The sequence below is a fragment of the Gallinula chloropus genome (assembly GCF_964237585.1).
Source record: "Gallinula chloropus genome assembly, chromosome: 2".
Lineage (NCBI taxonomy): Eukaryota > Metazoa > Chordata > Aves > Gruiformes > Rallidae > Gallinula > Gallinula chloropus.
In genome coordinates, this window is record NC_140086.1 from 125,884,299 (window position 1) to 126,172,656 (window position 288,358).

The window sequence follows — 288,358 nt, forward strand, 5'->3', positions numbered from 1 at the left end:
CTGTCTTCATAGCAGTGGTGTTCTAGCTCTCTGATCATCTATGTGACCCTCCTCTGGACTTGCTTCAACAGCTCAGTATCTGCCTTGTACTGCAGACCCCAGAGCTGGATGCAGTACTTCAGGTGGGTCTCACCAGAGCAGAGCGGTAGAATTGCTTCTCTCAACTTCACAGTCGTGCTGTTTTTGATGTAGCCCAGCATACAGGTTGCTTTCTGGGCTGCAAGCGTGCACTGATGACTCATGATTGAGCTTTACATCAATGGTCCCAAGATGGAGGGAGAGCAGTGGATGTCATCTACCTTGACCAGCAAGGCTTTTGATACTGTCTCCCATGACATTCTGATAGAAAAGCTGAGAGAGCATGGGATAGATGAGTGGATAGTGAAGTGGGTTGAGAACTGGCTGTCGGACTGGGCTCAGAGGGTCGTGATCAGTAGAGCAGAATCTGACTGGAGACCTCTGACTAGCGATGTTCCCCAGGGCTCGGTGTTGGGTCCAGTCCTGTTTAGTATCTTCACTGACGACCTTGATGAGGGAATAGCATCCACCCTCAGTAAGTACCTGATGATACAAAGCTGGGAGGAGTGGCTGACACACAGGAACACTGTGCTGCCATCCAGTGAGACCTGGACAGGCTGGAGAGCTGGGCAGGGAGAAACCTAATGAAATTCAACAAAAGCAAGTGTAGAGTCTTGCACCTGGGAAGCAATAACTGTCTGTATCAGTACAGGCTGGGGGATGACCTGCTGGAGAAGAGCTCAGTGGAGAAGGACCTGGGCATCCTGGTTGATGACAGGTTGGCCATGAGCCAGCAGTGTGCACTGGTGGCTAAGAGGGCCAATGGGATCCTGGGGTGCATCAGGAAGAGTGTGGCGAGCACGTCCAAGGAGGTGATCCTCCCCCTCTACTCTGTCCTGGTCAGGCCCCACCTGGAATATTGTGTCCAGTTCTGGGCTCCTTGGTATAAAAAAGACAGGGATCTCCTGGAGAGAGTCCAAAGAAGGGCTACGAAGATGATTAGGGGCCTGGAGTATCTCCTCTATGAGGAAAGGCTGAGTGAGCTGGAACTGTTCAGCCTAGAGAAAAGATGACTAAGGGGGGGACCTTAATAATGTTTATAAATACCTGAAGTATGGGATGCAGGGGGAAATGGCCAGCTCCTTTTCAGTGCTCTGTGGAGACAGGACAAGGGGCAATGGCTGCAAGTTGGAGCACAGGAAGTTCCGCACCAACATGCGGAAGAACCTTTACACAGTGAGGTTGACAGAGCCCTGGGACAGGCTGCCCAGGGAGGTGGTGGAGTCTCCATCTCTGGAGATACTCAAGACCCATCTGGACGCCTATCTGTGCAATATGAGCCAGGGAGCTGCTTTGGCAGGGGGTTGGACCCGACGATCTCTTGAGGTCCCTTCCAACCCCTACAATTCTGTGATTCTATGATGCCTCCCCAGGGCTGCTCTTAATGCATTCTCTGCCCAGGCTGTGTTTGTGCTTGTGATTGTGTTGACCCACATTCAGGACCTTGCACTTGGGCCTTATTGAACCTCATGTTGTTCACACAGGACTACCTCAACCCTGACAAGGTCCCTGTGGATAGCATCCCTTCCCTCCAGCATGTCAACCACACCACACAGCTAGAAAATGAGGAGCTGTGAGCAGTGTACCAGTTCACACCGAAGCATACTTTCCAACACTAAGACAGTACTGAACACATTTACTGTGGTGAAGGTAGGCTGGATGTGGATTTTTGATTTCTCTTGTTACGTTTGTGCAGCTTTTAATAACGGTCATTTAGGCAGTTGATTCCACGTGGGAGCATCTGCAAGGTATTCAGGAGGCTTGAGTGGGTACTCAAACTTGAGTGGATTGAAATACAAGATAATCTTGGAGTTAGCACCTTAGCAAATAATCCTTGTACATCTGGGGAAAGGTCACTTTCTAGGTTCCTGTGTAAATTCAGGGCCACTGCAGAAACATTTCATGTCCCAAGAGAGCTGAGCAAGTGTTTACTGACTCCTTGAGTTTGGGGCGATGGACATGGCAGGTTGGCACACCTGCTTCTGAAAGGTCCCCTATATGTCCTTTTTCAAATTGAGTGGATCTTAAACTCACACCAGCACTAGGTGCAAGCAGAGCTCCCTTGCCCCAGTGATGTTTGGTTATCAAATGAGCAGTAGGCTCTGCTCGTTCTTTAAAACACACCAAGCTTTAAAGCTGTTCTTTAAAGCAGCATTCTCAAATGAGGCTGAAATGTGTTTTGCGTTGTAAGCCTCAACTTCTGCCTCTTCTAGCTGCTTTGATCCCTTTTTTAGAAACTCTTATGTGACCATAGCACAGCCCAGCGTGGTGTCTGGGCTGAGCCCAGCTAAGGGTGCAGGAATCCTCACAAGCAAAAGATCCGTGAGGAGTTTGCTGGGTTTACAGCGTTTCTGGTCCTGCTACGCTTTGTAATGCTTCAGCGTGATCAGTCGGGGTGGATATTGAAAGGCTTTGATTAACGCCTGTTTTATAACCATCCAGGCTCCATTTCTGTGCGTTCACGCTGCGGCGGACCCAGCTGTGCGGTCCATCTTCTGCGCAGACTTGCACCGGTTGCCATGGCAGCCTATAGCTACCTACCGGTGACAGAATAATAGGCGTGTGACTTCTTTGATAACCGCCACAATGTAATTTAGCCAGCAGCCAGCAGGTGGGGCATTAAGCTAACAAAACCCTCCCAAACAGTGTAATTTTAAATAACCCCCTTGTCTCGCTGCCGCCTGTGCTTGCCACAGTAGAAGCCGCCTGTCCTTCGCGGGACGGGGCGCTGCTTGCTGCAGGATAATTAAGTTTCTGTAAGAAATGCAGATGAAAACACTTCGTAGATTCCCCAAAGGTCCCGTTCGGATGCGTGAGGGGGCTGGTGGAAAGGCCGGGTTTGCTAGCCGATTCGCAGCTGGTTCTGAGCGCGTTGCCAGGACAGAGCTGGGTGCTCCGCAGGGAAGCAGGGCCGGGAAGTTTAAACCACTGGTGTATTCCCCACCCGAGCAATTCCTGATTCCTAACTCCCTCCAGTTCTCTCTTCACTTGTACAGAGCTTGCAAATCACATGATGGTGTTTCAGTGGGGTTTAATTCGGAAAAAGAGGTTGGTGCTTCAGGTAAGCCTGGTTTATGCTACAGCTCCAAGAATTTGGGAAACAAAAAAGCCTGTGGGTATGTTCTGAATGTATTTATTTAGCTGCCCTCTCTGTTCTGTTTTTTACAGGAGTAGGGTTGAAATGACTAAGAACGCAGACCACTTCTTCAAACTGGATGCTCATTCTGTATCTCTCTGTTCTTATAAATGGACCGCAGTAATTGGCAACAGAGGGGAACTCGGCTGTGTGGCTACCTTTGCTACCAGTGCTTAGTGTTGTGTGCTGTCTTCAATGCTTCCTAGGACCAGATCCCTCTAGGGTGGTTGGAGGAGGGAGAGCAGAAACTGTGGGTAGCTGCAGTTGCTGTGTCTGCTTCCCTGGAGGACTGTGATCTCTCTGAAATGCTTGCTTTCTTGGGTGACGTTTTCCAGTGAAGATGACGTTATGACGGGACATTATGAAGCCGACAGCAAACAGACTTAAAAGAGTTAGGGTTCACTTACATATTTACTTATCTTCTTACTATCAAAGTACTACTGGAGAAGGGAATATAATATAATATAATGTAATAATGTATTACTTTGCTGGGTTCCCACATTTGGTGGTGACCCTTAAACCAGTCTTAGTAAAGACATTCTACGCTTGTCCAGATCAAGGTTTGTCTCGTTTATTATTGTAGGCTGTTATTGGAAACCTGTCTGTAAATGGAGAGTAAAAAGGCAAGAAAATAGATCCTCATGAACATAGTAAGCAGCTTGTGCCTCTGGATTTCTGAGCTAGATGTTGTCTTTGATCCTTCCTTTTGGTATATACTGAATGGACTGTCAAGGCAGGCCACGTTATTCTGCCACGATGTCATAGGATGCAGTTAGAAATGAATTATCATCTGCTGTATGAGTCCAATATCTTTTCATTTCTGCCTTTACTGACTTAGGCTTTAGCCTAATCAACAGTTCATTAACTCCAACCAGGCTGTTACTTAAAAATCAAGCCATGAAACAAATTTCTTTCATAGACCATTAGGATTCTTTTTTAACAGATTTTCTGCCATATTTGGTGTTCTGAAAATAGTTCAAATTCTGTATTAAAACCCCCCCAAAACCTCAACCCTGTGATGGAACTGCCTAGAAAGAAGGCAAGAGTAGATAATACTATGTATTTATACCTAGAACGCTCCAGGAGTATGAAGTATTTGCTGTGAATATGGTAATTTCAAGTGCGGTAGGCATGCTGCCTAACCACCCGAAACTCCCCTCTAAGCAGAATTGGAAGCAGCTCCTGAGGCCACAGGTTGTGTCCAGACAAGATAAATTAGGGAAGCTCTGTTGTATATGATTAAGCACTGCCTGAATAAGATTCTTGCAACAGCTGGAGGGGATGCACATAGCTTATGATGACTCTGACTGTGTCCCGAAGCTTTGAGATCTTGGTGACAGATCCTCTTGACAGCTACTAGAGTGGTCTCTTAATCCAAGTGGCAGGGGTCTGTGTTTTGGCAGCAGATGATCTATTATCTTGAACCAGCCTGTTTGGTTTGTAATGTGCAGCTTCAGAAACTATAAAATTCATGTTTCCCTGTCTGTTCCCTCACATATGTACAAGCTAAGGATGAAACAGAATTACAGTACTGTTAATTGTTTTGGAAAGAATGCTTTTCAACTTGGAAAGCAGAAATCTCAAACCTAATTGGAGACAGAATTCTGTCTTAGTTTAAGCAGAGGAGCAGTCAAGAGGATTGTTGGCTGAAATGTCTCCTTTAAGTGCCCCTTGCCAGCAGCACTGGGCTGGGAAAGTGGGAAACAGACGTGATCTCTTTCTGGCCTTATTCAAGAGCAAAGTTCATTCTACTTTGCTCTGAATTAAGTAAAGTGGAGAGCTAAACTTCAAGGGTTTTGACCTGCTAGGAAACTTAAGTTTGAAAACTCGACCTTTGTGATACTTGTGTGCAAGTAGCTTCTCTTCAACACTGTTGGCTTTCTGCCTCTGGTGTCATTCTGTGGGGTGAAATTACTTCCATAACTGAACTGTCTAGATCACTATAATTTTATAGTTTTTAAAATCTGAAACTGGTGTGTAGCTCCTCTACTCGTGCTTTTCTCTTTAACTGAGTCTCTTTGGAGAAAGCTAGCCCTATCTTGAACTAGTTAGATGCTTCTAGTTAGATCTAGTACGGACGGTGCTTTATCAATACTCATTCTTAAGTATAATGATCCCGTAAGGATCAAGTCCAACTCCTGGCTCCACACAGGACCAGCCAAGTCAAGTAGTAGAGCACTATTTGAAGACATTTAGGTCTGGGTAGCTCAAAGATAACTTAAGAGATCGGTAGTTCAGGCCAAGGTGATACTTTCTGTGTATAGAACCTACTAATACACTCAGAATACACAGTTTATGTGCAACTTGTGTACGATCCTATATTTTTTTTGGAAGAGGATTCATTCATTACAGCTTTCTCATTATGACGTGTTGTGCCACTTGAGTGATTTTGGGGGGTTTTGTTGTTGTTGCAGTTTTCGAACTACCTGGGAGATGCATCTACTGTGTATGCACAAGGTTAGCTTGCCATGTTCTGTAATGATTTCCATAAGTCTGGTAGGGGTAAGTTAGTTTTCACAGATCAGGAATCTGTACTTATTATTTCTGCTGAGCATATGAATCTCTAATTATTGGAGGATTGGCTGTGCATTTTTAGCTGTGGTGCCATGTGCAAATTTGAACTAGAAAGTCTCAGATTTTGGTACTGCTTGTGACTTATGAACTGGATCTATTTGGATCATACATTACAATCTCTAAGTTCCTATACCAACCTGCTGTTGCTTTTCTACTTCTACTTCTACTACCCAGAAATATTTTTTTCTGGGTTTTCTGTAGGTTAGGAAACTACTAAGTATTGAATTTCCTGGAACTGTATTTATGTAGTGGTTATTCAGATAGAAATAAAGCAAACTCATCTGATAACCAAGTGGGCTAGACTCAAGTGACTCAATGGATCACCTTAGGATGCAGTGACCCTTTCTAGTCTTTCCCCCAGGCTAGTCACTGTTTGTGCCATTGATTGGAACAGCTGTGCTGCTGCAAGGCTGTGGAACAGTTTTTCTGGGGTGTACCTTACTTATACATCTACTGAAAAGGTAATACTGGTTTTGCATGATTTAAAGTGCCTGGTTGTCTAGTCCTTATTCATATTAGTGAAATTTATTCAAATGAGAATCTGTTGACCTCACTGGTACAGCTGGGCACCAGCTATCTGGTAAGTGGAAAACTAAAGCATCAGAAGTTCTGAGAATTAGTTTCCCTTGTAAGTGAATTAGCTTAATGCAATTGAAAAATTGAAAAATGCCTTTATTGGTTATAATGCTCTGAACTACTGGAATGATTAAGAAACAGAAATATGTATGAATATATATCTCAGTTCTTATTGCTGGTAGTGAGTACTGTTTTGTCTGGATATCCAAAGAAAAGAAACAACAGATATTCCAGTATTCCGGCTCTTTCAGAAATGTAGTGTTTCTTGTTAACCTTAAGTCTTAGTCTTCTGCACTGTCTTATTACTAGCTGACCTTTTATACAACGTTTTCACTTGCAGGTCTTTGAAGCACCTTAGAGAAATAAATATCCATTTTAATTTAAAAAAAAAATATTTCTAAGAAGAGACACAAGAGGAACAGGTCAGGGGATGCTGCCTGAAACAGGTCACAGCTTCTTTAATGCTTGATTAGATTGGCCTTTCTGACAGCGAAAATTTGGCCACTATGTAGATCACCCAGAGCAAAAACTGCTTTAGTGCCAACTTGATGTAGCAATCAGTCTTGCTGTCTGGCCAACAGTGGTTTATATGCAGCCATTTGAGGGCATCTCTCTCCTGTTTCTGAAGGCTCTCCTCCAGTTTGGGTTTAACAACAATTATACAGATCTCACATTCTTATTTCATTAATAATTTTGATAAATGTGTAATTAAAATGCTCAAGAAAGGTAAAATAAATAGGGAATAATGAAATGGATTGTCAACAATTATGCAGCTACGTCTTTTCTTTTAGAGAGATATATCCTATCAGGTGCTGATCAAGTAAAAATTACCCTCACATAATCTTACACAACACGTGTAGTTTTGAGAAATCTATGGCCATAAGTTTCAAGGTGATAAAACCAGCTTTCAAAAAGAGCTTCTAAGCTGGAAAATTGATCCTTAATTATATCTAGCTCTGTAGCTCCCTAGTGGGTGCCTACACATGGGCAACAGAAGCACTTTATTAGAAAATTTAAAAACCAGTCCTGTGTCATTAAGATGACGTAGTGGTAGGACTCATGTTAAAGCTACTCTTATCTTTGTGTTGTGGTTTGCATGGCAGGGTTCTGGTGTAGGCGGGGGGCAGGGGGGCTGCAGGGGTGGCTTCTGCAAGAAGCACCTAGAAGCTTTCCCTAGGCCTGACAGAGTAAACACCAGCTGGCTCATGGCTGGACCCATTGCTGACCAAGGCCGAGCCCATCAGCGATGGTCACAGCGCCTCTGGGAATCACATTTAAGAGGAAAAAAATGCAAATGGCCACTTTTTGCCACCAGAAAAAGGAGTGAGAAGATGTAAGAAACTGTGCAGACACCAAGGTCAGTGAAGAAGGGGGGTGGTGGAGCAAGTGCCCCAAGTGCCAGAGAGAAAGATGCCCCTGAAGCCTGTGGAGAAACCCATGGTGGAGCGGGGGTCCTCCTGCAGCCCAAGGAGAGTGTCCTCGCTGGAGATATACGAAGATGCTGTGATCCACGTTGGAGCAAGCTCTGGCACGATCTGCAGCCTGTGGAGAGGCCCACACTGGAGCAGGTTTGCTGGGGGTGGGGCTTGTGGCTCTGTGGAGGACCCGGCTGGAGCGGGCTGGGGCTCAGAGCCTGAGAGACATTCTATGGTTCTATGACTGCACCCCATAGCAGTGTCCCACGCTGGGGCAGCTGGGGAAGAGCTGAAGCCCCATGGGAAAGGACTCATGTTGGAGAAATCTGTGCATGACTGTCTCCCGTGGGTGGGACCCCACGCTGGAGCAGGGGAAGGGTGTGAGGAATGCCCCTCCCATCCCCATCCCCAGCTAAGAAGGAAAAGAACTCATGAGGAACTTACAGAAAGTCCCATTCCTCCCTGCCCCATGCCACCCTGGCAGGGGGAGAAAGGAGAGAAATCATGAATAGTTAAGTCTGCAGAGAAGCGAGGGGTAGGGAGAGGTGTTTTAAGATCTGATTGTACTTCTCACTATCCTGCTATGGTTTCATTGTGTGTGTGTGTGTAGTGTAAAGATGTTTTTTTTTCTTTTTAGTCTATACTGAGCCTGTTTTGCCCGTGACTCTAATTGTGGAATGGTCTCTCCCTGTCCTTATCCTGACTCCTAAGCCTCTCAAAATATATTTTCTCCCCTGTCCAGCTGAAAAGGGGAGTGATAGATAGACCTTGGTGGGCATCTAGCCTCCAGCCAGGGTGAAACCACCACACTTTATAAATAGAGTATATGCTAGTTTTAATCACTAATTGGGTTAAAATTATGACCTGGTCTGAACTAAGTGCTGGAGCAGAACTCCTGCTCTGAAACCCTGAAGAAGCAAAACAAGCTGCTGCTGCCAAGCAAAGATCAGACTGTGCCCTGCTGCTGGGGCAGAAGAGGTTATACCACCACCAGCAATAGGGACTGGCATGATTCTCTCTTTAGCAGCTGTATAGACCCAACGTCTCCAAAAGCTTTCTGTTCTGTCTGGAATCTTTGTGTGATGTTGAGGTATTTTTACTTCTGGGAAGCTATGTCTTAGTTCTGAGTAATACCTGATGAAATGAGCGCGGTACACTAAATGACTTGTCTGTCTCAAATGGAACCTAGTTTTTGTAAGTTTGACTTCTAGTATTTTTGTCTTGTTAATAAAAGTCTCAGTAGATACTAGGCATACTTTTGCAGAGTGGTAGGTAAATTAAAAAAAAGAGAATTGTCTTTACTGAGGTTTATATCTTTTTGCTTAACTTAAGGCTTATCAGAAGTCAGGTAAGTTTTCCTGAATCCTGTTCAATGTGATGTTGCAGGTGTCTTACTTTTTGACAAAGAAGAAACAAATCTTGTTCTAAATTAACTTAAATATTTTTCATACCACTGTGGAAACTGGGAAAAGAGGGTGTGCTTAACTTGAATGCTGGAGTCTGACTTTGTAGTGGAAAAAAATGGTAACTGGCATTATTCTGAGTTTCTTATAAAAAATGGCTTACACCTACGTGGATCTTTCTAATTGTGCAAGTCTTGGAATAACCAAGCAAGGGATTATCTAGTCACATCGCTAAAACCACCTTGCACGAGAGAGAAGAATTCTGCGCACGTGATTTCTCGCTGCTTTTCACAATGTGTCATCTTCTCTGCTTATGCCAAAATAAGTACAGATATTTGGCAAAGCAGAATTCAGTGCTGGACCAGTAGCAATTTACACCTCCTTTGAACTTTCCTTACCCAGCTGCACCCAGCACTACAAAGTGCAAATGGAAAACATGATCACTCCTGCTTGTGATACAGGAGGTTGTAGAGCTCTGCACCACTAAATGCAGGGATTTACGAGAGAGATTATACTGGCTGGAAACAGGAAGAAAATGTATCAAAGTACATTTAAACTCCTAAGATAAACTAATATTCCCTAATGGAGTGTCTAGGGGCAGCATCTTCATGTTCATTAAAGCAATAAGGTCCTTCAGTTTTTTATAGTTCCATTGTTAGTAGAACAGTATTTTACTATTTAATTACCAAGTCACTTGTGTTTTGCAGTAGTTTATTGTTCAGGGAAGGGTGTGTGTGTGTGTGTACCCACACTTTATATATATTTTTATATATATATATTCATATATATATATAAACTCTGAAATTTCTAGGATGCTCATTTAGTGTTTTTTCCAAGTTCATTGGATTTCTCTTAGGAAAAATGTTGCCTTTTCTTAGAATACCACATGAAAAACCTGTTCAAGTCAGAATAATTTCTAAATCTTAAATTATCAAATCTGTACCAAAAAGGTTCTGAAAGGGGCAAATCATCTCAACATACAGGAACAGTGTGGTTTTGTTTAGGTTTTTAATTTAAAGAATATATGGACACTAGCGAGCCAGAGTGGAATTCTGGAATTTCTCACAGCAGTAGTCTAGAAACAATAGTTTAGATGTACAGCATCTGTGCTACGTGGCCTATTGTAAACACTAATTTGAAACACTTTTCATCTGCACAGTAGTGCTACTTCATAGGAACCTTCTGGTCATCCAGGAGTGTTGTTTTCTTAGTGTTAATGCCCCTTTCTTTATCCAAGAAGACTTTGCACCAGCAAAAGTCTTTAATGTTGTCAGACTTCCTTTCAGTTCAATCCCAGAGGTGGAGATCTGCAAATCCTAAGGTGTTGGCAAGGTCTGGATCCCCAGGATGCTCCTTCTGGAGCCTTCTATGACCTGATGTGTTTACAATACATGGAAAGCTGCACTTTCACTTCTTCCCTACACACTTAGCGATCCTTCCCCATATGCTTTAACAGTAGTATCAGAAAAACAGCTCAATTACATGGCACCCTGATGTGACTGCATGCTGCTTTCTCACACAGTCAGAAAGCCAGAGGAACTAATGAGTGGAGGAAAACTGATGAAGGACAAGGGAAGAGGAAAAATTGTGGAAATAAAAGGAGTGGTGAGGAAAAGAGCTAGAAACACACAAAAGGAAATAGGAAAAAAAAAAAAAGAGATGGGCAAAGTCACCACACACACTGTGCTGCTGGTGTTTGCTTTGCAGTTTAATTCTGGTAAAGAAATAATTTCATTTCCCCACTTCCAATGTTTTGATGTTACGCTTTTGGCTACCGACTACTAGCTAATGCTGATAGTTGTGCTTTAAAAGGACTTCAATGCAGACAAGAGGTCACTCTGGGGGAATTTTCTTATTCCCTGGTGGTACTTGAGGGAAAAGTGGAGGAGGGTACTTTCAAATAGATTTCATCCATCACAATGTGAGCCTGCAATACAGAAATATTCAGCAGGTAGAATGGAACTGAGGTGCTGGTCTTGTGTTTGCTGATAGATTTTTAACATAATTTAGTTTTGTCTATGTACCTAACACAGTAGGGGGAGATTAAGTGGACGAAGTAGCAAATGTCATTGTGTCTGCTGGGCACAAGGGCTTCAAGCAGTTTCAGTATTAATCAAGGCTGGTTTAGGAGTTGCTAAGCAGGTTTCTGGCCTGATTTGGGGAGGTAAAATGAAGGTAACAAGCAAAGTTCCAGATTTGGTCCACAAACATGACATTTGGGTTGGATACACATTTTTCTGGAGATACAGGGAATATGGGGGTGGAGAATTGCCCCCTCTCAAAATTGCAGCTGGAATGTACGGAGCCCTTGGATGGATGACAGGCTGGTTGAGAACAGTAAGGATCAAAGGGCTACTGAGGATGACGTGTTGGTGGATTACAGACTGGCTACTCATGATGAAGGCTGATTGTATTACTAACTCAGTGACCTCTATGGGTAACACATCCTGATTCTTGGAGAGGAGTTAATCTTCCTAAATGCTGGAAGGGTAGTATGATGGAATACAAGCAAGCCAGCAGATTTCAGGAAGCTTTCTTGATAGAAGTATTGGATGGGCCAACCCAGGGTGTTGCACAAACAGATATGCGCTAACAAAGAAGAATTGTTTAGGAACGTGGTAATAACCCTGTCTGTCATCATGATCATAGAGTGGAGCTGAAGGTCCTGAAGGGAGTGAGGAAGGCAAATCCTTGGCCTTCAGAGAACAAACTTTGGCTTCAGTGGGGAAATTGATAAATGGAATGCCATGGAAGGGAGCTCTGAAAAGTGAAGGGAGCATAGGAAAGCTGACAGGTCTTCAAGGGGAACCTTTTCCCTGGGCAAGAGTGGAACATACAAATAGGACAACAAATTGATGAACGGGGATACCAGCTAGGGTAAACAATGAACACCTGACTGAACTTCCTTACAAAGCTATCATGGTGGAAGCAAGAACACATTATGGCGATGGAGTTACTAGAAATGTTGTCAAGGCATGTAGGGATGTTGTTGACACATACCAGGGCTTGTGGAATCTTACTTCACACTCAAAAGCTGTGTTAACAATAAGAGACTGATCAATGAACATGTAGGCTACTGGCAATGGGTGAGGATCAAGACATGGATTCTTTCTGAGAACTTGACCTATGCAAATCTGAGACCAGCTGGGCTGTGTCTGAGTGTGCTGGGAAGAGCTGGCTGATGCCTTGAGAGCAGCCACTCTCTGCACTTTGTAGAGTAGGCCGAGGAGAGTCCACAGCAACTAGTGCAAGGCAAATGTTGTACCCGTTTTCAGAAAAGGCCAGGAGAATTGGGGAACCATGGAGAAGTAAGTCCCTGGGAAAATTATTGAGTCCCCTTGGATCAGACTTGCTTGTGTGTATTTCGTGTGTCTAGACAGGGTACCATCATGCTTTGCCAACTGCTTGTGTTCTGTGATAAAATTGGTTGCATTTGTAGGCATGGGGATAGTAGTGGATGCCATGGCAACTTTAGTAAGGTGCTTGGCACTGGCTCCCATACTGGTTTTGTATGTGCTTAGGATCTGTAGTCTGGGTGTGCGGACAGCTAGATAGGTAAAAAGCTCATTGCATGGTTGGGCTCAGACAATTGCTTTTTAAGGGTTTGTGCCTTGCCTGGAGGGCAGTAGCAAATGGGGGCCTGCTCTCTTCAACATGTTTTTCAAGGACCCAATGGTGTGTGTTTGCACATGACACCATACAGGGCTACAGTGGACAAACTTCAGGGCTGAGCTGCTGTCCAAAAGAACCTAGGCAGGCCTGAGGAACAGGCCAGCATGAACTCTTTGAAATTTAACAAGGATAAGCATCTTACCTCCAGGAAGGGAGGATGCTTTGCACAGATCCAGTCTGAGGACTTTTTGTCTGAGCAGCAGCTCTCTTGCAAAGGTTCTGGGCGTGTTGGTTATGGTCTGCTTGCTGCCTACTAATGTTAACAGCATGCCACTAGCTTGGAAAAAGCGATCACCTTCTTCCATTGGGCACTCATTAGGGCTCTCTTAGGCCACATACTGTGTCAAGGTGTGTCATTCCCCCCTCTTCCCATCCCCAATCCTGTGACATGAAAGTTGTTGACCAGCTGGAACAAGCTCAGTGGACACCCATCAAGGCCAGGGCTGGAGTTTGTATCCTGGAAGGAGAGGCTGAGGCAGCTGAAGGAAGGGTTTGCCACCATCTGAGGTAGGATTCGAGAACAGGCACATTGAAAAGGCAGGCTCGGGCTCTAGGTATGGGGGAGGGGTGGTGGGGGGGGATGTGTTCCACTGCGGTGAGCCCAGGTCTGGCTTGAGGCACTGGGGCTGACCGAAAGCGCTGAGGCAAACGACACCTCGGCCTGGGGCGGCGGGGAAGGGAGAAAAGCTTCACCGCTGCGGAGCGTCGGGGCCGGGTGTGTGCGCGGGGTGGGGCTGAGGCGGGCAGAGTGTGGGGGGCTTTCAGCCCTGGCCAGCGGGCGGAGCAATTCCCTGTCGGGCCGTCTCGGTGCCGCTGGCACGGGAAGTGCCGCTGCCCCGTCGCAGCCCCGCCGCGGATAGCGCTGGGCGCGGGGCTCGGCTCCGCAGCTCGGAGGAAGAGGAAGTGGCAGCGGCCCCTGGCCGGGCGCGGAGCGGAGCTCCCCGGCGCGGCCCCGCGGAGGCGCCTCCCCGCGCCGTGCCACCGCCCCTCGGGCTGCGCGGCACAAACTTTCTGCCGGGCAGCGGGCCGTGTGGTGGCGCGGCGCTGCCCCGGCACCTCCCTGTCGCGGAGTCGAGGGGGGAGCGGCCCTGAAGCGCGGCGGGCGGGTACGGGCGGCAGCGGGAGGAGGAGGAAGCACTGTCAGTAGGGCCGGCCGTCTCCGCCCGCCGGGCATCCTTCAGCACCGCCGGGCTGCGCTTCGCCCGCTTGCCTGTCCCAGGTACCGCCGCCTACCCGCCCGGTCGGGCGCGTAAACTTGGTGGGGGGGCGGAAGGGAGGGTTGGGGCCGGGCGAGGGGTTGCTGCTGGGCAGGGTCGGCGCGGGGAGTAGCGGGGAAAGCGGCGCCGGAGCTCCTACTCGTCTCTTGATTCTCTGGCTCCTGAAGTTCGGAGCGGGGCCGGGCTGACCGGCGTGCCCGGCTTTGGCGGGGCTGCTCGAGGCTTCCACGGGAGCGGGGGAGGAGGCAGTGTCCCCCGCCCTCTCCCCGCGCGGATTTCGGTTTGTGCAGCGCTGGTAACCGCTGCTCCCAAGGGGGCGGCGGTCCCGCTCGCTCCGGTCCTGCCGTTTGCCGAGGAGGGGCCGGTGCGGAGCTCGTCGCTTCGCCCGCGCTTGCCGTTAGGCCGGGGAAGGCTGCGGGGCCGGCGGGCGGCGCCGTCCTGTCAGACGGTGAGGAGACCCCCCGGGCTCCGCCGAGGCGCTTGCGGGGAACGGGAGGCGGCGTCGCTGCAAATCGCTTCCAGCCAGCGCGGTTATTCGCGTCCAGCCAACGCCGCGGTGAGGCAGAGCCGGGGAAGGAGGGGAGAGCTCGGGGAGCAGCCGGGGCGGGTGCCTGCCCGCCTGCCTACGCGCCCAGCCCGGCGCCGCTTGTCACATGCTGGGCACCTGGAAGCGGCGGTACAGCGACGTGCCACCGTGCAGCTAGCTGGGGTTGCTGGCTGTACTGTTGTTGTTTCCAAAGGCTGGGCTGCCTGTTGCCTCTTGCAGCCTGCGGTACTGTGTTTAGGCACAGTTTTGTTACACTCTGAGGAGAGGTAGCACACCCATGGGCCAGCAGTTGTGTACCCGAGTATGAAACGCAGCTCTCCTGTTTATCTAAACTCTTCTCAGAGCAACTAGTGCTCGCAGCCAGTGCGTTGCTGGAAAGGAGGAATTCGGTTAGATGGGCGTTAAGAGCTCTTCTGCGATACTTCCAACTCGGCCGGATAATAAATGGGAAACATTTGTTCTCCATTAGGATGGAGCGTGCGTCGTCCCAGGGCGCTGCCAGCTCCGAGCAGGAGAAGTGAGCCAGGGGCTGCTGGGTGGCCGGACAGGGAGCGGTGCTGGAGTAGTCGTACGGTCTTGGGAGGGGTGCCTGTTCTGCTGAGGTGGTTACTGGGTGTAAAACAGAAGAGGAACTGCATTCGACAAATCGCTCTTTAGTGTTTCCAGCCAAAGTTTGGAAGCTACAGTGTGATTATGTACCATTTTTATTTCTGTAAGACTTAATAGGAGGATAACTTACACTGTCAAGATACAGCTCATCTCCAGCTTAGAAGGGGAAATCTTTTTGTACATCTGCTTTTATGTTTTATTTTCAATGAATCCAGTCCATTTCAGCTTCTGGTATTGAATAACAAGTTACTGGCAATAACCTTCCTTTTCACAATACGGGTAGTCCCATTGTGTATTTAATTGCTGATTTTTCTAAGTAAAAAATAGTCTCAGAATGAAGGGCTATGTCAGGAATCTAACTTGAGGTTAAGTTACATTAGGCAAGGGGCTTTCCACTGTTTGCACGTTGGCATTCCCCTGGTCTGAGGGCAAGCATGTAGCATGAAATGAGTATATACAGCTGTGATTAAATACCTAGGGGAGTTCTGAGCTGTGGTACTAGGAAATACAGATACCATATTGGGTAAAATGAAGTGGCCTTAGAATCTGTGCTGGAAAAATTGAAAAGTTGAAGCTATGGCCGTTTGAAGAAAAAAAAAATTACTGAAATCTGCATTTTATTTTTAAAACAATTAAAAAACCCCCCGCATTACCATTATTCCATCCCTCAACTTCATGTGAGATCCCACAGGTTCACAATTGGCCCCAATGGCCCACTTTTACCCTTTACCCCGAACTTGTTAGTCAGGGTTTTACTCCATGGCAAAGTAGCGAAAGACAGTAAGCATAGGACTGTGGAGTCTGTCTAGCTTTGTGTTTTACTGTGGTTTTACTCACTGTCCTTGAAGCTACTGGGACTACATTGCAATATGCATCTGTTTTTGATGTCTCTCTTCTGTGGGCTCAGAGTGGTGTGGAATTAACTTTAAAGGAAGTTGGATTCCTATCTAATGTTCCTACATATGCTTTTGTTAGGTCCATTCAGTCTTAAATATGCTAGCCAAGAAACGTTAGCTCCTACAGTTTCCCTTTAAGTTCTTGGGAGTAGTTCTCCAGCCCTCTTTAGCATCTCAGTAGTCTCCTCTCTTCATGTGAAGGCATCTTGTTAGGACATTTGCAGCCATGGTATTTCAAAAGAAAATTTGCTGATACTTTGTCCTGTGATATTAAAACTTCTTTATCTTGTCCAGAAATACCCCACCTAAGAGTATTTTGTGTAAGTGTGTGATACTGTCTGAATCTTTTGCTCTACTGAAAGACAGCATGATAGTATTACTAAGTATTAAATCTTTTGGATGAGAATTACAGGGTGATGCGGGTTGGATAAGGAGCAAGAGGCTCTCACCAACTTCTTGTCCCTGAGATTGCTCCTCAACACCAGCACAACACTCACCTTTACTCCTCCACCAGTTGCCTCTGATCCCATTTGCTTTTCTTTCTTCCACCCTCTTGCTCATGTGCACGTCTGTCTGTGTTTCCTGGCCAGGTGAAGCTGATGGCAGGCTCTGGTTATGGGCAGGGAGCCTGCAGGCCCAGGGGCCCTGCAGAGGAAAGTACGTGTGTTATGCAGGGCAGTGGAGTTGAGCCCAGGACTAGTGGTGAGAACACTGCAATAAAGCCAATAGTGCCTAATAGTATTTTGCTGAAATCACATTATCACTGTGGTGTGTTATTTGACACCCTGCGTGCTTGGGCTGGGCTTGCTTTGTGACTTGTGAAAAAGACCTATCAGGGCAGTCTGTTCTGACTTTACTGTATCCATATAATAGTCCATCCGTGAATTATTTGTTTTCTTCCTAAAGCTCAGCAAACTCTTGAGGCTAGACTAGCAGTTGTCTTAATTGGCCAAATTATGTTTTCCTCCTTTTCTTTGTGTAGGCAGTACGTTTTCTTGTCTCCCAGGGAGATGGTACCAAACTGGGTGTAATATTTTTTTATTTTAATTCTAGCAATTGGCTCTGCAGTTCGTCATGATGTGTCTTCTAGAGAGTTCTTGGTACGAGTCCAAATTAGTCCTCCTGATTTGCGTTCTGCTTCTGTTTAGTTGTGGTATCTTTGGCCTCGCTAACTGGGCTTGACTTCTGGCACATTTCACTTTATGCTGGTGTTTCTTGATCCGAGACCATAGTTTCCTCTGCTGAGCATTTTTTCCCCTGTCCCTTGAAAGCTCTCTGCTTATTCTACCTTTCCTTCTTTATTAGGTAATTCATCTCGCTGGGTCTGGAAACCTTCTTATGAATTCTCTTGTCACTTCCTTGGGTTACAAATTCTGCAGATAGTCATATTGCAGTTTAAACATGTTCCAGACCTCCCCTGTGCTCACATCCTCCAACTTTTCATTCCTGTTCATCTCACTAATGAGTTCCTTTAGTTTTTGAGATTTGCCTTTTGAAATTGAAAACCTTAATTGCAGATTTACTTGGGTCGCTCTGCTGCTTAATTTAAATCAAATCAATCATAAAGAATAAATCTGGGATTATTCTTTCAACAACCTTTCTATAAGATGAGATTGAGTTATCAGCCTCAAGTCTAAAATCCTGATAGCACTAGGCAAACTGGGAAGTATGTGGTGAAAAAAGAAATGGTCAGCTGTGACATCCAGCAGTAGGTAGGACTGATGGACGGTAATTGTTCAGATCAGTCTCTCCAGAATCTTACAAGTTTCTTGGTGAATGCTAGTTACTTACACAATTAATCCCTCCCCAAGAATAAGAATGATTGTGGTATTTATTGAATATATGCTTAGGTAGTTACCTGTGTGGTAATCCTCTTGAATAAAGACCAAGTAGGTGTCTCTTGGTAAGGAATTTACCTCTCAATGGTGTAATCTCACAAAAAGCCTATGCTGTGGTAAACCAGGGTGGGAAAAATGTATGTATGTCAGGAGCATGGCTCTATGCTGGGAACCTATAAAGGATCATCCAAGCATACTGCTCTTCCTTGTTTACCTGTACACCCAGTTTGTCAGGTCTGGTGTTTTTAATGCTCTGCTTTGGTTATGCATCTCTGCATGATGTTTTTTTGCCTTGTTATTGCTTCTGTGCTTCATTGCTTCAACTGTGCTAGGAAAGGGACTCAACCATAATTTGCAGGCTCTCTCGGGGTTTGTTTAGAGCTGAGTAGGGGACTAAACACTCTGATGCTTTGTAGACTGGGAAGGATGCAAGAATTAAGTGACCACATGCCAGCAAGTGAACTGAGCTGAGCATGAAGTGCTTGTTATTTGGAAAATGGAAAGGTCAGGATTGCAGGAGTGAAGGTTTGTTTAAGAAAATAAGTGTGTCTCATTACTGGAAAACAAATGTGGAGTCCTGTAATTACTTGTAAAAGCCTTCTAGCATCCCTGTGAAGTAGCTTAGTACTACTCATGGAAAGAAGAACCAGGATGAAAGGACTTGTCCAAAATCAACAGAGAAGACCTATTAATACGTTGCAGGTACCATGTTTCTCTGCTGCACTCGTCAGTAAGAGCACCACATCCCATAATTCTGTGAAAGGAACTTGAACTGTAACTCAGGATACGTATTTAAAAAAAGAAATTAATTCATGATAAAGCTCACAAAATGAGGTCACTGGTTCTGGGTAATAAACATTTTAAATGTGTTAATGCAAGCAAGCTTCTTCTTGCTAATTGCGCTTAAAAACAAGCTGACAGTGGTGTAATCTGCCTGTAGAGCACGTTTTCTTTGGATGCTCTTATAAATATTAAAATTACCTTGTTTCTATTTCAGGTGATAGTGTACTGCACTTACATGTGTATTAGACAATATTTGAATATTTAGTCTAATGCTTAGTAGCTCAGCCAATGCTATGTGTCTTTCAAATAATTGCTTAGGAAGTCTTTTCAAATCAGTCACTGGCTCAGTACTTTGTCTAATATCTGTATAGTTGAAATAAACTGTTTAGCCAAAGTATACTTAGTTGATAAACACCCCTTAAGTTACTTAGTTTGGTAACCCAATCAAGCCTCCATTTACCAGGTGTTTCTGTTATGTTTCAGTGTAATTTTCATTATTCCTCCTGTGAGATAAGTTGTTAGGGAGGTCCAGTAAAAGTAGGGGGCGACACATCAGAAAATTAGCACTTTTTGTTCCCAAAAAAGCCCCAAACAAAATGATCAGATGAAAGCCAGTTTGGGATGGGTTTGGTTTTGTTTGTTTTGTTTTGGGTTTTTTTTTTTTTATTCCCTCTTCCTACTGAAAAGGAATCATGGGCCCTTGTTAGCACATTATATTCTTTTATGCTCGTTGTTCTTTCCTAATTCTGAACTTGTATTTCATCTCTTTTGAATACAAGCTAGTAAGGTGAGAAGGAAATCCCAAGCTACAGAGAGTATTTTAATAAAGCTTAAGTTTGGAGATGATGAGTTGAAAACTTAGATCTCTAAAAGAACTATAAAAATTCCTTTGTATTTTATTCAAGATACACTTGTTTTCATGGATCACAGAGATACTTAAAAATGAAAATACTCTTTCTTTTCTCTTGGTGTTTACTGTTTGCTGTAATTGTTCTGGCTTTCATGGCCAAGGATGGTACCAGTTTTGATAAAACTTGCATTGGCAGGGCTGTTAAAGGGATGATTTCTTATGCTGAGGAGGGTTTCTGTCCTGTTCCTCCAAACACTCTCCAGAGCCTCTCTAGGATGAAGGACAATAATGGGAAGGTGGTGGCAGCAGCAGTAGGTTTATTCTGTGGCTTACAAGTTGGGTGTTTGCTTGGGATGTACAAAACATGGGTTAAATTTCTGAAATCGGTTTACAGAAGAAAGCTGCTGGTTTCCCAACCAGCGGGGACCTTTGCTGTCATGGACAAGACAGATTTAGGATTAGTTGACTGTGACTGTAGGCTTTGCTGCTGTTCTGCAGCTCATCACAGCTTCCATTTTTCATGTTCTGCAAAATTATGAGATACAGACTGAAAAAAAAAATCTGTTGTTAGATCTGGGTTTCAGTTCTAGTTTTATTGTCACATGGCTGGCTGCACACAAGAAAAATTTTAGAGATTATCAAGATTATAGAGCACATTTAAGATTAATTGCCAATCTAAGCATGTTTGTAGACAGAATTGTTTTTTCCAGCATGCGCAGCTGTAAGAGCCCATAGCTAAATCTTTATTTTAATCATTGATATTCTTCTTCAGGTGTTACTTTTTCTCTCACTCAGGGTACTTCTTGTATGAAACTAATGAGTTGATAATTAATTTTTACATTAATGAAAAGGTTTATCTTAGAACCTTCTGCAGAGCAAAAAAAAACATTGAAAAATTTGCAGTGTTTTTGAAAATTTTACTAAAAGGTGAGTATTTATGGTATTTTTTGGTGTTAATACCGAATAGAAAAGTAGAATTCACGTGTGGATGTAGAAAGCCAGGATACATATATGTAGTACAATAACTTTAAGCATCCCTTATAGCAAAACTATAAACCTGTGGAGGAAGGGGATTTAAGTGGGTTTAGATTCCTTTAAATGCATTGGTGATGAACATTTCTTACAGCACACTTTGGTAACTTCAATGTAGAAGATTAAGGTGGTGAATAATGTCCTGTTGACAACTAGATTTATAACTGGAAAGAAAGGATATGTTTTTTCAAGTGAGGATGGAAAGACTCTCAACAGCACGAACTTTGCTGCAAAGGAAAGGAAAGGAAGAGGGTAATAGCTAATGTTAAAAATCCTTGGAAGGTTATAAAGCAGGCTGTCCCAGTAGGAAGTTTGTGGGATAACACTGAGCAGAAATTGGTGATTCAGCGTTTACTTGTCATACACACACCATCAGTGTCTTTGAGAAAACTTTTAAGTATTCTTACATCACCAAATGAGGTTTTTTTAATACTTAAACTGCTGTTTTAAAATAGGAACTTTATTTCTTAAGATTTATTTTCTACTGCTGCAGTATTTGTGTTGTAATTACTGTGGAAAAGACTGTGATGTTGTGAAATTTACTTTTTCTGCTAATACCTCATTTTTATTCAAGTGAAAACATAATTTTTCCTGCACTTTAGTAACATAAATGCAGTTGTGTAGAGACATAATAGGGAAGTATTTATCCTCAAGGATACTAATTGAAGTTTTAGCCAAGCAGGAAGGTGAAAATCAGTCTTCTGGTAAGCGGCCACTCAGTTAATTAATACAAAAACAATGTGTGTTTTCAGACCAGTCCCATGTGGGCAGGTATCTCCAAGCTGAATGGCCTGTGTGTTGGCACTGTTTGCAGAGATCACTGCTTACATGGGCCATGAGGGTTGGCTGGTTTTCTCCAAAGGACCAAGGAAATGTTTGCTGGAGGAACAGGAGAGTGTCTGTGGCTGAGGCTGGAAGAGCAGACTTCTATTTTCTAGCACTTTGACCCCAATTTAGGAAAGAGTACAAAACTCTCCATGATGTGAAATCTTGAGTCCCTGAGGACTCCTTCTGCAGCCACTACTGTCTGGAAGAGTCCTGTGGATTTCAAATTCTTTGTATAACTAAAGGTTGCAGGCACTGCTGTTTAATAACCTCTGAAATGGATTTTTTTTTCCCCTTACGAAACACCATGTTGTGTCCTTTTGATATAGAAGAATTACTTGGGCTGTGACTGAGACAGATTTATACACATGCTAATACTTACTGCTATCTTAGTTCCTCACTTTATGATATGTTAGGCACAAGTATACTGCTAGATGTGTCTCATTGTAGTCCATATCTAACCGTTTAGACTTAAGCTATTTGTATTGCACAGGCAAAGAAAGAAACTGCTGTATATATGAAAAGATAATTTTTTTTTTCACTTAATGATAGTAGTTGTCATTAAAAAAAAAAGTAACATTTTGGGAACAGCAAAAGGTCCTGAGGATCTTGTCCCAATTTTGTATTGTCAGTAAACATGCTGAGGGTACTCCACCCCCTCATCCAGGCCATTGATGATTATGTTGAACAGGTCCAGGCCCAGTACTGCGGCACATGACTAGCTACAGTCTTCTAACTAGACTCTGCTGCTTGTCACAACCCTCTGAGCTCTGCCATTCAGCTGGTTCTCAATCCACCTCACTGTCCGTTCATCTAACCCACGCTTTCTAAGCTTGCCTCTGAGGATGGTATGGGAGGGTCAAAAGCCATACTGAAGTCAAGGGCTTCCTGAGGGCCAGCCTTAGCAGTAAAGACTGAAGCAAAGGCAGCATTCATTATCTCTGCCACCTTTGTATCTTGTCACCAGGGAACCCACCTCAGCTAGCAGTGGGCCCACATTTTCCCCAGTCTTCCTTTTGCTGCTAATGTCCTTGAAAAAGCCCTTCTTGTTGGTGTTTGGTAACTATTCATAAAAATGATTTCACAAGGAAATACAAGGGAGGGGTAAAAATTGTAAAACTTAAAGCACAATGTAAGTGTAAATTTTTAGGAGTAAATTTCAAGTGTGTTGGGGCTGGAAATGTGGCTGACTTGCTCAGTGTTTGGGGGATGGAGCTGTGGCATAAGCTTGCAAGCACATCTTTGGTTACAGGGAACCTGAACTAGTTTTTCATTCTCTGCTTTACATTTATTAATTGGCCTCTTCTCCCTAATAACTAGTGACAGGACAAGAATGGGTTCAAGTTGAGCCAGGGGAGGTTCAGATTGGATATTAGGAAAAAAATTCCTCACTGGAAGAGTGGTGACACATTGAAACAGGCTGCCCAGGGAGGTGATGGAATCGCTGTCCCTGGAGCCGTTCAAAAAATAGGTAGATGTGGTACTTCAGTAGACGGTTTAGAGGTTACAGGGTGTAGGGCTAACTGTTGGACTTGGTGATCTTGAAGGTCTTTTCCAACCTTGATGATGATTCTGTTTTTCTGTATCCTCAAGGCAGCCCTAGTCTGTGACTGAAGTTTTCCAGGTGCTTGTTGCTATCCATTGGGGCTTGCAGGGAGTCTGAGGCACTGGTCTGTGTGATGCTTCGTGTAGCGCATTTACACTGAACAGATGCCATGCCTCGGACTGCCAAGGGTGACCTGTGGGATGTCCCCTTTTTCCCTGGGTGGTTGTTCTGCATGTCCCTCCCTGTCCACAAAGCCTGAGTTTCTCCATGTAGGTGGAGGCAGGGTGCTGGTTGGGTTGTAGGGAAAAAACTGAGGTGCCTAGCTTAGTGTGCCTTTATCTTCTCATTCTTGGTGCTGGTTGTCTGCCTGACAAACATTGTTGAAGAAGAATGAGAGGATTTGGATCATCTGATTATTTTCAACAAGCAATTTTTCCATTCTTTCTGACTGAGATGAGCCATAACGTGGGATATTGAAAAACATTTAATGTGTAGCAGAAATGGTCATCAAGAGTAATCCTTTATAATGTTGTGGACCGGCAGCTTATTAAAGAGAACTGGATTTATCTAGTTTAGTTTATATGCCTCTTCTCATTTGAAGATATCTATAAAGTGCCATTATTTCCTGTGGTTTACCTAAAAATGAGGTGGAAGGAAGTGAAGTATTCTAAAAGGTGGTATTACTCTGCAAACCTGCATCTTCCATTGAATTACATTATATTAATTTGAATGTTGCAAAGATCTGTGTAAAAGACAATACTATCTGCTCTCATAATAACTCCATATGCAGAAATTGTTATTAAGTTGTCAACCTTTATATTAGAAAGTTATTTTGCATTTTCAGCAACTTTTTATAATGGAATATGTGTCTTCCAGAGTATACTACTGAATGCATATGAAAGATGCAAAATACATGCATTAAACTGTCAATTTTCCAATAAAATAATAGCATGCCTGAGACTTGATATGTGGTACATACTTCAGTTACTATCCAAGCATTTATTTAATTATACATTTTCATATAGTTTGTAGGTAGCTTGTATTTAAAAAACTAAAAATCACCATAATGTGCTATTGTGTTGCATGAAACCAGAAAGAAAAAACCAAAATGAATGGTGTTTATGCGTTTTCCCTTTTTCTTTTCCCTGCCTTTCTGTATCAGGAGCTGCTGAAATGGGTTGTGGATTGAACAAACTAGAGAAACATGATGAAAAACGACCTGGTAATATCTATTCAACTTTGAAGAGGCCCCAGGTAGAAACCAAAATAGATGTTTGCTATGAATATCGATTCCTGGACTTCACAACACTAAATGATAGTAAGTACATAATATTTTTCTTTAGATTTTTTTTCTCTATTTCAGTTAACATATTAATTGCTCCATAATGGGTTTTGAATAGTGTAATAGTTAAGTTTTTTAAATATCTTCAGTTTCTTTAAGCAAATGCCTTCTTTTCAGTCATAATGCTGACGTGCAGAGATCTCAATGAGAATTTCACATCGGTTTTTAACCTTAGAGCTAGTTGTAAGTTCTCAGATTTTTAGTTCTTTGCCCTTCTCCCCAATTTTTTTCCTTTGTCTTGCACTAATGTGGATTTTGTTTCCTTAATTTGCATTTTATCCAGGTTTGATATGGTAAAGGAATACAAATTTCCCAGGTTATATGTTGACTGCTCTTTTTTCTTTCTCCCTGCCTGCTCCCTCAGGAGTATTCTGAAAGGTTAAAGTTAGTGTTTTCAGTTTTGCTAACTTAACTTCAGTAACTCTTAAGTGGTTACAAATACTTAGAGGTGCACGTAGGTTGGGTAGAAACAGGATAGTGTGAGGCACTGAAGAGGTGAAAGGTCCAAGAGGTGAAAGTTAGATCAATCAGGTGAAAGTCTAGTCTCTCACAATTTTTACCTTGGTTGGTTTTGGTTGTTTTTCCTGTGTGAAATAGTCTTGGTTTAATTCACATGACAATCCACAGATACTCCATTTCTTTCCTTCCTGATTGACATCAGGCATCTCTGCCAGTATTGCTCACACCATTGCCTGTGCCCCCTTTCACTTCAAAATTAGCCTGTTCTACAAGCAATTACTCCTCACACCATTTGGAAATCTGAAGCTTGAGCAGAAGGCTGGGACCTGCTTCTTGCTATATATAAAACAACACAGTACCAAAATCTGTTACAGCTAGCTGGCAGGGTGCCAGGTAGAGCCTCTGTGCTTTTGCCCTGCTTCTCTTGTTTTGCAAGTCAGGTCAAAGGAAAAGCCAAAGCATGCTTTGTCTCTCACTGTGTGAGACAAAGAGCTGCTGGTATGTCGCTTGATGCGACACCTCTCGTGCAGTGCAGTATGTTCAGCCCAGGGTAATGTGTATTTGTTGGTTTTTAAGACTTGCTGCAAGTTTGGAGAAAGGTGGAGGTTTGGAAGGGGCGGTTGGATGGGAGTGTGCTTTTGTAGGCAGTGGGGGAGCTGAGAAATGTTGTCTTTGCAGACTTCTTGTAGTGCTCATTGTCCGTACTCATGGGTTCTTAAGTTTTTGGTTACACTAATTGGGATGCACTGCAGCTTTTAAGAGCACCAAAAAATGGGGAAGCATTTTTTCCCCTGTTTCTATTGCAGTTGTTTCTGTATTTCTGTGGTTTTATTTCAGAGTGAACTGTTCATGTCCTTTGCTAGTTTGACAACTTCCACTGAGATGGTTTCGTCAGTGAAAATGAATTAATATTGAGGATGCGTTTCTGCGGGATGCCCATCGCTGTTGTATCTGATTGCCTCATAAGCTTTAGCATGCCTGTTCTCCTGATGCATCATGATGTCTCATCTTTGTCACTGTGTGGAGGAAGAATAGCATACAATAGCAGTGTGACTTGCCTCAGGCACAGAGAGGATGTCTGGCACAGAGCAAAAAATATAACCCAGATTTCCCTAGTCTGATTAAATGGATAGCTTTGTTGTAAAACATATTAGTATGTTTTTCTTACTCCCCATAGAACGTTTCATTGTAATCTTAGGAGACTTGGTTTTAAAGAGGCTGTGAGCAGAAGTACTTTTATCAAACTCTCTGGCTCACCAAAAAGTGTAAGCTACCCAGCTCCCATTGAGTACTCCTTTGGCATGTTGTATCCCCATCACACCGGGCTCTGAAGAAGCCAGTAGATAAGCAGATGAGGGGATAGAGCTGTTGTTGTTCCTACTTTTTTTCCTTAGTATCACCCCGGACTGTGAGTTCTCCACATTGGTATGGCAACAATTTGTGGTTACCCAAATCTCTCCCTGTCCATGTCATTGGCTGTGCAAAGGCTCACACCCCACTGTGCAGTGTTACAGCTTTCTAGGTTTTCCTCAGTGGTATCAGCATCACTGGTTCGTTTATATTTTTGCTCAGAAAAAACCTTGCGGGTAACCAGAGTTAATGCTGAGTGTTTCACCTATGTGTGGATTCAGGGGCTTCTAAAAATGAAATGCTCACAGCTGTGTAAAAAGAACATTTGGATTGTGAAGTCTGTCTTCTGTGAATCCACTTTAGCCCTTTCAGTGTGTATATATGTCCTGGCATAATTTTTTCCATCAGTTTTCTACTTACTAGGTTTTTAGAATAAGCCATGCTAAATTCTGTGTGTCTGCAGAGTATTTTATTGTATCCTTATTCTAGGCCTTGTTTACAGCACTAGTGAGCCTGGCTCTGAAGACAGCTCCTTATTTTTCTCTGGGGTTGTTCTATAACGTTTATTGCTCTGGTAACCGTATCTCTCAAGTGCTTAATCTTAAGGGTGAGAAAGATATGATAATCTCTGTGTTGCAAGTGTGAGCTAATAGACAGGTTATTGCTGGAAGTTCTCCCCATCCTTAGCGTTTCTTCATGTGTCCCAAAGGCAGCTCTTGTTTGACTTTAGATGTAAATGTGGATGCTGGTCACATTTTCAATTTGGAACTGCTTGTATTATCAAGTCTGATAGCCAGATAATCAGAGTTCACTTCCAGAATGCAGTGTACATTTTAACTGCGGTTTCACGGGGAGCGAGGTGGACGTGAGTTTTCTGCAGCTACATGTGGGGAGATACTATAATGACTGTTTATAAGCCTTGCTTTTCTTGTTCCTGCTATGGTGGCCTTGTCCAAGAAATCACAGCCTGTCTTCAGTGTTGTCCCTTGACAGTGTCATCCTGCGCTCTATTTTGTTGTCATCTGTACTGTCTAAAGCTTGTGGGCTGCTGCTCTTCCTGATGTGACATCACACCACATTTCTCCAGAATTAAATTGATCAAATCATTGTGTATTTTTACTTGTCAAGAAAACATTAGTAGGTTCGTAAATTGGATGGCCCATTGCTGGGTCAGCAAAAGGGTAGAGAAAGAACAGGATCTTCCCTGTGCTGGCAGCAATGAGCCCTAGGTTGCCCTCACTGCATTCCTGGTATGCTGGTATGCTCATCTCGTTCCTCAACTCCACCTACTTCACTGTTGTCCTAAAAGTCTTATTCCTTCACTGGGTGAGCTTCATCTGACACTGTTTCATCTGTCACTGTACAGTCCAGTGCTGTGTCATCTCAATTTTCAGCCAGTTTCTTCTGTCACATTTGCACCCCCTGTCATTGCTTCCATGGCTGCCCCAAGTCATTCTGTCTGAGATCCACCACTCCCAGTGGTGCCATGTCATGGGTGCAGGCAATGCCTTGGAGAAGGTGTGTGCTTTAACAATTTAGTCTCCATGGCTTTATCCTCAGTTTGAATGTTCTTCTAGCTCTCTGCTGGCTGATCCTCACTTCCTTTCTCACTGACTTTGAGACAATGCTAAGGCTAAGTGGCAATGGTTGAATTCTATGACAATAAAAAACTTAAGGACAGTAACAGGCAGTAGAGTTAGATGAATGTGCAGCAAACCTTTTGCTACAAAGCCAGAAAGGACAAATTAAGGTCTATGTGTATATACTTAAGACCTGTACTGGTAAAACAAAAAAGATTATATAATTTACACACACACACACCCTAAAAGTACCAAAAAATTGTATTTATTTTGTGTCCTTCTCTGTATAAATAAAAGGAGCTGAATAATGGTTGTCTTATCTCCAAAGTTTTATTGGAAAGAAGAGTTAAATGGTCTGCAAACCTGAGGAGGACCTGTGCTGACAAATTGAGTAGCCTTAATTTAAAGCAACCAGGTTTTAAACAATGACTCCATGGGGCAAGCTAGTTTGTTTTGTTACTTCATTTGAAAGAGAAATATTTCAGTAATCTGCATTCCTTCCCCGCTCTTTCTGTTCTACTTATTTTGAAAAACTTCACATAGGTCAGACTGGAACTGAGCTCTTATTTTTCATCCTTTATTTCTTTCCTTCCACTGATTTTTCAGTTTTGATGACCTGAAACAAACCTGAGAAAATATTTATCTCTTCCCTTCTCAGACTAGCATGGAAAGGGGTTTGTTGGGGGTTTTTGGGGGGGTTGGTTTGGGTTTTTTTTTACTGACTTCATTGGCTTGGGGTTGGTTTTGGCCTTTTTTTTTTCTTTTCTTTTTCTTTTTTTTTTTTTTGCTTACATTCCTATAGTAGTTCATTGGCCTGATGAGTTACGACAGGTTTTGCCCTTGAATAAAGTTGGCATGAAACATGTGCTGGCCATGTGATGAGAATGAAATAGGGGTATAAATTTTTTTAAATGGGGAAAGGCTATACTCCGAACAAGCCATTTGTGCTATAAAACCACTAAAATCCAGATGTTTTGACTGATGGAATGAAAAATAGCAATACTTCACATGTTGCAAAGAAGTTCTTAAGTTATAATGTGAATACAAGGGCATATGTTTTTTATCCTTATTGTGAAAAATTTGTCTCTTTAGTAAAACAAGAATAATCAAAATTAAGAAATTGAGTTTAAAAGTAAGGTTATTAGTTATATTTCAACACTTCCACTATCTTTTGCTTAAGCATTGTGTCTGAGGACACGTCAGGACGGTATTCTTAGTGTAACATTTACTACACACATAAAACCTTCTGATTTGAGGCATTTTTTTATATGTGTGTGTGTATATATATTTATATGTATGCATCTATATATATGAAATTTGAAAGTGTTATGTGTCTTTCAAGTTCTGACAAGCTGCTGGATACTATGCAATAGTGTTTTGGAACCAGTTATACTGCTCAAAACCATTTGTTACGGTCTTACTACAACTACTATGGCTGGGCTTTTGTTTTATTTTTATTGCTTTTTTCCCTAGTTAAGACACAAATAATGTGTTAAGCCTTTATAAATCATGTTATTATATTAGAATCAATAGTTAAAGAAGCATTTCAATATGGACATATTCTTAATTTGGGATTGTTTCAGTTGTGCGTAGGCTTAAATTAATAAAAACACCTCAGCTTTCACCTCGGAGGGGGGAAAGAAATAGAACTGGAACTTGGAAGCTTCATGCATTGCCAAGTGTGTGAGTGGAGGAAAGAGAAGGCATTTTTCCTATAGACTATGTATGCATCTTTTATCAGGAAACTCTGTTTCCTATAGCAATAATATTTGGTTTTGACTTCAGTGCTTACTGTCTCTTCCTATCGGTAATTTTTATATTGCATTAAGCAGTTACTTGTGCCTGTCTTGGGCTTTCTGTTTTTCTTCACCATTCACTTAAAAAAAAATTTAAAAAAAGTCATCAAAACCCAACTTCTCTCTGTAAGTGGCCGTATGCCTGCAAAAAGAACAACCCTTGCAACCCTGCATTTGCAGGCATTATTATTTGATTTTAGGACTATTAAAAACAATGTTTTCCCCATTGGTGAAGTTATTTAATTTCCTGTTTTCATTTCTGTAAGCAAAAGAACGTAAATGAAATTAGCATTCACGTTTTGTATTTTCAGTTGACCTGGTCTGGTACCACCGTTTTGTCCTCAGGAGTGATGAAATAAAATTAGCAAAGCAAAGTATTGTCAGTTTATTACAGTGATTTGATAGCTGGAACCAGACTGTATATAGATCATGTACAACAGACTAAAACATTGCTTCTGTGGAGATGAGTGTGTAATGGGTTTACAGCAGTCAGATGATGAGCAGAAGCAGCCATGGATTACTTCTGCGAAGCACAGATTCTGATGATGCTTCCCCTTCACTTAAGCTTTGTCCACGGGCATATCCTATTCAACTTAGATCATATGCACTTGAAAATATGCACATGATAAAAAGGATTGGCATAAGGGGTTTGCTGGATCTGGGCTTCAGTCCTCTCCAGTAATGTAGAGATGAAGAAATTGAATTTTTTGGCTTGTCTTGGTATTTTTTTTCCAAGTGAACTACAGTCTGGAGCAATATGTAACCCCTCGGGACTCGCCACTGTTAAGTCACAGTGAAATGAAATGTTGATGCTGTAACAGTTTATAAGACTTACTTGTGTGTCTTGGGAAGCTTAAAATTTGACATAAAAGGAGCATTCCATATGTTTGTAGTTTAATAAATGCAATAAATTGCATCATAAATATAATTGCTTTAAAGAATTGTTAGGGATAATTTGAACTTCTTTACCATGGTTGGCTTTTTAATAAGGATGCATAACTTGAGTAAAATCTGTTAGACATATTTTAGTTTCTAAATACAAGCTTTGCTTTCCATAATTATATAGATCCTAATTATAGCAGTCTCTCTTCTGTATGTGTCTGTATCTATATATCAATAACATGTTTACAGTACATACATGTACGTATGTATTATATATCCATTTATATTATTGAGAGCGTAAATCATAAGGATATGAACGCTGCATCTTCTATGGTTTGCCTTATCTACAACAGAAAGGACAAACAGCTTTATCTAAAGTCATACCATGACTGTGACAACTGGGAATAGGTCATGGGCACTCCAGTGCTCTAGCAGCTAGATCTTGGCCTTCAAAACACCCTTTTTGCTGGATGTAAAGCAAGAAGCTAGTCAGTAAGATGAATTACATTTCCTAGCTGATATCTTAATGGTTCTGTACCTACTTGATGTCCTCTACCTTTTACATAGTTTCAAATGAAAAAAGGATTGCTAGTATTGCCAGTCTCCTCAAGATCCAGCTGAACTGTGGTACTGCTATTTTGTGTTAGAGTAATACCTTATAGGCTAGATGAAAGCCTAGATAGAATTTGGTATGTGTATTAGAAATTTCGGATTTGTTAGATGGTGTGATATGTTTTGGAGTGGTGTTTTCAAGTTGTGATTGGAAACATAGCTTTTTTAGATGTTTTTCTGGGATCTTGCCCCAGATGTATCTAGCAATGTAATAGCCACTTTTTCTACATGGGTTCTGTAGCTGGGCAGTGTGTTTGTGCAAATGGAAAATGGCCTAGAAGGGGAAGGAACATCTGCGTGTTCCCTGTTGTGACAAAACTGTGAGTGCTGCAGTGGTGATGTTTGTGCTGACTTTCCTAGTGGGTACCCATTCTTAGAGCAAAGTACTCCATTCTAATCGTGCAGTCATGTATTTTATCTGCTGTGTTAGCTGAAGCTGCTTCTTATTGCAGTTACTGAACTCTGGAGAGATACCATACATCACACGTGCATGAACGTTGTAATTCACGGGCATCATGGAAAAATAGTTACAGATTTGTCTAAAGAACTTTGAACTTCCAGTAAATTACTTCTTTCTGTCAGCAACTCAGGAATTAAACATGATCTTTCTGAGTGGCCCTGTCTCTTCTTTTGCCTGTGGCTTTGCACGTTTTTCCAATCTTCATGTGGTTTTCATCCTCTTGATGCTCTTCGAGAGCTGAGCAGCCAGACTTGGCGGTCTGCAGGGCTGGTAGGCAGGCATTTCTGGTGGAATGCTGAAATTCTTTCAGCCACAGGGGCCCAATCCTGTTTTCTTAGAAGCGAAACTTCCCCTGTGTTTAACTGGAACAGGCAATCATACAGTGGCTTGTAACTTTGAATAATCAATGCCTCATGGTTTAATTATGAGAAAGGAGTGATTAGGAGTCATGTCTGTATTAATCTGCTTAGTGTTAAAATGCATGAAATGCATAACAAGTGTTAGTGTTCTTCCACAGGCATCCCACTGCATGTAGCAGCTCAAAGTAACCTGAGGGAAAGGTGTCTGACAAACGTTTGCTTTCTGACTTGCAATCCCTCTGGGAGCCACTTCAAGAGGTGCAGTTTTGTCCTAATGTCTGTCTTGCACAGATGGCCATAGCTTGTCATGGTGTCTGCCAGTGATGCTTGTAAAGAGATCTCACGTGCAGAAACAAATCTCATTTTAGTTCCTACTTCTGTTCCTGGTTTGTTTTCTGTTCCTGCTTGTTCATATGTGCTACCATTGTACTTACTGCCTGATGACTTCTCTTGACTTGTTTTGCTGCTGACCAAACAAAGGTGGAATTGAGGATGGAGTGAGAAGCATCCTCTTCTAGCGATGGCAGCTACTGTGTGAGCACTCCCCAGGTGAGCTGACTCCCTCCTGCTTCCTCCCTACTTTTGTCTGAGGAGGAAGATGTGGGATGTGCTTTACTTTCTTGAATTTTCACTCTTCTGTGTGCTCTGCCCGGGATCACTGGGGGGTGCTGTGGTGTGGGACACAGAGTTGGACTGGTAGAGCTAGTGGTTGTCTCTCTGCATGGCTGATAGTATCATAGGTTGGAATTTGGTGCTGCTACAAGTTACTGGTATGACTTTGCCATCACTGAATGAAATTTTGGGAGTCCAGATATGCTCTCACAGGTGTGGCAGTTGCACTGTGGAGTCACATGATTGCAGTACCTGTTGGTCAGTGGCTAACCAGTCTGGGAAGGGAGGGCAGAATTCATAGTGGGCAAAGTCAGGGTCAGGGTCTGCAATGCCATCTTTCAAATCCTGTTTCATATACTGCCCTTGCAGAGAAGTGAAGAGATTCACTCTTCTTGTAGCATTTGATGGTTTATCCCATTTAGGTGGGCATAGTTACTTTGTCTCTTCCATGACTCTCAATGCCCGTTTTGATGTTTTCTTCCTGTTGGCAGATGCCTTTGTCTGCTGACTCAGGAAACCCAACAGGCTTAGGACTGTGCTGCTCGCAAAGGAAAAACATGGCTGAAAAACAGCAGCAGCAGCAAACCATGCAGGAAAAGGGAAGGTTGAGGGTGAATCTTGTGCCCTGTTGTTCTGAGAAGCGACAAAGGAAGCAGAACTGACACAGGAAGGAGTGATAAAGTCTGTCCTTCTGCTTCCCTGGTTTGGAGAGGGGAGATTTTGAAGGGCGTGGAAGGGTGGTAGTACAGTCTCATAAGTCCTGCAGTATGGAGATCAGTTCTCCCCTATTCTCAACAAGGAAACATGTATCTCTTGCGGGGAAGCATCTGTTCCTTCCCTGCTTTCCTTTTAACTTGCACAAGAAATGGTCTGCCAGTCCTGTTCCTAGGCTTTTGGCTGTAGCACTCTGTTCAGAGCAGGACCATGCCCTGTCAGCTGCTTGATAGGCTGTCAAAACTCAGCTGACATGTCAGCTCATATGAAGCTCCAAAGGGTCTTCATAGCCAGAATCCTTCAATCCTCGAAACTGCCTCCACACTCTTTCCCACAAAAAATGCAGCAATCAAGATGTCTGTCAGCCTTGTGATGAGCTGTAACATCCCTAGCCCAGGCTCCCTGCCACAGCTTTCCTGCTGCTGCACCCCAGAATATGTGGGCGCTTTAGGCTTCTCAGCTGAAGAGGTGGATTGGAAGGCACAGCTGCAGCTCAGCAGCAACAGAACAGCAAAAGAGTTCAAGTAATGCCTTTGCCAGCTTTAGTCACAGAGAAGACCGGCATGGCCCGAAAGTTGTAAGGAAGTCACAAGCAAAGGAGGGAAGGTGAGATATGGAACATCTGGGGCAGGGGTAGAGACAGGGGAAAATGTGACCGGCATGTCCGAAGTATTAACTGGAACAAAAACTAAACAGAGACCAACATCTGGCACTGCACCTCAGTCGTGGGGAGAACATGAGAGGTGGGCACCCTGTCTGTAGGCTGCATGCTGAAAAGGGTAGAAAAAGCAAGTCTGTACCAAAAATCCTTCCAGTGAAACTCCCCCAGCCCTCTAATACAGTGTGACTCATCCATGCTGTGAGCTTTCTGGAGACCATTGCACACGCAGCTGAGAGGAGTTCCAGCAGGCAGGACTATGTTGCTGCTGCAACTCCTCTAAGGGGCTTTGTTACCAGGTGACTTAATGCGTGCAGAAAGGAAGGGAAGGGCACTGCCCTGATGGCCTTTGACTCTTGCTGTATCTTCTGGAGAGGTAGACTCACCGTGGACCCATGCTAATATAGGTCATGCACATGGAGACCCCAAATATTGTGCCTGATGCCATTGTTGTGATGTCTGCCACTGTGTTTGCACAGGGAATGAGTTTCACAGCAGCATCTCTGTGTCTGCAGGTCTAAGGGTTGTGTTAGTGTGACACTTCATATGCTCTGCTCACTTTGTCGTCAGGATAGATGTGGGTGCTCATGCATGTGGGAAGAGGGGACAAGGCGTTCAGAAAGGGGACATCAAGAGAAAGAGCAGGTAAAATAGGAAAGAATATCAAGGGTCAGGAAGAGCTGAACACACAAACTGGAAAAACCTTGAGGGTGATGGGTGACAGTAAAAATGAAGGGACAGATGCCATTTGACTTGCTATGTAGGAAGAGAAGACATGGCATTCATGAGTTTTCAGTGTTTTGTAGGTCAGAAAAGTGCTTTTCTGTTGTGTTGCCATCAGTGAAGCCCAGGAGGGGCTGTGGCTGTTCTGACAAGATTTGCTTCTGAGTTCTGCTGAATAAACCCCATGGTATCGTGCACAGACAGGCACATAGTCTTGTACTGAAGAAGACAACTTCCACTTCTGGGTTCAGACCCCTTTTGGGTCTTTTATAACAACTTGTTTTGTTTCTTGAATCTGAAAGTGACATGAAAAACCTCCCCTGAGTGTGGTAGACTTATTTCAGTACCGAACAGGGAAAGGTTACTTTAAACTCTAAAATGCTATCATTACTAGGAAAGATCAACATGTGATTTAAATTTGTTGTGAAGAATAACCTGAGAGCATTTAGTTAGTCTAAATATGTCATGTCTATTGTGCATGGAAACTGCACAATTTCTCATTTTCTTTGCCCAGTTCTGTAAATAGGTAAATTGTTGCTTTAGCAACAAGGATAATTGTGACTGCAATTTAAATTAAGGTTATGAATATTGTACTCAGCAAAATAATGCAGTTTGCAAACCTTAATGGTTGTGTCTCAAGTGTTAACAGTTCTTCAGGTTAGTCTTTCTATGGCATTTACACAGGTTTGGTGTGTGAATCCCTGGCCTGCATTTTCTTTACCTTGACTTTGTATAGAGAGAGGCATTGATCCTGTGCTTGTGATACTGATTATCTACCGAAGACCTTTGTTTCTGTTTAGTTGTGCTTGTAGGTGCACATACCTACAGGCTTAAGTGGTAGGTAGGCTAATAAGTGTTCTGTCAGCACAAGAGCTCAAATTTGGCTTAGTATAATGCACCTTTCTGCATTAGGTCCCAGTTTAATGCTGTATTCCAGGTGCTTCTGACACCTCCTTGGAGGTTCATGGCCAGTCTGCAGTGTTTTCAGAACTCCTGAATGTGGTTTCTTGGTTGAAATACTGTTTGAGCGCTGTTGTCTTACAGCCATAACATAACACAAAGCTGCTGCTGATTGATCTGGACCTCCAGATTGTGTCCATCTCTTTAAATGCAGAGGCAGTCTGGAAAATGTTCATGGCTCACATGGAGGACAAGAAGTTCCCACCATTTGCCGAGCTAACTCCTTTGGCACTCTTTCAGGTATCTTGGCAAAATGCTGGCATGTGTTGCATATTTTTGATCTGTGTCTTAAACACAAGTCTCAGTCACTTGGTTTCATCTTACTGCAGTCATACAAATATGTGATATCCTGGACTTAAATGGAGTCCAGGTGACATAATTACTGCATGAAACTGCAACTTACTTTCTGTGATTCAACCTCCATATCCAGCAAACTCTCGGTTTGCGTGTGGTCATGCTTTTGGAATTTATTTGATACTTATGACATACTGTGCTATATGATAATTTGAGGATTGGCAGCAGCGTGAGGGGGTTTTCCAGATATGACATGGCATATGAGAAAATTCAGCTGAGTCTGATGCTTGCTCAGCTGTTGAAGGTAACTAGTACAGCTCTTACTGGTAAATGGTAATCCATATGCATGGTGATAAGATCTTGTGCAGGAACAGCAAATTGAAGGCTTTCTGGCCAACTCATTTCTGCAAACCTTGCTAATTTCATATAAACAGAGCTCTGTTATGTTGAAATCATAAAGAACTCTGTTCTTTTCCTTTCATTCTTCGTCCCCCAAATAATCATCCTCTCAACTTGAGCCTTGCACTGATTAGCTACAGATTCTCCTTGAAAGAAACAGTCTTTTCAAGGGGAAGAGAATATCATTAAGCCTTTGCTGTGAGCTGCAGCTCTTGATCAATGCACCAAAGACAAGCTTGACAGTCATCAGGTGAGCTAAGAACTGCAAAAATATTGCCTGTCTCTGTTAAACAGCCATCGGTTGAAAGAGTTTATCCCCGTCTGGTAACACAGAGGCTTTCGCATACTACGTGGCACATAAAAAATTAAAGACATCAAGGATGTGAGAAGTCCTGAAGATGCCATGTGTTTCCAAATCAATTGATAAAAGGCCTTAAATCTGAAAGAGAATGAGGTATGAGGTTTACAAATAAATAGTTGGGATTTGAGAAAGTTAGAGATAAGACAAGATGTGGTTACTGGTGAAATAGAAATAAGCAGCAGTCTACTGCGGTAGTTCCTTGGTTGCTAAGCCCTCTATTGGTGTTCTTCTATTTGAACAATTGTTTCCTGAATTTCTTAATAACAACTGATAGAAGAATTGACAAATAGTGCTAAATTGCATGGGTTAATTATTGTACAGATTATTAGTAAGCAAAAAAAAAAATTAGCATCTACTTTTATCTCAAATGATAAAACAAAAGAATGAAAAGAGTGACAGAATAAATGGTCTTTTGTTAAGTTATTGTCTCATAAAGTTTGGAACTGTGTCAGAATTGCTTTTTTGTTTTGTTTTGTTTTTGCTGTTTATTTACTAAGGAATGCTCTGCTCAGATGCAGCATCTGTCTTTCTCCGCAGCTCTTCTTCTACCCGATTTTTCCAGCTGGGTTGAATGCCTTGATGAAGCCTTTCAAATGATCAAATAGATAAAATTGTACATATTCTGTGGGATTATTTTCATTGTTCTTCACCACATGTTCACTGAATAAAATACTTTATAATTATAAGACCGTGTTGTCAAGCTGCACTCTTGTGCTACTTGTCGGCTTTGTTGTTTGTTTAGTGGCTCTTTTTTTAATTTTTTTTTTTATTGTAGTAAATTTTTGTAGTAATTTTGGTCTGCTGCTCATCAACAGACACTTCCAGGGAACCCTTCCAGAACCACTGGTGGAAACTCAGCCTATTTTATCAATGATGTTTCATTATTAGCCAGTAGCAGTTCTGGCCCTTCCTGACCTGAAAGGACTTAGAACTGATCTCTGTTTTACACAATATGCTTGGTAATGGAGAGAAGCGAAAGTGGCTTTAGCATGGACTGTCATATGATTAGAAGTTAGAGCCACGTGAGGCTACTTGTGACCTTTGGGTTACTTCAATAGGAACAGTGAGAAAGACAGCATTAGCCAAGGCATAGAGGCACTGTGCTTTGCACGCTTCCACAGGTTTGCCTCTGCTAACCGTGGCTGACTAGAATCATGGTGAAGAGTTCTGTCATAAGCTGGCTGTGAACATGCATTGTCATGCCCACTGTGCCACCCGTAACGTTTATTTTATGTTCCTTGTAAAAGGAACTAGGAACTAACCTGTTTATTTGCATCTGTATGTTATTATTTAATCAATAGGAATGTGCATTTATGAAACTTAATTTTTGGATGTCACTAACCTAAAAAGGATCCTATCCAGGGGGGAAGGAAAGGCTTAGATCTTGTGATTGTCTGCATAATGTGTTTTAATTACCACCTTCGTACCATGAAAGAGTTCTGTCCCTGTTGGACAGGACATCTGTTACATCTTTATTGCATATACTTACTACTTTGGGATTATATTATAATAACTTCATTAACTTATTCTTTGGCAGCTTTGAAGGTAAGATGTCTCTGGTTGTTACCTTTTCATCTCCAAATATTTTAGATGCAGCATTATTTCTCACAGAGCTACACTGAGAAATAAAGGTAAAATGATGCCTTTTCACAAACATTTGGAGAAATATTCTGCTAGTCTTTTGGAAAAAAATTGCAAAACCCCCAATTTTCTTGCAAAATAAAAATTTGCCTATGGTCATTCTGTTCTAATGATGGTTGAATTTGTGGCCATTTTCCCATGACCCATATTAAGCAATAGATTTGCATGCTATCAGTATTACTCTGTGGGAATTCTTCATTTGAAAACAGAAACTGGCTACGTTTTTCTGAAATGAGCGAGTAGGAGTTGACATTCTGGAAAGCGACAGGAAAATTTGCTCTAAGCAAAAAAAAAAAAAAAAGCAGGGCTTTTTTGCCAAGAAAAACTTTTTTCTTCAGTAAATCCATCACCCATGCTCTAGCAGACTTGCTTAAAAAAACAAAACAGTACTTTTGGGAAGTGCTTTGTTAACTTTTAACAGCCTTTTCCACTACTCTCTGGCTTTCTATCAAGCATTCTTGCCAAGTTGAAGTGATGTGGTGTGTTTGGCAGTGACATACTTCTTTTAGGTGCCAGTGGTGAAACTATTGCTTGCTGGTAGTTTTCAATATTCTGTGAAAGCCTTATCGCTGTTAAGTACACCGTCAGAGGTGTTACAAAAGGCAATATCCCATAGTACCTTCTCCAGGATTTTCTTTTCAGGTCTTTAACTCTGAAGGATCTTTTCTTTTTTTTCAGAGGGTTTGGAGGTGGTAGTGTGATGGGTTTTTCTGTTTTGTTTCTGAACCAGTTTCCTAGGGAAACGAGAGTTGAAAAAGGCTCACAGTCTGTCTGTCTCATTCCTCCAAATCATTACAAGTGAACAATTTAAAACCAATTTGCCAGAAATTTCAAAAGACAGTTAGGCTGCTCCTAATTTTTTGGAAGCTGGCAGTTGGGTAGAATAGAGACTTGTGTTGATAGGAGAAAGGTGAGGAGACTTAAGCCATGGGCTCTCTCAGTGACAGCTTGCTGGCCAGTGAGTCAGTGCCTTGCTCCAAAGTAGCTGCAGAATTGCTGTTTCTCATCAGTTTGAAGGAATCCAAGGGGTGGGAAGAAAAGAGAAGAAGGGAAGTCTGAGGCTGTGGCAGAACAAAAGCCTCATCAGCGGGAATCACTTTTCATTAGCTATGCTAATGCCAAAAAAACCTGAACAGGAATTTGTGTAATACCACTGTATAAGTAGTGATACAGATAGCAAACAGTCAGCAAAAGTGTTTTATCTAATACTGATTTTAATCAGATCTTTAACTACCTTTGTGTACCAGTAGAGATGGCAAATCCAATAATGCATTGACCGTAACATAGGGTCTGTTTGGTATAGCTCTAACTCTCCCTTACCTCGTTTCTAAAGGATGTAATTTCCTAATTTGTTGCAAAGTAACTTATCCATTTGGTGGTTCTTGCTTTGTATCTTACATAATTCTAATTTATATGGTCATTCTAAAAATTATAGATGGGGGTAGCACATGGCTTTTCTACATGCCAGATTAATCAGAAGCCATTGGGGAAGTTGTTTGATAGGGGTTAAATTACATTCTCATGCAAATGTGGCATCCTGTGACAAGATCTTCCTCTTTGGGCCTGTTTTGCTGTAAGTATCGGAAAAACTTTAGTTTCCACTGGATTGCTTTCCTTGATACTCTGGGGTAGTAAAGATCATAGACTCGTAGAATGTGTTAGGCTGGAAGGGACCTTTAGAGGTTCACCTAGGTCAACCCCCCTGCAGTAAGCAGGGACACCTTTTACTTAGATCAGGTTGCTCAGAGCCCCATCAAGCCTGACCTCGAATGCCTTCAGGGATGGGGCCCCAACCACCACTCTGGACAACTTGTTCCAGTGTCTCACCACCCTCATAGCGAAGAACTTTATAATGTCTAATCTAAACCTACCCTGCTCTAGATCAAGGCCTTTTGTCCTATCACTATGTGCCCCTACAAACAGACCCTCCCAGCTTTCCTATAGGTCACTTCAGGTACTGGAAGGCTTCTATAAGGTGTCCCCTGAGCCTTCTCTAGGATGAACAAGCTCAACTCTCTCAGCCTGTCTTTGTAGGAGCGGTGCTCCGGCCCTCTGATCTTCCTTGTGGCCCTCCTCTGGACCTACTCCAAGAAGTCCATGTCCTTCCTGTGTTGAGGACTCCAGAACTGTACTCCAAGTGGGGTCTCACCAGAGCAGAGTAGAGGGGGAGAATCACCTCTCTGGATCTGCTGGCCACATTTCTTGTGATGCAACTCAGGACATGGTTATTCCTTTTTTAAGATTTGGAGTTTTTGTGGAAAGTTGATGGAGTTAGATGGATCAGTTTTGTTTCTGCTTATAATCCAGGAGCTGTTGTGTGTTCTGGGTCTTGTATAAGTTCCAATGGAAGTGTTTGTTTTAGGATCACTACAGGGTGATATGAGTAAAAAAAAAAAATCCCTTTCCTCTGAATTTAATATACCTGCCCCTGAGTTTCTCCTGTTTATATTGAATTTGATAATGTAGCATTCTCTTACCCAGCTTTCCTTTATCGAACATAACCAAACCTGGGGCCAAAATTTTAATTGAGACTATACCTTCAAGTAATATGGCTTGCTTAGTTATACAATGTATGTTCCTTTTTTGGCTGCTTTAAGATTTATTTAGTTTTGCCAGTAAAGCTGAAAACAATTTAACAGACATTTATGAAAAATTGTAGGATTTCCCAAATAGGGGAATTTGGCTTAAAAGAACACTGAGAAGTTACACTTCATGTTACACTCCAAATGAAAAGCATGCATAATTTGGAAAGGTCTTCTCTTTATCTAGAAAATAAAATATTTTGAGCCAGCAAAAAGATAAAAAGAGGAAAGTCACTGTGATACTTTAGTTATTCTAACTTAAAACATTAAGTGCTTAGCATGTACTGCTGCCTTTTGAAGAAAAGGAATGTTAGTGGCTGAGTCAATCAAGAAATGAGAACATCTGAAATAGGGTAATATATGGACTTTAGTGACGGGATTGGAAAAAATCCATTTCTATTTATTAAAAAAAAGTCAAAGAAACTTGGCACACAGTATCATCCTAAGCAAGATTTTACAAGTCTGGAAACACCTACTACAGCAGAAGGGGAAAATGCATGTGAAACACTGGAGATGTGAAGTGAAAAGAAACAGAAACCAGCAGGTACCATTCAAACATTTATAAAACTATCTGTCCTTTTTGGTATACGTACTGCAAAGTGCTACATATAAAATACATACAGGCATGACCTGTCAAGAGGATTTTGGTTTCCCTGGAGACTATCAGTTCTCTGTTGCACAGGTTGGCTTGGGGAATAAGAGTGATCTTGATAAATCCAAACCTTTCTTTCTGAGGTTATTGGATATGTCAGTGAATTTAGATCTTTGTGTCGAAGGCTGAATTTATAAAGTGCAAACTTTTAAATTTTCTATCTAATTTCCAGTTATTCTCCTGGCTTGTACTTATGCAGCAATTATCTTGTGAATAGGCGTGGGGGGGAATCCTTTATTGTAATACTTCGATGGCAGTTTTATCTCCCTGTTTGTCTGAGTTGCGCCAAGTCTTTGATTTTAATCACAATTTTCATGGAAAAAAGTACATCAGATCGTAGAGCATGTATTCAGCTACAGTTTCTGCTCTTCACTTCTTTCTCCTCCCTTCTCCTTAAATGTTTTGAAATCCTCATGTCATTTTTCAATTTGGAAACTAGACTTCAATCAGATTTACAGTTATTAACTATCTTGTGAATATGGAAAAAAAAACCAACCTAGTATAATGCATGCAGCCTACTTTGATCTGTGCTTGATTAAGAATAAAACCCATAATCTCAGGGTTGTTCTCTGTTGGTTTGGATGGAAATATATGGATTGATTATGTGACCCCTTCTGCTTTTTAACTCCTTGAAGAGTCAGCACGTGGAGCATCTTATTGACAATAGGATATAGTGATTCTGGAAGCTTAGAAATGCTACAAATTCCATTTCAGAGGAAGTTTTTCTCATCTAGCAAAGTATACCATAAAATGAAGAAATTCTGCGTGATTTGGAACTTCCTAACGTGGGCAGGTTTTGTGCTCTTCTGAGGAAATCATCTCTGCTTTTTACAGTTCTTTTACTGCAATCCAATTCTGCTTATTGCAAAATTTGCAAAGAATCCAGGGAAATTTTTCCAGAAATATGGAAAGCGCATAAAAGTGAAGCATAAAACAGGAGGAGGGGAAAGGGAAAAGGAGGGGGTTATACCAGGAAGAAGACACACACACACACACACACACACACACACACACACGTATAAAAACCCAACATATATATATGTGCTTATATATATATTTATGTATATACAATATATATATTTTATATATAAATATATATATATATAAAGAAGTATGGAAGGGAGAGAAGGAGAAGATTCTGCAGACTGTGGGGTTAGCTGTGAAACTTGCTAGTGTTTGTTAGTATTGCTACTAAGAAAGATGGCAACGTGTTACCTAGAGAGGTCAGTGCGGTCAAAACCAGCCCTCCAAATTTTTAGAAGTCACCAGCTTCTAAGGTACCAGCAGGAAATACAGCTATTTGTATTTTGTTTTCTCCTCTCCCTGGGTAGCTCCTCCTTCCCTCCCTTTTAGAGTATTTGGTTACTGGCTACTTGGTGTGAGAGGACATAACTTTCTGCACCACTGGTGGAAGGGATGAGATGTCCTATTTCACTGTTTAAGCTGCCCGAATGCCTTTCATTTTAACAGTTTAAGGATTGCCATCAGGAGATTAACTTGGTGTCTAAAGGGCAGGGAACCAGTACTTTTTGGGGGGTTAGAAATAGATGTGAATTAACATGCTGGCCTTTCCTGTAGTTCAGAATTAACCCCTTCTCTCCTCTGTAATTCACTGTAATATTTGCCTTTTGGTGCTTGCACAGATAACAAGTATGTATGAATAAAACACTGCAACTTTGAATACTTCCTCCTTTTGGCTAGAAATAATTGGAGTATTTTTTTTTTTTTGATTTGTAAAATGTGAATTATCTGTCTTTGTTGTCTCTGTGTTTCCTCTGCATCAATTTAGTAATTAGAACCAAGCAGGAGGGCGGGATAAATGAAAAAAGAATCATTTCAGAGCTGCCCAGGTATGGAAGGGATAGGATTTGGTTCTTTTTTCTGTGCACAGTTTAACTAAGAAGGTTGCTTCCCTTTTCATTTTCTTTCATTTTGCTTTTTGCACAGTCATTAAGCCTTCTTGTGTCTAGTAGGTAGCTTTAATTTTGGTCATTTTGCATAATTCTGCCCACAAGCTAAAATAAGTAACTGTGAGTCATTTAAGAAGTGCTTGTTGATTTACTTAGGTAGGTGATCTTCTGTTTCATGGTTGTTTTCTCACTTAGTGGAGGTGACAGCCTGGATATTTCCTTTTTACTGAAAGGTCAAAAATTCAACTGCCCTCTGTGTGATCACATCCTGGTTGTGGCAGACATACCTGTTTCTTCATATATTTATCTTTTGCTTGCAAGATACAGGAATGAAACCTTGTCTCTACAAAGATAACTCTTAGATGCAATGAGATTAGACAACACAATTGATTAGGTGAAGTCATCTAATCACATTTCACGGTGAGTTATCTTAGTACTTCCTTGGTTTGACAAAAGCACATACCTACTGATTCCTAAAGGAAGAAAAAGTATGTCAGTGTCTTTGCCTGTAGGTATATGCACAAACATATGTATGCATGCATATGTATTTATATACTGGTGTTTATATACATACATGCATTCAAAGGGTATATATGTAGTTTCACAGTCTTTATGTGGTTTTTTCCCCTTCTCTACCATCTTAAGGCACAGTGCTTTGCTTTTGAATATTTTTTAAGTCCCATTATTACAGTTTCACTGGAAGTAAACACCAGGAGCTTGTTGAATAATCCTTCATTTTAAAATTCTTCACTTAAAGTCCGGATTTCTCTTGCATATTCATTCTAACTTTCCTCGATGGGGACATTTACTGTATTTCCTTGAAGACTGAAAGAGAAACCACTGAGAACTTCATTTAGCATAACCAAAAAAGTAACGTGATATATTAACATCCAGGGTCTTACCTCAGACAATGGCCTGAACAGTAATGTACCCAAACCTCTGTATGCACCTCATGGAAGCTCAAGCTCTGTTAGAAAAAAAAGGAGACTATAATGCAGCTTATATAGTTGTTATGCCAAAAATTTGAGCTTTTAACTCATTGAATTCTAGCATTAGTGTGTGTTGGCTAATTAAAACTATGTAATAGTGTCAGGTGCAGCATATATTTTCTAGTAGGTTACTTGTGCTGTGGTATTTGTTTGGCAGGTTTGACTCAGAAACAACTATTTTAGAATTCCTCAGAAATTTTACTGCTCTGAGTTCTTTAAGTTGCATTATTACTGGGTTTGCCTTTATTTTCATTGGAAGTATTCTGATTCTCTGATAGCTTTTTGTTGTTGTTGATAGGAGCATCTCCCCAATGAGGAAAGGCTGAGTGAGCTGGAACTGTTCAGCCTAGAGAAAAGAAGACTAAGGGGGAACTTATTAATGTTTTTAAATACCTTAAGTATGGGATGCAGGTGGAAATGACTAGCCTCTTTTCAGTGCTCTGTGGAGACAGGACAAGGGGTAATGGCTGCAAGTTGGAGTATAGGAAGTTCTGCTCCAATATGCGGAAGAACTTTTACACAGTGAGGGTGACAGAGCCCTGGAACAGGCTGCCCAGGGAGGTGGTGGAGTCTCCATCTCTGGAGATATTCAAGACCCGTCTGGACGCCTATCTGAGTGATATGTCCTAGGGAGCTGCTTTGGCAGGGGGGTTGGACCCGATGATCTCTCGAGGTCCCTTCCAACCCATATGATTCTGTGATAAGAAACTGTGTGTAGGTTGAATGAGGAGAGAATAGTTACATGAGAGTACCATGACTAGGTTGTTTTTGCCATGCAAACAGTTTGTGCTGTGAAAAATAGAGTTCCTTAGGGAACACAGTCTGTGCTGTATCATTAGGTGAAAGCCAGCATTTCACAATACATTTTTACCCTGCACCTTCCTCCAGGTGAATTTCTGATGTTTACCTGCTACTCTGCAAGGACCTGCACTACCATTCAGCCCTCCAAGCCTGCATGGTTAAACTCAAGGACTTAGGCAAACCAAAAAGAGACTTGACTGGTTAATCCTTTATTGAGTGTTCGGCTTGAAGAAACTGGCTGCTTGGTGCAACACTGGTTTGCCTGTGTATCCTAATTGTTGTGAGTGTGTGCCTTCTGTCACTACAATTGTAGCTTCCAACAAGAAATCACAGCCCCAGTAACACAGGTGATTCCAAAAAGTTCAGTTGGAGTGGCAGTTCACAGAAGCACTGGAAAAGCACACTTTCCAAACCACTCTGATCACCTCAAACATTAATACATTACTTCTATTTTAAACTTTCAAACTTTGTCATATGCAGCGAAGTTGTTAATTTGGGTGATGTTCCTACAAAATGTTTTAACATAAGTGAAACTGCATCTTCTGATGGTAAACTTTCTAGTTAATCTTTTCTTTTACTGGCCATAATGCAAAGAAAATGTTTTGCTTGACAAGAACTTTGTCTGCTGTAGATTTGATTTCTTTAAATTAAATTAAGGTTGCTGGTAAGGAATTAATATTAAGTTAAGAAACAGCAACCCTCATACTAAATAGAGGAAGTGTGCTTGCTTTGGTATTGCAGAAAATGATCAGGGCTGCTATAAACAGTCATAAGCATGCTGGGGAAGTGCCCTGTGTGAAGGCATGGGAAATTTTGTGGTCTCAGGCCAGATTTATATGTCTGCTCACACACGTGCTCAGCGATACACTCTCTTTCCACATTATTGTCTCCATTCGTTGTTGCTATTTAGTTTCCTGCCAGCAGACATGCAATTAGGACCACATTGGGTGGGATGCGTGAGGCACAACAGAGCGAGCTAATGCTGTTTTCCACGAGGCGGCCACTAAAGGCAGGAGGTAAATAGCCAGATCTATTATAGAGCCCTGCAGGACGCCTGGGGATGGTGTTGGGGTAATGACTGTATTACCATATGGCAATAATTTTTGCTTGTACCGTGTTTTCCTCCTACATGCTTGTTGCTAGAACTGCTAAGGGCTGTAGATACTAACAGCTGAGATGCTCCTACACAATCTGTGGAACGTGGAGGGGTTTTGGGGTGAAGGACATCAGCAAAAAATCCATCCTTAGTAAGGAGCTGTGTGGAAGTAGCGAGTGGGAGTAACTAAGTGTGTAGCTGCCTGAATGTTTGCTCCTTTCTGGCTCACAGGCACGTCCCTGCTTGTGGGGGGACTACCTGCCTTTGAGCCTACAGTGGGAAGAGGGACATCTGTGCTGTGGTTGCCCTTGTGGTCCTTCTGTTGGCTGCCTCCCTCTTCTGAGGAGGGCTCCATAAGCCCTGAGCTCTCCTGGGGAGGAGAAGCAAGGACATCATCCTTCCTGTGAGTCACCTGGAGCAGCTGTAGCTCTGCAAGGTTTGTGGTGCTGGAAGGAGGTGGTACAAGGAGGAGCACAAGCAACTCTGCAGCTCGCTGGCTTGAATAGGAATGGCTCACAGCAATGACTGTGGGCTTGGGAACAGCCTCATCGGGCACTTTGAAAAATAAACCAGTTACAACTATTTCTTGAAGGGTCTGAGCCTGCTGATGTGTGTTAGCCTTGATCAAGCAGGAGTATTGTGCTTGTGTCTTCAGGGAAACTGAGTTGCTGCATGGCTTAATAGTCTGGGTCCAGTGAGTTTGTTTCCTTCCTTGTTTTTGTTTCAGACCCCATTAAATGCCACATTTTGGGCACATATTGGTGCAAAGTGCTTCTTTTCTGTACTCAGTATATTCAGCACGCTCGATCTATGTACATACCAATGCGATCTTTGATTCTTCTAATGCAAAGGAAAAAGGCTTATGTTCCTTAATTTATTATGAAAAGCTTACTTTGAAAATGCAGATGAACATGAGAACTTGAAAAGGAAATGGAAACTAGTTTAAAAGGAATCCAGTATTTTTTGTGGAACATTTTCATGTGTAATGTGAACTGTTCAGTAGGGGCTCCATCAGTCTTTAACAGCTGCGACTGGAAAACCTAATCAGAAAAACATGTTAAAAAATCAAGCCCAAGAAATCCCAACATTTAATTTGTTTTATTGGAGTAAGCAAACGAACTAAACACCTGACACAGGGTAACAGAAATTTAGATTGGAACTGTATGCTTATCCTTTAAAGTAAAGTAATAAGGATAAGCACTGAGACACTGACCTAAATTTGAACCCAAATTTGACCATTTCAGTAAGGAGAAATTAAATAAGTGCTATTTTGGCATTTAACTTCCCCCCCCCGCCCCCCTTGGAGCAAAGCTATCATTCAAGTAGAAAGAAATTAAAACCCAATAGAGTTTGGTTTAGCTTTGTCATAAACGTAATTAGCAGGAAGGTAAAATCGCTGCTTATCAAATAAAATAGAGTTAAAAGTGTCCAATTCTGTTGAGTACTGGGGTTGAATGTTGTCTTTAAGCACGGGCTAATAGATGAATCCATGCTTTATTTTGTAAAGCATAATAAACCTTTCTTATTAAGTGTTGAGTTATAGCATCTCAAAGGTAGCCAAATGTTTTGTTTTAACATAGGAAAAAGACAGTTGGTGTAACTTTTCTCTTCATATTTGATCAGGATACATCTATCACTTGAGCACGGGCCATAGTGCTACTGTCAGAGGTCATTTGAGATGCTGTAGTTTGAAGCTGATCGGTGGCTGTTTGGTCTCTGTGGTAGCAACCCTGGATGATTCACTGGGAGGGAAATCTTAACTCCTTAACACAGGAAGAAACAGTTCTCCTCCGTATCTGTCTCCTCAACCATGTTTCTCAGCCTGCTCTCTGTCCCTCAGGATCCCTGTGGCAGACTGCACCACCTTCCTCTGCTTCTCATAAATTGCTTTTTGGAGCTGCAGAGGCAACTCCTTTCAAATACATATGACTCAACCTGTAGATTTTTGTGTCAACTCAATCCTTTTATTGATTTTTCTGTGGCAAGATGGGGACAGTGTGAGTGTTGGGTCAGGTTTTTCCATTAGCAACAAAGAAGACACAAGTCCCTAGACCCAGGAAAGTCACCTTATGGATATCAGTTGTGTAACACAAACTTTCTTTTTGTTTTTAAGGATCTCTAAGCTGTAATATTCTCTATCTAGCTGAGCATTGCTGGAAAGTGTTTTGAGCTTCAATTATCAGTCAGGCAACAAACTAATTTGCCAGGAAATCAGTTCCAAAGCAGCCAGCACTTCTATTTCCACTTTCAGCCTTAGCAAAATTGAAAAACACAGCATCTGTCATTTACAAGTTTCTTACACACTCATCTAGATGTAGACAGAATAAACAAAGAAATCTCTTGAGGTCAGGTTGTGAAGTGCAACAATAAATAAGGAAACATGGAGCAGAATACAAAACTTAGAGCTAACTGCATTTCAAGAGCAACATGGAGGCTGCTAAATGAATTCAGCTTTATCTTTTATAGATACTTATAATAAGCACTGGATTGCACAAGATTTTATTTGGTTTTTCATTTGCTCTTTCACCTTACACAAGTCCCTATGTAAGGTAAGCAACAATTTTGGTTTTCCTTTTTCTTTTGAAAGTGGCATGGTTAGAATTCTCTTCAACATCTAAAACAACAGTGGTAATGGCTTTTACTGTAAGCTGTGTAAGGTTTTCTGAAATGTTAATGCTTTTCTAAGGTACAGTCAGGAAACACCAGTTCAACAACTGCTTTCACAAATTAGGGCATTTTCAAGTAGGTTGAACCTGCAGGTATGTACCTTAAAAATAAGAAAAAAAATTGAAAACTTGTCATTCAACAGTGTGACGTTCTCTTTCAACCTCCCTTTAAAGAGAACTGTGTGATTGTTTGCCTACCATAATGTCCAGGAAGATACTGCAACAAATACCTTACTTGTAAACGATCCAGAGAATGATGAGTAGCAGGGATTTCTGGGGAGGGATTTGCATCACGTGAACAAGTGTGTGTGAGAGTAACATGAATGCACAGCACAGGTCTGTAGGCCCAGGAAGCTCAGGTAGACCTTGTGGGCATCAGTTGTGTAACAGGAGCTGTCTTTTTTTCTTGAAGGATCTCTAGTTTAAGGAGAAATTAGCATCAAACCAAAAAGGTGCATTGACTGTATGGCTTGCAGTGTTTCTGTCCAGAGTCTGTTAAAATTCACCATTTTCATGAGCTGCTCTAGCACTAGACTGATGAGTATGTTTATTGAGATCTGACAGTCTGAGAAGTGCTGTTCACAGCACAGAGGTCAGAACTTAGAATGGCCCTTGCAAACTGAAGGAAAAGTCCCCTCAAATTCAGTAAGAGCAGGGAATTTTGGCCACTGGTAGTTGGAAGGGAAAGAGTTTAACTTTCTTCTTTCAAATGATGTAAATGGAGGTGGGATGTATAATAAACATGAAGGCGTTTTTCCATTCTATAAAGCAGTGATAAGCCTTTTGCTGGATGGCTGTGGTGAGGCTCAGGTACTGTACCTGAAGAAAGATGTGGACCAATTGAAGAGAAGCAGTACAAAGTATTTAGAAATCTAGAATACAAAAGGAAATGGGAAACACTGAAAGGAGTAAGTTTATGTAGTCTACAGAGGGTAAGATTAAGGCATGAGGTGTATGAAGAGCTGTGTAAAATGCTGATGCAGAAAAGAAATATTCTAGTGAGGAAGTAGCAATCTTGAATTTCAGAGGGGGAAATTCAGGCCAGGTGTTAAGAAAAGGTTTTGAATAGTATGAATAGAGAAGTACTGAAAGATGACTTCAGGGGCTCATGGAATATCCGTTACTAAAGGTTTTTTTAAATAGAAATCAGAAAAATTGTGAGAAATAGCTAAACTAGAACTGATCCTGCCTCTAGGTAATAGGATGAACTAGCTGAATGATCCCTCCCAGCTCAATTTTCTATTATCTTTCTTTTTTAATCATCAAGCGCACATCCCAAGACTCCAGCTACATGTGTTTTCACCCTTTCCCCTCGTGTTTAGCTTTTAGGAGGAAGCTGTTGCTCTCCCACATTAATGACTAACCTCCTACTAGCTTTACCAAGGCATCCTCAGAAGAATCCAGATGCCAGATTCACATGCAAGGCAAACATCAGTTTTCTTGGATGATTGTTAAAAGTTGGAGCACCATTACCAGAATTAACATCCCTGAATAGTGTTTAGTCATTCCACTGTATTCAAGTAAAACCCTCATTAAAAAAGGTATTCCAGCTTTCAAATTATCTTAATTAAACTATTTGCTGTGTAGTCTAAAACTGTTGTAGTTTCAGTCACAAGAGGGAAAAACTAGTTCTAACATCTGTGTTTCTTTCCTTAATTTGGTCCCCAGTAGTGTCCAGTAAATAACTACTGGTTTTATTATTTATTATGCATTATTCCTTAGGGAATCTCTTTTTATGATTCTGAAGTGATTTGTATGCTGTTGAGGAAGGTAGACCATTATTCTCTGTCAGTGTACACGTTGCTTGGATTTCTGATTTTTATTTGTGAAAATAATAAGAATTCTGCATCTTACAGTTCTTGGTCAAAAAGTTCCATTATCCCCTTCTGGAGCATGGTCTTATATGAAGAAAAAGCACACCAAGTCTAGCTATTCTATTATTATTTAAATTATTCCTCTTTATTATTGGTTTTGAATATTTATTAGTTTTTTGATAACCTCTTTCATTATTCATAAAGGGTAGCCACACAGTTTGATGAAAAAAGCAGTACAATGAAACCTTATTTTGCATAGTTGGCGTCTCTAATACAAACTGTTCTCCAGTGCTTTTGTTGTTGTTTTTTTTTGGTTTTGGTTTGGGGTGTATTGTGGGTTTTTTTGGTTTTGTTTTTTTTTTTTAAATGAAGACCTGCAAGGTGCTGAGAACCATTGTGTTTCTTGTAGCATCCCTTCTCTATTGGTTTCAGTGGTAGGGAAAACCAGCCAGCACCTCACCACCCTATATGCTCTAGCATGGTTAGGGTGGAATAATAAATATACCCCAAGAGAGATGGAAATGAACAGGCAAAGGTCAGGAAAGGAAGATGTCTTTTCACATAAAATATGAAAAACATTGAAAGAATTACTGATGTAGCGAGAAAGAGAATAGAAGGTTGTTTTAGGTGAATTATGGGATTTTCTGCTGAAACCCACAAGACTCATAGGAAATAAGGGCAGTTGCTGTACTGACTGCAGTATCTGCGTGTACAGCAACTGTCTGACAGGAGCCAGCGTCAGATGCTTCACAGGAAGGTATAACACCCCACAGTAATCAGACTGGTGAAGGATTGTGTTCATGCACTAGGTCTCATCCTCATCTCTAATATGTGTAGGTTTGTTTAAACCCTGAGGTAAAAGGTTTAGTGTCTCATCACAATAGGTATGCATTGCTCTTAGTGTTCTTGTTACCAGTGCACCTGAAAAAGGACTCTTTAGACAGATAGGTAGATATTTGCTCTGAACAGCTTTTTGCATCAGTCACCTTTTAGTCTGATAATACAGCTTCTGTGCAGACAAATGCTTCTGTTTGTTGCTTTTGGATTTGACATATTCTACCTTTATTGATCTCCTTTCCCTTGTTTTATCTTTGACTCTCCTCAACTTGGGTTACTGTGATGACCTACTAAAACTAAAAATATCTTGTGACCGACTGCCTTGTTTTCATTAAACATCTCCCAGACGATGTAGTGAATTTGGCATTTTAATGTGTCTGACTTGTTGTTTAATTGCACCAGTCTCTTCTGTGATACAGGTCCTTTGCCAAGACAGCCTGCTTAAAATGTGAAATACAAGATGGGCCTTAGGAAAGGTCAATTTTTGTGTTAATATTGTAAATCAGTGTGAAGCTTGCTTGACTCTGAAGAGCCTGGATTTTAAAAAACATGATTGTCCAGTGTAGGATTATTGACCAATTTCTTTTTGTTTCCAGCTGAGCTGCCAGGATCATCTGCAATCAAGCTCTCCTCTTTGCGTGATCTTCCAGCTCAGCTGCAAGAATTGTACCAGCAGGGCTTCGTCTTGGCTGCTGTCCACCCTTTCGTGCAACCAACTGATGAGAAAGAGAAAACTCCCCAGGAACAAATCTTCAGGGCTGTGCTTATCAAGAAAACAGAAAGGTAAAGCACTTCCAGTGAACTGGGATAAAAATAGACAATGTGATTTCCTGCTGAGTTTTGACCTACATCAGGAAATTATAGCAGAGTTTACTGTGCAAGACTTGATTTTTTTTTTTTTTTTAATTTTTTTTGTGGGCTTGAATAGGCTTAACATGTTCTTCATGTTTACAATTCATCTGCAGTTTGGCAGACAACTCAGAGAATAACAAGTTGAAATATGCTCTGTATTTTGGGATACGTTGTCATGAGAGGCAAAGAAACAAGCCCTGTGCCTGACAATTTGTGAGGATGGCCCTTGCAAGAGATAAGAATTTACTAGATTAAATTAAGACAGAAGAACTGTTTACTTAGAAAAGGCATATTTTGTGTTCAGTTGGTGAGAGTTAATGCAGTTAATTTGAGAAGTGCAGTATCAATGCATGCTGCTTGAATTTGTCTGTAGACTTGAGGCCCTACTTTCCTCTAAATAAAACAAGTTGTTTTAACTTTTTAGTCTGTGCAAACTCCTTAAGTAAAAAGATGACTTCCTGCTTTGTTCAGGCTCTTACAATGTATTAGGAATATTTTACATAAAGCCTAAAGATGAACAAACAAATGAACAGGAATGCTGTTCTTTGAGTTTAAAAAAAAAATCAGATTTGCTGCTTTTCCTGCCCAGAAGAAAATTAAGATGTTATTTATCATATGTTTATGATTTTTAGCTAATGATTTGAAACATAATTGAATACTATCCAACCACCTAAAACACTGCAGCTTCCTGTGTTGTTGCAGCCATTCTGATGTGCGGTCTTCCCACATGAGTGCATTCCTGCCTCTTACAGTGACCTATAGTTAAGGCTGGGGGACAATCAAACCTCCGTTTACTAATCCTAGTCCTTCTCTTTGTGTGGATGCCTTAAGGAAAGGATGTAACTGTTTTAGACAACCTCTCTATAACTAAAGTAAAACCACCATTCATTTTGCGGGTAGTCAGTCAGTGGCAATTATGGACAGTGCAAATACGCGTAGGCGTTATTATATGTTGACCATTTCACCTTCTGAAATAACTCATTTACCTTGACTTGCTTTTAGTTTTACTAATACAGAATGTCATGCTGGTTTGCCTGATATTATTGTTTAAAGGGTTTCCAGTTTATGGTCAAAACATAAAATGCTTGGTTAAACAGTGGACCTCTTGAGTAATGCTAAGCTAAGCTTGCCTGGTTTTGGACCATTGTTTTCCTTGCCTACCGAATACCCCACCTGCAAATAATCAAAGTATTTAGACGCTTCTTAAGTAAGTGCTTAAGCTCTTCTGCTGGATTAGGGTCCAAGGGTTCAGCATCTTCTGGTTCTGAACTGTGAAGACACATCAGAGAAAGGCAGTATCCATCTTGGCAGAGCGATATGGTCTTCAAGCCAGAGCACTCAGTGTGTCCTTGCTGTCTCGTACTGTATCCAGTAGTTTACATCTGTGCAGAATGATTGTAAAAGGATACAAAATCTTAATTGCCTGCTCACTCACTTGGGTGCCAGTGTTTCACACGCTTTAGACAGCTGTAAATGACTGTACAAAATTGAAGACAGTAGAGAGTCTTGAACCAATTATACTTGCTTTTACATTCACACTCCATTTCTTTGCATTCCCTTATCTGTCATTCCTGACTGCCTAGGGAAGTGGAAGAGACTTTGTGCAGTGGGGGAAAAACAGACAAATGCCAGAAAGGGAAATGACATCAGTTTGGTGTTTCATGTAGTTTCAGTGTTCCTGAGGTTGGCTGAGAGTAAGGGAGAAGCTGCTTCCATAGGTGTGTGGGTGCAACGAACGTTTGCATTGCCAACCGCAATGAAGAGATGGGTGTTGCACAGACTTCAGATGATTGTGGCCTCCATAGAGACCAGCTACGTTTGAGCTGTGAGTTTATCCCATTCCTCTAACAGCTGGTGAGAAAAAATACGTGACAGCAGGGAAAAAAAGACATGCTGTTAACTTTTTTAATTAACCTTTCTCATTAACACTGCTGGTAAAGAATAAATGATACTTTTTTCACTCGTGACTATCAGGTCTCTACATAAAACAGTTGAACTCTTGGGTAGAAGTTAGAATCTCCTTAAGATATTTGTTGATCAGGTGATCAACAGTTGTTGATCTGTCATAAGATTTTAGGAGTATAAGTAGTCCAACTACAGATGTTGGATCGTTAGTAACATCATTTATGCTCCAAAGTACGAAGTAACCCCCTGCTGTTTTCTGTAAGGGTGGTGCCAGCCATTCACAGGGAGCCAAGGAGCTGTGGAAAGCTCTGTACCTTTGTCTGGGCATCCCGGGCGTGTTCTATAAAATACCTGAGGCTACAGAGCTCCTTTCTTTCTGCAGGTGTTTCGCCACAGATGGCTCCAACACTACACGCTTTCTCTTGTCAGTTGTCTGGCAGATACCGGGTTCAGATTTTCACCTTGCTATTTTTGTTGCCTGACTGAAACAGAAATGAAATTCTTCTATTAGTGCCTTTTGGATGCAGTAATGGCAATGCTGTGTATGCAGGGACAGAGGTGAACACTTGAGTTAGTCTTCAATCAGTGTTGCATGTTTCTATGCCAGTTTTATGTTTTAAAATTAATGCCGTTGACTCACATTCGAGGGCTTCATTTTACAACGTTGGCTCTCCAAAGGTAGGAAGAGGCTATACTAGCTGCAGCAGGTGATGTGCTGGTGTTCTCAGTGCCTTAATTTGTTCAAGATTAAAATGGTAAGGATAGTGTTTATACATGTTGTGCACTGAAACTCACAGGAAAAGTACCTATTAGTGTTATTCCTCCTACTTTGCCATTGTCCTGGAGTTCTAAAATCATAGAATAATAGAATATACCGAGTTGGAAGAGACCCATATGGATCACTGGGTCCTACAATGTGAATTTGCAGTGTCATTGTATGTTTAAGGTGACTTTTTAAAAAAAGTCGCTATGATAGTTTTGTGTTTAAACGGTGCTGATCTCTCTGTGGCTTTATTATTTTAGTTATCTAATCATTTCTAGTAAGGAAGTAGCAGTCCTGCTCCAGGACATTTGAGGAAACACATTCTTCACATATATGGAAACTGTAAATGTTGAGAAGCAAGGTTTGTCCCTTGTTAATGTTAGGGAGAATGTGAAAGTAAGGACAAGTTTTATTTATTTTAGATCAATACAATTGATTGCAGTGCAAAAAGTGTCATATTCAGTTAAAGTAAAGCACAGGGCTTCAAGGTAGTCTACCAAGTAGCTGATGGATGCTCATTGTTCTAACTAAATTAAAGTAATAAATTTAAATATTTCTGTAGCACCTAATCATGTTGTACACACTAGCCAGTTGATTGAAAATGGTTTGGAAACTGGATAGAGTCAGATAAAGGAATAATAATTTTAATGTTCCTGTGAATACTCTGTATCTCTCTTTCTTTGATTTTCAGTGGACTTCTTAATTAAAAAGCAGTTGACTCTTTTACTGCCTGTGCTGACTTCTAAGATACGTGGGCTTCTTGGAGAAGGCATATTGTAAAAATACACAAAGAAAAATCTTCAAGGCCAGGTTTTTACAGTTTTTTTTGCTGAATGTGGGGAAAGCTCCAGGTGTGAAGTGTAGCCTGGCCTGCTGGTTCGCATTGATTCACACTTAAGAAAAGTTGATTCACACTGATTTACACTTGGAAGAGAAGAATCTCAGGAAAAGGGATGTATGGTGGTTGGTACCCTGGAAAGCGTGAACGTGTGATAGGGTATCTCTCCTGGTGGAAGGGGCAGGGGAAGGGTGGCTCTGGCTAACCAAGGTAAGAAGAGTAGCATGCATGTTGCTTGCTTGCCTTCTGCCAAGGAACAGAGATGGCTAGTTCTTTGTGTGTGTAACAGCCTTTCTCTCTTTGCCCTTTTATTTCTGTACTCACTAGTTTTTAATGTAACAATATCTGTTTAGGTGTCTTGTGCATGTTACTGTTTCCGACAGCTTGTAGTTGTTGCAGATAACCTGTTGCCTTCAGAGAGTCAGCCCCTGAACAAAATCATAACAAAACCATAGGACAAAGCTGCTTTAATTTATTCCCAGCTCCCAGTAGTGTGACACCCCTGTCTGGCATCTTTCAAACTTCAATGTCAATGAAAGGGTGTTAATTTCCCTTTCTAAATGCTGTGCACCAGAAAACAAGCTCCATTCTCTTCTACTAGTAACAATACATGGCTCAGGCTTATAAAAACTCTCTGCCTACAGTAGTTTTGATGCGTTTGCAGGTGCTTCATTTCACCACTGTAGAGTGGAGCAGAGGATATAAATTGAATTCCAGAGAGGTCTTTCTCTTGGTTGTTCCATCTGTTTTAGGACATACCCTTCTACAGGGTCTGCCTCCAATCAGTAAAGTAGGGAAAACCTTGCCATGTAGAAATAGACTAAGTAGTATAATTCAAGAGAAAAATTCTGGAGTGGACTTCTGTGTTTACCTTTAACAATTTTGCAGCTGTTTTCCCTTTCTGTAAAATAATGGTGTCAGGTGTTCTAGTAATTCACTTGATGAGATGATGCTATTTCTGTCACTTTCCTACATCCATGAATCCTGATGAAATACAAACTTTCATCACTGTGACACAGTAATTCTGTTTATCTGCAAAGGAATTTAACAGACTCAGCTCAAAAGTTTAATAGTAAACAAGGATTTTTACAGGTGTCTGTTTTCTTCTTTGTGGGTTTTTTTGGGTTCTCCCACCCCTCCCCCCGGTATGCAGCATTAATTCTGAGTGATTTTAATTAATGTCATGTTCTGATCAGAGATTGTGGTGGGTTGACCCAGGCTGGAGGCCAGGTGCCAACCAAAGCTGTTCTATCACTCCCCTTCTTAGCTGGACAAAGCAGAGAAAATATAATGAAAGGTTCATGGGTCAACATAAGGACAATTACCAGCACAGGCAAATCAGACTCTACTGGGGAAAATGAGTTTAATTTTTTACCAATTAAATCAGAATAGGATAAAGAGAAGAAAAAAAAAACCACCCAGTTTTTCTATCTCCTCCCTTCCAGCAGTGCAGGGGGTATAAGGAATGGAGGTTGTGGTCAGCTCATTACCTGTTGTGTGTGCTGCTCCTTCCTCCTGAGGAGGAAGACTCCTCACACTCTCCCCCTGCTCCAGTGTCGGGTCCCTGTTACAGTCCTCCATGAACTTGTCCAACGTGAGCCCTTCCCATGGGGAGTTCTTAACTGCTCCAGTGGGTCCCTTCCGTGGGCTACTGGCCTTTAGGACCAGACTGCTCCAGTGTGGGTCCCCCACCGGGTCACAACTCCTGCCAGCATACCTGCTCTGCTGTGGGCTCCTCTCTTGACAGTGCCACAGGTCCTGCTAGGAGCCTGCTCCATCATGGTATTCCCATGGGGTCACAGCCTCCTTTGGGTGCATCCACCTGCTCTGGTGTGGGGTCTTCCATTGGCTGCAGGGGGACAGCCTATTTCACCAGGGTCTTTTTTATGGGCTGCAGGGGAGTGTCTGCCCCAGTGCCTGTACTACTTCCCCCTCCTCCTTCATTCACCTTGACGCTGTTCGTCTCACATATTCTCACTCCTCTCTCTGCCTATAACTGCTCTTGGTATTTCTTTTTTTTCCTTCTAAAGTATGTTATCCCAGAGGAGCTACCACTGTCACTCATGTTGGGCATGGGCGATATGGACATGCTCTGTTGGGCATGGGGGAAGCTTCTGGCAGCTTCTCTCAGAAGCCATCCCTGCAGCCCCTCACTACCAAAACATTGCCACACGAACCCAGTATGTAGATATAGCAAAGGCTTTGCATCCTCTGTGTCAGTTAAGGTCTGGATGTAGAAAATGGATTTATAGAAAGTCTGGATTTATAGAAAATGTAGGCAGCATGATGTAAATGCAAAAGATTGAAATGGCTTAAACAAGACAGTTGTCATTGTGTTGTTTCTTTGATGCTATGTTTGCATTTCCAGTTGTCATATTTGCTTAATTATGTTGACTGAAGGGGAAATACAGATTTTTCACACCTGAAAGACCAACTCTTTCACTGTATTTCTCAGTCATGCTAAACTACCTTTCTAATAGTGGTGAACATCCATTCTCATGACAGAAAGGAAAACTGTATTATACCAAGGAACTGATGAAGTATGAAGAGGCATAATTATGTTGGGAAGAAGCGGCAGCCTGTGGAAGCGTTATGCTTTGTGAAATCTTGGTTTGGTCTTCTGGCGTTTGGATTTACACATTTGCCTTCCAAAGGCAAAGGAAAATGTTTCTTAAAGCATTTCATCAGACACAACTAAGGACAGTTCATTACATTTCTGATTCTTAGCTGTTTGAGACACCTTCTAGTCCCCAAAAGCTTTTCTTCTCTTTAGTTCTCCTTGATAGGCACTAGAAACAGAAAGTTCTTGCTCCGACTTTGTGTAGAATTCAGTGGAGAGAGCCTTGAGCCATGGCTAAGTGCCTCTGCCTGACAAGCCTGCCTGAGTTTCTGTGGATATTTCTACATTTTCCATGTGAAAATTTTTCATGCAACTTTTGACCTTCAGTGGCACATCCCTGTATAAAACGTGCACAGTGGTCTTGAGCTTTCCTGGAGCAAAACTTGACAAAACCACACCTTGCTCCCTCCTTGATGTCATCAGTGAAGATGTTAAAGATGACAGGTCTCAGGTTGCAGACCCCTGGGTGTGGTTGCCACTTGTCACTGGCCTGCAGACAGGGCTTCACAGTTAACCATGGAACTGTTTTTACTCATCTGGTTTCCAGACTGTAGCACAGAAACGTGCATACAAGAATGGTGTGAGAGCCAGTGCCAAACCTCTTGCTAAAACTGCCGATCAGCAACAGCCGCTGCTCTCCTTCAACTTGCTCACGAACCCACTCATTTCAACACCAGAAGCAATTGTGTTGGTCAAATATGATTTACCCTTGCTGCATCCACATGATTGGTCCCAACCCTCCTCTCCGTGGGCCCTAAAATGAGCTACCAAAGATCTTTGCAGAAATACAGTGTCTTCAGTCAAAGGAGTTTTGCAATGATACAGTCTGACAGAAAATACCAATTAGCTCCTGCAGTGCTTCTGTGCTCACTTCAGTTCATAGAATCATAGAATGGCATGGGTTGGAAGGGACTCCAAGGGTCATAGAGCTCCAACCCCCCTGCCACAGGCAGGGCCACCAACCTCCAGGCTTGGATCTACACAAGGCTGCCCAGGTCCCCATCTAACCTGGCCTTGAACACCTCCAGGGACGGGGCATCCACCACCTCTCTGGGCAGCCTGTTCCAGCACCTCACCACTCTGTAAAAAAACTTCCCCCTAATATCTAATCTAAACCTTCCCTCCTTCAGCTTTAATCCATTCCCCCTTGTCCTGCCATTATCTACCCTTTGAAAAAGTTGATTCCCCTCCTGCTTGTATGTTCCCTTCAGGTACTGGAAGGCTGCAATGAGGTTCCCCCACAGCCTTCTCTTCTCCAGGCTGAACAAGCCCAGCTCCCCCAGCCTCTCTTCATAGGGGAGGTGCTCCAGCCCTCTAATCATCTTTGTGGCCCTCCTCTGAACCCTGGAGAGTGGATATTTTCCATTGGTACAATGTATTTTTAATTTAAATGTAAATGCCTGTGTATGTGCATGTATGTGCATCTCTTCAGTTTTTCAAGTAGGATTTCAGCTTGAAGATGGCAACTGCCTGACCTGGCCTTCATGAGCATGAGGATCAAACACGTTTTGTGTGCAAATGCAGTGTGTGTTGTTGCTCTCAGCAGGCTGACTTCAGCTTGCTGAAAAAATAATATTTATTCCATGCCCAAGAGTCAACAGATACCTTCCTTTAGCTCAAGGGACAATGGTTTGAGATTTTTAAAGGTCGGTATTTGATTCAAGTTCAAAGAAATACACGTTTCCTCACAACAACTTTTGACATTGACCCAAAATAAATGTTCTTTCATCTGTGTTACAAACACTCGACATTAAAGATGGGTGTGTATCCATACATGCCTGAATTTTCACAAGAAACTCTATATGCTGTCATGAAAAAGAGTTTATACATTTTACTAGCAAATAATATATATTCCAATGATAAGGTTTCCTATATAAGAAAATTCCTTCTACAGAAAATGTTTAGGTAATAAGGATAAAGCTGTGTCATGTGGATTAGAGTTGCGGCTGTTATGATACAAAATTCCTGCTTTTATTTTTGTAAAAAATGGTGTGTTTGTTGGGTGGGTCATCCTAAAACCTGTGAGGTTTTAATTGCTGCCTTCTTGCTTTTCTAGTTTTGCTAGATTTTTTTTACCTGGAATGGTACAGATGCCAACTACTCATGTTAATCACTCTGCTGGGGTTTTATGGTTTTTTGTAGTGTAGGTCAGTTTGTCATGAAAGTAGAGGTATATTTTGAACTGTAGAGATATTCCTGTGTAGTGGAAAAATCTCAGCACTGCACTTGTATTCCCAGTATCGTCTTAATCAAATAGTCATTTTAGAGTGTCTGCACAGCTTATGAGTGTGCTTTCAGCTTTCCAAATCTATGGGCATGGAGAACTTCAGGAAGATTGGGACCAAATGTTAGGTCCCTCATTTTATTCTTGTGTCTGGAAAGGATTGGAAATCAAGTTTGTAACAGACACCGAGTTGTCAGCTTTAATAGTTACTGTGTAAGTTACTGGTGCTCTGCAGCTGGTAATGGTTTATCTACCATGAAATGGTGCTTAACTGCAAACAGCTGTACAGGAAATGACAGCCTACTGAAACAACCATCATAAAATATTTTTGGCCAGTGAACTTCCGATTATAAGTGGAAATCTTATTTATTCTATGTATTTTCTTCTTTAGTGACACCAGAGGTCCTGTTTAGGATGCGAGATGTCACTCTTCTTAAGACAGTGGTCTTCAGCCTTTAACATACGAGTATTGCTTGAGGGTACCCTCCACCCCCGGTGGGTTGCAAACACTGGCCCTTGGCAAAGCGCCATGTGGGCTACAATTCCTTCTCAGCTCTTTGCCACTCCCTGGTTAAGTGTGTTGATGGTGGTCACTGAGAGTACCTACAGTGACAGAGAAATCCTCCTTTGAGAAAACTGATGAACAATGAGATCTAGAATGAAGAACCAAAACCAAATGAAAGCCTGGGGTGTTTAAGATACATTGAAATTTCTGGTCAGTCTCTGTGGTTATCCTCTCCTGGGGTGATGGGCAGGAGACTGTCCTTCCCCACTACAGGTGAAGTGATGGAGTTGTTCACACTGGTGCTTCTGTTCCCTCACAGGTTAACCACAAAATGTCTTATAGTGAGTACAAGGTGTAGTCATGAGTTGGGGTATATCAGCTTCTCCCGTTCATCTTAGCTTCTGAGAAGGGTACAGTCTTACTGTATCTAGGTGTGCTTCTTTCAGGGCTGGGCCATTTATAATTAACCTATAGATGTTTGCAGGGAAAGAAAGGAGGAAGATTTAGTTTTCCAACCTAGAAAGAGAAGAGGAAGAAATTGTTGATTGTCCATCCGGAAGAAGAGGGAGATCTTTCAAACTGTTTGGCCTTGCACATTTTCTTTTGGACTAAACCAATCTCGGCATTTCTCTTTTGCTTTCTGCTGAGAAATACTTTATAATGGGAAAGTAGAAATTATCTTTACATAAACCCATTAATTATGAAATAGTTTTACTTTAGTTTTAAGATATTTTACGCATTAGATTCCCAGTACCTTCCTGGGCTATAAGCCTGGTAAGAGACTCAGGAGTATGTATTATTGGGCTATTTTTGAAATAACTGACATCAGTCTTTGTTCAGAAGATAACAGGGCAATGCAAGTGCGGGGACAAGGCTGAAGTCAGGGTACTTGAGCTCTGCTTTTGATTTTTCCTCTGACATCTGTGATCTTGATGGATGTATTTTGTGGGTCTTAATTCATAGTCTGTAATGAAAGTGGTCCTAAATGTTTAGTGTTCCACTAAATGAATGAAACTCAAAATACAATAATTTCTCTTGAGGATAGAATTTTCTATACCTGTATACAGCAACAATATCCACAGATTCACAGAACGGTCAGGGTTTGAAGGGACCTCTGGAGATCATCTTGTCCAACCCATCTGATAAAGCAAGGTCACCTAGGGCAGGTTGCACAGGGTTGAGTCAAGGCAGGTTTTGAATGTCTCCAGAGAAGCAGATTCTGTAACCTTTCTGGGCAGCCTGTTCCAGTGCTCTGTCTCCCTCAGAATAAAGAAGTTTTTCCTTACATTGAGGTTGAACTTCCAGTGTTCCGTTCAAAGAGTTTAACAGGAGACTTTTATGATATTTATGAAATGCAATTTATTGTAGAGGCTGGAAAGAATTTCTTGCCCACATGAATTTTCTTAGAACATTATTTGTGAAATCTACAGCTATTTATTATTTTAATGTAAAAAGCTCTGGCTTTTGTATAATGTGTATGGTTTTGAAAGAATAATAGGCTCTTAAATGTTTCCTAAAAAGGTGAAAGCTACCAGTATAGCTAAAGACTTGCCTTCAGCATATGTGGACATACTTTACTTGAAGGCATGGAAAAACACTATTTGGTAATACAGAGTGTTTCTGTTGGAAGATATTAACTAAAGATTTTATGGTCTTTAGTAAGATCTGTTATGTGTGTTCTGTAAAATAATGTTCCTAACAGAGTGCAATGGTATTTGATGAAATTTCTGTCTTGAGCTTTAGTGCAGAGGTAGCTCCAAGACTCTTAGAGGAAGAATTCGCTGTCTCCTGTTTACAAGCAGCAAGTGTATTTCAAAGTAAGTGCTTGTTAAAGGAGGGAAAATAAACAGGTTATTTTAAGCAGCTGCAGTAAGAATCACTCTGTTTTTATGGACGTAATGTGTATGTCAACTCATACTCTTTTCAAAGAAGTTGGAAGTAAGTACTGCAAAACTTGCTGAAGATCAGAGTCCAGGGAGTTGTAGAGGGTGAGGAGAGGAATTAGGAGGAAGAGGTTCAAGGGCAGACTTCCCTCTTTATACATGCCCATAAACCTCGTCGATATATGAGGTTGAAAAGACTTTGGTTTTACAGACAGTGACTTCAAACATGAAAACACAGTGTTTCTCACTATTTTTGTGCTAGCAAGGTTTTATGTTTGTCACATGAAGTCTTTACAGAGGTGCCAGATTTGTGTGGAGACCTCAACAGGGACTAGTGAAAGAATGGGCACAAGGTTACCTCTGGGTTTGTCCTGTTCTGAATCTGTTAAACCATAGAAGCACAGAATAGTTTGGGTTGGAAAGGATCTTTAAAGGTCATCTAATCTACCCCCATGCTGCAATGAGCAGGGAGATCTTCAACTAGATCAGGTTGCTCAGAGCCCCATCTAGCCTGACCTTGAGCGGTCAAGGTCGGGGATGGGGCATCTACCACCTCCCTGGGCAATCTGTTCCAGTGTTTCTTCACCCTTGTTGTAAAAAATTTCTTCCTTATATCTGGTCATATGCTTGGTGTCATATGCATGTAAATAAGCCTGGGTAGTGTGGCACATACTTAATTTTGGGGGTTTGGTATCTTAACTTTGGATTTGAGTTGTATTATTTCACACCCTCCAGGCCAGGAGAACGGCTTCCTCAGCAAGGCTGGAAGGGGACTGTGGTGAGTGCAGTGAGTTGTTGCCTCATCAATGGAAGTGTTTGGTCCCCATGTTTGTAGAGGCTTGATGTTGTCCCCCCAAAAATGGGATTGGTTGTCTAAAAAGTCCTTAGTTCTTTGCTGCCCGTTGGTAGTAACCCACTTCTGGTTTGTTACTATATAACCACTAAAGCCCTAGAGATTTGTGTTTACTGTGTTTGGTGTTGTATGGACTTCGCATTGCAATGTCAAGTGGTATTTTTGAGAGATCTAGCTCATACTCATCTCTCTCTTGAACATTGCTAGATAATATCAGTACTACATTTCATATTCAGATTTTAGAAAAAAATAGAGGTATAACAGTACGTACTCTAGCCTGGAGACTTTCTTAAGTTTATTTTTATGTTCTTGAATTCATTGAGTTTATCTGTGGCAGAAAATCTGCACAGAATATATTAGTTTAGCTGGGACTTTATCTAGAAGAGCAAACCCAGTTGTCTGCAGTTCATGTGTTGCCCTTCACAAAACTTTCTTTTTTTTTTCCTTGACAAATTTTCTCTTTCTGCTTAAATGAATTTCTGTATGCCTGTTACAGAGAAGTAGAACACTTTTAGTCCTCCAATAATGATTTCTGTCAGTCCTGTAAAGATGGTTGGAGAGTTTCCATGCGCGCCAGTGGTTTATTAAAATTTTTATCTGGAGTCAAGAACCGAGTGGGACCACAAGTTAAGAGAAGAACCTAGGAGGGAGCACTAAAACAAGTAGGGGAAGGGCTTCAGTGTTTCCAAACCATAGTTTGGTCCTGCCTGTCCCACGGATAAGTGCGGTTTGAGAAGAGAACTGAGAGTATATCATGCATGAAGGTGGGAGGATCAAGTACAAAACATAATGTCATGTGATGCTTCAGAAAATTTCTGCAGTATTGCCTAGGAAACACACTGCCAGTTTGGAGTCAGCAGCCTACGCATCTCGTGGCTCCGTGTAACTGTTAGCAGCGCGGGAAAGCCCCTGGGACCATCTGTAGCTGAAGTGTGTTTTACATGTCACACAATCTTAGTCCCCAGAACAGGGCGTTTATGCAGACTTGCTGTTGCAAGCGTAACAAGTCTGCAAAAGGTCCTTGTTCCGTTGTTTCGCTGCTTCTTCAGCAGGCTTGATTCAAACTTCCGCACCTTTCCTCCTGTCCTGTAGGTACCCCGTGCATCAGGGGACCGCTGGCTGGGGTTAGTTAGTTAGTTACTTCAAACTAGATCTTTTGATTCTCCATATGGGATGTTAAGAGAACTGCTTTGTTACTACTAGCTTTCATTTTTGTACATTTGTCCATGTGTTCTCCGAAATAGCTGATAAAACAAACGATTTTCTTGATTTCTTCAGCTGATCAGCTTTATCAGTTTCCTTTCACGGGAGTCCAGCGCAGCTGAACGCTGCCTTCCCCAGAGCACTGCTTTGCAGCACGTGCTGACGGGCTGGTTCTCACAGTCATTCAAGATAACTCCCAAACTTCCCCTTGGCATATTTTGACCGATAGCATGTTGCCACAGCACTGATCTGTTCAGCAGTGTAGATGGCAGATGCCATACGGTTTGAATTATTTTAGGAGTTGGTGTCTTCTGAAAGACAAGGAATTTTGCACACAGCTTTATATTTCTCAACAACGAAGCATAAGGTAAGACTGAAGGGTAGACTACTTTGGTTAGCCCCTGATTTTAAAATGTTGACTTAGAATTGTGGTAGATAAGCGAAGGGATTCCTTTAATGATGGTCCGTGAAACACAGCTTACGTCCGGCTGCCCTGTGGGGCCCAGAGAATCTCTCAGCCCCTTGTGTTGGAACCTGCTTTCTGCATATTCTGCGTATGTACCTGTACATCTCCTTGGTGTTGGCCTTAGGGGCCAGACTGGAAAAGTGTTTCTTGGACAGGTAAAGAAATTTGGAAGTCCTCAAGGCATTCCATCATCCCCAGTTACTGGTGTGATTTCCTTCTCCAGCAAGTAGATAAGATGTTGTAGCTGCCACTTGTCAGAACTGTTCTGAGTTCAATGGAGTGAATGTGATGGAATCAAGTTTTGGTTTGAAAGCTAGCTCTCCAGGGGAAATATTTATACAGGGGATGTCTTGGCATCCAGTATTAAGAACAGAAATTAATTCATTTTTTTCTGTCCTTCTCTTTAGGTCTTCCAAAGGTGACATCCAAAGTAAAGGATATGTCTTGGAAATAGAGTGCTGCTCCTCTTTAAACCAACTTTCAGACAAAAAGGAAATACCTGATTTCGTTAAGAAAGTGAGTAAAAAAAAAAAAAAGGCAAGACCTGAAACACATCCTGCTTTTATGCTTTTATTTGCTCTATAATTACTGCTTCTAGTTCCATCAGTCTGACTGTAGGAATACATTATGTAGTTGAAACACTGCACTAGGATTTGTTGTTTTGTAATTTTGTGTGTCTGAATGGCAGTTACACTTATTTAGAGAAACAAATGTTATCATATTATTATGAGAAAATAATTTGTAATATTACAGGAGAGTGACCTCTTACAGATGATACTAAGTTACCAATACCAAGACAGTCCAATAACGGTGTAAACATTTTAAGTTGAAAAAATGTATGTAATTTCCATTTTAGTGTCTGAATAGCCTGTTGGATAGTTCTGCAGCTAAAAAGCCTAGTAACCCCTGGAATCCTCCAGATTATTTAAATTCTGTTTCACTCTCACTTTATGTTAGCAGTTGGTGATGGTACTGGTCACCTAAATACCTCTGTCATCCAGAATAGTGTTGCTTTCAATAAGCTTTCACATATACTGGGGCACTTGAAAAGAACCCTACAATTCTTTATTTGTTGCAGCCTTCTTAAAATAATTTAAATAATTGTTGATGCTGTAATACTCTGCCAGACTGGAAATTAGCAGGTTGTGTCCATTTTAGTGAAGACAGATTCATTGTGCATGTTTCAAATTTTGCAGCATCTGTTGTGTCCTATTGCACGTTATAAAAACTAGCATTAAATACTATATTTACTGAGCCACATGGTGTAAGAATAGCATGAATAGGCACACTCCCCTTGATATAATACATTTTGTGGTGCTAATAGTTAAGAAAAATTTGTAGAATAAATTTCAGCACAGGCTGTATGAGCTTGACAGGGACTCAGCGTGACAGACTGCGCTCATGTTCAGTCTTTCCTTTTTACTATGAATTGTAAAAGCTGGATTATGAATAATACAGCTATGACTTGCTGATCCTCGTCGTCATTATACTTAAAGATCTATAGATTTTGGCGTCAGAACTGAAGTTTTCTGCACATGTACCGATACTGAAAACTTTTGAGTCCAGATTTCATTTCAGGGTTCATTGTGTTTGTGCACTCTTATTCTGACATCATCTTCAGTTCTTTCGGTCGATTCACGCTTAGGGAAAACTGGTGTAGTTCTTCTGTGTTGGTTTCAACGTGTTTGATTTTGTTCTTTGGTCCTTTGAGTCAGAGTGAAAAAAGAGGCTTATCTGTCACAAGCGGTGGCAAAATTTTATATCACTGCAACAAAAAACGTCTTTGCATTTGTAACTTCAGAAAGAGTATGGCTCACATGAAAACAAGTTGACAATCCAGGAGTCAGCTCATTTCCATAAATATCCAGTTCTGAGGACTTTTAGAATGCTTTTCTAAACATGGAAACATTTCTGTTGGTAGAAGCCATTTGATTATGGGGTTATGAAGATGCCTTTTTGAAATATAATCATTTAAATTTTAATAGCTGAAATGTATATTTACTGTTTCTTTGTAGGCTGAGGGTGTCGCTCATCCTCAGATGTTATTTGATGTAGAGGAATTTGAAGTTCTTTGAAGCTGTTGCTGTCAAGCATGTGCTGTGACACTGTCTATATCTGATTAAACACATTGTGAAAGTCTCAACACTTTTATGTAAATCTAGCTCAAGAAACAGGTCTTGTTTGGGAGTAGGAATTAATTGTCATATTAACTAATTTGTCTGAGCAAAAAAAAGGAATGTCCGTTGCTTTTAAGGGCATATAAAACAGATGTTTACAAACCAAATAAATGAAAAATAAAGGACATTCTTCAAAGAAAGGAGTAACAAATTGCTGGTAGAGCAATTGCTTGCTTTCAAAAAAGAGCAACTCCATAATTCTTCTCAAACTGTGGAATACAATTGAAGTTAATAGAGTGTTGTAATTGAACAGGCAAATCCTCAATCACAGAGCTTTTCGTACCAGAGGCTTTTAGCATGGGTTTATCATCTTTCTGCATTGCAAATTACCATATTTAAAAAAAAGATGCCAAACAGAGAAGCAGTATTTTCAAAACAAAAACCTCAAAATTTTCTCCAACTGTGAATTTATTAGAAAATAATCTACCCTGAGAAAATTAATTTTATTACTTCTACTATGCATGGCTGAGCAAGTATTGTTTTACATGGAGTTTGAGCAAGGATTCAATTTTAATAACTTATTTTCCTAAATGACTTCTTGTTGCATTGCAAACTTATGTCATATTGAAAATTAACTGCTTGCTCCTGGCAAACACAAAACAACTTTGCAGTGGTGTAAGGAATAGGTGGTATCTATTTCCATATAAATGTTTTAAGAGCAGTGAAGTAGAAACATGGAAGTTATTTCACCTGGAGAATGCTTCTCATGCACTGAAACAAAATTCCTCAGTACAATGTTGACTACAAAACATTTAAGAAATGCCAAAGATGACTCTCCAGTCAAACCTGTCTTCCGTTGCTGACATCCTTCTGCCCTTTGGGTCTCTGTCCCAATTCTCGATATTGTACATTTTTGCTACCACTGTGGTTTGTGACCACGATAAGAGCCCTGAAAGGCAGGAGACAGTTAGGGGACATCATGTTGTATGGGGTACAGTCTTCAGTGCCTTAAAATTGTGTTGACATCACCATGTTCTATTGGTACTTTCACTTCAGCATGGATCTAGTGCATCTCAACATGTCCTGAAGAGCTTAAACAATCTTAGATCATGAAGAGGGTCATCTTGAGAGCTATCATGCAGCACATGAGTGATGACCAGGGCATCAGGTCTAGTCAACATGGGCTTACAAAAGGTAGATCCTGTCAAAGTAACCTGATCGCCTTCTATGACAAGGTGACCTGCTTAATGGATGAGGGGAAGGCTGTGGATGTGATCTAGCTAGACTTAAGTAAAGCCTTTGACATGGTTTCTCACAGCATTCTGACTGAGAAACTGGCTGCCACTGGCCTGGACAGGTGGACCCTCAGCTGGGTTAAAAACTGGCTGGATGGACGGGCCCAAAGGGTGGTGGTAAATGGAACCAAAAACAGCTGGAGGCCGGTCACGAGTGGCGTCCCCCAGGGCTCAGTCCTGGATCCAGTCCTGTTCAATACCTTTATCAATGACCTGGATGAAGGGATTGAATGTTCCCTCAGTAAGTTTGCAGATGACACTAAGCTGGGAGGAAGTGTTGATCTGCCTGAGGGTAGGGAGGCTCTTCAGAGGGATCTGAACAGACTGGACTGATGCGCTGAGACCAACAGGATGAAGTTTAACGAGGCCAAGTGTAGAGTGCTGCACGTGGGGCACAACAACCCCATGCAGCACTACAGGCTTGGGGAAGAGTGCCTGGATAGCTGTCAGGCAGGGAAGGTACCTGGGGGTATTGGTTCACTGTCAACTGAATATGAGCCAGCAGTGTGGCCAGGAAAGCCAATGGCATCCTGGTTTGTATCAGAAATAGTGTGGCCAGTAGGTCTAGGGAGGTGATTGTGCCCCTGTACTCAGCATTGGTGAGGCCACACCTTGAGTACTGTGTCCAGTTCTGGGCTCCTCACCATAAGAAGGACATTAAGGTCTTCAAGCGAGTCCAGAGAAGGGCAACCAGGCTGGTAAAAGGGCTGGAGAGCAAACCTTATGAGGAGTGGCTGGGGGAGCTGGGGAAATTTAGCCTTAGGGAGGCTGAGGGGAGACCTTATCACCACCTACAATTACCTGAAGGGAGGTTGTAGAGAGGTGGGTGGTGGTCTCTTCAGCCAGGTGACAGGAGATAGGACAAGGGGAAATGGCACTAAGCGGCGCCAGGGCAGGTTCAGATTGGATGTTAGGAAAAAATTTTTACTGAAAGAGTTGTTGGGGCCTGGAACAGGCTGCCCAGGGAGGTGGTTGAGTCACCGTCCCTGGATGTGTTTAAAAGAAGGGTAGATGAGGTACTTAGGGATATGGCTTACCATAGGACAGGAGTGGTTGGACTCGATGATCTTAAAGATTGTTTCCAACCTGTGATTCTGTGTGATGTAATTCCTGGGCAATGAAAGAAGTAACTTAATTGTTGTATATGTACTTTACTGCTGAATTGGTATTAGCACTCCTGTCTTTAACTCTCAGGCAAAACAGAGATTAAAGATGTGCTCGTCTGCTTTTTAATGAGCAAAGCTAACTTCTGAACTTCTGATCGCTGTGCCTTAGATCATTCTGAAGTTGTTGCAAGTCAGAGATGTTACTTCTAAGATACTGTATTTTGTAATACTTTGACTTGTGTCTCATGTAAAATAGGGTAGCTTTTAATTACTTCCTTAGTTGCTCTTTATTTCTGTGTATCCTGTTATCTTTTTTTTTTTCTTCTTTCTGAGAGTGTTCTCCTGAATCTGCTGAGACAAGTACGGGAAGAAGCTAGGCTGACATCCCAAGAAGAGTTATTTTAGATATGCAGTCATATATGAATGCCAGATATCTTTCTCATGACCTTTGTTTTCCACTTCAGTCTGAGTTACATGCTTAAGAACTGTACCAAGCAGGAGGTGTTAGTCCTATATTTGCATCTTTGCAGTGTTAGTGAAAGGTTAGGAGATAGAGGATAGTTTACCATTTCTTCCCAGTTCTGACTTTTTAAAATTTAGGAAGCATATCTTTGTATCCTTGGTTGCCTGCTTAATAATGCTCTCTCAGAAGGAAATCTTTGTATGTTAGTTTTTTTTTTTTAAAACTTGACCCATTGTGGAGTTCATATTTCTTGTCCCTATGGACTCATTGTCCTTCCCTTGGGAAGTCTGATAAGCACGGGAAAGTGGGGTTTAAAAATGCTGCAGCTTATTGAAATCCAAATGCAGGCATCTTCCTTTTGTGTTGTGGACTAGTCAATGACCTCTCCCTGCTGGTCTGTCCTTATTTGACTCAGAAGTGAGGCAAATTTCTTCCAACAAACCTAAGGTCGTACAGATGAATAGTTGGGTTTGCATTTTCAGAGCGGACCAGTTCAGCTTGGAATACAACTGCCATCTTGAAACACCTACGAAACACTCGCATTGCAGGGAAATCTGCCATATGAGGCAGTGTTTGTCACGCCTGCTCACTGCTGTTCCCTCTCTTCATAGTCTCAGTGAACTTCAGTGAGCGTGCAAATGGCATCAACTTCAGTAAGCGTGCAAATGGCATCACCAGCACTAGCTCAAAAGCTGCCAGTACCATGTCACTCCATTACGTGGTCTGAACATCTTTTGTAGTCCAGAGCACCCTACAAATAATCTTGACTCCTGCAGATGAACTGACTTTGCCTGTAAGTTTTTAGCATTTATTTTCTAGTAATCATAGAATCACAGAATCGTAGGGGTTGGAAGGGACCTCGAGAGATCATCGGGTCCAACCCCCCTGCCATAGCATTGCTGGGCCAAGGAAGTGATGTTACCTCTCTGACTGAGTGAGTGGCACTCCAGGGAGGATTATGACAACAAAACACATTGCAAGGATGCTGCCACCCAAGTACTTGTTCTAGAGTTGGCATCTTAAACAGTGACCACCAGTTCTGCCTGATACCAGAGCAAGTTGTGTAGGTAATTGAACTAACTCAAAACAAAGGCCTTGCAACACTTAACACTTGTATGGAGAACTCACCTCTTACACTGATGAAAGGATCTACCATATTTGAGCCCTCTTGCCAGTTTAATGGAGTATATGGATGGTATCAACTGGTATTTACTGGAATTCTTCTAAACATCTTTTAAAAAAGAGAATGCTATCAGCAGTAGAACTGGCATGAGGAGTTATGTTTCAAATGTTAGTTTATTCACTGGAAATGAATACATATTACTACCAAGAGCTACTACTGAAAGGCAAGACATTTCTTAGAAGGGTTTGATGCTCCTGCCTGTTATTTGACCTCACTCCTTTGGAGGGGAGCAATGGGCAGGAGACTGACTGGGCGATCTGGTGAAGAACTGCTACACAACCCAGACAACCACAGGTCACTCTCACTGCATGTTCCTCCATACCAGTGTTTTTATCAAATTTATTTTCCTGTTATCATGGTTTTTTTTTTCCCTCTGCATTCATCTGTAGCAGTTCAGATGTTATCAAGATGACTGCTCTCTTAGTTTTCTGGAGAGTCATCTCTGTTATGGCTCTAATTGGTGAAACATTTTTGTATTAGGATTGCAGTTAAAAGAGAAGTTAATTCTCCAGCTTCTTCTAAATTGCTAGGTTGAAGCAGGGTTGGTGTGTTTAGGAGGACTTCTGTTTCTACTTTAAAATAAAACCTGAATGATTCCATGTATTCTCATGAGCTTATAAAATATTTTTCATAGATGTTGCTGGTCAAGGGGGTTTTTCAGCCCAGACTTGGCTATTCACTGATTTCCTACATATTTACTCACATCAGAATGAGCCATTTGTCTTAGATGATGAAAACAAGACACTCCATGTATCCATGCAGTGTGTGAAAGTGATATTAAATTATTTTGAACTATCAATCTCTGGGCTTTAAAACTCTGCTTAGCATCTAACTATGAAAAGGCAAGAAGATGGGTAAGGTGAGAAATGTGTCATAGGATAATTCTCTCTGTAATAGTGTGTACTTTTTTATATATATAAATTACTCCTGTTTGTAGCAGTATGGCAAGCAAATGAAAAGGCAAAAGTTGCAATTTCCTGGAGGAAAAAAAAATCAATGTGAAAATGACTAATCTTGTAATTTTTTTATAGCTGTTTGAGTATTTCTCACATTCCTGTTTCTTTTTGTTTGTCATTTCTTATTCTTCATCTCTTAATCTTTGCATCAAGATTTCTTTTTTTGAAGGAACAAAGAGATGCAGCTTATGTGTTCTGAAGAGCACTAAGCTGCTGGTGGATTTCTTGACTGTGTTGCTGCAGTCTTACAAGGATCTCTTCTGTGAAGTTTCTGATTGCTCTGCTGGTGCCAGGGTTCATTAGATGGTTATTGTAATCCCAAGCATTACTCCTTACTGTAGATATGTTTTATCTGGCCTGTTCAGAAATTTCCTGCAGGGTATAAAGTCAGAGCAGGTGGCAGTAAAAGATAGAAGAGGGGAAAAATTGAGTCTTTAATATTTCTCAGAGGATCATTCTTCAAATGAATAAGCAGTTTGAATTTACTTCTGTGGCTAGAAAATGACCCCTCTAGAGTACTGTTTATTACCTAGGATTACTTATCGAGATGCGATCTCAACCTCTTCTAAAATCATTTCCATCCTTAAAATAAACCCTAAAAATCCCATCCCAAAACCTTCACTCTCCAGGGTATTTGCAGAAGAACAATACAACATTTATTTCTTTAGCACATTGTAATGAAAACCATTGCTAGTGCTTAGCTGACTGCTTTGTTTTCTGCATGTTTTTAGTGCAGAGCTCCTATTTTAAGTATTTGGATCCCAGAAGTAGATATGGTCGTGAAGCAGAAGTTGAAACTCAACATCAATGGTTCAGCTGTTTGTGATCTGCTGCGATAATATTTATTAAAGTGCATTTTGTTAACATTTTGTAAGTGTGTATATAACAAGAGATGGTAAAAAATAGAATATACTGTATTTGAAACAGCCTGGTGTGAAGGGAAACATCTGTTCCTGGTTAAGCTTCTTTCAACTTGTGTTCTTTTGACTAAGCCCTGTAAGAGTGGTGTTGATGTATATCTTCCATGAACATTGCGAAACTATTTTCAGGACTCTCCCAGGAGTCTGGTTGTGCTTTTATAATCCTTTGCCCCCCAGCAGCTTTTCAGAGTCATCCTCTTGACCAAGATAAAAATAGATGTTATAAAGTATGTAGTTGATGTTTTTAACGATCCCACTTCTGTCTGGTGGGAAAAATAACTTTTTAAAAATAACAATAAATATGATAATATTTTATACTGTGCTAAAATAAAATATGGGTAAATTGTTCATATTGTAATTTTGGCTACAAGTAACAGATGGCTTGATGATACATTGTGATTTTTAAAGAAACACTCTTTGGTTTATATAAAGATAAAAGAAAGCATTCCCTGCAAATTGAATGTGAAGTCTTCTAAGTTTTAGACTGAATTCTTAATATTTAAAAATATTGCTGTTATCCCAAACCTTTTGCTTTTTTGTTTCCATTGCTTAGGACAGAGATTAACTAAACCTTTGTGCCAGTTCTGAATCACATTAGCACTAGATGATCAGAAATAAGTGACTGTTTTCTCTTGTTTTACAAAGAGCACTGAACTGTGTTCATCCAGCTAACATGGTCGTTAAATACAAAGTTCAACCATTCATCTCTGTAGATCTTTATTTTCCCATTGCTTGTGTTCACCCATTAATCTAAAAGTTCCTCTCGAAATATTCAGACACAAGACATGGTCAGTGTTTTACAACTGGATTTTGGAAACCCCTGTTCTCTAGAACAAGCTCTTGAGACAGTTGTACAGACTTTTTTTGATAGTGTCTAACAAGTATTTGGGTCGAGTGCGCATAGCTGGCTGCTCCACAGCTGTTTATCCCAGGTCTAGAACAATTTTTAGGGAATAAATCTTAAACAGAGTTTAGGGCAAAGATGGGAGGACACAGGTATATTGCATGGGTTTTGGGCAGGTACCACAGTCACTGAACCTTTGCAGCCTGTGTCCAACAATGTTCACCCTTTGCCAGCTCTGTGAAGGAAGAGATGTTAAAATAAAACAATACTTCTTTGAGGAGAATCATCTCACCCAAGACCACAGAGGATGGATGACACAGTATGGTTTCAAGAGCTGTCATCTACTGAGATGTGCTGAAAGGAACAAGTCTCTTGCGCCAAGCTGAGTTACGTGTTTAGTACAGATACATTGTTCTCAGGAATGAATGTACAGCGAACGCAAGCTGAAGAGGAATTTCAAGTTACTCTCATCCCTGCCTTGGCTCCAGTAGCAGGAGACATATAGCCTGCTGCAACTTCATATCTTTTGGCAGTGCTGTCTCAGGAACCTCTATCTCCTGCTTTATTCAACATAGCAGTAAGTTGCAGTAGCTATGTTTCTCCCTCTTCAGTTTCTAGCTTTCAGTTCCCTTTTGCAGAGTCTACTACTAATGAGCATGTTGTAAAACTGCACAATCTTTATTTTCCCTGTTCAGTGCCGAGTTGGGTTCTGCCACAAATGCAGCAAGGGCTCAAAGTGTCAAGTCAATGGTTACGTTGAATGGGTTGTGCATTGTGAAGATGGAAAGGCAGTGAACTTCTGTTTCTTCAGGAAACCGATCAGTTTTTAACTTCTGGGTTTGTTTTTGGACTCTATTTTAATTCTTACAGTCCTGTCTAAAGTTCCTGAACAGCAAAATTCTGATTAAGGTTTTCACTGGAAGTATCAACATAAACACTGTTAATGCTGCTTAAAGGACAACTCTGTGGTTTGGAATTATGGTAACAGTTTTCAAGGCATCCCTCCAGTGTTTTATCCCTGATGACTTATTTTGATGTAATTGACAGTGAAAATACTTGGTAATTTGAAAGCCTGAATGCAAGCTGGGACTTGACTTTCTAAAAGGTATATTTACATTCATTCATACTTACATAGTTTATATATTGATAAGTGTTCAAGGCCAGGATGGATGGGGCCTTGAGCAGCCTGGTCTAGTGAGAGCTGTCCCTGCCTGTGGCAGGGGGCTGGAACTTGATCTCTTCCAGCCCTAACCATTCTATGAATCTATGATAATATATGAACGTGAACTATCTCAAATTCAGAATTGGTGAGTGTAAACTGGAAAAAGTTAAAAAATGCGTGGGGAATGATAGGTTTAAGATACAGCTTAATTGTCAGAAATGTTGCATGGTTTGGAAATCTTGTAGTGAAAGAGAGTCTCAGCGTGACAGGACAGAGAAATGATCAGTTGCTGCTTTGCTATTTGATTAGTGGAATTATCTTTTTTTTTTTTTGGTAACTTGGTAATAGAGATGCAAAAACACCAAAGTTGCAGAGGTTTTGAGTCATTTAGAAAGAACTAAACCCCTCGTTCAGAACATTAGCTAAGCTTATTTGGTTTTAAAATAAGCATTAAGCTCTTGATGACTGTTGCTGTCTTCTGAGGAAGCATCATGTGAGACCTATGGAAAATATCAGAAGAAAACCAAAAGCCTCTCTTAATTTTAAACATCTGGTTTTAGAATTGAGCAAACTAGAAGGGGGATGTTCAGCATTTGTGATGAAACATGTAGTACTAAATATTAATGAAGGAGGACACAGTGGGAAGACTGTAGTCTTGAACATCCTTTTCCAGTTCCAACTTCTGGCATGCAGTACATAGCATTCCCCTCAAACCACAGACAGTATCATGTTCTTTGCATGAGCATCCAGGGTGCTATGTCTGTTGTCAAAGGAGATTTTCCTGAATTCTAAGAAAGAAGAAAAAAAAAAAGGGTAGAAAAATACAGCAATCTTGTTTCTGGTACACATTATGAGATCTAATACCTCTAACATTGTTCCTTTATAAACAACAACCAAATAAACAGACAGACAAGAATTTATTTTATTGGCTAGGACCGCTTACGCTTGGCTTAAATTTTGAGATAGCTCTAAGCAAAATTAAACCAGCTATTGTTTCAGAGACCATATGTTTTCCCATCAGTAGGACTAAGTAGCTGCAGAGCTAACTAAATGCATCTGACCATCAGAAAGCCAGCTCATTGCACACAGAGAATGTTGTCCTTTCTCCCAGTGCATGTTTGCGATGTGTGCTCTTCACAGATTGTTTCTGATGTTTGTTTCTATATTGGCAGCAGTATCTTGTACCCAGTTGCTGCAGCATCCCGTTGGTACATTCTTAGATCATAAACCATCTAACAAACCTAACAAACCTATTAATGAAATGCCCAGTGCTAATGTTCAGGTCTCCAAGGTGGGTTTTTTCCAGATCATAAGGAGCTGTTAGCCTTGAGACTATTTAGGACCGCTGTAAACTAGAGTGTCCTGATGACACTAGTAAAAATGTCCAGCTCCTGGCATAAAGAGTTAAGAGAAATTCCTAACATTGTCTTACTAAATAATTTGTTGGAAAATTCTTGTCCAAGAGGCAGATCCTCGTTATTAAATTGCTGTGTGTTATTTCCCGTGTTTATTGATGTGGGTGAAACACTATCCCGAGCTTGCGGGAAGTGTTTGGTTTGCTGTGTGCTGTCCCAGGGGAGGAAGAGTCTCCCCATAAGCAATTACCAAAGCTGACAAGAGGGTATGATTCTGTTCAGCATGGGATCTGTATCGTTGAGCTTCTGTGTCTGTAAGTAGTACCATCGTGCTCATTGTGAATTGGAGATTATTACAGCACTGATAATGCACCGAGAAACACAGAATCACAAACAATATGTGGACTGTACAAAGTGTCTTTATTCGAAATAGATTTGAAAAGAAAAGCTGTATGTGGCTGTTCAAAAGGAGCTTTCAGCCTGGAATCTCTGCATTACTTTCATGGTTGTGAGGCCCATCGTTTATAACCCAAGTTCTTTTCAGAAAAGAGGGTTTCACCATTGAGCCATCCTCTTGCCAGGTGTGCTTTTACAGATTCTTAAATCGACCTGCCAACCATTTTCTAATTAGGTCGGGAGCCTTCAGGAGAACCAGAAGTATTTAAAAAGATGGGACATAAATTTGCTACATCAACATAATATTTAGTGACACTGATTTGTGCTTCTGGTGGTTCCTTTTTGCTAAATGCAGTATAAAAATAGCGGGCAGTCAGTTCTGTATAAACAATAACACTTCACAAATGTTAAGAAATGTTAACACAAATGCCCCAGCTAAAATTCAATTAAGGTAGTGACATCAGGGTTGGACACGGTGCTTGTTCCTATTCCTGCTAGTGTTAGTGGGAGATTTGATATTTATTTCAGAGATAGCAAAGGCTAAATCTGTCATTTTCTTCCCTTCAGGGAAAATGCCAGGTTTCTAATCAAGCAAATTATAGGGATGACATTAAATTCTTTAACTGCCTCGGTCCTCTGTACACATGAAATTTCACCCCTTCTTAAAGCAGGTTCTATTTTTAAACTGGCATAAATCCAATTTGTCGTAAGTCGGTTATAAACTGATTTGGATGTACCCACTTGGGCATTTATCCAGATTGAAATAAATTAGTTCAGTTCTGCTTCTGTTGTTGAACAATAACATCTTTTCTGATGGAGACCTGTTCGTGTATTTGTGGTTGGTGTCATCCAAGCAGCACTCTAGAAGGCAATAAAAATGTTTCTTTGCCCAGCTGGGGGAAGAACCAAAGTATGATTTTAAATTTTTTTTTTTTTTTCAGATTTTTTTGGACCTTCTTTTAAAATTTCCCAAGATGTAAATAGGAAGTGGGTAGCATATTTAAAATATGGAGAAAAAAAATGAAATTAGGATGGATCACAGAATCATAGGGGTTGGAAGGGACCTCAAGAGATCATCGGGTCCAACCCCCCTGCCATAGCAGCTCCCTAGCTCATATTGCACAGATAGGCGTCCAGATGGGTCTCGAATATCTCCAGAGATGAAGACTCCCCAACCCTCTGGGCAGCCTGTGCCAGGGCTCTGTCACCCTCACTGTGAAAAAGTTCTTCTGCATGTTGGTGCGGAACCTCCTGTGCTCCAACTTGAGGCCATTGCCCCTTGTCCTGTCTCCACAGACCATAGAAAAGAGGCTGGCCATTTCCCCTTGTGTCCCACACGAGATATTTATCAACAGTAATAAGATCCCCTCTTAGTCTTCTTTTCTCAAGGCTGAACAGCCCCAGTTCTTTTAGCCTTTCCTCGTAGTTAGAAAACTTACTAATATAAGATTTTTTTTCTGATGTGGTAAGTAGTAGATATTAAGTCTGCTTTTTATGCTTTTTCTCTCATTTAGTCCTGCAAAATAGTATGACAAGGACCTTTGTTAGTACCTGTTGTTAGTACTCTGAACTTGCACACAGTGACAATTAATTGTAGTATTTATGGAATCCAAAATATGTCCTGGGAATATGTTCTGTCAGAGTAGCATCATGTTCTTCCCATTCAGTTCAGCTTTACACCTGCTTTCTCCCATGCATTGCCCTCTTACTGATTCCCAGCACCACATCTGCTAATGTATTTTCCCAAAAGGCTGGAACAAATCATCTGTCTGTGGTGCACCAGTGGAGGATGCCTCAGAGGGTCCAAAAACTGCAGGGGGTTGGTAGGAACAGCCCTTCTGCCCTGTGTAGCTCCTGGGTATGTCCTGGCTGACTATGGAGGTTTGCGTTTAAGTCTGGATTTTTGTTTTTTATCATTTAAATATTCAGTATTTCAGATACAGAAACAACAAATGTGAATGTGTACAGGATGGCATTGTTCATTCTGGATGTGAAGGCAGCTAAAATTTTCTATTACTTAAGCTGTCAACAGGACACTGAAAAAAGCCAAGTTGACTTTATAGTATGAAAATGTTCAGGCTTTGTACTGTATTTATGATGAGAGCTGGCATCTTCATGGTTTGGTGGAAAGTTGGAAGGAAAGACTTTGTGTCTGCTGATACATCACTTTGCTGCTCTGCAGCTTACACTGTTGATGTAACATTTCCTGACTTTATGGAAAATAATGAGATGGTTGGTTCTCCCTTAGGTAACTGGGAAAATTTGAAATACAGGTTTAAATAAGATTTTGTGTTCTGTGTATTGCTGATGAACTTGGGAAAGGGCCTCTTTTTCCAATATTTTTGCTAAGCTATTAGGCTAATATGGCTTAGACTGTCATTTAGTCCTTAGTTCCTCTGGTTTCTATTCTGAGAACTAAGGCCTCAGAATAAAAACCTCAGCATCAGGTATTCCTTAGAACAAACAGGGGGGTTTTTATGAGTGAGCCAAGACTGTAAAACATTCAGAGAATCACAGAGCATTAGGAGTTGGAATGGCCCTCGAAAGATCATCTAGTCCAACCCCCCTGCCAGAGCCGAATCACCCAGACTCAATCTCGCACAGCTTTTAAATCCAGGCAGATTTTAAATGTCTCCAGAGAAGGAGACTCAACAGCCTCTCTGGGCAGCCTGTGCCAGTGCTCTGTCACCCTGGCAGTGGAAAGGTTTCTCCTTACATATCATTGCTACAGTAGCTGTGAAAGCTGTTCTCTCATCTGAGTCACAGCGTGGGAGAGTGGCAGAGATTGACAAGTGGTCTTTATTGACCAGGGACAATAAAATTGCTGCATATGTACTATCCTCAAACCTCAACAGTTGCATACTAGTTAAATTTCTATAATTAGCTGCCCTACAACCTACTGAACAAATGTGATCGTGTGTCTGCAGATTAGTGAGATGAATTTGTAACTCTATCATCAACTGCATGAAGAAGAATTTGTGAAGTTGCAGTGGGGAGTCAGGACCATTAAGTATCTTATGAAGGCATCTATCTTAGTTTACTTAAACCTTTCTGAGCAAGCCAGTGACATGCTAGCTTTCTTAGTAGACACATACTCATTTGATCAGGATAATGTTAGTAGTAGTTTTAACTGGAGGTTATTGTCCTTTTTAGCTCTGAGCTTTAGTTAAGTCAGCATCTCAGGTTTGCCAGGCTAAGCACCTGTGAAGACCGTTACCGTGTTTCCGGGAGAGCTGTTTGAGTTCCTGTCATCATGAAATCAAGAGTTAATTTAACACGGAAAATACAATAGTGGTTTGAAAGAGGAAGTTCTTGTTGTTGATCAGGTATCATCTGTAGGTTTGTGTTTTCGGAACAGTAACACGTTACCAGGAAGTAGATGATTCATTTAAAAAAAAAACACACACTCTGTGTGGGGAAGATGCAGAAAGAACCTTCCTCTAAAAGAGAAAAAAAAAAAAGAAGTTGGACAAAATTCTTCCTATTTTCTTGCTACTGAAAAGAAAAAAGCCTGAACTGCTTTGCATAAGTTGATACTAAATTGAGCCTCAGAGAATAATTAAGACACTTAACACTCTGGAATTACGTGCTATGCAGAGAAGGTGAAATCGTTTCTCCATTCTCAAGGCATTTCTTCTTGAAATACTTATGTGTGTCTAGACTGCATTATATGAAGGGTATACATTATCTGGGAACCTCTGCTTTTCGGTGGGTGATTCTGATAGGTGAATCGGTGAGCGCTCGTGTTTGCACAGAAGTCTGGCTCTCACTGCAGCTTCTCCTGAGTTTGAGGTGTATGAGGCTGCTCATTCAAGTGGGTGGTGCATCCATAGTGCTGAGTCTACCTAGAAGAGATTTCACTTTCTGCTTGGACTCAAACCTTCCTTAGTTACTTCTGGCTTTATCTAACTGTCATTACTACTAGGTCAGTGCTTTTCCTCTTAGTGTCTTTTGAGATTTGATTCCTTCATTATCCTCCTTTACCTAACGTGTTCAGGATTAATAACAGTGCCCCTTAGTTTCCATTTTTCTTAGATCATCTCACAATGCCTTTTTCTCTCTGGAGTTCTGTATCTTTCCAAAAGTGATTTATCAACATAGCTTTGTTTTTATGTACTCATTATAGGAAAGTTTTCCATTTGTGTCTCAATCAAAATTGGACAAACAACAGCAATGGTTGTAATGGTGCATATAACAGGATTATATCCTTTTCCTTGCATAAATGTCCTAACCACACACCTAATACAACAGAAAGTACAGTATTTGGTACCTGACTTTGTAAGATTGAAACCAAAGCTTTGGGAGAATAATACCACTTCTGGTAACTTAGCATAAATAAACTTCTCAAACAGATACTTAATCCCTCTTGAAGAAATATGTAGGCAATTTCTCTCCTTTTTCCTTTTTTTTTTCTCCACTGTCACATTATTTCAGATGATTTAGTGAACTTTTCATTCTGCTTCTCTAGAATGAAACTTTTAATGTAAGTGTAACACTGCAATTTTTTGTGGTAGTGGACAGAAGAAGCAAAATGACAGCCAGCTACCTTGAAGGGTGTTATTTTCTGTATTTAGCTAAGAAATCTTGATGGTTAAAAATCTAATCTTCTTTGACTTGTAGATTCAAGATGCTGCAAGTCAAGGCTTGAAATTTGTTGGAATTATACCTCAGTACCATTCCCAAAAGAACTGTCTTGTCAACGCCTCCCTGACACCCGCCAGTAACAACTCTGTGCAATCAAGAGATAATAAAAATGTTTCAAATTACCCCAAGGATCATGCTTCACTGGATGGCGAGAAAATAGATGACATTAATGGATGCAATGCTCTGGCACCGAGTGAGGAAAGTGCTGACCAACGTGGCACATCCAGGGAGGGCTGGAGAGGTGAAGGACAGGCTGCTGAAAAGCTGAATCTCAAGTCTGCGAAGGGGAATGAAGAGCAGCTTCCACATGCCAACCCGAGTGTAACAGAGGCAGCAGACAAGCAGAATGGACTTACAGAGAACGAAACACCAGCACGATGCTTAAAACCACTTTCTGGCAGTAAGTATTGTAGTGACCTCTCATACATAAAATCCAAGTTAAAATTGCCTCAGTTATGTTCCCAGCTCCTTTGGGAGGGGTGTGGGGATGCAGGGAGGACCTTATCATTCTAATAGCGAAGAAAAGATGCACCAAGTGAGCCACTTAACCTGATTTCAGCGTGGTTGAACAGTTCACAATGACACAATGAGTGTAAGTCAGAGGCAAATGAGGAGATGATACAAGCGGCTGCAACTTTGTTATGGCCGAGCCTAAAGATTCCCTTTTGTCTGCTGCTCAGCTGAATTGGTTCATACCTGCATTTGTTGTGATACCCTGAGAGTTCTTGATCTTTGTATCCTTTTTGTCTATTTGAATAAAAGCCCTGCTAATCTGCCTGACAGGGTTTTGCAGCAACAGAAGGAATAAGTCACAAAGCCTTATCACAGTTAGCCCTTTGTAGCAGGTGAACAGGTAGATAAAATTAAACCACATCAGAAACAGCAGGAGTGTATTTCATCTGGACTGTGAAGTCTCCCAGTATTGTATAGCCAGGCTGGAGTCAATGCTACAGTCGGAATTGTAAATTACAGGAAAGCAGCAGTTAATTTTTGTTTAGTGGCTCATGTTTGCTAATTCATAATAAAGGTCCTTTTGGTAATGGTGCTCCTCATAATTTGTCTTTCAATTCTAATTTTTTGTGTAAGTTTTATTGGTTGTTTTCTTGGTGGAGTTTTTTTTTCTGGTTTGTTGGGGTTTTTTTTTTCATTTTTTCCACATATTTCTCCCCAGGTGTGCTTTCCACCTTTAAATGTCATTTTATGCCATCAGGAAACAAAAGTCTCAACTGAGATCTCAGAGTACCCCCCTTAAGGTGTTTGCTACTCTGAGGTTTCTTCAGTGGCAGGAACTGTAGTTCAAAATAGGATATAGACCAGAGTAATTTGGAAAATGAGAAGTCATCAAGAAAAAATACTCTTGCCCCATTTCCAGTTTAAACCATCTTGCCCCCTTTCAAGTTTAAACCTCAAAATATTTTTCTTTCCTGTATTTGCTTAAATCCTAGAAAACACTGTTTTTCTCACCACTTTACTTACTTTCCTTACAAGCTACGAATCTACATAAGGAAATTCCATGCACATTCCTTTCAGCTGGTACTGTCCTTGACTTTAATTTATCCCTTTTCTTTATGTCTTACATAGTTTGAGTCAAACAATCCTATCCTTTTGGGGATTTTGTGTGTAGGACTGAGAATGACATTGTACCCTCCTTGGGCTATTGTCTTGGTTTCCGTTGTGGTTTAATGGAATTAGCTTATTGCCATCAGATTTGGATCACACTCTAGTAAACCTTTTACCATACTTCAATTTTTGTTGGACCAGATTTGGTCAAAGTATAGCTATTATTTGAAAAATGTGTTCTGGTTTACATTAAAATCTTACACTTTATAACTCTCTTAGTTTTGTAGTTCTAAATTAGTCATCTCTGAGTCTAATCAGACCAGTTCTTTCTCTTTTTTTGTATACAGTGTCTTTGGGAGAGTGAGCCAAACAAGTTTAATCATCTTTTAGATCCTGTTCTCTTTACTGGAGAGTGGAAATATTTTGCTACAAATAACCACATTCTGAATATTTCTGCATAATGTGAAGCTGATGACCTCCAATCTTCCCAACTTAAAATTTGTTTATAACACTGCAGGATTTTATTACAGCTGCTGGTTTGGCAGATAAGGAGCTTTATTTTAAAAATACCTTTAGTTTCCAGAATTCTCTTTTTTTTCTCTGAGTGCTTTTTGGCTTTATTTATTTCTTGTACAGTTTTTTTCTCTAATTGGTGAGTTATCAAAAAGCTGTTGAAGACTGAAAGTCTGAGAAGGCAGTTTTGTGTGACAGTTCACCTATTGGTGGGGTTTTCCCAAATCTATTGCCTGTACAACATTGCTGAATTCTTTATTACTCTTGTATGAATCTGTGTTATTACAGCACTCCCTTTTCCTCCCATGGAAAATGTATTTCAGTCTTTGGCACCAGTTCTCCATCCTTCCTTGAGAACATGAAGATAGAAAGCATCAGGTGTTTTTTTTCCAGTTCGCATACTTATTCCATAGGAAGTTACTACTTTTAAATGCCTTCTTTCCTGCATAAAATTTCAGGAAAAAGAAGTAAAATTTCTTAATATTTATGGAATATTAATTTTCTTATTTCTTTTAGGTTTTATATTATTCAGGTGTTCTTTTTATTTTTCATTTTTTCCCCCTGAATATTGTGTGTTGCTCATTCACTTTCCCTTTGATTAAAGGGTTCTTCAAAGCAGCGTTGAAAATCATTTACCTGTGAACGAGGCATGGGTATTCCAGTTGTATGTCCTAAAGTGCTTTGTTACCCAGAACCAAACTGGAGGGGTCTTTGTCCATGTCTGAGCAGTCAGGGTCACTGGTGAAAACTGTTGTCATTAGTGATAGGAACAGTGGTTAGGACTGGTGTACTATGCAGTCAGTAATGGTGACAAACCAAGGCAACCACTGAAAGACTCCCCCACGTTTTAAATTCACATTGTCAACAGCTCAGTGTCAAATCCAAATCCAGTCAAATCCAAACTATCATCTCCCTGTGGCTTTCCAGTTCCATGATTTGCTGTTGTTAATATATAATGTCTTCATATACACCAGAAAGATCTTCATGTTCAACACGAGTCTGTTTTGAGGGTCATAGAAGTTTTCTGTGTAAGCTCTTCTGAGTTAGGATTAGCATCATTTTGCTCTTCCTAAACAAGTGGCAAACAGCAAAAGGATCCATGCTGCTGATTTTATTCCTTTCTGTTCTATTTCAACCAAGGTTCATGTCTGAGATTAGGTCTCTTTTTCATGTTTGGTTATATCATGAGCTTCCTGCTCTCTTCTTCAAGTGGTGCCAGCCTGTCTCTGAGCATCTCCCTTCTAATGCCTTTTTCAGTTTACACACTATTGCTCAGTGATGTTTTCTTTTGGCATCTTTCTTTAATACTTCAGAGTAGAATATTGTAACTTGGAAACAGGAGGAGATTATTGAATGAATGAATTTCATGTAATGTCTTTCCCTTTTATATCAGTTTATTTGGGGAGAAGTTTTGGCATTTGGAAGTCAATAGAAATTTTACAATCAATTTCTGTGTGCATTAATAAGTAAAACAATGGAAATTAAAAAGAAATTATTTGATTTGATTTTATTGATGGTTGTGCCCTTCTGAGAATTTGGAAAGTGTATCTGCACTTAAAATTGTTCCAGATTCTGGGGCTGTGAAAGCTCAGATTTGCTGTCAGCAGTGACTTTTTTGTAATCATGAGCCTGCATTAGCTGCTCCTGTGATTTACTAGAGGAGATACTGAGCAGAGTCTAGAAAATGTACGAAGTCAATGAACCAGTTGTAGCATAGTCTCTATGTTAATGGTTCATTGCATTTTCTTTAGATGAGACTAGTACTTGCTGGATCCATGACATCATATTGCCAAAACCAAGTTATTTAAAACTTCAGTTTAATGGCCATGATCTACAGAATGCAGTTTTTTGGCAAATCTGCAGTAAGATTTCATGTTTGAACTGTCCTCAGTGTCACAGCTCTTCTAACAATCCATTCAGTAGAAAAAACAAGGAGTGCTGACCCTTAATTTTTAGTGATTTTGTGACTGCTACTGTACTTAAAACAGTTTGTGGACCATGTTTTCCAATCTTGGTTTAACACTGATAACTCCAGTAAGGAGGTTGTCCATTAGTACTCGTGTATTACTGCCTTTAAATGTTTTAATATCAACAGTGAATCCATTATTAGAAACATGTACTCTCACAGCAACTAAAATACCAGCTTGGGCTTTGGGATCCTACTGTGTGGGACATGGCAGAAGTGTGTTCAGGAGATACCCACATCCCAAGGTATTTTTTGCAGTTGCAGAGTATGTTGGGCAAGGGCAAACAGTGGGTTATAAGATGTTTTAGCTGAAGTATTATGATATGGTTGGTGCATAACTCCATTTTCTCACTTTTTGGTAGAAGCAGAGATCTTCGTTCTCTTCAACAAGCCGAAAACCCCACAGAAATGCAGCCAGTATTACACAGTGACTATCCCTATGAGGATCTCCAGGAATGGGCAGACTGTCAACAGCTTAGAAGCAAACTGGCTGGAGCACATGACAGATCACTTCAGGAAAGGAGGCTCATTGGTAAACGCCATCTTCAGCCTTGGAATGGTAAATGGTATGGAAATTACAGAAAGCATTATGCTGTGATTATTTTCCTTTCTCCTCTAATAGAGGTCATTATCTTTGAAGAGAAGACATTTGGGAGGTGCTTTAATATAGGCTTGGGACAGATTTGTTTTAGATCAGCCTATTTCAGTGAAATGGAATGAAAGCGCAGGAAATATTTTGGCATTTGAATATGGGGAGCAGATCATGCATTGTATTTTATAAATGTGCTAGAGATGATCCTGTAATTGCAGACATACACAGAGTTAGTAAACAGTACCAAGTCAAGTGAATTAAACTAACAAGACTGGAAAGCAGATGACATAAATGGAAGAGTGGCTTTCCAGCCACATACCACATCTGTGTGATTCCAGGTTGGTGTAAGGACCCTCTGAAGTTTCATCTGGCCCATGTGTAGTCGGTTACTCCCAGTTGTTGCAGAGACCCTTTCCACCTTGACAGCCTACTGTTTTACAAAATTGTCTTCTGCGTGTTTCATCATAACTAGTGTGTTCATAGGAGTGATGGATAAATGTTGGTCTTAATTGAAAAACAGAAGATTAAAAAAACAGGTTTTTGTATGTTGTAAAAACACAGCACTGCATCTAGCTTAGCACTGTAGCCAGTCTGTACTACATCGGTGGACCCTGTGATGTTTTTGAAGACAAGCCTGCTGTACAAAGACAGGCCTTGGTGCATAATAGGGATCTGAGAGGCTTAACCAAGGGACCATGAAAACAAACCTAGGGAATAACTTGGACCTTAAAATGCGGAAGTTAATTTTACTGGAAAATTTTGTGTGACTAATACACTTCATGGTTAAAATGCTTATGGCTGAATCTGTCACCTAATTTTGTTTTGGTTTGCATTCTTCAAAAGGAATGTGGTAACCCATAGATTGGGCACTGCTACTAAGATTAGTAGGTCTGTGCCTCAAAATTACAGGGGAACGCCTTCCAGAGCATTTTCTTCCCGTTTTGCTGCTGGTCAGAAATCCAGGACCCATGATAAAATCTGTGATGTGAGTCAGTTGTGGTAAAAGTCAATCAGGATATTAACAGGCAATCCTAATTTTTCATTTTGCAAGCAAGCAGCAGAAAAGGAAGGTCTAAAGTTCAACTGATGGAATGCTTTCACACAGCTTCCTGGAAGGCCTTGTAATTGCTAGTTAACTTGCTTAAAAACAAATGGTCATTTACTTTATGTGTATGAATTGCAACTCATAGAGACAAATCTAATTGGCTCTATCAGGCTTAGTGTTTTCTTTAATAAAAACTGCTTATCAGTGTTCTCTAAAATGCTTTAAACACAGCATTTTTCTGTTATTAAACTTCCAGAGTTCATTTACATAACAGAGGCCTGGGGGAAGTTCATGTACTTGGGTAGGGAGTGAGGAGTGCTGGATAATTGCCTGTGGACACAGATAAAGGAGACTGGAATGATGACAGTAAAGTTACTAGGCAAACAGGACAGCAAATTGTATAAAAGTGGTCAGATTCGGGATTAAATTAGATTAGAGGTTGAAGATGAACAATTAATTCTTCTTAGCATTTTACAGCTACAGGAAGAACAGGTTTAGAAGTCAAAAAGCTCAGAGTTAAGATTTCCACAAGCTTATTAATCAGAACAGTTACAATAAAGCACTGTGAACGTGCCCATGCTAATACAAGAACATTTGCTAAGTACATCTGTAAATTGCTGTCAATTGCAGTTAAATGTTTACGATTTAATCCTAAAATGTTCCTGTGCTGCAGAGAAATGGAACAGTTTTTTCATTCCTGTGCCAACAAGTATGAAGCAACCCAGGACAGGGAGGAGGGAAGAAAGTTGGGGGGCTGAGGGCTTCTCAGCTCCTTACTTTTTTCTAGTCTTTGATGGTAGCATGTCCATTTCTTTGTAGCTGGTTTCCTTATTCACTGATCATTCTTTATCAAAATGTAGGTAATGTTAACATAGTTTCTTTAATTGGTTGTATGGCATTTCTTTGTTCTGGGGGCTGGTTTTCTCTTTGGCATAAAGTGCATTATTTTGCTTATTAGACTTAAAAGAAGAGTTGTTATCTTCTTTTTCCTCCTTGTCCTTGGAATGCCCAATGAAGTGAAGATTTCCAGATTGTCAGTAGTCACAAATCTGTTTCTTCCTTCTGCCAACAGTTTAATAATTAGTTTTTAGAAGAGTTTTAAAGTTCACTGATAACAATTGCTTCTTTTTTGCTTATTGACCAGATAATTATAAACAGAAATATAACACAATTGCAAGTTACTATACATAAATGATGTAGATAGAGTTCGTCTATATATTTAAGGTGTTCAGATTTTGCTGGTAAGTTAGAAACAGCAGCTTGCTTGGTCCTTGAATGTTCTTACAGTGAAAAATTAGTTATTTAAATTCGGAGTTCAGTAACTTGCTGGTGTTTTTCATCCAGCTCATGTCATTGAGAATTCTGCCTGTAGTCTCAGGTGTAAACTAATCCTGCCTACTGATCTAAAGTGCTTGTGGGATGTCACCCTTGCCCTCTTGTAGTGAGAAGTGATGGTTGTAGCAGCAAGGTAGAGATTAGTGCCACTGTAAATGGAAAGAATATAACAGGTAGCATCTCTTTATTTCCTATAACAGCAAGTCTCAAATCTGTAGCGTGAGAAGGTGAGAGTGAAAAGGGAGGAAGAGTCAAAGATAAGGTTATATTTTGGTGCCTTAACAGAGTAATCACAAGCCTGCTCGTCCTTAGTTGTTTTGAACTGCAGGTCTTGAAATGCTTGGCATTCTTGAATTTGTTTTATCATTCTGTCTGAATTTCCTGCCTTTCAAACTCAGAAAAAGCCAGCCAGCCAACCAGAAAGCATTGGCAGTACTTGAAGACAAAGCAAATGAAACAAAATGTGAGCTGCTTGGAAGAGGAAAGGTTTTTAGAGGGTCAGATCGGTTTTCTCTGTTACATTGGTACTGCCTCTGACTGAGAAGAATCAGTGATGCATTTGGCCAATTATAGTCACCTTTTCCACTGAATTGGTTGGGATTTTTATCATCCATATGGAATTATTTTTCTCTGTGTGTACTGAAGGTGAAAAGATTCAGGAGGAGGGAGGAATATAAATAGGAAGCAAAGGCCAACAGTCAGGTTACATGCCACGTAAAGCCTCAGATAGCTAGTTTTCCTCATTGAGAGCAACAGCAGCCTAAAGGTTGGTTTCCTAGATAAGGGGGATTTGTAGTTCAAAGACAAGGGGAAAATTGTTGCCCACTGGGTGAGCTGTCAAGGTAAAGTAAGAAATCTTTTCCCATGTACTTCTGGTAAATCAGAAGCAAAAACATCAAAATAGCTTTTTGTCAACTGAGCTACATCAAATATTTATACAACTCTGTGAAAATAGCTTTTTGTGCACAGTAGGATACCTTAATAAAAAATGCAGTGGTAATAGAACATTTTCAGAGGAAGGACAGTGATTGTAACCTTTCTGTTCAGAGCCTTTTCTTTAAGAAAGAGTGAAGTTATGTCAGCTCAAGAGTAGAGATTGGGAAATGATACCACAAACAGCCAAGTCAGAGTGGGTTTGTTTCATTGGCGTTCTTTACTTGCCCCGTTTCAAATGAACTAACGTTTGAAATTACTAAAGACCCTTTTCATGTAGGGCAAGTTCCAGCAGCTAAATCTTGTTAAACAAGAGATTACCAAAGGAGAACACAACTGCATAGGAATCAGGAAATACCTTGCATGAGAAACTGGAAAATGGAAAGACCAACTCACCATCTAAAGTGTTAGGTGGCTGATATTTGTCCGTAGGTCACATGTGATTCAGCTGAATCAATGTAGGCATCTGCCGTGCAGGTAGCTGCATGTGAGTTGTCACCTAAAAGTGCCATTATAATCAGTGGAGATCTAGGCCAGTCAGTAGGGTTTGTATTGTGATTCACCTTATCCATCATCAGATACCTAAAAGAGATCAGAGAGATTGGGATGGGTGATGTAGTGACAGCAGGGCTAGATAAGACTGAGATAGTGCATCCTTGGCCTTAGTTGTCACTGACACAGTTTTCCAGGCCTCTGGCAAGGCTCAAAGATGTGCATGACTAGCAGCAATGAATGAAGATCAAGACAGTGATTGCTTGAGTTCTTGAGACTAAATGGTCTGCATCCAAGCGTGCTGGGGAGAGCTGGCTAATGTCATAACAAGGCCACTTTTAGTCATCTTTGAAAGGTTATGGAGATCAGGGGAGGTTTCCAACACAAAGGTCATGTAACAAAGGCCACAAGGACCATCCAGGGACCTACAGGATGGGTCAACCTGACTTATTTCACAGGGAAATCACTGAATGAGTGTTCTTGGAAAATATTTCTGGACATATGAAGGAGATTTGATAAAACTGGTTATCTTCTGTGATAAAGTCACAAGATTAGTGACTAAAGGGAAAGCAGCAGATGTCATTTTGGGTGAATTCACTAAGGAAGTTTGACAGTGTATCCCACAATATTTTTTTAATCTGAGTTAGGACCATGCAGCCTAGATGGGAAGACAACTATACAGGTAAAAAAACTAGTTGCATGTCTAGGCTCAGAGGGTGTGGTTAACAGGTCACACTTTCTCTGGAGTGACAAGTAGAGTAGCAGAGAGATCTATCCAGGGAGTTGTGTTTAACAACTTTATCAGTGATGTGGAAGAGGCTATAGGGCTTGCTTTTGTCAGATTTTCAGATGATCCATGCTCAGATGTGCAGTTGATGTGCTTCAGGACTGGGCTGCTGTCCAGAAGAATCTGGGCAGGCTGGAAGAGCACACCAGAAGGAGAATTTAGAAATTCCATGAGGACGAGTGTCCTGCTTCTGAAAAGGGAGAGACCTTTTAACTAATCCAGACTGAGGAATGCCTGTCAGGGTAGCAGGGCTATTGAAAAGGTCCTGGGAGATGTTAGTAGATGGCATGGTGAACCAACTGTATGCCCTGGCATTCAAGAAGGCAGCTGTGTACCAGATTGCAATGACAAGAATATAGCCAGTAGATAAATGGCAATGATTATCCTCCTTTACTTGGTGCTTGTTAGATTGCATCTGGAGCACCATACTGTTTTCACTTTCGCTCTTCCCCAAAGGGTACAAGGAGGATGTTGACAAACTGGAGCTAGTTTAGCTGAGGGCCAACAAGATAGTCGGTGGCTGGAGCACTTGTCATCTGAGGAAAGACTGAAGGAGTTTGTTTAGCCTGGAGAAGGGACAGGTGTGGGGGAGCTAACAGTGCCTATGAGAAGGTTATCAAGAATCATGCTTTGAAAGTTCCTTCAAGATCATCAAGTCCAACCATTAGCACTACGCCACTGTTAACCTCTAAACCATCTCCCAGAGTGCCACATCTACCCCCTTTTTAACAGGACAGTGATTCTGTTACCTCCCTAGGCAACCACTCTTCTGGTGAAGCAGTTTTAACTAATGTCCAATCTGAACCTCCCCTGGCCAACATCTGCCTCACTGCAACCTCCTTTCAGGTAGCTGTAGAGAGCCAGAAGGTCTTCCCTCAGCATCCTCTTCTCCACGCTGAACAGCCCCAGCTCCTTCAGCCTCTCCTCATAAGAACTGTTCTCCAAGACCCCTGATCAGCCTGGTTGCCCTTCTCTGTGCCCTCTCCAGCACATCAGTGTCCTTCTTATACTGTGGTGCCCAAAACTGCACACAGTACTCAAGGTGCTGCCTTACAAGGGCTGAGTACAGGGGTAAGATCACCTCCCTGGCCCTGCTGGTCACACTGTTCCTCATACAGGCCAGGATGACATTGGCCTTCTTGGCCAGGCACAGTGCTGGCTCATGTTCATCTGGGTGTCAGTCAGCACCCTCTGATCCCCCTCTGCTGAGCAGCTCTCCAGCCACTCTTCCCCAAGCCTGTAGCACTGCTGGGGTTTGTGGTGGCCGAAGTGCAGGACCCAGCACTTGGCCTTGTTGAAACTCATACAGTTGGCTTTGGCCCATTGATTAAGCCTGTCTAGGTCCCTCTGCAGAGCCCCCATACCCTCAAACAGATCTACACTGCCAATGAGCTTAGTGGGGAAGATGGATCCAGACTCCTGACTGAGGTGTATGGTAGTAGGATGAGGAAAATAAGTGCATAAATCAAAACAAGAGAGGTCCTGTTAGGATATAGAGAAAAACTTGTCCATCGTGGAAGCAGTTGTGCTCTCAAAGAGGCTGCCCAGAAAGTTGTACAATCTCCATCATTGGAAATTTTCAAGATGAAGCTAGATACAACTCTGAGCAATCTGGTCTGTACCTGTGTTGAACCTGCTTTCAGCAGGAGATTGGACTGGAGAGTTCCTGATGTCCCCATCCATCTGAATTACTTTATGATTCCATAAAACTGGGCTCTGAATGAAACAACACTTATTTCTCTCCATCAGTTGTAAAGAGAGCCTTGGATGACTAATCTTTTAGACCTCTATATCTAAATAATGTTGGATTATTTTGGTTAGCTCTAGAACGTATGACTGTAGACTTCAGTTGCTCTGGACTCAAGAGCATCTGTGTGATAAAGGTATTGCAGATAAACTCAGGCTGTCCACCTCCTTGCCCTTTCACACCTCTGTGTAAGAGCTTCCTTTTTCTCCAAAATAGGGCACTGTTAGATCTCTTTCTGCTGCTTTCTCCTTTCCCCCAATTATTCTCAGCATCCCAAATGCAAAGGAATTAATAATCCAATTATCTTTTCTTTTATGTCCCAGTTTCTTCTGGAAGAGTAGTAGATGACCTGTAAAATGGAAGATGTACAGCCAGGGTGTGAGAGTTAGCAGATGTATTCATGACATGGAAGTTTAAACATCATGGCACGACAGGTAGAGATGAGGCTTGTGTATGGTTAAGGGGGAAAAGTCAATGTCATCAATTAGTTTCTCTTACAGAGTTTTTCACCAGCATCACTCTGCTGAGCAGACACCAGGATGCAGCAGCTCCCTCTCCCTCATTGTTTTTCCCCTTCCAGTTTTCTCATTTTCTATAGATTTCTTTCCTGGCGAAAAAATTAATGGGTCTTAGGACTGACTGGATGAAGCATTCAACAGTAATCAGTGTACATCCAGCGAGGAAGCGCAGTCAAGTTTATCTGCTGCCTGTAGGGTCTCATGAGCTCAGCTATTAGTTTCTAAAACATTACATATGTGCCATAATGCTCACATATGTGGAAGCTGTGAACCGCGTGAGCGGAATGCGCAGCAGAGGGAAACATAAAGGATGATTTATGACTGAGTGTAAACACACGCATGCTGATTGTGTTTTGATCGCTTATTAATTAGCTGGCAAATGCATGGGGCGAGCTCAAGCTGCAGTTGTGCCAACAGCACGGCACTGAATTTCATTAAGATAACTCATGGTATAGGAGCACAGTACACCAGCGCTGCGTGAAGCTTCCTGGCAAGGCCTGGGTGTGTGTTGGGGTCCGTGGGTTTCTGATTTCAGCCTCAGGTGCTGTCCTGTCATCCCAGCTTTGGAAAATTAAAGGGTTATTTGTACATTATGCCCCCTGAAATAGATTTGGGCATGGGTGTGGGATGATGGAATGTGATACATTGCACAGAAGTTGAGTTGGTTCCCACTTTGAAATGTAGGGTTCAACAAAGTGCCATTTCTGAATGAAATAAGGTAATTAACTCTTGTACCCATTTCTATGTGGCAAGCTTGTTCTCCCTACATTTTCTAACCTGCAAGCCAGCTACTTAGTGATCTGGCCTGTTATTTCACAACAAAAATGTCAGCTCTCCTCATTTGAATGAAAAATTCATGTAGATGTCAGGAGTTGTGGCTTTGTAGTCCAGTTTGTCCTCTTTGGAGCAGTGTGTAGTACTAGTTCGCTGTAGTGGTGAGAAAGCTTCATCCCTCTTTAGTCTAAGTGGAGTTACAGGCAGCCTGCCTGAGGAGACACTCAGTGTGAAAGTACACGGTGTATTTGGTTTTGCTTCTTTGAGTCTCACAGCAGAATCCCAAGGGGAGTCCCTAGCAAGTGGTTTACAACTTTCTTTCTTCACGACCAAAGAAACAAATAAAAATTACCCTGTTGTTGTTTAGATGAGTATTTGCATCTGCTCACTTAGAGCATAAGGACTGGAAAGTGCAGCTAGAGAGTACTATGCAAAGTAGAGCAAAGGGATGTGCGAATGCTTGACACCTGCAACAAGAAGTCTTTTAGAGCCTCCAGCTGTAGGAGTCTAGTTTGTTAAATATCTTGTTTCCAGATAATAAATTTAATACAGATCATGTAATGACATCTGAAGGTACTGACTGAGATTGTCCCTGCAAAAATTAGGAAACCTCTTTAATCCTTTTCACCTTCTTTCTGAAAATTGGTTCTGAGTTTGGTACGTGTTTTCCCTTGGAAACAGTGATGTCTTCCCACAGGCATTTCTTGACCTCATAACATCACCAAGGAAAGCAAGGGGACCTGATGAAACAGCTACGCAGTCTTATCCAGAAGACACTCCTGTGTGTTTGGGAATCTGTTGTTTTGGCATATGTGGTTACATTTCAAAAGCACATCTTATACCAGTCCAAGGAACAAAGTTTTCTTAAAATTGTAAAGAAGCTATCATGCAAAACACAACACTTAGAGAGGGGATAAACAAGGTCTTTATAATCAGCTGTACAGGATAAATGCATTATTTAAACTAGAGACCTTGAAAGTCAAGCTTTGTGACAATGTGGGAGGAGTTTTCTGTGTTTATAAAGAGAATAGTACTGCTTATTTACATTTTTTTCTAAATATAATTCTAATGCTTCATCATGCAGTTTATTTTAGTAAGGAAAGGTAAGGTTTTTTGTTGGTTTGGTCGTCATCCATGTGTCGTCGTTGTCTTCCCCCTTCCTTCCCTCCCCCCCCAGGTTATTCTGATTCTAATCTGTCGTGGAGCTGACAAAACCTGAGCTCTTGCATATGGGAGTGATTGCTGATTATGGAGTATACAGCTAAATTGAAGGAGAAAGTGCTGCTCAAGTAACTATAATAGTATGTGTTGTCTGAAAAACCGTGCTGGGAATGCAAATGAGAATAGAGAGCCACTAAACCAGATGGTCAAAATGCCTTCATAAATTGATTAAATAGTTATGAATGTATCTTTTCTTTCACACCATTTAGATACGCCAGATCATCTTAGTCCATGTAGATCACTGTAATTGCAACAGCTGATCCATATGTAGGGTTCTGACTTGTGTGAATGAATGGGTATAGTCATTAATATCAGTGTACCTTCAAGAGCCCTTGAGAAGCTGACATAATATATGGTCTTATAATAATAATTAACAGCCCCCATAGGGTGTGTATAATTTCAAGTAGGTGAGCAGTACTGCCGAACTGAGGACTGAATTAATTTTGCCCTCTCAAAATAGGAGAGCTGTGTTTTTGAAAGACAAACTCTGTAATAACAGAGTGGACAGTGAGGTTTGCTATTAGAGAGTAGGATTGCTCTTAAAAACTGCTGGAGATACCAGTCTCCTTCATTTAACAGAGCTGGACTATCAGGGAGGGGAAGGTCTACACACTTTAATAAAAAAACATCCTTAGAAGAATTTGTTAATAAATTCAAATACCTCACTGCATATGGGGTGTCTCCTATAAAACATACAGATAACCCTATGTTTTCACAGATTCTTTACATGGGACAATGGATGGAATGTTTCTCTTTGAAGACGCTGCTGTGGAAGACAGTAAAACTGTGCAGGGCTATGATGCAATTGTTGTAGAGCAGTGGACTGTCCTGAAGGTAAGTGTGTGGTTTTTTCTTGATTTTTATTTTGTAAATCAAAACACTCCCAAGACTGTGAGGCAGGCTCTCACGTGCTGGTCTGGTACAGTACCAGGCAGGCAAGGGAGGCGAAGGGATGCAACGTAACAATAATGCCAGTTAACCACCCTTGAGCTTTGTATGATACACGAATGCACTTTTGATCTCCATTCTTTATTGTGGGGGTAGGAAATGTGAGTGATGGTGAGCAATGAAACTCAGGGCTATCTGTCCCAAAAATGCAGCTGTCTGATAGATTAACTATAAAGAGGATCTCCATTGGTTGTCAGGGCAACGTGATCACACAAGTCACTGCAGCATCGCAGTTCTAAAGAAGGCGGCACTTTAGGTAGGCTTAGGTGCAGTAGGAATGTACAGACAGCTGCATTTGCTTCTCTCTGAGCTCCTTCTTATGCTGAAAGAACCATATATTCTGGATATATGTGTCTCATAGGTGGGCTTTTTACTGATCCAAGTGCACACTCAGGTCAGTAGGAGCACCATTTAGGTAGATCAGTCAGTACTGATCATCCACAGCAAATCTGATAAACCACAGATAGGTATTTGGAAAGCTGGGCTTAAAATTCTTTGTGACTTGAAGCAAAAGATCATGGAGGAAAAGAAAATACCCTTGCATACCTCTTAGAAGTGTTTTTTGTTTGTTTTATTTGATTACTTGTCTGACAGAAATAGGTGTTAGGTATTTATAAAGGCGATACCTGATCTTTTAACTTGAAATCTATTGTAAATGGTGTAAAACCCTAAGAAAGACAAGCAAGGCACACACATGCCAAAAGGATGGATTAAGGGAAAATGAGACAGATGCTAGACTGCATGTGTAAAACTTCAGGAGGCTAGGCTTAAGGGGTTGGTTATTAGCTGATGAGTTTGTAGTGTAGCAAGAAGTTACTGTATAAGAATGTCTAGAAACTTAACAGCACCTTTTCTTGTGCTAATGTGCATCTGAAAAAAATAGTTCCTTCCTTACATTTAATGTTATTTCAGTTATTACAGACTTGACAGTAAGTTCTTGTTCATCTTTAGGGTCAAATTGTGGTGCTGGCACTCAGGACCAAGGGTTTGGGATAATGAGAGGCGGCTCTGGCAGTGCGTTAGGTCAGTGCTGATGAAGGTGGCGAATGTTAGGAAGCATTAATGTTCACTGTATGTTAAAGAAGGGAGTAGAGGGTGAAACAGCAGGCACATACTACGTGTAAGCTGTGGTTTGACAGCACCTTACTGCAGAAGGTGCTGTTAACACTGTAAATATTCAGAGAGCAGCAATGAGGAGGTGATTCAGGTAATTCTTTCTGCAGCAGGCAGCAGGTCTATGGAACTCCTTTCTGGAGAATGCGGTGGGTTCAGGTGGAAGTGATGTTTGTTTTCCTTTACCTTGCCTATCTTTGTGTTTATATGAGCATTTTAATTCGGATCAGAAATGTGTTTTTGAAGCAAACCGCCTGATCCTCCTCACTTAATACCCCTCACCTCACATCACAGAATGGTCCCATATTGCACAACCCCGTGTTCCTTTCAGTAGAAACCAAACCAGGCGTGACAAGAGGAAGTACACAGAACATTTGGGGCAGGTGTCCTACATACACCTGCCCTGATAGATACCACTCATCCTTAGCTGTCACTTTCGGCCATGTTGGACTCAGCTTTCTGAGTTAGATGGATTCTTGGTCTGAATCAGTTTGACTCTTAGACCAAGTGAAAGGTTCTCTGCCTCAGTAGGATATTGCAGCAAAGTTTTGCATAATGTGCCCTCTCTATTTGCTGTGTGGACACAAAAAAATTTGTCTCCATCTACATGACAAGGACAGTGTCTGTTAACAGGGATCCTGTGGTGGCAAAGTGGTGACCAAAACACTAAGACTCAGCAGAAGACTATCTTCTAGCAGGGCCCCTTGAAGCATTAGAGCCCTGGTAGGTGGGATATCACTCGCCTTCAATTGTAGCAGTTCCATGCTGGAGGCACAGCTGGTCAACAGATTAAGGAATCAATCTCCCAATGCCATCTGGTGTGTCAGGAGATGCTGCACTGCTGCACACCATGTCTGTGTGAGGGCTGACGTGGAGACTCTTGTTCGAGATACAAGATTTGGCATGTGCAGTTTCAGGAACTAGCTGAGGATATACACAGCTTGTTGGTATGATCAGATTATTCTCTGCTGTAATTTAAAATTTGGATGATGAGTGTTTACTCACAATTTTTCTCTTCTGAGATCAACTGCCCCTCCTTTTGGGACATTATGAACAGGTTACTACCAGCCTGGAAGTGGAAGAATATGGAGAAGAAAAAGCCTGCTGAAGGAAGGAAATCAAAGGGAATTCTTGCAAAGATCTTACCCATTTAGAGGAAGAGCAGAGCTGGCTACCTTTGTTTTCTCCTCCTGACATTTAAATAACTGCCTGGGTATTTCGTAGAATCATAGTGTGGTTTGGGTTGGAGGGTATCTCAAAGACTATCTAGATCCAACCTCCCTGCCATGGGCAGGAACACACACTCTCCATTAGACCAGGTTGCCTAAAGCCCCATCCAACCTGGCCTTGGACACTGCCAGGGAGGGTGTAGCCATAGCTTCTCAGGACATCATACCTCATGCTTTCTGAGACAGAACAGGCATAGGTAGGTGAAGTCATCAACTGAATGAAACACAGATGAGAAGCCAGTGTTGTACCCAAAAGACCAGGTTGCCTCTCCACTAAACCCTGTTGGAATCCACCCTCTGTTTACCATAAACATGGAATAATGCAGTGGCAGAGGAAGGGACTGTAAAACAGGAGATGTAGAGGGAGAGCAGCGGAGTTCAGTAGTGACAGATGTCCAACAGCCAGTAAAGGCTTTGTTTTTGTTACAAGTACTTCAAAGTATATTTATCACAGAGATAATTAAGGAGTAACGAAATGACTCATTAATATAAACCTTATTTTTTTCATATAGGTTCAACTCTGATGTAGATTAACATTTTCCATTTGTTGTTTTCGATTGTACCAAGGCAGTGGAAGAAGCACTGATGGGCAGCATGACATAAATGTGTATAGTGGATCCTTATCTTAAATTCGTATCAGATTTGATTATCTGGGTGAGCTTTGGACTTGAGCTATGGCCTTGTACAGATGCAGTCTGAACTGAAAGTAAATTTATTATGCTGTATCCCAGTTATGAAGAAGCAGCAAAAGAATCCCAGCCACAACAAAAGAAAGCTGTTTGAAAAAGGAAGCCATGTAGCATGTACCTATGCCCTTAGTCATATAAAGAGAGTGTTTCTAAATGGAAAGGTGAAGTTCTGCTGTTTAACCATAAAGGCAAAAGAGAGGGGTTGGCACACTTCTTAGCAGAGAAGGTGCTGCCTTTTTAATTGCTAAGGCTAATAGACAAAACAAGCTGAACAGTGTGATGCACTCTGGGTGTGTGTAAAATGTCAGTTTGTAGAGGATGTAAAGCTGAAGCTGTCACAGTATGTGGTCCCGCCAAGCAGCAGACAGGATGTAATAGCTCTGAGTAATTTAACTCCTTCTTCTCAAAGAAAGAGCTGGGGCATTCTCTTCAAATGACCACAGGACTTCTAATGACAAAATGCTGCTCTCATCCTTATCACTTTAACTCTGAAAATGTCAGGGTATATTATTTCCACCACAGCCCCTGAGATCTAGCACTAAAACTTGTTTGATGGTTTTAATTCTGCTTGTGTAGGCAAATGTGGGTAGACAGTTCTGATTAATCAGAGCCTGCATGATTTCCCTCTCCCCAACTCTAATCTGTCACCTTCTCTTCCCCATTACCCAAGACAAAAGAGCTAATACTGTCTTTAAAATTGAGTACTGTAACATTTATTTTAGATTTCTGCATTGTTCTGCTTCTGAGCCCTTGTTCATTTTGGAAATTATTGCCCTTAATTTACAGGTATTTTCTCATTGAAAGTCTTCAGCTGGTGATTCATTACTTTTTTATTTTCTGCTATGCCCTATCTTTGGTGTACTGACATAAATAAAAATCTGAAATACATCATGGTGTTGCCATTTCCCTGGCAGAATTGAATGGGGTCAGTGTCTGTTGTAGACATGGTAAACCTTTTAAAGTACGTCATATCAGAAGATTTAAAAAATGATCTCTGCTGAGCAAGTTGTCTTAATGTAAGCCTCGAAACAAATTCCCTGGAAATGAGGATTTGATTTGTCTGTAAATCTGATTTAGGTCATATGTCAGTTAAGCTGTGTTCTGCTGTCTCTAGCCATGGGAGAAAGGCATGACCAGGTCAGCAAAAGGAGCTGATGGCGATGGGCATGAAATGCAGTTCTCTGAGTTAACCTCTGTACCACCCAAAGGACACAGATGTTGTCTGGGCATAATATTTCAGCATTTTGCCCCCTCTTGCTTTTTAAGAACATCTGACAACACCCTCCCCCTCTTCTTCCCCCTCCCCAATAACAACCTTAAGAAGCCTCTTCAACAGATTTGTTTTTTCTTTATGTAAGATATGAATGCAGCATATATATTATATATATTTGTCCACTGAACTCACTAGGTATGTGCTGTATAGAGGATTAAAAGGCTAATCTTCTTTGGGTTTGTTGATAAATTTAGTAATAAAATCCAGCGTTACAAACCTGCAACTTCCCTGATACTTTCTGTGGAACTGGCAGTGTTGGAAGTCTAGCAAAGCAAACACTTCTTGCACATGAGTGAAGGACACTTGAACTACACCAGGAGAAAAGCTCAGGATTTAAAACAGTGTGAATTAAAAAAAAAACACTTCCTGACTGTCACTGTTTGCTTAAGGTCAAGAGTTAAGAACTAGTTCTCTGCTTACTCGTAAAATCTTTCAGGAAAAAGTGAGCATATCAGGTCTGAAATCTCCACTTAAGAGGGAGCTGAGAAAAAAGTATTTCAGTTCTCTCTGGAACTGTCTAAACAACCATGCTGGGCACAAGTCCTGTTCCTTTTCCCCAGCATGTCACCTCTAGCTAGGCAGTAGTGTCCTGGCTAATGCACCTCTGACTCAGTGCTGCTGCCAGGTAGGGCTGGCAGCAGCCTCAGCATTTTCAGAGGCATGGGAAGCAGCCATAAATTGCCTACACAGTGTGCATGTAAGGGAAGGACAGGGCCATCATTTGCTCTCCTGCTGCCTGAACCGGTGGCAGCAGAGGGTCTGTGCAGAGGGGCTGCATTTCTCACATGGAAATAGATTATTAGTTCCAGAACAGGAACAGCAACGGTTGGACTCGGTGATCTCAAGGGTCTTTTCCAACCTTGTGTTTCTGTGATAATGGTGGAGAGGTGCACAGAGCCATTTTGCAAAAAGCCAAATTTTGCCTGAGAATGCATTATAACCACAGGAAATTATGCTGGGGAAGCTGAAAGGAGATAATTCGGCTCTGTGTGGTAAAGCACTCTGGGGCAGGCAAGTTCTCAGGTAGTGTTTCTTCTGTGTTGGGTTTTTTTTTTCCCAAAACCAGTTGGTGGACAAACAGTGAAGCCAGTGATGACCATAAGGTACAGTGCACAAGTGTGGCAGGAATTGTGAAACTTAAAAATGCCAGAGTTATTTAAGCAAATCTACTGATGGCTTGCTGGGTCACATTTATTTCTTGTTCTCCATGGCTAGGTAGGTGGAAGGGTCCTATCATGTGTACATTGCCTGTGCAAAAGTAATTTCAGTGCATTTTGTAAGATGCTTCTGTGTTTCCTCTGTGGAGAACCCTCTGTGTCAACACGTTCACCTCATGGAGCTTTTCCTGCCTGTCCTGTGCTCTCATTGCAGAATTGTGCTGCTGTGCAAATGTTCTTCTGTGTTACAGGTGCAGGCAGTATCAGGAGCACTCAGATGTTCTTTTAGTTCATGCATATGCTGAAAGTAGGATTTGCATCTGCAGAAGTCACTGAGAGAAGTGGGCTTTGTGGGCTCAGGAGGGGGTTTGGCTGGTTCTTTTATTTTACCCCAGACATAGGGACAGATGTGAATGCCTCCGTGCCTGTGGAAATTGTGGCTGGGCACATCTGAATCACAGAGAAACCGCCTTAACAGGGTCCTGCTACCCTGTATAGTGTAACAGCCGTATTATATCCTCAAAAATATTTCACAGTGCATGAATTCACATACATTAAGTAATCATAAAACAGTCTAACTTACATATGCCCGGAATTGTGAACAAAGAGCCTGTCTGTGGATTTATTTATTAGCAGATTTGTTTTTTTCTATTAACTTTACACTGAGGTCCCAGTTTGGCAGCTAGTATGTGTTGATCAGTGACCCATCTGCTGCCAAAAGCCACTGGTTGTTTCTGTGGATGCAGGAGCCATCCCGCAGCCCTCTGCTATGAAGCTCATGGATGGGTATGTAGCTGGTGTCTGCTAGTTATGTGCTGTGGTGGGTTACACAGGGAAGCGTAGGAGCAGCTCAAAACTGGAGGAGCACAGTCCAACTTACATTGCTGAAACACTTGTGAAGCTTCTTTTTTGCTTCCAGTAAGTGTTTGTAATGGAACAATAATGTTATATTTATTAGCAGAAATTACCTTATGGAAGAGGTCTTGAACAGGAAAAAAAGGCAAATAATGCACAAATTTAGAGCTTGGATTTAGTCTCCTTGTGGGTTGTGTTACTGCAAACATAAAACACTGGCAGCAGGCTTTTACTGGGTCAATTCTCAGGCAGCCCATATATTCAGTGTATCTCGGTTTGTTTTCCCTCTTTTTCTCTGAGGTGCAAGTCCTGCCTTCACCACTCCCTCCCTTCAGCACCCTAGGAGAAAGCCCTGGCTTTGGCAGTGGGGGGACTGATAACCAGCCCTGGCTGGGGGGGCAGGTGGCCGCCCTCACGGGCGCTCCTCTCACTGTTTTTGTAAGGAGTTGGGTTTGAAACCACTGCCTGTTTCACCCCACAGACAGTAGGCTGCACTTCCAAAGCGACCCATGTCATTTACTTGCCATCCTCTTTGCCATGTGTCTGTAGATCTTTGTACGCAGCCTGGTAGGATTTGCCAACAAAGGTTTTATTAAGACTTATTTAATGGGGTTTTCGATCTTCCACTCTTTAATCCAAGTTGGAAGAAAATATTAAACAGTGACAATCCGCAGCTGCCTTGTAACTAAATCACATTCACTTAACCCAGGAGAGGATGATTTTTCAGGAACTTCCTTCTGTCTCAGAAGAGCTTAGGAGTTGTCTTGTTTATTGTCTCGCTGAGGTTAGAATTGCCGCAGTAGGGGGGGAAAAAGAAAAGAAAAATTGTTAATGCAGTTGTTTATATGGCTTGCCCTAGATATTATTGTTATCATTTTTTAATCATTTATTTTTCCTAATGAGCAGAAGGAACTGTGAAAGGAGAAAATGCTGAAAACAAACAGTACAACTATAAATAAAATGAATTCTTTTCATGTGAGTCAAGTCAAGGGAAAAACCTAGCTCAATATGCTCTGGCTTCTTGACACTCAAGGTGTGATCAGAGATTACTTATCATCCACAGGAGAGTGGGAAGCAAGTTAATTAAAATTTTCCACCCTTTCACTGAAAGAAATGTCTCCCAGTTTGAGATGCATTATTTGAACACTTCTTTTTCACTCGAGCTCTGGCACGTACTTTCTACTTCTGCTCCTGTTCAAATCCAATATTTGCTAGCTAGAAAGGCCATGGTAATTTCATCTTATGAAACTGTGTTTGAAATTTTATTGTCATTGTCTCAAATAATAGTAGGTAAAATAATTACTGTATTAAATATGAAACGAATACAAGATGACTCTTTTCCTCTGCGCTCATCCCCCAGTGTATTGTTTGTTTAGAAGCGCTTTTGCTTTGGAAGGCATTTAATATGACACCAATTAAAGGACTGTATAGCTATGACTCCTGCTGGCACACAAATTCCAGCCCTGGGATAGGGTTACAACCGATGATTCAGGAGGGGGAGGGAGAAGTCATTTCTGGTGGTCTTAAAGCAAGCTTCAAGTATTTGTATTTGCAAGTAAGGGGTGTGAAGCCCATATGAATTACACCTGTTTATTCAGGAATGAGTCCTTTCTCCTGTCTGTCATCTTCAGATGCAGGCAATTATTAGGAGTAGTTTATTCCCCCAGGGACCTGGGGAAGAGGTGTGGTGTCTGACCCCATTGAAGCATCATGCAGCCTCAGAGAAGGCTTGTTAAGGGAGGTGTGGAGCTCTGCATAATGTGTGTGCTTCCTTCCTCCAAAACATGCTGTGTTGTGTACCTGGTGTCAGGTACCAGCACATATGAAAAATAAGAGGTCACCTTTTTGTAACAGTCGTGTGGCACTTTTTCAACAGAGATTTTTATATTTCCACATTTAAAAAAAACCCAAACCACCAAAATCCACAACTCTTTATGCCTAATTGACTTTAATCTTACATTTATTTTCTGATAACTTTGCGCTTCTGGATGTGCTAACCTACTCTTTTCCTTTCTGCACCATTGGGGTTGTGAAATGCAGCATCATCTGCTGCAGATGATGCTTCATCCTGACAAGCCAGACAGGTCCAAAGCTGGCCCCTCTCTTGCCACTCAGAGCCTGCAGGGACAGTGGGCTGTGGCAGGAGTGATGGCACATCCCTGAAACAATTTGGCTCCTGCAGCAGCCGAATGGGCTCTGTGAGGTATTGGTGTCTGTCCTCATTGCTCTGATCTCCCTTGGATTTTTGACGTTTATTGTGCATCCTGATGCAAGGAGAAGTTTCTCCTTGCTAATCACCAACCTTAGGCAATGAATTCAGAATAGGAATCCTCTTGGCAACGTAAGATGTTGCTTGGGGCACAAACAGGGTCTGCTGTGGCAGTCTTTACTGACCTGCTCGTCTTCCACCTCCTAAATGAGTGACCTCACTCTTGTTTTCTTTCCTCTATAAGCGCTGTCCGATGGAGGGAGTGTTTTGGTCAGATCTTTTCACATGTCCTTCCAGGTCCCAGGCTGGCTTGCCATTGAAGATGCTCTGACCTTATTCTCAGTGTTCACATTGCATATTTTCATCTTTATTTTTGGAAGGTGATGTTGACCAATCTCATAAATGTCAGCATGTTATTAATCTGTTTTCCCTAGACATCTAGATGTGGTGTTGTGCATTATCCTTGGACACTTTATTTAAAAAATTGGAAAGAGGGTGGAAATACCCATCCAATTTACCTTAAAAACCCTTTCTGTCCAGGTTTTGGCCTGCAATTTCCAAGTGCACAACCCTGGTATCTTTAATCTCCTCTGCTGAAATCGTAATGGTGCCCTGTCCTGCTAGCTTCCCCTTACAGTAGGTGTAAAGAGCTGGAAGGGCAGAGAGTCAAATGGGAGTTTGAGGAGACTAAATCTGCCATGGTCAATGCTGTATGAACGCTTCAGAGGCCACTTGGTACTGCTCCCCTCTTGTGGGGCATCTCTTTTGTCTCCTGGAATCAGCAGTTCTGGTCTCTACATGGTGGTGTTGTGAAGCAGCTGTACCTCTGTGAGTCCCTGCAAGTTCCTCCATAGAAATCAGAAGCTTCATTCTCTTAAATGCACTTTCTGGGGTGGAGTTTTCGTTGTCCTTTTTAGGCAGGAGTGATACAGCTTCCTCAGCTATTTGAATTTGTAGTCATGATCAGGTTTTTAATAGGTGCAGTCAGGCAGTTATAAAGATCCCAAGTGACCTAAATTACGTGTGTTAGAAGAAAGGAATAGCTGAGACTGGAATTGACTAAAATACCTTGACATACCTACAGTGGGATTTGGGTTAGTTCTGATCAAATGGCTGTTTTAATACTACGGAACAAATGGATTTACTGGAGCTGCCAAGCCATTGTGTTTTACCCTGGCACTGGGAATGGGCAGTTAAAGCTCCTTGCGTGCCCAGGAAGCCAGTGTCAGTGCCTGAGCTTATATTTATATTTTTTTTGGCAAATACAATTGTTATTCCAAATGAATATAGCTATATTCTTAGAGACTAGTAGTTACCATTTGCCTTCTTTGTGTTTATGAAAATGAAAAACTAGTAAATATGCCCTTGCATCTCTTTGTTAAATTACTGGAAGCCTTGGCAATTAGACACCTTGCTGGAGCAGTCTTTGTAGAAACCACCAGTGGTTCTTTCTGTGGCAATTACAGGCTCTGCTGTTTAGTAGAAAGAGAATTAGCGAGGCTCTGCTGGGTGGGTCTGCGCTGGAGCCAGACTTTGCACTGAAAAGCAACACTTCTGGTCTCGCCCACAGATTTCCTGCTTGAAAATAACAAGGAAGCGATGGGTATTTGTGAGTGATAAAGGGAACAGACTTGTACTTACATTCTGTTGTTGTTGTTGGCTATTTTGCTCTTGATGCACATCAATAGAGTGACCCAGCTGGTTTCAGCCTTCAGGATTTACTCTAGCCTAGGCAAGCAATGCTGTCATTTTTTAACTACTTGAGAAGAGATAATTGATAAAATGCAATGAATATGTCCTGTTCAGATTTGGAACCATCTAGAGCTGGATGAATGACTCAGGCAGTGTAAAAACAAGATCACAGATGTTTACCATTTTAAACAAACTCACTTAACGCTTTGGGATGTACAGGCAACCGGTCCCCTGTCTCGTGTTTTTGAAGGCTTTCCTTCCTGCCTAGCTGAACGTGCAACGTGACCCACTTGAGTACAAACCCTTTCTCCCTCCCAGAAAACCCACACAGAGATTGTTTTCTTGGTGGGGTTTTTTTGCTGGATTTTTCTTTCTTTTCCTTTATTTTTGGCGCTGGGCTGGTCGGAGTGGCGATGCTGACTGTTGATCTTTCTTTCCCAGGGAGTTGAAGTGCAGACAGACTACGTCCCGCTGCTGAATTCCCTGGCTGCCTACGGCTGGCAGCTGATGTGCGTGCTCCCTACTCCCATTGTGAAGACAAACAGGTAGGGAGGGGGACAAGCACTGCCTTTTGGCAGTCCCACCAAGCTACTCTGTGTGCAGTGAGCCTGGATTCCTTGCAGTGCGTGCGGTAGCTGCCCGTGCAGACCCTGCTGCAGCTGGTCTCGGGGTGTTCAGAGCATCACCAGCCACCGGGGCAGGAAGCACGTGTCTGGCAGGCAAATACTGCAGGTTGGCAGTGTGGCTTCCACGCTCATTTTCTGGGTATTGTCTCCGCCTCTCTGTAAACTCTCTGCTCTGAATCTCCCAGAAACTCTTCTTAGAGCAAAGACAAACCTCATGATCACATTTGGGGTGAGATGCTGCCCATCTGAAGAGAAGTAATTTGCTTCTTAATCTGTCCAGTGCTGCTGGTGCACACGGTGTAGCTGAGCAGAACCACGTGACACTGGTGTATCTACTTTACTCCAGTAGCTTTGTTCTCAGAGATAATCACTCTGCGGCCTACTTTGCTAAACTACTGAAATTATGACTTCTTAAATGTAAATAAAAGTCACTTAAAAATACTCCTAACTCTGGTGAAAAATAATCCTCCCACTTGTTAGTCATAAAGATGGCGCATTCTGGATTTTCACTGGTCAGGAATGTATTTATATACACACACCAATATAATCAGTCATGATTTTTTATCTTAAAAGAGTAAAAATACACTGGGTTCTTTATGAAAATCTAGATGTAGACTACTCCTACACAGAAAAGTCTAAAAAGTAAAGGCCATCTGTGCTGGGGGAAAAAATGTTTTTTAAGTTTTTCATATATGTTTAAATATAGGACCGAATAGAAAATCATAATTATGATTTCTAAGTCCTGTCTCTTAAAGGTAAATTCAGTTTTATTTCTCTTACAGCTTTCTGCATCCCATTTATACCTTCAGTAACACAGCTCAGGTTGATGGTGCAGAAGGAACCCCACCCAATCTAACCCCTGGTGGCATTTGTTTGTGCTGCAGCCCTGCAGGGAGCACCCAGCCCCATCCCGGGTGGGTGCTGCAGGAGGGAGGGAGCGAGCGCTCCGGTGCCCCTGAGACACTGCTGTGGCACCAGGGCCACCTCAGTTTCTTGCTTTTTATTCAGTTTGTTGTGTGCTTGCACACTAATGCCAATATGTTCAGCAAAAGTCCATCACAGGCTGATGGGCTCTATCCCCCCAAAAATACCAGGCTGCTCAAAGACTCCAGGGAGAGGCAGCGTTCAGGTCATTCATTTTGTTCTTCTTTGACCTGCAGAAATAAATGACTGAGATGGATTTTTGCTCTGAATGATGCTGGATGTGAATTTAATTCATTCTCAGGAGTGTGCATTTGTTTCTTTTCAGGGAGGGAAATTTATCTACAAAGCAAATCGTATTTCTGCAGAGACCTTCTTTGCCCCAGAAAGCAAAGAAGAAAGAATCTAAGGTAAATAACCTCTAGTTCCTGGTTTCTTTGGGATTTTTGTTGGAGATATTTCAATATTGTAATTGATTTCCCATAGAAGAAAAAAATGGCCTGTTCCAACATTCCTGTGCTACAGTAGCAAGACACAAGGAATTAACTCTTCAAATGAAAGAAACAGAAAAATGCTCAAATGATGCAAAAAGCCCTTATATTTCATTCTCTGTTGAAATCATGGTGGTGGAAGAAGATATAGATGTTGATTTCTCTTTACAGCTGGGCCATAAACCTCCATATGTGACCTAAAATTCTGTGCCCATGTTCACTGCTGCAAGATGGAACTGATACAGTTTTCTCTCACCCATTGCTTGTCTTTCCAGTTTGCTCTCTGTCTCTCACTACATGTTTCAGTAGAGCCTAGCACAGTGCTGGCCTGGTCTTGGCTGGTCTGTTGTGTGAACGTTAATGAATTCTGCTAGAATCTAACACCAAAACAACCCCTGAACACAGCTGAATTACCTGGGAACACAGCTGACAGCTAATGACATGTGTATGTGGGTACACATGTATTCCAGTTTCCGTTTTTAAATGCTCAGCTGTGGGAATCCCTGCCCGAGGCTGTCAGGCTGTACAGCTGGAAGGGAAACAGAGGGCTGGAAAGTCCCGACCTTCCTACAGGACTCAAATTAGCCCTTTTGGCATGCAGAGGGATCAGAAAAGCCAGGTGGAGTACAGAAAGGATCTCTGAAACCCCGTGATGAAAAGGTTGCTCATTAAGAGAGTCTCATCTTTATTCCAGCCCGGTGCACTTAGGTGAGTGCTGGCTAGCCAGATGCCGCCTGAAGGAGAGGTGTGCTGCAGGCCCTGTAGAATGAAGCTGAGCTACAGTAGGAGATTGGAAATGCGAAGCAGAGCTGAGGGCCAGGAACATTTTACACAACATTTTGGATAGCTAAAGATCTTTTCATCTACAAACCCCTCATTAGTCTGGAGCCAGGTATGATGGAAGTCATCTTTTAGAGACAGTGGAGACCAAGAGAGCGTCTGAACTGACTAAGTAGGAGAGAACTGCTGGGAGCACGGCCACAGTTGAGGATTTACTGTCTCATTAGCAGAGCTGGAGCCCAGAGTATGCTGTGAACCTGTTACAAACCCCATCTTTCTTGGTTTTTCTCTTTGTTTTCAGGTGATGAAAGGGATCTTGGGGTGGAGTGCCTGTGTTTGGTCATTCTTCTCCTACCACTGTGTGTGGCTGTAATGGAAAGGGTGGGAACCTATCCACAGTCCTGTGACTTCAAACAGAGAAACTAGTGTGACACTGATATTTTTATATTACAACAACAAATGAGTACTATCCAGATGACTCAAAACTTTGTTTAATTTTTTTCATTCTGGGATATAAAAACTCCTTTGAAAATGTCTGGTTGACAGAACAAAGGATTTACTTCTTGGCAGCATTAAATATACAAAACATATTTGAGGGCAAAAATGACTACAGCACATTTTCTTACCAAAGGTCAAGCAAGAATGGGGTACATTGATTATAGTTACATAAATTAATGTAAGACCAGTTCAACATCTCTAAGTGGTTGTTGTGAGTCACTTCAAAGACACCAAACCCAGCACTTGATTAAGTTCCTGAATATTCTGCATATGCAACGTCACAGGCTCTCTGGAGCTTTTAACTTGTGATCCAGCATGTCTAAGATGCTCCTTATTAACCCCTCAGAGGAGGGAAATAGGCTGATAAGATTAAAAGGACATTGCAGTGTTGGCAACTGATCCATCCTGTCTGTGCACACCCACCCACTGCTGTTTGGCTTAGCCAGAGGAACCAAAAGGGAAACGTGGAAGGAGTGATACAACTTAGTGTTCTCTTCAGTCACACAGTATTACACTTAGTGCAATATTCAGTCAGTGATGAGGTAATTGTGTTCATTGGTTTCATGCAGAAGCACTGCTTACTTCAGCAGCAGCTGCTGAGTGCAGTTTGCTGAAACCCAACACAGATACCTGACCAAGTACATCCCCATGTACACCCAGAGCCTGCCACAGTTCAGCCTGTATTGTATTTGGGGCCCTGATCTGATCTTACCTTCCACCAGAGAGAGCTGGGAGTTAACAGGGAGCTGTGGGTGCCCAGCACTTCTGCACATCAACAAGGAAAACATTCAGGTGTTTGTGAATTTTAAACAGTTGGGCTCTAGAATGAGATGATGTCTTTCACTGAAATACCATAACAATTTAGAGGGAGAGGAAAGATGGCTTTCCTCAAAACCTAAAACCAAGGGGAGTCTTGTGAAAGGTGGCTGCTTGGGGGTTTTGCCCCTCTTTACATAAAGCTCTGGCTAGCAGAAGAACCTTGCTCCATCCTTCTAATTTAATAAACTTCAAAGGTTTTGAATGGCTTTTTGGTTAAGGAATACATAGCTAGACCAAAAATTTATGAACATGTTTCCTTCTTTTGACCAACTTTGGGAAGACCTGGTCGGAATGGGAAAAAAATGGGTTTGGGACCTGAATTTGCTGCATGTCCTGATGAGATGATTTCTGCCAACCAGACATCACCTCCTAACCCATCCCTGAGTTTCCATCAGTGTGGGTGCTGCTGACAAAACAGTTGTGCACACTGGTGTGTGCTCAGCAAACTTGTGTAGGGTGGCTCTGCAGTGGCTCCGCGGTGGCTCGGAGCACGGTCTGGCTTTCCTTGGGAAGGCCCATGTACTGTTTGACAAGAAGGCAGGTCCACCAGTGGCGTGTGTGTCATCCTTTACATGTGTTACTCCCGTTAAGGCAGCGTGTGCCGAGGTTCTGCTACTTCCCTTGCTTTTATTTACTTTTTTCTTAGACAGTAGTTAAAACAGTTCTCCTGCCCCGGCTGCTGGGGTGAGTGGTGTGGCCAGCGCTGCAAGGGGCAGCCTGGTGCTTTCTCAGTAAAAACCTCCACACAAGCGATGCAGAGTATTGTAGGGTTTGGGTACAGCCTCAGGTGTGGTGGTAGTTCTGCTGCCAACCTGGTGGAAAGCACCAGGGTACTGGCCCAGGAGCGATTCCGCTCTCTGCACCCGCGTGTTCCTGCTTTGCTCTCAGTGCCCGTGTGCTGCCAGCACGCTGTGGGCCTCGGCAGTGGCACGGTGTGGGGAGAGGAACCCGCCAGGCACGTGGGACAGCAGCAGCAGAGTGCATCACCGCCTCTTTTCTCTGTGCTACAGGCATATACACATATATATACAAATCCTCTTAGGCCATCTTGATTTAATTGTCTGTAATCATCGCTCTTTATGGCCAAACAGGTCTTGGAATTAAAGCTGAAGTGCTAAAGATGTTTCTTCTCAGGAAAGTGAACGTCCTTAACGTGTGGGTCTCTCGTTTGTAGTTCCACTGGAGGTTCTCCAAAGACGACGTGCACAGCAAACAAAGCAAGAAAGGCGCCAAGGCCAAGCTCAGTACTAGGGGGAAGCAGGTGGCAGAGGAGAAGCAGGAATTTGAAGTCACAGAGAACACGAGAAACTTGGAAGCGCAAATCTCTGCAGCAGCCGAGCCTGATCCAGAGCAGCACCTGGATGACGTCATAGACTTGGGAGATGAGGTAGCTGGGACCAACGACAGAGGCGCCCGTCATGGCGGGGCGCCGGAAGAGACACGCCCTGGCAGTTACGATACCAGTGACAGTGAGGCGCAGGCCGGCCGCCGGCAGAGCACGTCTGGGTGCCGCGCGGATCAGGGGGAGACGGCGGGGGGAGACGCCGCTCCGGTCTGCGCGGATCAGTGGGACACCTGCAACGGCAGCGACGGGGCAGGGCCGGGCCTGGGCGGCTCCTGCGAGTAGGACCAGCGTGGCTTCAGGATCCCTGTGAGTTGCCAACACTTTGCCAAGACAAAGGAACAGGTTTTGCTGATCGGCATCACTAACTCCATTGCTCCGTTTAGCGTTTCTTCGGCGTTGTACTTACTTTGCTCCTTAGCACACCCCTATCTTGATGTTTTAATTAAGTGACTACTGGGCCCGGGCTCGTTAGCCCACAGAAGCTAATTGCAAAATTCCATCCACCCTACAGAGTGGGGATGCCCCTCACTCTCCCCTAGAGCTACACTGTAAATCAAAAGGAGGGGCAGAAAACATACTGGGGTGTTTCTGTGGCCAACCTTAGCAAACCAGGTTCATAGGGAGGTCAGGGCCAACGTTCCACTTGGCCAGATTTTGCTGTGTAATACTTTCTTGTCCACATATCTTTGCTGGAGAAGTTACTGTGCCATATGTTACTTTGTCATTAAGCTTGTAGTGTCAGGAAAATGGTATTTGGACCTAAACAGGCTGAAATTGGAAAGCTGAGGCAGGGTGGCTGCTCTCTGTATTTATCTCTAATAGCATCCTTACCAACAATACTCTCTTCTGAATTTTATTAACTCTTGCAGATCTCTAAGCAATAAGGGAACCGTGGACCTGTTTTAAGCACACTGGGCAAACAAACCCCATGGTAAATTCATGTCAGGCAGATGGTTCTGGTATAAACAGCAATTTCCCATTTGCTCACGTTGTTTGTCTTCTCTTTGCCAGTCAGCCGGCCGTCAATAGGTGTGGGGGCTTCAGGAGGTAGGAAACAAAGCAGCAGGTAAAATGTCCCTCTCAGTGCCTCTTCTCACTCGGACTGGAACTAGATGTCACACCCTTCCACGTGATTTTGCATCACTTCCTTGCTGTTAGGATATAGGCTGTGGGAAAGAACTGAAGTTGTACGTGGAGGTCAGTGGCCAACAATCACTAAACGACCTTAGAAAATGCAAATACCTTACCAGAGGGGGGTTTATACAAGTGACCCTGTTTTGGGACTGATCCCTAACAGAATTCTGTACATGTTACTGAGCTTTTTATGTCTGGAGCTACATTAAAGTATTTACTGGTCAATGTACATGGGTAATACACTTTCTGTGCCAGTGTTCCCCGGGTAAAAATGTAGGACATAGTTGTTTCTCTCTTCTTAACCACATTCACCCCTGTTTAGAAGGGTCAAGTAAACTGGTAACAAGATGAGAAACACATTCCAGGTTCCTCCGCTTTTGTTTATTTAAAGCAAGAGCTCCTGTAAGCCATCAGCTGCTTTTTCCCTTCACTGATTTGTGCCTGGTAATTCTCCTTAGTTTTCAAAGCAAAATGCTGTACAAGGAGCTGCCTTCTGGATCAGCTGTGCACCTGGAGTGGCTCAAAAGCATCTTTCACACCTGAAAATGAGACAGTTGGCAGAACGTTGCAAAGAAAGGGAAAAAAAATCCTATTTTTTTCATTGATCCAAGAGTTGTTTTATTTTGTATTGGGTGGTTTAACCACAGGACTACAGGTACCTGCAATTGCTGGTGGTGGTATTTTTCAATTACTTTGTTGAGATGAGTCTGGCGTTCTGGTAGCCTCAAAAAGAGGTTGTTGCCGTTGTTCTACTTAAATACAACGTCTCTGCTCTGTACAGTTTGAAGTACCTGTTTGCAAATTTTATTACTGTAAGATCCTTCTACTGATGGTTTCTATTTCAAGGACTAGCTTTGTATTCTTCTTGTTTTAAAGTTCGCTGTATTTCATGAACATTTTACTAGTAGAAAGTGTTGCAGTAGGAAGAGCTCTCTGAGCACGTTGGAATAGCAGGCGTTGGTTGGATTGCGATTTGACCTTGTTTAACTGGATCCCAACTGCTTAAAAAAACCCTAAAGAGAAATAAAGGTCACGAGGAGATTTCTTACTTGTGGTACTTGCACATCTGGCTGTAATTTGTCTCCAAAAAGGAGGAACTCGGGGTCTCCAGGCGGTGCTGAAGGGAAGCCCCTTACTACTGAACTACTAGCAGTTCACTAGCACTAGAGAACTGCTACTTGGTTTTCTGCTACCAGTCCAACAGCGCGTAAGGGCCCGTTGGGGAAGCTGCAGTAGTTTAAGTGAAAACTTGATTTCAGACTCCATCCCCCTAAGTGCGGGAGCAGCTCGAGGGCAGGGGAGGCTGGAAGAGAACGCTCCTCTCTTTGGGGTTTATAAAGGGAAAATGGGTTTGGCTTTACAGTCCCCTGAGCGACCCCAGTTTGTGACTCTTGAGATTCTCACGTGAGCTGCTGGGCTGGCTGGAGTTGTGCCCCTGCCTCAAGCAAACCGTGAGCTCAGGCACCTCGTAGGCGGGTGAGACGGATGTGCCGAGGGCTGGGGAAGGCAGGCGTGCGTGCCTGTGAGTGTGGGGCTCCGCAGCTGCGAGGTGCTGCTTCTCTCAGCTGCATTTGCCATTTGGGGCTTGAAAAAACAAGGCCACCGGAGTGGCCAAGGAAGTGAAAGCAAGCAGTCCTCACCTGGTTTCAAGCCTGAATGGAGAAGAGAGAGGACTTGGCCAGGGCTTGACCCCCCCGTATCTGAAAACCTGACCGTGCGTGAAATAAAACAGAGAAGGGGAGGGACACTACATGAGGGACCTGAAACAGGGGCCTTGGTCTTTGCCACGTGGGGCAGGCCAGGACTCCATACTGACGTCTCACCCAGAGAAGCCACCGTCACTCTGAGCCCAGCTCCAAGGCGGGGTTTGTCACCCCCAGCAGTAGGTGGAGAGAGGAGCCAGGCACTTTCCCTTCCATTCTAAGCCCAAACTATTTCTTCCCCCAAACTAGCCAGAATCTCCCAGTAAGAAGGCACACAAATCATTCTGTGCCTCTCTTGGAAGGGAAGGAGATGCTGGTGAGTTAAGGCCACATATATGCCTTGGGAAGGAGCCGATGGGTGGTGTGACCACAGGTTACCCAGGTCGGCATGCGCAGGTGGTGTATTTTACCATGACCACAACCTTGCCAGAGGGGTGTAGACCAGCCCAAGGGCTGCCTGTCTTTGAGGGAGGAAGAGTTAGATGTGACAGTGTTTAAAGCAACTCATCATCCCAATGAGGCCACGACTGTTAACTGGGATGTGTTCAAAGGAGAAAAACTCAGCTCAGAGGAGTGAAGGAAGGGGGGGCAGGGGAGAGGGGTAGAACTAAGATGGGCAGGAAGTCCAAAATGTTGAAGCATCATAATGAAAACAGTTGATGCAGAGTTTGGAGCAGGGGTAAGGGTGTGGTGTGCGAATGAAACAGGGGATTTGAGTGGCACCTCCTCTTGCATTGTTCTTTGATTATTGGGTCTGTGTGCTGGAGAAAAGTGTAACTGGAATAGCCCAACACAGCTTTAACATACACGTGGAAATGAAGCCAAGTACAAAATAACATGCTCCTTTGTTGTTGTTGTTGTTCCTCATTGGGTCCCTCCATCGCCCTGTTTCCTCAGGGGCGAGCAGAGGAAGGGGTCTGCGTTTGGGTACCCGGCTTTTCCCCTTGTAGCTGCCGCGACTCTGTACATTTGCCTTGGGGAGCCAGTTACAGGGCAGAAATAAAGCACAATCAATCAGCTCCTTGTGCAGGGATGTCATCCTCCCAGAACTGGAGACTCTGAGAAGAGTGGGTACTAATTCCCCACTGATAAATGCTCCTCAGAAGTACAGGAATGCTGGCTAACAGTTCCAACGCACCTACGAATTAAGAGCCCATAGATGCAGTTGGCAAATGGGAGGCGTTAGCAGCGCTGTGCTCCTGGCTGTAAGAGGCAATCCTGGCGAAAGCCTCCATCAGCAGAACGGTGCCTGCGGTGCTGAAGGTGGTAGTTGACTCTAATCAGCACCTCACCTATGCACTGACGGGAAAAAAAGAGGCTTTTCAATTTAAGTGCTTTCTGTTATTCACTCTAAAAGCACCCTCCTACCTCAAATGGTGTGATGATAGCTGAATAGCCGCTCTTTTTTCCGGTTAATTAATGCAAATCCGATCTGAATCCTTCATATTCATTGTACCAGCCGAGCACAGAGCAAACTGGTAAAATAAATGTCAAGGGAAGAAGGAAAAGATTCAGTCTGATAAGGCTGTAACAAAGGGTAACTCACAAACCTTCCAAGGTGTATTTAAGTGTATAGACAGGCACAGCTCTCATATTTTGGGGGGGGAAGAAAAAGCAAAACGAAACACCCAAAAAGCATCATTCTACTCTTTCGCCTTAGCCACCCACGCAAACACAAGAGGAATAAACACTCCCTAAGACCACACAATTTGTGATGTGATGAGACTGTTTCCCAGCTCAGTAGCTGCTGAACAGCGGGGGTTGCTCTGTGTGCTGCCAGCGCAGGCTAATGCCGTGTTTATTTGGTCGCAACGCACGTTTATAGCGGCGAGTTTGCTGTTGTGGCCCCCTGCCTTCCCCCCACACACACCTTTTCCATGATGATGGGATCAGATACAATAACAGACCTTATGGTGAAATGGCTCTTCCACCCCAAGACCACTAAACTCAAGACTTCCAGAAGCTTCTCAAAGCACCTACAGGGAAAGGCTGTGAGGAAGGGGGTGTTACCGACTCTCCCGGTGCCTCACCTCACAGCTGGCATTTATTACCACGATATCCTTATGGGATGAAGGTCTTCTGGGCCCCATGGCAGGCTGCCTCCTCAAGGTAAGGACAAGCTTTTTAACTGGGGGTAACTGGGATTTCTGGGAGCAGGGAATAGTATTTTCTTCTCCTCCTCCATCTTCTGGTGCGTTTCACACCGCTCCTGAGGCGGGTGAGCCCATGCAATGAGAGAGATGTGTCCTCGCCCCGTAGCGCTCGGTCGGAGCGTAACAGGGGATGACAGAAAGAGGTTAGAGGGAAAGAGGATGAGTGTGGAGGCGAAGGGGTTTGAAATGCCTTTTGTTAAGTGGACGTTTTGAGGCAAGGCTGAGGAGCCATTTAGGCTGCAGAAAGCATGTGCATTAAGGGAAAAGAAGGGCAAACTGGTTTATAATCTACCTAATGATTTAAAAGTCGTAAAGAAAATATTTAAAGGCTGCTCAGAATGTTGTGTATCATTACACTGCTAAAACATGCAGGAGCCCAGCGTGTGGTCCTTATTTTAGGGCACCAGTGCTTCCCACTAGCAATTTATTGCACATTTCTAGGAAAAAACCCAGCTTCCTTCGAGCTCCGACCTGTCAGTTGCGATCTTTGTGAACACAAAACTCCCTGGCTTTTATTTTCTGTGACAAGCACGCTGTCCTATTTACATTCTGGAGCGAGCAAACAAGGAACCATTCCCTGAAATAGGGGTGCTCCAAAGGAATCTTCCTCTCCTTTTGGTAGGAGGGAATGGGATGAGCTGTCCCCCGGGGCCTGCAGGGAGGGCTGGGGGGGTGAGGGATTTCAGCTTGCGTGCAGCACCGCGTGGCCTAGGACTGCGTGCGTGGGGCTGCAGGCAGCAGGTGGTGAAAACTTGAGGCCAAACCCTCCTCACAGCACTGTCCCCAAAAAGCAACTCTGAATGATGGACCTTAAAGAGTCACCTGGATCCAAAACAGAGGATCCACTTAAGTGCTGCTTGTTCTGAGCTGCCCAAGTATGGATTTCTCTCTTCGAAGCTGGGACTGTTTCAGGTGGTTGCTCGACTGGCTCCTGCCACAGGGACTGGTGTGCTCCTGTCTGCACTCAGAGCCCAGACTTGGAGGGTCCTAGTCCGGCTGTCTCACTGGCTTTGGCAGCAGAGGTGAATGTGGATGTGGCAGTAGGTATCCTATAAAACCTTAGACTCAGCCTACTGGAACCAAAGTGGTTTCTTAGGAGGGAACTACAGGCTGGATGCCTTTTTATCTGAGCACTGGGAGGCAATCCTAAAACATGAGGTCCTTCACACCCACGGCACTGTTGCAGACTGGAGACCAGGGGATGGAATCGATTGGTGTCTTTGCAACCTGTGTTGGAGGCAGAGTGGAGCACTGCTGAGGGCAAGTAACTCGCTGCATGGCCCAGTTGAGTGTTGTCTGAAACATGGAACTCCAGGAACAAGCCACTAACACAAGGCCTGGAATTTAGTGTCCTTAATAATTTAAATGTTTTTAAATGGCAATAGGCACCTCCACCAGTTAAGAACTTGAACTGTCTACAGTAATAATGAGCTACCTCGTTACCACATTTTGTTACTCTCAATGTTTACAGGAGCTTTTCTACAGGTTGGGGTAAAAAGCTTTGTTCAGGAAGGGCTCAGTATCAGCCATTACACTTGGAGGTGCACTTACACCTTCGAAGAGCAAACTTCCCAGAGACTTTTTTCCCCAACAGAACTGGTACATCCTGGAGCCATCTAAAACTTGAAGCAGGATGATGGAGATCTCCTGTCTTGGCTGGTGCTGGCCACCACTGGTGCTTTTGAGGACGTAGCACGTGCAGGCAGAAGCTGGAAGGGCGCCCTGGGTACCTGCAGGGCAGGCAGGTGCACGTGAGTAACTCTGCAGAGCTCTGGCAGAGGCGAACCCATTGTCAGCACCAGTACTTTAACCTGAGTGTGCTCATGAAGGGGTGCCTGTCACTGTCAACACGGGCAGCAAATAGAACTGTTGGCGCTGTTTTTAGCAGGAGCCAGCAAGAGAAGGCAGGCACAACACAGCAACTCCACCTATACAAAAATACTCATTTATTAAGGCAGCGTGTTCTCTCATTAGGACAACAGTGGGGAGCAGATTCAGCAGTTGTGGCCTGAATTGTTATTTCTTATGAAGTGACCCGGCCTTGCTGCACGACTCCTCCTCTGCAGCAGCTCCATCAGGCACTGACAGCCCTGCAGCAGCTGACTGACAAAGTGAGGGTGTGATGCCAATATACACCACTGCCCACAGAACCAAGCACAGCCTCAAAGCCCCCAAACAGTTAATGGCTGCAGTATAAAACCAGGCTTCAAGCTTCAGTATAAAACCAGGCTTCCCCAAAAGCAGCAGCAGCACAGTATTACAAGCAGGTAAATCAAAGGATCACTGTTGTGACTGAGGAAATCTTCAAGTACGAAGCGGAATCTTCCAAACAATTCACAGTCCATCTTCTGCCCACTCCAGCTCAGCAGAATACGCTGCTGGTTCCCAGTGGGTTTCCCGCTGGTCAGGCGCCACTACCACCACTTCTCAAAGAAAACAGAGTTCCTAGGAACACCCATGTTAGCCAGTAGTTTGGATACGGATTCTATCATTGGAGGTGGACCGCAGATGTACCATAAAGTCTCCTCAGACACGTGTTTTTCTAAATCCTTCTCAGATATTCTTCTCTCTGACGAAGAAAGAGAAGTAGGAAATGAGAAGAGCAATACCGGCGATGGAGCACCTCCAAAAAGAACGAGCAGTGAGAGGCATCTCAAGCACCCATGTCTTAAAAATGCCAGGTGTGTTTGGGGATAATAGGTATCAAAATGTGAGGGTCTCAAAACCATTTGTTCTTCTGGGAATTCAGATCAGCACTTCCCATGGGGAAGCATGGGGCATTAGTCACTGAAGAGGAACAAGGCTTACAGGCAACAAAACGTCCCATGTTCAGATGAAAAAAAAACAGGTAGTATCTCTAACACAAATACAGAAGAAGTGGAAACACAATGAAGTATATCTTACAAGCTGTCAGCTTGTCCTTCATCAATCCCATTTTAAGCAAAGTAATTATTTTGCTTAATAGTTTCTGGACTAAAGCTTGCAGTAGGAAATACCACTACGAAGTTTAGAGTTAACAGGGGAGATTGACAAGAAACAAACCCAAAAAGCTCACAGGGAAATTTTCTCTCCCAGCATAAGACACTCAGTGAAATTACTCAGCGTTAACTCACGCCTCATCTTGAATCTTCAAGTGTAAAAACAGTAAGTGATGCACATAACTGTATGTTAGTATAGAATCTCTTAAATTTCACCCTCTGGGACTGAATCCAACTTCAGAACCCCACTCTGTGCACTGCCCTTGTGCTCACCTGTAACATGTGGCTGCAGCTCCTCACAGACACGGGAACTCTGCTGGGTGACATGGAAGCGACATGCGATCTTCCCAGGAAACGCGTTCATCAAGCCCAGAAGGTGTTTCTGCAACGTTAAACACACTCACTCGTACCACAGATCAGCTCCCACCAGCACATCAGAGCAGGTGTGTGTGCCCTGGTCCCAGAGCACTGCTGATGAGCACCCAGGCCCTTGCCTTCCAACGCTGAGAACAGGACAGGTTGGATTTCACACATTCTCGTACCCGGAGCGCGCAGGCTCTAACAGCATATAGCTAGCAGTGCTCTTCTCCTCTCTTACAATCAGGTGCAATTGGTAATATGTGCACCTAAGAACCAGTTACATCCTTTCCTGGGCATATTTCTTCCCCATATAAATTCCCAGGATCTCTTCCTTCCATCTCCATTAACAACAACACCCTGCAGTGTGTTTTTTTCTACCCGTCAGGAACTTTCTGAGTCTTGTTCTGCTTTATGTTGTAAGATTACTAGACCCTTTACTCCCTTGTGTTCTCCAAGTAAAACCAACTACAGCGTAATGCTAATGCTATTTTTGCCAAGGTAGAAATGGTAATTTTCAGTTCCCTAAGTCACAGCTGTGATGGTTACCACCAAAACCCAGCAGCTTCACTTCAAATCTCAGTAAAATACCCACCAGTCAGATACTGTAGTTGGTTCTGAAACTATGATGTAGTTACCTGGCTAGATTATACTGGGGACTTTCCACTGCTGGAACAAACACTGGAAATTCTTTCTTAAAATATTCTGAAATAAGAATAATCTCTAGTCTGTGAGTAGGTAATTTAGCTCATTCTGTTACGTGTTTGTAGTAACTAACTGGTTCCTACGCCGAACAGTCTGCCATGTTTTGTTACAACAAACAAGGTAATGATCAGGTCCTACTTAACAGCCAAATCTGTTTCCCATGCCCTGAGAAGACACGGAGGGGAGAGCAGGACAGACGGACGCTGCCGTACACTGCTCTGCCAGAACCTCGAGTGCTGGCCTGCTCTGCTGTTCTGGGCGTGACTCGCAACTGCTGTCCCCTCCCTATGGAGCCACGTGGGTTCCACGCGGTAACACTTTGGGCACAATCCCGTCTGGCTGAGCTGAAGGCCTAGCAGGGAGCCAGAAAGCATGCCCAGGCTGGGGAAGGACTTAGCCTACTGCAATGATGCTGCAGTCATTCCCAGCACCTACTCGTAACCTGCCGCTCTCTCACCCAGCCAGAAGTGGGAAGGATCGTACACGCGACATGAACCACCAAAGGTTTATCCCCTGGTACCCTCGGGCAGCAGACGAGCCTTTTTAACCCAAGGAAGGAGATTTCAACATCTCAGCAGCCTCTCGAGTCCGTGTAGTGGGCAGCTTAGCAATACAGACCTGAGGGAAAAGGCTGTACCCCTGTACCAGCCCCACCAAGGAAAGGAGGGTCACACTCTGGCCTCACGAAATCGGGACAACTCAGCTAACAAGCTGTAATCCCATCCTAACGCTGTAGGATGTGGGTGACACTACACAGAGCTAGCTGCTGCTTCAGGGAACAGGTCCTCCAAAACATGACCTAGAATCTCCTGGTGGAGATCTGTACTGATGTACCTCACACAAACACCAAGACTGGTGATCCTGTCTCCTCACTCCTCTGCACAGAACTAAGGAATTTTCACAGAGGTGTTCTGGGTATGAGGGACGTGTAAAGGAGGCTGCAGTAAGCACTGCAACGTGTCACTGTGTTCTCTTCTGCCCCAGAAGCTCTAATGTGGCAGCTCTGCTGTCATACATAACACTGCTGAAGTGAAACTCAAGAAAATGCTGGAAAAAACCAACTGGGAGATAAGCAGTTGGCCAAATGGAAGAGTGGATACATCCCTGCTTATTGTTCCACTTCCAGCAACAAGCAAAGCAAGCAAAGTTCTTCCAATCTAGAAATATGGTGGAAGTACAGAAGAAAATCAAGTGATGGATCTTACACACAACTTCTGGAATGATGACAGGTCTTCATCTCTACCTTACAATCAAAAGCTTCCAATGCTTCAAAGAAGCCTGAATCATTAGGGGTGCTTCTCTGCAGAAGCTGTGCTAAGTTGACCCTAAAATTTGACCCTTAGTGGCTGTGTGACCCTTAATGGCTGTGTGTGACATCTGAGATGATGTGGCTGCAGTATTATGGCACAGAGCATTGTGTGTATTATTAGTGTGTACAGACACACAGAGTATATAAAATCTTTAGTACACCGTGATGCCCTGGTGAGACTATAGTAAGGAACAGATGTTTTCAGGTTAACTGCTTACTGGTGAAGTCAGTGAGAGCAGGTATGTCCTCTAACAGCCTTACTTTGTGTGCTGCCATAATTAACACGTGGGATTCGAGGCAGGAAGTGACTTTTCTCTCTACTCATGTGGTGTCCTACCCAGAGGGGGCCTCAGTGATTTGGCCACAGAACGATACAGGTGGTAACAGCTGAATATCTGCACTCTGGTTTGTCTTTTTTTTAAAAAAAAAAAAACACCCAAGTTTTTATTTACCTTAAATAAGAGTTCACTTGTATTTTTCACACTGTAGTACAGCTTCACTGTTCCCATTTTGTAGGCATTTCCTTTACCCTCTTGGTATCCATGAAGATCTGCTATATGCAGCAGTATAGAAAACAGTGGGTTAATTCCAACGCCCCCTGCTATCAGCACTAGCTTTACAGGGGGGTCACCAGGCTGAGGGTCAAAGAAGAAATCACCTCCCACTCGAAGCGCCACTTCTGAGCCAAGAGTACACTAGGATGGAAAAGAAGATAATTTCATTTCAAAACTAGCAGCACAAGTTGAGATATTATTCTTGCACCACAGTCACAAGACCTGCTGGGCTGGGATCTTTTATTTTAATTGACCAGTGAGTGGAAACTGAAGTACTTTGAGATAAAGGCAGAGTTCCCAGCTATCTGCAGCAATCTGTTTTGGTGTCTCTAGGGATCTAGTTTGACCTTCAGAAGTTTCAGTCTTCTGATAAGGCAGGGTGGTGACTCCCCTTCCCACCCCATCAGAGCTCAGAGAGGGATGATTCATGCATGAGTTTTTCAACACCAGCTCATGGTGGTGGAAACCTGAGGTCTAACACACGAGATCACATTTTTACTCAAACCCAGACTCATGTCAAAAAAGGCCTCACAGTGAGGTCACAGAAAGAAGCCAAAATGAGTGGCACAGGCATAAAAGATTTTCCCACCCCCATTCCTGAAAGCATCACCACCCAGCAGAGAAGCTAGCATACACAAGAATTTCTGGCAGAACCACTTCTGCATTTGCAACTTCAGAGTTCCAGAAGAGAAAAGCAAAATCAGGGGAGAAACGTCTCTCTTCCTCTCTAGTTGTACCTAAGAAACTGTTTCTTATGAGAAATTTGTCACAGTGTGGGTTTGGGTTTTGTTTTTTTTTTTTTTGATACTTGGAAAACTAGAGCTGCAACAAGAAGAAATAAACCTGGGTTAGTATCTTCTTGGTAAAGCAGTCCTGCAGCCCTGTAGGAAGGCTGAAGCTGCAGTACAGAGAAGTCAGGTGAGTTCTCCCACATCACCACCACAAGCTAACAGAACAAACAGGAGCAGAAAGCAGAACTCAGTCCAGGCTGGATATAGGGTTTAAAAAGTAAAATAAAGAGGATAAGGAAATCAAGGGAGGTGGGAAAGGAGGAGAAGGGGGGGGGGGGGGGAGTAAACCTCCAAGAAGTGCTGACAAATTAGCAGTTAATCACAGACTCATAGAATCACTTAGGTTGGAATAAACACTTCCTCCAAAAAATCCTTTTGATATCAGAAAATAGTAATTGAAACAAAAGGATTTCCACTGATGACACCTGCCTGGTAAGCAAAGGTCTTCAACTCACAATGATTCTAGCAGGAGGAGGAGGAGGGAGACCCCCTGTCACTGGGGTGGCACAGAACACAGACATTCCTCCCCTCGTGAGCACGACCACCGAACAACAAGGTTTTTCCCTTTCTTACCTGCTGCATAAATTTCTCAATTGCAGTGTAAAACAATCAGCATTTATTATCTGAAATCAATGTCTTTCTCCCCTTCTGTGTACACTGCCAGGCTTTCCCACCATGTTTTACTTGGGTTTAGAGAAGTGTGAATCAAGCCCAGACTCAGTTTCAGAAGGAGGGCACAGAATAGGGATCCCTTGGCGAAGAGAAGCAGTTTTAGGGAGAAATTAAACTGTTCTTGTCTCATCTGCCTCCTTAACTGGCTATAGCTCATCAAGACAGGACACAGGACACAGGAAGAGTCTCTCTCAACCAGCAGCTTCCCACGGATTTCAGAGTGTTAGTAGTGGCAATGATAACAGAAAGTCAGTTTTTAAAAAAAACCCAATAAATTCTGGAGCAGGGTGGGGAAGAGCTGTCCTTCAGCCTAGTCTGCAAATGCAGCACAGAAATGGCTTAGGGAAGTGAAGCCATCCATACATTACATTACAGTAAAAGGCTGTATTTTCCTAAGCTGAGAAGAATACTGTGCAGAGCTTTATGGTTTTATACACAGTAATGTTAAAGAATAAATATAAATACCTCTCTTCCCACAACTATTCCCATAACTTTTTTACCCCAAGATACCAACTTGCTTTATAAATAACTTCTAAATAATGAAGTACCAGCGGTTTTTTCAGCACACAGACACCCTTTCCAAATTCGAGGTTGTTATTTTCCACTCCTCCTTTCCTAAGGAGGAGCACACACTTCTGTTTAGCTAGAGGAGCCCATATATACCCAGGAGGTTTCTCCACAGCATCGGTCTGACCTAGTGTACCCACTAAACTAAAGCTTTTCCTATAAATTCAACCAGAAAACTCAGCAACAGCCAACTGATTTATGACCTCCAACATCCTAGAAGAGCCTCCAGACACTGGGAATTATGAAGTTAGAGCCATACCAAACCCACAGACAATCCCCTCGGGCATTATGGGGTCTGCTGGCATGTGCACTGCAGTTTCGAAAGGGTAATTTCATTCATGTTCTGGTGGAGGCAATTAAAACTCCACAGACAGTCCCATGCTAACTCCTAGACTGGCACCACTTTGAGCATATTAATTCCCATAACTGTGCATCAGTCTCTCCTGCAACCCTGTCGGCCACTGCACAAAAGTGCAGCTTGTAAACCTCGAGGAACCTGTCCATGTAAACCTGGCAGCCACCTTTCCGAGCTCCGGACGCCAGGCAGGTGGCAGTAAACAGGACAGATCACAGGGGGCTGTGAAAGGAGTGAGAGTCAATAGGGCTGATCACCTGTGAAATACAACCAGCAGCAGAAATAGGGCCCTTCTGACTACCCCATTTAGTTATAAAGGGATCAACAAAACACTGTGAGAGGCCGAAGTGCCAGGTTTTACTTTGACTATAGCAAACCCCAAGCCTTGGGTTATGCCAGTATTACAAAAATACTGTGTATCCAAGGGAGTAATTGAGACTATTCAGTTGCTTTATTGTTTCAGAAAAACTGATCTAAATATCTCCCTTTTGCTCCCCCTGAATGATCTATATTTGTATTTCTCTGGCAGCAGCTGCCAGTCTGTATTTGTAGAAACGGCCCAGAGTGATGTTAAGTTATCAGATGTAGCTCTGTACTGTGCACCACAGCCTGCTCTCAGGGACTCAAGTTAAACCAGAAGTTCTCTGTCATTTTCCAGTTCATGAACCCCAAAGGAGTGAGACCCCTTTTACTCACCCACAATATACGCTACAGTAACCTTATTACCACATAAACACCCAGCCCCTTACTAAACTGAAGGGGGGGGGTTAAGATTTGTGTTGCACTAAAAATGGTTGAACAAGTCACCTGGAGTTTTGCAGGCAATAGCAAAGAGCAGCCTGAAGTCACAGCCACCACCCACACCACCCACTCAACCCTCCCAAATAAAGAATAAAGAAGGCAGACCTCAAAGTGAGTCTTGTTTACCTGAGTGTGAACCCAGTGAGCAGGAGGGTGAGCAGTGTGCTTCACTGCTAGCTCTAACGTGCCTTCTCGTTCCAACAAGCCAGGGCTTGAACATATTGAGAATCCCCCGACTACAGATACTCCAGGAATAAAGAAATCAACCCTAGAAATAGACCAGAAACCAAAGGGGGTTTTCAAAAAGGGAACAACCCCAAACATGGAAAACAATAACCAAAACAAAAGGGCTGCCTTTGTTTCAATTACCCTTCATTTACAAAGGCATCCTCATTGCTGTAACATAACTTTTCCAAAAAAGGACTAATCTTGAGTAACACCATCTCCTCAGAACTATTTTCATCTAGAAACCTGTCACCACCTTTGTTGAACTAGCAGGTTTCCAAAACCTTCTGCTCTTGGCATTACGTGCCACATGGAACAGACCAGAATTCTGAGTGCTTAAATAAATTATTTGCACAATAAACCAAAACCACACCATGGGCTGATGGAGTGGCTTAGACCTGGTGGTTTATAAACCACCGCTGACAGAGGGGCTTAAACCCTGCTCGTTTCAGTCCCTTTGATGGGCTCTTCCATGTTCAAACATAAGATGACTGGGATGCTGATTTTAGGGAAATTTATTCGGATTAAACCTTTTCTTTTCTGGGAAAGTTGAAATATCGGAAATAAAATCACAGTCTAAAAAAATCTCTAAGGCAAATAACGTGTTCCTAGGAGCAGCAGAAGCCCTGTACCTGCTGAACTGCAGTGTCCTCTGGTGGCAGACAGCTTTTCCTGCCTGATCGCAAAGTGAAGTGGAGCAACTGGAATTATTTTAGAGTTGAAGTAAACCACACCGGGGGTTCTACACAGTACAAAGTAAAGTGTGACCTAAGCTTGTGCAACTCCAGCTACTAGAGAGTGTGGATGGCCACTACCACACGAGCTATCATTCATTCTCATGGAAGTAAGGCTATTTCAAATAGCACCAGAGAAAGCTAGAAACTGGTTTATGATCTAACATTCAAACTCTTCTGGGCTGCATAATCTTTAAATACTTCACCCACAGCCAGGGGTTCAGCTACTTAGACCATGGGACTGGCTTTGAGAAACCTGGTCACTGGGGCTGATGGGGTCCATCTGCCTTCGGTCACATCAGGCTGGAGAAGAGGGCTTGAAACCACAGTTGTCAGGGGAAGGGAATCTCAATCCATCCCACTCCTACCAGTCTGATGTCACTGCCAGCAACAGATACTCAGAGGCAGGAGAAGGGCACAGGTCAGCAGAGTGCACCTGAAGTGTGGCACAAAGGAGCTCCAGCTGCTCCAGCCAGTGAGTCAGCTGCATGGGGGGGCCACACTTCAGTGCCTCTGCAAACACACACAGTGTGGGGAATAAACCAGAGTAGGAGATGTACACATGCCTGCAGGGCTGTGATCTTACTGGCATCATGGAGATGTGGTGGGATGGCTCCTACGGCTGGAGGGTTGGGATGGAAGGGTAGAGGTTCTTTAGGAAGGACAGGCAGGGGTGATGAGATGGAGGTGGTGTCCTCTGTGTCAATGACCAGCTGGAGTGCACGGAGCTCCATCTGGGAATGGATGAGGAGGAGATGGGAAGCTTACGGGTTAGGATTAAATGGAGGGCAGGGACAGGTGACACTATAGTGGGGGTCTGCTACATGCCACTTGACCAGGAAGACCAAGCAGATGAGGCCTCTGTAGACAGGCAGGAACAGCCTCACATTCACAAGCCCTGGTCCTCATGGGGAATTTTAACCACCCTGGTACCTGTTGGAGGGCCAACACAGCAAGGGCATAAGCAATCCATGAGGTTCTGAAATGTGTTGATGATAAATTCTTCCCCAAGTGACAGAAGAGCCAGTCAGAAGTGCCATGCTGGACCTTGTCCTCACCAAAAAGAAGGGTCTGGTGGGGAATGTGAAGCTCAAGGGCAGCCTTGGCTGCAGTGACTATGAAATGGTGGAGTTTGAGATCCTTAGGGCAGCAAGGAGGGTGCCCAGCAAGCTCATTCACTACCCTAGACTTTAAGAGAACATACTTTGGCCATCTGCTTGGTAGAATACCATGGGATAAACCATGGAGGGAAGAGAGGCCCAAGAAAGCTGGCTCCCTCAAGGATCACTTCCTTCAAGCTCAGGAGTGATGCATCCCAACAAAGAGGATGTCAGGGAAAACACCAGGAGGACTGCATGGATGAACAAGGAGCTCCTGAGCAAACTCAAATACAAAAAAGAAACCTACAGAAGGTTGCAGCAAGGCCAGATAGCCTGGGAGGAGTACAGAGAAACTGAGCCTCCAGTGACCAGGTTAGGAAAGCTAAAGCCCTGACAGAATTAAATCTGGTGAGGGACTTCAAGGGCAAGAAGAAAAGCTTCTATGGTGAAAAAAGGAAGGCTAGGGAAAAATGTGGGGGCCCTCTCCAGATAGAAACAGGAAACCTGCTTACCTGGGATGCAGAGAAAGCTGAGGTACTCTATGACTTTTTTTGCCTCAGTCTTCACCAAGAGCTCTAGCCACATGGTCCAAATTGCAGAAGGCAAAAGCAAGGACTGGTAGAATGAAGAACTGCCCACTGTAAAAGATCAGGTTCAAGACCATCTAAGGAACCTGAAGGTACTAAGTCCATGGGACCTGATGAGGTGCATCCTGAGGTAACTGGCAGCTGAGGGTGCTAAGCTGCTTGCCATCGTATTTGAGAAGCTGAGGCAACCTGGTGAAGTTCCCACTGACTTGAAAGAGGAAACATAACCCCATCTTTAAACAGGGAAAGAAGGAAGACCTGGGGAGCAACAGGCCGGTTAGTCTCACCTCTGTGCCCAGCAAGATCATGGAATAGATCCTCCTGGAAAATAAGGAGCTGATTGGTAACAGCCAACATGGTTTTACTAAGTGCCTGACAAATATGGTGGCCCAGTACAACAGGGTTATAGTGTTGGTGGATAAGGGTGGAGTGACAGATGTCACCTACCTGGACTTGCTGAAGGCATCTGATACTGGCCTGCATGACATCCTTGTCTCTAAATTGGAGACACATGGATTTGATAGATGGCTCTGTGGATAAGGAATTGGCTGGATGGTCACACTCAGAGATCTGTGGCCAACAGCTTCGCATCCAAGTGGAGACCAGTGGTGAGTGGTGTTCCTCAGGGGCTGGTACTGGGACCAGCGCTGTTTAACACCTCTGTTAGTAACAAGGACAGTGGGATCGAGTGCACCCTCAGCAAGTTTGCCAGCAACACCAAGCTGTGTGGTGCAGGGGAAGGGATGTCATCCAGAGGGATCTTGACAGGCTTGAGAGGTGAGCATGTGTGAACCTCAAAGTTCAACAAGGCCAAGTGCGAGGTCCTGCACACGGGTCAGGGTAATCACAAGCACAGCTACAGGCTGGGGGGAGAAGGGATTGAGAGCAGCCCTGAGGAGAAAGATTTGGGTGTGTTGGTGGACAAGAAGCTCAACATGACCCAACAATGTGCACTTGTAGCCCAGAAAGTCAAACATACCCTGGGCTACATCAAAAGAAGTGTGACCTGCAAGGTCAAGGGAGGTGATCCTATCTCTCTGCTTTGATGAGATGCCGCCTGGAGTATCACATCCAGTTCTAGGGTCCTCATCACAAGAAAGACATGGACCTGTAGGAGCACATACAGAGGAGGGCCACAAAGATGATCAGAGGACTGGAGCACCTCTCCTATCAAGACAGGCTGAGAGAATTGGGCTTGTTCAACCCGGAGAAGGCTCCAGGGAGACCTTCTAGCAACCTTCCAGTATCTAAAGGGACCTACATGAAAGCTGGAGAGGGACTGTTTACAAGGGCATGGAGGGACAGGACAAAGGGTTATGGCTTTAAGATGAAGGTGTGAGGATTTAGATTAGGAATTGGGAAGAAATTCCTCACTTTGAGGGTGGTGAGGCACTGCAACAGGTTGTCCAAAGAAAGTGGTGGATGCCCCTTCCCTGTCAGTGTTCAAGGCCAGGCTGGATGGGGCTCTGATCAACCTGATCTGGTGGAGGGTGACCTGCCCATGGCAGAGGGTTTGGAACTAGATGGTCTGAGTCCCCTTCCAAGCCAAAACATTCTGTGACTCCACAGCACGTGACAAAATCCCTGTATTTCAGAAGAAGACTAACTGTGCTTCTCCACTTTGAAAATAACCAATTCCAAGTGCCGGAGAGTCAGCACTGGCTGGCTCAGTATTAGTTAAATGAGAACACAGCAAGAAATACAGAGTGGCTTCCACTCCACAGGTATCATCTTTAAACAGCAAGGCTGTGTTCTCCACAGAGATCACAAAATCTTGAGGGAGAAGCACTTTGAATAGCTCATTAATTTTAAAAGAAAATAATCTTGCCTGCTTACTCCCCAAAAAGCTTCTCCCTTCAAAGCAAAATATTCTCTCTTAAAGAACAATGCACAAAATGTGATATATACAATACTACAGTGAGAAAATTCTTAGCTTTATGCTATAAACCTGAGGGTGTCTAAAGGTACCTGACTGCAATTGAAAGGTCAACAACCCAAAAAGGTTGAAAAGGCTTATTTGTCTCTCCTCAGCTTTTGCAGTCCCACTGACCATGAGGTTCAGCTTTCCTGGCAGTAAGGATCAAAGAGATTAGAAAGGAGTACCCTTGTATTGCAGCATCTCAAGATGCTACTAAAGCTCTTTACCACCCTCTGGTGGAAAATAATTTTACTACTTTAACAACAAAAAAAACCCCCTCAAACCAAAACCATTTATGCTGTGAAGTAACAATTTACATTCAAGTCAAAATGTTCTGCTTGACACAGAAGGGAAACGTTGTGCCTGTGATGTATGGGGAAACATACATACAAAATCAAACACTGCCATAAAACCTAAATAAAACATAGTTTTTACCCTTCTGAAGTACTAATTATAGAATCATAGAATCACTGGATGGTTTAGGGTTGGAAGGGACCTCAAAGATTACCTAGTTCCAACCTCCCTGCCATGGGAAGGGACACCCTCCATTAGCTCAGGGTGCCCAAAGTCCCATCCCTTGAACACGGCCAGAGACCCAGGGGCAGCTGCAGCTTCTCTGGGCAACTTGTGCCAGGGCCTCACCACCCTCCCAGTAAAGAATGTCTTCAGGTATCCGTATTGATTCTAGTGTAGAAATGTGATTTTATATTAGTAATTCCTTCCCAATTATATAATTATGAGATATTTCAGTGCATAGTATACTACAGTAAAGTGCACTAGCTTGCATTTCTGACGTCTTGTCTCTCTCCTCTTCCCTGTGACAACTTGAGAGTAGTTGTAGGGCAAAAAAAGAAAAAAAACCTCTACATATAACCCCGTAAAAAAGAGAGGTACAACAAGGTGTAAAACACAGATCTTACAGGGGTTTTTCATTTCCCTCCTCTTAAAGTCTTCCTAAGCCAAACCTTTAAGAACCACCATTAGGAATTGCTGGAGATCAGAAACACTAAAATCCTAAATTTCCTTCTTCAAAATATTTATAGCATGCATATACCTCAGTGCATGTTTTAGTTAATCAAACCATGTAACAGCAACATGTCTCTTCGTTATTACTTGAAGTCAGATGAAGACCAATACCTGGCAGCATGTTTACTGAACAAATTCACTTTTGCTTCTGAAAAATCTTGATATTTAGAGTACCTTCAAAAATATACACTGCAACAATCGTGGGATGTAAGGTCTTCCTATAGAAAAGGCTAACTTGCTATAGAGTTTGCTACTCAGGAAATTGTGGCCTGGTGTTTTGTACTGCTCATCAAAAAATGCAACTGCAGTTTATAGCTACAAGTACACAGGGAAGTTGTCGTGTTCCTTGCAATAGCATTAGAACACTTTCAAGGAAGAAGAAGATGAAAAAGAGTAATTATAATTAAAGCTTTTGGTTTTCAGCGTGGTAATTTCTAAAACATTTTTGGAGGGTAAATGCACTTCCCAAGTACTGTCAAGCAAGAATTTAATATGAGTCACTGCACATGTGCAAAAACTGCAGCAAATTATTCCACAAACAAATTATTGCAATCAACATCTTATGTTCTGGTTCTAAATTTAAAAGCCAGCATATTAACACTACATGAGTATAACATATGCTGTTAATATCCTAGGAGCTGTACTTTGATTCCAGCAAAACCACTTTCAGATGGCCTAAGCCAATAAAAAGTTTAAGAGTATTCAAATGACCAAAGCCAAAAGCAGCTGCTCATAGTTTTAAATTCATTTTTAAGAGATATATATAAAAAAAAGTGATTGAGTGGGATTATTTTTAACAAGGAATGAAGACAAGTAGGAAAAAAAGCTGTAAGGTTGCTTAAAGAAACAGCTAATTATTTAGAAGGGTCAATAATTCAAGTTTTGTTTACTTTGAAGTTTGCCTATCTATATTTATGTATTAATCTGATGTAACAGGCTTAATTTGGTAAACTTCTAGGGGAAGAAATAAAAGTTAACAGGCAATTTTGATTTAATTATAAACCAAAACTCAGTGATTTGCAAAGCAGCAGCAGTCTCGGCTCCACTGTAAAAATAACTAGTAAATAAAGACAGTAAAGACAGCTTGCACAATAAAACACAGTGTACTTCAAAGCACTCCTGAAGAAGCAATGGAGCATACAAAGACCAGGAGAAAACACAGAAACAATCACACTGAGCAGGTAAAGAATATCCAATTTTGCCCTTTTACAAACAGTCTTAGCATATTTAATTATGGCTTTTTAAAAATTATGCCACTTCACAGAGCACCCAATAATAAAACACCATTATTATATAAATCAATGATTTTTTTTTCCAAGGCTCAAGTAGCAGGGGCCTTTTGTCATTTTGTTATAGCAGAGCTCCCACACTGATTTTCCCCTCAAGTTACCAGAAGATCTTACCACTGTCCTGCTTTGAAAGTGAAGTCCTTGTTTGCGACAGACAAACGAAGTCTTTTGACTGTCTCTGATTCATTGGTGATTCCACACACTTTTGCTTGTGAAATTACCTAACAAAAAGGAAAATAAGCCATTGGGTTATGTAGCTAATGTACTCGAGGATCTGTGTACAAGGTATCTCGAACTTCACATCATCTATGGCATTTCAGTACCTAAAGCACCAATATTTGTTCACTGGGGTAGAGAAACAAACATGGATTTGCTTACATGGTCACCAAGTAGAGAAATAGTTTCCTACACACAGTTCAGGAAGTTTTTTTACAGAGTGGTGAGGTGCAGGAACAGGCTGCCCAGATTGGTGGTGGATGCTCCATCCCTGGAGGTGTTCAGGTCCAGGTTGGATGGGGCCCTGGGCAACCTTGTGTAGATCCAGGCCTGGAGGTTGGTGGCCCTGCCTGTGGCAGGGGGGTTGGAGCTCTATGATCCTTGGGGTCCCTTCCAACCCAGACCATTCTATGATTCACCATGTCTGCCACTTTTCTCAGGATTATTCTGAGATTACATACGACTTTTTTATTTCAGCTGAGGAGAATATAATGATAAAGAGAAGTGATTGCTCATTACCATTTATCAGACTCTTTTCACATACACACAAGGCAGCTGCACTCTTGTACCTTTCCAGTATCACAGTAAAAAGATCTCTGATAAGAAGGCTGGCAAAGGAAACTTAGCTGCTACTGAAGTCCCAGGGAGAAATCTGGATCTAGTTTTACTGAAGTAATTAACTGCATTACTGGAAGATTATGCATGAATGCATAATGCATTAAGGAAGGAGAAGCTACAAGCCCTGTGTTACTGCTTTTAGACCACATATGTGATCTACGTACATGGGGAGGCTGCGACACAAGCATTCACTGGTAGTAAACAGGAGAGGTTTTCTTTGGCAACCAGATGGGAGGGGATGTAAAAGCCATAGTTGACGCAGCTTTTAAAGAGATTTTAAAGAGAAGAAATTTGAAAAATAATGTTTTTCTAAATGAAAAGCAAATTTTCCAACAGGAGCATTGGGGAAGGAGCTCCCCACTTAAGGTCTTTGATGCCCCTTAGTACAACATGCATTTTTGCCTGCTCCCTCCCCCCACCTTTGCTTTTCAGGAATTTTTAAGTTACAGTTACTAACCTTTTTCCTCTACAAAGAAAGTAATGTCCTAAATACTTTCTACACAGGCCAACAGACAGATTTTACACTGTTAAGAAATGCTGATGTCCTTTACCACATTAGGAAATACTAGAAATACCACCAAAACTATCATTTCTCATTTATGTAAGATCAAAGAGATAAAAAAACCCCCAGTTAACTTTAATCAACTGTGCTCTAATTTAAAACACATGGCAGGGAATTAATTTATTCATAAACATCCATCTGAACACGTCCACTGTCCCATTAAACAGCAGGACATTTGCCAATTTAAAATGAAGTAACATGCATTTATTTTCCACTTTAGCAGACAGTATTAAAGGGGGAATGCAATCGCTCTAAGTTAACGAGAGATGTGTCAGGCACATGACTTAAATGGGTGTTCTGAGTGAGAAACATTAAGTGCAGGAAAAGGACATTAGGTCTGGATCTTCATTCCCTTCTTTACTCTTCAGTACTCTCCTCAATTTGTTCTTTGACTGATACATCTGTCAGAGCACCGGAAGGTTCTTCATGAGTATAAAGTTACTACAAAAACTGAGTGTGAGTCAGGGTGATCAAAGACTTTCAAACAGCATTTTGGACCATCACGAGGGTATCCAACTGACCCAGAGCAAGGCTGCAGTGAGAGGGAGGAGGAAGGACACAGCACTCCAGATTTTGCTGTCACATTTCAAGGAAGTATTAGGTACTTTTTCATGCCCTGGTCCTCCCCATTACTGCTCTTCAATGGGTGACTGTGTAGCACACACACTAATGCAATACAGGCCCATGATTCTTTCATCTTTCTGCAGGACTGAAATGGCCAAATAAGGCAATACAGACTGAAGGAAGCCCACTGCTGATTACACGGAATTTAAACTAAACTGATTTAAAGTAGTCAGAAATAAAGTAACAAAGAATAAATCAAGCACTAAAAAAAGAAACAGCATAATCCTCTGCTATGCAGGGAATCTGTGGTAGCAGAACTAAGCCGTGATCCTTCACCTATCCCATTCAGCGTCCTTCTCTTCCTCAGGCCATACACAGTTCCCTCTACCACCTCAGAGCTTCCAACACCTCGTAAGGATCCATTTTTCCGTGTATTCTCCAGCTGCCCAGCACTTATGTTGAGGAGAAGAAACAAGCCAGCGAGCCAAGCAATCAGAAATATCCAAAATAAAGAAAACAAACCATGGTTGCAGAACTCCAAAGTGCAGCTATTTTTTCCTTCATATCAGAAACCATAAAGAACGTGCATCTGCCTGTCCGTACCTGTCTCTTCACTCATCCTGTCCAGGTACTGAGTTAATCTGGCACAAATCAGGTCCCCCTGAGGAGGTGTACACCCACAAGCAGTGCCAATATGCACCCAGTAAGCACTGCCACGAGGTGTGACCAGCTGAGGTACAGCTCAAACTTCGACAACAGGGAGAAGGAGCCTGTGTTGGTCTCACCTGCCCAGCCTGTGTCGCAGGTGCTACACCTCCGGTTTTGGAGGTTACCTATATATCCCCTCCTTGCTTCCGAGAAGAATTCACTTGGCCTGAGACTTAATTCTCAACTGTACTTATTGTTAGGGGAAAAAACGTAGCAGAGGAGGGCTGAATTATGCACATGTATGCCTGTTAACAGCTGTACAGTGTTTGAAAACATTGGTTGTCCTGCTGTGTGACACATGCAGGACTAGCCTGTTATGAATGGCTACTCAAGAGTGACAGAAGCTAACTAAACAATAGAGAAAATTTGGGCACCGTTTCCCAATTCCTGGGAATTAAAGGTAGGGCTTTTTCAGTCAGAGAAGTGCCCTACTTCTCTTGAAAAGTTAGTAAAAATGTGGGATTGTTCCCCTAGTGAAACATTTTCGAGAACTTAAGTCATATTCTCCCAGCATTAAAAATTTCAAAACATACCTATGTGAAGTACAAGAGCATGTTCACAGAATCACAGAATCACAGAATCGTAGGGGTTGGAAGGGACCTCGAGAGATCATCGGGTCCAACTCCCCTGCCAAAGCAGGTTCCCTAGGACAATGTTTGCCTCTGAACATTATGAAACAAAAAGCTTACTGCACAAAACCAAGATCCACAATGACCACTTAGGGATTTTGATGGAGAACAATGCTCTAAAATAGATACTAAGACTTCTTTACAACTGTCTTTCACAGAATCACAGAATTGCAGGGGTTGGGAGGGACCTCAGGAGATCATTGGGTCCAACCCCTTGCCAAAGCAGGTTCCCTAGGACAGGTTGCACAGGGAGGCGTCCAGACGGGTCTTGAATATCTCCAGAGATGGAGACTCTACAACCCTCTTCAAAATGTTTATACTTTTTATCCTACCTATGTTATAAAAGGTCATTTTCCACATTATTTCATTCTCAAATTTGAACTAGAATTGTAGAATTCCATAACAATCTGAGAAGCCTGTGAAGAAATGATGGGTTATCAGTGTGCTTTCATTACTTATCATAACCCATACTTGACCAGAAATCATTAAATTTCTTGTCCAACATAAAGCAGCATTGCATTCACTATCAAGTTTTAAAACTTGTTACATTTTGCCCACTGACTACAAAATATCTTATTTCACCATGCCAAATATAAAAAAAGAAGTAAAATTGACTCCAGTAGAAGACAAACTCTAGGAACTGAACACAATTATCCAGCTTCTTCACATGAAAAAAAAAAATTAAATTACATCCCAAAGAACAGAGCACTAACCTCCTGGCGAAAATTATTTGCTGTCCTCTCCAGATGATCCATTTTCCTTTTTGATTTTATTGTGCTGCAACAAAAAGCCAACAAAGATAACTGTCATTTTGACAGCTGTGCTACTGTCCCTTACTGATATGGATTTCCATTGACATAACAATTTACTAGTGTAATCCAGACTACAGGTGACATGAGTCCAAGAATATATAACTAGGAGTTAATTAATTATTTACAGGTCCCTAGTAATTTGTCAGCTTCATTTTAAAGTGTTACCATGATATTTTCTTTAAAAAGAAGAAGAAGAAAAAAGAAGTTATTGTGTGTAGACCACCTACCCATTGACTGTGCAGTGACAAAAAGCAGAGTGCCTCAACACCACCAGTGCAGGACGAGTGGGAAAAATTCTGCTAGCACCTCTCAGTAACTGAGGGACAGTCAAGCCCACACAGACAGTGGCATGAGCCATGATGACTGGTCCGTCTTCAGAATCACCAGCTCCTGAAAAAATCCATATAAATATTTGTTAAATAAAATACCCGCTGCCTGACGTGGCTTGTTTTCAGCCTTTACTTCCAGTAAATCAGAAAGGCCAAAGCTCAGCTGCAGCTGAAACTAGCAACAGACACACAGAGTAACAATAAAGAACTTAAAAAGTGCTTAAGTATCATGAGAAGTTAAAACGTGTGTTTATCCACCGACGGGGCAGACAACCTTGTCACACCTAACATGGAAAAGGCTGAAGTACTCCACACATTTTTTTGCCTCAATGTTCACAGGCAGAGCCCGCACCCAGACCTCTGCTCGCACCAGCAGCGTTTGGGGAGAGAGGGGGGATAGGAGCAAGGCCAGCAACTGCTCAGAGCAGCTGGATGTAGTGAAACACAGAGCCAGATGGGAGACACTTGAGGTTGCTACCAGACACAGCTGACACTCTTGAGACAACTGGCTGTCACCTATTGTCCTGGTTCTGGCCAGAGTCAACATCCCCAAGCAGTCATCACAGGTGAACTGAGTTAGCCTGGGCTGTTTTCCACACCACCTGACATCACTTCCCCATAAAAAGGTTTACGGTTCCCAGAGAAAGGCCCCAGCTGACTGAAGAAAAGACTGATGCATGGCAGTACTTAAAGACAGGCAAGCAGCAATACCAATGCTTACTGACCACCAGCTCAGTCTCTGGAAAAACACTTGGAGCTCATTCTCAGGGAACCTGTGTGAAAGCTAAGAGTGTAATCAGGGAGATTCAATACAGATTTACAGAGAGCAAATGACATTTGACAAACGTGAACACCTACTGCAATGAAATGCCTGGTCACACAGCTAAGGGGACAGGAATAGGTTCAGTGTACCTTGACTTCCCTGTGGCTTTTGACACCACCTCCCATACTGCACATATGTCGGGAAGCTGAGGTCAGAAGGACTGCTGGAGTGGCTGAAAACTGGCTGGCTGGGCAGGCAGGCAGACTTGAAGGCTTCATAACTTCAAGCTGCTTCAAGTTGCTGGCTAGTAAGAGCACCCTGGGGTTGAGACTGGGGCCACTGCTGTTTCAGTACCTTTATCACTAACATGGATGAAGAAACAGAATGTACCACACAAACTTAGAGGCATGGCTGACATGCTGAAAGATAGGGCATTGCTTCAAAGGAACACTGAGAGGCTGCAAGGCTGGCATGAAACACAGTGTGAAGCTAGAGAACAGCGACTCAAACAGAGCCACGGCAAGAGAAAGCTGAAGTGACATGAACAATGCATAAAACAAAGTCAGAAATACCCTTCACTTAAAATCCAGTACAGACTCTGGATTGTTTATGCTAAATATTTGATTTAATTCTGCTTCTAAGGTTGACAGTCACTTAAAGCTGGCCGCATTCTCATTTTCACTGCTACCACTTTAGGAAGCAAGTATGTTCAGTTTTATGCAGCAAACCAAAAAAAAAAAAACCTACCCAAGCAACCAAAAAGTTCAGTATCAATACATCATACTGTAAACAAAATAGATGGTGGCCTTCTTTTACTGTAGCAGGTACAAGTTTGAAGTAAGGGCTGAAAGATCTTACCTATACCGACTATTTTAAGGCTGAGACTCTACCCCACATTAACTCTTGAGCAGTAGTTCAAGATACTTGATCTGTATACATTGTCATTAATCACTTTCCAATCCAGAAGATCACAATGAAAATAAATTTTACTGTTTACTCTCTAACTAATAAATTCAAAAATCTCTTTTCATGAGTCCTGTTTCTCCTCTATCAAATACAAGTCTGAGTCACTCATACAAACTGTGAACAGCCTCTCCCCCATCTGTCATCTCTGCAACTTTCTTGGCTTCTCCAGCTCTTTGGCAACTCCCTGCCCTCCAAAAGGCACAATGATTCTGCCTCCTGTCTGAAGGGATGTTCTCCCTTTATTTCTTCTTCCCTTTTTACCCAAGCCCTTACAGAAATAGCCACTCCAAATATTCCCTTTCTTCCTTTGCTCTGTAGAGAGAAACGAGTGTTTCTTTTCTATGTGACTCCTTCCTCCTCTCACCTAAAATTAAAACCAGGTAATTAATTCTCCTTATCCTCTGACCCACTGTCCCTGAGTTAATATCGCTTGAGATCTACGACTGCACCTCTCCTCTCCCTCAATCCTTTATTGGTATCTGAAGGGAGATCACAGAATCTCTAAATTAGAAAAGACCTTTAAGATCATCAAGTCCAACCTTTAACGATCATTGAGATCACAGAATCACAGGTTGGAAAAGGCCGTTGAGATTCACAGAGTCCACCCGTGCCTGTCCTCTACTAACCCGTGTCCCTGAACACACCCAGGGACGGTGGCTCAACCACCACCCTGAGCAGCCTGTTCCGCATCCTGGCCACTCTGTCAGTGAAGAACTCCTTCCTGACATCTAACCTGAACCCGATGGTCACTCCCAGTTAATCCGTACCAGGCTGAAGAGCACATTACCGCATCAATTAACGCAAGAGAGTGCAGAGGGGGAAGGGAGCACAATCCAACCAGGAGGACATGAAATCTTTTACCACAGGCAAGAGCACAGACCGCTGAGAGACACCCCTGAGGCAAACTGTCCCTCCGGCAAGGCACCACCGAAAGACGCCTTCCCCCGGAGCCTGGGTTAAGGCGCACACACACGGCGGCGGGGGAACACGGAGCAGCCTGTGCTTGGCTGAAGCGGGGCAGCACGAAGCAGGCTGTGAAGCTGCGTCCCCGCCGCCCTCTCACCCCGTTCCGGGCGGTGGGGAGGGACAAGGTCGCGGCTGCCGCCAGGGATCACGGCTCCGCGCCCTGCCAGGCAGGCAGCGCAGGGAGGCGAGTCAGCAGGGCCGAAGAGCGGAGGATGGCGGGCGGAGAGGGCGGCCGGGCCGCCCAGAGAGTCAACGGTCACCGCCCGGCCACCGCTCCCGAGCGACGTGCGGGGTGCCGGCTGGGAGCCGGGGAGCGGGATGTGGGGGGAGCGGGGGGAGGGGGCAGCCCGCAGCCCCGCGCTCTCGCGCGCTGACCCCCCACCCTCCCCTCTCCCCCCGCCGCCCCGCGCCGCTCAGAGCACGCGCCCCGCTCCCCCTCCTTCCTTCCCGCCCGCCGCCTCGCTCCCCGCGCCAGCACCCCCCTACCCGGCGCCGCATCACGTGACGACAGGCGCCGCGGCGAGGTCGGGCGAGGTCGCGGCGCGTGCGCCGCGGCGCTCACTTCCGCCTCCGGCCCCGGCCCGTGCGCGGAGCCATGTCGGTCTTCCACGACGAGGTGGAGATTGAGGACTTCGAGTACGACGAGGAGACCGAGACCTACAGCTACCCCTGCCCCTGCGGGGACCGCTTCCTCATCACGCGGGTACCGGCGGGCGCGCAGGGGCCAGGCGGGGCGGGGGAGGGAGGGGAGGGGTGCGGGCATGGGTGGTAGGCCGCGGTCCCGCCTCCGCCGGCCGCGGGTGTCCGCGGGCCGGGCAGGCGGCGGGTCGGTGACTGCTCTCCGGGGCTGTTGCAGGAAGACCTGGAGAACGGCGAGGACGTGGCCACCTGCCCCAGCTGCTCCCTGATCCTGCGCGTTATTTACGACAAGGTGGGTGAGGGGAAGGGGCTGCCCGACGCGGCTGTGGCCTGCTTCGCCCCGGCTCGGCCCAGTTTTGTCCCCCGAGGAAGGCGCGGTGGAGCCTTTTAAAAGTCCCTGTGTGAGGTAGTTAGTGGCTCTTTCCTTTGTGACTATGGCTCCTGCCTCCCCTCGTGTTTTTACTGGTTTCCTTCTGCTGTGTTTGGGCCTTGAAACACACCAGCCTGTCTGAGTGTGGAGCGGAACACAGGTAAAGTCAGTCTCAGTGATGTCAGGATTAATATGTGACTCTAGAAGCTCTGTCAGCTGGTACAATAGCTTCTCTTACCTAGTAGGCATGCTATGGCTTTTGCATTTTGGGAGGCAGGTTCATACCAGTTATACCCAGGCAAGGAAACAAGTGGTTATCTGGTGCTTTTTGAGGGAGAGGAGGTCCAAAAATAATTAAAATCCACTAAAACGGTCCTTACTGTCTTTAGGAACAATTCATGCGGGATGAAGTCATTGCAGAACCCTTGACAAACAAGGAATTGATTAAGTGCTGATGAATTCATCATGGACTGGTGCTGCTTTAGAATAAGAAAACACGGGGATGGCAGTGGTGGAAGAGATGTGGTCCTCCTCCTGAAGTGCTTGCTGCTGTGAGATACGAGTGCAATAACTGTCTTTGTAATTTGAATGAGAATTTGCTGGGACATCAACGTTCAAATGGGTTTTGTTCAAAAGGGTTGTACATGTGAAAAAAAACACCTTACTGTATGTATTCCAGGAGGTGAGGGTTACGATCCCAGCTGACAGTGAGTTGATATACAGAGGTGTGTGGAGTTATGAAATCACAACACTCTGCGTAGCAATGGCTTCTTAGCCTGTGGAGAAAAGCAGGCTTTGTGTGGGCATGCACCAGTGTGAGATGGCATGGAGGGCTGAAAAGTTGGGAGACAAGATGTAGAAGCCTGCAGGACATGATGTCATAGAGAATGACAGTTTTCACGGGGTGCAGTGTCTGTCACCCAGGACACCTGGGTTACTTCCAGCCCAGACTGAATACGGGGAAGAATAAGAGACCCAGAACCAACACTGTTGATAAACCGGTTTTACTCCTGTAAGCACAAAAAAGATGCAGTTTTATTTACATCTCCAGTGGGGATAACACCAAAGATTGGACAAATTTGTTTCCTAAATTGCAGTTGCTTTGAAACAGTGTTGTGTGAAATAAAACAAAAGGATTAAAACTTTTTTTTTATTCTTGCAAAGCCAGTAATCTACAAATGGACTTGAACTCAAAGTAGAATGTAATTTGCCCATATTTTCTCAACACCTTTGTGGTTTGACTGGTGCAGTAAATACAAACCAGGCTGCAGTTCTCTGTGCCAGTTGCTGAATTTCTCAGTCTTCCTTTGTTAGGTTCTGCCTCTTCCGGATAAAAGACGCACACATTTCACTTACAAAAAAAAAGGATTTTTGGTAGGGTAGGAAAGAGTTGGAAGAATGTACTCCAAGGTACATTGATTCCAAGACTACTACTTGTATAACAAGCCACTGCATTTGAATAATTGTTTAAAATTATGGTCATTCATGTCTTAATAGGATTTGACACCTGTTCAGCATTTATATAGTCACTTTGCTCCAGGCACCAAAGATAAGCAAGTCTTACTGTATTCTTTTGTTTATTTTTGTTCTTGCAGTGCTTTGAGAATGTTGAAGATGAACATTCTAATTACTTTTTAAAAAAAACCATCCCACCCTTCAGCTGTAATTTTTGAATGCAAGAGGCACAACCCACGGTTTTTTCATGCCTAAACCAGAAGGTGGCACTCGTGTTACTCGGATAATCCGCACTTCAAAAAAAACCCTGTGGTACTTTGGTTAGCTGTATCTTATCAAATATTTATTTATAACTATTTAAATAAAGATATTTAAAACTGCACCAGTGGTTATAATGGGCCATTGCTTATTCCTTGTGCACCAGCCACAGTGATTTCCAGGGGTGTTGAGTTGCTGCTTTGGTAATGATAACCTGAATTTCTTCAGGTTAGCTAATAAAAAGTGCTTCAGTCCATCACTTTATTCCATCAGGTCGGGACTGTCAATGCTGAAGGTTTTATGACAAGCATATTTTTACCATGCATGCATAGGATCCAAGCTCTATAATGCAGTTTTTATGCACATCAAAATTATCTGGTTACATGGTACATACCAAAGCTTTAGTGAAGCAAGCATTATGTCTGCTTTTCTGGAGCTTTCTTCCAGCATAACAACAGTGAATTGTTGTGGCTGGCTGTGTTAGGGAAGGATGTGGGCACATTTGCCCACTATTTCTTTCAGTCTCATTACAGTGTGTTGAGGATCTTGGAGACAGTAATTGCTGTGACAAAGCAAGGATGGATGTCATGTATCTCTCTTGCTTTGCCTTTTGGGAATTTGAGAGAGAGTCTTTTAAAGACCACTGATGTGGTGTGTTGCTTTCCCTTCTGCTCAGTGGAGAAGAGTGGAGTTCTGTAGCAACAGAGTTCACCCTTCATAAAAGCTCAGCACTGCTAAAGCCAAACAGCTGCCTGCTTTTGTGTTAACTTGTAAGAATCTTTTGAGTCCAGTGGTTGCAGACGGCCTTTTAAAATTCTTCTGTGCTTTGTAATTCCGAAACACAAGTTGGGGCAGTCTGAGCACCCCATCAGCAACGTTCCTTTCAGAACCTCAGTGACAATGTTCCTTCACAGCCCCACGGGCTCTTGCGCAGCGTGCGGGCCCCTTGCGCCTTGCTGCTGCTGTGTCGCGTGTTCTTAGAAACCAACAGCTGGTCAAAAGACAATTGTCTTGGTCAAAAGACTTGTCAAAAGACAATTGTGTTGGACACAAGGAACTCTTTTGCTTCTTGTTTGTATCTGACAAGCAGATCGATTGGCTGTGTGTTTGGTTGGGTCCTTGACTCTGCACGGAGGAGTCCAGTGGGACAACAACAGCGTCATGGGAACGCTAATGTAGCCCTTACAGAAGTAAGTTGTGTTTACTAGGGATCAGAGAGGGTGAAACAATTTATGATCAGCTTCAGATGCTCAAGCTCTGAAATTGCTAACATTCAAATACAATTAAAAACTCTCGTGTAATATTGAAAAGAAGCAATGTACTCTCAGTTGCTGCAGTTCTGTGCAAAGAAATGGAAGATAATTTGCTCTTCATTAAACTAAAGGAGCTCGGCTTCTCAAACAGCCAGACTCTCATCAGCGTTTCAAAGAAACTTGCTGAGAAGGTCATGTACTTCTGTCTGGTTGTGCCTGTATTATCAGTGGCATACATGATTAGTTTTGAATAGCTGCTCTTGAAGCCTGTGACACAGACCCTGGACCTCCAAGAGCTGGGGTCGTTAGGCCACCAATTTCAGCTGTTCCGCTTGTTCTATATGTCAGGGAGGTCGTAATATCCTAGAGAATGCTTATGTAAATACATTGGCATCTCTTCCCTCTATCCTGACTTCTAATTCCAATTCTCAGAACCAGTAAAAAAAAAATTGCCTCCTTCTCAGAAGATCAGTTTAATAAAGATTGTTGCCTAGATCACTAAGTTTACCTACTAAGAAGCAGGTGCTGATTAATTTTAAATAAACCTTCAAAATTTCAGTTAAGAAAGCGAACTGACAAGTATGTATTGTCACCTAGTAAAATGGTTTCCACATATCCCATTCCCACCTCTCCTCATTTCCAGTTTAATGTTCAGATCAGGCTAGCTGTAGGGGTTGGGATTTCAAAATTTACAAGTTAGGCTCCTGAAAAGTCTAAGTTTGTCTTAAAATTGTAGTATTTTAAAAGCACTTTAAATGTATTCTTTCAGATTGAAGCTTTTAAGGCTCATGTTTTCATTTTGCCACCAAGATCCTCTTTATTTGTTGCCCAGCAGTAATTTTTTAAGTCCAAGCTAAGATCTTTCTTTGAATGCTGAAGCTGTTGCTTCAGGGAAGGATCCAACAATCACAAAACTCAGGGTAAAATCAACAGAGGCAGGCACTACGCTGACCCAGTGCCCTCTTTTTCTGCCTCATGGCAAATATTTTTACTTCAGTCTGAGTTGTAGTCCTGGACAAGTCACTAAACAATTTTTTGACAATTTTCTTATTTCAAGTAAAAGTTATTCCGCTTCATCAGAACACTGAAATAGCTGCAACATCTCTGAGTGTGGTCTTCTATGCATAGTCCTATAGTGTTTACACAAGACAGGAGTTTCTGGTGTCATCTTAGAGAGAATCACAGAATGTTAGGGGTTGGAAGGGATCGTGAAAGATCATCTGGTCCAACTCTCCTGCCAGAGCAGGATCACTTAGATTAGGTCACAGAAGAACTTGTCCAGGGAGCTTTTGAATGTCTCCAGAGAAGGAGACTGCACAGCCTCTCTGGGCAGCCCATGCCGGTGCTCTGGCACCCTCACAGTGAAAATGTTTTTCCTTATGTTCCCGTGGAACCTCCTGTGCTGCAGCTTGCACCCGTTTGCCCCTTGTCCTACCAGTGGAGACGACTGAGAAGAGCCTGGCTCCACCCTCCTGACACTGACCCTTTACATATTTATAGACATTGATGAGGTCACACACACCCCCAGTCTCCTCCAGGCTAGAGAGACACAGCCCCCTCAGCCTCTCCTCATAAGGATGATGTTCCAGCAGCTTGATAAGGAGAGCCAGACTTTGAATTTAGATATGGAAACAGTCTGGAGGCAGAGGGGCAGAAAGACCACCTGTCAGAGTGCCACTTCAGAGCCAGTGAAGGAAGCGCCCATCCTGGAGGCTGAGGTGAACTGTAGCAGCAGAACAAGTGGTTCATCACAGGCCAAGGGTCTCCTTGGTCCCACCCCATCATCCCCAGCACAAAGACTAATAGTGACCAGGGCAAGCATTTGTGTGTACTTCTCTAGAGCACCCTGCCACACAACTTGTGAGTTGTGGACTTTCTTGGGACTGATGCATTAGTGTTTAATACCATAAACAAGTAAAGCTTGAAATTGTCTGCATCCACTGGTGTGGTGGTTCAGCCCCAGACAGCGGCTGAGGACCACGTGCCGCTCGCTCACTCCCAGAGGAGAAACAGGGCCCCTGTGGGTTGGGATAAGGACAGTTTACTGACAAAATCCCAGTGAAAGGGGAACAATAACAGCCTGTGGCAAATTTCACTCAGACCCAGTGATAACAGAGAGTACTGCAAGGATGGACCCAACACCTCCACCCACTCAGACTGTCCCCTGGAGGCACCCAGGAGCACCCCTCCCTGACCAGCCCCTCTGATGGGGGAGTCACGTCAGGTGGTGTGGAAACAGCCCAAGCTGACTCAGCTCACCTGTGCTGGTTGCTTGGGGAGGTTACCTCTGGCCTGGCCAGAACCAGGACAATTAGAAAGGAATTGCACATTTTAAGTACACTTTGTGAAGAGGGACAACTTTTTGTTCATTTTGAACCCATTGCTCCCTAGTTCCCTGCTCTCTCCTCTCTATCCTACTGATGACTGTTAAGAATTTTTTCATTACTTCCCCTCAGTTACTTCTTCTCCCAGCCTGTGAAGTCCTTGTCTATAGTCAGCCACTCCATACCTGTGATGGTCTCTGTTGCCCTTCTCTGAACCCAGTTCTCCAGCACCATTCTTCAGAGGAAGGGAGGTAAGAGCTGTGCACAGCTGTAGATACAGGTCCATCACTCATATATTGATATAATGATACCTCTTCTCCATTCTGTTCTCTCTCAAAAAAAAAAATTTAATACCCAATGTGTGTTTTTTGACACACACTGAGCACATGGCTGATGTCTTGGAACTAATGTTTAAGGAAAAAGCCTTTTAGGATCTAAGACTCAGAGTAACCTCATCTTTCTCCTACTTGCTCATGGCCTAGGTATCTTTTAGAAGAAGAAAAGGTGATCTGAGTCAGGTATCACCAGCTCAGGTGGTCTTTCTGCTGGTCCCTTGCAATTGGGTTCATTGTTCTACCATAACCTCCTGATGGCAGCTGATGAGGGTGTGCCAGCTCCATGCATTTTGGTCAGACTGGCCCAGACTGGTTAATGCACCTCTCCTCCCATCATTCAGCATTTATCTGTTTAGTTTCATATTTTTTTACTCCCCTTCCATGTTCTTTTTAATTGGCCATATTGTACTTTGTAGATGACTTCATCTGTTTCCTCAAAGACACATCTGTGTGCCTTTCTCTTTGTCCTTGATGCAGTGGCATTCCTGGTGGGGATCTGAGTTTTCCAGGCAGGGAAGCCTTTGGCTGGAGTGAGTGGTGTGTTTCAATGTGAGGTTTCTCTTACATTTGAATACACTGCATTTACTTTTCTAAAAGGAGCGTGGATACTGCCCAAGATGCAACTGTAAAACTGCACTGGTTTAGAAAGGGCAGAGTATTTTTTTTTAATTCAAGTCTATTTTTTCCTTATAACTTCATTTTCTAATACTGGCCCGGGAAAAAAAAAAAAAAAAGAAGCTTTATCCTGAATAAATCAGGAATGATGAATGTGATAAAGAATTCTTGCTTTTCCTTTTGCAGAAGGGGTTAATTGAACCTCACAGACTCTCTCCTCTTGCAGAATTGCTCAAGATAAAGATATTTCTTGGAAGAATACCCTTAGGAAGGTAGTGACCTAGAATGAGCTTGGCATAGAATTGCCTTTTAGCTTTAGCTGTGATGCTCGCTGCTGCGATCTCCATACACAAATGGTTTTTGACAGGCTTTGCAAACAGCCTGGGGTCAGAGCCTACGAGCTTTCCTTGGGCAAGCAAAAGCTGTGGAGTCGGGAACTTAATCTGCTTCCTGTTGAGACAAACGGCAGAATTCCCAAACCCTGGGATGGTGCACAGTGGGACGCTGAGGGGCAAATGCAGCCCCTTGTCGTAGGGCTGTGAAAAGGACGTGGCAAGCAGCAAAACCTGCTCCCTGCCAGGGATGGTTCACGAAGTTCAAGCGCTGCTGTTAACTGGAACCCAGACTGTATTTTTAATATCCCTTGACATAAGTCCCAGGGGAGAGCAGGTGATGGCACACCGAGCTGGCATCCTGCCTTGGGCATCAAAATACATTTCGCTGGCCCCTACACCTCCACTGCAAGCTGCTTGGCAAGCTAGAGACGGGATTTCACTGCAGAAGCAGGGGTGAGCAGGAGAGAAAGCTGATGCCCAAGCCTTTCCTACGTGGATTTCCCCTGTGTGCACGCTGAGCCTGCATGGTAGCGGGCAGTCTGGGGGGACTGGTGATACAGGGCCCACCTTCTGCATGGGAGAGAGAGGATTTTTGTCCCCTGCCCCATCAGTTTGTTCCAGGCACTCATCTCAGAGTTTGTTGTAAGCCTAGCAAGTACCATCGTGGTTAGGGCTGCGTGTTACCCTCTGTGCATGCAGCAGCTGAGGGGTGATATATAGAAGATACACTGGAAAAATTTCATCTGGTCCCTACGAAACACTCTGACCCTCGCAAATCTTTTTGTTTGTTTGCTTGGTTTTCCTTGATGGTTCTTTTTCATCTGGGATTTTCATAACTGCAGGAGAATTCAAATAAATCAGCAACTGGAGAAAATGCCAAACTTTGCAGTGTTTTAACCCCCCTTCCTGAGATACTACGCCTAACAGGATTTGATTGCTCTTTCTCAGCCAGAGAATTTCTGTCAGTACCTCTGCCAAATGCAGGGTCTCAGGGAGGGAGGATTTGATAGCGATCCAGGTTAAGCCAGCCTCTTCATTCAGAGACAATGACTGCCAGCCCCACACAGGCTGCAGCGGGGCCACCCAAATGCCGAGTTTCCATTGAGGAAGGCCAAGTTCCCCGTGCTCTTTTTATTTTTGCAACCGTAGCAGGGCCGTGTCCTTGGTTCCTTTCCATGCCAAATAAAGCGTCTGCACATTTTGTCTAGTTCATTCCCCTACAGCCGAGGCGTTTATACCATCAGCACCTGCAAAAATAGAGGCCTGAAGGAGGAGAGATGCCTGACAGGTTAATCGACCCAAGGAGCAAGAAATTACCCTGCTAGATCTGTAAACACCCTCGCAGGTTGCCTTGCAAGGGCAGCTTGTGAGGATTAAAGCAGCTGGGGCCTAGGCCCAGAGAGCCCTGTGAGACACAGCTAATACAAAATGCTCCGAGGCGGATCCTGCCATCCAGCAGGGCCGCGGAGATCTGGAGTAATCCAGGCTGCTTTGGGGATGTTACTTCAGATCCACTTCACTCCACAGAAGGGCAGAATGTAAATGAATTACCCATGAACAGAGAATAAAGGCCATGTGCAGTAAATAATAAATTTCTGGGTTTCCTGCCCTTCATGACTGTCTCTCATCAATATTTCAGACTCAACTGCTGCTTCACTGTGTCAGCCGAAAGATCAGACAGGGCAAGTGCATTTTAGTGTCACTCATGTCTGAGGCCATTACGGCTCAGGGGGAGGCAGACCCACAGCCCCCCTCCCCCTGATTTCTAAGATCATGATGCTGTCCTGACCAGTGCTGTATTTGACATGCCACTGGGCACATTCTGTGACTGCTCTTGGTCAGCACCAGTCCTTGTTTTGTTTTTTCTCTCTCTCTTGCTGAAATTAAAGGCAGGGAGGAGAGAAGAGAAGCAGTTTTAAATGCATAAAAATCAGTTTGGTCCAAAAGTGGTACTTGAGACATTTCAGCATTTATGAAATGAATAATTGCATTCTGAAGAAGGAAATATAAAAATAAAATCACAGTTTTTCTCACCCTACACAATCCCTCCATGCAGGCTGGCACTTGCCACCAATCTCTCAGTTGTTTTGATTCCCCCAAAACCTTTCAGAGGACTCAGTGGGTAATGAGTTTGATTTCTCCTTTTGGTACATTACTGCTGGCTTCTTCCTACCCATTTTTTTTCCCCAGCAGCTATACCATCTCTGCTACAACACCCTCCAGCTGTAAGGTATCTGATTAGAATCAGTCTCCATCCACAGGCTTGCTTCATGAGGTCAGGCTTTCAGCTGCACCATCGGGTGTGCCCGAACACACCCCTGGTGTGTCCCACACAGTCTGAATGGTTGTGCCACACCAACTGAGGAGGAAAATTGTCTTAGTGAGATCTGAGGAGGTACATCCACGCCTGGAAGCACGACGACTGTTAAGAAACATCCTTTTCAGAAAATCTGAAACTCCTTGGGTTTAATATTCTACTTTCTTACTAAGCTTAATGCTGTATTTTAAACCTGTCAAATGTGTTTTATCAATGTGAAATAGTGTTTACTTTTGCTCATTCTTGCACTGTCCAGATCTTTACCATGCAGACTCTTTCCGGTATTTCCCCCCAGATGTAGCATATTGCAATTCAGTGCTCATGACTGCCAAGAAATGACAATTCCAAGACTGTCCATAGTTCATGATATAGTTATTTTACTGGTGGAAATTCCATCAGTTTTTTCATTATAGCCTGTCCAGCAGAAAGCAACCAGAAAGCTAAAGGGAGATGAGCCTCTGAAATAGGGCAGGGAGGAAACCTCAAGTAGAGATTTGTGCATATTTCTGACTTGTCCAGCCAGAAAAGGAGAAATCCTGGTCTCAGTAGAACAAATAACCACCTGCACATTCTCACAGCCTGAGAAACTGCCTCCTCTGCCCTGCTACTTCTCCTGCTGTTATTTGCTCTTCTGTTTTCTCCATTAGGATTGTCTTTCTACTGCCAAAAGAAAACACACAAAAAAAAGTCTCTTGGCTTTCCTATGTTCTTACTGGATCTAGACTTTGTCCACATCTAGGGGTTTTGTTGTTGTACTATTTTATTTGCAGGTGTGTTTTAAAATAATTTAAAATTTAAAATAATATAATGGCACTGATGAGACCTAATACAGGTGCAGGTAGACATAGCTCTTGCCCTTTCTCCAGCTTCATAATCTTCTCTGTTCAGAGGAGGAAAGCACTGACCTGGCAGAACTAGATGCATGTAGAGTGGGGAGGTTTTAATGGTACCAGCACAGCCAGAATGAATGATCTGGCTAAGGGCTGCAGACAAAAAACAACTGTTTTTTCTTGTCAAGGGCCAAAAAGGCGTTTTACCTGAAGGTTTCATGGTCTACTGTACATTTCAAATGTTCATCATGCCAAGAGTATTCCTACTGAGAAACAGAGACTTAGGGGTTAAACTGTTTCTCTCCAGTCACCTTGAAAGCCCATGATGAAATATCAATAACTGAGGATAGCTGTTTGCTAAAAAAAAAGTCTCAGACAGGCGTAAAAAGACAATCACCAGTGGCTCTAAATGTATTTTATATCTTGGATGTCTTCCTGGCAGATTTAAGTCTTCCACTGACTTATGCAGTAGTAGACCTGGATTTGGACAGCTTGTGCTCAAAAGAATAGTAGGATGTTTTTTGGGGTGCCAGAGAGGAGAAAGGATGGCTTATCTTTTTCCATCACTATTACTGTAATTCTCCTTGGTTGGCAAAAAGGCATACTTCTCTCCACAGAGACCTCCATTGCAGTTTACTCTTTTGCAATATCATGTGTAAGAAGGAAAAAGATAAGATAGTTAACTCTTCCTGGAGAAAATCCAGAATGTTAATTAAAGAGATGGCATTTTGACATTACCAGCTGAAGTTCATGGCCATACTGGTATTTTGTGTCTTGCTTTCACGTTAAGAGCTTTCCAAGATGATTTTTTCTCTTTTTCCTGCCACTAGAGGTCCTAAAAATGATAAGGAAAGGAGGCACAAAGTCTGCAGACTGGGGCTAGTTAGACAGGAGGTACAGCATCTGACTGTTGTACCCAAAAGATCGGCTTTGCCTCCAATCCAGAGTGTTTTTTGTGCATTCCTGCCACATCCTAGATGAGCAGGATAAACTTTTCTTACACTTGGGTGATGCTCAGGTCATTTGTCATGCCACCCAAGTTACAGCAAGGAGGGTTGAGTTGTGAGTGAAGGCTCAAGCTGCTCAGATCCACCTCACAAGTGGATGGTGAGGGGAAACCAAGAGGGAATCAAATGTGGAGATTGAACAACAGGGCAGCTGCCAATGGCTGAATCTGCTCCGAGGGCCTGGTTCCGGGTCCTTAATCCCCAACCTCCTGCTTTGCCCTTTCACCTCCAGATTTTGATTTTGCAACTAGGGAGAGATGAAAAAAATCACCCCAGGTGCCGAGGAGAGCGAAGAGACCAAATGGCCTGAATGCCATGAAAATGTAGAGAAAGGCTTTCCCTGCTGGGCACACTTCAGACCCAGGGTTCACAACACAAACCCAAGGCTGCTGTTACTCCTGTTGCCCTGTCGGGTTGTTCTACAGAGCTCCAGTGATGTAAAAAGACATGGATGGAAATCTTGGGAATTGAAATTAAATTCAGCTTTTTCATTTGCCACTTTTCTCCGTCCTTTCTCTCTGTTAAAAATTGAGTATTGATTTTCCTCATTCTGCTGAGTCTGCAGTCTTTGCTAGCAAGCAGTTGCCACAAACGCTTCGCACTACAGCTGGCAGAGAAAATTCCAGCAAAATGGATTTTTTATGAAAGTTTCCCAGTTTGTTGAAAACAAGACGTCCTGGAGGAAAATGACAAGGAAGCAGAGCCTGGCACCTTGCCGTGAGCAGCCCAGCCTGGAGACCTCTCTCATCGTGCCTCTGGTGAGTATCCCAGCTCCATTTCTGAAAGTAAAGGGAACAGTGGGTCTTGTTCCACGCCAAAACCTAACTGAACTTGGAAACCTTGGAAGTTCTGCAGAATGGAGTTACCACTCTCTGCCAAGCCTGAGCATCACGTTACGTCTAATGTTGAGTTAAAATATTCAAAAGACTATTTTTCAGAAAAAAATCTGGACATTTTCTGGTAATTAGAAATTGTGGTCTTGTACTTATTTTGCTTATCAAGTTATTTTTCAGTGTCAAGACCTGTTTTGTTTCACCCTTCCCTGTCATCACCGATTTAAGAGTTGTTCTTGGCGCTGGCGAATCTTAATAGGGCTGTCCCGGGCTGCATGCAGGAGGCTCTTCCAACAGCAGGAACTGGAGCTGAAACCACTCATTGTTTACCTAAACCTTGAAGTTATTTCCTGAGCATCAGCACCAGGCTCTGCTCCTGAGGCTGTAGATGTGCATATCTAACACAGACACCCCAGACTGACTGCGCCTTGTCACAGTAGGAAATGAATGTTTCCTTTGCTGCTGCTGCAAATAAAGAAAGGGACAGCAAACCACCCTCCTGCCACCGCCTGGGGACTCGCTAGGGCGGGCGGTGATCCCTCAGCTGGACGGGGTGAACCGGGGAAGCATTCGTTGCCCGGTCACGCTGAGCCGTCTCCCAGGCTGTGCGGTTTGCTGACCCAGCTGCAAGTTAAAGCAGCTCTTGGCACCATAGATGGTGAGTTTTCGATGGGCACGACACAGCCACAAGTTAGATAAGAAGACAAAAAGCCAATGTTTTAGATAGGCCAATGAGAACTTTCCCGCAAGGCTTGTGTTTCACTGACGGGGTGAGTTGTGTGCATCTGCTCACTTGAAATTTTCCTGATTATGAAACTGTCTCTCTGTTTACTGCCTGGCTACTGATTTCTAAGTGGGCAAAGTAGGCAGTGTGTGCTAATAAAAGGGGCAGCAAAGAGGGGAAGACATTAATGCAATGAACTGTCTTCTCTGTAGGACTGTTTTCCATTAAAGGTTTTGCTTTGGCTTTTGTTTACAGCTTTCGGCCACTTTTGGTTTGTTCAGTAATCTCGAACCATGTGTCTAAAGAGCGACTGAAAGAATACACTGTGTGTGAAGCAGCCTCCCAGTGCCTGTACTTGGACATATATTGACTCATATTCAGCAGTGTTGGTTGACTGCAAGCTGCATATGAGCCAGCAGTGTGCCCAGGTGGCCAGGAAGGCCAACAGCATCCTGGCTTGTATCAGAAATAGTGTGGTCAGTAGGTCTAGGGAGGTGATTGTGCCCCTGTACTCAGCATTGGTGAGGCCACACCTCGAGTACTGTGTTCAGTTCTGGGCTCTTCACCATAAGAAGGACATTGAGGTCCTGGAGCAAGTCCAGAGAAGGGCAACCAGGCTGGTGAAAGGGCTGGAGGGTAAATCATATGAGGAAGCTGGGGATGTTTAGTCTGGAGAAGAGGAGGCTGAGGGGAGACCTTATCACCACCACCTATCACCTGAAGGAAGGTTGTAGGGAGGTGGGAGATGGTCTCTTCAGCCAGGTGACAGGAGACAGGACAAGGGGAGATGGCACTAAGCGGCGCCAGGGCAGGTTCAGATTAGATGTTAGGAAAAAATTTTTACTGCAAGAGTTGGGGCCTGGAACAGGCTGCCCAGGGAGGTGGTTGAGTCACCTTCCCTGGATGGTTTAAAAAAAGGGTAGATGAGGTACTTAGGGATATGGTTTAGCATAGGACAGGAATGGTTGGACTCAGTGATCTTAAAGGTCTTTTCCAACCTTGTGATTCTGTGATACTGTGATAAGCATCTGATGTTCGCAGTCTTTGGAGTTGAACTCCTGATGCATCAAAGTGCCAGCTGATTTTCTTTCATATCTCTGATTAAATGTTCCTGTAAATGTCACATTAAGTGATGAAGAAGCTGCTATAGAAAAATGTTTTTCACCTAATAGGATATTAAGTTAAGAAGTTAAGAAAAAAAATACTGTGAAAAACATAATACCAAAGGATGTAATCCTTTAAAACTCATTTATGCCTATAACAATGTATGTGACATTATTAGAGTATTTTTATCAGTCTGTAAAATGAGAGACTAATAAATACATGGCAAGGAATGGAGATTCATGGCAGCAGCCTTCTGAGTAATTGCACAAAATAGATTATTTAAAAAGACATTTAGTATTTTTATATAGTGGGTATTTTTAAAAAAATATTATTTTCACCATCTTCTCAATTTGTAACATTAGTGTAAATAAACATGATATTATCACCAAAGGTCATGGACTTTAGCAGAGGTTATTGTGTGGCAACTTTGAAACTGAGTAGTATATTGAGCCTTTAGGCTGGTCAGTATGTAACTTAGCTTCAAGCTAAAAAGAAGAGCATTGTTAACAATCCTGACACCTCTATTTGTTCTGCATCATGAAAATTCTGCTGTAACTTTCTATCTTGCTCAGCAGAAACGTATAGAAGAATTACCATTAATGTTAGATTTGAAATCTTCAAAATATTACAGAGACTTTTCTGAAAATTTAAATTCTTACTCCACTGGGACCAGCTCTTGCTGTAACACTGCATCCTACTCTGTGGCTCCTCCCAGTTAGTGAACAAAGAAGCTCTCTTAAAAAATACGTGCTGTTGGATGTAAGCTTGTTTAAGGAAACTGCAGGTAGTAGCAAGGGAGTTTGTTCTTGGCCATCATCTCTGTGCCTGAAGCCAGATCTGGGATGAATCGGAAGAGCTGGGTAATGGGGTTGGGCTCCTGGTAGGGATTTTAGCCTGGGTACCCTTAGAATTATGTTCCTTCTGCCTAACTCCAGTTTAAAAGGGACACAAGCCATCTAAGTTAATCATTAAGGCTCCCCCTTTAATCAGCACAGAAACCAAGCCTTTTTAGATGGTGAATCACCCAGCTTGTTTGAATACCTGTGTTTGAAAAGAAGTATTCTCTGCTGGTAAGTAGAAGCAGCTTAGACAATTAGCTTCATTGTGACTACTGTTAAGGTGGCTGCAGTTAACAGAGGTCAGTCCTGTCCCGCATGCTGTATACATCATAATCCCCACACGGGAGAGCTGTCTTACAAAACCCCACCATTTGCAGCTAGAAAGACAGCAAAGCCACTGTGCCTGCTATCCCATGTAGGCAGACTGCTTTCCTGGTACATCCATCCAAGACACCTGGTGAAGAAAGAGCTGGGACCCATCTGAAAGGTGTGCCAGAGATCATGCTGTCCTGGAACTCTACTTCTGTAATCCCTGTTCAGACCCTTCCACTGAAACCAAGAGACATATTGGCAAAGGACTATAAAACCAACCCCCCTCTAAGATGTCACTGGAGGCAGAGTCGTCCCGCAGGTCTCTGTAAGACCCTTAGGTGGCAGCTAAATGAAGGTGCTGCCACCAGAGGCTTTCCAGCAGGGTTCTTTGGGATCAGCTGTTTTGCAGCAGGAGGGAAAAGAGGCATTAACCAATCATATCACACTGAAGGGGAATAAAAGCACAACATTTCACCGTGCAGTGATATACTTTATTCAGGCCAGAAGTGTGCAGTGGGCATAGCTTAAACACATGAGCCAAGAAGTTACTGATATGTGCAAAATGCTTTTTTTTTTTACTCTCTTCCACCAATACGTTTGTAATTTGAATCCAACTGCTGGAGATAAAATGAGATACAAAGGTAGAATCTGAAAGCTCTCACTCAGATGCCACCTTACAGCTGCTTTGAGAATCTAGGTTGCTACTGGTCTTGTCTTGGTTGCCTCAGCATAGCCCCATTCCTTTCCAGGGACACCTGTAATCAAAGCTGTTGCATTTTAGTAAGCAGGCTCGGTCAAGGTCTCTAAGGGAGGACCTGGAGGCACTTGCACATGGACTGAGAGATGCCCTGAGCATTTCTGTGCTATGGGATTCTGCATATAGGCTGCTCTAACCCTCCCCCTGCTCAAACTTCAGGTTAACACATGGGGAAGAACACTGCCATTCTGTTTCTCTGCATTAGTGATGACATCTCAGCTGACAGGACAAACTCCAAACTACAGCCAATACCAACTGCATCAGCTGGGTCTAGGTTTCAAAGTAACTTAAACAATACTTCAAGCCTTTATGTTCTTCCATTTCCAGTTAGCTGAAAAAGGACTAAACCAGACTATTTAAAAGCGTTGTCACCGGAGAGGTGCCCTGTTCTTGGAGCTGACCTTTTAGTGCAGCTTCATGGGTGGGTTTGGCTCAAAGCATTCATTACACATGGGTTGCCAAATTCAAAGGAACAGGTGGTGTTAGACTATGAGATGTTTACCCTTTGCTGGAATTCCTTTACTCTTGCCCAAGGCCCTACTTTGGTGGCCTTCAAAGTTAAAACTGCTACTCCGTTCTGCCCTGAAACCTTTTGTTTCACTCCTGTCAGTGGGAATTAGAGGAACCTGAAATGTTCCTCTCAGAGCTCAAAGTAAGTCCATGTAGCATCACTGCCTGATAGTGTGTGGAAGATGGGCAAGACCAAGAGCACACTAGCACCCTCAGTAGAGACCCTTTATGGAGCCCCCTGCACCAGATACATGAGAAGAAGGGTCTACTTGATGGATCTAACCATGGGGCAAAGTGTAAATGACCAGGATAGGGAAACAGCATTGGTACATCAACCAACCCGTTTCACAGGCATACAGGAAGAAAACTGGGATAACCAGGGGATAGATATTTTCCCTTTGTGGGTTTGGGGTACTTTTGTTTGGTTTGTTGGGGTTTCTTTTGGGGGGTGGGGGTGTGTGTGTAAGAAAAGTTATGTTTGCATTAGAGGGGAGTATGCTCCATGGTATGGCCCACAACCCACAGTCCATGTTCCTTGGCTTTTCCCATATGGAGACTTTCTAGACCACACTGCAGCTCCCTTCTAGCCTGTGCTCTGGAGTTTAGTTCTCTTAGAAACCAAACACACGTTCACACTGTTGCTAAAACCGACAGGTATAATAACAATTATTTTTTAAATGGTGCTGAACCATATATTTTCATTTTATTGTTGGAAGGGATATGACATATTTTTTCATTTTACATATCTCTACAGCAAACCTTACTTTCTAGGTTTTTATCATGGTTTTAAAAAGCAGTATAAGATGTCCACATCTTTTAAGTTTAGTTCCAAACATTTCCTCTCTAAACCAAAATATTTTCATTCTTCTTTGTGATGATTCCCACTCAATTTTAACAAGAAGCAAAATGCTGAAGGAATGATATTCCCAGTGTAGAGTCCAAAATATAATAAATAATACATAATTAAAAATATGGCATACTTATAATTTAAAATAAATCAACCACAGGTCATTAAAACAGCATTTCACTCAACTTTTATGCAATTTTAGAAATTCTCTTTTCTCACCCTAGGTTTGGGCAATGATTCAGGATCACTTGGTGTTCTGGAGGAAGTTGGTACCATCCTTTTAGCTGAAAGTTGAAGCGTTTTCAAGGATGTCACAGGAAATTTTAAATGACACAGCAGCAAATGGTGTTAGATTGTGATGCTATCAAAGCAAGAGTAAGTGGTAATTAGGATGATTGGAGCAATGCCTGAACGTGGTGTGGAATCTGTAACCGCTCAAAGCAAACAGACCCCACTGGGAAATGTTTTGGACAACACAACATGGAATGCTGTTCAAGTCTTCTGTTGTATCCAATTTTATATGCTTGAAACCAATTTATTAGGATTTACTAAGAGCAGGTGACTGGAACACTCTGAGCAGAATATTCTGTTGTTCCCTCCTTTGTCTAAAGGAACACTGACAATGTGCTGCACATTTTACAAAAATAATAAAAAAAAAGAAAACAAAACCAAAAGCCCACCCAATTTTTTCTCTCTTGAAAAAAGGATGAATAACAAATCAGGTTTCATCAATGATGTGCTTCCCCTTGTAATAAATACACGTGGCTATGAGCGATTTATAGTATAAATCAGATATGGTGCTGATGTGGGAAGGCTCCCAAATCTTTGTTCTTCTGTTTTAGCTGGCTCTTGGAAAGTGCCATCGTTATTTGGGTTTGTTCCACAATTGGAAGCGCCCTAACCAAGTGCTGGCCCAAGCCCTTTGCTGGTCCATACTGTACGGGACCGTTCTCCTTATCCCAGTCACTTCTGTGGACGACGTGAGGTCAGCGGGCACGCAGGCTCCACAGAAGAAGCTTGTTTAGAAACTTCTGTAGGTTACTGTCTTCTAAGGATCAGCTTGGAGACCCATGAGAGGAAGGATCTAAGAGATCTGGGCTAAAACTGACAGTATGGAAGACTTTGTGCAGTAGGCAGCAAGCAAGTGGAAGCAGGCACCAGTGTGTTCTTTCTAGGTAGCCGCTTGTGGTTTCCCTTATCATTTGCTCCTTTAAGCCAGCACTTTTGTCACTGGAATGAGCATGAGCTCATCCCACAGCTGCATAAGAGCAAATGGATGCTATGGATACTTTCAAAACAAAAATCTGTGGCTCTTCTCTCTCTCTGTTTCTCTCTAACCTGGTTCAATCTTCGACATCCCACAAAAATTCCCTGAAAAGTTGTTCTTTAACTTCATTAAAACTAAAAAAAAAGTTAATAATTCAGTCTCATTTTCTCATCCAAATTAAACTGTGGACAAAAGATTTAAGGAAGGGCGTGCCAAACACTGAGGTCTGCTGGTATTCCAAGTCAATTAGAGCAGTTAGTGCCTAATTAAGTGCTAATTTGTGCCCCGTGCAATCTCACAGGGGTTAGAAATTTGGCTCAGGCTAGTTGAAAAACAAAATTTTAGCTATTAACCTCCTACTCTTATGCATACAAACCCGACTTTGTTTTATACGAGCCGAGTGCAGTGTAAACCAAGGCTAACCTCTTATCCTGGACTGGTTGGCTTCCTCTTACAGTTTCAAAAGCTTCACAAACACTCATTTTCCTCAGAAGTCACAGAACACGCTAAAGACAAGCTGTCGGGCAGCTGGTTTTCCATGTTTCTTTCGAAGTGATACCTTGAACAAACTTAAATGTCTTCTGCAATAGCCAAGACAACTGGAACTCTCACAGTACTGTTACTCCCTGCTTCACAGAATAAACAGACATTTTAGCTAGAGCTGAATAAACCAGGAACTGGCAGCAGCAATTTGAGCCAGGCTGTCGAAGGAGAGATCTTCCTAACTTACCTGCATGCTACAGCAAACACAAACATCGTTCTTGTCCATGCTGGAAATGTATCTTAAATCCCAAACAGGAGTACTGTTAAATGTTGGAGACTTGACCCCTACAGAGACCTGTCAGTCATCTCTGATGCAGCCCACGGGAACGTTCAAATCGCCACAGCTGATTGGCACTCTTGTCACATGCACACAAAGCCAAGTCCTTCTCATCCTCACTCGCTGCTGCCTCTATGCATTTGCCAGAAAGGACATGGACAATCATTCCATTCTACACGATGAAGGAAGAAGGGAAAGAAAGAACAAATTAAAACTAAGGGATTTCCAGTAAAAGCCAGGCCACGTTTCCAAAACTTCTGACATAAAATAGGATCAGCATTAATTAGTGGTGTTCAAAAATTTTTAAGCATCGCTCTAAACATGGTGACTAGGCTTAGCTTTGAGAAAAGGGCACAGTGAGTATGCATAACTCCTTTCAAAGCTGACATGAAGGTAAGTGCAGAGTTCACTAAACCTCTTTTCCACCACCTATGGGTACAAGTTGTCCTCAACTAGAGTGCCACAGGCCACAGCATTTCAAAAGGACCACTAGGAATCAAAGCAAATTACTGTAGGAACTGTACCAGAGGATTGCAGCATCCCTCCATCTACAGGAACTTCTATTTTCCCAGGCTGGCCTAGAACATGACATTTCTCAGTCTTGTAGAGGAGCTCCTGCTCTGCTGGGTGAAGTCCTCCAAATAATACCAAATTCCACGAATAGGAAGTTTGCTCTTCTCTTAAAATGCAGAAGGTATTTTAAAGTTTCCCCTACTCCCAAAGGGTTCTCATTTGGGAGGGTTCAGGATTCCAGGACCCTTCCTCTCAAAACAAGTGGGCAAGGATTTACCCTGCTCTTATTCTCACAAGGACTGATTCTACACCTATGAGACTGGAAAGACAAGCAGTTACAGCCAGGACATAAGAATGTAGGTAGGATTCCTGTAATTCATATTTTTAAACCAAATTTGTTTCACATAGACAGGGTAAATAAATGAGGCATCCTAAATTTCCCAGTTGTAAATTGTACAGGTCTGAAACTTGCCCTTCAAATACCTGATCCCTTCCCTACATCGAATCCTGTCAATCACCCAGTAATCCCACAGCCACTGTTGGCTGGCCTCCCCCCATGGCAGAGTCACTACTGACCTCCTGGACATCCCAGCGCTGGTGGCTGTTGTCTGTCTCCTTCGTGCAGTTCTGAGGGACAACCTTCCCGTGTCTGACATCAAAGCAGAACAGCGGAGCAGAACCAAGCCGGATTTCCTTCATGCTGTTATATTCAAAGTACTGGAAAAGGGAGGGTTTGTTTGAACAACGATGGAAGGACATCCCAATTCATTTTTAAATTCTAATTCCAAGAATAATTTCCTGTACATGTTTGTTCAGAAACAACCCAAACATGAGCCATGGACACCCAACAGCCTTGACCCGGCAAAGCAATCCCTCCTGACAGCTAATTCTGTCTTAACTATTTACCTAAGGGAAGACTTTGTGGACTGTACTTATGTATAAAGTAAACCCATCCGATGACAAAATTTTCTAGTTTAATAAATATTTGAACAGAAGGGTGTTTCTGACAGTGTCTGCACACAGTGCAGTTAGAAATGTGCCTGCAGCTCACCCTGAACTCAGTGCAAGCAGCAAAACTTGCTTGGGATTTAGAATAAATATCTGCAGTCATTTTGTATTGGTTTGGCTTCTCTTCATGCATGACTTTGCTAGTCTAATACCAGTTTGGGAGTCTATGGGAATTCCTCTCTTGTCTTTGACTGCTGTTTAGGTTCTAAACTGCAGGTTTAAGCACCAGTGGGGAAACGCATCACCATTGTTCTAGACTGTTAGGCATTTTTGACTGGCAGGCTTTCTGTTCTCCAGACATTACCAAATATACTGATAAACAGGCACTTAGTGATGTGAGCTGGAGCAAAGCATGGGGATCCAGCCTCAGTGACACATGGCACACTGCCATTCTTCCAACGGCACCTGCAGAAGTGTGGGCATCGTTCCCTAATGTTGAACACATCAGTGTTTCCAGAAACAGCCCAGCCATTAACACATTGACTTCTGGATGGTTCCCTGGATCTGATACGGTGCCTATATACTTAACGTATACAATACCTGGGTGAGACTGTCACTGCAAGGAGAGAGTTCAATTGAGCCTTCTGCAATGGCCCTTCCAGGTTTGTAATCTGCACAGAAGCCAACACCAGTATTGTAAAGCTGTAAGTAAAGGTTTATACTGAAATAAAGCACAATCAGATACAAACAAAATATCCTTCAGATACATTTTTTGTGATTGTACTCCTTTATGATGTATGGTTTTGCTCATGATTTAGGTGATATATATTTTTTTCTTTCAAAATCTTGCATTTTGATCTCACAAAGTGATCTGAAATAAAGGCAGAGTGTCACCAAAGGTCAGTGTTACCCAGATAGTTTTGTATAAATTAGAGATACCCACTTCTGGTTTTGGCTTTGATGGTAGTTGAAATAAATCTGTCCAAACTTTCATGCTAATGGAAAATTGCACTTCAACTGGACACTGTATTCAGAAAAAACACATGATATTCCAGAAGAAGAAAAAAATAAAGTGATAATTCCTGTGCTCCACACCCAGTTCTTACAGTCTTCTCAAGGAAACTTTAATAAAAAAGAACAAACAAAAGAGTAAAAGGACAAAGTAAAATCTGGCTACAGATTAATGGACCTTGTTGTTTTGTTATGAGAAGACCCCTTCTAGTAAGACTGCCTGGATATTTTAATGGATGATACTTATCAACTTAGGTGTTTTAAAAAAAGCATTGAGAATATCGCCTCCTGTACACAGTTTGCCAAGGACCTGCTGCTGCTACCACCTCTGCCCTTGGGGAAAGTGCAGGTCTGAAGTAGTGCTCTTTGCTCTTCATACACATGGGTCAGTGCAGAGATATCTCAGCTGCTGCTGCAGTTGCTATCAGCATGAGGCAACACAATTCTTTTCCTTTACTAATGGCACCTAAAGAACCAAAGGTTAGGACTCTCTGAGCTGTGACTCTGAACTGGGCCAGACAATCTGGGTTCAGCTCCTGGATGGCTTTTAGCATTTATGTGAGAATTTGGATCAGCTGTTTGTCTCTGCCCTGTTGTTTCTCTTCCCATCCTTGTTGCACTGTCTGGACCATAAACTTTTCAAAGCAGGATCAGCCTCTTACTGTACACTCCCTGAGTACTAGAACATGGAAGCCATACTGGGGTCTTTGAACAATGCAAAGTCACTAATCATTATAGCATGTTTTCTCTCACCTTGCCAGTGAACCTTCGTGTGTCCTCAGGTTGGGAGAGTTCAGGGTACACATTTGATAGAAACCAATGGAAATCTTTACAGCCCAGCCTCTTCTGTAGCTGAAGGCGTTCACTGCAGTCTGGCTTCTCTGCCTTCATGAAGAAAGCACAGGGGGAACAAGGTTACTACTGTATTTGATTTGGAGATGCTGGAAATAAAAATGACCATGTAGGAATTATTTCTACCACCTCTTCTATTCTGCATATTACAGATATTGATATGTATCTCTCATGTACACGAAGGGGGAGGACCAGCTATAGCCTTCCTCCCACTCTGTGATAAAACAGCATTTAGTCTGGCACTGTGACAGAAGTAAATGTTTCAGAAGTTGCACACACTCTAAAAATAAGTATTTCCTCTAAAAATGATTATTATCTTACAAGATAAGTCAGTCTTTGTCATCTTTTTAATTAAAAAAAAGTCAGGGCCAGGTCGATACTTGTTGCACTGAAATCAGTGAGATAGTATCAGATTGTCACTTAATATAGAATTTGCTCTGCTGATTAAAATTCAATTTCCTGGTCTTTAACAGCCCAGATTATCCAGTTATTGTCAGTCCTTCATGATCAAAGGATGTAAGGGATGACAGGATTTAGCCCAAAACACAGTCTATCACGTTATTCTCTGACAGTTACTTAATCTAGTAAGTGAATGCGTTTTGAGCCTGTAAAGGCAGAAAACCTTTCATATGAATTATATATTTTCTTGAATTATATACACACTCTCACCCCTCCTGGTAGCAGCTCTGTTCTGAACAAAGACAAGTGCCTTCAACCCTTGGTGCAGCTACAAGCATCGGCACCGCAGAGGTCTGACAGCCTGAGCATTTCCAGGCACTGAAGGTGGCTAACAGGGTTCTGAAAGCCATTGAGCAGGTAAGTGTTTGACCCTTCACTTTCAAACCCACATAAAACACTTTACTAAATCTCTCAGTGCCCAAATACTAAAAATACCTCACCACCCTTAAGAGTCTCTCTCCTCTTTCTTGTCAGCAGTAGATCTCCCCATTCACGTTTCTATTTTTTAAAAAAATGTAGCTTTGGATTCCAGGAAACTGGTTGATTCCTAAGTCAAAAATTAAAATTGATGAGATAAGCAAAAAATTGCTTGTAAATAACTTTTCCTCAGATCAGCTACTTCTCTGCTTCCATAAGAAAGACAAAAAGACTTTGTGACGTGTGTGGAAAACACTGACAAATGAAGGGCCTTGGAAATCAGGTGAGATTTGGTAAAGGCAGGGATCAATCATGCTATCTGGCACTGTTGGCCAGCCCCTGCAAGCTGCAGAGGCAGCTGAACAGGCAGGCAAAGCTCAACAGTTGCAGTATGTTAAGGAGAACCTCAAAGCTCAGTATCAGTCTTAGATTCAATAAGCATAGCAACAAAGTTCATCAATTCAGCACCACACAAACCTGGCCTCAAGAGGTTTTCCTGGAAAAGGGAAATAGAGAAGTAAAATGTTTCCCATAAAAAGAGATGTTTCTCATGGGACTCTGCTTTGGATGAAGAACACAACGGCAGTGAAACTGTTTTTGTCATCCTAGTTGCAGCATGCATTTGATGCTGAATAAATGGTGTAAATAATGTAAAGAAAGTCATTATCTCTGTAAATCAGTCCAAAACTGTGCTTGTGAATTAAATGAACAAACCACACAGAAAAAGGAGAAAAGGAGATGGTAGCTGAAGACCCTAATTCATCTTCATTAACTTAATGCTCACACCACAGGCATCCTGTGCAGGATGTGATTCAGATCATAAAAAGGGAAGACTTACAAAGTGACCTAATCTGTAGTGGGCAGTGTTGGGGGTCAAGGCTCATGGAGATTTTTGTAGTGGCCAATAGGTGCCTCTGCTCACCCTCTCGGTGCAGTCAATCCCCACGGGGCCCATCTGCAGCTGAGCAGCAATAATGTCACTGCTCACTTATGTCTTTTAAATAACACCCTGCTGCACTGACATACTGAAAATATTGGCTGTGAAAGAAAGGAACAGAGAAAAGGGCCTTTTATGTTACGCTATGCTGAGCACAGGGATTGTAAAATTGATCATTTGAAGGAGCATCATTCTTAGAAGTAGTAAAAGTATTCTAGCTAGAATAAACTCCCAGGCAAAAGGTCACGGTGCTTACAGCTAGTAAACTGTATCATTGGTGGCTGTAGTTTTTAGTACAGAAAATTGCTTCTGACTTGACAAGAAAGGCCTTCAGGTAATTACTAAATGATTTAAGGACCTAACTGCCCATCTTAAAAGACTCGGCCTAGTGTCCTCCTTCCAATTAAATGGCTGTAAGCCTTGTGAGTCAACTGACAAACTTCTGGCTAGTGGAGTTCAAACCTACAGCACAGACAAGGAGGGAGAAGCTTTTTAAAAGATGTGAAAATAGAATAAAAAAAAAAGAAACATGGCAGTCTCAGACTCTAGGATTAGCACAGCACGTGGACTGGAGATCCACTGGGGGAGTGTAAGGAGGTCAGAATAAATGGCAGGAGAGATGCACAGCTCTTTTTCTCTCTCCACTCCAATGCAGTTCCTGCTGGATCTGGCTTTCTTAGACAACAGCCAGCACTTCAGTGGCTGAAGCATGCAGGATTGAAATGAAAGAGAAAAATTGTGTGGGAAATTTAGCACAGCACCTACCCAAGTCCTGCCTGTTTACAGTGGATCTTTTTCTTCTTAAAAGCATGGCATTGCTAAATGAACAAAATGATGAATGACAGTTTTCATTCACAACTGCTCACAGATTTGTCCACTGCCTTGTAGGAAAGGATGTCATTACAAGAAAAGGTATTGGAGCCAGAGGATTCCAGAGAACTGCAGCAGCATTACCAACATCACATTATTAACAGCTTTACATTAACAACGTGAATGACATGAACCACAGATGCATGACTCCACCAAACAACCATCCACTGTAATACATGGGATATACAGCCCCTTGACTGATCCTGATCTGCAATGGATTATAGAGAGGCTTAAAACCAAGCGTGGCTGTTGGGTAGTTGTTGGACGGTGTGTAGCCTGCAGACAGTTCAAGTGTGGCTGCCTGCCAGGGCTGAGCCTCGCACCTGGCTGCAAGCCTGTCTTAGCCTGCAGGCTCCAAGCCTGTCCTGGCGTACAGCCTGCCAGGAATCCACATCCCTGGAGGTCGAACTGCTGTCTACATGGTGCTTCTAATGAAAAAGTAACATGTAAACAGTGGCTGTGTTGAGATACGAGTCTCTCACAGTTGCTTCTGGATACCTGTCAGTTCAGGAAAATATATCACTTTTGTGTGTGTGTGTGTCAATATGCCACTCAGATATGTTCCACTCCATTAGGAGACACCACAGTTTGCCACGTGCCCATGAATATTTCTAATATCCTCATGATTCACATGGGGAAGACCTTCAGTAACAAAGAATGAACCTTCTAGGAGGGTCCTTTGAGCACACAGTACTACTAGCTTCCACTTCAGGTGCATTGCAACCCTCCATGTACTATTCTTGGCAAAATAAATCACAGCTTGGTGATTGATTCTTCCTTCAGCTCACTGAAGAATGAATCATTTGAAGAAAGAATCACACTTTAAAAGATTGGATAACTTCAGCAAACAACACCTGGGCACAAGTTTCTCTCTTTCCTTCCTGACCTGACAGCTGGAAGGTTTCATAAAACAACTATCTCCAGCACAATACACATTGAATGTTTGACTGTACACAGACACCTCCACCCCTATTCCATCCTCTTCACCTAACTCAACACACAGTCCTTCCCTCAGAAACAAACAACTACAGATGTCTTTACCTTGCTAATTAAGAAAGCCACTGTGTCATGCTTGTAGAAGTTCTCTTTAAAAGAGCCCAGCCAGGTCTCTGCTATTCGGATTTTGTTCCTCACAATGGCCTCTTCATAGGAGAAAGCACGGGGAAAATGATTCCGATAGACATGCCCAACTCGGGAGCAGGGAATAATTTCTACAGAGCCACCACAGAGCCAGGTCTGAAACACAGGGGAAGGCACAAAAAGAGATTACTTTATTTAGATTACCTTTATCTAAAAAGGAGAAGCTCCTTTACTACAGAATCTGCCTCAGGAAATCCTAATCTGCACATTGCTGGAAAAAGTAAGAGCATTATTATGTGCTTCTTCATATGCTGTTCTTCAGAGATAGAGAGACAGCAGATAATGGGCAAGACAGACCTTTGCTTTGACCCTGCATGGCTATTTATAAGCTTTTATGTTTTTCTGTGCACAGGCAGTGCAGTGTAGTGAAGAGGCCTGGGGCACACCTTCTTTTGTCTGGGATATTAAAGACTCTATACCCTTTGTGTCTGCAATTTTCATTGCTTTGTATTATCAGTTACTCTTTGTATGGAGCAAAAATAAATGCAAACAATTTAATATAAATAATTTGATATTAAAACTACAGGTTGGCAAAGAAATAAAGCTACTCTCCCTTTGGTGCATGTTACATGCCAAAAAAGAGGAGGCAGCTTTCAGAAGATGCCAAAACCAGTGATTCTGTCCTCAGGCTGATAGTGATAGCCAGTGAAACTCCCTTCTCCTGACATAATGTTCCTAACTCACAGCAGCTGCATGTTCTTGTGTAGTCCTGACAGATCAAAGACTGTGGGGGCAGATTTCTGCAAGTAAAGTGATATTCTCCATACCCTGTACATTCTGCACTTAGCTGCTTTTATAAATTCCTTCTTGCCTTCAGGTTCCTTAAAAGCCAAATAGTTACCAGAGCTTGATGTTTTAATTAAGATTCTCACCCTTATAGATAGCTCCAGATTTTCTGCTCCCCACATGGTCATGTCAGAATCATAAGCTCCAGTGTTTTGGAAGTAATGTCGATCCACAGCCACCACTGCACCAGCTACCACAGGACTCCTGCACAGAACATATTTTGGAAGTGAACACCTTCAGTTTTGTAGCTGAATTATTAAAGCTCAGTACAGTGAGAAATGATAGATACATGTACACCCAAAGCTCCAGACAAACAGAGAATGATTAAGACATCTCTTTTAACTCAGCATGATCCACCTTTTGCTCCCCCTCCAAACCTCCACACCTTATCTGGTTGTCTCAATGTGTCCTGTTGATAGTATGACCACAATTGAGTTAGAATGCTTACTACAGGTAAAAGAAACTCAGCATAAACTAAAAGCCTGTCCCTTGAAAAACGTTATCGGAGCATAGGCAAGTAACCACGTCTCTCTTTTTTCCCTTAGCTGCAAGACAACTCAAATTGTACAGGTTTTCTGTTGAGCTGAAGGGACACATATTGGCTGATGGACTGTTACCTGATAGGGCTGATGGAAGACTGTCGTACCTTCTCTTCATGCTCTGGCACTGGTTCCCAATGAAAATCTAGTTTCCAATCAAAAACACCTCGATGCAGACCCACAGAGTGATAGTACTGAAAAGTCTTCCAGTCTATGACATCTATAACAGGGGAGACTACGCTGTTTCTGAAAAAGAAATGAAATTTATTTTCAAAGTCAAAGCACAAATTAAGTTCACTTCTCTGTTATTAAACAGTGGTTCTCCTTTTTGACATTGTCAAGCAGAAACGCTCCTTGAGATGTTGAGTGCCCTTATTTTCCCTGCTGGTAAATAGAAGCTCAGATGCTGAGTGCTTGGGAATACTGAGCCTGCAGTGAGGAATCTAAAGGTCGATAATTTATTGATAACTTGTACCTTGCACTGTCATTTAAAGCTATTCAGGACTTTGCTATGAGTTAACCATCAGAATTCTTATAAATCTATGTCACACAGGGGCCCAGACCTCTGATGTTATAACTCTGCATAGGTGCAAAGTAAGGTTACTTTGGGCTCACATACTTTACCATCTTTTGTTTTTTTCTGTAGATGTTCCACACACTAAAGAGTCTGTCACTTGAGGCCAATGAAGAGTGCATTTACCCTGATTTTGTTCCGCTGGTTGTTTCGTAAAAACATTTATCACTGAGTCCATAAAACAGCTTCTGTTTGTATTGCATCACAAGCTTAAAATGCTCTTGCAAATGCACTGTCACAGTGGGGGATCTACTTTTAAGAGCCAGAACAGAGCCACTGTACTGTAAGCAGCAATCCTCCAATTAATTTCTGACTTGAGTTAAATGTGGATTAGTCTGAGAAGAGGTATTAGACATTTCCCCATAGCAAACATGTCACAGTATTTCACAGTGTGCTTGCACATCATCTTGGAATTAACTAGTAGCTCAGAAGAGCCAACAGCATTCCTTGTTTCCAGGTCAATGGCATATCACATTTGGAACTTTTCAGAGTGTAAATGCAATGGTATTAGGGACTGCAGGAAAAAAGTGTTGGAGACCAACATTATCCACTTCTTCATTACACAGAAAAGATAGCCTTTGGACTCTTGTTCTAGACCAAGATTACGGAGAAGCTCTTTTCCCTAGAATATAACTCCCTGTTAAAAATGAGAGAGAAAAACTAAAAGGTCATTTTTGGGGCAAAAAGTAGAAGGTTTTATATCCTCTTTTAAAGATTTATATGTTGGTCAGAGATGACTCTTGAGAGAAATTCGCTTAAAACATACTACTATCAGTGAAGGTCATCTCAGAAGTCTCCAATGCAGTGAGCCCATTGTACTTATCTGTGGGAGAGACCAGAACCAGCTGAGGGAGATGGTAGCTCTGGGAGATGTTAATGTAATCTTGACGTATCTTCTCAGCCTTTTCAATCACTAGAATAACTAGAGTAATGTTTTTCCAGTATCAGGTTGGGAGGAAACTCCAGATTTGCTTTCATCATAGAGAATTTTAGAAGCCCATGGAGAAAGAGCGACTTGTCATGAATTATAAGATGAACTATGCAGAGGATAGAGTTAAAATGACTCAGTTATTCCATTGTTCCCTAATAAAAGCAAATTGTCCCATGATGAGCTAAAGGCAGAAAGATTTAAAATAGAGAAGTGATTATATTTCTCCATTCAGGTGTAAAAACTCCCTTTGTAAGATGTAATAATAAGCACTCTTGGAAACAAGCATTAGGTCTATAAATAGATGAAAAAATTTTATGGTCAGCCACAACAGTTGTAGGCATATACATTAAAGCAGTGATTTGTTGTCATTGTCCCACAGGACTCAAGAAGAAACTGAAAGAAATTATCATAAAAATAATAAAGCTGATCTCCTCCCCTGATTCTCCTGATGATCCCATTTTGTATCTATGACAAGAACAACCACCTAAACTCAAGTCAGCGGGAGCCTTTCTACTGCAAGCTGTATTTAACCTTTACTCGCTAATAGCATGAAAAGTAAACTAACTGCTTCTAGAAGTTACTAAAAGACAGTGTCCTAACAGTCAAGCAAATGTGTGTTTTTTTCTTTGATGGGCTGAGCTAGCAAGTTAAATGGGTTTTGTACAACTAAACAAAAAAAAAAGAAAAAAGAAAAAGTACTGGTAATTTCTATAGCCTGCTGCATTCTCCAGTGTATGGGCATCTCTGACAGCTGTACCTCAGATAGTTGCTGCTTGCTGAAATGCATGCTATCTATTGCTGCTTGTCTATCCAGTCTCATCCAGACAGGACTAGGAAACTAATGACCCAAGGGTAGTTCATTATTTTATGATTTCAGAGTCAAGAGGGAAACGTTAGCAGGGAGTATTTGAGTGGAAGCCAGGGGAGACAATGTAGACTAAAAGCATTCAAAAAACTTTGACCATGAAGACTAGACCATGTGTCTAGGGTAACTCAAAGACAATCTGGATACTCAGAGTCATACTCAATATATTCTGGATGAGATGATCCAGACATTTCAGACTATCCTACATTTTCATATCCAGCCATTTCAAAACTGTCCTTTTTGGTTCCACCTTAAATCTATTGCCACTGTAAAACTCTAAATTCCAATGATACTTCTAGCATTGGTGCAATCGCTCCAACGGTGTGTAAGCACCACAGTAGTAGTAGTTTCTTGTTGAAATAATCCTTTATTTTTAATGCATGCTTTTGCTTTGCTTGCTATCATGCACTGATTCTTCAATGCTATTCAAGAAACATACCTGCAGTGATGTAATGGATTCTGATGGTTTGGACACCAAGCTATTAGCCAAACTATCTGCAAATTATGACATGGAAAATTACAGTGCTTAAGAGAGCTGAAGCTAACTCACCAGATAGGTCACATTTTATCCTGGCTAAATTAAAAAAAAAACCCAGAACAACATAAAATCTCATCTTCTTTCCTGCAAAATCATACAATTCAAAGTGATAACTGTGCTTCAGAGCTATTACTCCAGTGGCATTTTCAGAATGCCAGGATTAACAGTTCTCAAGAGTGTGTTTGGAAGCGTAATGCTAGACCTTCACTAAGTATAAGCTAGTGTTTATAGGTTGCTGAAACCAACAGAAATACACCTTCTTAAAACTTCAGACATTGGGAGTGTCTTTCCGATCTGAAATAGAGGAATCCAGTAACTCTACCTTGTGTGAAAACTAGTTAGTGTCCAATTTTAACCTTCATCAAGCAGTGCTTTACATATCCTTTGGTATTAATGCTTTTTTAATACAAGATCTGCATATGCAGCGATGGTTTGACAGTTGTGTGGTTCTAAATGCAAATCTGCAGCAGAAGGTAATTGAAAGTTGGAAAATGTTCTTAGCTATTCTTTTTGGTTTTAACTGGGTAACTGGCAGACAGTCAGCAGCTTCTCGGCACTTTGAAATGAAACACACACTGGCAAACTACTGCTAATTTTACTCTGTGGAATCCAAGGAAAGGAAAAAAACAGGAAATTCAAATATGACCAGCAGCAAGGCTTTGAACCATTTGACTAATTTGTGAATATTTCAAATGCTTGGAACAGATTCGAACTACAAAAGGTCACAATTCCATGAAAAAGAGCAGCCCAAACAAGAACAATTTCCTGGTTTGGGAATTCTCAGCCAAATACAATTGAGAATTAAATGTCTTCTCATGACCCTTTACAGTCACCATGAACATTCTGTTCTTTCCTATTTTTAGAACAAGTAATATGAAGAGAGGAAGATTTAATTAATGCATCTGTTTTGAAGTTTTAGAGACACTGGTTTTTTGAAAGTGCTTTTTATTGATTTATGCTTTCTTTTGCTGGGAAGGGAACAGATTTTAATCTGTTTAAATCCCCTTTTAAATAAGGAGGAACAAAAAAAAATTCCCCCCAAAACAAACACAAAAATGATGTATTTTCCTCAAGCAGTTTCAGAGTGGATCATTCCCTGCAAAAATTTGATAGCTGGGAAATGCAGGCAGTTCAAGTTCTCTGGCTCTGCACGTAGGCAAAACTTCAGTAAGTAACTGAGAACCCAAGCCAGTTTCACAACATGCTGCATTTTCACTGAAAGCACCCTGCTGACTGGCAGAAATGTTCAGGGAAGCAGTAATGCAAACATTTGAAATCAGATAGGGTTAGCAAAAAGGTAAAATGCAGCCATCAGGAATGGTAAAGCCATGGTAAAGGATTACTTAAATATGGCCTTACAGACCAACTGCAGACTAACTTAGAGCGTATTAGCTGTCTCCTTGAACTGATGGATTACTCATATCATAAGCAGTAAACATATACTTCAAATCTCTGCTAGGGAGAGTGCTAAGGTAATGTTTTAATTAAAAAAAAAATCTGAACCTGTCTTTTTTGTTGTTGTTGTTAATATATTCAAATTGGTATGTGGGGTACCAAAAGCTGTGGGAGCAACCAGTATCTTTTTACACTGGAAAGTCAGAACACTGTGCCATGAATCATGCCCAAACCCTCATTCCTCCTACTTTTGGCAGCAATGTTTGCTTTTGGCTTTAGGCTCTCATATTCTCTTTCTTTACTTCAACTTCTTTAAAATAGGTCATCTACTGATCAACTGTGAAAGATTGTAAAGAGAGAGCATATCTTCACATAACATACCCTGTAAATGCAGAACATTAATTGAATGGATTTGAAATGAGTGTTACTGACAAATAGGGGATAAATAAAATGTCAGGCAAGAAGAAAAGTCCCAGGAAGCAGGCTGTTATATGTGAAGTATATGGAAGGTTTTCAAAACAAGGAGAGTAGCACGCTCAGATGCTGGGGGTGTGTAGGCTCTGGATGGATAACATCATGCTTCCCTGAGCCTGTGAGAAGGCTGAAGACAGATGGTTTATGTATTTGGTAGCTTGAAAAGCTGGCGCATGGGCCACGGAGAAGTGAAGAATCAGATGAAAAGAGATGAAGGAGCTGTTCAAATTCAGTACAAAATATTTCCCTCCTCTCTAGTGTATTACCATAATACTAGAACCTCACAGAAATTTTCTGGACAGCAGAACTCTGTTTCTATTCCTGTATCTACAAGCAGAAGCTTCCCTTCACTCCTGAATGGGAGCCAACAGCGGGTGAGATACCTTTTCACTGCTATGTTCACTTCTTATTCAGTTTAACATCATTTCCATTAAAGATTAGTGACCTAGAATCATCATGCTATGTACAGGCCCTTTGAATTTTAGAAACTAGATAGGCTTCTTTCATAACATCACAGGCTTCTGTTTCCTAATGTGATACTTGAGCTGTGCTATATAGGCAGTACACCAGCACAGGGGGAAGCAGCCCTTGCAAGGCAGAGCAGGGAAAAGGGCAAGCTACCCTTTTGCAAGCCACCCCTCTGCCTCAGTTAGGATGCCCATGGCTTTTTTTAGAGGTGGAATTCCTTGTCAAGGATATAAACAATTCCACACCATACTTTGGATTTTTTTTTTTTTAATCTTCAGCATCATGGTCACTGTTCTTAGTTAAGGAACAACCTTTTCAAGCCCTTATGGCACAGTTCATTATATGCTCCCTCTGCCTTAGGACTGAATATAAAATAGCAGCTGTTTTCCTGCAGTGCAAAAGGCAAACCCCTCAAAAAAAAACCCCTGTAATAATTGCACAGCTGCATTAGTATGCACCATGCTACTCACCTGGAATTATTCTGGAACACAAACAGTTGTCAAATTAAATGATCTGTGGGGCATCTCATCTAGTTTTCTAAAGCTGCCTATGGTATTCATCCTTGAATAATCAAAATGCCAAGGGATGCTTTCCAACCGCGGAACCATTCTCCAGGCGATATACTAAGCTAATGCATGACTTCCCAGTCAATTCATTAGGTGTGGGTCACAGAGCTAGTCCTAGTCAAGGTGCCTATAAATGCATGTGTAGTGATTTCAGACAGGCTCAGTATTTTTTTTTGGAAAAGAGTTTTGATTGGATTAGTGAATAAAATCGTCACCCAGAGCCAGTCAAAAAAGAAATGTCATCACCCAGTACAAGTCAAGTATCTGTCAAATATTTCCATACCTGTAAAACTGGGAAATGTTTCTTGGGCTTGTCCTGTCTGTCATTGCCACAGGCTTGTCAGGACTGGGGGTATCTCCCTTTTTGTGAGTATGTTCGGCTCACAGTGAAATCTTATTTTGGGTAAGGATGTCTCGACATCGCTCCAAGACATGTCATGGTAATAGTGGTAGATCTGATCAGGAGTTCAGAAAATCAGGCTTATGCACAATTTTCAAAGTTAAAAATCTCCCTCCAGCTCCACTAAGCTCCTGCAAAGGTTTGAGCTTTGGAAAGGCTGCATTTTTCCTTGCCAGCAAACAACTCAGTCACTCGCTCTAGGTGATTAACTGCTTCCCCATCCTGTCTCTCCAGCAAAAGCACATGAGTTGCAGCTTGATTGGTCCATTAAGAAGAGGAATGATGGATATTTCACCAGTCACTGTAAGCTTTTTTTCACCGTACTTTGTTCATTTGGGTAGTCTCCGGGAGTGCACATGATTCAATTTAACAGCTCCTCAACTGCTAAATGAAGCCAAGTTGACTATACTAATGCCTTACATTTCCATGGTGATCTCCACGCAAGCATTACAGGCAATTTGGGGAAAAATCGTGAATTAACTTCCTTATCAAGTCAATGTTATTATCACCATTCTTCAGCTGGGGAAAGAAGGACAGCAAGAGAAAATGATTGCCAGATGCCTTAGAGCATGTCTGCCCTGTGCACTGGAGAACAGCACAGGTTCTCCACACTAGGGGTGATAAAGCTTCCAGGGCCAGCCATGGTGACTGATAGAGCATACAGAAAGGGATGGTTTAGACACCACTAATATCCAAACATCCTTCTGCCTTCACTCCATGGATCCAATTAGCCACTAGCTAACTGGGTGTTGAGTTCTGCTCTCCCAGAGGAATGAATGAGCCTATGAGTCATACAGGGAAAGAGAATCCCTTGCTCACCCCCCGGCAACAGTGCTACATAAATCTCAGAGCTATAGCAGGTTTGGTGGTTTTGCATTCCCTTAGCAGGGATAATTTTTGACAGTGAACCATTACAATTGTGGTGAAGTTCTAACTTCCCTCTTGACATTGTAATTCCCCCTTCACTACTGCTCTCCTCTGAGACTTTTGTAACTCTTTTCATTTCAGCAATACAACCTTGAATAAGGACTGGCCATTTGATGCAGATAGGAGTTTTGCATGAACATCAATAATAGACTATAGCTCAAGGCAGAAGAATCATGAAGTATATTCATTTAAGTCATTTAATAAGTTAGCAGACAAAAAATAAATTCTGGTTTTCCAAGAAGGATCTTTTAGAAAGAATAGTCCTGACATCCTACTCTTGCTTGCAGTATTTTTAGTGTTTCATCCAAATGGTGTAATCAATTCTAAACTCAAATTAATGTTCTTATAAGCAAATACAATCAGCCATAAAAGCAACTTGTTCCAGTGCCTGGGAACAGCCTTTGAAGGTCTTTAGCATGACTATTTAATGGTCTGGTAAGAGTTTTAAAGATGTATTTTTTTCTTTTACCCCCTCAAGCAATTATTCATTTTTTTCCCAAGTGGCTTATGGGTAACAATAGGCAAGGTAATACACAGATTTTTCTTTCAGAAAAGTCCCTTTAATAAAGCATTTCCCACCATGTAATTCTTGAAACATTTTCAGTGATTTAATCTCTTCCAAGGACTTGGGGACTGCATAGATGAGCTCAGCTGTACACCAGAGAGCAGGTCCAAGCCCCAACCTACAAATGAAAGACTCAGAAAATACGAGTCTGTATCCTCCTCTGTCAGTTTGGTGTCAGTGAAAGAACCTGTAATTAGCTAGAGCTGTCTAGGCTGCCCAGAAAGTCTGTTTTTCCTGTGGAACAGAGACAGTACAGGTGACAGTGGTATGTAGCCAAAGTGGCTCAGGAGCACAAAGCATTTCATCCCTGTCTTTAAGACAGAGACAGGCAGAAAGCAAAAAGAATGGAATCTTGCAGTAGTTTCTCTGGTGGATGCTTTCCAATTTCCAAACAGCTTGAGACTGGAACCTTTTTAATCCAGACCACCAGGAAGCCTTCCTATAGTTCTAACTGGATACCAGCTCTGACAGTTCAGTGACACTGTGTGTGAAGTGAGGGTTATCAGCTGTGTGACCCACCCTGCTTCCCATGTATCAAAGTGATGCATTTGGTGATAAGGTAAAAAATAAAAGCAATGTGACCAGAAGGAAGAAGGGAACAAAGAAATGATTAAAAAAAAACCCCAAACCCAAATCTTTCCAAGTGCATCTCTTTCAGCAAAAAAGCAGCATATGCAGGGAGCTCAGAGGCTGCGGGGAGATTTACCGGTTGCTGGCCAGCCTGGCCAGGAGGGGTTCCAGCCAGCCCTTCTGACACTCGCAGTGTGAATCCATGAAGACCAGCACGTCCCCGGTTGCCCGTGCAGCTCCTAGCATCCGACCTCGGATGACTCCAAGTCTCTTGTTGCTCCGGATGAGCTTCACACCCTCCAGCTTAGAGATGTATTCACTCAGAGCGGACTTCAGGGGCCCTGTCAGAAACAGAACAGTCACTGAAATGCTTTAGCTTTGATTCAGACTGTTACAGAAAAGCAGCAGGCAGTAGGAGATGCTACTTCTTGCTGGTAAAATGTTTTGGGGGCACTTGTTTTACACGGCCAAGTAGGCTGTGACCCAAACATTCCCACAGCAGCACAATGCCAAAGAGAAATAGAGACTAATGGAAACTGAGATTCACTGGATGTGAAGCTATTCCTGTGGGAAACTTAATAGCCCCCTGTCCTGCTTTCAGCAAAAGGTGGATGCTCTCATCATCTCATAAAAGGCACAGATCAGAGTGAGATACTACAGGTGTTTGGCTTTCCCGAGTGCTTTGGATTACTTGAGCAATGTGGAGTTTTCCACTCTCTGCTTCAGCCAAAGTTATTGGCTGGAACTTATTACAGCAGATCTGGTCCAGTGGGAAGGCTAAAATTTGCATACTGTGAACTTATTTTAAAGTAAGAGTGTTCAGAGTGATTGGAAATGATGAGGGAAAAAAGAAACATATTTCAAAGTTGAAAGGTTAAGCTGAGTTCTAGGGTTGGGAGAGTGAAACCTGGCAGCCAGCTCAGGGGTCTGCTTAGCTCTCTTCCTGAGGGTTCTCTTCACCTTCTACTCTACTCATAGGCTTCTTGGAGGAGGACAGTTTCTTCCCTGAAGCTCTGGGGAAAAAAAAGCATATGTATAGAGACGTTTGGGCTACCTTGCTGACTGAGATCGTCAACTAGGATGATATCCTTGAGGGAGGCCTTTGGGGCTGTGTCCATAATGCTGTGCACGGTTCTCAGCAGAGTAGACCAGGCTTCATCATGGAAACAGATGATGACACTAGCAGTGGGCAGACTGGAGTCATATTCTTGCTGTAGGCACCTGCATGGGATCAAATGAGGGAGATACTGGAGATGCTGGTACAACTGGACAATTTTTTTCTCAGAGCAAAATTGTAAGCTACCCCTAAACCCTCACAGGTTGAAGATGTCACCTCACTTCCAATGAAGAAAAGGAAGTATTAAGGTATCCAAGACTGCAATATAGGAATGACACTATATGAATGACTGAAAATACAGGAATGGCACTATAAAATGTAAAATACAAAAAGAGGAAAGTTTTGCTGTGTTTTGGAATACTTTTTTCTGCTCTGGCTGCTTCAAAATACAGAGGTCAATTAGAAATGGTCCAGAAGGCAAGGAAAAACTGAAAAGACAATTAGACAAAGGAGAGGGATAAATCAGGACAGTCAGCCTCCACCAACTGATACATTTTTTCAGGTAACAGAGAAAAGAACAAACAGAAATGCAGTACCTTTAAGACTAACAAGTGAAAGGACTCATCTGCACAAGAGATCAGTATACCTATGGACTGCCTGATTGGGATACTAGTGAATGAAGCCAATATCTCAGTCCTGTACAGGAAAGAAATGGATCCATGCATAGGCAATGAAAATAAATACAGACACATTTAAGAAAGCAGAAGTGTTTTCCCTATAAAGTTTGTATGGGTTGTTTTTTCTGACAAAAAAAAAAAGAATCACCGATGAACATGGCTCCCAGCTGGGTTGATTCTCTCTGTGTCATTTCTGCTACTTACATTACAAGTCCAGGTACTGACATGATGTACTGCAAGACACATGGCAGCATGAGTCCCTCTGTGGCATTCCTAGAGGTGCTCCAGAGTGCCAGATGCAGCCCACAGCTCCTCAGTTTTTCATGGGTCCAAGTTTTCACCCATGGCATTGAAAAACCTTCTATCAAAATTACGGTGAACTATATGGTGCTTTGACAACTCAAGCATTTAAGAATGGAAAGCACCTGCTATTCATTCTCACAGAAGCTGTGTGTGAAAACTACAAACCCTCATCAAACAATGCCTGTTTCATGGATTTAAGTAAAAGATCTACAAATTGCAGGCAGGACAAAAAGTGTTTTTTGATGTACCAGCTTTGGCTCAGAGACACAGGACACACTACACTGGCATGAGGACACACATTTTCCAGAAGAGGCCTTCACAAGCCCCCTGTAAAGACAGAAAGACTGTGACTATGTATCTGCCTCGCTTGTATAAGCTTTTCATTTCCTCAGTAGCAGTCATTCAGTTTCCTAACTCGTTTAATCTCTAACAGCACTAACTTCTTCAAGGAATTACAGAATTGGCTGGTTGTAGCCCATTGTTATTTCAGTAGTTTTGTATCACCCAGCAAAACATCATACAGATTTTGCAGTGGTTCTGCAGACCAGAAGCTCCTTTAAGGGATATAATTCTAATATTGCTGTGTTTATTGCCATTTTACTTAGTGTTACTATTCATGGGCTGAGGCCCTGTGATGCTAGGCACTATCCAGACACAAAGCTGATTATCATTTAAGAGAATCTATAAATGAATACTATAGAGACACTCCTAGGGGTGTAAATTTTAAATCAGCACAATTATAATGATTTATAATAGTTTATAACAGTTCACATTGTTTGCATAGATAAGCAAATTTTCTTCCTTATTTTTACACTGCAATGAATCTCTGCTGTCCTTTGTTTACTAATTTTCTGTAATCAACAATGCTGTTATTTCACCATTTTATATAGGATAATTGCTTCCATTTTCAGCAGGATGAGGGAAAAAAGGATGCTTTCATCACTTCACAGTGTTTGTATTTTCCGGCAGAAGCATTTAGAGGTAATTTAAGAAGGTCTGATGCAGTCCTTTTACTACCAGGCAGCTTCCAGCCAGGAACATCCAGCACAGCTATAAGCACCATAGTACTACAATGACTTCTTGCTAGTACTGTGGTTTGAGCAAGAAAATAAGGCTGTTGCAGAATCTTAATTGGAAAGGAGTAGAAAATAACTGTACTCGAATACATAACCTGGGTGGCAAGTGTTTAGTTGCCATGGAGATTGGCAAAGGCTTGCAATATAGATATCTGATCTTCAGAAAAATGCAAAAGTGTTCTGGTACACAGAAATACCTTCCTGTAATTAGGAGCAGTTTCATAGACTGTCCATCATAAACCGGCATTCAAGAAGTCAGGGCTGTGGCTGGTATGAGACGCAGTCATTTAGTCCAATTTGGGAAAAATAAAGAATTGTCACATGCAGCAGGTCTGACATGGCGAAGGCGCTGCCGATGGGGACTCCCACTCACCTTCAGGAAAATGTCTCATTGAGGTTCAGCTCCCAACAGCAGTATGGTGAATGCCATACTTTTGAATTGGCACTTTTAAATATGTTGTGAGTTTCTGTTTGCCTAGACACATATGACACTCGAGTCCAAAAGGGAAAAAGAGCTTTTTTGGGGGGCAGAACCACCATCATAAAAGTCACAACGGCAGACTTGATTTGGGTACACTGTCCCAGGAGGGTGTCAACAGCAGCTGGACCTGCTAGGAGCAGCAGAAAGCACCCTGAGGGATGAAGGTACCACAGAGGATGAGCCTTGATGCAGAAGAACAACTTTCTAGCACAACCGGGCAAGTTATTATGTTTTTTCATCCAGAAACCAGGTCTGTCAAAAGTGGTAGTTAAAGTAAATGGGGCAAAACAAGGTACTTGATTCATCTGTTAGGGTATGTTTCACTGTGAAATCAGTGGGAGCACTGTAAGACACCACTTTATGCATCTACTTTTTGAAAAGCAGCATATAGCATTCACCTGGAAAGGCATGCAAAGGGATGTGGGTTGTGTTAGAAGCTGAGGTCGGGTGAGAGAGGTCTAAAGTATGATGTTTCCAGGTGAAAAAATTAGATCCTGGGCTGTCAAGGCCCAGCCCAGCCCACAGGCTCCAGTTTATTTCCATCAGAGCTCTGTACTCTTCAGGTAAGAAGAAACTGCATTTATGCTGCTTATTGCTCCAACGCAATGCACAACAAACAGCTTCATGTGATTTTCTAGGGAATGGCAGCTAAGTATATCTTACATCTTACACTCTCCTTTAAGGGTAAACATGAAGTATGCAAGCGTGGCTGGGTCAGCCTTATTTTATAGTATCTGAAAGTGCTTCACAATTAGAAGGTATAGTTTCTGGTTTCTAATTTCACCATCTCATTTCAAGTGAAATAAGAGAGACGGAGTCCATGGAGGTAACTCACTGAAATGCCTCTAACTGGATGGGTTCTCTCTAACCAAATAATATCAGACAGTATTAGGAACAACATGTTTCAAACAGAATAGAGTAATAGACAACTGATTCATTACTGGCTCACTCTCATTTTACGCTGCTTTAAAACTGGACTGACACTTGTGAGCTAGGCCCCTAGAGTAAATTACACCAAAGAAAAATTGTGGTTTGTGTGTTGTGCCATAAAAGGCAGGACTGGCTTAGAGGTAGAACTCTGCTGCAGGTTTATGATCTGGATTTAGAACTCAACAACTGCGAAGCCTCAGATATTTGGCTCTGTGGTTCCAATCTGGGCCCTACAAGCTATGGTGTTGATAGCTCCTTAGGCTGTGACTAGTCAGACAGGAAAGCCCATCCAAGAGCTGTGAGACCATGGCTAAACTTGTCTTTGATGGCTCTTCAGCTGCCAAAGTAAAACTGGTTTTTGGCTCATGCCACAGGCAGTAAACCAGAGGCATCATTCCTCCTTTGAATAATACATGGTTCAAAGAGTTGCCAATGAAACACAGTGAAAAAACCCTGAAACAATATTAGCATTTTATTATTAATTGGAATTACACAAATTAACATTGCACCTAGGCAAAAAGTATAGAAAACACTTTCATTTCTCTTTCCTTAAGACTGTTCCCTTAAATTAGAGCCACCAGCTCTTATTAAATATGTGGAAATGACCACTAGAAAAAATATTATATTTATCCTGTATCTTACTTAAAATGTTTTCTGGTGCATCTTCCCACAGTGCCCTGAGGGAAAGCTACAATAGTGTTTGTTATAGGAGGTAAGAAAACAAGACACCCACTCAGGTCCCTTCCCCTTTCCAGAACAGATACACCTCAGCCCCTTTTTCAGATGTGTGACCGGGGCAACTGGAATAACTGGCTCTCAAGTCTTTGGGCTTCAAATGCAACAAGTGGGGTCTCAAATGCAACACTTGTTCAGTGTCTCCTTACAGCCTGGCTGCAGCTAGCTATGGTGGTGTTGGCAGATCAGGTCATTCACACACTGATCTCTGCCCTCCTTCCTGCCAGAAGTTTCCTTTCAGTGCTTGTTGGGTCACCTGTGACACTAAAAAAGTTGAAAGCCCCAGCTCCTGACTCCTTTATCACCCCTGAAGGCCGGTGACCCCATGGCCCTTGCATCGACGCATCATGAGGAGGTAGGTCGCCGGGGCTATAGAGTGACCCATAGCAGCGTCCTTCCCGCTGGATAACCCGGCACCCAGAGCGGAGCGTGGCATCGTTCGCCGTGCGGATTCCCAGTGGGCAGACAGACAGACAACCGGGGGGAGGTGACGCGGGGAGCCGGGGCCCACGCCGCACTCCCCAGCACCTGCTGAGGCGGGGAGGAGCCCCGCCCTCGGGCACCAGTAGAGGGCGCTGCCGCCCGCCCGCCCGCTCGCCTGTGGGCGCCGCGTTGCCGTGGTGACGGGCCGGGTCGCCGCTGCCGGGTCGCCGCCGAGGCGGGAAGTGGGGGGGGGGGCGCGGGGACGGGGTGCGGGACGCACGGGTAACAGCATACATCAGCGGCTCGCCGGGGCACGCTGCGCCTTCGCCCGCCCCCTTCTGACCCGGCCTCCTCAGGAAGCCGCAGCTGCCCTGCTGCCCCCCCGCACTCCCTCCCAGCCCTTCCCGCACGCTTCATTTTCGCCGCTGCGGGCTCCTGAGGGCTTGAAAACACCGTCGGTGTTTCGGGCAGTCTCCGCCGGCTCCGGCAGCACCTGCCGCGGTCTCGGGGTCCCCGGGGACTGTGACCCAGCGTGCGTGGCTGGGCAGCCGCGGGGTACCTGTGGGAGCCGACTGGGGGGGCTCGGGCTCCCGCCGGCTGCGGGTCGGGGCCGCGGGGGCAGGCTGGGTGCGAACCTGCTTTGAGGAACGGGGCGGGGGGTGGTGGTGTGGGGTGGGGGGGTGTGAAGTTCCTCACACAACGTGGGGAAAAAACGCTATCCCGGGGCGGAGGGGAGGGTTTGTTAGGAAAGGCGCGGGGTTTACAGGAGGGGAGGCTCACGGCGGGACGGCAACGGGGAAGGAGACGGGTTTTGTCCCAGAGATGAAATAGTCGGTGTTACTTACAACGGGTGTCGTACCTCAGGCAGCTCCCTGCGCAACGAGATCCGCTCGCTGAGCGCTTCGTTAAAGCCGTGGGTTTCCAGGCCGAGCTCCCCCGCAGCAGCCCCTTCCCCAGCTTGCAGAGGAAGGGACGGGAGCAGGGGCTCCGGGTCCCCCTCTGCCTTCGCCTCCGGCCGCCGGCCCTGCTGCTTCACCACCCGGTAGCCCTTCCTGGCCTTGCTGTGGTTCCTTCTACCGGTGGGCGACACAACGGCCACGATCAACTCGTCCTCCCGCAGGGATATGAAAGGTGATAGCCCATCCAAAGGATAGTACTGCTGGCTTTCCTCCTGGGTCTCCAGCATCTCTTGAGTCTCCGCGAAGTCCATCAGATACCCTTCCCGGGGGTTGAACTCCACAGGCTGGAAAGTCCCTTCCTTGCTCTGGTTGCTGGGTGGTGGATTCAGCATTGTAACCATCAGTAGCAGCAAGCCCAGCATCAGCAACAGCAAGAGAAACTGCAGTTTACGTGATCCATATCTGCACTTCTTCCTCAAGAACATACTGTTGGTGACAAAATGATACAGATGGTCATGTTAAATATCACTTGGATCCTTCTCAGACTCCAGTCCTCGGGTTGCAGCAAAGCCCTGGTTTTCACTATCTGCCAAGAGGATTTTTTTGCTCCCCTCACATTTCACTGATGCCGTTTCGTGCTTTCCTCTCTATTTACAGACAAAATATAACGTTCCTATTAATATTGCACTTACTGTAGCAAAAGGTAGCATGGATCCAGCAAGATAAAGTAGATTCTTTATCATACAGAGTCCCAGGTCAGTTAGGAAAGTGCATGTATAGCTGATGAGAGAGTAGCTAAAGTGTTGATTTCTTTTTTCCTTTTTAAATTCTAAGTAAAAAGAAATTCCATTTCTTATAGTTTCCTTCCAGAGTAGTTCCTGCTTCTTCAAAGTTTCCAGTTGCTGCCTGGATTGAAGCGCCTTATCTCGGAAAGCAGATCTGACAGCTCTCCCCCGTTCTGAGGCTTCAAGTTAACTGTGATCAACAGATGAGAACTAGTCGGTCCCTGACTTTGTTTCACACATAACTACAGCACTCAGTCAGGAAGCACTTTGCCAGACATAATACGGAGCAATGTGTGCGTCTTTCTCTTGGTCCTAATGCCCTCACTGTTCTTGTCCTATCAAATCAAAACTTTCCAAAAGCTGCAAGAGGCGGAATATAAGAAGCAAAATGTTGCATTACAGAAGAAATACAAGAATATAAAAGAAATACAAAAATATAAAAGAAATCAAGGCACAACAGGGATCACTTTACTTCTGAATAGCTGTATTAAGCTAAGAATGCTCAGAGCACGCAGCAAGTATTTTATAAACTGAATAAAAGGTGGAGTGCACATGATTTATTTAACGTTATATTTATTCATATGGTAATGTGCTAGCTGGACTACATGAGTATATTTCATTTTCAATAAATATTTACAGCTGTAGGGATTTTAACAGTGACACAAGGGTGCCAAATTATCACCTGGCAGACTGAAGTTGTCTCCTCATCCATAAATTTGGTATTGCAGGGGAAGTAGCACTTCAAGTTTTCAATAATCCAGGAATAACATGTAGAAAGCCCAGACTGGAACAACAACTACTGACACTGAAAGAAAACAACTATGTGTGTGGTTAAAAGGGGAGCTCAGTCTCGGAGGCCTGTTTGCTAATATTGCTGGCTCGGGTGCTAGTGGGCATGGACTGTGGCATGTTTTGCAGTGAGATGGATGCTTGTCCAATGGGAAAAGGGGTGAGGCAGTCCACATGCTTCAGCGCCACACGCCTCTTTGTCTGGCAGAGATGAAGTATGGGTGTAACTCAGGTGTTACCGACCCTTTTGATACTGGGGACGTTAAGTATACTTTAAAGGGAACCAGAGATTTCTTCTTTTTTTCCTTCTTCCCCATTGTTTCCCTGTAATACCTTCCTCTTTAAGTTCAATCTATGGTTCCTGGTTTCAAAAATTTTACAAGGTATTTACAAGTACCTGCTTTCAAACTAAAATGAGTCATGGACTTCAAAATGAAAGACTGGGTAGAGCACCTCGAAATTGCTGGAGGTATGTAGTGTCTGGCACTTCCGTGTGTGTGCACCCCTAATGGTCTTACACAGAATGCCTTGGGTTAGTGTGACCAGTCTGCTGAGTCTTGGCACCTTCCCTATCTCAGCTGTTCTTTAAAAGATGTAAAACTGCTTTAATCATATCTTGAGTAGGAGGAAGATTTAGCCAATATTTTGATACTTCACCGTTGCATGTGCCTTCCTTTTTTAGCTTAAATTCCTAAAAACATAATAGTTCAACCCACCTTCAGCCCTGAGAATATTGCTCTTTATCCTACTTTTCACAGGGAAAAAAGTGTCGATGTTTTCAATTCAGTAGGGAGGCAGCACACATTTGCATTAAAAAAAAAATCTGAGTTCAAAAGCATTCATTTAAATAACAATATGTGTCAGCCTCAGAAAGACAACATGAAATGGAAATGAAGAGACCTGTCCAAGACATTCTGCAAAAAGCTGGCAACAGCAACTTGCAAAAGGTTCAGTTCCACCGAGTCCCATTATCAGGCATATGGAGGAAAAAAAAGGAAAAAAAAAGTAAAAGAAGGAACATAGGAGTGTGGGGAACAAATGGGAGAAAATACTACTGGCCTTTTTTCTTTTGTCACTTTTCTGACCTACCCAAGTATTTGATTTGGTTTAATTTAATTTAATTAATATTTTTGCCCTGCCTAAAATATTATAACCGAATGCTGCAACAACTCTCATCAAGATTATTCTAGCCTGCAGTGGTAACTGCTGTAAAAATTCTGTTCTGGTATGTCCTGTGTTGCTGAGCAAATCCACCTGGGTCTCTTGTGCAGCTATGTTTCAGCCACAGATGAAAAGAAACCCAATTAGCAAATTTACAGCAATCTTTGCTACCTTTGGGACAGCTGGTAGGTAACATTATCACTGAGACATATTCATATGGAACCTGGACTTTGAATATATTCTGACCATTGTAATAGAGAAATGAATAGTTACAGAAGGTGTTTAAGGTCAGTCTGCTCAATTAAACGTGCGAGTATAAAACAATGTGTGGCACACTTCCAGCCTCCATTCCCTGTCCAACACAGACCTCTCTGTTGAAGCTTTCTCACAACCACCTCAGTTCTGCATGACAACCCTTCCTGAAACATCATGCGTCAAACAGTTGTGTTTTCTAACCTCGTCTCCTAAAGATGAGCCAGGAAAACACTGTGGTTTTCCATTTCCATTCCTCTTTCCAATGGATGAACTCTTCAGTGTCTGAAAGGACATGTCGTGTTTCCAAATCGCACATGAAGAATATCACCTGGAAGGCAAGAAGATCATGTCCATGGTATTTTATTTGTATGCATGGTTACTAAAAAGCATGCTACACAGTAGGCCCTTGAGTGGGACAAAGAATGGGTTGCTCCCTTCTTAGGGGGCAGTCCCTCTCCCTGGGCATTCTAGGACACATCCCCATGCATCCTTTGATGGAAGAGGAAGGACCACTGCATGTCCCAGGCTCTACCCTTCAGGCCTAGAAGCACTGCCTTCTTCCTCACCTCCAGCCTCTAAAATGCTGCTTCATTTAGATAGCTCACAAAAGTGGCTACCTGCAGAAGGCATTGTTGTCCTTGGACTGCTCTTCATGCAGCAGACTCTAGAGCTCCTCAGTCAGTGGGAGACAAACATGTTACAAGCTGTGCCAAATACATCAGCAATTGCTCCAGGAAGGGCCAACCTCCAGTGCCAGCATTGACCAATACTGTATTGTCTTTCCCACCAGTCAATACATGCAAGTACTCAAAGACTTAAGCTCCTAATCAGTCCTGCCCAGGCAGACCCAGTTGCAGAAGGTATGCATGCCTCACACAAAGTCAAGCCATATAGACTCTTCTATTCTTTAATGATTACTTCTACATCTGATTGATGAGGAAGAAAATACCATTGCAAAAATTTGCTCACTATCTGCCAAGAGCTGGAACATGAAACCAAATCTAGGTCTTATTATTTATTTGAAAAATATTAGAAAACGTAGTTGCTTTATCCAGAGTAACAGACCTTTCAGTCACTGTGGTGTAGCTGCTTGTACTTACCCTTTCCTCCCCACCTCATTTTGGCTTGCATTTCTGTTCAAACCATTCCCCATCACATACTTCTTAAATATTATGTGACATGTTATGTTATCCGTATGTGAAGAAACAACTCATACTTTCAATGTGCAGAGCCCCTATTTAACTGCCAAGAAAATAACAAAGAAAGAACAAAAACAAGGCTGGATGGAGGAAAGAGCGTGTGGACAGGTTGTTACTTGCTCTTTAATAAACATCTTGGATTGATTTACACTCCTATGCCAAAAGCAGATGTGCCACCTTCCACTTAAAGACTCAACACGTAGCAGCACTCATGGTTTCATAGCTGCATGTATTATATGCCACAGCTCTTTGTATGTTTTAACAATGGCTTTATTTGCACAGATGTGAAGAAAGTCAGTGCATAAAATGAGACTGATTACATGGTGCACAGGATTGGTGGTTTTATAATCAAGGTACTTCCCCCATTCTTCCCAGGATACAATAAGAAATATGTATATTTAGATTATCACGCGATATAATTTATTTGCAGGTGTTGCAGAAGCTTTGTGTACTTGGCATTGTGTCAAATATTGTTCATTCAATGACATTTTCTAACAGCAAGTTAATAATAAATTAGAACAAGAATCCATGGAACTTGGTTTTGGAGGCTATCTCTTGATGACTGGCAGGGATTTTGGCACTAGCATTGTGATTGAAAAGATGTTTTCTAACCTGTCAGTGAAGGAAATGCAGCTGAAATTCCATTTTCACACAATTTCTGCTCATAAATCACATGATCAATGTAAAATGTTGTTTGGAAGCCATGGACCTCTGCACTGCTTTGTAAAATCAGTTCTGTGGGCATGAAGGTCAGCAGCACTTGATGGGAAGTAGAGGAAACATCACAGGAGTGACAGCTTCTGGATTTACTGCACCACAGCCTCTGGCTAACCCAGAAATGCTAGCTCTCAGGACTCAAAGTGCAGTAATATGTATTTCAAGCCTGAAATCTAGCCTCTAATGCAGCCTTAGACATTTGCCAGCTATCAGGGAGATCATTATTAGCCAACCTAGAAGTGACACATCTCAGGCACGGTGGGCAATACATATGCCATTACAACCTCCTGCCTCTTGTAGTCAACAACTACTAATATCCCCAGCCCCCAGTAACCTAACTCAGGTAACCTGAATCCAGCTCTAACCTGCTTGGAACTACTTGTTGACTATTGTCAACATCCTTCAGTAGAAAATTGTCCATAAAATGTAACCCACCATTAAAGACAGTGGGGCGTATTTTTAGTTGTCTCTAAAATTGCTGTAGCTGCACAGGTAGAAATGGAAATATGGTGGTTTACTCTTTTGGAGTGACTGGCCTGGTCTTTTTGGGTTTAAAAGTGAAACAAATGAGGTAAGTGAAATTGGTAAGTGAAATTAAGAATATCAGAAGAGTTACTTCAGTGATAAACTCAGCCTTATGGGAAGGGGCTCATGAGAAGGAGATCTCCATCATGAGTTCCCCCCTTGTAGAGTTTCATCTTTGGTCAGAAACTTCCTTTAGCTCCACAGAACAGGCCATGAAACCATTTGCAGGCAGAACATCTCTAGAAGTCTGGGCTATGCTGAAGAAAATCACAGCAGAGCCTTTTCCCCCTACCAAGTCTGCTTTTCTGGGTGGGCAGCTCTAACTTCACATCTACTCTATTCCTTTCTGCATATACAGGAGATACATAAACAGCGTATGCTTCACAGAAACTTTAAAGGCAGACAGCATTTAAAAGTCACAGTGTTCATATGGAAAGGCTGTCTCCGAAGGAAGTATTTTTAGTTAAAATAGTGTTTAGTCTAAGTAGAAAGAAAAAGCTTTAAATGATTCTTGCATCTCTGGACACACTAAGTATTGAGTGACACAACTGCTGGCACCTGTTCCAATACAGTAATTATTGATATCACCTAAGCTCAAAATTACCTTCCCCCCACCCCCTAAACAGTTACATATTTATGTATTTTTGGTTTAGTTAGTAGCTGCTCTTCAGATACCTGTTGAATATTAGGGCTTTCATTTCTCAGGGAAGTTGGCAGAGAGTATCATAGTTGTGAAAGCTCTGATGAGAAGACAATATTTAATGAAAACATGAGGAACAAAGGATTTCACTGTTGCTGGGGTGGGTTAAGAGCTGAGTAAAGCCCAAGTTAAGTCGCTGCAGGTGTATGGCTTAATGGGCTGCAGTTGGGGAGCAGGTGAGCATAAACTGAGGGCACAGAGGGCATGTTTTTGGTGTGCTGTTATGGAGGGGTTGGAGTAAGTGTGGGATGGTGTTTCAGGTAAGGTTATAGTAGATTTTTTTTTTTCCTTTGCTTTCAATTTTAATATGAGGAAAATGCAGAGAATTTTGGGAGTGGGTTATGTTAATGTCACAGGTATGTGAATTGGACCTATGGTTCCTCTTCATACCTCCTAAACAAGACTTATATTCTTCAGCTATTTGGGAAGAGGAATGTTGAAAGTACTAACTTTTGCAAGCCTGTTGCCTTTGTTATCTTTTATTCTTTTTAGAATATAGTTTTAAAAGTACTTTACACTCATAAGAATTAACACTGAGGTTATGAGGCAACATAGCAGTGTGTATGTAAAGTTAACTTCCAAGAACAAAGGCCTGGATTCCTTCTTCTCTCCCCCTGCCCCCAGTTGAAGTACAGCTTATAATGAGGTGGATATGCTATAAAATGTGAAACACTGTGTGCTGATGTAGATCTTGAAAATATTTGTTCAGGAATCCAAAACAAACCCTGTGCTGTTCTTCATGTTTGTTTGGCGTTGTTGGTGTTCGCGTAGAGTTGTATTAAGAAATGAAGCTGGGCATTCAGCCTAACATATTCTAAATAAACCAGGTTTAGCCCAAAGAGGCACGTATGCACTGCTACTGATATCTGTGGGAGCTCTGTGTGTGGCTTACATATTTTAGAGTGGGATTGAATTTAAGGAGAAAGAAAGGAAGTATGTGTGTACAAGTTCAATCTGTGTATGTACTATATGTATATATGACAATATAAATACATAAAATAAAATCAACCTGGTCTACTCTCAGGATATACTGATCCATTCCCACCTGGACTATCCTACCATCCTGTTGTATGTGCTCTGTTTGGTTTGTGGCAGGATGACCAAAGAAAGGAGTAAACCAACTGCTGAAGATACTTCCTTTCTTGGCTTTTTTTTTTTTTAAACTGGAAAACTCTTATTCTCATCCCTTTGGCAGTACAGAACTGAATGCTCTGCAGCTGAATAAAGTATACAGTTTAAATTTGTTAACATACTTTAAAAACTTGCTATCTATATACAGTTTCTTTGGTTAACACTGGCACTCAGTAATGGCTGGAACTTATACAATTTAAAGCAAATTCTCTAACAGAAGCAGCCTTACTTGCACATCGTGCCAGTAACTATGAGACCGGGTTTGTTTTGGATCAGCTATTTTTTCCTGCCTTAAAATAGGAGACCCAACAACTTTGATTAACGAAATTTGCCAAGGGACAGGAGACCCCCCTCTATTTAGTCTCTCATAAAAATATCTTCATGTTAGCAAGCCATTAAAAATAATAATAGGGTGGAAGGGTGTGGCAAGACAACAGAGATAGGTATTAATTTACTACCCTACCTATACAAGTCTGTGTTTCTAAAGGAACCACTCTGTTAGCAAGCAAAAGAGTGTCTTTTCCAAATAGCCTTTGAAGGAGGTGGGGCATGCAGCTACACTGGATGCTTGCTACAAGAAAAACCTTGTGTCTGCTGTTTACGCTCATGTCTGCAAGACTTTCTGAATTTCTTTCTTCCTTAACAGAAACTCTTAGGCAGAAAGGAGGATTTTGAAAACTAATTTAGAAGAAGGAGTTGTCACAATGATAGTTTATATCCAAACCTGACTTTTTGGCTGCTTAGGAGTTGGGCAGAGGTGGTGGAAGATACAGGCTGTGGTCACTTTGGACTGTCAAACAAGAGTCAGTAGGAATAGACACGAATGGCTTAATTGATCTGATCACAAGCAAGACAGATAATTAATGGACGAAGCCTCATCTTCCAAAAGATATTCTTGCAAATATCACCCAGTTTGTAAGGTCATTGAGAACAGGATTTCTGGTTGTCAAATGCCAGGAAAACTAGCATCGTTCACCAGATCTGGATGTGCTTTAGCTGCACAAGAGCTCAAACTTAGATAAAAGTGACTGATTATTCCAGTTAATTTTCTCTATGTTTGTGGCTGAAGTAAAAGTTGGTTTCTCTTGTCTCACTTAAAGCTGTGTATGGCACCAGACAATTGAGATTTTGCACTGACTCCTCCTTTCTTTGTGTTAAGTTTTGATTTTTCTTTTTTTCCATTTAGGAAAAACGCTCTCTAGGCATAAATGGGATGTTTGGTTTGTGAAAGTGGTTAGCAGATGTAGTCTGAGAAGTCAGTTGGCTGGTTAATGTTCGCAGAAATAGAAGCAAATGATAGAGCTGTTAAATGGGGAGAAAAGGAAAGTTCAGGAGGGAGGCTTGCTGTTAGTAATTTGAGCAAAGCCTTTGTTCAAGGTTCTTGAGCTTTTCTCAGAAATCACACTCTGTTGTATGGATGCCAAGCAGACAATTTTGGTAGGAAGACTACTGCTTTTAAAGGTGCAGATCTGGAGATAGCATCTTTGTTTGAAAAACCCGGTGATTATCAATTCATATTCTGGTATGAGTGCCAGTAACGTACGCTGTTCCTTTGCTAGCACTAACATTTCTGTTAGCTGAAGCCTCAAAATAAGAAGCTCATGGGAGTTGTTTTGGGTGTGTTTTTTTTTGTTTTTTTTTTTTCCTAGAAGTTGAAAAGTGGTATTGCTGGCTTCTCAGGTTTTTTTCCTGTGTGAAGAAAGTCATTGTGCAGGGGAAGAAATCGTTACTAGAATCATCAGGGGAGATTTCTGATTGGTGTCAAAGATGGTGAGAATTTGACACTGCCACATCTGAGCCCAAACCCACCAGACCATGGTCTGGACAAGAGTCAAGATCAGCATCTGACTCTGAACCTGGTCTCTGGATATCTCCATTAAAATGCTGTATCACTTCTACCTTACAGTAGAGCTGTGTTTCCACACAGCTGTCTGGGTTAGAGAAAGGCTGATCTCAAGTCCTGAAGCATGTGAGAAGCTGTACACCAATAGCTGGGAAAGTGGCTTACAATTTCCAGAAGAATGCTCCAAGCCAGAAAGTAAAGTGAGTGTGCATGTTCAGGGGATGCCGTTAGACTTCTGGAAACCATCACTCAGCAGGTATATGAGCAGAAATAACAAGGCTTTATAGTGGTTTTAATAAAGTGCACGTTATAGCACCTTTCATCTTCAAAGAATGAACCAAATTTACTGTTGGTATAAACCCACTGGGACCAATGAAGTTGATGAGGGGGGTGCAGTTACCCCTTTATTAATCAGGGTCATGATTTCACAGGACTATTATTTTGTACCTTGTCAGTAACTATTACAAAATCTGGGAGGCTTGCAGTACAAATTTAGCAGCAAAAGGCAAACGGAATCTTGTGACTGCAGGCTTAATGGCCATCATTAAGTATAATATATATGCATAGCTGCAGTACACTGCTTTTGCCAGGTTTCTGGAAAGATCAGTTAAGTAACTGACTACAGGAGTGTAAAATTTATACTTCATCTCACTAATGACTACTCTTGTCCCCACTGCATGCAGTGTGAAAGCCCATAGGTCATATTACATAGAAAACTGCACCTCATTCTCTCTCTCTCACATGGTCAAGGAACACACTGGAAGTGATGCCATGGAGGCTGCCACACTTCAGGTTCTGGAAGGTGAAACACTGGGCATCGTAAAGGCACCCAAAAAGAAGGAATGTGTTTATGCCTGTTAGCAAAGCAAAGGCCTTTGGAAACAAGGATACAAGCAAACTGGCCTGTATGTTTCAGCAGGGTATGGAGAACATTTCTTCCATGTTGCCTCAGTCGTTTTATGGTGTGGAAAGGGCACAGAGCCAGTAAGTGAGCGTAGCTCTGTTTGTTCTCCCCTTGGCCCTGCATACTGGGAGTGCTAATGCATTTTGCTTGGCTCCTGCAAAGATTTCAAGGATCCCCTTCTTTATCTGAGCAAGCTTTGGCAAAATCTGTCTGTGTTTTGCTTTCTTCGTGGGAGCTTTACACAAACCTCTGTTCAGATTGCTAATGACTGGTGAACTGATGTGCTGGAATTTCTCAGATGTGACTAATCTGTGTTACACCTCTGTTCTGTTTGCTGGGGGCAGGGTGGGGGAAAAAAAAGGAATAAATTTATATTGTCTGTTTATATGCAACATGCAGAATCAAAGATGCTGAAATTAGATGTAAAACTCTCTCCTTGCCACCAGTATTTCAGAGCTTTATGGATGGGATTCTTTAAGAAAAGCACTGACCTCATTTCATTTAACTTGCATGAATTCTTGGTGGAATGACTATTGTCCCTGTCAAAGTGGCTGGTTAGTGTGGGACTCCTTGCGATTACTTTGCAGATCTCCATCTTATGAAATGTGCAGCAAGGACCGATTCCAGGCTTATCTTTCAAATAAGCTTCTTGGTGTTTAATTTTAAAAGAATGGGTGGACGTTGTCTAACATGGAAAAAAATTACATCCCTACAAATAAATATGAGCTTGGAGATATTTCCCAAATGTTTAAAATGTTTTTGAGAATTTAACCCACTCTGAAAGTGCAATGCACCAAGCTCTTTGCTATACTGTAATTTGTCTCTGCCCTGAGTTAGGCTCTTTGGTTTCCATGAAATGATCATCTGTTCTTGGCATATAAACACTGCGAAGAGAAGTAACCAGGAAACGCGTAGTGTTATTATGATAACCGCAGAGTAAGCAACTAGGAATGCCTCTGGAAGCTGTACAGGCTACTCTGTTACTTCTTGCTCTGTCAACAACACTGGAGCACATGCCTTGTGCTTCTGTCTATGCCTGGAGGAAGGCAGAGGGAATTGGCAAACTCCTTGAAAGTTGCTTCAGAAAGGTGCAGGTAATGGTGATAGGGCCCTGGAAACAGAGCAAGAGGGGGATGTGATATGTGGATTCTCTGTTGCTGGTGGATCACTTACCTTTGTTTGTTTCCTATGCTTCTGTCTGTTTAGCTTCCTACCATCTCAAGATGGGACCTGTGTTATGTCAACTGTTCATACAGCATCTCTGCAATGTCAGCCTAACCTTAATGACAGTTGCGTAAAGCCTGGAGCTACTGTGGACAGCAAATTGATGAAACACTTAAGTTCAGGGGAAGCTGCAATTTGCTTGGATCAGTATATCATACATTCACTCCCCAGTTATGGTAGCAAAGCATCAGATGTATTAGTAGCTGTAATGAAGCTCTTACAAAGCTGCAAAAGAAAGTAACCTAATGGCTAGATGTAGGTGGACCCGACAGGTGCAAACACCTGTAGCTCTGAATGACAGATCTTTTGTTGTTAAATAAAAAAAAATACTAAAAATGTACCAGTGAAATGGGATTGCAGCCAGACTGTGCATTTTGCAAGGAGGCTTAAAATGGCTAGAACATCCCTATGTGGTAAGATGAGATTTGTCTCTAGTAATCCTCCATTGGTTCTTCCATATGTGGGCCTCACTATCTGGACCTTTCCAAGTACTGCAAACTGCTTGTGACATGGTTACCCTCAGCTTAGTGACACTGGTAACATCTGCAAAAAACCTCCCAGCTTGTTTTCCTGCAATATTTAATTATATAATTACAATCCATTGTGGTTTCTTAAGCTTTTGAGACAAAAAGGGTGTTCACAAGCTGGCTGTATCCCTCAGACCTGCTAACAGACTTGATCATCTCTTACAATAGGACAATCTATGCTGTTGCTTAAAGACTATCCTTCAGACAGTACTAGATAAGTGATGTGATTTCACCTTGTGTTATACAGAGTTTGTAATAAAAATTCCTAGGTCTCTATTGTCACAGGTATTATTCCTGCAAATGATCAGAGGATTGTGCAATTTGCTCCTCTCTCCTGCAGATAGCAATCGCTACCACAGGAGTCTCATCGCTTCTCCCATCTCCTGACAGACTTTTGCATTAGTGTGATAAAACAGATGTATTACACTACGTTCTGCTTCCACTAAGCTTACAGAAAATCCACAGATTCCTCCCTACCTCAGCTGCTCCGCTCTTCTGGCATGGTGAGGAAAGATGTGGTATGTGAGGATCTTGCCATTGTCTCCCCATATTAAATATTTGGTGTGGAAGAAAATGTCTGACGTGGCTAAGAGGCCAGTCTTCAAACCAGGAGAACCTTGATGAGTGGTAATAAATAATGCTGGGTATCTTGTAATTCTTGATGCATGGGCAGCCTGCTAGTCAGGGAGACATCTTTCCATAGACAGAGGAATTGCAGCCCCTGCTTGCGGAAGTTTGCACCCATGACACATCTGTCTCTGTGATTTCTGGTCTCTGTTGAACTATGGTAGTGGAAATGAGATGTGTGCACTCGCTATTGCTCAATTATTGCTTAGTGCCAAGGGAGGTCTGAGGCAGAAGAAGTAATTGGAAACAAAGAAATAGGAACAGAAAACTTATTTGGCTGGTCTCCTTGCCTCAGTTGATGAGGGGTGTGTCTAGAGACAGAATGCCAGGCCAAGTGTCTGAGGCAGCTGTGGGGATGTAGTAAATAGGAAATGCGGGGTCTCTTTATGGTTGCAGAAAGAGAGATTTTGATTACGGTTGGGTGGGGTCAACTTGCAAAGTGAGAGGCAAACTGGAAAAAAAATCCTGAAGAGACTTGTCGTTCCTGGTGCCCTATCAGGACCTGCAGCCCACTGAGATGCTCTGTATCCTTAATGCCTTCTGCTTCTATATGTGGGGGTTGGACCCAATGATCTCTCGAGGTCCCTTCCAACCCCTACAATTCTGTGATTCTATATGCCTCACCATCCCATGCCAGCTGCACTTGCTCCATTTGCTCTTTGTCCCCAGCTGGCAGTGTTCAGCTCTGTGCACAGCTGCACAATTTGCCTCCATTGTTATCCAGTTTCTTCCTCCATCCGTGAAGGTGCCTGGGTTGGTGGTGTTGCAGTGGTATTGCAGCGTAGGCAGTACCTGGTGTGCATCATCAGCATGTGTGTAGTAGTGGCACTGTTTTATCAGTTAGTTATGTATGAGTAGAAGTTAATCTCTTGCAGGTTAAGATATTCATTTCATGTGGTCAGGTTAGTTAAACGTATTTTGAAGTTTTCCAGGTTGACAAAGAGGCCTTGCATGCCATCCTGCATCCTTCTGTAGCTTCATTTCTACCCCCTTTTCCCCAGAAAGTAATTTTCACATAGGTACAATTTTGTTGCACTGAACCCAGTAGATATCCGACTCAACTTTATCAGGACAGCACTGACAGCTGATAAGTATTGAGCTTTTTTCAAACTCTCTGGGATTTATTATATTTAAATAGTAACTTACTAATGGATTAGATTTACTGGTTTTAATTGTAAAGCAGCTTTCTAGGAGCTTGCCACTATCTCTTTGGAGAAAACAACACAGACAAACACAATTAAACTGTGTTCAACCTACAGATCTAATTAGAAGTCCAGATTTGTTCAGGCAAATGCTGTTTGAAATGGCACCTACTACACAAAGAGTATGACTGTGTAAATGACTGATTTTAAGAAGAGAAAAGGGTGTTGAGTGGAACAATTTGGAAGCTGTCTCTCTAGAAATGAGCACCTGGTTAGAGGAACCTATCTTTCATGGTGCATGTTCTGTTTACCCAGAGATGAAGTGCTTTCTTTAAAGTGCTTTGCTTTTAAAGTTAATCTAATGGCAAATTAAGTCAAATTATAAAAATGACAAAAAATACTTTACTGTGACAGAAATACCTTCTTTTCTGGGAAATTTCTGGGAAATGCTTGTTTCAAACAAATATGAAACTCATGAAATAATTACCCAACTTGTTCCCTATGTATGTTACTGAAGGATTCAGTCTGCATCTTGTCCTGTTTAGTCACTGGAAGTCTTCAGTGGATATAACAACAGGATTCTAATTGGGAACTCCAAGGTTCCAGCCTAATTATGTTCTGTCCATCACCATGAGTTTTTCTGCTTTCATGACAGGCAAAATGCACCATTATTCTTTCTGTTTGGTGGTTGTTGTTTGGGGTTTTTTGTTGCTTTTTTTTTTTTTCTTGGTATGTAAGTCTAAGTTGTCCTGATGATCTTTCTAGAGCAGGGAGGCTATCACCACATCATTGAGATGCTTTTAGACTGTGCTGAGAATTACTTTATCTTGATGACAAAGCAACTGGCCCTGCGTATTCTGCTCTAATTGCTGTTATGCAGAACTTGTCAGAAATCAATACTGGAGAGTATCTCTGATGTGTGCTTTGCACTGTGGTAATGGACAGGGATGTTTGTCTCCCATCACCTGCTGCTCAGCAGGAGTCTCCTTCAGTGGAGACCCAGGTCTCTTCTACAGCTTGAAAATGTGTCCCATGATGGGCCTGCACCTTGTGTTGTAGTATCAGCTAATGAATGTTGCCTGGCAGGGGATCTGTTCCTGCCAGGCCTTTCTCTTCAGACTTGAGATGTACTTACTTGCATGGTGTTTCTTAAGAAAAACATCTAAATGACCATCATTTACAGTCCACATTGATGTGATGCAGAATTCCAGATGTGTTAGAACAACCTATGAGCCTGTTATGCTCCATTAGTCTCTGGAGTGGGCTCTGCTATTTATTATATGACCTTCTGGTCTCCCCAGGAATATTGGCAGAATTGCTGGTGGAGAAAGGAAGTCGTGCCAGGGTGGCTGGCTGCTGTGGCCTGCTTATTGTGCTCATCTTGCAGCGAATAGCCTTGTGCCTGATTTTTCTCTCACCTTTTCTGGAACAAGGAAAAAGCATCTTCATTTTTCCACACACCAAGTTCACTTGCAGTGGTGATTTTTGTAGAACCACTGTGTTATATCTCAGGGGGGAAAAAACATCCACTTGGATTGTATCATGGGTGACATCATTCCCAGGACACTGTGAGGTCTTGGGGGTTCCTAATGGGGTGCAGGGCTTCATTTAATCCTCAGCAACTCTAATGTGAATTTGGAACTGTAGATATTCTTGTTTTCAATCTTCTAGTGAACAAACTGTCATTAGGCAACTGTACGTTCTCCACTAGTGTCTTTTAAATTAGGAGCATTAAATATGGATCACAGTCTCCTCCTATAGCTTTTATAGCAGGCATTTTATTTTGACGCTATTTTCTACCAACCCTTTAACTGGGGCTAATGGGAATTGCCTGCTACATTTCTAAACTTGCCCTTTTTTGCAAATGATTTAAACTCATGCTGCTAAGCTGTAGCCTACTGTCAGACATCGTCTTGGTTGTGACATTTCTGATGAAAGTGCTTTATAAGTTCCCTGCTTGTGGTCATTTTGTTAATGTTTTTTACAAAGGTGTAAGACAAGTACATATATAATTTTGTTTCTTTGGTTTTTTTTCCCTTGATAATGTAAAAAATAAAAAGAATCTTTGCTTATGTTTCTCTTGAGGCAAAGATTGGTCTGTTTGCCTGAGCTGGTCTCTGTTTTTTAGAAGAAGCCTTGTCAGATTTCTTCTGTGTCTCTAAGTCCAAAAGAAGTGTGCTTCATTTGCTGTCTGAGCTCTGACTGATTAACTCCTTCTAATAAGAGGGTGAGCACAGTGCATCTACTGGTTCTTAACAGCAGGGCCTTCTACACTTATTTGCTAGTGACTCACTTCGGCTTAGGGACAGCCATACTATTTCTCATTTAAATGAACCTATTTGCTTCATTCCTAACCACATTTAAGACACATGCTTGTCTCTTTGGGCATGGAGTTCTTACCCTTGTTGCTTCTGCAGACTTCAGTAAGGGAGTTGAGAAGAATCACATGCGACTCCACTGCACTCACATGTGTCACACCAGGGAGCTTTCTAGCTGCTTAGGGGAGGCTGAAGTCCCTTGGTTTGTTCAGCCTGGAGAAGTGGAGGCTGAGGGGAGACCTCATCACGGTCTGTGGCTTCCTTACAAGGGGGAGTGAAGGGGCAGGTGTTGATCTCTCTTTGGTGGGCAGTGATAGAACCCAAGGGAATGATATGAAGCTGCAACAGGGGAGGTTTGGGCTGGATGTTAGGAAAAGGTTCTTTACTGAGTGGGTGGTCGGGCACTGGAACAGGCTCCCCAAGGAAATGGTCACAGCACTGAGCCTGGCTGAGCTCAAGAAGCATTTGGATGATGCTCTTAATCCCATGCTATGACTTGGCTGGCCCTGTGTGGAGCCAGGAGTTGACTCAATGATCCTTATCGGTCCCTTCTAATTCAGGATAGTCTATGAGTTTTCTACTTCAAGTTGAGAGTTATGAAGGCCCACTGCCAAGTATGGGTCGAGGGAACATTAGAAAGCATGACTATACTTCAGGTTGGAGTCTGTTGTCTTGACAAATATGTACAAAATTGTCATTAGAGCACCTATCCTCTACCACTCTGTGAGACTGTAGATCACATCTGTGGGACCTGCTATGTTGTGTCCCATTTTCCTGTGGAAGATGCCATCCTTGTCTGTTCGTGGGGCTGTCTCAGCAGCTGCCCTTTCTTCTCAGATAGCTATCATCTTCCAGGAGGAATAACTTTCTCTAGGAAAAGGTGCTATGCTTTGAATGCAGATAATTATCTCTGGCCAATATATTGTCTATTCTTTAAAGACATTCCTGAAGAAACTCTTTTAATTAGCAATCAAAGACCCAAATTTAGAAGCACAGACAATCTTGGGATATAGGGTTTTTTTGGGTTGGTTTTTTTTGTTCTTTTTAAGGCAGGGCTTCTACTTAACCAGCTTTACATATTGACATGCAGTTTTAGTGGGGTATTTTGTTGTGCTTTTTTTACCTTGCCAAAATCTTCCTTCTGTTTTGACCCATGTGAGAGAGTGAGTGAAAATCACCCTGCAGTGAAACTTTAGGTCTTAGTAAAAGCAGCATAGGAAAATGTTTCTCCTGTCTAGAGGCTTCCCTATTACATCATCAGGGTGATGGATTGTCTGGAAGAGGGAAGGGTGTTGAAATGCTGGGATATAACCTGCTTGATTCTATTTATTTAAAATGTCTTCATTAGCTGCATCTAATCTTTGTTACTGCTGGTCTAAATGGCTCCGTGCTTCATCATACTACAAAAGTCTGCTTTTGCTCAAGTGCTGTGTGCCAACATCTTCCTTATTTCAAGGGCAATTTTGCATAAGTTGGGAGTGCAGAATCTCAGCCTGTTTGGATATATTCCATTCTCTTTAAATTCCAAAGTTCAGAATGCCTCAGAAGGGGTCATGGGACCTGCTTCTATTCTTTTATATGCAGTTGTTGTAGCCAAAGAGGCAAGTTTTGGTGGCTTCTGCAAAACCAATATGGCTTTAAATTATGTCTTTTCTCCATTTTAATGTAGCCACTATACCATTCATCAGATATGGCTATCTGCAGGGGAGTCCAGTCTGGCTTTGACAATTTAACTCACCATTTTTTCCTGATTAATTGATGCTACTTGAATACATCCAGCTGAATCTTCATCTGCTGTGTTCCTGAAGTTGCAGATGGTTGTGTAAACCCGCTGCAGTCCCTTACACAGCTATGGGAATGCACAATGTGAGATGCCAGGGTCTGTACCATTGCAGTATACAGTATAGCTGTTGTGATGCTTAAAGAACTACAGGCTATGCTAAATTAGGCTTATCTTCACATTTCAAGGCATGTTTATAGGGACTATAATCTTAAAGGGAAAATAAGAAGACTTAAAGTGTTAATGGTTGACGTGAAAACGACAAAAAGAAATGGAACTTTGCAGTGCTGCAGTAGCAGAGTTGCAGTAGATGTGCCAAACACACTTCATACAGAAAACTGTATATTAGACTTCAATCTACTATGTAAATTAAGAATGGGAAAATAATACTCATGCACGATGATACAGGATGCTGTATCATGTAGGAGAGGCAGCTGGGGCAGTGCTGTATGGCTTGTCTGATGCTTTAGCCTTTGTTTAAATTGCCTGCCTGTGCTTGTTGTTAACATTCAGAGTAGTTATTTACTGAACTCTTTAAGGATATCAACTATCTCTTTATTTGACAACTGCGAGATGCTTAGCATATCTGCTGACACTTTATCTGTGCTTTTATTAATACATATTTATCTCTTTTTGTTCCATTTAAGACTGGATTACCTCATCCAAATCCATTATAGTGTTATTGTAGCCGTAATCACCTAGTATATGAGAGGAAAAAATCCTCACCTCCTCCTATAAATTGGAGCTTTCTCACACAATTGTTTAATGGCTTGATTCGCACCCATCGGAGTTTTGATTATTTTGACAGTTTGAGATTGTATTTTTCTGAATAATGTATCTCTGATTATTTTAAGAGGGTGCTCTCTTGCACATAAATGAAATCCCATCACAGCAGCTGTAGTTCTCCTTAAAATGCTAGCTCCACAGCAACATGTTCAATGTTTAATTAGCCTTGCCATGTCATTAACATCTCTTTAATATTCGCTCAGAAATCCTTGGCTGTTAAAATGTAGAAAAGCTAATGTATACATACAGCTTATTTATATGCATAAATCAGTATTAACACGAAAGCTACGCATGAAAAATGTAGGCTAAATGCCCAGATCGTCTTGTTTGAAGCCAGCTCTGCTAGGCAGTGGAACTGAGCCTCCTCACAGGTGGCCTTGACCACCAGAAGACACCCTGTGGCACACGAGGTCTGAGACCCGGGGTTGCCAAGCTCTGGACTAAATTTGATTGCCAACTCTATTTGATTGCCCGTGTGGTGGCCTCCCAGCTGATGGCAGTGCACAGGTGCTTGCTTTATGAAAGGGTCAAGGCTTGCTGCCTCCAGGTAGCGGGGTGATTTATGCTTTGTCTGACAGTGGCTGTCTTATGAGCCTTGGGTTGAGTATCATTTGAAGGACACACCACAATCACTGAGGGTAGAGAGTGGCAAACTCTTTGGTATCTGTGCAAGCGAGCAGAAGCAGTGACTGTGGGAGGTTCTGCTGCTGTCCCAGGCGTGCTACAGGGCACAGCACGTGACCTGGTGTGGTGGTACCAGGGGTCATGCCAGGTGTGTTGCTTTGGGTGTACTTATGTCCTCTGGATCTCCTGGTGAGACAATGTTCTGAAAAAACCCACCTCATCCCAAAGTATTCTTCCGGAGCAGAAGGACTCACGGTTCTTTTCTTTATAGGACAGACTGTTTGAAAGACCTAACATCGAATTCATACCAGAAGTGGTGGTTTGTAGGGAGATGTAGATCTACTGACTGACACCTATGACTTTTCCACATAAGTTTGTTTCAGAATTCTTTCAACCATTTTCAAGAGGACCACATAAAGCAAATAAAAATAACATATTGCCAGTTGGTTGAGGTTTATTATAAAGGGTTGGTATCTTTCATGGAGATGTTTTACTAGCATAAGGAGAAAGGGAAAAATCTCCAATGCTCTACCCTGCAACAAGCTTTTCAACTGCTAGCATGATTGTGCTGAGAAGCCGTGGAGTATTTATTTCATGGCTCCCTTGAGGATTCATTCTGCTGAATGACCATGGGGTCACAGCCTTGTTTGGGTGGGGTCCTCCACGAGCTGCTGGTGGATATCCGCTCCACTGTTATCCTCCATGGGCTGCAGGGGATGGGCTATTTCCTCAGGATCTTGTTTAAGGGCTGCAGGGGAGTGTCTGTCCCAGTGCCTGGAGTACCTCCTCCTCCTTCACTGACCTTGGTGTCTGCAGGGTTGTTCCTCACATTCTCACTCCCCTCTCCGGCTGCAATCATTGTTGTGCAGTTGCTTTTCTTTAACTGTGCTATCCCAGAGGCACCAGCACCATTGCTGATGGTCCATGTTGGAGGTGCCTGGCACTGGCTCTGTCAGACATGTGGGAAGCTTCTGGCAGCTTTTCTCAGAAGCCACTTGTAGCCCCTCCACTACCAAGACCTTGTCATGCAAACCCAATGCATTTATGCTAGTAGTGTATGAGTTGCACAAGTGGTATTTTGTTATGGCTGCAATTGGGCACGTCTGGAGAATGAATGGAAAAAAGTGCTTCCCCAAAGCTCCATGTAGAGTGGATTTGGGATAATGCTCCCTTGTGAAGTAGGAGAAGGACATAGCTAGGCTTTACATCACAGCTCCCAATTTGCTGAGAGAGGAAACCTGACCTTTCTGGCAGGTCCCCTATTGCAGCTGCTCGTGGTGTACCTCTTCCTGCTTTCGGCCAGTTACCGTCTCCTGTGGAGTTCCTGAGACCAGAGGAGGGAAGTCAATTGGAAATAGTTATCTATCATTCATGGCAAGTTAAAGTTCTGAGGACGTGCTTCAGACATCTACTTTTTTTTTCTTTCTGCTGTTCTTGTGTTCTCCTTCCTTTTCCTCCCTCTAATAGGAGCTGCAAGGAAAGAAGGATGGGAAAATTCACTGAATTTCTTTCCAATGCAAAAGTTAAGACACAGGAACTGGAGAGAAAAACCCACCATCCTTTGTTCCTCACTGCATACATAGGCAAAGCATGCTGGCAGGCACTTGGCATGGCAGCTAAGGTGCTTGCAGGCAGATGGCTGTAAAGCTACCTGACTTATATGGCAGCTTGACATAAAGGTAAATTATATGTCATTCATATTGGGCAAGGGCTAATTGAATCCATAGATCTGCTAACTCATATTCTGGGAAGAAAGCTTAATCCATTTGCATTCTGGCAAGGTGGCAAGTTTAGTGCCATTCTTCCCTAACTTTTGTTTTGTCCACATCCGTAACCGCTTAACTGTTTGTTACAAGAAAAAATGTCAGTGTTGGGTCTTTACCTTTTACTCAGCTGCTGCAACTCACATGAGGCACACCTCAATGTGGTGAGGAGTTGTGTTATTGAACACCAGAAGCGTATTTGATCCTACTTTGAGCAGAACAAGAAATTTTCATCAGCAAAGTGGGAGGCTGATCGGTGTCCTAGAGAAAGAAGAATAATAAAAAACATTATTATGTGAGTTTACTAGTGTCACCTTGGGATGCCTCTGACAGTGGAACACAATTATTTGCTTCCTTCAATCTGGAGGCAGAATTCTGCTAGGTATTCCCACACTACTGTTTGACAAGGCACAAATGTGGCACCCACACAGTAGAGAGACAAACCGTTATCCTTGCAGGCTCAAGCTGAACTAAAGCCAAGGCATGCTGCCATCTCATTGATATATTAAATGCAAAGCAGTTGAGGAGAAGAAACCGTTACTTCATCCATCTTCGTGACTGAATGCCCTTGCTTCTCTTACATCTTGTTTATTCATGGGCATTTGGAGGCATTCCTCAGTGCGGGCTGTGTAGCTGCAATCTTGTCTCCTTGGAGTTTGCCTCTGTCCATTTAGTTCATTAAACATTGTGTTTGCATTTAAGGCAGTGCTGCTTATTACTCAGTTTAGGCCAGCCTGTTTTAAGGAAAAGTGCAGGAACTGTAGAGGAACTAGCACAGAGAGGTGGGTGTGCAAGAGTTAGGAGGAAGAGGCTGGCTCCACTGAAACAGGCTCTAAGAACTGGGAAGGGAAAAATCAGGGACAAGTTGTGCTGCAAAGGGGGATGGGGCAAAAAAGCCAAAACCAACCTTCTAAAATAAGAGGCTAGAGTTGATGGGAAACTATGAATTCCTTTATTAGTATGTAACATACTTGTCGGGCAGTTTCATTCTTGGGTGGTGAGACATGGCTGATTACCAGTTAGAGAGAATGAGAGGGCAAATGGGCTGCAATGGCTAAAGCTGTAGAGTAAAGGGATTTGAGTCTGTTTCAGGTTATCCCTGTGATAACACTGGGTGCTCTCTTGTTTTTCCATCCCTATTTGTTCCCCAGTGTAATCAGAGTCATCCCAGCAAATCAAGTAATAATAAGCTTTATTTCAATTCAAACTATTGTGCTTCACTCTAGAGTTGTTACTAAATCTTGTAGTCCATGTGTCTGAATATTTATTCATTATCTTATGTCTAAGCTTAATTTAATTCTTATTTCCAGATATTTTGGCAAACCTAAATACACTTAGATAAAATAGTCAAAGCATCACACACAATTTCCAGTGTAATTAATGGAGGCTGAAGGGCTCACTGCTGAAAAACTGCAGAGATGGTTCATATGCTCTGTGTGTCAAATATCTTTATTTGTATATGCCAAGCCTCAATAAAGCAGCATGGAGCAGAAAGTCTTCACCTGCTTGCAGGCTCTCTCCAACTGTATTAACATGTTAGCATGTTACACTTTTATGTTGTCTATGGCACAGTGAATACTATTGTGGTATTTTTTGCATTCCGTTCCTGAATTAACTGTCCAGGCAAGATTCTGATCATGATTATGAAGAGCTGTTCTGGATTTAAGTGGTGTATATTGTAAGTGAAATCCAGCTAAGAGACAGGATGAATATTATGCTTAGTTGAAAAGCATATGCTTAACTGTACCCAGAGAGAAGCCATAATTTGTCAGCTCTGGAATCGTGATAAAATGGGCAGATTAGTACTGGGAAAAGAGGGGTGGTTTGTGGTTTTGGTTTTTTTTTTTGTTACCAAAAATGTGAAAACAAAAGTTGCCATGAAAATAGCAAATACTGTTATTCTGGTGCAGACAAAAAAAAAAAAAAAAAAAAAAAGCCAGATCAACATCAGCAAGTAGAGGAAAAAAAATCCATGTTCAGAAAACAGTTTAATAGAAGTGAAAGTTTATGCAACCAATAAAAAGTGTGACTCATCTGTACTTCTTCCACCCCAACTGCAGACTGGCATTCCAAAAATCTTTCCCAGAATGAGTATGTAGAGTGTGTTTACAAGTTGAAGTCTGTTTATAAGTTTAAAACTCAAGAGCAGACAGCTCGTACAGAGAGGGTTTCATTCTTTTATCCTTCTCAATGTGTTACCCATAAAAAGGGTGATCACTCAGATCAAGTAGTCTATAAATGGTCCATGAGGATTTCTGGCCTGTGAACTGATGGAAGTAACTCTCTTTCCTAATGACACTGGATTCACTGGTGTATGTGGAAAGTCGCGGTTGTGCAGCATATTTGCGGGCTGACTGTGCTGTACGGTCCGCCCACCACCAGAATAAACCAGGTAGCTTGTCAGGCCAGAGAGACTTGGCCATTGCTGGGCTAAAACTTGCTCAGCAGTGTTTCTGTCCATGTCCCACTGCTGTCTGTAAAACAGGTGTATTTGTAGCTCAGTTCAACCATCAGTAGGGCATGTATTGATTGTTCAAAGCTGCCTTTTGTCTCTCTCATCCTTCTGTCTCCCAAGGCGTACAGCTAGTGTGAGTCTATTCCCCCTGCCCTTCATAAATTGCAGGTCACCCATTAACAGCCTTTTCAGAGTCCATTCCAAGAACACTGTTAGAAAGCTTTAATTCATTTTTATTTAGCATCATTATGCAATTATGATGTTAGTCATGGAATAGTATTTTTTTGAGTAGCTGAATCACTGAGTTACAGTGAAAAAGATAATGATTGCACTCTTGACACCATGCTGCTTTTGTTGTTGGTCTAACACAGTGATGCATATAAGGGTTTTCTTTATTGGAAACAGATGTGAAATATCAGAGGTTAAAATATGTTCACTTCACTGATTCAGGTGATAACAGGATACCAAAGATGTTGGTCCTAACAGATCAGTTGGTCAAGAATACGGATTGGCTAATGGAAGTTCTTCATTCTAATATGAAGTGGACAACCCAAATTATCATCTGTAGGGGCAAAACTGTTTTCAGTTGGTGAAGTTTCTAGTTTTTCACTTTGTAGAAGCAATAAAAGCAATGCATCAGCCTAATGGAATGATAACTGCACAGTTGTTCCCCTTTGGGAGCAGTGATATACAGAGATGGAATTGTGTCTGGCAAAGTTTGCTCATCTATGTCATTGTCTCATGGTATCCTCATACATGCACTTAACGATGTATTTTGTTTATGTATTTAGCACTGACCTTTTTACAAAGAGATGACATCAAATTAAATAAACTTGGGTCCATTTTAAGTGCTGGGTTTTTTTTCTTTCAGTGTAATAAGAAAACGTTTCTTCTTTTCTGGTCTGATATGTGCTCTTTAGTGTCTTAGTAATCCCCACCAAAACCATTAGCACAATGAGTTAGGCATGTTCATGCCATCTGGCGCTGGTCAAATGTGGATTTGTAATCTATGCATATCTGGAGAGGCAAAATCAGTAAATGTGAAAGCTTTGAACAGACTTTGTAATGGTAGTTTCTTAACTTACTTGGTTCGGAGATTATGTGGCTTGAAAGAGTGGGAAAGTTTGGAAAACTTCATGAAAGCAGAGCCAAAACAAATAAATCCAGTCCAACTGAGGTAAGACTTGGTAGGTAATGCATCCACACAGCAGGTGTATTTTATCTAAACCTCATAAATATTTTATATGATCCTTTGTAGAATTACTGCATACTCTTAAAAAACCCAACCCCTCATAAATCATTTATATAAAATAGATAATACAGAATGGGGAAAGAACTGGCTTAGCAATTTCTCATGCAGAACGCAGCAGGCCAGCTATTGATTTATTGAAAAGTGACTTTTCCTGATGGTGCAGAATAGTTCTTTTCCCATAAACAAGATTCAGCCAGTGCTCAGCAGGTGCCAAAAAGGTGGGACCAGGAGGGGTTGAAATGTGAGTCAAAGTGCAGATGAAGGGGCTATACCAAGTGTCACCTTTAAAGATCTAGAGAAGTGTGTGTCTGTCTCCTTTTAATGTGTGATTGAACTAATATCTAGGCATCGGGTCCACATTGGTTGTACGTAAGAGAGTAATTCTGTGAAGAAGCTAAGTAAACAGTTGTCTTCTGACTGCTTGAAATTTCCTGGAAACATATTGTAGTAAATAGGCCAACAGCAAACTGATCCAATTGTGGTTTGTTTTGTTTGCTTTATTTTTTTTAATATGTGATTTTTCCAATCTGGGCAACTTGACTTTCTATTTGTGTTCATTCCAGGTGGTGGAACTTCATGAAATAACTATTGAATTTTTAGCTTTTGGTACCAAATTCTTATATGGCTTTGGCATTGGTTAGTCCTGATGTGGCTTAATTTTAACAATGATATTAAGCCAGATTTGCTATCTCTTTAAAACCTTTCAAGTAACTAAGTGAATGGGCTGAGCGGAGTACTCTCTGAAGAGACTACTGCATGATATGGAGACTATCTACTTTCCTTCCACCTCAAACGAGAAAATCCTGGGCATGAACATGTGTGACATGTCGTATTAGGAAATATGTTTGGTCACCACAGCAACTAATTATCTTAATATTTAGCTTCTGAGTTTGTTTTAATTTGATATTTTAATGAAGCCTTATAACAATGGACTTAACTGGTGGTGCAGTGGAACAAGTTGATGCATTTCAGTGGTCCAGTTGAATGGATTCAAACCCATCCCTGACATTGCATTTAATAGGTCCTAAGTGCTCTATTTGAAAGAAGGTTCCAAACTATGATGTAACGCTACTGCAGGAATACAGTGCAATATACCTGGATGATCAAAACAATGATGCTTCCTGTAATGGTTAGAAACTGGATAGATACCTCAAAATACTTTAGGAATCCTCTAACAGACCTCTTTGCTTCTTATTGCAGAAGCCATCTCACAGAGACATAATGTATATAGGTAGCCAGGACCTCCTCTTGGGATATTAAAGTTGTTTCTGATGTTAATTTGGCAACAAAGGCTCAATGTTTCCTCTTAGCTGAAAGAAAATCTGGGATTTGCCCCTGAATATTTTCACAGGTATTGCTAATCATCTCTCAACACTTTTCCTCATAGGGGTTCCTTCGGAGCTATTTTTTGGGTATGAATGAACAAGTTTGCAGAAGACCTTATAACTGGAAAGGAAATTAAGAGAATCAGACTGTGTACAGTCAGTGATCACTTGATACCTTGAGCAAATATTCAGCTGCAGACCATACATTATTTAAAAAGAAACCAAAATAATGGAGGCTTTTTGCATAATTGTGCTTGACTTAGAACTAACCTTTGTTTAGCCTGTCATAACAGAGCATCTATTGCAATCTCACTTCATGTTCCTAATAAGTTTTTGTTGAGATAGGAGGTGGAAAAAACCTAATCTAAGCTTCCAGTGAAAGTGAGATGATCTCACAGGGAAACAATTAGCGATCCTGAAGATGTGGTGTGAACAGGGGATTGTAACCCCAAATTTGTGTGGATTTTTCTTCTCCTAGCTTGCTGCTGTGAAGCAGAGCACAGGGCTTGTGCTCAAAGGCAGCACTGTCACTACCCTGATTTAGCTTTCTTTGCCCTGTTTTTCTTTCTTCCCTTCCTCTCTTGTTTATTTGGATTGGAGCTTGTTTGAGCCAAGGGACTCGACTTGTGTTGACGCAAAACCTAGTCCATGGGTCTCATACTTTACAGGAGACTCTAGAGGCTAGCTGTAATGATGATCCTAATTTTCTAGGTAATTTCATTTCCTTTAAATTTTGTTTTCAACTTTCCTTTGCAAAGTCTTTGGAGAAGTAAAACCAGAAAGCTAAGCCATGAGACTTTCTTACTCTGCTCTGGCTGAACTTGTTCTGTCTCTGCTTCTATGCAGGCTACTGGTGGGATCTTAACCCTTTTGCTAACCACAAACCAGTTAAAACCTATTTGACTTGGAAAACAGACCATTTCAGAAGGGAAAGCAGCCAGTGGTAGCACATAATGCAAGAGTCCTCATAGAGAGCACATGCTGGGTGGGACCCTGAGCAGCATCCAGCGTCCCTGTCAGCAGCGTGGGGGCTAGTGCAGCATGGAGCCCCTGGATGCTGAGGATGTATGATACAGCACTGCAGGCCTGCAGAGGCCTGGGCAGTCCTGCTGCTCGGCGTGTGCCTGTCTGGAGACATCAGTGACAGCTGAGCTGTTACTCTGATTAGTATAAACAATTTTGGAAGGCTAGTATGAGTTTAAGAACTTAAAAACATTGGTTTGAATAGATTTTGGTGTTAGGGTTAGATTTGATTCTGTCCCCCTTTTTGCAGTCCCACCAGGGAGGCATAGAGACTGCTTTCTGACCCTGGGTGTTAGCAAATAATACATGTTCTGGCAGCAAATTCCCTGAGGGAAGATCTGAACGTGAGGCCCAAGGACAGTGTTTGTACGTTGTCATGGCTCCACGTGCCAGGAGAGCTCTGGCTGTCTGCAGTCTGTCTGCTCCACGTTTCCCTGATTGCCTTGATGCTGCCAGCCCTTGTCATGGCTTTGAAATGGGGTCAGCCTTTGGCTCTTCTCTGCTCTTAGCTTGAGCTGGTGATCCCAGCATACCCATGACCTTCATTAAACAATATTAATCAGAGACAAGTGTTTAACCCTTCATAGCAAGTGTCAGTCTTGTGGCACAAAGACCTGCCCGACAAGTGAGCTTTTCAACAGTAAACAAGATTATCCTCATCTCTGCAGGACGGGGTACGTGGCAGGAGAGTCATGATTCAGTTAGTAAAAGCCTGGCTCAGACTTGCACCACGTTTCAGCTCCCAAGCTGGTTTTTGAAAGTGCATTGTCTCTGATATCTGCGGTTTTCAGGTTCCCCAAGAAACTCTGTGGTTCTCCAGACGTGCTGTCAACCTTTCTTAAGAACCTGGAGTCTTTCAAGTTCCCTGCAGGAGCCTTCCTGAGAAGGTTAGTATGTTGATGGGGCAGCTCCTGGGGCATTTCAGCCTCCCTCTCAGGACTCTGGAAATAGGCCACTGCTTTGTAGTGATGCTCTTGCCAGTTTTTGTTGTTGCCAGGTCCATGGAGGAAGTATCCTAATTCATTCTCCTTTGTGTTGTACCAGTCACTCCAAACACTTGTGATCAGTAGAGATGGTGATGACTGCCTAGCAGGATTAAGCCCAAACATTATGTCCTTGGTTTTCTTTGTTACTTTAAACAGATCTCTCAGGAGTAGCCTGCAAGCCTCCAGAGTCCACCAAACTTGGGTTGAAAGTAACTCTTTACCACTGTATGCACAATTATGGGAACTGTAGCAAACACACTATAATATATTTTCATAGTTCCTTTATAGCTATTACAATCACAATACAAGTCATAAGGGTTTTGGTTTTTTTTTTCAGATGTAGAGCATTAATGTGTTCAGTGATGCTGCAAAACCTGTGTAAGATGCTGCATATTCTATTTCAGTCATTTGTCAGCCTTACCAGACCAGATTTAAAATCCATAGTTTGTGACCTGGGGACCTATTTTCTACTGAATGAACCATGTTTTTAAAATATTTGAAAGATATTCAGTCTCTTTGTTATTGTCAACCCTGAAAATAAAAGTACACTTCTGAATTCCAACTGGAACACTCAGTGATGCTCCACATTAAATTCCCAGCCAGAAAAATATTAGTGGAAGTTTCAATGAACATAAATTCAAATGCAGGTTCTATTTCCCTGGATTTGAAGCAAATAATATTGTTTTGGTTCATAGTAAAGGAATTCTTCTGTTGAGACTCGTTCAACATATTTTGTGGTGAGCTGGAAATATGAGCAAGCAACAAAGGCTGTGGGGTGAACAAAATAAGGGATAGGAAATAGTTGTGCCATTGAAAAACAGTAAGTTTGAGATGTTTGTTAACATCTGGATGCTGTTTGTGAAGAGATGGAATGATGGCTGATGGGAGTTTGGAAGGGAAAGGGACTAGAAAGGCATTGAATTTCTCATGCTTATTTTCATGCTGACTGAAGCAGCACCTGGCTGAACCAGTGCATTTTACAGTATCTGAAGCAGCAACAGAACAACCATAAAACTGTAATGATGAAGGAGGTGAGGTGGTTTTACACTGCTTCTCTCAAAGTGAGATGGAACATGCTACTTGGAAAAAGAGTGTGCATTGGATGACAAAGTATGTCTTACAGGAGGAAAAAAACCCATCCCTTTCAAAGGTTTCTTTGGACTTAGGGATGTATTAGCCTGTGAGCTGGGATTTTGTTTTGCTTCCTACTTGCTGGAAAAAAAAACAGTTAAAATAAAGAAAGAAGCAAGTTGACTACAAGCAGAACTATTGCTGATATTCCTTCTAGCCAAAGCTGTAGAGCAAGGTGAGGTGCCAGTAGAGATGCATGGACATTAGTACTTGAGTGCAAAAAGCAGAGGAGGAGAAGGTTTGTCCTGATGAACTCCTTGGGGTGTATCTCTGCTTCTCTACAAAGTCAAGGCAGAAAATGTTTGATGTCTCTAGAATTGTTGAACGTTTTGCTAACCAGGGACATGTTATAAACACTACAAGAGGAGAAGAGGTGACCAGTTCTGCCTATGTACATATGTACAGCAGGACAGCTTGTAAAGCTTGACTTTGGAAACGTGTTTAATGTGCTTTCACTGCAATCTTCTCAAATAGCAAAACTATATGAACATGAAATTCTTCTAAGCACTGTTTGACATGGACTAGTATGTTTTTATGCTGTCTCATTTAGAAATACCTTCACCTGATGGCTGAAATCCTGTCCCTATAGAACCCAGTGATAGACTCCTGTACATTTGAGAAGGGACAGGACGTCACTCCATATAATTTTGCAATGGAGATTAGGCTGTGATTCTACCCATATATTTGTTCTTTCCTGAATTTGCCATGATTTTTTTTTCTGCCTATGAATCATCACCAGATCAAAATAAAAATGTATTATGCATAAAGCAAATAGCAGAGGAAAAACATGAACTTTAAAAGCAGAATCCAAAATGTTTCTATATGCTAATTATCCACAAGGGTTGTCTTCTCTTTATTTATGACTGTAGTTAAGATCAGTCTTTTTTTTAACTGCTTACTTTCCCAAACCACTCAGCTGTACTGATGGACCAGGGTCATTATTGTGCCTAGTGCAATAAACAGGATACAATAGAAGCCACCTTGATGTCGGTGTACAGTATCAAGGTTGCAAAGCACTGTTGCCCTGTTTTGATAGACAAAACTTGGAGGGAAGGGAGAGTATTTTTCCTGCTCAGAACATGATGTCTGTCTTCTATGTAATATAATGTCTTGGTTCTATTTTTCAAAAATGCAGGTTTGTTCCAAAAATGACAATTTAAAGGGCAACACTTAAAGGGGGTAATCACTTTTTAGATACATATGTGCCTGCAAGCAATGATGTTGTTTACAAAAGATGATTGCAGACTTTGCTTTCTATTATGAGCAGTTCTGAAGGATTGTTTTGATTTAAGTGAAGCCATCTTTTCCCCTTTTCTGTATTCCTCTTCCAGATTTAAGTAGACCATGCTGATCTCCTGTGAATAGTCTCTGCTATTGTTGTTCATAGTTTTCTTTCCCTTCCTAGTCAACAGCCCTTACAGGATAGAAACAAAAATGCATAACAGGCAGGAGTAACCACAGGGGCGAAAATAGCAACCTCATTGCCCAAGACCCGATATGCAATCATTTGGTTACTGCCTACCCTTTACCATTCCTCTTGCCTTCTGGGTTTAAGTTGTGTAGCTGTTATGCAGATGGCTTGTACTGAACATTTCAGTGCAGCTTGTGTGTTTTTATTCAGACCATGATTCATTTGGTGCTTTATGAGGTTTTGGTGAATGAGTTGTCCATGCAGTGCCGTGAATTATGTCCATGTAGGAATGTTGTCTATTATTAGCTCTGCAGAGTAGACTCTGTGACACTCTGGGAGGCTGCTGTGATAAAAAGCCTTATCACAGAAAGGTCACGTGCTATTTCTATTAACTCTGTTGATGCAATAGAGAAAGGTTATAGCCTAATAAACTGAGGATGAGATGGGAGCTGGGACTTCTTAATCCTCTCCCTGAGAGTAATGACTCTAGTAGCCTTACAAACATAACACAGGGACAGATCCATCCTATCACAGAATCATTAAGGCTGGAAAAAACTCCAAGATCATCTAGTCCAGCCATCCACCTACCACCTTTATTACTAATTAAACCAGGTCCCTAAGTACCTCATCCAACCTTTCCTTAAACACCCTGAGGGATGGTGACTCCACCACCTCCCTGGACAGCTCATTCTCTTTCTGAGAAGAAATTTATCCTAAATTCTAATCTGAAGCTCCCCTGGCGCTGGTACCCAAATCCCATCAAATTCAGACTAAATGAAATCAGGAAGCATTTGGATACCTGAATCATTTTGTGTATCTGGTCTTCTGATCCCGTACCTACCTACTTGTTGAGTGGGATGTGTAGTACTCATAGTAGCATTGTTGGAATCAACCCGTAAACAGGGTTTTGGGCTTATCTTATAAAGAAAGTTGCTTTCAGTTTAGGACTTAATTCTCTTGTGATATTTACTGAAATTTCCTAAAAACCCACCTAAAAAGAATGATGATTTGATCTGTTAGGAGATAGTGAAATGCAAGCATAAATAATCTAGAAATACATAGAAAATGGTGAGCCTCTGGACTCCAGTGTTGGTTTCTCTGACTCAAGCTGAGGTATGCCAAGTTTACTTTAGATCTTTTATTTAAACATATATCTCTGTCTGCAGTTATATGTCGGTTTAGAAACTCTGCAATTGAATGTTACAGAATACACATCACTTTCACAGCAGTTTGTGGCAAGAATCCCTTGAGAAATGGTTGAGAGAGCGTAAGTTTGTTGCCAAATAATAATGTTTAGTGACTCAGAAACTGCCATCTGTTATGTAGACTCCTAACTCGAACTCTGCATATTGAAATAGACCCTGACACATCTGCAGGTTTCTTCTTGATCTTCCCTCTGAGATATTTACCTATCACAGATGTTTGGGGTTTTTATCTGACTGTAGAATACTGTCAGCCGTATCCATTCTCTGATTTCACATTTTTAAGCTAGTGTTTCACTTCAGCCTCCCTAGCCCAGCATTTCTGTAGTGTTCCCAAAGTGAAAATTACGCTCTTAAAGACCTCTGAAACCCTGAGGGGGAATGAGAGTTGTATCACCTGTCTGGGTAATAGCTGAAGCACTGACTGCTCTTGCCCAAATTGCAAGGTCTGGCAAGTGAGCTGGTTCCCTGTTGGGTGTGTGCAGTCACGGCAGTGGCCCCATGAGCATCCCACACAGCTGTGCTCTGGGGAAGCAGTTGTGCAACCCTCTGGAGCGGCTGTCTGCTCACTTGATGTTTTCTACCTGCTTTGTGCCTTGCTCTCTGGATGCACCTTTAAAAATCATGTGTACCCCTGAAAATGTGCTGCAGGAGTGCAGCCAGACATGAAGGGTTCTGTAAGCTTGCTGCCCCCTCAGGAGGGCTGGGTAGCCTCCTCTTCATCAATTTGTTTCTGAAATCTTCCCATGCTTTGCAGGTAAAATTAGGTCTGATTTCTCTTAATCTTCTCACTCTCCATGCTGCTTGCACTTTGCATAGCAGAGAAGTAATCTTAATCACATCTTTTGGGAAACTCTGAAGGAGCACAGTAGCCCATTGCATTAAATACAGCGTTTTGGTAGCGTTCCCTCTCTCACACTGCTGAGGTTTGGTGTGAAGTAGCCAGAACTAGCTCCTGCACACTGCGACCTTCCAGGCAGAGACAGCCACAGGGCCTCACTGAATAGTCACTCTGCCTTTTCATCTTAGATTTTCCTTCTTTTGGGGAAGGTGAAGAAGGCAGGTGATGAAGGCTGAAAACAGTGCCAGACCCGATGGAGATCTGTGCAACATAGCTATGAAATACAGATGTGAAAGGAGGATTGTTCTGGTTTCATCTGGGATAGAGTTAATTTGCTTCCTAGTAGCTGGTACCGTGCTGTGTTGTGGATTTAGCACGAGAGTAATGTTGATAATACACTGCTGGTTTTAGGTGTTACTATGTAATGCTCATACTAAGTCATGGGCTTACATACATTCCCATGCACTCCCAGTGAGGATCTGCATAAGAAGCTGGGAGGGATCCTGACTGGGGCAGCTGACCCAAACTGGCCAAAGAGAGATTCCATAACGTATGACATCATGTTCAGTATATAAACTGCAGGATTTGGGTGGGGGGCAATGACTGTTGCTTGAGAATGGGTTGGGCATTGGTCAGTGAGTGGTGAGCAAGTCCATTGTACGTGACTTGTTTTGTATTTTCTATTCCTTTGCTGTCCTATTAAGCTGTTCTTTTTATCTCAACCCATGATTTTTTTATTTTTTTCTCCTGATTCTCTTCCCCTCCCCCACCCCCCCTCCCATCCTACTGGTGTGAGGTAGCAAGTGAATGGCTGGGTGCTGATGAGCTGTCTGCTAGGTTAAACCACGATAATGATGTATAGATGCACAGGGCTTTGTGAAGCCATGTTACACACTGTATTCCTTTCAGATAAGTAGGCATAGATGAATGTAAGAGGAAGTGACTGTTAGATATTTTTGATGCTTGGGCTTATTTTTATACATTGAAGCTCAAGGAATTGAGAGAGAACTCCAAATCACAGGTCAGCCACAGGGAATGCCTTCCCACTTATTTATTCTGCAGTTGTTCCAGTATATATAAGGACATCGTAGTCCAGGAAAATGTCCTAATGCATTTATGTGATAAGATACTGGCTAAGGATAGGAATAATCTGCAGCAACACATCAGTTTTAGCCAGAAACTGACCACACCTATGTATTACAATGAGAGTCAAGTATCTTACCAGAAGAGTGGCTATGAATAAATCTCTCCAGAAGCACAGAGTAGAGAGATCTTGCATCTGATGTCACAGCGAGATAAGATCCCTATGAAGGAGTAAAATCGATGTGTGGACAAGACTCCCTTGTGGACAAGGGCAATGACTTCTCTAAAAGAGTTTTACATGACAGTATGCTCACTTAGGCACTCTTTTTTTTTTTTACTACTTATTACACAAAAGGAGACAGTGCTTAATTAATTCAGAGTTATTCACACTTTGAATTCACAGGAAGATTTGAATTCTTAATGATGGAGATAACTCATGGATTAAACATCCCTGAGAAGCTTTCACCTCTGTCTCACCAGTGAAAATCCAGATATATGATCCATACTCCACTGTCTTTCTGTCTTTCCCCTGTTTTCTGGTGGCAAGTGTCCAGTGTGGGCACAGTGGGAGACAGATGTTTCAGCATCTGGGGCTGGCTTGCTTTGAAAGCACAGGTAGAGGGAAAGATGCCAGAAGAAGACTGCAACTTGGGGGCAGGGCCACTGAGCTCTGGAGAGCTGATGTTTTGCTGTGGCCCTTGGGGCAGCCATGGGAAAGCACTAAAGCATGGTCCCAGCCTCTGCTTTGAAAGTTTTGCTGGCATAGAAAATGCCAGCAAGGAGCGAGAGCCTTTTGCTGATGTGGCAATAGCAGTACAGCCCCACTGCAAACACTGGCCAAAAAATCCATTTGCTACTGTAGCGTGTTTTGCTTAAGGACCAGATACAAACCACATGGACAGAAGAATGTGACATGGCCAATGCTTAATTGTGCTTATCCTAGAAGGACTTGCTGGTATGGCTACAGCTTTTAAACACAAAAAGGCCGTAGAACGAGAAAGATATGCCTGTCCTCTCTCATTTTTGCCAGGGGCTGATCATGGCATGTGAATTACAGATTAATTTATCCTGAACCAGCACTTGGATTAGTTCAAGGTCTTTGCATCAACATATAGCATGGCGAAGTAGAACTGTCTACAATATATCACCTAAAACTGCCTTGGTACCAGAGTGATTCAAAAGGGGCAAATGTGACTTCAGTCTATAAAATAGATTTTCAGGAGGATTTGTGAATTAGTGGCCACTACTGATATCTGTATCAGACTGTTGGAAGAGTAGAAAAAAGCAGACATATAAACACATAAAGTATAGTTGAAAATAGGCATTGTTGCTTTTCTAGAAGGACCTCATCCTTCACAAATTTATTAGGGGTTATTCTAGAGTAGTTCCTAGCATGTGTGAAAAGTTCATATGGTAGGTCTGGATTTCCAAAACAGCCTTTGCCAAACACTTGGAAAGGAACACAGCTACTAAGCAATGCAATTGTCTTTATATGAGTCTGTAACTTGTTAAGAAACAGGAAACAAAGGGTTGGATTGAGTGGTCTAAAAATAGGCATTTTGTGCTGTCTGGGATGCTCTACAATATCCAAGACATCTGCACAAAGCTGACAGACGTGACCTGGGATTTAAGGGAAACATGTGCTTGTTGGCACCATGCAGGCTATGCCACTCACAAAATTCCATGAAATTTTTTTTCTTTACACACTGAATCTCACACTGAATCAAACTGTGGGGATAGATAATGAGTTTTTACAGGGAAGGAGATCACTGGAGTCTCCTGGAAACAGCACTATAGAGACAGTGCTGCTCAAATTGTTCGTGGGTGACCTGACAAAAGGAGATAGATAGAGAATGATGAGACGAAGTTTCAGAGGATAAACAGAGCTTACTTCAAAGTAAGATTTTATTTCATAACAAGATGATAAAATGCCATCTGATACTTATTGTCAATAAGAGCAAAGCATGTGCTTTGGAGAACAGCATTACTTTCACATATAGGTTGTGAAGCAGCTACTAGTAATCACAAAAGATCCTGGAGTTCTCTTGCACAGTTCTGTGAAAACATCAGTTGAGTGCTCAGTGAGGGACAAAGAGGCAAAAAGAGTATTAGGTGGTGTCAGGAAGGGAAAGGAGTAGAAGAGGAAGCACTGTAAGAGTTGATGGTATGCCCACCTCATGGATCCTCCGTTTTCAAAAAGGAAGAGTAAGGAGAAAACATACTAAGAAGGAAGGCAACAATGATCAGATGGCTTCCTTTCAAGGAGTGATTAAATAAGTTATAGCTCTTCAGCATGGAAAAGAAACTATTTGCAGGGAGTAATATGTTTGAGATTTATCAACTAAAGAGTGGCAGAGATGATCGACAGGGAACAGTCATTCACTATTTTCTCTGCTTCTTCTGTTGCATGATGCCAAGTGAAATAACAGGTTCAAAAGTTCAGAATAGGCAGAGGAATTTTCTTCCATTATCTGTAGCTGAGCCTCTGGCAGGCTTGGCCACAGAGTGCTGTGGGGACCGAATCTCTACCAAGGCTCAAAAAGCAATGAGGCAAGTTCATAGAAGAAAACTTCAGGAGCAGCTAGGAAGCAGAATCATACGCTTCTGGTTTGAAAAGTCTTCAAGCTGCTGATTGCTGGGAGTGTGCTCTGGTGTGTGCTAAGCCTGTTCTTATAGTCTGACTTGAGCATCTTGGGCCCCTGTGTGAGAAAGGATACTGAGCTGGAGGATACAGCGCTCTGGCCTAGTGTAGCTATTCTTACCTTGTGGGTTTTCTGCCCCGTGAGGGAGGTGCCCGTTTGATTCAACAGCTCCCCTGAGACATTGGTGATAAAACCAGTAACTTGCTGCCTCTGGGTGTGAATTAAGCTTAAATCAGCAGCATCCCTGCTCCTCAGTGTGCAAACCTGGTCACGCTGTACAGCACTGTGTGACTGTGCACAGGTGATACGAGCAGCACAGGGTATAAGTGCTTGTGCTCAGCTACTGAGAGGGTTTTTTTTTGAATGCCATGTCTAAAAAGCTTCAGTCTTCCCCTGCTCCAGTGATTCTCAGCCAGCTCCTGAGCTGCTTGTGCTCAGCGTGAGGCTGAGCTCAGCAGCCTGAAGTAAAGGAAAGTGGACGATATTTTGGAGAGGAAAAGGAAGTACACTTCATCTGGGGCTCTGTTAGCCCAGCTGAGAGAAAATCTCTTATTCACTATGTACAAAGGGGAAAGGGGGAAAGTCTGACAAAAGCAATGCCTTTTTTATTTTTCTTGCTTTCCTGCCATGTGAGATTTGTAATCCCCAGAGCGTTAACCTTGCTATCAGGTATTAACTTCAAACATTATACTTGAGAATAATTTTTCTCCATTTGTGTTTCCTGACCCTCTAATTCTTTGGTTTCTGGTGCCTTTCTGGTATGACACAAAGCTCTCCAACTTCTCACTGGCTGAAAAACAAGCTGGCAATTATTAATCCACTTTAGAATAAAATTCTGGCTTGCATAGGTTTGGATAATTGCTGTAATCTTTTTCAAACAGCAAACATACTGTAGAGTCTAAATGCCAGAAGATGTAACTACTACAATGTGTATGAGATGTTACTGAGAAACTAACAGGCACTGGGATAATTGCAGTGAGTTTGAAATGTTTTCTTAGAGGAAATTAAAATCCAGATTAAAGCAGGTATCACATAGGCAAAAAAGAAGTGCAAAGCCAAGTTAAGATACTTTAGTTTTTTCAGTTCTGCAATACTTTTCTTGACCGTGGGCAGTGAGATGGTAGGCTGGTGTGTCAGGGCTTTGTTGGTAGAATGAACTCCTTGATCTTCCCAGAGCCCTGCAGAAGTAAATAGAGCATTAATTCCTGGGACCATGAGGGCCAGAACCTGTTTCTGTGGCTTTCTATTATCCATAAGTTTTGGAGGAACCTTCTGCTTTTTTCATATTCCTATTAGTGCACTTAAAGAAGAAGAGATGGGAACTCCGGCAGGATTGGCTTCTTTGAAAAGCAGCAATCTTATCTTTAGTCACTGCTTAAGGATATCAAGTATTTTGGGGAAAACCAAACAAACCTACCCCAAAACAATGAATTTAGTTGGAAGAAAGGTAACTATTGAGTAGAAGTACTCACACTTAGGTCAATTATTTCAAGAACAACTGAGGACTTGGGGACAAAATTGTGTTACTGGTATCACAAACTCACAGATAGCACAGTACGCAGAATTGTTCATTTGATGCATTTTCTCCCTTTCCAGAGGAACAGAGAAAGTTTCCTGAGCATCTAGATTAACAGGCTTTGGAATGAGGTGGCCTCAGGAAAGGTGTGAGTTAACTGTCCTCTGTTATGTCTGTCATGGATGAGAGAAGAGTGGTTTGAAAATGGAAATTCCTAATGGAAATAAAATAACTGCTCCACTGAGGATGCAAAAATATAAGTATGGAAAATCAAAGTGGTGTTTGCTTGACTGCTTGTTTACTTGACTGCTGTGGGTAGATGGGGCTGCTCACTAGGGCAGGTATGTATTGAATAGTTTCACAGTGGCAAAAGAGCAAATTATGCAGGCGGTGTCTTGGAGCAGAACAAAATGCTGCAAACACCCTGGTTGTGCCACCACCCTCACTAAAGATGAAACTGAAAATCCTGCCCATTTCTCAGCACTTTCTTTTTGATTAAAAGTTGCTTTCATTTCCAAATGTGGGGTTAAAAACAAAGAAGCAATCAGCATAACAAAATAACACCTGCAGGAACCGCCCAACATCTTGACCTTGTGTTCAAGGCAAGGGCTGAGATTGTCATGGCCCTGAGGACATCACTGGCTGAGATCATTGCCCCCAGGGCCTCCCCATGCCCTGTCTGATTTTATTCTGATTCATTAACTTTTCTTTGAGAGATGAATGGTAATTAGGAAGAAAGGAAGTGTTTTGGCTTGCATGGGGGAAGAAGAGTCCCATTATTAATAAACTGGGGAGAAGCCCCAAAAAGTCCTATTATTAAAGAATTGGGGAGCTGGTCCCATGCTGCCACCACCCCAAAGGATATTCCTATGAGGTGACAGCAGGGGGGCTGTCTGGTTCCTTTGGAGTATCTACCAAGGGACTTAAGCCAGCAGATAAGATGCTGTGGTGGCAAGAAGATTTAGATGGACATGAAGGCCAGATGGGGACAAAAGCAAACATGGAGTCTGAACATTCTGTCTTAGCTGCATCCTGTTGTGGCCACATCTGCTTCTAACAAAAGTATTACATGTTCTTCTCTCACTTTATTTTGTTCTGTTCTTGCCCAGGACAAGGGGCACATCTACCCTCTTTCTCTTGCAGCTGTGGTAGAAGCATCACACCAGACACCCAGGATCTCTTCCCAACCCAGGTTTGTTCTTATCTCTGGCTTATGGCATTCAGCCCTGGGATGCTCTGGTATATGTCTGCCCAGGTGTTCTCATAAAAGCTGTGTTTCAGATTATCCTGTCTTCTATATGCTTTAGAAACAACAGGCAATGCATTTTCCCTGAACTTTGCTTTAGTACCAAGAAGTTAAAATTGCTACAGAAGAAAACTTGGGTAACAAGTCTTCAAATTCATCTCTAGCATCTCATGGCACATCTGATCAGGTTGTGGTGTGTTAGGATGCACTGTGTTTCAGCCTGAAGATGGATAAAATGTCCTCAATAAAAGAAATTCAACTAGTTGTTGTCAAGGGGAGCCAGCAAATTGACAGATCATACTGTGCTGGCACAGCTATTGGTAAATCTCTATATTGAGTCTGGATATGGCAGGTTTTCATCAACTTTATTATTTCCCAGAAAGTTCACATAAGGGACTCAAACCTATTTTTCTTCTGTCCCAAAGGCTCCTAAGAGCTTATGGCTCTGGCCTTTGTCTTGTATTTTTCTCCTGTTTACCCCTCCACTAGTTTGGACAGTGAGAAAAAGTTATTGGTTGACGGTGCCTTCATAGCCCAATGCTATTTTTGTGATGCTATAGCAACTAAAATCCTTGTAGAGGATGTGGGAATTTTCTGTCCAATTTTTTTGACAAATATCTGTCACTTGGTTTGCCTACTCATTCCCTTGTTACTGCCTACATATAGGCTTTGGTTCTGCCCTGGAAAGAAACGGAAAACAGAGAGGCAGGAGAAAACCTACTCGTTAGTGCTGACATTTAGAATCTGGGGGTGTATTACACAATTATATGATTTTGTGGGGAGCAGCTTATGACATTTCTGCTTCACCCTGCCCCTTGCTCCTGTCCCTGCCACGTGCTTCATTGTTACTCCTCAGTTTTGCCAGTAAGATCGTTAAAAATAACCTTTTCTTGATGCTTTACTTCTGAAAGAAATGGCAGATAGAGAGTAGCTTTTATCTGCCAGACCAAACAAACCCAAGTGTATGGATCCAGTGGTGCAAGACAGCAAACTGCACCTTCTGCTCCAGGCTGGAGCTCCCTAGAGCTGTCAAGGGCCCTCCATGCCGAGTCCTGGCCACACACAGACACGGCCCTGGTGATCCCTGACCAGAACGTACACCATAACTGCACGAACCAGAGACAAGCTGTGGTCAGAGGAGCAGGTGCTGGGTGAAATGGCCAGGTGGGCAGGTCACTGCACACTCACCGTGTGTCACCCAGTGGCTAGATGTCCAGCTGCAGGGATGATCATGTTTCACTGTGTGGTCCTGTAGGCAGGCACTAGCTGAAGCCAGAAAAGCTTGTGAAGCCAGTGATACTGCTCGAGAGGGAGCAGCATATGGTGAGGATGGTATCTGTCACTTCAGGCGCAGGTGTGTGGGTGTTATTCCATACCCACATCCTCAGGCTGAGGATATTATTGGTAATTGTGTGGCACCAGTGATGGAGATCCTAATTTTTGTCCTACATGTGAGTAAGTCTTTCTGATGAAGACCTCTCTGTGGTGACATACGGCGTTGCTATTTGGCAGACTGCAGAGCTCACCACTTTGAGGCAGATATATATAAAATCTGCTTGTAACTGAAGCTAGTGCAGGCTGTAGGGTTACTTCAGTAGCCTTACATGGAAAAATGCCGTTTCACGTCTGTGAGTCCGTGTCCTTGCATCCTGACACGGGAGGTTGGGTGTGTTGCTTTTAGTAGACCTGCATTACCTTTGGATGTATGTCAGGCAGCCATCTGCTGTGACTGCTGCCTCAGCAGCTTGCTGCTCTGCCTGTGTCTGTGCTCCCTGACCTGCATCCAGAGGGTCTCTATTGATTTCTTTCTCATTTCTATGCTTAACAGATCACAGTTCTCCACTTAACTTTGGTGTTAGGTTGTGCCAACTGCATGATGGAGGACGAAAATGATCAGGGTAGAGCACAGGATAACTACAGGATTTCCTTTGGGTTGACTTGAATGTGGATTTCACAAAGGAGGCTTGAGCAATTATTGCCCCTAATTCATGCCACAACTCTTTTTCCAAAGGTCTTTATCAGTGCTGGAGGCACAGCCAAGCAGAAATAAATGTGACCGTGAGCTGCAGCTTGTAATGAGTGCTTACAATTTAAGTTAGTGATTTGATTTCAAGCAAATGTGTTGGGCTATAGACTGTGGCAGGTAGATTCTACACCTGGCAAGCTCTTCCCCACGGTGGCAACATTTTGAGCAGGGCATAAAGGACAAATGAAGGTCAAAAAAATGCACTTACTGTTATGAATGGGAAGCTTTTGTTCTGCAGAAAGGCAGATGAAAAGGTCTTGAGACATTTTTATTGGGTTTTAAGCTCACATTGTGGGGGTCCTTTTTTCCAGGCAAGTTAACATTGAACTTGGTGTAATCTTCTGACAAAATATTTAAAACGAAGGTCTTTGACTTAGCAAAGTGACAGCCTGGAGGAGTATCCCATGGGAACTAGTGTTCAAGAGAACAGCGCTTGCAAGATCAGGCAACAGTTGGGAACTTCAGTACATTTGGCGAGGCTGCCTTTGAGGTACTCATCGTTTATGAGTAATGCCAGTCTTGGGGTAAGTTATGCAGCCTCATAGTCTTGTATCTGCTGGTATTACAAAAGCTCCCTGTGTTTGGTGATATTCCCAGAGTGCTCACACTGAGTCTCACCGGGATGGTGCTGCCCCAGGCTGTAAACATCAAAGCAGGATCTCTCTGTACCTGCATTTGGCATGACTTTGTAGGCTAGAGGAAGGTTACACATTCACATGTGAGGCTCTTTTGGAAAAGTCTTGACAGAAGACTTCCAGCCAGGTTTTGTTTTGCAGGCTGCTGCAGAGCACTGGCTTTCACAGATTTACACTACCTCGAGTCTTCTGCCCGGCTGAATATCACGTCCAGCGCAATGCTGTAAACAAGTGAGCAAACAGCCGCATAACTGTGGTTCCCAGGAGAGAATGATCTCTTAGAAGGAAAAAGGGCTTGTTTGGTCACAGCTGAATTACTAATATTCCTATAAATCGCTTCTTTAGGGTTGTGTAACATGTTTGGGAATGTGGCAATAAGAGATGTTGAAATGGGGAACAGACTTAGAGTAGAAATGGAAGGAAGCCAAGCCAAAATACACAGCGAGCCTTTTCCAGAGACAGGTCAGCAGTGATCCAAGTGTATTCCCACAAAATGGAAGTTCAGAAGGGAACCGTAAGCAGTGGAAAATATTACATGCTCAACTTTTGTTACGAACCTCAGTCACTCCGAGTTCACTGCAGAAAAAATGTTCCTAGAGTTTAAAGCCCCTTCTTACTCTTTTCTTTTCCCTCTTTCTTCTCTTATGCTTAAATATTTTTGGGTTAGGTAGCCTAAAACTTGGAGGAAAAAAACCCCTAACTGCTTTTTCTAAAATAGGGAACTTTAACAATAAAAATACTTTAGAGCTTTTCCTTTGTAGCATTTGTCAGGATAAAACATTTGTTTCTCCTTAGGAGGAAGGCAGCTTAAAGGAGGAAAGTTTTGTCGAGTGTTTCCACTTGGCTTTTATCTTTGTTTTAGGCTTGAAAATGTCTTACTGCCTTGCTGCTTCCTACCATCTTTGCAGATATAGACACCATCCCCCTCTAAACACAGCCACTCAGGCAGGGGCAGACAGCACCTCTGTGAGTGGCCGTGGGGGAACCACCTGGCCTGAGTTCACTATTTGTTCTCAGCTGAATGTTTTCACTGGGAAGCATCCTAAACACAGTAAGGCAGTCTAGGTGTAGCTGGGGCACAGTTCATGCTGGTTGTTCCCATGGACTCTTGGCCCGATAGTTGCTGTTTCTATTTCAGACCTGGAGAAGGGCATTCATACCCCAAAAAGCTCAACCATGGCATCAGCTGGGCATGCTGGCCTGATAAAAGGCAGCTTTGCCTCTTCTTGCATGTCTAGGGTGGGCTACTTCTTGTTAGCCAGCCAACCATCTATCAGCAGAAGGTGGGACGTTTTTGTTTGCTTTATTTGCATGTCTATACATTTATCCTGTCTGTTAACTTTGAGTTCTTTAGTGTCTCAGTGGCTACACAGTTACTGTAGCTTAGGGGATAGGATCAGCCATGGCTCCCAGTGATCCCCTGTGCTTCCACAGTCCTCTGAGCTGTTTTCTACACGTAGGTCTCCATGAAGAAGACTTTGTGATGTTTATTAACATTTAGCTTGTCTTTTATTGTAAAGCTAGTGTTTGCTGTGTGCATATCTGGTACCAGTATGTTGGTATCTCATCACAAATGAGATGCAAAGTGTGCTTTGCTTTTGTTTGGAAGCAGACAGAAACCATTAGGGAAGATCAGAGAACAGCTTGCTCTGCTGCTCTGACACTACAAAGAGAAAAGACAAGCTGGTAGTACTAACAGCACCAAGCTTCTGGCACTGATTATGCTAAAGTCAGGAACTAGACTCCTTAATGTTGTTAATGGAGAAAGACAGTGATGCTTCCTCTATTGAGGAGGGGATTTATAGCAGGAGAGTAATTTAGATAAACTGTCTGACCCTGGGGAGGTGTGTCTGTCTTGCTATTACCTACAGAGAACCTGAAAAACTTATGCTAGGTATCACAAGTTAGGCCATATGAATATCCACCCACCTCTGCCTCAATTTCTCAGTTAATAAGGAAATCCTGTTTCTCACTTGTTTGTGGGGCTTTATTACTGCTCTGTAGAAAGCAGACTAGACATCTCTGTGGGTTGTCCCTGCTCACAGTCTCCCAGGAAGAAGTAGGTTAGAAAGCCTTTTCCCCTTTCCACCATCTGTGGCTGGTCTGGTTGCCCCTCTTTGTTTCCTTATCCCAGTGATCAGCTGTCCTGTTGGCCCAAATGAACCATCGTGTGCTCTGCACTCCTTAAAGTGCTGCCAGGCTAGAAGCTTCTGCACTTACGTTATGTTGAAAGTGAAGTAAAAGAAGGGAAGAAATATCTTCCTAAAACTGATCTGAACAGTCCTAGAAATTCAGATGATCTGAAACTTGAGACAGGGAATTTCCACTTGTAGGCCAGTCATGTCGAGATGGTGTTTGGTGTGTGATGTGACCACAGGGATTCCTGAAAGACATACAGGATGCATGGCTCATTATTTGCCAATCCAAGGTACGTGCACTGGGGTCTCCAGGTGTTTTGGAGAGCAGCTTCCCAGCTGCATGCTGAGTCCATCATCCTCACACCTCTTCTAAGGAGAGATGAGCTGCCCTTAACAGAGCTCATGGAGAAATGACCTCTTTCTCTTTGAAAACCCAGGATTTTTTTAAAAGAAAATATGTCCAGTTAGGGTGAAAAACCAGAGGTTCTCTTTCCCAGAATGATGAGGAAAGAAAAATGCTGATCCAGATTAATTTTTATAGTGCTGATCAAAATATTTTGGAATAAGATGTCGTATGGAGTAGGAATACTTTGTTCTAGCTCAGGTCAAAAAGAGATGGTGTCCCGTCTGCTGTTGCAGTGCCTCGTGAAATTTCCAGTTTGACAGTCTCACGCTTCAACTCTGCATAAGCACTGCTGCCAGCTGACCTGTGTTCCTCATGCTAATAATCTGTGATCAAAATTCCCATGAAAGGCAGCATTGATCTGACCACAGTTAGTTGGTAAAATGCATTGGAGTAAAATGGGAAGTAATACTTCAAACTGCAGCTCCTTGAGCCTCAAAAACCAGAAAGACCAAACAGTTTAATTCAAAAAATTCAGATATTTATGATGTGCTGGCAATGTTCAAGGCCAGGTTGGATGGGTCTTTGGGCACCCTGGAGGGTGTCCCTGTTCATGGCAGGGGGGTTGGAACTAGATGATCTTTGAGATCCCTTCCAACCCAAAACAGTCTGTGATTCTGTGACTATACGATTTCAGTCAGCTTATGTGTTAGATTTGTCATTTTTTTTTTCCACAGTTAAAAGAAAAAAGTGGAAGGCATCTTTCACATGGTGGGAATTATTTCAGCTGAAAAACTGTTGATTAAATAATCTTTTTCCAGCTATACAGCCACCCATCAAGCTTCTTATCTCTAAAATGCCTTCAGTTTGTAATTCAGACTTGCTTCTGGCTCACAGGTACTAGTTTTTTTCAGATAATCCAGAGCTTTGTTAACCTCCTCCTTGTTTTAGAGGATCCCAGACCATTTGTTTGTGGCAGAACAGGCTGCCAAAAGAGATCACAAGAGAACACTGAGACTGAGAGGCTGACTTTTCTTTTGTGTGTGTGTGTGTTTGAGTTGGGGAAGAACTTCAAAAAGTAACAGCTCCCTGAAATCTTCCTTATAGACCTTAAAACGAAAATAACAAAAGAGCTCTCAAGAGTCAACCCCCCCTCTGCGGGCGTGCATGAGTGTGTTTAATATGGAAAAGGAATTAAGCTTGCTCTCCAAGGTTATGTTAAAAGCAGAAGTGAGTAAAAACTAGTTAACATGTGGGTTCACCTTTGCCTTTTTGTTTGCGGGTCCTGCCCCTGGTAACACAGAGAGCTCATGGAGAACGAGTTATATGTACTGGGTGTTCATGTGGAAAATCTGTATGGGCAAAGCATCCTGGCAAACCACAGTCCCTGCTGGGTGAGTTAAGAGTCTGTCTTGAGGGAATGAGGGATTCAGAACTCTCCATGCAGGTGAGTGTAAATCTCTTCCTCCTTTCATGGTTTTAGCTTTGCTGGTGGTTTTAATTTCCGTTTCTAACCACTCATTGGGATGAAATGAGAGTCTCCAGGTGCTGATACACAGTTCATTAACCCCAGATTTTTTGACAGGCTCTTTTCTTGCTATGGTTTCTCTGGCTAGCCCTGCTCACTGGTGTGATCCTGAGCTTGCCGCTGGTCTCACCTGTGTCCATGATATAAAGGAGAGGTACAGCAGGTGTTGGTTTGCAATGGGAGCAATAACTCATGGCTTCTGAGTCATGCTGTAAAGCCTAAAGGGTTTGTTTTTCTTGCATTGCTTTCCCCTATACCAAGCCTTTTCCCAAAGCAACAACTCTGGGCATGTTAAATTTGGGATTTTTATTTGCTTTTTCATAATAGTAATGAGTTGAAAGTGTTCCTGCATTATGTAATCATATAATTCTGGTTTGGGTTTGGGTTTTTTTTTTTAAAGCCTAAAAAATAGAACCCTGAGTGCTGTGGTGAATTTATCCCTTGAAAATTAGTACAGCCCATAAGGAGGAGATTGGATGATGATTGGTTAAAATTAGTCTCCCCCTGAGCTTTTGGCAAAGAGTTGCAGAGCGTTATTTATGCAGCAGGCTTTCTAATCCACTGGGCTTCAATAACGTAGTAAAAATATATTAGTAATGTAGATACATGTGGCTGAGGTTAAATGCCTCTGAGTTTTTCCAAAGGAAAAGAATAAAACCCCTAAAACCTGCTTCGGTGAGCTATGAGGGCTGTCTTGGGATGAAGGCCAAAACAGGTATTTTGGCTTGTTCGACTGATCCGTTGGGAAAAAAAGCTTTTGTCTTCAAGAGCCGACAGAAAACTGTCACAAGCACCTTGAATGTCTGTTGGAGACAAACCCCAAATCAGGCCTGAGATGCTGGAGTGCTGTTACCCACAGTCAGCGGGCCTCATGTCTCTGTTATTGTAGGCTGTAAAACACAAACATCTGGCCTGCAAAGGTGCACATGAAAGGGTGCTGATGCCAGGACTGCTCTATGGTTTGTGGGACTGTGCCTGACCCAGTGAGGAGACATATTACCTCACTGTGCTGGGCAGCCAGGTACAGTCACAAACTACAAACTTCAGCCCATACAAGGCTTTTAACGATGCACAAAACCGGGTTTGTCTCTCACCCAGAATGGTTGAAGTTTCCTCAGTGCACTTTAAATGTTACAAAGCACAAAATCCCCAGCAGTTGGTGCCAGTTCGTGCTGCCAGGTCCCATGGGTGGTAAAGGATCCCTTCCACACTCCTCTGGGGTGCCCTTAGCCACAAGTAGGGCTTTGCAAACTCTGCTGCTCCTTGGTTTGCTCACCTGCAGTGAGTCCACATAGTTGCCCAGAGCCCATCTGGGCAACCTGATAATGTGGCAGACACTGCCAGGGCCGTTTGCCCATGTTACTGCAGGCTTGGGGCCATCTGAGGATGGATAGCGTAGCTTTACATAAAGCCCCTCCTATGGGGCAGGGATGCCATATGTGGTAGTTAGCAATTGCTTCACGTGCCAAATATAATGCCTTAGCAGCAGAAAACAGAAAGCTGTCACAGCAGGACAGCTATATGTCTGCAGATACAGGATTATGTTCTTTATCAGCCTCATGCAGGGCTTGTATAGGGGTGTCAGCACAGGGGAGTGAAGTTTTGGAGTTGTGAGGTGTTCCTGTTAGCTGAAACAAGAGGCAAACTTGTGTTCTGTGCAAGGCTTCTATTTTTGGAGGGCAATCATTCATTTTATTTAAAAAAAAAAAAATATTTTGCTTAGCCTCATGTTTTTCTTTCTGGAAATGTCTCAGCAGTCTAAGCATTACCCATGCAAACCTCCACAGAAGTAAACCTTGCTGGCTGAAGGCACAGGGCTTTGCTCTGCCCAGGGTAACTTGTCTTCGTGCTACTCAAGTCAGCAACACTACACACTTCCACATCTGCTGAGCATCTTGTCCACAAGTATTTGCAATAAGCTGCTGGTGGTATTTATTTCACAGGACAGGGTTTAATTATTTATTTATTTTAGTTCTTCTTCATCTCATCCGAGATACAGACTTCAAGAGCTGCTTCCCATCCTCTGCGTTTGAGCCTGTGCTCACATCAGAGCTTTCCATGAACGTGACCAGAGAACTGGGCTTCTGGCCAGTAACACTAATATTTTAGAAAAGGACATATTGGGCACTGTGAACTGCTCTCACAAGGAAAGTTGACATGTCTAAAATGTCTAATGCTTTTTAATTTTCTTCCTCACCATGTACTACCAACTTTCTCCAAGAGAATCAAGCTTCCTAAGCCATCCTTTCTGACTGTAAATTACACTTGCATATCTTGCTGGGGCACAGTCTATGTACTTGCTGGCCTGTCTCACATGGATATATCAGGTAATTATTAGTCTCTGTAAACAAGTCACAATCAGAGATGGGATTTTTCTTTTAATTGTATGCATGACAAATGCATACATTAAACTTTAATCTGTTTCTAGCAGTTTCATAAGCAGCAGAGGAACTAACATTAAATACATTATAAATTATTCTAAATCCTCTAATCCCAGAGCTTGTGAAGAACTCTGTTTTCCTGTACTTCCCATATCCTGCTCTTTCTAGACCTGAACAAAACATCACAGCCCAAGTTGATTGTGCTCAATTGCAAAGGAATACTAAAAGAGTGTGCTAGATTTTCTTGGTTCCACCTCCATTTGTGACTGTTCCCAGATATATTTTTTTCCTCAGTTGGTTCATACTGCCTCTCCATTGGGGTTTATTTAGAAATTAGCCTATGCTGCAGTTGCCAGGGAAATGCTTTCTCTCTAGGTTTGTGGCTTGTTCTTTTCCCGCCCTTTTTTTTTTAAGCACGAAATAATACGTGTGAGTCACAGAAACCTGAGACCCCCCATTATATGTTCTGTTCCCATCACTGATGCACGGAATTTCAGTGCTGTCTCCCTGCTTTTTGCTGTCATGAAACCTTCAGTGCCACACTGACTTTCACCTCCATCTCATCTGTTTTAAGAGGGATTTTCTTCTTAAACATCTCTGTGGTTAAAGTCCTTGTTTATTTAGCCCTGAAAAGCTGCTCCAATTCCCACAGTACCTCTTGGCTAAAACCCAGTGCCCCACAGAAGCCCAGAGCTCTGCATTGTATTCAGGACCACAGCAAGATTTCAACAGGTGATAGTCCCAGGGGTGTTGCTCTGCAGGTTAGCATTCTACAGAGGCAAACTTAACTTTTCAGGTTTTTAAAAAGTCCTTTTAACAATATTGACACTGTTTTCCATAAGAGACCTTAATTTCATTCCCTGGCTATGAAGTAATGTTGCTCAAATCATAGCTGTTGGGAAGCATAATTAATTTGTGATCCAATGTCTGTCATTGCTCTCAGCTGGTTTGCCATAGGTATCAAATATAGAGGTTCTATACGAGATCATATAGTCTTTAGGGAGATCTGCATAGTGACAAGAGTAATGCAGAACCACTACTTTAGAATCAACGTCAACAAATATTCCCAGGTTGAACTTGTACCATGGATTTAATGTTTGCACATGCACAAACATATTTGTGCACTTTCAGACTGTTTTCATTCCGCCTTTTCTGTCACGTGTTTTGAACAATCTTCCTTGTCTTCAGAAGTTTTCTAATATTAAGAACAGACAGTAATGCAATGTCTGTATTTCTTTACCTGTTGGCAATTTGTCTCTTCCTTCAGTGTATTCTTGCTTACATTGAGTTTTACGTCATGTCAAGATTGGACTAACTGCAGTCCCACTCCCCCACCATTCCCTGTCATGTACAGCCTGGTGATGGTAAAGGACAGATAAATCTCTGGACAAGGCAGGAACTGGTTCACTGAATGGACTCGACACCAGAAATATTTGCTCTGATACACTTTTCGACCTGAGAACAGGTATTCTGTTTCCATAGGCAATTGCAAACTTCTTTTTTTTTTTCTCAAGAATTTCTTTCTCCTCACAGGGAATAATCTGCCCTGCATATGCCTTAAGTTTTACTCATCTGTATTCCACATGAGTCAACTTTCTCTGCAAAATCTTTATTTTAGATTCAGATGTCACATTAATCAATGTAGTCATGTCCCGTTTGTAATAATCATCTCATCTAAATCCAACATAATATTCCAGGCAGTGGATGTAACTAGCTCTTGAACTCTGATATTTTTTCCTTTCCAGTGCCGAAATTTCTTTTATTCGGAATATGTGCGCTTTGGCCTGGTCTTGGGTATATTCTTTTCCTTTTCACAGATTGATGTAAAAACGTCTGGTTTTCCTGCAGACAGGAGTTTTTTCCAACAGCTGGATACTCTACATGTCTGTGCTTGCTCCCACGTGTGGTGTTCCTTACCTTCTGCAAGGTTGGGCTCTTCACAGACGTTGTAGATAAAGCCCACTGAGTCACATGTGCCAACTGCTGTCTGAGGGCCTTCCCAGGAAGGTCTAATGGCTACATTCTGTACCTCTAATTAATATCTATGCTTTTTCTGAGTTTAAATCCAGCAAGTTTTCAAAAGTTTTGGATTCTTGGCCACCATTAAAACACTGACACAACTAAAAGACTGTAAGCAGTCCAGAACAAAGCGTCGACTCTGCAACTAACATCCTTTGTTTCTCTGTGGCATAGTTTGATAGTGGCTAATTGTAAAGTTATAGCTACTAAATAGCTCTCTAGTGCCTAAGAGAGAGAGAAAGTCATAAAACTATAGCTACTTCATGCTTTTTTGTGTTTGGTTCTGGAGTAATCTGGGTCTTATCTTTTTGTATGTTTGGGTGTTTTGGGGTTTTTTTGAAGTCAGGAAAATAGTATGTCTGTGTTCAAAGCTTCTTTATTTCTTGTGTTTCTGGGAAGTTCAGGATACAAAACAAACAAACAAAAAAATTAAAAATTCCATATTTCTTGCACATTGTTTTTTTGGTTTAGTGGGGGTGTTTTTTTGGTTTCTCTCTTTTAGAGAGACTTTTTTTCTATCTCTACCCCAACTCTGCGAACAAGGCAGCGTGGTTAGCTGCTATTGATTTGTGGAGGCGAAAAGCCAAAGATTTACTTATGCTTAAATTTGCAGGCACTTGATTAGCTTTCTAGGAATGGGTGTCACTGCTTTTCTTAAGGGCCGAATAGAAACCAAGCAAAGACTTCATTGTTCACCTCCCTGCACTCACGCTCACATGGCTGGTGCCCATGTCTATTACTCTACATTCTGACTTTAAAAAGTGACTTGAAACTAATAAAAGTCGGGGTAGTTTCCGTAAAGTGGTGCTCTTCTTGCTTTTCCACTGAACAGACCCAAAAATACTTTGGCTCATGCTAGATAACGCAATGAAAGAGAAAATGCTTTTTCTTTGATCCATAGAGTTTGAACTGCAATGTAAACCAGATGGAAAAATCCCAGCAGATAATTTTCCTTTCTTTTGACCATTGAGGGCCATCAATCCAATCACATGAGCTCAGAGAGCCCTTGAACAGCTATAGCATATTTACAAAACGAGTTGGACTGAGAATTTTATTGTTTGAACACAGTGGCTGCATGGAAATAATTTCATGATATACCTATCATTTTGTCTAAGGGGAAAGGCTGAATTGTATAAAAGACCTTTCACTCTAACATGGATCCGAGACAGGGTGATTGAGGCCAGGAAATGGGGATGCTTGTGGAATTTGTAGTTTGACATGCTTTATTTTTAATTGCCCTGAACACTATAGGCAGCTCAGTCACTCAGTGTCTGTTGTACGTCATGATTTTGTCTTACCCTACTGCAAGCAATTTTAATAAAATGTGAATTAAATTAATCCCAGTTTTACCGAAACAGTTTCTAAAGAATATAAAACAAATTGTAAACTGAAGTGGAACAATCCTGAAATACAATAAGCTTGTAACAGACTGTTTATCAGACACACATGTTCCACCCTTAGGTTTTATGTGCTGAATAGATTTTGTACAGGCACATCTATGCTGCAGAAAAAATAGTGATAGCGAAGCAAAACCAGACTGATAGGGAAACAGGCTATGTAAATACTTAAATTACCTAATGAGCGTTCTTTAAAATGTCTCCCTTTAAGGCTGGTGTACACTACTAGCATGGTTTTTTTCTCTCTTAGCACTTTGGATATTCAGCTATTCTTTTACCCCATTGATACTAAATTCTGTAGCAGTATTATTGTTAGTTTCTAGTCAACAACGAAGAGCGAAGCCTCAAGTTTGCTTTGGTTGTGTCACCTTTTCCAGCCCAGCAGACACCAGCATCCTAAAATCAGGCCCTGTTGAGGTACTCACACAGAATGGCACATCATGAGATCCACAGGGAAAGTTTAGGAAAGGTAATTTATGGAAAAGTTTTATATAAAGGGGTACTTGTTGCAAAGCTGTTGATGCCTGGCCTGTCTCTGCTGTAGCTGTCTAGCCACACCTGTAATTTTCTGATTAAACATCACAGAATCACATGGTTGGAAAAGACCTTTAAGATTATCGAGTTCAACTGTTCCTGTTCTATGTTAAACCATATCCTTAAGTGCCTCATCAACCTTTTTTTTAAACACACCCAGGGATGGTGACTCAACCACCTCCCTGGGGAGCCTGTTCCGGGCCCTGATGACTCTTTTAGTGGAAAAAATACAACCAGTAAAGGCATCAGCTCCATTTCAGTAGCAGGTACTGGTTTCTGCTGGTCTCAGTAGGGACAGGCCAAGGGAGGTGATCTCTGTTTTAACAGATGAGCCCACAGAAGGTAGGGAGACTGTAGGCTTGTGGGCTTATGCTGCCGCAACGCCGCTCTTTTCGATGGATTCATTGCAGTGCTGGCATGAAGCAGGGTTGGAAATGATTCAGGGCCAGACACAATCCTGCATAGCAAAAACACTTCCGTTTGATCAAACACCTTCTGTGGTAGGGCTGTTTGTTGGCAGCCTGTAGACCTCATATCTTGGAGAGGTGATTGCAGGCAGACAAATGTATTACATTACAGAAACCGCCGCGCTCGGCACTTCAGGGCGGCGTCTATTGTCTCTGCAGAAAGAAAAAATCCTTGCTTTGATAAAGCTTTGTGATTCACCTTCTGTGGAAAGCTTGTTCACCTGGAGTGGAGGCTGCATGCTCCGGTGTTAAACCTGTCAGTGCAGGGAGAGCTGCATTCCCACGTACAAGCACATTAGATAACTCCTATCTGCCTTTAAAGTGATCTTGGCATTTATTTTGGAGATTTCATTTGATTGCATGAACACAGGCCCATCTAACGCTGTCACTCCTGGCTCTTCAAAATTCTTGTTAGTGTGTGGATTGCACAATTTGACCTTTTCCATTAAGAAATTACATTTGTCCTGCCTAGATCGTAATAGATATTTAAGAAAGCAGTCTGTATTCCAGTAAACCAGGTTCTTAAGTAGATGCTAATGACTTTCTAGCAGGTGGCTGAGTGATCCAGTACAGCCAAGATTTGCATACCTATTTTGAGCTAAGTTACTGCTTCGTGACTGCTCTTGTCCTTGCAAGTGAGTTACAGTTTTAAAGGTGCTGCAGTGGAATGTTCCTAAATTGTGCCGGCCAACAGGTGTATTAGATTGAGCAAACACTTCAGCAACTTGCTCAATCCTTTGGAGCACAAAAACTGGACTGAAATTGAGGCGTTTCCCAGAGAAAACCACAGATAAAGCTTAAGAAAGTTTAGGCCTGTATGTTTTCTTGATACAACCAACCCACTGGAAGAGAAGGCAGATGCATTGTGTCTAGTTATCTGAAGAAAGATAAATGCTCATGTCTGCTTGGCAAAATCAGTTTTGAACAATAAGGAAGGATTTAGAATAAGAATAGTTACAATTTCAGTTACCTTTCTGCAGTTGTTATCAAAAAAGTGAGTTTATAAATTGGGAAGTGCTTTGCCCAGGTGTTTAAACAAAAAAAAATACATTAAGCCTGCTAGTTGGCAGTTCCATGCTGGGACTACATGGAAAATCTTGGTTTGTTGGTTTATTTTCCTCTTGTAAACTCCAGGTGTTCCCAGGTCTGCTGCAAAGAAAACCAGGTAGCAGTTCAACTGGGAAGTTGTTTCGCACCAAATTCATTGGGCAATCATAAGGGAAGAACTTAATGAGGAGTAGTGGTCATTGCAAGCTCTTCTCCATTGTGTTTCAGTTGGCTTACTGGTTCAGGAAAGGATAAAGGCACTAAAATATGGCAGAGAAATGTGGATTCTCTCTCCATCTCTGTCAGCGAACTGTCACATGGTTTTAGGGAGATCACTGTGCTCCCTGTGATGCTTTCTTATTGCTTACAAAGTGAGAACACTGGGCTCCACCTTCCTTTGGGGTGTGCATAGAAACCAGTGCCTGTGGTTTTCAGTACGAGACCCCGGGATGAACAGATTTTTTGCTTTGCAGTGTGTAATGTGAAGATCTCAATGATTCTGTTAAAAATAAAAACTTAAAGAAAGGTAAAGGTAGGTTGTGATTCACATCACCTTGCTCTCCAAGGTCTGCCTCCAGGATACTGCAGCTACTTGGGAAAAGATCCAACCAGTATAATTTGAAATTCTCGTTTGTTTTGAAACAACTATAATATATGAAGTTAAGACATGAGTAGCTCTGACCAGTCTCAGGGTATTTATATATTCCCAAAGTGGGTGTGCTTTTGAATAGTTATTGTGTGGTTACAGGAAGGATTTGTCATCCAGGAGGATTTGGTTGTGAAAGTGGTGCTTGAAATGAACTTCTGGTGAGTCATGTTTCAAATTATGGTCCTTCTGCCATGAAGAATGTGTGTTGTGCCTCTCCTCCTTCACCCATCCCCTGCCAAAACTTGTGAGTTTGACCTATTCAACACTGAGACGATCTCTGAGACACTCTGAAGTGTGGAATATACATATGTGTTAGGTACTTTTGTAAAGCAGCTCAATTTAACAATGTGAATAGAGTAGCTGAGGCAAAATCAGTGCATAGAATAATTTATTGAACATGAAGAAAGTAAAGTTCAAAGTTAGGCTTCCAAAAGGGATTGAGTGGTGAGAAGGTAGACACAGGCTCTGGCTCTGTTGGAGAATTCTACCTTTCAATGAAGTCCTAGTAGAAATAGACGAGGATTTGGGGAATCTCTTTTTCTGTTTGAAGATCCATTTGTGTTTTGCTGCAGCTGTAACAGTGAGAAAATCCTTATGCCACCGATACTTTGAATACATCGGTCATACTGCTGAATAGTAACATATTTTTCATATTTCACCTGGTCTCTTATGTTGCATCTATGGCTTTATTTTAAATATTTTAAGCAGCCAGAAACAGGGAGCTTTTATTTTTCCATGTAGTCTTTGATTCCCAGATTTTCATACAAGTTTGTCAAGTATTCAAGAAAATAATTCACTGCTTAAGCTTTCAGTGTATTTTACTCCTGCATCAGTTTTCCTTAGTCATCTTCTCTCCTTCAATCCTCAGGATTTAAGTCAGCTTTCTTTTCTTTTCCTCCCTTTTTGAATTTCTTTTTTCAAGCCTAATGTGCATTTTATGACTTTGTCCTTTCCTTGGCAAGTTAGAGGTGTATGGATTTTGGAACACTTCTGCTTCAGCGTTAATTGACCTTCACAAATTAGCCAAGGTCACTGGCTTTTGAATCAGTGCAATCTGCAGAAACAAGCACTGAGCCAGGAGTAAAAATGAAAGCAAAATATTTCCCTGGCATGGCAATTGTCTAAATATACAAGCAGGTATAATGTTTGGAGTATGTCAGGGGCACAGCTTATTGATTCAAGGGAAAGCTTCAAGCTGTATAAAGAACTGAATCTTTTTGTGGAAAAACCCATTTTTCTGTTGTATTCAATTACCTGCATCTCAATTCTCAAGTGTGTCTTGGTTTATCTTATAGCTTATTTGTAATGTAATTATAACATAAAGACCTAGTCTTTGAGCTGGGTTATAGTGCTGGTGGTGCTAGTCAAACATCTGTAGATACCTATATAATGGGGTGTTAAGCAGCACGGTTTACTCAGCAGATCTCTTCCTACCCAAAAATGCCTTCATTTTGAAAGCAGGGTTTTTTTTTTGAATAAGGCTTTTTCAGAATAGTTTTTTAAAAGTGCTTGGATAATGCTATAAAAGAGCTGAAATTGCATTTTTTTTTTCCTATCTATGGTGTTGCTGTAACTTTTTGGAGTGTGAATAAACAGGAGACTTTACCCTAAGAAGAAAATTACAAGAAGTTAAAAACAAGGAAATTCCAAATCAATGGTCAGTCCTAGCCATGAATAGAGGAAGCAGCACACAAAAGCCACCTTAAAATTAAATTAAATACATGTGAACATGTGTGTCCATTAAGGAGATGTTTATACGCATTTAGAATGTTATTTTTGTACATGCTTTAATGATTCAAGCATGTAATTAAAAGCTGTGCATAGGACTTTGTGAGTGATTTAGGTCTTGCTTCCAACAGGAATATTGGCACTCATGAGCCTTTACTTCCTCAGAAGTTAGTGGAGCATACTCTCCTAGGTACCTAGAACATTCTCCTTTGCAAAGGGAATTTTTTACTTGTGCTTGTTTAAATGCTATTGAAAAATATGTATGAAAATATACCTGTGTGGTGAAACAACACTCAGAACACCTTTTACCTGAGCGTTTTCTTCTGTCTTGCTTCTTCCTCCAGACATCAGTGGCACAAAACAATCCGAACACAGCAGCAGAGATAGGGGAGCTTCATCTCTTGGGTCCAACCCTTAGGCTGGACCAGATTAGATGTCAGGAGCCACAGGTCTCCTGGACCGCAGTGGAAATGCTGAAGGTGTGTGCTGGTGTCAGGTTGAGGTGGTTCAGGAAATATTATGGAGGCATTATGAGCCAGACTTTGTTTGGCTGTTTCTTCTCTGGTGGCTTCAGTGAGAGTCCCTCGAGCCCATGGAGGGGGCTGCCTGGTGCTTTCTGTCCCTTTTCCAAACTGTACCATGCCCTGCTTTATAGCGTCCATTTGCTTCCACTAAGTATGGAAAGAATGTCTGTTTCTTGATTTCTATGAGAAATATTAGCAATAAGGTTTGGAAAACTAAGTCCCTTAACAGATCATCTGTTAATCACCAGCTTCATCTGGGAAACAAGAGCTTGGAGCCACTGCTCAGTAGTATCTATCGGTGCATGACTGCGCCTAGTCAGTGACAACATCCTTTCTGTGGGAGGGGAGCCAGCCCTGGAAGGTCACACAGAAAGCTAGTCCTTTGAAGGAGCTAGTCACAGATATTCCCACTGTGCACCAAGGAAGACCAGGGCAGGGTTGGTATCAGTGCAACTTAAATATCAGCAGGCTGCGCCCACAGCAACGCTTCCTAAAATTATTGTGATGCTCATCTTCCTGAATCTTACAGACAGGGTTGTGGCAAGGACATGGATAAGATGGCTGAGACATGTGTCTACCTGGTGACTGGGGACTGCAGAGCTGCTCTGTCACTGTAGCACTGACCAAAGCACCAGCCTAAAAGAGGTTTTGGCACAGGGTATCCCATATCTCCCATTTGGCAAAAGAACCCATACAGTCCTTTCTGCACAGCACCGGCCTCACCAACCGCTGTGTGGGATTGCACATCCTGGGGGGGTGCATGGCAAGAATTTGAGCTTCCACCAGCTACACTCTCAAACAAGGGATCCACAAATGCAATTGCTCACCACTTGTGGGAGAAACCCCCCAATGCCCAGTCTGTTTCTAAGCAGCAATCCCACCTCCTGGCTAGCTTCCCTAATTCGGTATGTTCTACGGTACGGGGTATCCCTTTAGCCAGTCTGGGTCAGTCATCCTGGCTGTGCTCTCCCAGCTTCTCATGCACCTGGCAGGGTGTGGGAAGCTGAAAAGTCCCTGAGTTAGTGTAGACACCACAACTACCTAGCAACAACTAAAACATCGGTGTATTACCAATATTATTCTCGTAATAAATTCCTAATACAGCAATACACTGGCTGCTAGAGAGAAAATTAACTTTCTTCTGGACAAAGCCAGGACACCTTTCTAACATCACTGTTGTCTTTCTGCCAAATTTGAGCTTCCTTCTCTGAACCTTCACAGTGAACTTCATGAGTGGGTGGTGAACACTACCTTTGCTGATAGTTTTTGTTCTGGAATACTTCTCATCTTTTAGGGATATTCCCCAACCAACCTCAGACAGAGAAAGAGCATGGAAGATTTCAGCCCTTGAAAATTAGTCTGACAAAGTTACAAGCAGCTGGAACTGGTGGGTACGATGGAAAGTATTAGTCTGGTGTAACAATGGATGGAGCAGTAGCAACACCTATAATTATAATTGTAAATGACAAAACAGAAAGGAAAACTGCATTCCAAGAGATTTAAAAGATTTTTTTTTTAAACCTGGACCAGATTGTCCCCTCCTGTCAAAAAACAAAGGAGTGGATTTCTGCTTTGAAACTGCTACATGGTGATCTGCAGACCTCTCCCAGACCAACTCGTCCCTAGAAGCAGGTACCTCTTTCTGCTCTCCGAAGGATACGTGTTTTTCCCTTCCAAATGAGCAGAGGTGCTTGTACTAATTTGTTTCAGGTCCTCCTCTAAGTGACTTTCTCACCCATTGCCTCACCCCCATCCCCAGTTAGCCTGTTTTCTTTGGAGACACCCTGGTAGCTGTCTTAGTTTGCTGGGAACGGTCTTCGGAATGGAAAAGGAAGAGATATGGAAACTATGTAGCCTCCAGCTCCTGGGCTGCACGGAATATACAGAGAGGGAAAGGGACAGCAGAGATGGGTAAAAAGCTCATCTGGCTTGGATGCAAGGAAGCATCTGCCTGGTGTGAAGAATGCTAATACCTGTCTGCTGGCTTGCTGTTTTCTTAAAATATTACAACTGCTCTTCTGAGGTTGCTAAAGAACTTAAATAAAGCAGCACTATGCTATATTAACTTCTTTTTTCTTTTTTATGGTATGATATTTTTAATATAACTTTTGGCAGCATGTGCCAAGAAGCAGAGATTTTTGCTGAAATGTGTGACCTCAGAAGAAAGTCTGTTTGTCCCAAAGTGGTGTGTTGTTTCATGACCTTTCACAGATGTTTCATGAATTTGTCATCCTGAGCTACAGAATCGCTTTTGTTAGGATGCAGAAATCCTTCTGTGCTTGCAGAGCTGTTGGTGACATGACTCACAGTCCCACTGCATAGACTTGGGCTAGCTGGATGAAGGGAGGGAATTTTTATTTTAGTTTTGCAGTCTGTTGTGGTAATAAAGCAGGGAAATGGCACTAACCTTTGCTTTCTCCCCCTCCAACCAGTGGTAAAAGTCCTAAATATAGGCACAAGAAAAATGAGTGATGATCTGTAGTAAGAATTTATTGCTTTATCAGTTACTTGAATTTCTCCCTTAAGATCACTCAAAAGGCAATTAAAGGTTTCATTCTCCTTCATAGAGAAGGCTCTAGGCAAAACCAGGTAACAAAGAGCAAAGCTCAAAACAAATGACAACACCTTGAAAGAATCTGCCTTCAATCATCGAAGAGTCTTCACAAAATCATCTAGTTTATTAGGAAAAACATAGTCTGGGATTTATTATCTAACAAATGTTTATTATTTTTAACATCCAGGGAGTGTTTTTCAGATAGATGTCCTAGAAAATGAGGGAAACATTCCTTCTAGCACTTGCTGAAGCTCTCTTTGGACATTATGGAGCCACCTCGATCCCTTCCTTAATTGACAGCAGACACCCTTTGAGCCAGCTAGCTGAGGTATTTAAAAGCACCTCTCTCAGCTGCCCAGGTTGCAGGATAGAAATAAAGAGCAGGACAAGCCATCCTTTTGGACTGCAGAAGCCTAGCTGAGGGCAGAGTGCAAGGCCTGAAGGGTGAAGGGGCATCTTTGGACCAGACTGAATGGTCCTTAGTGCCTGAAGGCCACTGTGGGTGCAGTGATGGTACAGTGAGGGAGAGACAAGCTTCCACCCAGGGGAAAAGCTACCCCATCCTCGCAGTGACAGCTTTAGTCCTACCCAGGGCTAGGCAGCTCTGGTGCAAACAGTGGTCAGGAAAGGTAACCACAGATACAGCTGGTACAAAACCTCAGGGAGACCAAACCTCCTTCCTGCCCCATAGCATCCTTTCCAGAGAGACACTGCTCTGGGCTGCACTGCTTTTGGTTCCTGGTGCTGCACTGCTTTTGGTTCCTGGGAGGACAGAAAGAAAAGCAGTGAGACAGGGCTGTGAAATCAAATGGGATGAGATGCCATGTTTGTAGTTACGGTGGAAACCTCTAAAAATCTGAATCACAGAACATAAATTCTGGTACTTTAATCCCTCTTTTGTATTGATATAATTTTTAATAATTAAATCCAACACTCAGTGAATAACCAACTAGTGTGTCAGAACAGGAACTGAGCTGCAAACTGAAAAAAAAAGTCATAAATGTTCAGCTACTCCCAGGACCTTGAGTGAGGGGAAAGGGTTTCTCCACAAGGAGAGTGTCAGGGACCACAGCATAGCCCCATGAGCATGGAGGGTCTGTCCTGGGGTTTCCCAGAGCATGTTCCCTCATGAACACCTTGGAGATATACCAAAAGCTGCTCTTGATGTTTGCTTGCAAATACCAGAGACAAAGGCTGAGTTAAGAGAACGTGTTTTCCTTGCTTCCCCACTGCTCAGTGGTAGCACTAGGCTGGGACACCTCCATGTGTCCCAGAGAGGAGGTGGTGGGGTGATATAGCTATGTGAGGTGAGGGGTGTTATGGGGGAATTGATGGGTCCCTGACCCCTCCCAGGAAATCTGTGCCTGGTACCTACTCAAGGATGGCCAGTACACCACTTCACAAGGATACTTTTGGAGATTCATCAATGCTACTGCTGGTTGCTACCCCAGGCACTCGTGACTGACAGAATTAAAGCTGGCCTACAAAGCTCTCTGCCTCCACAGCCACTAGTAACAGTCCACCTATGTTCAACTGCCAAAATCTATGTGGTGTGGATGGTGGTACATTGGTGCTCTTACTTTGGAGGCCAAGCAAATTTTGTATTTTACAGTTAATTTCCAGTCTCCAAGGTGACTAATGTTGGTTTATGTCCTACTGTGAAAACCTAGTCTTGTGGTGTCAAAATGGCAGGTCTGCTCTACTGGTGTGTTCCCAACTTTCTGGCCACCGGCTGCTTAGGGACATTCTGTTCCAGTCATGCTGCAGCTCACATATCCTGCTCCCAGGATGCTGTTAGGACCACACACAAGCACAGTCACTTTGCCACAATACACATCTCTCACTTGCCTTTATCATGTCCCTACAGGACAAAGAATAAAGCCCCTCAAACCTCGTGTATCCTTCCTAACAGAGGCAGCAGGAAAGGGAGAGCAATGGATGTAGGAACCCCACCAACAGCTGTTGGACTCTCAGTTGTAGAGTCCAGCATCTCTGATAATTGCTAGTTGGCAGAAATCAGAGTTCAGGGTCCAGCCTGGTGATGCTTTGGGAGAGGCTTCTTGAGAGCAGGATGTATCCTATTCAGCCCCGATACCCGTAAGGACTCCCCACTCACTCCTTGGAGCTGCTTGGGCAGCAGCCACCTCAGATGACCGAGGCTTCTGCTCTGGGGGAACTTGGGTAGTAGATGTCTGGGACCATTTTTAGATGCTTTGCTATGCTTACATCCCCCTTGTCATACAGCCATAAGCACTCAGGCAGCATTGTGCTAGAAGGAATTTTTAATTCAATCCAGCTAAGAAGAAATTCCTGGGGCTTTCCACCTTGCTATTTAGTATCGTTGTGTGAATAAATGGTTAAGGAAACATAAACATGTAAACCAAGCCACAGGTACTGCCATGATAGGTCAGAGATGGCTCCTGTTGCAAGCAAAGCAAAGGTGCTGAGAGGCATACAGTGGTGTTTCTACTGGTATGTGCTCCCAACTTTCTGGCCACCGGCTGCTTAGGGACATCCTGTTCCAGTCACGCTGCAGCTCGCACATCCTGGCACTGCTCTGGTGGTGCATAGCATTGTCATTACAGCGAGTCCTGGGACTGCAAGTATGGATGAGCGCTTTGCTGTGTTTATCAACAGAAAGAGGGCTGAAGGCAGTTTTGTCTACGAGCTTGGCACCCAGGTGTCATCCTCTGCAGCAGGGAAAGGAGAGCCAGAGTTTAGCAGAATAAGTAGAAAAGTCATAGGGATAGAAACAAAAAGAAACACAGCTGATTAGGTTTGCATCTGTTCTTACTTACGGACTATGCTGTTGTGTTGACTGGTTACCTCAGATTCAACATTCAGATGTAACGCCTGAGTTATTTTTAACTCCAGCCTGGTAAATATCAACTATCTGCTGCTAAAATGGCACTAGCAGACCAATTGCCAGGCTAAGTGGAGTGAATTCATGAGCCAGCAATGGTGCAAACCAGACAGGAATCATTAGAGGAGAGAATTAAGACATCCCGAAGTGCGAGCAAACACCCTCTGACACTTCCCCAGTAGAAAAATTAGTCAACAGGACTCTGAACTCCTGAACTGAGCTGTGTCCCCTCAGCTTGGCCTCCCTGAGTGTCAGCTGGAAGAAGCCTCTATCTGAGCAGGCTGAAAACATCTGCTTCACAACAGAAGCTTTTCTCTGCACGTCCACCCACCTCCATTTTCCCAATTGCTGAGCATATATGAACGGGCTGTCAGTGCTGCTCCCTCTCAAGTGGTGTCTGCCAATCAGTATGGATTTACTGGCGAAGAATCTGCATGTCTTACATGCCCAGACGTTTTGGTGAATGTCACATGGCAGGTGTGACTCTAAGCCAGTGAGTCTTTTGCCTGTAGTACGTCCTTCAAGCTCAAGAGCACCCTGCAAGTCAAAAGTCCCAGAGACGCAGCCCTTTTCATAGTCTAAATGTTCCACAACATGCTTTTTTAATTAGATGGTAAAGAAAACTAAAAGATTCCTTCCTTCCTGCTCATATGGTTCTCCTTAGAGCCACCTTCTTCCCACCATCCCTTCTCCTCCTCCTCTTCCAAACCAAAGCAACATTCCTTATTTTGCTCATCATGCCGTTTCTGGGAGTGCTGCCTGCTTCCAGAGAGCACCCCTGCCCCTCTGTTCCTGTATTTCACACTCCAGAGATGGACTAGCCAGCAGAGAGGTTTCAAACTGAAAATTTTTTCAGTAAAAAGAGCAGCATTTAGGTTGCTCCTTGGGCTTGAGGCTGCTAGCAGGGCTTGCAGGGGCCACAAGAGGTGTGACAGCAGGCCACCGCACCTCAAAACGCCAGTAGTTTTATTTGCATCAACCTACAAGTGTGACAGTACCAATTCTGAGTTGCTTCCTGTGCCCACCCTGCCATCTCTGCTGTGTTTCATAGGGATGTTATCAAGGGTTCTTCTGCCAGCTACACAAAGAGTTGCAATCATTCACATTTCTTAGGGCAAAAGTGCTGCTGAAGCTCTTAGCACAGAAATATGTTTCTTGGTTGCCCTAGGTGGGCCCAGCAGTTCCGAGTGGGCTTGCCAGTTGATGCTTTTTCCCAGTTAGATTTGTTTAAAAATGACCAGTGTAAGGTCAGTTACCATCTGGCAAGTAAAGTGCTTGAGGGAGTCCACTCCTGTAATCTGAGAGAAAGCTGGGCCAGAATTAAAAACCGGGAGTGGGACTGAGCACAAAAATGTCAGAAAAGGGACAGGCAGACAAACAGAAAATAAACACTTCTTGCTGAAAGACAGACCTTCGCTTCCTCTGAGAAAACCTTGAGGTGGGATAGATGTGCTTGAGCTCAGCCTCACACCGATGGATACATGGCCTTGGGCGCAGCTGGGAGCCAGGCAGGGTGGCGGTGCTGTCCTTGCACCTCTGCAAGGGTGCTGCTCTACACAGCCAGGCAGAAGGAAAATCTCACCAAAATATGAGTCATGGGTCCATGTCTGTCCCAAAATGTCACTCCTGACTTGGAACACTTGAATCTGGAGGTATATGGTTCAAAAGCAGGCAGAAAAATGTTTGGATCTGTGAGCAGAGTGATTCAAGGTGTGTAAGAAATAAGACCTTGGTATTTATTTATTAATAAAGGGAGTTACTCAGAAGACATCTCAATCCAGCTCCAGTTCTCCTACTGTCTGGAAGAGGCAAGATCCTGAATTTCAGTTGGTCAGATCTAAAGGGATAGCTCCAGTCACAGCTTTGCAGCTGAGGGCTGAGTCATGTGAAGACATGAGGTAATACAGCATTTTTTTCTCCGTCTTGAAACGCATTATTGCAGACTTGGTTGACGATGTAGTCTTCATCTATGACTTCAGAAACTGCTGTAATCCGCTATATACTGCTATAACCTTTTCTCCCCCAATTATCTTCACATCTTGTCAGGTGCTGGCATTCCTCTTTAAGCAGAAATGCTCCTCTAGTGCAGGTTCTTTTGGCAGGTTTTGACTGCTAATAGGTCAGAAGTTAAGGAAACTTGGTTAAGTGCTTGCATTTCACATGTAAGGTTTGTTCCTGCTAAAAAGTAGATATATTTGATTTGTACATAATATATTATATGGAAATAAATGGGGATGATGGTAGTGCAGGGAAATTCTTTGAGTCAGAAAAATAAATTATCCATCCAATTTTTAAGGGATCTATATGAAGATGTGGTATTTTCTGGAGACAAAGTGGCAATATGGCGTGTTCATTTAAAATGAAAATGGCTAACTTGCCAAAAGATTTCAATTAGCCAAAATTTTCTGCTTGGAAATTTACATCATTTCTTAATCCTGTTCCATAAAAATATACTGCCATACGTAAGTGTTTAACATCACATTTGTAGGAATTTGATCCAGTTTAACACATAGTAAATTAGGTACATGAAGGTTGCTTGCTTTATGCTACTCTGTCTGTTCCTAATACTCTGCCTGTCTGACATTCCACTCTGCCCATATGTTCCGTCCCTGACATATGAAAATATAAATTCAAGATGAGAAGATTAGGACCACCCTGGAATATTCTGCCTTTACTCTTTTCCTTTTTTTTTTTAAACAATCCTGTATTTTGATGTCCAGCTGAACAAAGAAAAAAGAAAGATGATAACAATTCATTTACAGATGATATGGAATATTTACCTGAATGGATTTAGAACATGAGTCTCTTCATTTGTGTGGAGTTACAAGTCTCATGTTGTGTTTTCAGGGTGAGGTCAAAGAGAAGAGCAAAGAGTTTGGTTCTAACACAGCAATCCTATCAGTCAGAAGTAGAGACAAGTTTCCCAGGTGATCAAAGTACATTTTAAACCAGCTGACTAAGGGAGCTAATATTAATTTTGGTGGGATTTGGGTCAGATATGAAAGGATTTAATCCCCACATAGTTAATCCTCCCAAGAGCTAATTTAAATGGAGGCTGATCTGTCAATTACAGCATTGCTTCACTACACACCAGAACTTCTGAATTACTGAGACTTAATTTAGCCTGAAAGATTGCTAAAGTATTCTGTTACTAGCTCAAATAAAATGGAAGCAAATGACTGAATTGAGAAAGGAGAAGTCTAGGGTTTTTTCTCCCATCACTGAGGATGGATCACTTTGACTTAACTTCTGTTTGAGAAGCTTGCTTGGTGACGCTTTTGTAGTTTTTGGTGAAATGTGACCAAAAATGCAGATTCAAGGCAAAGAAAATTATCTTTGAATGTGTCAATGTATGGAACTGTTTTTTTAAGATGGTTGAAAAAGAAATCTAGATATTTAGTGTCAGTATTTTCTCTTAAACTCATTTGTTACTTTGAAAGAAAATACAGTTTTTACACCCAAAGAACATTTTGAAGAGCCTGCCGCCGTCTCACACTTCCAAAATAAAACATTTCATGTCAGGTTGACCAAAACAATCTGTTTGACCAAAGACAAAACAATTCAGCTATTGATTTCTGTGTCAAAACTGAACGTATTTGATTTCGGGTTACTCTAGAGCAGCACCTCTGATTTGAGGGTTCACTCATTGGTCCCAAGTGTCTGTTGTTTGTGCAGCTCTTCTCCAGGTGTCTGATGAGTCAAACAGCAAGAAGAGACCTCGGTGAGAGTTGAGCTGTGGAACTGGACTGACATCGCGGAAAACATTCTAATTTAATTATGAAAAACATTCTCCTTATGTCCAAATTTGGTTAAAATTCATGACTTTTGAGTCCTGTTCCACACAACAAATGTGTTGTCAAACTCCACAGTGATAACGTAGCAGTATTTTAATAGCATTAGAGAAGACAGTGACATAAGCAGCCTCCTTAAATTGCCAGAAGTTTTGCGCTCGCTGATAAATACAGCTCTGTCTTGTCTGATTAAATGTGGAAGTAATTTATCCAATTGAAATGCGCAGTCTTTTGCCAAGATTTTCTATGTGTGTGTTTGTGCTGGATTAATCAAGAGTATAAGGCATGCTAAGAGGTGGCTGCCACACTTCATTTCTCCTTGGTCAGCTCCACGTTGGGCATTTATCAAATTCCCCTTCCAAGCAGCGTTAAGGTTCCTATTGATTTCAGTAAGCACTGGAGCAGATCTTTGTGCTATTACTACCCCCTTTGTTTTATGCTGGCAGGTTAGGCTGGGTCTTTGCGTTTTAACGTCCCTGCAAACTTTTGAAGGATGCCTGCTCCTCTCTCAGTCTGTTCTCTCCTTTCCTCTGCACCACCAGCTGTGAGTGCCCCTCTGGCACCAAAAGTTCTCAGAAATGTACCCAAAGCATTGCTCAGTGGCAGGGGATGTTTGTTCCACTGCCTCTCTGGCTGTGTAACAGAAAGAGAGCCGGGGCGCACAAGGGCCACTGAGCTCTTTGTGGAGAAATGGCTGAGAGGCACCAGGAAAGTTTTGCTGGTGACAGGAGGCAGCAACGCAGCAGCTGCCACGGGTAGGCCAGAAGCGCAATCAGCTGCCTTAGGATCCCGGAGAACAAGGTTACCAGGCAAAGCTAATGGCATTTTCTTCCCAACCTGGGATAGCTGAACACCCTGCTCTTTGCTAAGCAGAGCTTGACTGTGGGATGAGGGCAGGGCATATCTTCTCTGTCAAATTTGGGCACCGGGACATTGCCTCCCTGGGCAGCACCCACCTTGGGGCACAACGTGCTTCTCCCCAGGGCCGTCAGGAGTTTGATGGGAAAGGCAAGCGTTATTAAGATTTGCTCTGTGCATCCCTCAGTTGAATTCTGGACAAGTACTTGCTATTTGTGTGCAAGAACATAAAATTTGCTGTGTCAGTCCTTTCTTCCGCCCCCCCCGCCCCTCCTCCTTCGTATTTAATTGTCTTTTCTGAAGTTTAATGCACTGTAGCTAGTTTAATAAAACACAACAGTAAAAATCCAGGCTTGCCTATGATAGAAGTCATTGCTTTTACTTAGCACTAGAAACTTCCTGTGGCTGTTAGGCAGATAAAGGACAGAGCAGCTCCAGAGCCAAAGGCATCATGCTGTATTTTCCAGTTGTTTTTTAAGCTTTTTTGATAGACATAATTGCCGAAAATCACACTGCTGGTGAAAGGAACCTTAAGATTTATCCCAGTGTAAAGCACCACTAACAAGGGACTTTGTTTTACAGGAATAAAGTTGGGGTTTTTTTTCTTTTGTTCTGCTTCCTCCAAGAGCTTTTAGATAATTTGGGGACAGAGGTTAAGAAAAGCTCGGAACATTACTTTCCCTTTAATCCTTAGATCCCTCAGCTGACTCTACACTTTGTTTTCATTCTGAAGGGGAAAAAAAATATTTTCCTGGCAGGTTGAGAATGATTTTTCCATTAATCTTTTCTTTTGGAGCCAAAATACATTTTTTCGCAGAGATCTGATGTGACATAATACTGTACCTGGAATTTCACACTAAAGAGAGTGGAAAAACATTCTCACTGCAGCAAGCACTCACAAATGGGCTACAAACCCTTCAGTAAAACCATGAAGCCAAAAGAGCACTTCAAAATAGGGACAGAAAAGGAATATGGGGCATAATCATTTCTCATAGGGAGGAAAGCTCTGAAATACCATGTTATTTATTAAAGCCTTTTAAAAATAAACTGATAGAATATGGTATGTAATGGCACAAGCCAACAATTACCTTGCTTGGAAGTTATCTCAGCAGTTTGAAATCCTATTAATTAAAAAAAAAAAAATTGAAAAAGCACATCAGGGCAGAATCTCAAAGTGTAAATGTGAGGAGCAATAAAAATGTTTCAGATTAATGCAATTCAAAGCAGAACAAAAACTGCTTCTGCAATTAAATGCATATGTACATGATCTTGGAGTTAGGAAAATTGATATAATCCACCCATCTCCCTATTTTTGGCTTATCAGTGTTTTCTTTCAACATTTAAAGTGTTTTCTTCAAAGCTCAGTGCTGGAGCATCTCCAGGCAGTTTAATTGTCCAGATGTGGAGTGGATTTCCTAAACACTTGTAGCATGGGGAAGACATGATGGTTTTTGCTTGGAAGCCAATGAAAAGAAGAGAAATATTTTCAAATTCTGACTTGGTTTTCAAAAGGACTTACTGGAATGTGTCTTGAAAAATTCCCAGGCCTCAACAAATACATCTGTCTCGATAGACATCTAATCACAGTCCTGTGCTGAATTTGTCTGTGGCTGACTGTGCATTCACAAGACACAGCCATCCCTGAGTTGTTTTTGTACCCATGATAACACGCAGTATTCAAAGAACTTTTGTTAGAGTAATAGATGACTTAAGTTCTCCTTAAGCATAAGAGAGGTCTACATTGTGTTTCTTGGTACTAGAAATCCCTAAACAACACTGGAACGGGAGATAGATTCAACAAAATAGGTCCTTCTGTCAAATACTTTCCCACCATGAGGCAATTTAATGCTTCATTTAGTATGTTTTCAGGCCATGGGGCAAAACAAGCCTTGGTGTAAGTGCATACCACCCTCTGAAACTCTATTTCTACCTACACATTGCATACCTGAGCTTGCTGCTATTTACTGTAGCTCATTCCCAGTGCTTTAGTCCACCGAGACAACCAGGAGAGTGCTGGTGACTTCCCAGTGGAATGGCACTTAATGTACTGGAGATACTTGCTTATGCAGGGCTGGCACGAGGTTGCTTAGTCATGTCACTGACTGCTACCAAAGGAGAAACCTGGAAGACTGGTTACATGGGAGACTCTTTCTACCATAGCTAAGCTTTTCTGAGCTAGTTAACCTTGACTACACTGTGGAAATACAGAGAACACTGGTTTATGCTCCACTGCCTCCTGTACAGTCAGCGCTTTATAGTGGTGTAGAGGAAAAGCTACAAGTCGTAACAGCTGCTCCTGTATCAAAATACCCACTGCTAGGTGAGGCATTTTAGGCATTGAAGTGCCTTTGTGTGAAGCTAGCCTACAGTGAAAATGCACTGAGTCATACTCTTAATGTTATGCTGAAGTCCTACATACACACTTCCCTCCCTTAAGAAACTCATGCTGGGATACAGTTGGGAAGGCTCCATCCATCCCACCCAACACAGGGCCGAACTAAGCTCCCCATCCACCCCAGCTGAGGGAAGCAGACGCTTCCTACCTATGAGCAATGAAAATGTTTTTTCTTACATTAAAAATTGTAGTAAATCTCACCCCTTTGCTGTATGCCCTGGGATCAATGCAGCCTTAGTACTCTTTCTTTGTATGAGTCTCTGTTGAACTATTCCTGAGAATTTTACGTGCAAAAACAAATAGAAAAGTTATATGTGACGGGAAAATCTACTGCCTGTGCTTGAAATCAGTTCCCAAATCTTTGGCCAGCTAAACCTCACCCTGATGTTATTGTGTGGTTATGGATTTTGGATGTTCTTTTTGCTGGAAGCAGTGAAACCAACATGCGCCTGTTCTGCAGAAAATCAGCAAAGGGAAAAAAACAACTGTATACCACTGCTGAATGCAAAAGTCAAAACAAAGGTGGGAGCCTCTTTTGGCAAAATCTATCAAGCTCTCAGTGTTATAGCCAGTGGGAAAAGCCTGGAGAACTTGCATAACATTGCAGCCCAAAATAGAGCCACAATGTAAAAGAACAGTAGGAAGCAAGATAAATATTCCTCAGTAGTCATTTTCCTCTCTCCTCTCCCATCTGTCCTGTCTCCTTAAATCTTTCAGGTTTCCTTTCCCTTTTAGCTTTCTCTCTCTCTCAGGCTAATTTTTATTTTCCTTTTGGGGAGAAAAGCAAACAATTTTGCTTTGTTCACTGAAAGAGCTGGAGCTCTGCTGGGAGTGACCAAGGAGTGGCCTGAGCAACCTGTTTGTATTGCGAGGTATTGTAATAAATTTAATTACAGGCTTTTTGGCTTCATTAAGATCATTTAGCTAAGGTGTTAAGCAGAGGTTATGTCTACTTACAATCCTTAAAAATCATTCACCATGACCTGGTAACCTGATCACATGTCAATACTTATTTTCTAGGACCCTGCTGTAAATCGTTGCATATGGCTAATAAGAGACTGTTACAAGCTGAATTCAGGAATGCCAACATTGCAGTGGCAAGTGACAAAATGCCCAGTATATAAAATATTTCTGTTTAAAAAATAGTGTTATGCCATCCTTCCCTGCATTAGCAACCCTCTAGCAAACGCACTCCTGTGCTGTGAAGATGTAGCAGCCAGCAAGAGCAACTCATGAAAAGAAGGACTTTTTCTTCCACTTGCATTTCCCCTTCAACCCAGCTTCATAACAGAGCTTTGTGCCATTCGTGGCCTTCTCTTAGTATTTTGTCTGCTTTCAGATCCTCTTTATTCATCCATGCTGACCAGCACTCCCGTACCTGTGTGCTGGCTTATAAGCCTGTAACTTCCCTGTGACCACAAGCTGGATATATCAGCTGTGACAAACTAGTTTCATCCTCAGGAGCTGGGCAACGTGCCCTCATGTCCCTGTAAGACCTCCACATGGGTGTTGGATACTGTAGATCTGGCCCATCTTGCCTCTCCTTCTGCAGGTCCAAGAGGCTGAAGCACCTCTTGCAGGCCTGTGCCTGACATTCCCCAGGCTGAAGGACACCCACTGGGGTCCCGGACAGGGCACTTGGGATTTTCTTACTTACTCCAGCAGCAGAAGCAGATGTCTTAGGACCATTTCCATAACTGAATCCCTCCCTGTGACGTAGATGTTGTGAAGTGCTGTAGAAACAACATCTTTCTGCACCATGTGCATGCCCACCACACTTCAGCCATGAATCTATCCACTTCCCTCGTCCTAGCTCTGACTGTGTTCTTTGGCCCTATGTGTTTATCTTTCTGAGGTAAATTAATACAGAAAATTATGGGGGGGGGGGCGGGGGGCGGGGGGAAGGAATAGGTAGTGAGCTATAGATTTAGGGGATCATTTCTTCTGTTCAATTTGTCTAGTTGATACAATCTGGTTTGGCAATCCCTTTCCCCAACAAAAGCACCAGCTGGAATGCTCGGGCAGTTTGCACTGCCCTTATTTCATATCAGGTCTGGTGCGCTTAGTGTTTGCTGACGTGACACTTCACTGTGGCAAGAACCATTCATTTCTTCCAACATTCACAAGTGTATCTTGAAATCACATACACAAAGTTTTTTAGTCAGTGTTAATAATGTTATCGTTGTGTGGGAAGTCAGGCCAGCAAGACTGGGGGGGAGATGTGGGGAGTCTGAGTGAATGAAATCAGTCTGGGATTTTAGTGTAGAGACCCCTGTTATTTAAATTATCTCACAATTTGGTGAGAAATCATTGTTCACTATGGGATGACCAGTGCGATTTCTCACTCTTTTATTTTAACTGCATTTTAAAGTAAACTTTTGTGCCATTCTGTTTGACAGAGTGGAAATACTAGAGAGTAATTTTGGGGGAGGAGTACCCTTTGGATAATTTCTGCATTTTAATTCACAGAGTCACTGCAGAGGTGAGAACTTCTACAACTTCTTATCCCAAAGACTTCTCAAGCTCTGGGGCTGGGTTCCTCAGCTTCTCAAGTGTATGTTTTCCCCAAATATTAATTGCACTTTTACTGGAGCTAAGGCTGTTTGTTTGTCTGTCGTTGCTGAGATGCTGTTACTTGCTTGCTGTTTTTACAGGTTTGCCATATTTTTATGCCCTTCTAGTGGATAGGTTTTATTTTGCTATAGTTGTCGTTGCTTAGCCTCAGTGTTTCCTTTCTTTCCTAACGTGAAATTGACTATTCTAATAGATATGGTCATTGTTTCAGCTACTAGTTGAGTTAGATGCACAAACGTACACCTGTGCGCAGATGTGCACACACCTGCACATGTGCGCACGTAGCCTAGAATGTGTGGCTCTTGCACCTCACATCTCATTGCCTATTGCTGGCTGCTGTTTGCAGCAGTTCCAGTGGTAGATTGTGCCCTGCTGGGAGCCTCAAAACAGCCTTTTCAGGTACTGCCCTCCAACAGGACTTCCAAATTTGCTATACCTTCGTTAACGTGGCTCAAGTGTTGAAGGACATCTCTAAGACCCCTGAGTATCTTTGCTGTTGCAGGAAATGCCATTCATGATTTTCCCCTTTTCTTTCTGTATTCAGCTCTGTCTGTCTAAAATGAGACTTTTCATCTAGGGCCTTCTACAAACGTCTGTCTGCTCCATAAAGCTCTTGTATCTGCAGGGTCTTTGCTTGGCTTCCCAAACAAACTTCAGTGCAGGAATAGCTTTCCTTAGGCACATGGCACCTCTACCTGCTCAGCGCTTGAGTCTGAAGGAGCCCACCCCAAGGAAGAGCCACTCTGGCTCAGTGTTGGCACCATGTCCTCTGTGGCCATGACTCCCCAAGCATAACCATCCACTAAGAGTGTAATACAGAGTTAATAGCAGGCAATCCACGTAGCTCCATCTTGAAGACATGTGGTCTGTTGCCAAAGATGTTCATACACCTCCAAGCCATTGAAGAAATGCAGTTAATGCTAGATTTCAGTGCAGGAGAGAATTTAGGGTCTCTCCAGCGTTGGGGAGACTACTGGAGATTCCTCCTTGCAGTTGGACTGAACAACCCTTGTGCAGCCGGACAGACTCCGTTCTGCTGCCCCCCTCTGCTGTTCAGCGCAGAAAACAGCACACTCCCAGCCGGGCATCCCCTCCCTGTTTCCAGAATATTTTATCTTTAGCTGGTTTTCTTCTGTCTTTTACCGGGTCTAGGAGGGGGACAGGGGGGGAGGGAACCTGTCTGCAACTGGGTGTGTTTATTGTGGTTGGCAGCTGGCAGCAAATGCAGAAGGAAATAATGCTGATTTCCTATGCACAGTAATTCTCCTCTTTGGCTTTGTTTTTGGTTTTGGGTTTGGGTTTTTTTTTTTGTGGTGGTGGGTTTTTTTTAATTCATAGGGAAGTAAAAAAGATAATTTGCTGGAAAGGTAAAATAAAACGGGAGACGAACCCAGAATTGTGGCAGGAGAGATACCAGCTGAATGTGCAGAGTGTGGAGATGGGCTGAGGCAAAGCAGCTTTAAAGGTTTAGAGTCAAGGTCAAATGAAGGCTGTGGTTCAAGTTCAGATTTAAAAACATTAACATATTAACACATCTAGATTTTCAGGATGGCAGTTCCTTTTAAATGGCAGTCTCAGAGTAGGGCCTTTGTAGGTTTGGACTGGATTGCAAAGAAAACAGTGTCACGTCTGATTGTTCTTCCCTCTCCTCCTAAAAATCCCTCTCAAATCACTTAGCTTTAAAATTTCAGATATCGGTTTAATTCAAATAGCAAGCAGAGCAAAGGCATGAAAATATTTGATAATTATAAATGATAAAGTGACATCCTCAGAATTTTTAAGCCTGCCAGTTTAAGCAACCGTTGCTTACGTAGAATTAATCACCTAGATTGTATTGACTTGCATTTCTTTCTTCAAATCAAACCGTGTTGCCAAGTCATTCTTTACATTTAAAAAAAGAAAAAAATAGACAAACAGAATCTCCACCCGTCTTGCTCTGTGGTAAGCAAATGAATACCAAAAGCACACAGCTTGGAGAGAAGACAGACTGCTTGCTATCTTAATCTTTTTCTCTCTTTTTGCTGGATCAGCCATAACTTAGCTGCATTTTTCTAAAGCCTGACTGGCATTTGCAAGTTCCACACAATGGGCCAGTATTGCTGCAATTCCTGTCTACCTACACTTCTCCTTTCACTTGGTCCTGTTTTGTCAGGAATAGCACCAGTAAGCTCAGAGAGGGCTCAAATGTGAAAAGTCAGTATGTCCTCCGATTGAAACCCCTTCAGGAGGGCTGCCAATGGTGTGATGGCATTTGGGTTCTGCCCACCAGTACATGTCTGAGATGGTGAGGGTTGCAAAAAGGCCTGGGCCCTCTGACGCTCCTGCAGGAAAAGCAGCATGTCCCTCGGGTGAGCAAGTAAATACACTGAATGGAAGGGTCTCCTTTCCCGGCTGCTGAGTCAGCTGGTGAGATACAGACAGGTGGGATATTCATTTTCTGTGTTCAAGTGACGTATCTTTTGTGGCTACCTGGATCATTTAGTAATTTTTCCAGGATGGAGGCGAGAAAGGGCCCCTGAGATTGCAGGAGAAGCTGTGAAAGAACATGGATTTCAGTGTGGATCATCTCACTGAGGGCCATTCTTTGTGGAGAGACAGAAGCTGATTTAAGTCTGCTCTGATTCCTGCATTAGACTCCCATTGACAATAAAGGTGGATGCACCATGACCTCAGTTAACTCCTTCAGAAGGAAAGTGAACTTGGTTGAATTGAACTAGTGTAATTCTGCATAGGACCATCCACAATGGATGTTTAGTGTGGTTAAACAAATTCTTAGCAATTTCACAATAAATAAATGTGGATGGATTCTCCTGTATCCTGATATTCATAAACCCTGGCTATAGCAGCTCTAGGGAACATTTTGCTTCTTGAGGGCCCAGGAGGCCTTTCCAACACATTTAGTAGACCAGAAGTTTAATGTGAACAATCAGTAAAGCAAAGAATTAATAACAATATGGCCACAGGCTGTAAGAAATTCAGTCACATATTTTATACTCCCGGGTTTCAAGTGTTTCATGATTCATTACTCAGGGCAAAGATCGGGCTCAGAATTGCTCTTTGAAAATAGAGACCGCTGGAAGTCTTGTGAGTAGAGATCGCCAGCTCTCCTCTAGTTAATCTTGTGTATGTGACAAGCTGCAGTCAGCACAGCGTCAAAACCCGTGCCTGCTGACTGCATGTACTGAAAACAGAGGGTGCAGCCTCCCCTTCTTTCTCAAGTCCTATCACTGCCTTAAAGTCAGCATAGCAGGGGTTGCCTCCATTTGTTTTCGAGCCTCTGAGTTTCCTACATTCAAGTTTTTCCAAACTGCAGATCAAAAGAGAGATATTCCCGGTATAAAATTTGCAGTCCCATGATTTCAATAGCAGAAGCTTGAAGTAAATCTCCAGATTTTTATGAGAAAATCGCAGTTCCGTAGCCGCCTGCATTCTGAATGAGCCTGCCCAAAGTTATTTCATTTAGATAGGTTATCATTCTTTATTATCTACATAGGGCTGCCAGTGGCTGTGAATGCCCCAGAAATAGTGGCATTTCCATTTATTTCCATGTGCAGCTTGTAGTACATGCTCATGATGTGAAAATACCGTAGAAATGCAAGGTAATTATTATCATTATGTAACTCCTTAGCATCCAGGAGCAGAATTAACGGTCTGAGTGGTGGCTGTAAGAAAACCAGAATACATTTCAGTAAGCCTGTCATTTTTGATCTCTTTAAGTAATCTTAAATAAAATTGCACTGGCTTAGTCAGTGTGAAGGAAAAAAAAAAAAAACAACCCAGCAATTTTTTTTTCTAATCTTCACTGTGATAATACTTGTATTCCCTTCATTTAAATCAAATCTCTGAACAGCACCTGGAATGTTACAGAGAAACCCTGCACTGGGGATTTGTATGCAGCACGCTTGCATACACAATGTCAGAATTGCATGGACAAGGACAGCAGTGAAATTTAAAAGGTGATGGATAAGACAGATGGCTGAGCAGAAGTGGTCTGCATTGCCATGGAGAAAAGCCTGATGCCATCCTCAGCAATCAGTGCGCGAGCTTGCAAGAGTCTGGCTGCTATGGAAGCGTCTGAGCCAACTCTGGGTGTTGCAATATGCCAGTTTTCCAAGAAACAGATTGATGTACTGTGTGTACTATTTTTTATTTTCTTGAGAGAGGAGGGGAGAACTATATATGGATTTGGGGCTGTCATTTGGCTTTGAAATTTGTCTTATCAATGCATTTGTTGATACCTAGGAAGATTTCTTTGAAATAGAGAAGATATTGTGAATATTGGCATATTCTCCTTGGAAATTACTACTTCTTCTTCCCCCTGGGGAGAGCAGGAAACCACTAGTGCACAGAATCTACTAATTTCCACTCACTGTTCTGTATTTACTCTGTGAGAAAGGTCCTGAGTTCCTCCCTTGAGACTGATAAGAGTGTCGGTCTCTGAATTTCAGGGAGTTTTACTGTCCTTTGCCTTTGTGAGGGGACTGTGGTCCTGAGGGTCCCATGTGACAGTGAGTTTGTGCTGACGCCCACGCCGAGGAGAGGTTCCTGTTGGGTCAGGCTTGAGGCTGTGTCTGATTCTAACTGGGACTGGGAGGGAGGGAGCGTGGGAGACCAGACTTCAGCTGAGGTTTGGAGTAATTGCTGAGCAATACAGGGAACCAGGATTGAAAGGAAGTAAGAATATTCCCTGAAAGGCAGCCTGAAAGCTTCCTGCCTTCCAGGTCTGAAATTCTCTGGAAATACTGAGATCTACCAGAAAGAGTTTAAACAGCGACTCAATCTGCAACTGTAAGCAACTTGCCAAAGTAAAGATAGTTTAGCCAAACGAGTCTAATTTCTGACCATTGCTTTTTCTGAAGCATTTGATGATTGTGCAAGTTTCCATTTAATTTGTGAGAACGCAGCTAGATGTGAAACACTGTCACAGGAGCTTGAGTGGCAGAGGCAGCCCATGGAATGTGACCAATATGTTTTTTGAAGTGGCAAACCAAGAGGATGGCGAAAGCTCAGAGAAGTATGTGGCTGGCCTGATGAGCCAACATTGCAATTTTGGGAAAATGTTGAACTCTTGGTAGGACATTAGGCCAAGTGCAGAGTTGAGCAAAACACTCGATAAAGGCTAAACCATTGACAAGGTAATTAAAACACAGCCTGAGAGGAAAGTCCCCAGCTGCAGTGAAGCTCACAGAGAGCGGGCAGTTCTAGGAGAACTCATGCCTGGTACCAGACCTAAGGCAAAAGGTGGTGTGAGTTTCCAACAGACCGTAAATAAAAATTCTGAGCTGCACAGACTGTGCAAACTCCCACCCTCAGCCAATGTCATGTATTTGGGGAGCTGTGGCTTGTTCTCCCTTGGGAGAGAATGGCAACCCCAAGGGGGTGACAGCAGTGACACAGGTGCCAAAGGGGACAGAATGTGGCATTGCTAAAGATAGTGAATGCCAGCAGATGGGATGTGGATTCATTTTCAGTTGGGTGGGAGCATGCAAGCTAGCGTGGTTTCAGAAGCAGAGATCTCACAGTACTGGATGAGCAGCCGTAGGAGGGGAAAGTCAAATTTTACAGGGATAGGAAAAGTCCCTCTGAGAGTTCGATACAGCCACTGTCAGTTCTGATGACAGATAGGAGAGGGAAACACCATATGCTAGAGAGATGGGGGGGAGAGGGGCAGGAAATGACATAAACAGAAGCTCAGCAGTATTCCCTTATGTTACTGGAGTCTAGACCACTATAGCTGAGGTCACTCCAGTACAATTTGTGGACTGCAGGATACTGATTCTTTCCTCAACCCTGAATCTTAACCATTCTCCAGGGAGTAGATCCTGTGAGGGCGAGACAACGGGTTGGGGGATGTTTCTCTTCTCTTGTTTTGACAGAGAAGACTTTGCCTAAGAGCAGCCCCTGGTCTTGGTTGTGGACCATGTATTTAGGAGATCATTCCTGCAAAGAGAGATGGGTAGAAGGGTGTTCTTTCACTTTCAGCCCCCTCTCTCCTGGAGAAGGACCCCAGACAAATCCAGTGCAGAGGCGAGGAGAAAGGCAGAACAGACTGGGGGAGGAGGTGACATCTCCTTGGCAGGAGAGGGGAATGCTGGCACAGGGAGCCCCTTGGGCCCCAGATCAGGCCAGGGGCTGCAATTCTCCCCTTGGGACTTTCTAGAAAACATGCAGCTTCAACAGGGAAATTAATGTTCCCAGATGGGGGCGTGGAAAAGTGACCTGAGAAAAAAATTAATTACGAATGGGACATAATCATGCAATAGTACAGCTTCAGTGCCATGTACTTTCTGTGTAAACACAGCATGGTTTTGTGCTCATGGCTAGCAGGGGATGGATTCAGGAAGCCGTGTTAAATTCTTGGCACTGTGTCTGACTCACTCTGTGGTGTTCAGGAAATGACTTAATTGTGGGGTCCTGCGAGGTGCTGAGCACATGCTGAGGAGCTTTTCATTCCTCTGAGGCAAAGAGGGATTTCTGGAGCAGAACAAGAGCTCAGCACCTCAGAGGGTCAGGATGTGCTCACTGGAAAAACGGTCCCCTTGTCTTAGTAGCTTGCATAAAAATTGATTTCAAGAGTCCAGGGTGCTGGTATCCTTATCATCTGCCAAGCAAGGAGAATGGTTTGCTGGGGATCTGTGAGGAAGCCAGATAAAGAGGGCTCTAATTGAATTAAAGGATGGACTGGCTTTAGTGAAAGGATGGGGAACAGAACCACTCAGGCAGACACGCTCACATCGTGAAACAAACTGCAGGCTGACACAACGGCTAATAATCTGCACTTTGGTGCAATAGGCAGGAATCTCTCCAACCCACTGTGGTTGGCAAAGGGGAACTGAGAGTAATGGAGGAAGCTTGTTTCCCACCAAAGCCCATCCCACAGCCTCTGACCAGGTCATCTGAACATCAGCTGGGGTGGGTTAGAGGGGGACCTGCCCCTGGTGGTGCCGTGATGCTGCAGCAGGTCCCAAAGGGGAACCACCTTTTTTACACGACATGTGAGTACAGGGACTGAGGGCTTTCTGGCTGGTGGTGAGGCAGATGGCGACTGAATAAAGGCAGAGGCAGGACTGAATAAAGAAACGTGCCTGTGGCTGGTTGTGTGCAAAACACCTTCTTCCCAGAAACAAACCATTTGTCTTTCACTCAGCTGAAAGTGGAGAAGGCTTCTGTGCATGGTGGTTACTTCTTACTGTGCTGCAGGGATGCACAGTTCCCACCAGTGCTGCCCTGACATGGTCCTATGAACCTCCAGCCTGGTGCTCCCTCTGTGAGGGGTCCAGGGCAGTGCTCCTTAGTGGGGGCGGGAGATGATGTCAGCCATCCTGCAAAATGTGGGAGCTTTGCACAGCATAAGGTTAAACTCTGCTCTTAGGGAAATCATGGGACTTCGCCCTTATTTTCACTGAAACCAGATGCTTTTTTTAAATGGTTTTCTATTGCACCCTGGGGAGGCACCTACCATCTGCACCCAGCTAAATGCGTGCTGGGAGTCCAGAGCTGAGCTGCACTGCATCGTCGGGTTGGACATGTGGGCTTGGTGATGTGGATTTTTTCAGACCAGAACAGTAGGTATCCTCAGCTCACCAGGTTTCCCTGGCTTTCCTCTGGAAAAATCCTCTTTTTCCTCCTCTGACCCTGTGCCTTCACTTTCTCCTTCGATACAGACAAGCCTGAAACTTCCAACAGCAAACATGAACATCAAGAAAACATGTATACTCAAACATATACCTTGTGTTTATCAGACACATAAACTTTGCTATAATAAATGGTTTTGTTTCAAGACATTTAGTTATCAAACAATATTTATATTAAAACCCCAGTTATATTTTAAGATATCTTGCTAATTTCACATATGTATGTACACACGTGTTGGTAGAGATTCTGGTTTTGTATTGAAGAGGCGTAAAAACCTGCTTGCTATTTAAGGAGAACATATAGTTCAGCTGAACAAGAAGTCCTCCTTGTCTGCATGAGCTTTGTGGTATTTCTGCTTCTGTTTGGTGGGTCTCTGTGGCTTCCTTCTTTGTTGCCAGTGCTCATTTGTGCACTACTATTACCCTCTGAGTACTGCATTTCCCTAGTTTTTGATGTTGTCTATCCCATCTTCATAGCATGCTTGTGATAACATGTTTTGAGAAAGTGACACCACCATCTGATGTCTAAATTGTTTCCTTTTACTGGTTGCTTCACCAAAGAGGTTTGAAAGTGTTCATTTGCCTTTTTTGATATTGAGCTGTGATGTTCCAGGAGCTCTAGAAAGAGACATCTCATAACTGTGTTAGGAACTGCTGCTACTGAATTAAACTGAGTGCAATATTTGGCCCCATCTGTTCTATATTATCTAGTTCCTAAATCAGGAACAACAGTCACCAAGAAATGACACCCAGCATTTTGTTTTTGTAGGAATTTTATTTGATTCACTTCTAAAAAATGCATTAATTATGCAGATTAGTATGCTAAACAAGTTGGTTTCACCTAGGACAATGTTTGAGATATTTTTTGTTACTTTTTAGGTAAAAATGTATCTAAGTATAAAAAGGGTCACAGTTTTATTTATTGGGAAAGAGACTGAGGATAATTAGCCCTCTACACTGCGGGTTTTAGAGAGGATGATTAAAGGTGAGTGAAAAAGAGACAAGTAGTTCTGAATCACTGAAGAACACCGCTGTCTTGAAGAAAGGAAGAATGATGTATTTTACCTGAGTAGGTTACTTTGGAGCTCAAGATCTCCAAATCTACTGGCCTTGAGGAGACCACTTCCCACCCATGGGTGGCTGTCCCCTCCTGGCACACAAATGGGCTCCCCATTGGGGTCTGGGCTCTCCTTCTGTGCCAAACCTCTCTGCTCTGCAATGAACAGGCTTTACATGGCCGTGACACGTGGCTCACATTGCTCTCTTCACTTTTGGAGGTGGTGCTATCATCATTGTGGATATTGCCCAAGTTTGCTAGAAGACTCACAAAGAATCACAGAATGGCATGGGTTGGAAGGGACCCCAAGGATCGGAGAGCTCCAACCCCCCTGCCACAGGCAGGGCCACCAACCTCCAAGCATAATCTAGACAAGGCTGCCCAGGGCTCCACCCAACCTGATCTTGGGATAGAAATGTCCATACATTAAATTGTATCAGACCTGTTTGTGCTCTACAGCAATGGACAAGCAAGTGCTGTTACAATACAGTGTTTTGGACACTGAAACTCTCAAATATCACAGTCCATTTGTAGTTTAAAGAAAACCAAACCTACAGGTGGCATTAGAACGTCACACTTAGTGTGGTGGCATCCAGGTGTTTCCTCCTGTGGTTGCTCTTGCACAGATCTGTGCAGGGTGGTGCAGCTGCACTCCTCCCTTCTGGCACAGCCTTGCCAGTTGCAGGAGATCAGATGTGGGTGAAATAAAACAAAGTCAAGCACTGTGCCCAAAACTTTCCAGCCTGCACTTCTGCGTTGGAGATACGAGCAGCCTGATTTTTCAGAAGATGCTTGATATTTCCAACTCCTCTTGATGTAAATGGATCTGCTGCAATTTAGGGATTTTTTTGGCAGCATTAGAATGAGCTCAGTTCTTGTGCAGATGAGGCTGTTTACTCAGGCACCTTGTACTGGCCAAGATGCCTGCTACAGAAAAGCAAGTGTAGATCTCTCGGGTATTACTGTTTACCAGACGCCATGAAGCAGACAGCAACCATCAAGTCAAAGTTAGGAGGGTTTTTTGGGAATGGAGGTTTGAAGTGGTTAGATTATCGCCCATCATCAAATGCTCTCAGGCAGGGGAAGAGGTCTATTAACTTTAAAAAGGGACTTAGAAATCAGAACTTAAATTATTTGCTATGCAAGGAATGTGTTCCCTATCCTTCTGAAGCATAGGGTAAATTTAGGACCGCTGCATTTGGATTCCAGATGACTCTACTGTGATGAAAGGCTCAGTTTTATAATAACAACATATGACTATTTCCACTTCTCTTCAAAGAGAAGATCCTCTCAAAAATACTTATCTTACTGAAAATTATACTTTATGAAGTGCTAAACCTGTAAGTGAAATTATTTATGAATAATTTATGTCTATAATAGAAGATTGTGTCGAACTTCACAGATTCTGGATGAAATTTCCTGTTAAAAGCACATGGTGTACCTTAATGAATCTATCACATCCCAGCACCTCTGTAGTTTACCTTCAATAATATTACTGGGATACATTTTTTTCTGTGCAAAATTAAAAGGGAAGGACTGGATTGTTTCCTGATATTATATGATAATATCTACTGGCTCGTTTAAATTATATTAATCTGATTGTGGATGTATTAGCTAAGTTCCTGTGCACTTAGGAACTCGATTGTTGACAACATGTAAAATTTAGCAGCTTGTAAAATGTTAAAAGGGCCCCAGAAATGTTCTGGGTTATATGTCATTGGGGAATAAGGGTTCATTTACTTTAAAATGGTCTTTAACAAATAATGCCCATCTGGAGTAGGAAGAGAATTTTGCCCTTGATCTTGGAAACACTCCCACACTCCTGCTTGATTTACCAGTACAGCCAAGGGTACTCTGTACAAGGGGGCTGAACCAGTGACCTGTGTATCACAGAAAGAGCACAGAGAAGTTCTTTTGATTAGAGGGTTGTTACTCAACATAGAAAGTGCTGTTTCAAAAAGAAGATTGATCTTTTGGATCTTTTGGTGTTGAGAGGTGAAGTGAGAGAAACTGAACCTCAAGCAGAGGCATACAGAATTTGGGTAGTGCCACAACTGAGAGGCAGCCACTTGTTGACCCTGACTAAGACAGATCTCCTGTGAGGTTTGAGACATTTTTTATTAGAGCATTCATGAGGCCACTCATGCAAGCAAAATTTATTCACAAGCACTCAGGATATATGCAGAATATAAGCCTTATTTTGTTCCTCCATCTTTGAACAGAAAGTAATCATTAAAAACCTTTCTGTTATAATTAGTACTCTATCAAATTTTCTAGGAGCTCTCATTGCTCTTAAGCTCACCAAGTAATTACTGTGCTGGGGACTTGCCATGCCCATGAGCTCACCTTGAAGTCAAATTATTAATAGTGGGACTGATGCTCTTTTGAGGCAGTCTTTACAAACTGTGACTGATCACTTCAGAAGCTACTGATAAAAGAAAACCCCACATGCATTGGCCTGCCTTCTTGCAGTCACCAGATTATTGCTTACAAAAAGAGATGTGTTGCTGCTGATCACGTGTGAGGAAGAAACGTATAGAAACCACAGAACCTGCGTGGAACCCAGGAGAGCTTGCAGACACAAAGACTACAGAGCAAACAGGAAGAGAGTCAACACTGCAGCTGGGTGCCTTCCTCTCAATAAATATTCTCAGTCATGCTGTGTAATAAGTGCAGTCTTAATTTGCCACCATCTCTTACTCTGAATTACCTCAAAGGGCAGTTTCAGCATCTCAGCCAGGCACTTCTCAGCCAGGCAGCATGGAAGTGCAGCCCTTTTTCTGGGAAAACCATCACAGCTAGGGAAGTGTGTGTGTGAGTAGCAACATGTAAGATCTCCAGACAGACATCAAGAGACTCAGTTGCTCCTGGCAGTGCCACAAATAGAGCAGAGGGTGGTCAATAATCCCAGCAGCTAATAGCCCAAATATCTGGATATATAATAAGAGTGAGGGGAAATTTTTTGGCTAAATTCAATGGGACAAGCCTCTACATCTGTAATCAGTCCTGTAGGGTCTTTACTGAGCTCAGAGGCCTCAGACAGCTGGTTCCCTGGGCACTCTATGCGTGACACTAACCTGGAGAAGTCACTTTGCTTGCCCTGGAAAGATGGAAGGCAGAAACACTCTTGTGGAAAACCTCAGATACCTCTAGGATCGAACACATCTGGAGGCAGAAGGCTGATACAAACCTGCATCAGTGTGATGCAGATGCCTCCAGCTGTTTTGCCGGAAGCACGGACCTGTTTTCACACATAATCACAAAATCACAGAACGGTCAGAGTTGGAAGGCACCTCTGGAGATCATCTAGTCAAAGGCCCCTGCTAAAGCAGGATCATCTAGAGCAGGTTGCACAGGATCAAGTCCAGATGGATTTTCAATATCTGCAGTGAAGGAGATTCTACAACCTCTCCAGGCAGCCTGTCCCAGTGCTCTGTCACCCTCAAAGTGAAGAAGTTTTCCTCGTGTTGAGATGGAACTTCTGTGTTCCAGTTTGTGCCCATTGCCCTTTGTCCTGGGCACCACTGAAAAGAGTTTGGCTCTATGCTCTTGACATTCACCCATCAGGTATTTATAAGCATTGAAGAGATCCCCTCTCAGTCTTCTGCAGACTAAACAGACCCAGCTCTCTCAGGGTTTCCTTACAGGAGAGATGGTCCAGTCCCCTTATCATCTTTGTAGCCCTTTGCTGGACTCTCCAGAAGTTCCATCTTTCTTGAACTGAGGAGCCCAGAACGGGACACAGCACTCCAGATGTAGCCTCACCAGGGCAGAGCAAAGGGCGAGGAGAACCTCCCTCAACCTGCTGGCCACACTCTTAATGCACTCCTGGACACCATTGGCCTTCTTGGTCATGAGGGCACATTACTGGCTCATGAAGAGCTTGTTGTCCACCAGGACTCTCAGGTCCCGCACTTCTTCGAAGTGCTGCTTTCCAGCAGGTCAACCCCAAGCCTGTACAGGTGCTTGGGCTTATTCCTCCACAGGTGCAGGCCCCAACACTCACCTTTGTTGTATCTCATTTGATTCCTCTCTGCCCAGCAATCCAACCTGCCCAGGTCTCACTGAACGGTAGCCCAACCTTCTGGTGTGTCACCCACTCCTCTCAGTTTTGTATCATCAGCAAACTTGCTCTGTCCCTTCATCCAGGACACTGATGAATACATTGAGTAAGACTGGAGTTTTAATGCTCAGTTTAACCAAATCTGTAGGGACTTAAGACACTTTGCTTTCTGGCCCCTAAATGTGTGACACGTACTTTATCAAGCAAAATATTACCCACAAACTAATGGGCCTGATTTACCTCACTGGAGAATCAGACACACTTGGGGACATATGATGGATTACATACACTTCCCTTATGTCCTATTAAAATTGATTTCACAGTTAAGTACCAAATAGATTCAGGCAAATGATCAGGGCAGATTTTTCCATGGAATTAATAAAACAAGCAGCCTTTGGCAACGAGATCACTAAATAAGAAGCATTAATTGGATAGCTACCATTAAGCACAATCAGTAGTATGCTGTCTGCCCAGCATCAGAGAAGCAAAGATAACTTCTGGGAAGCCCTCTAAATTCCAAAGGTAAAATCAGTGTGAAAAAGAGCAGGATGGAACTGTGGACAAAGCCATACAGGCCACCTGCCAACAAAGTTCACAAATCGCCCAGGGAATCAGAGCTGGACATGTCCTGGCAGTCAGGGAGAAGAATGGAGCTGATGCCAATTTTCCTCAGTGTTTATCAACACTGTTATAGCACTGGAGGAGGAAAAAAATCCAGTCGGATGTGTGACAGGATTGGGCTTTTTTTGTCATTCTTCCCCTGAAATATCTGCCAGGGAAGTGTCAGCTGAGACATCTGGGAACTTCTGAAGGACAAACTGTGCAACAAGTTTAGCCACAATCCAGGAAAGCTAGAAAAATCCTGCTCTGAGTGGTATCAAAACCCCAGCAAATGAAGCTGTTCCTGAAGCAACAGGGTCCAGCGAGTTGGACCTTTTATTTTAGGCTCCAGTGACCAAAATAAAATCCCCACAACCCTCTGAGAGGGAGTGCAAGGGAAGTGTTTTTGTGAAATGCTGTTTCCTTGGCATCAAAAATGCCTTTGGAGGGGCTGGGAGGTCCTGCACAGCCAGACAACAGCCGGTACTGTTGGTAAGAGCGAAAACAGCCTTCTGTGACCTGACATGTGTTTTATTTCTGGTGAGGGGATGAAAGCACTTGCAATGTGCTGTGACATTTCTGTCAGTCCTCAAAATGCACTTGAAGTTCCCACAGAGAACACTGTGTCTGCACAGAGAGAGGGTCTATCCCCTCTCTCTGTGCAGCTCCTGCAGCAGAGCTACAGCAGCATCACATCCTTCGGGGGTCCCTGCTGGGGGCCAGCAGGCTGGGGTGGCACAGGCTACCAAATTCTGCTGCTGCTGTTCCTCAGTCAGATCCCCCCTCGAGCAGAGAGCATGGGAAACAGCACAAGTGCTAAAAAGTGAGCAGAAAGCTTACACTCCTTCTGATCCCAGTAATCCTTTCTCCAGCATTGTTCAAACCCCAGATACACACTGTTTTTCCTAGATAGAGGGGGTTGGTTCCTCTGCTCCTATCAGCTGGCACTGCTCTGCCAACCGCAGTGCAGCTGACGCAGCCGTGCTAATTTGCTCTTACCAAGGATTTGACCCGCTGTTTTCTTCTTGACAGCATCCCTTGAAAGATACATGATGTTCTGCAGGGCCAGGCTAATCTGCTTGTGGAGGAGCATCCATTGTTCAGTCTGCCGCCTTTATCAGCCGGCCTCGCCAGAAAAGAAGCCCAGGCTGGATGCTGGTGACAGCCCTCTTCAGGCATGGGTCTTGCTGAGACTGTGAGAAGCCCTCATGCTGCAGAAAACCCCCAGGAAGAGGGGAAGCAGCCGTGGCTATGAATCACCCTAGAAACAAATGATTCGCCACGGGTAAATTCGTGGAAAGGGCACAGTACTGCAAAGTGTGACTAAGGCTATTATCCCAGAGCAATGGAAAGTCTCCCAGCCCCGCCTCGTGCCTCCTTGAGAGCATGTTAATTATTGCTCTGGGTGTGAATACTCCACGTCTGGAATAAGTCACCCTAACCAAGCAAGTCCATTGCCCTTTCCATGCAAAACAGTGCTGGATTGTCTAGAACAGACTGTTGGAAACATCTGACAAAACACCGTTTTAGTGTTCAAGCAGCTGTGTGATTCAGCAACAACTGACGGGCTTGGGGGTGGGCGATTATTTCATTAAAGGTGTTCCCCTGTTGTGTTTGCTGCAGCGGGGGTCAACACGATGAAGACAGGCAGTCCTGCAGAGCTCTTAGGCTCTCCTAGCAATGTGTTAGGACAGGAGACACGTGAACTCTGCTGCTCTAAAAATCCTTGCTCCATTAAGTGTGAAAAATGATTTCTTGGCTCCTTGTCAAAAAAGGCGACAAGATTGGTCCACACACTGTCCCTACCATGAGCTCTATGGGCACTCAGTTCTTGGAGTTAGCATAGCAACTTAAAGCAAACCATTTAGGACTGACTGACAGGCAACGTTGTTGATGGAAGCCCCACCTGGTGATGAACCGGCAGTGCTTGGAAGCATTCCCAAATCCTTTTGTGTCCCCTCATATTGCGCAGGGGAAAATATTCTCTCTGCAAAGTTGAACTGGATAGTTAGGAATATGGGAGTTTCACTCTCCTCTGAACTGTGTGTTTATCTGTAATGGTTTCCCCTAATGTAGTCAATATTGGATCATCTTGCAGTTTGTTTTCTAAAGTCTGAAAAAGTCTGAAATAAGCGAATGAATCCAGAACTGGACTGCTGCTCATCGTGGCTTTTCTGTTCCCATTTTATGGCTCTGCACTTTCAAAGGCACCTTTGAATGAGTCTTTTCATTTGTTTTAAGGCCTGAATGTTCCTAATGGGACAATCTATAGAGAGAGAAGCCAAGATGGTAACATCAGAGGGAAAGGTAATGTGTCATGTTATTGTGCAGGAAGCACAGAGGTAGGCACAGTTTTTCTTTACAAAGGCTAGACACCTTTTTATATAAATAACCTTGAAACAAGAGCATTACCATAGCAAGACCTTCACCAGTAACTCCTTAAATGCCTATTAGCAGACTGTATATACAATACGAAGTACAACAACATTACTACAATTCTGCTTAGCTATTTCAAAAGAGAGTTCGGGCCAGGACTAGCAATTATACTAATGCACTCTTGGTTAATTGAAGGGATTTATGACATAAGATAAATGTCAGAGTTCAAAGCCAAGTGTGTGAGAGAGAGAATGCATGCAGGTAGGGTTGTCGTCAGCTGGAGCACTAAATATAAACCTCTGTAAATTTCACATCTGGGAAAATATCCAGAAATCCTTTCTTAAGTAATAAATTATATGCTTGTGGTACAGCCATGATATACAAGCAAAGTAGCACCTGTAATGAGCCTGCAACAATCACTGAGACCTGGGAACGTTCCTGCCAATTAATCTGGGAGGGAAGAGGAAGAATGTTCCAATGATGCTACCAAGTCTCTTAACATGCTCACCTTTGTCTTCCACCTGAATAAGAGCACAGGCTATTTTTTTTCCCTACCAGCTTCCTAGAAAGTATTTTCTTGTCAGCAGTAGTTCACAGGGTCGGGGTACAATAATTTTCACTAGTCATTACTGCTTCTGTCAGCCCAGTGACAGTGACTACACTGTGATCTAGGAAGTGCATTTAAAAAAAAATGATGAAAGCATGTCTTGATGAATGTTTACTCATCAGTTACTTAGTATATGTAAAAAATATTATCACCCTTAATTGCCTCTGTGATACTGCATTCTGAGAGGAATATCCCTCAGAGGAAACCCTTGGGAGAAAATGCTACTCTCAGCTTTTATGAGACTAATGTGGCTTGGACTGAATTGATCAAACTTACATTCCATGGAGTAGCTTAAAGTGCCCACTTAGCATTATACCCAGCTGGCAGTTTGCTCTGTCTGGTGTTATGGATTAGTAAAATGATTTCCTTGTTTTTGGTTTATCCTGCATTTTAGTCTATATTAATATTTAAATTCACTTGGAACAAACAATCTTCCCTTTGATGACAACAGGGAAGATTAATGAAACAAAAGTGAGGTAAAGCCAAACTTTGGGATTTATTCTTCCACCTGCTATCTGGCACATATTGGCTTTCTCATTACAGCTTCTAAAGAGAAGCTGGCTATACAGGTTGGTGTAAAGTGCCACATGAGATAATGGCATTGTGCTATCTGGTGAAGAAGTCTCTAGTCCAAGGGCTTTGGGTTCAGAAAAGCACGTTGATAAGTGCCTAACCTTCAGAACCAAGAGTAGTTGCCAGGTCCTTTAGTGCTCAGTGCCTGTGCTGCACTTAGAGCTCCCAGGGTGGCTGGGTGGATGAGAAGAACAGAAAACCTCACTCACGGTCAACTAAGTATGGCTTCATCACAGAGACTGGCTGGCAAACACCCTTCATCCAAGTCACACAGAAGATGCTCTTTGCCCAGCTTCTTCATAGGAGGACTCTGCTCTCTAAGCGCATGCAGACCTCAGTTTACAAGCCTCTGGCACATGAACTTCATGCTTTGGGTTGCTTGGACAAGCAGGGAGATTGATGCAGGCTCTTCGGCTCACACGGTGAACGTGTTACTCTGGGGTTACTTTGCTGTCTGGTTCCTGTGTGCAATGCACTCCTTGCATGCTATAGGGGTGGCATGGGGAGTACATCTGGTTGTATAGCCCTTTTAGTGTGCAGTAGAGAGCCAGCCTTGACAACAGCTCCTTGCTGAAAGGTTTCTCCAACAGTGAGACAGCTCAGGCAGGGCCAGCCCAGAGACCTGCAAGAGCGCCAGTCCCGCACACCAAAACGCAAGGTCCTGGCACCTCCGTGGAGCCTGGGGTGCAGGAGGACAGGAGCTCTGCTTGCAAGATTTCATGAGTAAGGACAGCAGAGTCTGTGATCTCAGAAGATGTGAAAGAGAATATGCTCCCTGATACTAGGGTCAATGCATAAACCTTTTCATAGCATGTATTGTTTTCACTCTCACACTAGATAAATCCATTAGATGCTGCATCGGCTACCAGAGGGTATGTAATTTAAAGAGGTCCAATGCATATCCTATACCTAGGATGCTATTTTATACAGACTATAGCCAGGGAAATAGCTTTTAGTATAAAAAGCGTTTACTATGACCTGAGGCATTTCCAGTTAGCTTTCAGTTCACGAATTTCTTCTTATTGAGGGCAGGAGAGTTTGCTTTGGGGTAATCAACAACTCGGGCCAGAAGAGACAAGGTTGGTCCCTCATGTAACACAGACCAAAGAATGCCCCTTGCTTAATTCCCATGCAATATTCATTAGCAGTGTTCAGTGCTAGAAAAGTGACCAATTACAATTTTAAGTTTTCCAATTGTGGAAAATCCACTACAGCCCTCATTAATGTTTACTTACCTTCACTGATAAGCAAAAATGCCTTAGCTAATTTGTAGTCTAAACTCATCCAGTTTTAACTTGCATCTGCTGAGTCTTATTATACCTTTCTGTTCCAGAGGTGCCCTTATATAGGAAACTGCAACATTAGCTAGAAAGAAAAAAGTCCAGGGCTGATATTCCATGGGAAATTAAGGTTCAGGCAGATAATGATGATGCACCTTCAGTGAATACATGTAGTAGTGCATGTCACCTTGCAGAATGTAGCCAAGAGCTGTATTTTGGGGGGTAATATATGTCAATCTCCTGGGACAGGAATTACATTCCCTACCCAGAGTCTAACGTCAATTACAGTCACTGTCTTTTAAGATGTTGAAACTACAAAAGGGGTCAACATATGAAATATTCATGCTGACATTTCCTTATGAGCACATCCTTTCCCGGCTCAGCCATTTCCTTAGCAATGCGCTGCATTGTACGGTGCTCCCCCGCTGCCCCTCTTCCCCTAAGCCCTTTCAATTCACCCAGCTTTGAGGCTCCTAAGGTCTCTTTCCAGGAGAAACTCTATAATGTTTTTTATACTATTGCTTTGCCTGGATTGCTTTCAGCCTGCGCAGTCTGTAACCTGCCTGTGTTTCTAAGCCTGTGTGATGCCTTCAGCCAGCCTCAGCCGCCCGGCACCAGCCTGAATCCTGTTCTTGGTATGGTTTCATACCTCACAGCATCACATTACCAAAAAAAATGTCTAGCAAGAAGCAGTTTATAGAACGTGTTGTACACCAAAGCAGGATGAAAACAAAGATCCTTACAGTTTACAGTAAGAAAAATTGTCAGAAAAGTCACTTGTGATCACTCCACAACCTTTCCTTGACTCTCTGTTGAAGCTGATAGTGCATTTTTAATGTACAGCAACTTACATGTAGGAGCAAAAGGTTCATTTCACATGCAAATGTTTTCATTTAGAGATGTCTAAAACGTTTCCTTGTATGAATGTTTTCTTTCAACAAAGTTCAATGGGAAATTCATTTATGTAAATCTTCCTCTGGAAAATCTTTGCCTGAAAAATCTTTGCCTGTTAACAAATTGGCATTTTCCAACAAATGTAACACAGCACAATTCAACAAAAATAATTGACAAAGTATCTTCCAATCTGATTATGCCTAATTACGATTAACAAACTCGTGCTGCAAGATTTTTAATTTTTTCTCTTTGTCTGCTAAGTGCCATGTGTGCTTCTGGTGGTAGGTAAACAACAGCACGCTGAATGAGGTGTGATTGCCAGTTCACATGGCAGCTCCTCGTTTTAAAGCAGTTCCTTTCCTAATGTAACCTTGGGTATCTTATAATGCTGTCCATTATGACAGTATTTTGAGCACTTCCTTTAAAATCACAATATAAGGAGTATTTTTCCAAGTGATTGGCACTTCTCCCTTTGTTTGAGGTTGAAACTTTGCGGAACACTGAGAGGGGATCTTATTAATGTTTATAAATATCTTAAGTGTGGGAGACAGAGGGAAAGAGCCAGCCTCTTTTCTATGGTCTGTGGAGACAGGACAAGGGGCAATGGCTGCAAGTTGGAGCATAGGAAATTCCACACCGATATGCAGAAGAACTTTTTCACAGTGAGGGTGACAGAGCCCTGGCACAGGCTGCCCAGGGGGGTTGTGGAGTCTCCTTCTCTGGAGGTATTCAAGACCCATCTGGACGCCTGTCTGTGCGACCTGTTATAAGGAACCTGCTTTGGCGGGGGGTTGGACTGGGTGATCTCTGGAGGTCCCTTCCAATCCCTAAAATTCTGTAAATCTGTGAATCTCTGGAAGAGGGTGGAAGAATTGTTGCTAGTGATGGTTGTTGCCTGCACCACATAGTTTCCCTTCTCTGCCACTGGATTTGTTGAAAAAGGACATTTCCACTACAGAGTTATCCCAAATCCTTCTGAAGATAGAGCCATCACCGTTTTAGCTGTAGTCACTCAAGTCCAGGATCTGAGTGGGTTGTAAACTCTTACATGAATGTTTGTGAGGTGCTACCCTGACAGTGAGTAGGGCTAAGTTGATGTGTTTAAAAGAGCAGTACACAGGCAGCCTGTCCAACCACAAAGCTTTGCCCTCCCTACATGCTGTGGGCAAGAGGACAAATTCCATGTTCATCACCAAAAGGGCAGATGTGATGATTGGGATGACTGGAAAAGTGGGTGTGTGCCCCAGCACTCAGGAAGCCTGCCTCTAGTCCCTGCTCAGCCATTAAGCTGATGGATGCCTGTAAGCAAGGGCCTTGCTGCATCGCACCTTTGCTCCCTCCCATCCTCTCTTCGCCTTCAAGACAGGCTGAGATCATCACCTCCTTGGGGAAGGCACTGCTTTACATCCTGTATTGCCAGGAATATGGTGGCCTGGTTGTGGTAGGGTCTTTGAGGTACTGCTGAAATACAAATAATTAAAAACAAAACAACAGCCTCAAGCTCACAGAAGTGATAAAGCAAGTTTGTTTAGAACAAGCTGTCTCACAGAGGGATGTAGGGTTTGTTTGTATTAGCCCCAGGTAAAGTACTAAGTGTTTGCATCCTCTGTGCAGAAAAACAAACTGACCCAAATTCCTTAAAATTCCTTTTACTCAGGCAACCCCAACTAACAACAGAGCCACGTGCTAGCACCAAAGGAAGCAGCATCAGCAGTCCCTTCTAATCCAGCTTGTGGGACAGCCCCAGACCTGTTCTTTGATCCCTTCCCAGCACTGTGGGTCTCTTGGCAGGAGAGCTGATGTGCGCTGCCGGGGCAGAGGGGGCTGACCAGGCTCTCTGACAGCAGGCGCTGCTGCTGTGCCCTCTACTAGGAACTCTGCCTCATGGTACTGCTCTGATCTAGGCTCTGGGAATGCCAATTTCCAGTTTTCCTCCTCAACTGCTATGCCTTGGACAAACTTAGACACGAACTTGGGACCTGAACACATCCTTATCTAGCTGACTTCTTGTAGTGAGCTCTAGCAACACCAGATGAGTCACTTGAGCTCGCTGTGTTCGCTCCTGCACACGTCTGTGAGAGAGCAAAGTCAAATCACATATGTATATTGGGTATTTTGTATACCAAAGGTACATGGGAAGACACAGCCAAACGCCCTGTCTTCGACATAGTGAGGGGAAGCCAAACAGCCTGGGTGAGTCATTCTTTATCTGGAAACAGATTTGATTTCCCTTCCTAGGTACTCACTGCAGTAAAAAGGGAAAGCTGCAGCCTGTGATGCTAGCCAGCTCTCTGGTAAAGTGTCTGTGCTGGTGGCACTTTGGTGGCTTTGGAAACAGTTCTGGGACTCTCTCCATTGCTGCAGAAGCCCCCTCCTCCCCAGGAACAGAAGTGTTGTTAATTCAGCCAGCAGCAAAGCTGTGCTAGCTGGGTTGTCAGGATCTTAAAAACTGCCTTGTCTGATCCTCTCCACAAAGGGATAATGTCAGCATCATCGGGCTTCAGTTGCTTAATGATGAACAAAGTACTCATTTGTGCTCAGAAAGTGCCCAGCTCCAAGGTTTTACTTGTTCAGTAAACAGGTTTGGAATATTTCTGTCTGAATTTGCCTCAGGAATACAAAAAAGTGAGGGCCAGTTGCAAAGGCTGTAAATTCCTTTGCAATTTCTGGGGTTTATTTCTGTATTAGCTCAGGTTCTTAATTAGTAACAACTCTCAACATTTTCAGATCTCAATATCAGAAACCAGAAACTGAAAACCAGAGAAACTATTTCTAGCGAATGACCCTAAATGACCTTCCAGCTTTTGATGACCAGAAATGAACACGTTTGTCTTTCAAAACCATTTCTGATCCTCTCTGTTTTCTCACAATTGAGGTGTAATCAAGAGCTCTGCCATTCCTGCTTTTAATTTAGGAGATACTTCTGAATCTTCATTTTTGTCTTGTCAGTAGATCCAATAATTTCCTGGAAGTATTTAACACTTGTAGGTACAGTCTTATAATGTAGAAAATTAAAATACTCTAAGGTGATCAGGCAAAAATCCACCTGGCTCAGTGTCTTCTTGTTTCTGACTGTTGGCAGTAACACAAGCCTGTGGAGGAATATAATAGGGCAACCACATAGCGATGCTCCCCAAAAATACTCACTCACATAGGTTCCAGTGATGCGCTGCACAGGGACTTCTTGACCTTTGCAAAGACTAGCTCTTTATGGCTATTTTTCTGCATATATTCAATTCATTGTGAATTTAGTGAATAACTGTTAGTGTTCCATTGTCCTACGACAGAGAATTTAGCCTTGTTCATGGCACGCATCCATGAAAACAATTTTTCAATTAGTTTTACCTTTAAGGAGGACTCTTCCTTTACCAGTTTATTAACATTGGTAGCAGGACCAGAAGGCACTGCACTAGAGGCTGAATCCTTGAAAGGTGGCCACCTGACTCTGTTGCCATCCCTCGGGAGAGTGTGTGACCAGGAGTTGGGCAGAAAGCACGTGCATGTGGGACTTTGGGTTCAGAAAGGTAGTAGTGCATAAACAGCTGCCACTGTTTTGACCAAAAATGCTATCAAAACTTGTAAGGTATTAGTTGACAGCCAGTTGCAAAAGAGAAGTTGTGAGACACTTGAGTTGACTTTTAATGAAGACTGAGGTTTTGCTACACAACAGTGGGAAAAGCACATGGGCACAAAGCAAAACCTGCCAGCCTGACAGGGTGAGAGATTTGACAGTCTGCAGAAACAGGATCCTCCATAAAGTGAACTTGTGATGCTGAAACGAGCTTTGCTTCACTGACTGTTGAACTGTTGATTTACTGAAACATGGTACTACCAGAGGCCACTAAACTTGAATAATACGCTACTGCTTGCAAGGAAGAGCTCCAGACAGTGGTATTTCAGTTGGCCTTTCTCAAAGAAAAATGTGTGGAGAGGTAACTGGCATTACAGGAATAGCAGGAGGAAATATAGCAGAGAAGCTTTGGTGAGAAATGTTTGGCCTGCAGACAGAATAATAGTGATGATGGTAGGGTTTTCTAGGGGAAAGAGATACCAAGGTAAATAAAATGGCAGCAAGGAAGAGTGGCCTAGAAACGTTCACTGATGCTTTGCATCAAGGACAAGAAAGGTTTTGGTTAAAGTTACACAGGAAACACCCAGTATCCTATGTAGCTGTATGTGTTTGGACTACCCTGGTTGGAGCGGATAATCCCCAAGATATTTGGAATGTTGTGAGACTGAGAAATGGCTAATGTTAGGTAAAGCCTTTGGGATGAGAAGGAACTTGAACATGACAAGTCAGAGATGCTGCATCAAAATAATGGGAGCCAACTTTTGCAAAGGGGTTTAATCTGAAGAGACAGAGTTCACAATTACATGCCTCCTTGGTGGCTCAGAAGTAGATCCTCAAATGAGGATAAAGACAGAAGCAAAGAAGTAGGTGTGAGGAGTCCTTTGGGCAGAGTAGTGCCCTGCTGTGCTTGCTATCACCCAGCTCCCTTACAAGAGGCAGGAATGACCCTTGAAGGAAAAACATTTCCCAGAAATAATTATTTCTCTGGGGTTAGAGAATGGAGAAATTGGAAAGACCACAGCCCAGGTCGGAGGAGAAGTGTGGGGCTTCCAGGTACAGGGAGAGCTGGGAGAAGGAGCCCACCTCAACCCGAGCAGGACATAGGCTCCAGCTTGTGGCAAATGCCCTTACAGGTGAACTGAAGTAAAGCATAAGCTTTATGGGGCATGAGGTTGGCAGGGGAGCACCGCTGTGTGGTAAACAGTCATATGATGAAGCACATTTCAGCCTAGCAAATTCCTGATAGTAGAGCTTGTCCTATCCCTTACAGAAGTCGGATTAGACAGGGTCGAAGTAATCAGACTGAAAGTGGCCTGCTTTAGGGTACAGATAAAATTGGCAATTCTTGTTTCTTTAAGAAGCAGTTTTACTAGTGGCTCTCACAAAATGAGTTCATTATCTCATACCTTCATTGCTGTCGCATTCAGACTCTGAAGCTGTTTGCTTTACCTCCATTTCAGTTTCTTAGTCTCTCAAACGTTTTATTTATGAGTTCAAAGGCTCAGCGATGCCAGCAGCACACAGTTCCCATCAAGTATCGTCTTGCTTGTTTTATTACAGCTGATAACAATCTCATTCCAAAGAGTGGAAACACTATTTCTGACTAATCAGCTCACACGAGATAACTTGCATGCTTCAGTCGATATACAATGATTACAGTTAAGCATTACCCCATACAGAGAATATATTCAGCAAACTCATTCGATCCTTCTAATTGTGCCTATAAAAATGTGTAATGCCCTCATATAGTTGATGCATTGTTGTGACCATGGTGCTCTGAAGGAGAGATTCTATTCTTGCAAACTGCTAATTGCCACAATATACCATAGCTGTTACCATAAGCGATAAATTTCTGGAACTGCCTCACTGGGATTTGGTCTTCTGTATGTTGCACTGTGAAAATCAACCGAATGGCACCACATATATCTGGGGAAGGGAGCAGACTAAACGATTCGCATTTTACTTTCCCTATCCAAAAAGAATGGCCGGCCATACTGCATAGCACGACAATATCCTGGTAATACTGTCACTGCCACTTGGGTGATACATTTTTTGCAGGTAGAAAGGAGTCTGTTTAGCAGGGTTTCAGCATTTCTGGATGTGCACTGCAAGGATGAAACAAAAGGGCTGAGTCCTTCCAAAGTTCTTAGGGCACTTCCACTGTGCTCTGATTCTATGGTTCCTTTAATTCTTTGATGGGAAAAATGTCACAATTCTTTTAAAAATTTCTGCTGGTCATGCTGTTCGTTCTTGTAAATCCAAGTTTTCTTCATCTATATCTAGAAATTAAACAACAAAAAAAATGTTTAAGACCTTGTTTACAGTCAAAAAAGGCAATTGGTTGCTCTCTGCCAGGCATGCAAACCAGCTGGGTGGAAAGACAAAGGTACAGGCTGGAAAGACAAAGGCACAGGCAGAAATAGCTGACGTGCAAAGCAACAGCTTTATCTTTGTGGAAGTGCAGGTAAGAACCCTGCACAATTTTAAACTCATCATTACACAATTGACTGTTCAAAGAAGCTTGCACTGCGTATCTTGGGTTTTCTTGTCTACTGATTGGACTTGTGAAAACTAGTCCTGATTCTGCCAGGTTGAAAACTCTTTATTGACCCACTAAGAATGTAATTTGTTGCGGATAAGATACCATGAAGTTGGACATGTAAAAGTTCGTTGACTGGGATGGTCTTGTAATGCTTGGCAGGGATGTCGTTTCTTACCTGGCTGTGGTAGTAATAAGCTGCATATCAACACTAAATTATCTTTTTTTTTAAAGGGAAACTTTTATTACAGGGAATACAGCCAGTTAAGGTAGATTTTAATTTTTTTTTTAATATGCTCCCTTTTCCTCACCTGATTTTCCCTTTTTGCAGGCAAAAACACAGACAAAACCAAACCAGGAGGAACGCATGACAAATTGATTGTGTGATGACAGATTTACCCCTGGTTGGTTGCTTGTAATCATGTGAAAGTCATCTTAATGAGCAAACACATCCATCTAGCCCCACCTTGCATTTTGCATAATCACACGTTGGAGTTTTTATAAATTTGTGTGCTCAGGAGTTTTTTTCTTCTTCATATTGCTTCCCTCAGCATTCGCTCCCTGGTGAGGAAATACCCAACCCTGGCTGCTAGACGCCAGAGGCCCTTTCAGTCTGGGGGTCCAAGCCTACATGCAGCAGCCCCATGCACCGACAGCACTGCCCCCAGCCTATCTCATAGCTTCTTCCCCCGTAGCGTCTGTCAGGTCTCCATATGTGTTTGTATCTTTGCAGCTAGAATCCTATCTGTTCCTTAATCATGGTTACAGTTTGCTGTTCAGGAGTTATTAACTGACAGTGCATTAGCCCTGAAAATTGCAGAACACACACCCAGGGTGAAACTCCACTAGGATGCCCCAATATTCAGTGAAGGATATTGTAAGAAGGTAGTTGTAGTCTGCTTTGTCTCCCAGCCAAAGTGTTCTAGTTCTCTTATATTGCAGAGAAGTGGCATAAAGAAGAACAATTCGGCTTGGTAAAAGGCCTGGGAGAATGCTTAAAGATGCCAGTGGAGATTCTGGTGAAAAGGGGTTACCACCATAGTGCTGTGCCTCTAATTTTCTTCAGGGATTTCTACACAACAGATCTCATGTGGAAAAGGCAGAGAGAGGTGCCTTCTCCAAGCAGGAACTGCCTGTGAACCTTTTGTGACTATTCCTCTTCAAGGAGATGGGACTAGTGTGACTTTTTCCAGAAGAAAATACCCAACTGTGCATCCCCAGTTTCTGGATTTTATTGCTGCTTCTGTCCTAAGCATCCAGTTCTTCCACCAAAAAAGGGCATCTTTTTTCCATGAGGGTCATAAGCCTTAAACTACACTTGACTGTGAAAGTAAACAGCAGATTGGTAAAAATGAAGCCACTGAAGACGCTTCCCAGTGCCTGAAACTGTATTCTCAAACCCTGCAGTGTTGGTGCTGCTTAGTTTGACTCTATGTATTGGTCTTCAGCATTAAGAAGTTATTCTGATGCTGACCATGGACCAAATATGAATGAAGAATCCCTGCACAAACAAAAGGTTGTAGGCAGTCTCTGTACTACACAGCCTGAAATAGAGGTAGATCAGACATAAATGGAGTAGGGAAAGGAGTAAAATGCATAAGCAGTGAGGTTCACTGGAATGATGGCAAAATTTGGGATGCTTGCTCCACAGGTGTTCTTCTTCTCTCTTTTCTGATAGGCTGAATTAAGAGGAAATCAGATAAACAGAAAGAAAATCATTACATGAGGATGACTGAAGAGAAAAGGTCAGGGAAAGGAAAAGAACAGATCAATGAATGAATGACACAGAGGTGTTGCAATCACAAGAGAGCTAGCACCAGCCAGCACACAGCAGAGGTATGAGAGTAAAATGTTTTCCAACCATTCAGAAAGCCTTGCTTTGGCTGCTCTCACCAGCTGGAGTCTCAGGCTGGCTTCCCCTGGCAGTTTTCCTCTAAGACTCAGAGGTGAAGGAAGAAGAGGCCCCACCCAGGTCTCTCTGCCCTAGAAACTGTGTCTTTACGTGCTCAGGAAAGGCAGGTGGTAGGCTGTGGTGTTGCAGTGTTGGGTGAGGGTATATAGACCTGTAAAGCAAATAAAACTCTGAGTCAGTTTGCTCTCCAAAGTTGTGCATAAAAGACAGTGAAGTTAAAAATAAACAACCCCCTACATTATAGAAGCATAGAAGCATAGGACCTCGAGAGATCATCAGGTCATACTGCACAAACAACAGCAGTAATGCTACGGCTTTTGAATAATAATTTTTAAAAGCACATTGGATATTAACCAGTTAACGACAATTTCTGTGTTGGAAAGTAGGTAACAGACCTTTGGGGAGGTTAACAATCTGACACAGGGGCTGGGAGAACAGGCAGCCTGGAAAGCTTTTTAGCTCTATTAGCTCCTCAGCCCCAGGCTACCTGTGACATTGAGCTCAGGACATTCAGTTAAGCCAAAGAAATATCTTGACCAGTGAGCTAGAGAAGGGAACCAAGAAGAAGCTAGGCTGGAAAAGTGACATTTCTGCCTCTTTCTCCATTTCAGTTTTTGTTTCTTGCTCTCTTTATGTTCTCCTAATTTCGTATGTGCTTCTTGCTTAGAGTTTAGCCTTGCTGTCCAAGATTAAACCTTTTTTCCAACAGAAGTGTGAACCCATGAGAAGAAACAGTCTATAAAACCTTCAGCTGGATCAGCATATTTATGCAGTGGCTGATCTGACTGTGCTATGCTCTTGCTTTTCTTCAGCCCTGACACTGCAAGGAAATGCCAACTCTTTGAAAACCTGAAATGCTGAATCTTTGGAAATGTTTGGCATCTCTGGTGCCAGTCCAGTAAGGCTGTACAGTCATGGTGCTCTCCAAAGCTACTTAGCCTTCTCAAGAACGGTTACAGTGTGAGATGTTGATGTGGTTCAGAAGTCATCTACTCAAAGAAAGGACCCTTTTGCTGCCTGTGCTTTCCTTTTCTCAGCCTTTCTGCCAAGTGTTTTATATCCTCTCCTTGTCAAGACCAAACGTCGAAACTCAGAGTATTAAGAGCCACTCTCCACCCCTAAAATAAATCTTTTACCATCTCTGTTACTGTCTAAAAACTATCTCACATCCGTTATTGAACAGAAAACATCCCATAAAGTGATAAAGACAAAGAGAGGCATTGTTTAAGTGAAAGCTCAGTTCATGGTTCTTCCTTCAGTGACTTTAACTCCTTTTTGTTTTCCTCCTAAGTCTTCACTAAAATATTCAAAGGATTTATAGTGGTGGTAGCTGATGATGTGACTAAGCAGCTCTCTTCAGCCTGACTGGAGAGCACCATGTCCAAGGCGTACACAAGTCACACTGTCAAGCACCCATCTGGACTTCTGTTACCCTGAACACCTGAGAAACACCCCAAAATCCAGACTATTTGCATCATACCCTGAAGTCTGACAAGTCTGCCCACAAGAGAGGGGAGGCTGCAAGTGTTTTGGGCATTCACAACCATCCTTTTGTTTGATTGGGGCCTGGTGCCAAAATTTGTGCTATCTTCTGCTGGCATGGACCAATATTTGAATCCAGTCCTTGATATTTAATTAAGAACAGTATTTGGAGCATCTGTTTGCAAAAGCAGTCAGAGTGTATTAGGATACCAAATAATGAGCACTTTGCAGCATGTTGTGAGGCCATGCATTTTATTATTTAGAGCTTTCTTGGAAATAAATTCCTTGCAAAGATACACAAGATGAATTAGAAAATGAGTCTAAATATTCTTTCTTCTTCTGACCCACAACACAGTAATGAGTGCAAGGAAACCACCCTACAGAATCACATAAAGAAAATGTCTTATAGCCCATGTGATAAAACTAAAATTAGAGCACTAGTTTGTTTAGGATTGGCTTAGAATTAGCTCAGGAAGACAAATCACTTAAGCTGAACACAGAAGAGTAGAAAGAAAGATGCCAGGATAGTAAGAAACAAAAAAATGTAGCTTGAATTATCCTTCTTATTCATTATCATCGCTTGTATTTGGTGGGGTTTTTTTCTTAAAAGTGGATGATTCTGCTTTGAGCTACAGGAACATAATTACTAATGTATCCAGTAAATATAATATATTTTACATCTAAGCAAAGATATTAAAGTCCTATAGAAATGAAATTAAAGTTATTTCAAAGTACAGGGCATTAACCTTACATACTATAGAATAACAGAAATGGCCTCAACTCGGTTTTGTTTCTGATTTTAGCTTCTAGTGAGCAACAGGATCTGATGGACATGTCATTAACCCAAGAATCAGAAAACGTTGATTTAGTAACAGACTAAAACCTCCCTTAAATAGCTTAAATAGCTATAAGTGAATGCACTTTGACATCTATCTTTGATTGTTACGCTCATTATTTGGAAAATGGTGATAGGGACCTTCCTGAGCTACAACGCATAACAGAATGGAATGGCTGGGGAATAAAGTAAAGAAATCTCGGAGGTGAGCTGCAAAAACATTAAATGCTTCCAGACAGGTCTTTCAAGAGGAGGGTGTGGTGACAGACATGAGATGCAGTAACAACCTTATTAATGACAGAGGACAAACCACATGGGAGTTTAATGGATTTCATAGAGCATTTTATCAGATGTTCTTACTGTTCCAAGCTGATGTCTTCCACAAGACTAGCAGCTCTTTCAACACGCTGAGGGGAAAACAAGGTGCAAATGCCAACCATTGGTAGAAAAGAGTGCTGATGAGGCGCAGAATCGAAAAAATGCAGAAAGACAGGATATAATGACACCAGCCCCCTGGGTAGGTAGGCAGGACCAGGGAGGGGTAGACAGTATCCAAGCACAATTCACACCAAGAGACAGAATGGAAGTGTTGGGCCAGACGTCTTGGGAAGGACAACCCAGGAAGGTACCCTTGGGCACGGGGGCATAGGCATGGGGCTGGGAAGTTTCTGTGAACCTTGAGAAGGGGTCTTTTTTATATCAGTGTGAGCACAGTCAGTGCCTGTTGTCTACCAATGGTGCCTAGGGAGGCAGCAGGGCACTGCCCTGGTGCTGTATGGAATCCTCACGCAGTAAACTATGTCAGTGGCTTCTGTCTCCGTCAATAAATGCTGGGCTGGGATGTGGCGTTTAAAGTGCTCTGTGGGAAGGAAGATGAGAAATCTTTATTTTCCATTATATGGAAATGCACACGGCAGTTTTCTTATTTAAACTGGCACATATTCAGGAAGGTGGAGGCACAGGAAACTGAAAGCTTGTAAGAGTGGCGGGTGACTTTCTCTTCGAGGGGAATACACAAAAATGAGAGTTTAGATGAAGTAACAGTCTTGGGACCCAGGGGAATATCAGTAACACGTAGAGCAGCTTTTCTGAAGACTCGTTTTCATCTCAGGTGCTTGCCTTCATCTGGCTGAAAGACCAAAGAAAGCCTCAGAACAGTATGTGCACGTCGGCACTCCCTTTCAGATGTCACTGGTTTGTAGTCACACTTTGATGCTGGGGAAACATCCCCTTGCACATGAGGCATGGTTTTCCACAACAACATAGCTACCTACGTATATAACTTCATGCTTCTATCTCCTCTGGTTGGCTTGAAAGTTGTATTCACTGTCAAAGTTAAACTGCTTTTTTTAAGCAAAATATCATCTGTGTTTCTAAAAATTAGCTTCTTTGCATACAGTCTCAGTCTCAGACCTATTTATTACTATTAAAGTTATTTGCTTACTATTCATATTTTACTTACATGGGCTATTAACCAATATCAGTTACTTAATTTGTTTCTATCTGGTTTAATTTTATGACGTGACTAGCATAATGGCATGTTATTTAAAGGTACACATTGTGAAATAATGGAGAAAAGCTCATTCATTGCTTAAAGATTTATAAGAATTGTTGTCTTAATGTTATCTCAAGAAAAACAAATTTTTTTCCCATAAGCTAGCCTCTCAGTGACCCTTTAGGCCACAGAAATGAAGCTACTGCGGAGCACCCAGCCTCTAAGCTTCAAAACATGTAAATGAAAGAGGTGCTTTCTAAAAACAGGGCTCTTGATAACTCACGAATTTCTTGAGTTAGACCCCAGCACTGGGTTACAACTCAGAAACAAGTGATAATGGTGATAATGAAGCGACGGATGCCATGCTCCACTCCTCAGAGAACTTCTACCCACTTATGCTCATGTATCCCATGAATAAAATGGCTTTGATATGGAAACTAGTGTCGCTGGTCGACACAATTACAGAAAGGCTTCCCAGCATGTTGAATTTCACAATCACAGCAACGAGGGCTGGAAGCGAGTCCAGGAGCTCATCTAGTCCATCCTTTGCCTCGTGGCAGAGCCAGACAGACCTGGCAGATGTTATTAAGGCCACTCTCTGGTGGTAACTGCGCAGCATCCCCAGGCCTCCTAGTCCAGTCTTCAACTAACCCTTACAGTTAAACATTTTGTCTCCTAATATCTAAGTTAAATATTCCTTGCTGCACTTGAAGCCCTTTAGGTCTCATCCTCTCCACAGAGGATATTCCAGTAAATAGTTAATTCCACTTCTCTGTCCATTTACATATTTCAAGAAGTATCACATCTCCCCCCAGTTCTCCTTGCTTGAGGAGAGAACTCCAGTCCTTTAAACCCGCGCTTATAAAACACAGGATCCGATAACATACTGTTTATCTGTCACTCTCACCCTGGCTTTCTCCACCAGATCCATACTCTTCCCAGCTCGTGCTCACAGCACTCAAGAGAAAAGCTTGACTTTTCACAGCCTTGTGATGATTTTGATTCAACTTGTGAAATATTTTAATCGGACATGGTGCATGCTAATTAGTTTGATTGCAATTTATACAATGAAATTGGGACAGGTAAACAATAGAATATAAATTATTATACGCAACAGACTTGTATTTTTGGTTAACTTTCTAGTAGTGCACACCACACTGCCCAGTTTTTACTATTTACACAGAAAGAATTTATTGTTACTTCAAAACTTGAATTCCAGAAGCTTCTAATGCCTGCAAAGTTTTGTTTTCTGGCTTCTCTTATCAGAGTAGATAGTGCCACCATTTTCTGAGTGCAGTATCCCAGTGAGGGTCTGCTGTAACAGGCCTGAACCTTTAAAGCCTATTCAAATTGATAATTCTTATAATGTCAAGAAATATTCTCTCTCATTCAAAAAAACTAAGATGAGAAAACAGATATTCAAGGTAAACTAGTCTGTAATAATACACTTGCTTTAAAGAGGAGCCCTGTGTGTATTTTTGCTGTATTGTGTCCCACTGCATGTGTTTAGGGTAACAGAAAAAGGGCCAATTTTTTCAGTAGATGTCTAAAACCAACATGTGTTTGGGTTCTTTTGTTAAAAGAATCCAAACCTTTGTACAACTGTTTAAATATCTTAAAGAATCTGGACCCTAGTGGGATTTTCCAAATGCTGAGCTCCCTAATTTCATGACAGTCAAGAGGAGTTTGCTAGCTAAATACTCAGGCATGTGGGAAAGCCTTTTTAGCACCTGTCAGTAGACAGGACAGATGTCCAAGGCCATTCTTTGAGCAGTTAGACTTGGTTCTGTGCAGTGAGATGAAGGGGCAAAGCACCAAAAGACTTTTCTTATTCCTTTCTTACGCCTGGAAGGAGTGTGTGGCCCAGTGCTGCCTTCTTTTCCCAGCACTCAGCCACACACTGTACATTCCTTGGCAGATTCCAGAGAACTACTGAAAAATTCATAACCCAGAAACATAAGAATATAAAGAGTAATGATGGATGCTGCAGTATGTATGAAAATAATGGATGCCAGATTCTACATGTATGATGCTAATTACCATAACTAGATTTGTAGACACTAAAATGACATTTGTGTCTTACTTTCAACATAAGAAAATGAAACAATGAGAGGCGAAAACATCTCGCAGCAGAAAACAAACTCAGTGTTGAAATTGGTCAGCAGTGCTTTCAACAGTCGCTTGCTTAATTATTTCTTGCTTTCCTTGTGCTGCTGCCAAGAACAAAGGTCATATTTAATGACTGCCTAAATCATTTGCAATATTTTTTAGACTTGCCCTAGAGGTAGCTGATGTAGATCCTTTTGTACTTGGTAGGAAAGTCTCATATGGATTACTCTGTTAAAGAAACATTGTCTTTATTTATCCTTCTAAACGGATTTGAATCCCTTCACATCCTCCAATATGCAGGCTTTCCCCCTTTCTCTTTTCTGTCAAATGCTGCAGTGACAGCTCCAGCAAGGCAATACTTGTTGTATCAGGATTATACAGCTCTCAGGACACCCACATCAGCTTTGAAGTAAATTAGTGGGAGGCACAAGCTCTTTCCTCTGCCAAACACAAAAGAATCTATGTCATTACAGCATCATAGTAATGACATACAACTTTAACCAAGAGTCAGAGGCAACAGCAAAAAAATGGGGACCTAATCCTTTTCCTTCTCCCTCTAGTAGAAAATGCCG

General features: G+C 42.6%; 4 protein-coding genes across 5 annotated transcripts; 2 read left to right on the plus strand and 2 right to left on the minus strand.

Moving 5' to 3' along the window:
• Nucleotides 1-24,170: 24,170 nt before the first annotated feature.
• Nucleotides 24,171-112,509, plus strand: RFTN1 (raftlin, lipid raft linker 1; the record flags this gene model as incomplete). The annotated part of the gene is made up of 9 exons (XM_084260451.1): nt 24,171-24,315; nt 52,143-52,329; nt 66,066-66,174; nt 82,076-82,499; nt 86,501-86,704; nt 96,301-96,416; nt 107,189-107,292; nt 108,623-108,704; nt 112,057-112,509. 9 exons carry the CDS (start codon nt 24,171-24,173, stop codon nt 112,507-112,509), a joined length of 1,824 nt encoding a protein of 607 aa, XP_084116577.1.
• A 6,631-nt stretch (nt 112,510-119,140) lies between these two features.
• On the minus strand, nt 119,141-137,679 carry OXNAD1 (oxidoreductase NAD binding domain containing 1). Its single transcript, XM_084259971.1, has 7 exons — nt 137,522-137,679; nt 137,196-137,259; nt 133,300-133,406; nt 126,433-126,574; nt 123,019-123,261; nt 120,469-120,577; nt 119,141-119,786 (listed from the first exon to the last, which is right to left on the minus strand). Exons 1-7 carry the CDS (start codon nt 137,650-137,652, stop codon nt 119,632-119,634), a joined length of 951 nt encoding a protein of 316 aa, XP_084116097.1. The 5' UTR covers nt 137,653-137,679; the 3' UTR covers nt 119,141-119,631.
• Nucleotides 137,680-140,900: 3,221 nt separating this feature from the next.
• DPH3 (diphthamide biosynthesis 3) lies at nt 140,901-143,164 on the plus strand. Of its 2 annotated transcripts, XR_014617158.1 has the most exons (4): nt 140,901-141,021; nt 141,175-141,249; nt 141,717-141,878; nt 142,923-143,164. XR_014617158.1 is itself a non-coding variant. In XM_084260877.1 (3 exons), exons 1-3 carry the CDS (start codon nt 140,914-140,916, stop codon nt 141,780-141,782), a joined length of 249 nt encoding a protein of 82 aa, XP_084117003.1. In that variant the 5' UTR covers nt 140,901-140,913; the 3' UTR covers nt 141,783-143,164. The 2 variants fall into 2 exon arrangements, 1 of the variants encoding a protein (XP_084117003.1); XM_084260877.1 differs by having other exon boundaries at nt 141,717-143,164.
• Nucleotides 143,165-160,094: 16,930 nt separating this feature from the next.
• Nucleotides 160,095-184,888, minus strand: GALNT15 (polypeptide N-acetylgalactosaminyltransferase 15; the record flags this gene model as incomplete). The annotated part of the gene is made up of 11 exons (XM_084279865.1): nt 160,095-160,241; nt 161,159-161,299; nt 162,131-162,232; nt 163,295-163,426; nt 167,118-167,312; nt 168,089-168,206; nt 168,620-168,787; nt 176,951-177,155; nt 177,869-178,035; nt 183,342-183,881; nt 184,863-184,888. The coding sequence occupies 11 exons, from the start codon at nt 184,886-184,888 to the stop codon at nt 160,095-160,097; spliced, it is 1,941 nt and encodes a 646-aa protein (XP_084135991.1).
• Between the last annotated feature and the right edge of the window lie 103,470 nt (nt 184,889-288,358).

Coding starts and splice junctions, on each gene's coding strand:
- OXNAD1 (XM_084259971.1), bottom strand. CDS start 137,652: ATGGCTCATGCCACTGTCTGTGTGGGCTTGACTGTCCCTCAGTTACTG. Junction 137,260..137,521: donor TGTCACTGCACAGTCAATGG/GTAGGTGGTCTA, acceptor TTTTTGTTGCAG/CACAATAAAATCAAAAAGGA. Junction 133,407..137,195: donor CAAATAATTTTCGCCAGGAG/GTTAGTGCTCTG, acceptor CCTTTTTGTTAG/GTAATTTCACAAGCAAAAGT.
- DPH3 (XM_084260877.1), top strand. CDS start 140,914: ATGTCGGTCTTCCACGACGAGGTGGAGATTGAGGACTTCGAGTACGAC. Junction 141,022..141,174: donor ACCGCTTCCTCATCACGCGG/GTACCGGCGGGC, acceptor GGGCTGTTGCAG/GAAGACCTGGAGAACGGCGA. Junction 141,250..141,716: donor TGCGCGTTATTTACGACAAG/GTGGGTGAGGGG, acceptor TACTGTCTTTAG/GAACAATTCATGCGGGATGA.